The 288,358-nt window shown below is 36.3% G+C and overlaps 2 protein-coding genes and 1 long non-coding RNA gene across 6 annotated transcripts; 1 reads left to right on the forward strand and 2 right to left on the reverse strand.

The window, feature by feature from the left end:
• Nucleotides 1-364: 364 nt before the first annotated feature.
• Plap (phospholipase A2 activator protein) lies at nucleotides 365-123,478 on the reverse strand. Of its 2 annotated transcripts, XM_081747206.1 has the most exons (12): nucleotides 123,154-123,475; nucleotides 119,165-119,358; nucleotides 113,360-113,581; nucleotides 109,579-109,720; nucleotides 99,635-99,802; nucleotides 93,313-93,447; nucleotides 86,065-86,254; nucleotides 77,707-77,929; nucleotides 47,745-47,879; nucleotides 12,986-13,090; nucleotides 4,295-4,447; nucleotides 365-1,062 (listed from the first exon to the last, which is right to left on the reverse strand). In XM_081747206.1, the coding sequence occupies exons 1-12, from the start codon at nucleotides 123,288-123,290 to the stop codon at nucleotides 491-493; spliced, it is 2,376 nt and encodes a 791-aa protein (XP_081603332.1). In that variant the 5' UTR covers nucleotides 123,291-123,475; the 3' UTR covers nucleotides 365-490. The 2 variants fall into 2 exon arrangements, with proteins under 2 accessions (XP_081603332.1, XP_081603333.1); XM_081747207.1 differs by lacking the exon at nucleotides 119,165-119,358 and having other exon boundaries at nucleotides 123,154-123,478.
• Nucleotides 123,479-143,021: 19,543 nt separating this feature from the next.
• On the forward strand, nucleotides 143,022-190,814 carry LOC145676344 (uncharacterized). Of its 3 annotated transcripts, XM_081747193.1 has the most exons (7): nucleotides 143,023-143,157; nucleotides 155,275-155,382; nucleotides 157,266-157,455; nucleotides 164,308-164,361; nucleotides 172,641-172,726; nucleotides 180,181-180,331; nucleotides 190,624-190,814. In XM_081747193.1, the coding sequence occupies exons 2-7, from the start codon at nucleotides 155,311-155,313 to the stop codon at nucleotides 190,698-190,700; spliced, it is 630 nt and encodes a 209-aa protein (XP_081603319.1). In that variant the 5' UTR covers nucleotides 143,023-143,157; nucleotides 155,275-155,310; the 3' UTR covers nucleotides 190,701-190,814. The 3 variants fall into 3 exon arrangements, with proteins under 3 accessions (XP_081603318.1, XP_081603320.1, XP_081603319.1); XM_081747192.1 differs by lacking the exon at nucleotides 155,275-155,382 and having other exon boundaries at nucleotides 143,022-143,157; XM_081747194.1 differs by lacking the exons at nucleotides 155,275-155,382; nucleotides 164,308-164,361 and having other exon boundaries at nucleotides 143,022-143,157.
• Nucleotides 190,815-216,706: 25,892 nt separating this feature from the next.
• On the reverse strand, nucleotides 216,707-253,648 carry LOC145676346 (uncharacterized). Its single transcript, XR_014129372.1, has 3 exons — nucleotides 253,515-253,648; nucleotides 237,123-237,214; nucleotides 216,707-220,543 (listed from the first exon to the last, which is right to left on the reverse strand). It is a non-coding gene; the product is annotated as an uncharacterized LOC145676346 (long non-coding RNA).
• Between the last annotated feature and the right edge of the window lie 34,710 nt (nucleotides 253,649-288,358).

A 288,358-nucleotide genomic window follows, 5' to 3' on the forward strand; every position in this document is an offset into this window, starting at 1 on the left:
TACAAACTTTGACATTTCGTGGTGAAAAGTTTGGAGGACTTCGGTTTCACTCAGTCTCTTCATCAAGGAAAATACGAAACACGTAGCCCTGTATCTTACGTATATTATATCTGAGCTGAATTTTTTTTTTTTTTTTCTTGGGTCTACTTCTTCCTGTGTTTATTTGCTTATTCCATGTCTATTATCTACCTGGCAAATTCGATCGCAATAGGCTTGGATCATTAAGATTATTCACCTGGCAAGAGAGAAATTTACACTATATGGAACATTAGTTTGTAAAGGAATACCTACCGTTTGTTTTGTTGCTATTTCGGTAATTGAAACGTCAGTCTAAATTTTTTCCAATACAACATAAACACTGAAATTTTAGCTCAAACTTTTAATTAAACGTCTTAAACTTTTCATATACCATATACTTTAAAATGTATTTGAATGCACATTTGTTATACATATACAAAGTAGGAATTCAATTCGTTGTCCTTATAGTAATTCATGCAATAAGTTTATTTACTTGTGCGGCACAATCAGATACTTTAGGCTGATCTCTATTGTTCATTAGATGCAGTATTAATGCGCTTAATCCAGACTCCCTCACTTGCTTTATCATCTGTTTATCTGCTTTCGAAAGTAATGTTCCAATCGCTACAAGCATTCGAAACTGAGCTTCACCATCTGTTAGTTGAGGCGCTATTGCTGTGGCTACAGATATTGCTCGTGTTTGTCCTTCTTCATTGCCAGTGCTTACAAAAGCAACCGCAAGGTTTAGAAGTACTGTAACCATTGCAACTTGTATATGACGGTTACAGGGTGGCAGCAAATCCGTAAGTGAGGAAAGAAAATATTGCCAATGTTTAAGAATCAATTCATCTCCAGGACTATGACTGAACATGTTACACACAATCCGAAGCGTGAGCATTTGATTAGGTGGACGAGCATCTGGCCTTAAAAATCTCCGGAGAAAAGCAACGAACTGATCACCCATTCTTCCGCTACACAATTCCATATTCACAGCTTTATTGCGAATTGCTAACCGAGTTATGTCCAATACAGGAAACACAATCTCTGAAAAGAAAAGAATATTTGTCAACAGTATTCCCGACAAAGAATATGATTATATTACATTAAAATACAATCATAGCCAATAACAATAACAACAATGGCACTATGATAATTCATTAAATTAATTCGACAGTCTATTTATAACGAATATCATGTGTATATTGTACATGATTTTAGCACGATAAGAACATAAAAACACAAAATGCAAAGTTTTCACACACGAGGACTGTGAAATGATTGTGACAATACGCGCTGTTCATCTTTGTTTCTGATAGATTACCTGTTTATCTATTTTATTATACTATAGTGTTAACAGCTTTCCGTATGATCTAACAAATACAAATTTCGCCAACTCTACCTGGAATGAACTATAATTTTCTATTGAAGTCCGCTGTCTCTGATTCAGGTCCAAAATTGTTAATACGAAGGGAGTTGTGTGTCATATCGTTTTGAGGTAGCTTTTCGCCAGAAATTGTTATTTTCAATTATCTTTAGTATTATTTTCAACTTATCTCTAATCATTTAATAGTTATTACTTAGGAAATAAATGCTGCGATGTTATGAAATGTAACGCTCCGTTATTTTACATTCCTTTATAGACGGTTTGTTATTTGAATTTCTCTGAATTAAACTACCAGAGAGAGAGAGAGAGATTGGTATACAATACAAATAAGAGTATTTATATATGATTCATTGTCATTCAATAATTTAAAACTTTAAATACGTTTCACTTTATAAGAGAACAACGGAAACAAAATTTCTCTTCTCAAAACAAACAGTTTGTTTAAATGCCAGCGCACGAAAATGAGATGATAACGTTAGTTGCGTACAATACACCGGCTGCATTTTTACAGCTTACCAATGTCTCCTTATTCCATTTGTAAACAATGACTGTAACAGTGGCGCTATTTGTAGACGGAAAATAAAATCTGTGTTAAGTGCCAAAAATGGAAAAGTTCGGTTTATTGTTGAGATGTAGCCTATGTGTCTAACTGTGCTCAGTGAACAACGGGCTATCTGGTATTCACTGTGGAAACATTTCAAATAATCGCCAGAAGAATGTGCGTGGGTATATGTCCCATCAGTTCTAAAGTAACATCTGGAATTTTTACTCAACATTTTTATTTTGGCACTTAGCACGGATTTTATAGTCAGTTTACATTTGACGCGGCATAATTGAAAAGATATTTTGTGCGAAAGTGTTTGACTTTCTGTCTCCTTTTGTCACAGTTTGCAAGTAATATAGTGGACTGTTTCTGTCGAGATGTCTGAACTGTTTGTGTCAACTTAATCAAACGTTACTCTATGAGTTCATGACGACATATATTTGATCGGATATGTGATCATCCAAATGCCTTCTCGCGCACAAGTTCTCTATGTATTATTTTATAATCTTTGACAAGTAAACTTGAATTTGCATGAAAGTTCACGATTAGTTTTCAAAGAAACAAGTGTATTTTAGCAACAACTCGTACTCCTGCGGGAAGAAAAGCACTGTGTAACGAAATTCGTATGTAAATTCTCCGTCCTATAGTTTTTGCCTGAGTCATTTCGTGGATATATTTACTTCTAGATCCTTTTTATTCTAATCCAGTAGAAGTCGGGATTAACAATTGGCAAACAGCCCGAAAATACTTGGGATAAAATAAATTTTTGACTTTTTTGATAGTTTTTAACTGCATACTATGTATATAATCATTTAGTGCAAAATATTGTTCTATTAAACAATTTTTATCAAAGGCTTGAGAAAACTCGGGATAAACATAAACCTCTTTGGTATATAATATTTAAAGATAAGAAAACATAAGAAGCAATTTAAATATATAATAATTTACATTGAAACAATTAAAACAAGGAATAAATAAAATTTTTGATTTTTTTTCACAGGGAAGCTGCATTACAAAGTGAAAAAACACATTACCGAAAGAAAAGACAATCTTTCCTTTAGTCACGACGGGAGGAGTGAAAGCAGAGGAGTAAAGAAGTATGCGTCGTAGAGTGTAGAAGAATAAAGATAGCATCTCAGTGAAGTGAAAACCAGTATGACAGAAAGACATGTTCTGGAAACGTAGCCAAAAACTGAAGTATATGCTGTCGTGCGCTATGAAAGGAGACGACGTCATGTCCTGCCAAACGGTTAGGCGTTGGTGCCCTCACTGAAGGCAGGTAGGGTGTGGAAGATCAGATGTCGCATTTGCATAGGCGTTGTATGTGCTTAAGCCCACCACATGATTCACGATTTGTTGGGATATTGGGAGGTAGTGGCAAGATGGGTGCCAAGAGACCTCATCCCTGACCACAACACTGCACGAATGCCAATAACGGTTAGCGTACGCGCCTTTGGCATGGGAGACCTGGGTTCGATTCCCGACAGTAGCTCAAGTGGTTCGGATTCCACGTTAATCAGTAGGTCCACGTCTCATATAGCCTCGCTGCTGAACGGGACGTTAAACTCAAAATCAACTCAACTCAATGTCAATAATTCTCGAACACCTGATGCGGTACGAACGCGAAGGCAATGACTTCCTGTTCAAAATAATCACAACAGATGAAACATGGGTGCACAACTTGGACGGCTCTACAGACCAAAACCGTCTCAATGACATGGAAAGACTCTAGTTTACCCAGCATGAAAAAATTCAAGGTGTCGCAGTCCGCAGGGACGATTGTGCTGACAGTATTCTGGGACACAAATGGTGCCATATTCTTGATTTTCCTTACTGTAGAGACCGTCACGCTGTTGCAACACACTAAGCAAACTGAAGTCCGGGATTCGACGGAAAAGCCCAGGGCTTTTCTTCTTGGACGATAATGCAAGTCCCCAAACAGCAAGGGACACTGCAGGACACATTCGGTGTCTATGATAGAAGAGACTAAATCACCCCGGCCTACAGTCCTGATCTTGCTTCATCAGACTTGCACCTTTTTTTCTGCATTGAAGTCAGCACTATCGGGACCACTTCGGAAGCATCGAAGAGGTGCAACAGATTGTGAAGAATTTCCTCAAATCGCTAGGCACTGATTTTTCAACCAGGAGGGTTTCTAGAAGCTGATTTTACTGTACAGCAAATATATCAACGTCGATGAATACTATGTGAAAAAAAAAAAAAAAAGCCAAAACATTGTATTTTGGTGTGAAACAGTATTTTTATCTGTTTATAACCAAGCTTCCTGTGACTTTCGGAATATGTCTTGTACAAAAATTGTTTTCTTATACCTTGATACTGTAACTTACCTTGAGGCCACTCCAAAAGCTGCTTCAGAATATCTAAATACTCCAACTGTATTGTTGTATCTGTGTTTGCCAACTTCACAACTTCTCGTAGAGCATCTTCATGCACAGTGTGAACCCCATCACCCGTTTTTCGATTCAACTCCAGAAGTTTCTCTATTTAAAAATAGCAGAACGGAAATATCAGAACCAAACATGCGTGTATCTACATCTAACCATAAGCAGCTCGGCTGATATCCGTTACATTTCAACACACATGCAAAAGACATTTATGAAAACTTATTTTAGCTTACTGAAAGTGAAAGAAGAAATTTAAAACAGTCCTATAGATTCCAGGACGTTTACTATTTTACTATTGTGTTAGGATATGACCCCCTTCTCTATGTAACTTGTCATATTGTACAATGAGAGTAGGAGAAAATTATCGTTTGTATGCAGAAATTATTACACTAATACAGACGAGGATACCATATTTCACCACATGCAGAATTTAATTTTCGAAGGCCATGTCGAGAGAAGAGAATGCCTCGATAGAAATGGCTTGAAAATGAATTGAGGTATGCATATGTATAATAAAAAGGGTGTTGTGATTGGAAGCAGACGTGTCTTTCGTGTTCTGCGAAATTCTCTTCGTTTAGTGTAGGTGAAGTGAGGTTTTGTGCTCTTTGTTACGAAGTGATGTGTGGTTGAAGTTTTGATGGGACTTTTGGTGAAATCCGTTTTCGAATCGCTTCAGTGGTTCAGATGACTGAAAATTTGCTATTTTCAATTAATGGTCGTTATTCGTCAAAGAATATTACATTTCCAACAATGTAGTTGGGTGTAATTTAAATTTAAAATTCAAATTTAAAATTTTACCGCATTAAACATGAGCACTGATTTTTCAAACAGGCCTAACGAGACTACCTGTAAGCTTTGCAACAAATTGTGTGTTAGTTTAAAAGGCCTAGCAATTCACAATAGCAGGCGCCATTATGATATCAATAAAACCAAATCATGCTCGCTTTCACGGAAGTCGCAATCATCCACCGATAATGTCGATCACCCAAGAAAAATTTTGATCTCCAAATGCAATAAGCTTCTAGCAAGATTACAGTCTTCTACTCCAATGTTGCGCAGGGACCTCGAGGAACTAGAGCTACAGTGGCAGACTCTCTGTGCGAGGTATTGCAACAGATTGTACGTACAAACGACTCAGCTGACAAAGTGAATAACACTGGCCGACGTCAGTTTAGTTACAGAAAGGAAAATCTCTGATTCTGACTAATTTCGGGATGCTGAATTCGAAATTGATAGCCGTTTTACTACATTAGCACGTATTTTGGCGTTATGCATTGTTACCAATTTTGCCATTTTATAGGGACGGCTTCAGCTGTCATCGAAGTAACCGGTCTGACAATGCCATTTGAGTAAGAAATAAATTAGATTTCACTCAGTTGGCGACAGATAGGAGCCCCCCTTGTTGTTGGCATATATATATATATATATATATATATATATATATATATATATATATATATATATATATATATAACAATGAATACCGAGAGGACGGGGATGATTGAAGTGCTTGACACTTGTGTTCCTCCCCCTCTTTTGTTTGTTTGTTTTTAGACCACTGAAACCGGTTTAAAAAATAGGATCTATGTGGCAACAATAAGCGGCACGATGACGCGGGCGAAAAAAGCGCCGACTGCGCCGTTATTGCGTGGCTCAGTCTTGCTCTTATGCATTGCAGTAAGTAATCTCTCAAGTGTATAAGTATTTTATCGGGAGAATTGACTTGAAATTTTTACGTCAGTAATTTCAGTGTTATTTTACCGTATTTTAAGAACTGTTTGCCTGTGTTTTCAGTATCTTTTAGTGATTTTATGGAATAAGTGGTTGTGCTGTTGCTCTGTTTTGCTTTCCTGTGCAAAATGTCAAGTTCTTCCCGCAGAGGATGTAAAAACTCACCGGACAGATTTTGTTATATCTGTGGTGTATTTATGGTTAAGTCGCAGATTAGATCAATAAATGATGACGTTAGGAAAGCATATTATTTTTATTTTGGCTGCAAGATCGGTGATCAAGATAAAAGCTGGGCCCCTCATGTGTGTTGTTTGATGCGTTATGCGACTCTGACTGCCTGGTTCAAAGGAACCAAACGAAGGATGCCTTTTACTGTTCCAATGATATGGAGAGAACCCCGGAATCATTATGATGATTGCTATTTCTGTATGACGAATACAGCAGGAAGTAACAAGAAGAAACAACGTGCCAGTAAATACCCAAACTTGTAATCCGCGATCAGACCAGTGCCCCATGGAGAAAATTTACCTGTACCTACTCCTCTAAAAGATTGAGAAACTATCGATATTACAGCGCCTACAGGAAGCGATGAGGAAACCAACTCAATATCTGCAGGTGAAGATCCGAGAGACAGTTCCTTCCACGTAAAAGATGAGCCTCACTTCATCCTACAACATGAGTTGAATAATTTAGTGAGAGAGTTACAACTTTCGAAAGAGAAAGCTCAACTTTTGGGTGCTAGACTCAAAGAGTGGAATTTACTGGCTCCTGAAACTACTTACACTCACTACAGGAAAAGGAACGAGCCCTTTTCAGAATACTACAGAATGGAAGGTTCCCTTTGCGTATGCACGGACATCAATGGTCTGATGAATGAATTAATAATTCAACATGATCCATCCGATTGGCGTATTTTCATAGATTCATTTAAGTACAGTCTGAAAGCAGTTTTACTTCATAATGGAAATAAACTGCCGTCTATTCCTATGGCACACTCTGTTTCGATGAAAGAGACTTAACGAGAATCTCGCACTCATTTTAAATCGTATTAACTACAAAGAATATGGCTGGCAAATTTGCGGAGATTTGAGTTATTGCAATATTACTTGGTCTGCAAGGTGGATTTACAAAGTACTGTTGTTTTTTGTGTCTTTGGGACTCAAGAGCCACAGGAAAGCATTTTTCACAAAAAGAGTGCCCCCCAGAGAGACATTTAAGCCCGGTACCAACAGTGTCAAGTATGAGCCTCTGATCGATCCAGCCAAGGTGCTGCTTCCGCCTCTTCATATTAAGTTGGTCCTCATGAAGAATTTCGTAAAAGCTATGGACAAAGAAGGTGAAGGATTTAAGTATCTTAGACAGTGTTTTCCAAAACTAAGTGATGGTGAATTAAAAGAAGAAGTTTTCACAGGACCTGATATTCGCAACTTATCCATGACGAATTGTTCGAACAGAGTTTAAACGACAAAGAGTTAAATGTCTGGCGTACTTTTGTTCAAGTTGTAAAAGTTTTTTTTTTGGGGGGGGGGAACTAAAGCTCACTTTCTGCACCCCCATCTCAACTTCTTTACAGAAAATCTTGCTGATGTAAGCGACGAAATGGAAGAACGGTTTCACCAGGATATAAGAACGATGGAAACTCGATATCAAGGACGTTGGGACCCTGCAATGATGGGGGACTATTGCTGGTCGGTGAAGAGAGAGGACCCAACATTTCATAAAAGAAAAAAGTAAAGCAAATGGTGTTGCATTAGACTTTATAAATTACTCTGTGTATGTAAATGCTAATAGGCCTATACTAACAGAATATATATAGTTTTTTTAGTACTAATACACAAACAGAACATATAGTTTTTAACTGGTTTGATTCAATAAATTAATTTTAAGAATTTTTAAAACTGAATGTCGTTCTTGACCAACTGTAGAAATGAAGTTGATTCCCTTTCGGCACGCAAACAGCTCATTGGCCGGTACACTTCATGATATCTCATTTTCCCTATTATGGTAAATCTGGCAACTATGCGTTACACAAAAAAGCAAGCTAATGTAGTAAAATGAATATCATATTCAGGGACCTAAAATTAGTCAGAATCAGTGAATTTTGTTTCTATAACTTTTCAGAAGTTTAAAAACGTTGGCCTGTGTAATTTAACATCATGGGTTAAACAAAGAGTGCGATATTGGTCTGATTCTCGTTGCAAAGCCCTTCCTAACCACAGTAAAAAAATCCTTCAAAGCTCGACGACCAGTAAATTCCATTTTTAACATTAAGAAGAACAAATTAGTAGATGGTGATGTCCGCAACGCAGTACGGCTTCTCATTTCAGAAGATACTATAGCTTCTCCGAATGGATCTGTATTAGAAGCATTAAAAGAAAAACATCCGGCTCACAGCCACCCTTTTGAACCTCCCGATCTCATTGAGCCCAGTATTGTAGCGCCTAGAGTATTAGCTGACGAGTTTACGAAGGCACTTAAATCATTTCCTTCCGGGTCATCAGGAGGTATGGACACTCTCCGTCCCTCTATATTAAAGGACCTCCTACTCTCCCAATACTGCAAAACTAAAGACCACCTGACTAATGCCATCTGCGATTTTCTCCACCTGATTATTTCCGGTGATGTGCTCACGGAAATTAGTCCTATTTTCTTTGGAGCATCACTAATAGCTTTGAAGAAGAAAAGTGGCGGCATTCCCCCTATCGCAATAGGTAATGTGTGGAGGAGATTATCAGCCAAAATCATATGCCATAGAATTAGAGAACCTCTAACACATTTTCTATTCCCACACCAACTGGGAGTTTGCGTCCCACATGGAGCAGAAGCTGCTCGTATGTACTAGTCTTTTCCACAACAGCAGGAGAAAGTGTTTCTGAAAATAGACTTCAGACACGCATTTAACGAGTTGAATCGTGATTCTATGCTCATACAGGTAAAAAAAAAAAAAAAAAAAGTTTTTCCATCAATTTATCGATACGTCCATCAGCGCTACTCGCAACTGAGCAACTTATACTTAGGAGATGAAATAATCCTCTCTCAGCGTGGCGTACAACAAGGCGACCCTCTTGGCCCTGGTTTGTTCGCACTTACTTTACAATCCATCGTTAACAGTATCAATATGGAACTAAACATATGGTATTTGGATAACGGGACTATAACTGGAGACAAGGATACAGCTAGAGACATTAGAAATGACCCATAAACGGGCTAAGGAGATAAGATTGCAAATGGATTTCTCCAAACGTGAGGTCAGCTTTCTCGGAGTCTCCAATGAGCAGTCTAATAATCTCTTCAAGCTGTTTGACGAAGCCGCACCTGGGATTCAAAGAATTTCGACAGATGACTCCAGCTTATTAGGAGCAGCATTAACTAATGAGGCAAGATGAACAATATTAAAAGACAAAATTTCTAAATTAGAATTATTCTTTACACGTCTTTCCTTGATTTCAGCTCACTCTGCCTTTTACCTACTACATGCCTCATTGTCCATGCCAACGCTGCTATACTTTCTTCGCTGTGCTTCTTGGCGGGATGCTGATCTACTGGAATGCTATAACACCACCTTGAAAACCGGTCTAGAATCTATCCTGAATTGTTCACTCAACAATAACTCTTGGTTGCGCGCGGCCCTTCCTGCTAACCACGGAGGTCTCAGCATTCGCCGCGCCATGGACCTGGCTATTTCATCCTTTCTGTCTTCATTCTATGGCGCTAAGCCATTGATCGAGACCATTCTCCAACAAGATCTTAGCCTAGTATCGGATTCGGATGTCAACCATAGCATTGCTAAGACGTCATCTATAGTGGGATCAGATCCCCTTGATCTTGATAAGAGAGGATTACAATCCTCTTGGGACGATCTTCTTATAAATCATCACTTTTCAGCTCTACTTCAGTCATCCGATAACCCAGAAGATAAGGCCAGACTCCTAGCTACATCATCTGAAGCAGGCGCTTGGCTCCATGCTATCCCGTCACCTTCTTTAGGATTACATCTTCCCAATGACAGTTTTAGAATTGCCAGTGCACTGCGTTTGGGAGCAGATGTTTGCGAGCAACACAGATGTCCTGCCTGTAGAAGTGTCGTAAACAAGAAGGGCCTTCATGGACTCTCCTGTTCCAATAGTGCGGGCAGACATTCACGCCACTCCAGCGTCAACGACATTATCATGAGGGCACTAATTTCAGCAGGCGTTCCTTCTATATGTGAACCGTTGGGTTGCAGTCGTGCAGGCGGCAAGAGGCCAGATGGTATGACCCTAATACCGTGGAAGAAAGGAAAAGCACTTCTATGGGATTTAACTTGTTCCGACACCTTCGCCCCATCAAATCTACATTCTTCTTCAGCACAAGCTGGCAACATGGCTGCTCGCCGAAAACAGAAAAACGCAAGGAGTACAGCAATTTACTCGACAAATATCATTTTGTCGCTATAGCTATCGAATCAGGTGGTTCATGGGGTCCCGAAGGCCTTAACTTTATAAAAGAAGTCGGTCACCGCATTTTATTTATCGTCAGGAGACGCTAGAGCAACCTCTTTTCTACTACAACGCATCAATATGGCAGTACAAAGAGGGAACGTTGCATCAGTTTTGGGAACGCTACCCTCTGATAAAGAACTGGAGATCTTTTTTCTGTAATCTCGGCGAAAGTTTGAAAATGTTGTTGCAAAGCTTATCACAATATTTAATATTCTGTAAAATATAAATTTTACACTGTTCAAAAAAAATAAGCTTTTGTAGTTTTACCAGCAGACTTAATACAAAATAAGTTCTATGCGTAAAATTATTCGTGTCTAGTTCCTTAGCTGCTATTCACGCGATATATATACATGCAGTATTTAGTCCTATGTTCATTGGAATGTTTTTCAATTCATGTAGATTCCTTTGTTGTTGCAGTGGTTATTCAATTACCTTATTGTTGAAACGTTGCGTTGAAGTAACAATGGGAAGATTGTTACGTTTATTTCTTAATGTTGTCCATGTATATTGCAGTCTGTTGAATAAAAAAAAAGTAAATTTGCTTATATTTTTAATTCTTAAGTGTAAGATATTCATAAAAAGGGTGAACGAAGGTATAATTTGAATAATGACATTCAATTACACTATTCATTTTATATTCATATCATTGGTTCAAGTAATGAATTGGCGACTTATTTTATTTGTAGTAAAATTAAATTCTGAAATTGCAAATAAACCGTGGCCACTAAGCAGAGGCTTAACATCACATTAGTTCCATTCTGGGTCTACTATCAAAGTTGAAGTGTAAATTGACAATATGATATATTCTATAGATATCGTTTATGAACCACCGAGAGATATGTTCATTAGTTTTTTTCTTCTTCTTTTTACGTTTTACGCCCCATGGTTATGCCGGCTAGGCTAAAGTAGACGATGATGATGAATGGATGAACTGGTGGAATGAAGAAAGTGGAAGGAAACGGAAGAACCCCGAGAAAACCCACGAACACGGTGTTTGTTCACCATAAAGGTTTTATTAGTTTTTATTTCCACTGTAATGTTATATGTAATCTACCCTCTCCTGAATAACCAATGGGAGCCTATAGCGTTGGCTACAAAAGTACAAATAAATAAATTACAGGTTTTTGATACGATTACAAACTTTGTTATGCTACATTTTTAATTTCATTTGTTACTCTTCCAATTGATTATTACTTTAAATTATATTGTCAATACTTGCACTTTTCATATTAATCGAGGATACCTACATTATACGTATTAATGATATTCTTGGTCTCATATAAAGTTGTTTCGTATTTATCAAATATACAACAAATTTAATCAACTTGGAAGCGTTCCGTTCACATGCGCGGAAGTTTAGTTACTCTGAACCAGGGTTGGCTGGTTTAAACCAAAAAAACAAAAATGTCCGTAAAAGTGTAAGTGTTTGTAAAATCTTGATGAACACACATTTGTGGGTTATCACGTTTCACTCCCGTATATTATTCGTATTATATTCCGACCTAAATTCCCCATTCATTACTCAAAAAGATTATACTACAAAAGCAACTTTTTTTTTATAAGTTTATAAATGTTTGTTTTGAGATTTTTTTGTAGTTGTTATTATTATGTAATTGCAATCAAAGAAAAATTTTAAATATTGTTTCGTTTCAATGTTTACTATTGATAAAATACATCAAAATGCCTACTTTTTGTGTGTGTGTGGGGGGGGGGGTGTCATACAGACACCACGAGAGGCATTTAGGAAATGAGAAGTATCTTTGGTATCTATTTATGTATAAATGAGTCTGAGTCAAAGTGGACTCAAATAATTCGTATCTTTATTCACTTTTCTTACTGATATGCAAATTAAGTCGTTGTATTTCTTTAATTTGGACAAATAAAAGTCGTTGTTAACTAACTTGAACTAAATTAGTCCTTTTGTACTCCGTAGTACTTTGAAATTGTCCATATGTAATTCTGTATAATGGTTTCACTTGTACAACTATTTATCTTTTTGTCCTTCTGAAATGACTGTTGACAGTTATATTAAGAAGCATGTAAAGATCAGTACAATGTATTTTTATCAGGATTCCTTCGTGAGTGAGTCGGCAGACGTATCGCATTTGTGGCCAATTAGTCCTGCTTCCGAGTTCAAATGGAGGACAATTTCTCTCGGATATAACTCGAGAAGCGGTTTCTATTCCGCTTTAAGCTTATGTGACCCCTTCCAGCATAACCCGGTTGTTGCATAATAACACCAAGGCAAAACAAACTTATTTCTATCCATATATAATATGAATGTATAGAGCAATTATTTAAACCAAAAAAACCTAGTTTAAACGAAAAAAAAAAAACTATTTTCTTTTCAATAAAAACCATGATTTCGCCAATCCTGCTCTGAACCTACTTCACGACTCCGACTCCTTTGCAATGAACTTACCTTGAATTGCTTGAAGATTTGCTTGATCAAACCGTATATATGATTTCTGTGGAAAATATGGATCCACTGGACAAGATACGTTTGCTGCAGAGGATGTGCTGAACTCTATAAGAGGAAAGACACAATCAATCAACTATAAAAGTAAGGCATAAAAAGGTAACTTTTATAATATAGCAACATAGTCAAGATATTGAAGAAGAAACACCAACAGTCTAATGAGAATAATCCTCAAACTAATAACTCACAGAATCCATTAATCTTTAATTGCTAGGAATGCAATGTATATACCCGATTGCAATGAAATGAGCTGAGCGAGCTTAAACTACGTAATCAGGAAGCGTTTTTCGGTGATTACTCCTCGATGGTACATCGGATTTTTGATTTCGACCTATGTTCTCACTCAGCACGACATACTCTATCAGCGTGCTAAGTTTGGTTGAGATCGGCCAAACGGTCTAGGAGGAAGCGTTTTTCGGTGATTATTCCTCGATGGTACATCGGATTTTTGATTTCGACCTATGTTGTCACTTAGCACGACATACTCTATCAGCGTGCTAAGTTTGGTTGAGATCGGCCAAACGGTCTAGGAGGAAGCGTTTTTCGGTGATTATTCCTCGATGATACATCGGATTTTTTATTTCGACCTATGTTGTCACTCAGCACGACATACTCTATCAGCGTGCTAAGTTTGGTTGAGATCGGCCAAACGGTCTAGGAGGAGTTCGCGGACAACCAAACGGCTAACCCGAGTATAAGAGCTTCGCTTCGCTCAGCTCAATGAACTAATAAGGATTTTGATAGTAAGAATTCTCAATTATTATAAGATTTCGAATTATTCAATTTGTACATGTTTCAGTTACGAAGAATTCTCTACATGAAATAATAATAATACAATGAAGCACACGAGTTTCTAATTCCTAACAAGTGCCATTTAAAAAACTACGACTCTATGTTGAGTTGGCAACACTGTTAACTTTATTATGTCAAAAAATGTTCCCCTGCCGATATTTGCATGGAATTAAATTTCAGTGTTTTCTGTTCTTTAGTTTAAATGTTATAAGGGCATAGCAAGAAAATGGTCCACCCTATATATATATATATATATATATATATATATATATACAGCGTGAGGCATCTGAAAGTACCATCCAATATCGAAGAAACGCTAGCGATATACGGCTTGCGGTGAAGCAATATCAACTGGGGTTCATCAAACAGTGGTATGGTACGATAGGAAAAATATCGACACATGGAACATCAGGAACGAAGTTAATTTTTTGTAATGGAACGATAGAAAAGAATATAAATAACATGTAAGGGCACACGCGGAGAAATACAATGCCATTTCTCTCATGCTCCTACTGCACATAGTGACGAAGATATGACCACGGAAATGGTTGTAAACAAAAAGACAAATGATCCACTTGATCGCCAGTACTTCGGCACGCATGCTGTCTGAAGTAAGCAGTCATTCACGCGGAGCAAATTGCGATTGCCAACTTAGGAGATCGTGCTTGTTTACAGCAGGCAATTGTAGTGGTAAGAGTGAAGAGAGTGAAGACAATGGTGTTTACAAAAGCAGAAAAAGTCGACAGCATCCTAATTTACGGAGAATGCACGAAGAATGCCTCAGAACCCCACCGTGTGTACGTAGAGAAATATCCGGACAGACGGAAGCCATCGCGACGTGTTTTTGGTAAGCTCTTTGTGAAATTAAGGGACACCGGAAGTTTGACACCGCGACAACGTGTGCGGAACAAGCCAATTACACACATGTTCTACCTGCTGTTGGTATGAATTCACACATTAGGTCCCGTGATATTGTTCGTGTCTTGAACCAGAGAAGTGTATTACGCATTCTGCATACACATATGTTTCACCCATATCGTATCTCCATCTACCACGAATTACATGGGAATGATTTTGTGAACCGTGTTCGGTTTTGCACATTTATGTTACGACACAACAGTCCAGATTTGTCGCGTATCCTATCCATCGACGAGGTAAACCCTTGCCAATTATGGAAACGTTAACCTAAGGAACATGCACTATTAGTCTGTAACAACGCCAGCGCCCATGGAGTGTTAACGTCTGGTGTTGAATAGTGGGCAAATATCACTTGGGCCTTGTTTTATACATAGGACACTGAATACTGATCGATACATATATTTCCTAGAAAATGAACTGCCAACATTATTAGAGGACATACTGCTTTAGACAAGGAGGGAAATGTATAAACATGACGAGTGCCCAGCACATAGTTTACGTCTTTACACTATCAAATAAATGGTGCTGACGACGTCTCATGTTTTCTTCTTCCCTCTCGAAGGTCATATGTTCGTGTTTCTTCGTCTCTTTCCATGGCTGCTCATAAGTACTGCAGTACTGACGGTCAAGTGGGTCACTTGTCTTTGTGTTAACAACCATTCCCATGGGCATATCTATAACACTATGTGCAAAAGAAGCATGAGACAAACGGCGTTGTATTTCTCCGTGCGTGCCCTTTCATGTTATTTATGTTTTCGTCTATCGTTCCATTACCAAAAAAAAAAAAAAAAAAAAAAAAAAAAAAAAAAAAAAAAAAAAAAAACTTCATTTCGTTTCTGATGCCTTATTTGTAAAGACACGATTTTGTGGTAGATAAGAATTCGTAATTTCATTATAAAAATATGTGTAAAGCGGGATAAAATTGGTGAATAAAAATTCAATGTAAGAACATTATTTTCCTTGGCAATTACAATAGTTACCTTTTATTTCACCTTAATTTTCATTCATCAGTCATCATGACATGAGCTCATGCATGACTATATTAAACAATATCTGAGTTTTTAAAAAATAACACTAAGCATCCTCATTGAATGAAAGCATCATTTAAAGAAAAAAGAAAAACACATACAGAGAACATTAATAGAAAAAAAAATAACTAGCGTTCACAGTTTACTTATGCAAATAGCACGTAACCATTATTTTAATGTTTTTTGGTGTTAAATTTGTTCTTTTCTCGGTAACCAAAACAACAATTTCTTCTTCAGGGTGTCTACTGAATTTCATTTTCAAAATTCCAGTATATTTCCAGTATATTCAGTATAACTATCAGCAAAATTCCTGTACCTAATATTACAATGATTTTCTTTAAAGTTCTTTAGGAATAATCACATTCTTCAGCTTTGTAATTGTTTTACCATCAAAAGAATATTTTATTTTTAGTAAATTTAGTTAACCTTGATTTTTCTAAATAAAATTATTTTTTAACATTTTTAAAGGGCCTCCAACTCCCCTCAGAGCCCTCCACTTTATCCATTGCTTTAAATGTCTAATTACAAAATGTATACAACTCTTGCTTTGAAAAATTTACCATCTCAATGGATACAAAATTGTTTCTAAGACTATTAAAACAATTACAAAAAAATATTGTTACAAATTACCAGTTTCATGATTTATCCAGTATGTGGAACAAAATTCCAGTATATTTCCAGTATCAAAATTAAATTCCGGTATAATTCAAGTATTTCCAGTATCAGTAGACACCCTGTTCTTTTTGTGATTTTCGCTTTCATCCTGCTTTACACATGAATCGCGTCGCTTCCAGGCTAGTTTAATATTACATAATTTACACATAACTATTTTTTGACGTGCATCAAAAACGTAGTAACAATGGTCTTAAAATTCTTGTGTTCTGTCGAAACATGTTGTGATTTTCGGCATTGTACCGGTTGTTTTGGCGTTCAGAAGTACTTCGGCCATTTGTGGATAGTTTTCCTAGTACACCATACCTCCGTTTTGACGAACCCCTCTTGACATTACTGTTTACCGCAAACCGTATATCGCTAGCTCTTTTCGTTTCTTCGGTATTTCAAGTGGTACTTTTATATGCCTCATCCTATATTATATTATATATATATATATATATATATATATATATATATATATATTAGGGATGGCCAAAATTTTCCGGAATCCGGATTCCGGAAATTTTGTTTTCCGGAATCGGAAAATTTACTTTCCGGAATTCGGAAAAATTCCGGAATTCAGAAAAATTCCGGATTTCGGAAAAATTCCAGAATTCAGAAAAAGTCCGGAATTTGGAAAAATTCCGGATTTCGGAAAAATTCCGGAATTCAGAAAAAATCCGGATTTCAGAAAAATTCCGGATTTCGGAAAAATTCCGGAATTCGGAAAAATTCCGGAATTCAGATAAATTCCGACATTCGGAAAAAATCCGGAATTTAGAAAAAAATCGGAATTTTTCCGATTTTACTTTCCGGATTCCGGAAAGTAAAAATTCTGGAATTGGCCATCCCTAGCTAGTAGCTGTTAAAAGAGAAACACAATAATGAATATATATACTGTATTAGTTTCTTGTAGTTGGATATGTCTTTATCACTTACGTAGACAATTGCTACTGCAGTTATTTACTGCTTTAGTCGCCGGTATGTCTCAAACATTATCGCGTTCCCACCTGCAGCTGCTCCAAAGCACTGCAAACTACTTTTTAACCAGGCGAAAGGCAGTGAAGGAAAAGAAATCTCAACAAATATTCTAATAACATTCGCTTATTGTCAACATACCTACAGTGAGCGCAGAAAGTGCTCGTACACCATGCATACTTTATATTGAAAACAGCTAGCATGAGAACGGGAGGTGGAAAATATATATATAACCAGAATTAAGACTACACATTCATACATTTTATTTCTATATACAAGAGAAAGGCCAAACAAAGACAATCACTGTTTTGTTCAGAAGAAAAGAGAGAATTCCTTTTTTGTAAACGCAAAAAGTCACCGTACACTTATGATTGAATTAATGCTTATAAAGTATATTACGTTATTTAATATTTTGTGGGATTACCGTGTGCGTTAATGATTGTCTGTAGTCTTCATTGATTTCACCTGTAGTAGTTCGTAGTTCTGTAGCTTCGGGACTATAGAAGTCAGTGGAGAGCTTTTGTGAACGCGGCATTGAACCTCCGGGTTCCATAGGCCATAGAGTTAGTTAGCTAGTTAGTTAGTAGCTTCGGGACTGATTATGTCCCATTCTTCTTGAATAGCTTTTCTCAGGCCTTCTTTAGTAGAGAAGCTGTGCCTTCTGATTCTTGTCTCCAGAACAGACCATAGATGTTCTATGGGGTTCATGTCTGGGGATTGGGGAGGTGTGCGAAGCTGTTTCAAGGTATTATAGAGTAGCCACAATCGAGTATTTTCCGCTGTATGTTTGGAGTTGTTGCCTTGCTGAACAATAAATTGTTTTCTGCGCACTAGTATGGAGATTTTCCTTTAATATGTTAATATACACTTTGTGGATCATCACTCCATCGATAAAGTGTAGACGACCCACTCTTGAGGCACTCATACAACCTCAGACGAGCACGGACCCTCCTCCGTGTCTTACTTTAGGGACGAGATTTTGAGGATTCATCTCTGTATTCACCTTGCGTCATACCATACGCCTCCCATTGGATTCGATAAGATTAAATTTACTTTCGTCCGAAAATATGACCCTATTCCAGAAAGACCTGATCCCTTATCTTTATACTCTTTTTCAAACTTTAGTCTCTTTATACGATTTGTCTTGTTCACCTATAACATTTTCCTGGCTATCCGACCATGATACCCTGCAAATATTCCACACTGTACTGGCTGATACTTTAACACCGCGTGTTTCCAGATCCGTTGCCAATTGCACAGCACTACTTTTCGGAACCTTTTTTCTTTCCCTAATAATGTAACGTTTATCTTGTTCACTCAACACTCTTGGTCTTCCAGGTTTTTTTTTTTTTTTTTTTTTTTTTCGCACAGTGATAAAACATTATACATCGCAATTATTGTTTGTACTGTTGAACGAGGTCTGTCTGCAAGGTTTGCTATCTTTCTCAAAGATTTACCTTTCTTATGCAATTTAATAATTACTTTTCTTGTCTCCTCATTTGTTTCTGTTCGGTTGCTTCCCATTTTGACAGCCCACCGTGCAGTTTTTTCACTCCTATTCACAACTAAACTCATTCTGTTATTCGTCATGCTATACAGAGGTGTATAATCAGGTGAATACTAGTGAACCCCAGTTGTGGTATCTTTGTTTCGTATTCGTACGTCAGGTGTACGATCTCTTTTTGCGTCTACTCTATACACTTTCTACAGAATTTATTTACTTTCTGACCATTAAACTTGTCTTCGTGGTTCTTTATTGATATATTCATAAAGCTTAGTTTTCATTATTCATATTGTGTGTGTTATTACACTTCTTAAATTTTCTGTTTCTTTTTCGCAGGCATTCTCGTTTCAATAGCATAGGTGTACGAACACTTTCTGCGCTCACTGTATGTACAGTAAATACAAATTTATAATTTTTGACTTTACGATGTACACAATGTAATTGTTCAATAATTAACATGAGCAGGCATTCATTAATTTATATTAATATAATAATTAATAAAACTAATAAGCGGGTGATTGATGACTCAGTGGTAGAGTTTTCATCTATGGTATTCTAACCCAGGACATGTTGGTTTTCGATGGCTAATTTTGTGCTCGAAAATTTTTCCGGTTGTAGGCCTACTCTTGGTTCCCTTTCTTATATTTGTTCCATCATCACTCATTAACAAATTTAGTTTATCAAAACTCTATAGCCATATATTCATTCTGTCCATCAGTGAAACAAACAGTCTCAAGAACTATCTGATGGATTACCATCAATTTTGGCCACGATGTACAAAGTCAATAGTTAAGAATCGAGTTCCCTGATAAATGTAATATTCAAACCGGAAGCGGTACAAATCAACCATTTCCGGTTTTAACGTTAATCATTATATAGTAAATATGGTAATAGATAGCGAGAAACGGTTTCCAGTAATCGACATATATAACATTCATGTAGATAGAATGTTACCCAATTTGTGCATCTGCTGAAAATAATGAGCTTAGGTATTTAGAGAGCATTTTCCGCTTTAGAAAATATGTGCTTGGTAAAGGATGTAGAGAATTAGCTGAGTCAGGCACGTAGCTAGAATATGGTAATAGGAAGGGGGGGGGGGGGTTGTCACGAAATACTGTGGTTATTTACCAGGGGCTCAATCATTCTAAACTATTTTATTGGCAACATATATTGGTTCGTTTAGCCAAGATTTCTAATGGAGGGATGATATGAAATACTGTAGTTACACCCAGAGGCTCGATCAATCTAAATATTTTACTGACAACATACCCATATTGATTGGTTAGGACAATAAAATGAGGATATATTAGTATTTTAATAAGAAGCTATGAAGAAATCTCGAGTAAAAAAATATAAAGAAGTATTGAAAAAGATATAGTCTTCCGAGGTCATTCGAACGGTGTCGAGAATTTTGCGTCTGGGAAATTTGCGCCCTACCTCAAGAACAGGGAAAATTGCGCCAGCAATGTACCTCCACCGGGAAGTTTGAGCCCTGCGAAATAAAAGAACCTATTGGAGCTTACGCATTTGCTCGGAGGGGCTGACATTACAGCATAAACAATTCTCCCCCCACAACCATGCCATTTGTGATTTATTTTCATTGTGGCTGTATAAGGGGACAATAAACTTCAATATAAGCCAAAAGAACACAACGGATCAACGCAATCACTGCTTCTTCCAGAGATGATTTTGGGGGAACACTGGCCTCCCCAGAGCTCTCAAACTGCCCCCTCGGAGGAGACCAAAATAATACGTCTATAATATAATAATAAATAGAATAGTACCAGCAGTGACCCCCTCCGGAATACTAAGTGTGCCCCCCGGAACATTTTTTCTGAAAGAACGACTGAACGCAATTGTGTGTTCGAAGTGTAATTCCAGCAAGTAAACACACTATACATAGTTTTCCTGATAATATTACTGAACTGATTTTACATTCACTTTACATTTTCTTTTCTATATTTTGTGTTCTAAAAAGCCAAACAACTCGCAAGGATTGTGAACAGAGATATCTGGGTAGAGCCAAACAGCCTTTTGTAGATTAAATTATACTCTTTGATTATATTAATAAATAATTATATATCAGTCATTTATACTTTTATTGTAAATTTTGTAGTATAATGAAAAATTGTATTTGTATGGATTGCCCTTTAGTGAACTAAAATTGTATTTTTTTCATTTGTTCGAAATATTATAACGGATGGAGTAACTCACTGAGACGATGAGAGGCAAGCCTAGTTCAAGTGTGAGTGGAAGTTACTTTACACAATACAAAAATAAGTTGAATTGTAGGGCGCTAACATCCCAGTGCAAATATATAGCCGGCGCATTTTCCATTCTTTTTGCGGTAGGGCGCAAACATCCCAGTGCAAATATATTGCGAGCGCATTTTTTCCTATTTTTGTGGTAGGGCGCAAATTTCCCGGGCGCAAAATTCTCGCATTCAAGGAAAATATAATGTCCGTGAAGTTGACAAGCCACTTATGTCAGACTCCAATTTCGACTTTAAACGTCGCTAGTTCTATGTTAGTATTCGATAGTGACGCAAATCGTTAGTACTCCACAGATAACGTGTGCTTTTTAAATAATGGATATGTCTTCTAACTGCATGCCAACACGCCCACTTCTAAGAATCATCTCAAAAATGAGGTTAACCGTTAGAGCAAGTAAGTGCTCATTAGTGCCATTAGCATTAGCGTTAATGCCTCCATCGTACGGCCCTTTGAGTAATAATAACACAACGCTCTTTGCTAGAGTCTCAATGCGTCCCTATATTCTCGCGAACATTCTGACATGCCCAAGTTAGTTACTTTTTTTTTGCAACTATTGTTTATCTGTTATTGTTTATTGCTAGTCTGCAGAGTAGTCCTTACATTAATATGCCATTGTCCTTGATAATCATTGCGTATTTACAAGCAGTTTGTTATTACTGTTAGAAGATATCAAAAAACAACAGATAAAATCTACTACTTAACGGTTCATATTTTTCTTTTACAGTACATAAACGATTATAATAATAATAATAATAATAATAATAATAATAATAATAATAATAAGACTATTCCAGCATAAAAGTTATCAATTGCATCACACTGGCAACAAGCGACGCATATTTTAACTTCATAAAAATTCGTTTCTCACGATTTTCTAGAAAACTACGTATGATATCTTCATTCTGTCAAGTTGTTTATCTCAGTGTGATATATGTACTACCTCTGGACAATATCACAGTAAAAAAAAATTAAATATTAGGAGTGCTTCGTACTTTTGGACTACATCTCATTTACCATGGGAAGATTGAGTAGTGTATACTTTAGGATGTAAGTTTCAGCTTAACTTGCATCATACATTCTTAGGATTACAAAAAGGAAATTTGTTCGTTTGCATTTGAACAAAATTCTTAGGATTACAAAAAGAAAAAATAATTTTTTCGAATTCCGGAATTTTTCTGAAATCCGGAATTTTTCTGAATTCCGGAATTTTCCGATTTTACTTTCCGGATTTCGGAAAGTAAAAATTCCGGAATTGGCCATCCCTAATATATATATATATATATATATATATATATATATATATATATAAAACGGCGTTAATGAACTATACCAACAAACTGTAAGAGGTGATTCCTCACATCAAAAAATAAGAAAAAAACCTCATATGGTCCTGTAGAGAAAAGTGCATAGTTTCAGAACTAGGGCTGTCCAAAATCAAAGCGTAAAGCAATTCATACATATGCAATCCAAAAATGAATATTTCAATATATAGGTGCAGGAAATTCTTTATATGTATAATTTGCAGGCGTGTTCTCAACAGAATATCGAGATACGCTATGAATTTAAGGTGAGTCCAAAGTAGCCAAAAGATAAGCCCCGACAGCAGTGAATATGGAATGCTTCGGCAGGAAGTCGGAAGTTTTAGCGCCTGCCACCACGACGATCTCTTGTATTTAAAATAACGCGTACTGCGATGCTTGTTTCACGCTTATAGGTATTAAAAGAAAAGAAAAAAAAGTGAAATAATATCATGATAAAATATATGGATGCATGAGTTATTCCGAGCACGAGGAACCGTTGAGTTGGCGGTTTCTAACACTGCCGACGTTTCGCCGAATCACTCCATGTCCATTGTTGTGAAGGCTTACCTTTTGCCTACTTTGGACCCATCTTGAAATCAGGGCATGTCTGGGAATTATACTCTGTAATTAATCCCCTCCAAGTCCATTGTTCATTGATGAAATACGCATTTATCGATTCCGTATGTATGACTTCCTTTTTCGCTGACATGGACATTCCACGTTTTCTCCAATTCGAAATAGCGTGTGTTGAAATTTAGCTTTTACCTGATTTTGGACAGCCCTATCTCTGAAACTATGCACTCTCCTCCACGGGTCCATATAAACGTATTCTCTTATTTTGGTGTGAGGAATCAGCTCTTACAGTTTGTTGGTATACTTCATTAGCACCCTGTACTATATATATATATATATATATATATATATATACATATATATATATACACGTATTATATCGAAGTGAATTTTTGGGTATAGTTATTACGTACCTCAAACTGGGCTTTTATTTTGTAACTTTATTAAAAATGCGTATCCTAAGGAGAGCGAGAGTTAAATTTATGCAAAAATGTTCAATATCTCATGGTTCTGTCAAGTTAGGAAGATGAAACTCGGTATATACACTCCTCATTAAAAATAAGAGCACATCATCTCTCTCCGTTTTTAAAAATTTCCGTTTTAATGAGGCGTAAAGGGACATTTTCTATAATTTGTTTCTCCACACTGAAAGCGATGTTGCCTATTGTTTGTGATCACATCACGATACTCTGAAATGAATTTTGAATCATACTTACTACCTACCTTGAGCTGGGATTTTATTTTTTAACTTCCATTAAAGGAAGCATCCTAGTGGGGAGGGGAGAGAGGGTTTAAAATTTTAGCCAATAATACGGTACCTCACGAGCCCGTCAAGTTAGGAGGAAGAAACTCGGTATGTGTACTCCTCACTAAAAATCAGTGGATGAAGGTATTTTTTTTTTCAGAATCCATTTTAAAGGAAGGGGGAGACAACGGACATTTTTTATAATTCACTTCTTCACACTGAAAGCGGCGTTGTCTGTTCTTTGTGATCGTATCACAGGGAAACGACTGAACAGTTTGAAATGAATTTTTGAACATAGTATTTAGCTCAAACTGGGATTTTATCATGTAACTTTGATTAAAGGACGTATCCTCCTAAGGGAGTACGGGGAATCAAAATTTATGGCAAAAATAGAATAACTTATGGGAATTCAATTAAGGTTCCCAAAGATTTCTGTAAACTGATTTTCCCTTATTTTCTCAGACAAAGGTTTACCTATTTTCCTGACAAAAGTTTGTTTACTTTTTCCACTTTTCTCGAAACCCTATTAGTTTAGTTTCGATACCTTGAAGATACGGCAGTAACTTCCTATAAGGTGGGTCAACCTAAGAAACATGAGTGACTATACATATATTAATCAGTCTATGACAGTGATTCTCAACCTAATTCCCATCACGATCCTCATTTTATAACATCCTCTTGCCAGCGACTCCCTTATAATTTCTGGTTTACAATAAGCTTGTGTGGGATTTTTAATAAACCTATTGTGGAGATCTCGCGGGGTGTCTATTGGTCACGAACACCTTTAGAAATCAGAAAACAATCATGAAAGTCAAGAAAAAGTCACGAAATTTAGCTTTACGATTTTTTAAATCTGTACAAATATAAGTACAGGCTGGAAAATTTTATTCTATAAAACAACGAAATTCATCACCAAAAATGTCTATGATCGGCTTTTGGACTATCAAATCGCAAGCAAAGCACGCGTCTATCGCATGCATAAAAATTCAACCTAATTCGCACCAAAATTTGATCTTGCGAATGTTACGAACTTTTAGTAGACCCTGTTTCACTATATCCATCTATTTCTATAATAGTAGAATCCATTTCTTGTATATAGTGGATACAGAAATTTTCCTAAAAGAGAATAGATTAAAACCAAATTAGGTCAGTTCATTCATATTACAAATATCAAATCCGACTCGTCATACTGTTTCAAAATGGAGGCCATTTGAAATTTTTTAAACTTAATTTTGGGTCATATAAAAAAAATAAAGTGATTCCTAATTTTGGACAGTTGTTTAAAAAGTTATTGAGTATTTTAATTTTTGATTGCCCACACTTTGAGTTACCTAATATTGTTGTGAATTTGGTACTGTCTGTCAGGAAAGTAAATGTCCATCTGTTTCTTGAGTCTGGCATGCCTGCACTCCAGCCATGGAGAATATGAGAATTAAATCAATCAAATGTTTACTGAGGGGCAAGAAGAAAAGTCTAATCTGAATAAGACATTGCAGAGGGGCACAAGCTGTGAATACGAATAATGCATAGTGTAAATAAAGGACGACATAGAATGAGAAAGCCAGAAACAGCTGCTAAATGGAGGAAAAAGAGTAAAAATTGTCGAAGTGGGAACATAAAATCTAAATACGAACAAATACGCCGACAACTAAACGTTTACCAAGCAATGATCTTGGTGTAGTGGTTAACGTGCTAGATTACAAATGCAAAGGACGTCAGTTCAAATCCCCTGCAAGGAGAATGTTTAAATTTTTGTTAATAATGCATACAGCTCACGAGAGATGGTAAAAGAGATCGTATTTAGTCTTTCGTAGCAATTATTATTGGTAATGTTTAGTACTGGTAATACTATTTGTCTTTGCGTATTGCTTTTATTCTTGTCTTCATTTCGAAAGAGAATATCCGAACAAATGACATCAAAATGCCTCTTATTTTGAATGTAAACGCTATTTGCAATTAGTAAAGAAAAAAAAATGAACTTTCCGACGTAGCTACAAAAAGTTTAAAAAAAAATGGAAGTTGAGGGGTTCGAACCCATACTCATGGTCATTAAAAATACAATCACTACATGCCTTAAACCTCTCGACTACAATTTCTATGTTGAGTACTGCGAGCTTTGTGTTAGGTTAGGCTGGTCAATACGTTTTGCAAAGAGGCCCGGTTTAGCTCTGACGCAGCACGGGTGCGAGAAGGGAGAAGGTGTGTAAAAGAGAGAAGTAATCAGTAAGAGATAAAGATGAGTAGAGAGAGAAGAAAGAGAAACAAAGACATGATAAAGAAATGTCAAGAAAGGCAAAAAGAGAAAAACGAATGAAGACATGCACCCTATATTCACATTATGGTTAAAAAAAAAAAAAAAAAATGCACACAGTGTTTACTCGGATTTTTGGCAGCGATCGCCATCAAAATTATTTCCGCATCTTCAACTTCGTTGTAATAACGAAAGAAAAAACATCCGTATAAACTTGATATAATGGGAGCAGTATAGAAATTGGATAAGTTATATTCTACTCAGCGCAGAAATCGTAGTCAAGAGATTTAAGGCATGTGGTTATTGTAATCTTAATGACCATGAGTATGGGTACGAACTACACCACTTCCATTTTTTTACGTTTTGCAGCTACGTTGGAACGTTCAATTTTTGTTCTTTACTAATTGCGAATGGCGTTTAAATTCAAAGTAAGATTAATTATGGTGGCATTTGTTCGGATTTTCTTCTCTTTCGAAATGAAGACAAGAATAAAAGCAATACGCAAAGACAAAAAGTATTATCAGTACTAAACATTGACAATAATAATTGCTACGAAACACTAAAACGAACAGTTGAGCTCTAACGACGGGACTTACAGTTGTGGCCAAACTATATTAAGAACCACTATGTTCAATAGTCCCCAACGGACTCGAACCAATGTCAACTCGCACGAATACGTAAGTAGTTCGTTGAAGTTAAAATTATCAGTGAAGGTGAATATTTATTATTATTATTATTATTATTATTATTATTATTATTATTATTATTATTAGCGTACTTTTAGATATGCACGGCGAAATTACTGTATAATATATTATTATTCTGTAATTTTCCTGCATTGCATGTTATTTAGTTTAGTAGTGGGCACTAATTTGTCTCCAGGTCATCGAATAAATTCGTTTTCGCATACACTTTGGTGGAAATATCATTACAGGAAGAAAATTACCGGTTCGCTCCAAACATAAGGGCTGAACTTAGTAATATTTGGTTTATGATTTCCTGTAGGAAGATACTGTAGGGGTAACATGGTGGACTTCTGAGTAATACAGCTAATCAACATAAGTTCAAGTTGTTTTCAACTCGAAGATTTTTTTGCAAAGCGGTCGTGAAGAATCGAAGAGTGACTTCTTATACTAAATGAGCAATTCTTAAGAGGGTGAAATTACACACCTATATCACGGAGATGATTTACGAATGTTGACTGGGAAAGGACAAACAACATCTACGGGGATTACCAGTGCCGTTCGAAACTTCACTGATCTGAAGTATCTTCTTTTCATGTTATTGGTCTTAGAAAGAATCACTGCACCATTTGTTGAAAACACATTTTCGGTAGAGTAATCTGTGGGGTATCGGTATCAACAGGGGCGGATTTTTATTTTGGGTAGGCCCGCACCCTCACTTATGGATACATATACACATTTGATTAATGACAGGAGGAAATAAATTTTACAGGAGTAGTTGATGCTATTTATTAAATAATTATCTACCATTAATATAAAAAGAGGAAAATATATTTACTCTTTATCGTATCTTTTCGCGTTTAAAAGTTTTTTCTAAATTTTTTGGTAGACCCGTGCTACCCTCTAAACCAGCCACTGGGTATCATGCTGGGCTTCCAACTAGAAAACCACGGTTCCATTCCACACAAGGTAACATCTTTTTTCGCATAAAATAATGGCTGCATTGAAGGTGAATTATCAATTTTCTTTGCTCAAAGTTCTCCATCTAGAGATCAGATGATAGACTCATGTATCGTGGCGGACATAAGCCTTTGACCAGGTAATGGCGACTGCTTTGAAACAAATGCAAAGTATGAGAATTAAATCTGTCATATCTGTAGTTTCGTGTGGAGAAGAAACAAACTTGTGAACCAAAGGTTTAAGAACAACTCAAGTTATTAATATAAACTGCCGAAGATTATTCACTTATATCATCATAAAAGAAATACGAAAGACGTATTGAATCGAAGAAATGTAACATCCAACTTTGCAAGCGGAGGCAAAGAAACCTAACGTAACCAGACTAAAGACGAATCGTTTACCGCGTAGTGATCGCGGTTCAGTGGTCAAGAAGCTTGACCAGTAATATGAAGGTACTTGGTTCGAATCAACGTCGGGCAATTTCTTTTACTTTAGGATTTTTGATGGCAATTGATCGGCGATGACATACGTTTTATTATATTCAGATATTTGAATACTTGGATGTTTCAATACTTGAACTATCAAATCTTCAGGAATAATAATAGTAATAATAATAACTATTATTATTATTTCGTAGAAGATTAAAAGTTAGGAGCTAATTATCGCTCAGGTCATACCATTACAAGCAGAAACGTGACATTTGGAAAGAATATTTCGTTTTTGTTTAATGTTGCCCACGAGAAGAGGAATTTCTCATCTCGTTTCTAAAACAGACAAAATAACATGAGAATTAACATTTTACATTCAAGACGGAACACGGCTAACTCAAATTATCGTCTCGCTTTGGAGATGAGAATCGAGACAATATGAAAATTCTCGTAAACATTTCTCGTCTTGTCTCGATTCTCGAAATAGTGTATGTCTATTCTTTAAGTAACAATTGCTCTGTAAACTGAATCTTATAGATTATTTTGTTACTTTGTATTTCAGGGCTCATGAATTATGGTTTGTGTAGGTATTTTTGTAGCAAAGCTTTTATAATTACCTCTACATACCCTAAAAATTAGTTTATTATATGCCTTATTGTTGCGTGATATTAAGTTATTTTTATTACAGTTATTTTCCTTAAAACATACAGTAGAATACTTTTTACATGAAACTTTAGTGGTACACTTTAGTTTTAAATTTGGTTAGTTGCAGAGGTGTGTCTTGAAGCTACGGAACCCTTTCCCCGAAATCTCCACTTTTAAGTAAATTTTGCACAAATTTTAGGGCAAGTTTAAACTTTCAATATTATTATTATTATTATTATTATTATTATTATTATTATTATTATTATTATTATTATTGAAGTGTTGTGAATTTAATGGTTAACCCTGTTCCACCCAGCTCCTGCCTAGTAGATATTGTGCTAAACAAACATCGTGTGTGAAGGTTTTCTCCGGGTTCCGCTTCCTCCCACTTTCTTTATTCAAAATTTCTTTCATTCTCATCATCGACGTATTCTGTAGCGTAGCCACCATAACCATTACTTGAAATCAAATTCTCTTAGGCCTCTTGTGAGTTCAGTAGCCCTACTTTCTACATGAAATTTGCCTGGAAACATTCCGTTTAACATTTAGCTACTTGTAGGGACGTATGCAGAGGGTGTCCTGATAATGCTGACACTTCTCTCCAATCCCGACAATTTTGTAACTTTTGCCTAACGCTAGGGATCATTTTACAGATTTTAATACAATCTGTCATAGGGAATTTATCTTCTATATTATTATTATTATTATTATTATTATTATTATTACTGAATATTTGAGACCTCAATATTACGTCCTATTAAAATGGAAATAAGCATACTGAAGTTAAGAAAAATGAAAAGAAATTGTTTGGATGAATTGCCTTATAAGAGATACTTTGGAAGGAAAAGAAGGGAAAAAAGGTGTCAGCTCCTAGGCAATACGACAATCGAACTTTTGGATGGCTTAACAGAAACTAAGTAGAGTTTGTCATCATCACAATACATAGTAACGCCCTTTCTTTGGGTAAAACACTTTGGATTATGTATGCGTTATATTGATATTTTAACAAAATATGTATACAAATATAAAAAAAGAATAGTTCCTATTTATAAATTTTGATTGAACAGATATATGGAACGTGTTGGAAGTGGCAAATGAAAATATTATTATTATTTCTAGAAAGAGTGGGTAACTTAGAAACAATTTCACAATGAAACAATAACGTTTTAGACACAATTATGACTCATATTTTATGTATTCATGAATTGTTTGCTAAACACGCTGAGTTTCCAGAGAGTACGAATCGAATTTATAGACTGTGACGTTATGTTGTCAGTATTTCCCCTCTGAAGGAAGTCGATTCAACACTAACTTGTAAGAACGTGAGAAATTGACTATTTTTCATGTTAATATACATCAAACATATCAACATTGTAAATGATAAATTTTTTTCTTAATTTCCTCACAGGGAATCGATCCGCGGACCCCTAAGTTGCGAAACGAATGCTCAAGCCATTACCCTAAGACTGCTGTTAAGTAAGAGTCAAGAAACACTCGTCCTTGTAACAAATTGCACACGTTTAGGATTCCAATATTTTATTAACGATGAAACACTGATTTCGGTCATGATAAAATACTATAGTCCAGAGAATTCAAATTTAATTAAAGAAGACTTACAAACACGCAAGAACATGAAGGAGAAAGTGGTCTTAAAAGTAATTCGAATCCTTAACCTAGAGCCTCAGACCACTCTTTTTTCTGATTCACCGAAAGTATCTCCGTAACTTAACTCTATTATATTCGGTTATTCTCGTTTTACAGTTATTTCCAGAAACCTAGAACGACAGGGACACGAACACAGATATATCGAGGATATTTAATATTTCAAAGGCTCTCCCACCGGGAATCAAAACAGACCCCGCCTACTAAACTATCTGATAGGTGTGGTACCTGGTTCGTTCCCAAGGCAAGTAAGCTTGAGATGGCCAACATCGTGCTCGTGGGTTTTCTTGGGACACTCCCACTTCATCATTCCACCAATTCGTACATCATAATTCACTTGGCTTAATCATAGTCTTTCTCAACTTAACAGGCATAATCGTGGAGCATTAAAGGTGAAGATTACATTTTCAAGGTGTTAACCCAAACCAATCCGAACCGAAATTTTCTACTGCGCATTAACGTGTTTTCACAATATATATATATATATATATATATATATATATATATATATATATATATATATATATATATAGAGAGAGAGAGAGAGAGAGAGAGAGAGAGAGAGAGAGAGAGAGAGAAAACATGCGGAATCGCAATTCCATTCAAAAGTGAAACAGTAGACTCATAATACCTTAACCTAAAACGAAACCATTACATATGGTTTGGAACTTTTCCAAAATATATACGGATATTCTGAAAAGTGTGGGAAAAGTGGTATAGTGTCTGTTTTTAAACAAGGTATAGTGTGTGTTTTCTGTTTCAAACAAGGTATAGTGTCTGTGTCTGTTTTCAAACAAGGTATAGTGTCTTCAAACAAGGAAAAGTGGTATAGTGTCTAAGTATAGTGTCTTCAAACAAGGAAAGTGGTATAATGTCTGTTTTCAAACAAGACTGAACTAAATAACGGTTCGTTTTCTGAAATAAACGAACACATTCTGTTTCAAGCTTAAACCGAATCCAAACCAGTCAACCGAGTCGTGAGTCAATGAAAACTTGACCCATGACCCACTGACCCACCACTCACCATGACCTACATACCATCATGACCCACCAAAACACATCGTCATCAACTCTGACACATGATCCACGGTCTCTTCTCTACCGACTAAAGAGTTTATAACCAATATATAATAAACCAGGTTGTGAAATTCTAACTAATTGGAGTTTGAATTTTTACGGTCACTCGCTCAAGCACCGCTCTGTTACAATACATGGATCTGACTTTACGATATAAAATGGTAGTGTTTGTCATAGGTAAAATTCAATGAATTTCAATTATCATGGTCTAATTATTTCTTTGTTGAATTATCGATACTTTTCAGTGGAACAACGGATGAAATTTTTAAAGTCCCAAATCAAGTTAAGCAGATCAACGTACAGAGGCTTACATTACAAATTTTATGTCTATTTTTCTCACAACTTTATGGATTGACTGCCCTGTGCTCTAAGCGCTTCATATAATAAGCTTTAGCAATCTTTTTTCGCAAAAATTCGTATCCCCACTATCCCTTAGGAAAATTATTATAATGAAAGCAATACGGTAACATCCCAGTTTGGATTAAGGCCTAACTATATACCAAACTTTATTTTATTTGACTGTCATTTGGCCATGACGATTAGGCACACACAGTTACTTTCATTTTTTTTAATATAGTAATTTACATATTACAGTGATTCAAAAATGCTTTTCCAGTTGTTATCTCCTCTAAAAACTCACAGGCTGTGTGTCTCGAAAGACAAGTAGTAGTATAAGTCCTATTGCTCTTACTACAATTACAAATATCAATATTCAAAAATGTCTCAAGTTTTATTTTTTCACTTAGAAATATTAATCTCACGTAAGTAAACAGAAACAAATGAAAACTGAGGCCTTGAAAGTAAAACGTAGACAAATTCACCAGTGTTCAGACGCATATTTTTAAATCACGCTCGACCCTACTCATAGGAGCTAAATACGCAGTTCTGGTTAGTTATCAGTTTCTCGGCACGTATCATAAATATAACAGAAATCAAATGGCTGTTACTGGTAGTCTTGGTGGCCGAGCGTACTAGCGCAATGAGCTAGTAATTATAATTTATTTTGGTGTGGGTTCAAACCCGGGATAAGGGAACTTTTTATTTTTATGAAAAATATAATACTCAAAAAAGTGATTTACTTACCTTACGTGTGCAATTTTGCTATATCATTCCACTGTATACGTAGTAGTAGTAGTAGTACGAATGGGTTAGAAGCCCCGCGGGGTTCGTTTTGTTCCACCTTGACTGCCATAATATAAATTTAACCTCAACTGCTTCTTCAATGTTCTTCTTCAATTCCAACAAAGTGACAATTTTATTCTATTACTACTATAATACACAATACGTACACCAGAAGGTCTGGACAATCGCAAATTGCAACCAATCAGAAACATGTTTTAGTTTCTATGGCTAGGGTCGAGGGTGAAGAAAAATATGCTGTTCAGAAGATGCTGTCTACAATGCAGTGAGCAGAGTTGGTCGGTGGATCAGAGTGGGTTATGGTGGGTGGTGAGTCCAGTGGCTCACATGCTAACCCACTCAGAAAACTCGACCCACCTGACCCACTGCAACTATTGTGGAACACGTCTAGTACCTAGATTGTAGTTGACGTTACTATTGTCTCGTGAAGTCAACTGCCATTATATAGTTCAAATTTGGAGATAAAACCCCCTATAGTTTGCTCTTTCTACCCATATTTTATATATATATATATATATATATATATATATATATATATATATATATATAGGGTGGTAATGAATTAGACCGACAATCTGTAAGAAGTGATTGCTTACATCAAAGTCAGTCAAAAAGTTCCTATGGACCTGCGGGATAAATTGAATAGTTTCAAAGCTATGGCTGTCCAAAGTCGCGAAAAAAAAAACAATTTTAAGAGGTCCTATTTCGAATTCGAGAAATCGTGTAGCGGCATATCTTTTCAGCGTAAAGGAAGTCATACCTACACAATCCAAAAATGCATATTTCATTAATGTTCAATAGATTTGATGAATATTTCCTGCAGGATGAAATTCCCAGACACGGTTCGGATTGGTTTGGGTTAACAGCTTGAAAATGTAATCTTTACGTTTAATGTCCCACGATTATGCCTCTTAAGTTAAGGAAGGCTGTGACTAAACCAACTGAATTGATATACGAATTGGTAGAATGAGGAAGTGGGAGTGTCCCAAGAAAACCCACGAGCACGATGTTGTCCGTCTCAAGCTTACTTGCCTTGGGAACGAACCAGGTATCCCACCTATCAGATAGTTTAGTAGGCAGGGTCTCAGTTTCGATTCCAGGTGGGACAGCCTTTGAAATATTAAATATCCTCGATGTATTTGTGTTCGTGTCCCTGTCGTTCTAGGTTTCTGGAAATAACTGTAAAACGAGAATAACCGAATATAATAGAGTTAAGTTACGGAGATACTTTCGGTGAATCAGAAAAAAAGAGTGGTCTGAGGCTCTAGGTTAAGGATTCGAATTACTTTTAAGGCCACTTTCTCCTTCATGTTCTTGCGTGTTTGTAAGTCTTTAATTAAATTTGAATTCTCTGGACTATAGTATTTTATCATGACCGAAATCAGTGTTTCATCGTAAATAATATATTGGAATCCTAAACGTGTGCAATTTGCTACATGGACGAGTGTTTCTTGACTCTTACTTAACGCAGCAGTCTTAGGGTAGTGGCTTGAGCATTCGTTTCGTAACTTAGGGGTCCGCGGATCGATTCCGTGAGGAAATTAAGAAAAAAAATTATCATTTACAATGTTGATATGTTTGATGTATATTAACATGAAAAATAACGTCACAATCTACAATCTCGATTCGTACTCTCTGGAAATTCAGCGGGTTTCGCAAACAATTCATGAATACATACAGTCATAAATGTACAGTCATACATTCATATATAAGTCATAAATGTGTCTGAAACATTGTTGTTTCATTGTGAAATTGTTTCTAAGTTCTTCCACTCTTACTAGATATAATATTATTTTCGTTTGCCATTTCCTACACGTCCCATATATCTGTTCAACCAAAATTTATAAATAGGAACTATTCTTTTTTATATTTGTATGTATATTCTGTTAACATATCAATATAACGCATACATAATCCAAAGTGTTTTACCCAAAGAAAGGGTGTTACTAAGTATCGTGATGAAGACAAATTCTACTTAGTTTCTGTTAAGCCATCCGAAGGTTCGATTTTCGCATTGTCCAGGAGCTGACACCTTTTTTCCCTTCTTTTCCTTCCAAAGTATCTCTTATAAGGCAATTCATCCAAAAAATTTCTTTTCATTTTTTCTTAACTTCAGTATGCTTATTTCCATTTTAACAGGACGTAATACTAAGGTCTCAAATATTCAGTAATAATAATAATAATAATAATAATAATACAGAAGATAAATTCCGTATGAGGACAGATTGTATTAAAATCTGTAAAATGACCCCTAGCGTTAGGCAAAAGTTACAAAATTGTCGGGATTGGAGAGAACTGTCAGAATTATCAGGACATACACTCTGCATACGTCCCTACAACTAGCTAAATGTTAAACGGAATGTTTCCAGGGAAATTCCATGTAGAAAGTAGGGCTACTGAACTCACAAGAGACCTAAGAGAACTTGTTTTTAAGTAATTGTTATGCCGGCTGAGCTACAGAAGACGTCGATGATGAGAATGAAAGAAATTTTGAATAAGGAAAGTGGGAGGAAGCGGAACCCGCAGTAAACCTACACACACGGTGTTTGTCCAGCACAATGCGTACTAGGCAGGAGCTGGGTGGAACAGGGTAAACCATTAAATTCGCAACACTTCAGTAATAATAATAATAATAATAATAATAATAATAATAATAATAATAATACTAATAATAATAATAATAATAATAATAATAATAATGGTATTAAAAGTTTTAAAGTTGCCCTAAAATTTGGCAAAACTTACTTAAACGTAGATTCGGGGAAGGGGTTACGTACCTTCAAGACACACCTCTGCAACTACCCAAATTTTAAACTAATGCGTTCCACTAAGGTTTCATGTAGAAAGTATTCTACTGTATATTTTATGGAAAATAACGGTAATAAAAATAACTGAATATCGCGCAACAGTAAGGCATATAATAAACTAATTTTTAAGTAGAAGCTTTGCTTTGTATATAATTACATACATACATTGTTTGCTGAACAAAACCATATATTTTCATTAAAAATTAAATATGTGTTACAGTTTCACCAACTAACATCTGAGTGTTCAAATATCTGTATATAATAAAACGTATGTCATCGCCGATCAATCGCCATCAAACATCCTAAAGTAAAAAAATTGCCCGACGTGGATTCGAACCAAGAACCTTCATATTACTGGTCAAGCGTCTTGACCACTGAACCACGAATACTACGCGGTAAACGATTCGTCTTTAGTCTGGTTACGTTAGGTTTCTTTGCCTCCGCTTGCAAAGTTGGATGTTATATTTCTTCGATTCAAAACGTCTTTCGTATTTCTTTTATGATGATATAAGTGAATAATCTTCGGCAGTTTATATTAATAACTTGAGTTCTTCTTAAACCTTTGGTTCACAAGTTTGTTCTCCACACGAAACTACAGATATGACAGATTTAATTCTCATACTTTGCATTTGTTTCAAAGAAGTCGCCATTACCTGTTCAAAGACTTCTGTCCGTCATGATACATATTAACCGAAATTCATTCTCCGGAAGCGGAAATTTCACTTTCCGGGTTTCGGAAAATTATGGAATTCGGTAAAATTGCAGAAATCAGGGAAGTTTCGGAATTCGGAAAGAATTCGGAATTTAGAAAAATCCCGGAATTCAGAAAAATTTCGGATTTTTCCGAATTCCGGAATGTTTACGAAATCAGAAATTTCTAAATTCCGGAATTTTTCCAAAATCGGATTTTTCCGAATTCTGGAATTTTACGAGTTCCTGAATTTGTTCGGTTTTACTTTCGGGAGTCCGGAAAGTAAAAATTCCGGAATTGGCCATCTTTAGTTTACACACAACCTTTCAGAACACTAAACTAATAGCTGTCTACAAACAAACAAGTAATGCAAAGCATTTTGATCTTGCAATACGTCATGTATTAAAATCCGACAACAGTTTCATCTAACCAGAAATTGCATGTATCTATCTACTGGAAGCTGAGGTATGAAGAATCTTTTAGTGAATATAAAACCCTGCAAACCACTGAATGTGTAAACGGCTTTCGTTAAATCCAAGCAGTAGTACTCACAGTTACATCCATTTGTGTCTATATGATCGGATTAGTAAAGCTTTCTATATCATAAGGTTAGCAAGTCTTTCTCTCCTCTCCCGTAAAGTTGTGATAGATCTATTACAGGATACAAAACGAATTATCAATTTAACCAAAGTTGTTGTATTACTACACATCTGCTTCCACGTCTGTCAACTGTGGTCGGTCTCACTGATGCGGCATGTTTGCTTTCTATACCCCTTTCTTCGTTTAGTGAACTAAACAGTAACTATTCTGAATTTTGTTACTGCGTATGCCTCGTAGATAAATATTTCTTCTGATGCCAATAGTTTCCGTTTTGTCCAAGCAATGTCCTGTTTCTTATTCCCAGCATGACCCTTTTATTACATTATATGGAGAGCATGTAGATCTAAATACCTCATGTATTACATAGCATGTAGGTTTAAGTACTACATGTAAGAACATTGTCGACTTCCAGCAAAGGAACACGTGATCATAGTATACAACCCACGGAAGTGATAGCTGTTAATGCAGTGGTTGTAATCCCTAACGACACAGTGGGTGAGTGGACAAAGTACTGGCTTTCCGCGCCGGCCACCCTTGTTCGAATCTATCTTGGCTTGATTTTTTATCCATTTGAGAGAAAGTATTGTTTCTTTTCGCTACAGGTATTCACTCTTTTCGTATTTTTCGTCGTCCTTCACAGTTACAATAACTGTCTATTCTTATTCTTTCTACGAATGATGGATCTTCTCTTTGGTTTCATGTCAAACATGCACACGTAATGAAAAGATGCTGTTGATAATAACAATAACAATAATAAATATTACGAACTAACTCGTGCGTATATTTCGCACAATATAATTTTATAGTATCATGTGGAAATAAGTAAGGTTGGCTGGCGTCCTCATATTTTTTTTCGATGCGCCTTATGGGTTCACGGTATCCAACGCTGGTCCCATCCCACTATCACCTCCTGTTCTCTTGATATAAGTTACATACATTTTGCCTAAAGAGGGATCCGCCGTGGCTCCATGACTCCCCATGACAATTCCTCTTCGTTCTTTTTGTATTGAAATCGATTATTTTTCTGAGTACTATCAGTGTATACTGTCCAACGTTGCTCCCATTCCTCTACCATTTCCCGTTCTCTCGATATAAATTATTAATATTTTGCCTGTAAGGAAGATATGGCGTTTCAATCATTACGTTTGATGAAGAATTGACGAAGATATTGCGTTGCCACAAACAACACCTTTTCGTAATATTATTATTATTATTATTATTATTATTATTATTATTATTATTATTATTATTTTGCTTACGACTAATGTTGCCTACCACTATTCGCAATGCAATGTGTTACTAAAAAGCAAATCAAATAACACTCCTCGAAATTCACGCTCTCGAACTCAAAATATATGATTTACAGTTCTCTGTGTTAGGGGAAAGCACATTGATTATATTATTCTTTCAAATACAAGTTACTTCACTTTCAATGTTTAACTTCATATCATCACTAACAATCGTCTTGTTCCGATAGGAAAATACCCCCCCCCCCCCTCCAATATTTCAATTAATTCAATTAATAGGGTCCAATATTTCAATAAAAGAGGATAAGTCTCTGCACACAAATATTTCAGTAAAAGAGGAAAAATCACTCAAACATAGTAAATACCCATTTATGGGCGAAATTTGGTTCTCTTGCAACTTTTTGTCTCGTTTTCACTGAACATATTAAACGGGTAATACGATCTCTTTTACCATTTCTCATGAGCTGTATGCATTATTAACAAAAATAAAAAAAAGTTCTCCTTGAAATGTATTTCAACTGACGTCCTTTGCATTTGTAATTCAGCACCTTAACCACTACACCAAGATCACTGGTTGGTAGACGTTTATTTGTCGGAGTATTTGTTTGTATTTGTATTTTACGTTTCCACTTCGACAATTTTTACTCCTTTTTCTCCGTTTAGCAGCTGTTTCTGGCTTTCTCTTTCGGTGTCGTCCTTTATTTACACTATGCACCATTCGTACTCACAGCTTGTACCCCTCTGCAATGTCTTATTCAGGTTAGACTTTCCTCCTTACCCTTACTACATATTTGATTGATTTAATTCTCATATTCTTCATGGTTAGAGCACAGGAATGCCAGACTCAAAAAACAGATGTACATTTACTTTCCTGACAGACGGTACATTGTTGTGTATGTGTTCAGTATTACCGAAAACTGTTACAAGCAACTTGATTATATTTAAAATTTAGGAAACAAATAAAACCCCATACCAAAAATCTACTTTCATTGTGGCCACCTTTCTGGAAAGACTATTCGTTTACACACATACGTGTACAATTTTGCAAAGAACAACAAAGGATTCTAAATAAATGGAATCCCTTTTATTGTCAACAGCATAATTTGTCCATTGATGATTTATCAACAAACGCAACACAGCTATTGCATATTAGTGTTTTCAATTTTAATTGTATTTCAATATGCAGGTTTTGTTGCATTTGTAATTTTCTGGCATTTCAATATGCAGTTTTCATTAATTTCATATCGTACCTTTTTCATTTTAATTGATTTTTAAACAACTCTGCAGCTGTTGAAAATGATTTTGTTGGTCTTAAGAGTATGTATAAAAATAAAAATATGCTTACAGAACAAAATTCAAAATAGCATTTAAAAATATTTTCCGGTATTAGATTCTAATTATATTTCTCTCTTCTGCTTATCTTCGCGACCCCCATGAAATCCTCTCGCGACTCCCTGGTCTATGTGATGTGGAATTTTATGTGAACATTAGAGATGCAAGGGCTCGGAAAAAAAACGGCTTTTTTGGAAAAAAACTCGGTTTTTTCTGCTTCGCTTTTTTGCTTGGGAAATTTTGGGCTTTTTTGAAAATTCTGCTTTAAATTGATAAACCAGATTTTGTTTCGCTTCTCTACAACACAAAAAGTCATTTAATTAGTGGTTGATGCCGATAACAATATAAAACCTCGAAAATAAACCATGAATTTCGAAAAGATATTTCAAACAGTTTTACTTCTCAACATATTTACATTATGAATTCCAAAGGATTAACCAATGTATATAATAAGATTTTTTTAACCTCTTACATACAAAAGTAAGCAGGGTTGGCAAGAACCATAGTTGTTTTTGAAAATGCCAAAACCCGTTTTTTGGGGGGGGGAGTTTAAACTAGGCGTTTTTGGTTTAAACCATGTTTTTTTGGGTTTAGATATTTTGCTTTATGTATTTATATTACATATTGACAGAAATAAGTTTGTTTCGCCTTGGTGTTATTATGCAACAACGGGGTTATGCTGGAAGAGGTCACATAAGCTTAAAGAAGTCCGGTCAGTAAATTTCTTAATTTGAGAAACTCCCGCCCTAGCCATCGGGAAAATCCCGTTATTACTCTAAATGTAAAACAATAACGGAAAAAATCCTGTTATTGCTTTGCATGTAAAATTTAAAGGTCAACGTATCATACGCTAAAACTGAGGTATGAAATTACAAATTTAGTGCGTACATATCATTGAAAGTACAATCCAAGCTAATGTTGGAAGCTACGTAGGCAATCGATAAATTTTGTCAATTTATATCAGTATATTTAAGCAACCTTGGCTTCTTTATAAAACAACAGGCATTCAGGCATGCAGAAATATACAATTTAGTTTCGTTTCGTATGTTCAGGCTTAACATCCTTACGTAATACCGAGGTTATCAAGGCGAAGACTTTCGCTTAAAGTGACATCCGAACCGCTACTTTGTTTACGCATGTAAGAAGGGTTGTGGTTCGACCGAGAATTGAACATGGGACACCTTGATTAAAAGGTGAAAAGGAAATAAAACTAATGCAGATGGTTTGATGTATGGAAACGTCACCATGAAGTTCACACGATTCGCATTTTTCGTACCTTTTTTTTCGGTTTAAACCAGTTGTTTATTTTTTTAAAAAAAGAAAAACAGCTGGTGTAAACCAGCCAACCCTAAAAGTAAATACTTCTTTTTAAAAAAATACTCAAATAAGTAGCAAAATTCTATGTAGTATTTTTACTTCAAAATATTCCATACCCTCTTTTTGGAACAAAATAAAATTAAAATAAAACATAAGAAAAATACTTAGATTTATATGATTCACTTAAAGGCTGCACACCTAGAGCTTTTGGTTTTGTATATTCTTGAAATTCTACAGTTTTATATAAGCACCATCACGGTTTATTCAGTCCTCAAGTTTTCTGTATTTTTAACAAGAGGGATTGAACATGAAGGGTGTGAGATAAGAACATGGTAACCCATAATTTTACTATTTTAAGAAATTAGAAATTTTCTGCTGCACAATCAATTTTGAAAGTCGGAAAGCTGATTTTTCACATAAGTCTATACATGAGGGATTAAACGAAGCGGCATGCGTTGCTGCCTATCTGATGCTGCGTAACTCAGCAATTGAAAATTTGTTAGTTACCATGTTCTTGGCTCACACCCTTCATATCATTATGGAACTCTCCCCACCCCACCAACACACACAAAAAAAAAGGACTACGGAATATATTTAAGTTAAGATAAATACAACTGCACAACAAACATGATTGACTGGAGCTTTTGCGCTTCTATCGAGAAGTGTGGAATTCAACTCAGCATTCGACCATTCTGACAAAACTTTTCTTCATTCCATCTATGAAGTAGAAATATTGCGTGTACTGTGAGTTGGCTGACTTCATTTCTTATTGTTTTTAAATCGTTATTATTACTAATTACCAGCAGTGACGGTTTTGCGAGGGTTGGGGGGGGGGGGGCGGTCTTTTGTACTGAAGCCTGTTCCCCAAAATTACGGAATGTCTAAAACAAACGAAATATCTATTAGTTATGCCTTTACTCATAAACTTTAAGCTCCCGTCAAATAAAAATTACGTATGTTTAGAAAAACTAAACATTAGTAAGAAAAAAACCCTCCCAAAATACTTTCCTAAATCCGCCACTGATTCTCAGTATAAAATGATCTTCAAGGTTGTATCCGGAAGATTATCGCTAAATATATAAACGAAACGAAATACAGTATTAGTTATGCCTGTACTCATAAACTTCAAGCTCCTCCCAAATAAAATTAGGAGATTTTAGAAAATGAAACAATCAGAGAAACCCGTCCCAAAGTACGTTTCTAAATCCGCTACTGATTATTTGTATAAATTAGTATTCAAGGTTGTATCCGGAAAATTATTGCTAAATCGTTGCACAGCTACAGTATAACAGAAATGTGGAAGTACGGTTAGACGAATATATTGAAAAACGTACGCTTTGACGGATATATAGAAAAACGTAAGTTTAACTTCTGCGTTAGAAGCTAGAGTACTAAGCTCTTAGAAATGAAACAGACGACAAACCGAAATGATATCGAGAAGAAAAAATATCGATAACTCAAAAGTTAAAGTTAAATAGCCTCTAAAATTGCCCTCAAATACTACATTCTTCATGTTAGCTTTAATTCGTAAAACATGTGCTCCATCCATCTTGATGGTGAATTTTAGAGCGAAATACGGCATTTAGGTCATGGAATTCTTATCTAAGTATAGAATATACTATAAGAAAGCTATTTAGATAGAAAAATCATGAAAATGAAAAAAGCCAAAATTTTCAAAATTCTCGTTTTTTTTCCCAAAAAAGCCGGCTTTTTATGTGAAAAAAACCATCGATTCAAAAAAGCCGGCTTTTTTGCATCTCTAGTGAACATCAACAAACACACACGGTACTAAGACTATCATCTGTTGAGGAATTTCACGGTCCAATTCCAAAGACTGTTATTAGATCCTGATAAAATTTACACGGACTCTGCTAGAAAGTATACGCTTTGAAATTAAACAAGTATAATCACAATGAATACATTTGTGTTGAAATTATGTGTAAACACGCACATAATGAAGTTGGTTAATTACAATGTTAACTCTATCAACCGTTGAGAAGCCTCATGGTCTAGCTCCAATCATTATCATCAGATCTTAATGAAATTTATAATAAAACAACGCGAGAGCATACTATTTCAAACAAAAAGCAAATCAACAAAATTGATGCAGCTACTTCGAAATTATGCGTGATCATATATACAATTATGGTATAAACACTGTCAGCCACTGAGAAGTTTCATAGTGTAACTCCGAAGACTACTGTTAGATTCTCATGAGATTCTCATGTTCAATCACCTGAAAAGAATACTCTTATTTAAAATAATATAAAATAAAATAAAGCAGCGCGCCTGTGGCGGAGTTATGCTTGAACATACGTTACAAAATACTCATGGACGGCGATTAGGGGGGGGGGCAGTTGACCCCTCAGTTTTTTGAAGTGACATATTAATGTATATAGATTAATTTCAAAATGTAAAGTTATTGCATGTATTATTGATTCATAGAAAAAATTATGACCCCTACCGGTGCGTGACTACGTATTGGTTGTTTTCCTGTTGAGTTAAGAAAACTGCAGGAATTACATTTTAATTTCCACACAAAATGACCGAAAAATAACCTATCGGAGCGCAATAATTCCAGCGACTTTCACTTCTTCTTACAAGAGTTCGATATGTTAATCACCCGCTTTAAAACTAATTGAGATGATATTTCGCAAAAAAGGAAGTGTCTTTCACAAGTTATTCTTTAATTGCACAAAAACTGACAGTTCCTAAAATGTCTTTTCTTCTTTCTAATAGTAAGGAATATTGATTAAAAGGGAGTAATAAGAAACAACATCTACTTTTCCATTGTTTTTCAGTGTAATATACGAATGGAGTGGTGTGTTTAGGGGTGTACGAGTGTATATGCAATTAAATCTTGTTAATTCAACATAATTCTAGGTTTTAGGATTATTTTGTATAGCTGGGAAGTGATTCTAAGTATTGTTGAGTTTTGATGTATTCCAAGAAAGTGAAAACTGCATCTAATGGCAACGAACATGTTTCGGGACCCTGCAAAAGCAAATATTTCTTTAAATGTCGCAGCATATGCTTGTAATATTTAATGTCTTTCATTTTCTAAGGGTAATAACACATTTATTAGCATGTGTGGAATTAAAAATGTAAGTTGTTCATTAGTTCAGAATTTCAATTCAACTTTTGCAAAACAAGCCTCATTATTCATTACTATGATTAATGTTATCCTTTCTATTTATTTGTTTAGTAAATCTGTTATTAAATAATCTGATCACAGTTTTCCAAATAGAATTTTAAAATGTTAATAAGCAAGGAGTCAAAATTTCTTTTTACACTTTCGTTATTTAACCTATTTGTGTTGCTCTTATCAATTTACTTAATAAAATATGAAATACGATATAATTAAGGTATTTTAACTGAAAAATATAGTATCCTATTAGTTATACAATCCTCCGTCAACAAAGTGTTTGTATGAACCAGGGAAACTAACATTGATATACAAATATTCAGATCATATCTCGCCCCCCCCCCCCACTTTTAACGTCCAATCGCCGCCACTGAATGTATGTATATCAACTCAGAAAGTCAGACACCACACTTTGTCTATATTAAGGGATTCAAGATACTGTAGCTCAACTGATTTCAGAGCTAAGAACATAACCATAAATCATGGCACAATACGCCTTGATATAACTTAATGAATCTGTAACCTATTATTCTATATTGTTGTATTGATTGATTATTTTCCATAAACCTATTTTTCCCGTGCGGGGATCGAGCATGCTAGCATCTGTATATATATATATATAAATTTGTTCTCTCACTTTTGCTTTTATACATTTTTAGTATTGTTGAATTTTTACGCAAGACCATGTTTATTTTATGTTCATTGTTCATAAAATATTTATTTTGTTTATTTTAATAGAGATGGATGGCTAATTTTCTCTTTCTCTTCCAATATATTGGAAATGTTGAGTCAGGAAATCGAAGTGTATTAAGAGTCCTTTCTTTTTATTTAGTAAATCGGTTTGGAGAGGTATCAACAAATATAGTAAGTTCCAGGTAGGGCAACTGGCAATTTTCAAAGTTTTTAAAGAATTAAATTTGAATATTGTCTGTTGAGTCAAATAATGCTTTCATGTGAAATACATACATTTCGTTTAGGAGTAGTATTCATAACTACTCTGGCCTAATATTTTGGTTTCGAGCAACGCTCGTATTTATTATTCTAACATACGAGATATTAATATAGTTGAAATTGTATTTGAAATTTCTGAGAATATATTTTCTTTTCCTTCTTCATATAGCATTCATTGAAATTTACACTAATAGTCATGAGAAATTAATAATTAAAGAATAACAGGATTTGGCTCTGGAATTTTCTCTATATTACTGATTTTAAAAATGAGTGTGGTTTACTTTTGTGTTGAAAAATACGATTTATTTATCAAATCATTGGTATTATTATTATTTTGTGATCCCAGTGAAAATAAAATTTGATCGTGTGATCACAATTAGTTTTTTTTTCTTTTTTTTTTTTAATTTCATTTTCAGAAAGCAACTTTTGAAGTTAAATCCTAAAATATTTCGAGATTATTCCTCAATATTCTTGTGTTGAAACATACTTAAAACAAAAATAGAAAAAGTAAAAATAAATATTTTAAGTTAATAGTGCAAACGACATGCTATTTGAAGCTTTTAGTTGTATCTCCAGTCGGTATCCGATAAATACAACTTTTGAGGTTCATACAATTCCTGAATGTTCACCAATATTCATCGATGTTATTAAATTTAAATTTATTTGCTTGTAGCTCAATTTCACCGTGAGTCTGTAGTTTATCCAAGAATAACTGTTTCGTTATGCATTAAAGAATTCTGCAAATATTGCATGTTTCACAGTTTGAATATGGGAATATTATTATTATTTTTTAATGCAAAGGTATATTGAGTATGTATTTTGTTTTAGGTATATATATATAATTAATTTCTATTTATTTATTTAATAGAACTTAACTTTTATCCTTAGGCTTCATAGATACGGAAATTATTATTCATTTCAGACTATCATTATTTCTTTGTCATTATTTCGCTTTTTCTCTGGGATCTCTATTTTAGGTTAACAATCAGTAATATATTAATATAAGAATTTTAGGAATAATCCAAAAACATGCATCAAAAGATTACGATCTGGGCCAATAATTAGTTTTTGGTTCACGGACCACAGTTTCTGAACGGCCCCTAAATCGAGTTTTCGTATTTTCTACGGAATAGCACATCATACTGAGTTAAGTGATAGTTTGGGTTTGGCAACACTATATGTAGTTCTCCAGATATAAGGCCTATAAGATATTGGATCTTTTGTTCCAAAAATGCACTGGTGATTTAAATACATGTAACAAGTAACATGTACACTCATGTCTCACAAATGATTGTCGCATGTCTATAAATATGTTGATGTAGGAATATAATTTGATAACGAATTCGCCCGGTATTTCTTGTAATGTTAGTATGTGTATAATCGGCAAAGACATGTATGTGGCAAATTTCATGTCAAAAGAGCAGTAAATAAGGGCAATAAAACGAAAACAAAATTTTCTTGTCCATTTAACAACATTTTGTTTTACTCATTCTAATTTTCGTATTTATAATTATTTTCCTATGAAATTTACCACAAATATACATTTCCCGATTATACACATAGTATCAGTATTAAAAGTATCCTGCAAAATCATTATCAAATTATATTCTTACAAGAAGACAGTTATAGAGATGCGACAATCATTTTGGACATGAGTGTATAACATATACAAAAAATACAATATAATATACTGCATAACAAGCAATTAATAACTTTTATTGTGCTATTTTGTAGTATTATCAACCTCCGAGTCACATTATTCAATCACATGTAAACTCACACACTTTAACAATTTTTCAAATATGGAATTTGAATTATTCAAGAAACTTAAAATGAAGATCTTCAATGAAAGTCCAAACATATACAGGTCAAACAAACAGTGATGATTTTTATTGTTTGTTTAAAAGTAAATTTTCATACCACATTAACGCGATTTTTCCCTTCATTATCACCTTTCACAAGCATTCCTCTAGGATTTACAACGTATTACCGTTCTCTACATTTCAGCAGTTCTCAACAGACAACCTTTGATCAACGACTAAACTGCTGCAACAAGCTTGAACTTCAGTCTCCTCAAGATCTGATGATTTTTAGTACTACTTTAAATGACATTTTGATCGAAAGCACATTAAAATAATCTTATCAATAAAAGCATCGTTTTAGACTTTATAATTTTACATTCATTGTGGAAAATTGCTAAACCCGAAAGTGATGAATGTATGGCTTTAAAGTACTAGCGTCCATGCCGCTAATCTAAAATACTGTTACGTTGTATTATATTCTAAAGATATCACAGCCAGAATGATTTTAACAATCAATTCCGCCGAAACATAACATTTACATACGCAAAATGTAGCAGCATGCTTCCCGAACAATTAAGACCACGAAATAGTGGACCGTAGCGATTATAGATCAATAGAGTATTCACGATTGCTGGTGATTTGAACTCAGCTTACTTTCGTGAATATAAACAACACCAGCATTAAAATGTTTTCAATCTGCACGATGACGTCTTGACAAATGAGATCTGTGCCATTCCAAATTATAGCATCAGTAGAAAGCAGTCTCCTTGACTGCTCCAAATTTTGTCAGTTCTCCGGGATACCATAACCGTGTTTCCGAATCTGAGTGAGGCGTGTGCCTAGTGTCTTGATAGTAACAGAAGCACTATGGCAACTTCTCTATCAAATATCGCAAGTTGTAAGTTGTAGCATTCATGACTATTTGTGTGAAAACACTCAAAGGACGCCCAAGATTCCTTAAAAGAGCGGTGAGCAGCGTCTGATATATACCTTCAAAGCTGATAATTTGCCGATGAATGGTCATTAAAGAGCTACACGTATGAAAGTTTGTAATAATATATTTTAAAATACTTGGAATAATTTCGATAATTCATTGGCATTAGAGATACAATCACTTGATTCAGCTATTAGTAGACGTATCTGAAGAATTTGAAGTATTTTAATTTCTTAAATATTTGGAAATAAGTACTGTACTTACTTTCACCTCCAACATGATTACTGAGATTTAAAGTTGAACCTGGCACATAGCGTGAGGCTCCAGTAAATGGATCTGCTCCTGCACCTGCAACACTCTGGGCTGACGCTGATTGGCCAGGAATATATCTACTCCCTCCTGCAAATATATGATACAAAGATTAGTTTTAAAAAAATTAATAACTTTTAACAACGAACTACATAATTTGTAGTAAGGAGTTCAATTCGCGTTCAACTGCGAAAATTATATTGAACATAAACTGTATTATATTTTTATTTTTCACTTCCTGTGCAGTTAATAACAATGTCCGTTTTATGTTGATGTAAATTACATCTTTAACAAATGTTAAGTTTATCTAACAGGAGACATTTTAACCTGAATCAAATGTTTCAGGCGAAGTGGTCACTCGAAACAGCATCTAAATCCAATATCACACTGGCTTCTCTTTCGTGACTACTGCTACATCTATAACACGAACTTAAAAAAAATATTTTGCGGCACTTTTACCAACGCTAAATCACACGATTTTCCTCTTTATCTTCTGAAAAACATATGCTCAGTATGCTGGAAGAAGGGGTTCGGAAACAGAACGCATAGAAACTAGGCTCTCGTCCCTTAGAAAGAATGACATCAAAGGGAAGAGACTATCTGTTGTACTTCTGACTAAATGAGATTCAATGTTATCATCAAGAACTGGTTATTTAATGATGCAGCTTTGAGCTATTCTTTAAACAGAATCACACAAAATTAATATATTCCATAACACAACTTTCATTTTTTTCCTCTCAATGGAAACTGCCCCTCGGGCAACCAAATTTTTATTTCATACGCATAAATCAAAATCAGTAGACTTCCACAAAATTACTGTAATCACCACGAGATTCCTTAAAATTTAGTTGATTCATAGCATGAAGTGAGTATTTTGTCTCTAATGTTGGTAACAGCACTAATCGATATTGGCAATGAACTCATTACCAAGTGGCATTGTAATGCAGGAAGTGTAAAAAGTTTAAAATTTCGTAAAGATTAATGCAGAGCCCTGCACGGGCCGGGCACGCCCGGTTCGGCCCGGTGCCCGGCCCGACCCGGCCCGACCCGTTTCAAGTAATATCAAACTGGACCGGGCCCTAACCGGGCCGGGCACATTCCGGGCCGAGCCGGGCCGGGCACATTTCGGGTCGAATCGGGCCGAACCGGGCCGGGCACATTTCGGGCCGAATCGGGCCGGGCACAATTCGGGCCGAACCGGGCTGGGCACATATCGGACCGAGCCGGGCCGGCCCGGATACTCTGAATTACAGTTCGGAAACTAATGTTGTCAGGCTATTTGTTTTTTTAATGTCCTTCACTACCTCTATTTTTGCCGCGTTTGTACGGTGTTACTGTCAGAATATGTTAATCGTAATGTGTTTGGGAAACTGACTCTTTATTCAAGACTGCGATGTACTGGTAATACTATTACTATTACTACTTCTACTACTACTATTACTACTTCTACTATTACTACTACGACCACTGCTAATACTACTACAAATGCTACGACTTCGCGTCAGAGTTGACATGTCTGGCGGTACCGAATTTACCTTCTAAGTACAGAATAAAATGGAGAAATGCTAGTTATTATGGCCGGTCTGCATAGAATGTGAACCGATGCTTGGTCTACGAGGGACAAGGGTGGCCCAGTAGGTAAAGCACTCACATCTGGTGCTAGAGGTTGTCAGATCAATCCCTGCTCGTGCTATGTGAGCTTTGTGGTGGACAAAAACCTTGTGCGTGGAAGTTTTTGGGGTGGTCCCGCTTCCTCCCACTGTTTTCTTTCCACCAATTCATCCCATCATTATCCGTACAGCCTGAGCCGTAGTTATCTAAAGAACGTATGATAAAGTCAAGTACTTGACCTAGTAAGTAGAATTTGGTACGCTACCATTAGACCACGGATGCCAAAACCATGAACTGGCGTGGTCATAAGATCAGTGCAATTTGTAGTAATGTTCAATTAGGAAGGCAAATATCGAATGGTGTTACATGTTCATGTATTGTTTACATATAGTATGATGCTACAAATATAACAAAATATCATGATCAAATAAATCACCAAGTCGCCAGAGTTGATTAGGTGTTCCTGGGACGGTGGCTCAGTGGTTGAGCGTTCACCTCTGGTGTATGGGGTCCCTGGTTCGATCCGAGTTCTCGCCGAGTGAACTTTGTGGTGTACAAACACCGTGTGGGGGTTCGCGGCGTTCTCCTGTTTCCTTCCACTTTATTCATTCCACTATTTCATTCATTTCTCATCATCACCGTCTCCTTTAGGCTAGTCGGCATAACTATGAGACGTAAAGCTCAAAGATTTCATTTTCATTGTTTGTTTTCGTATTACTAGTAATAGCAGTAGTGGTATTCGCTGTCGTATTAGTATAGTAACGAAAACAATAAAATCTTACAGTTTTACGTCCCATGCTTATGCCGGTTAGGCTAAAGGAGACGCTGATGATGAGAAATGAATGAAATGGTGGAATGAAAAAGTGGAAGGAAACGGTAGAACCCGAAGAAACCCACGGGCACGGTGTTTGTCCACCACAAAGTCCACACGGCGCGAGCTGGGATCGAACCAGGGACACCAGGCACCGAAGGTGAACGCTCTATCACTGAGCCACCGCGCCCCCAAAGTAGTGTAGTAATGAGGAGTAGCAGTAGTGGTAGTAGTAATTGTAGTAGCTTTGGAAACAATAGTGGAATTAGCACTAGCATTCGTACTCATAATAGTAATAGTAGTATTAGCAGTAATAGTTGTAGTATTAGTATCACATACGGTGTAACAGTTTTACCTATATGATGCAGAGCCCTGCAAACCCAGGCCCGAAGACGGCCCGGCTGGATCTATATTCTGTGCCCGGCCCACCCGACCCGGTTCTCGAGCCGGGCGGAGTACGGGCCGGACCGGGCCGGGCACAAACGGGCCAAGCGTAACCCGGCCTGAGAACAACCAATTGTGATAAGTCAATCGTTCACTATTCAATGGAAAATGAGAAATGTGTCGTCATAACGTTGCACTGTATATTTGCCCTTCTCAAATGGAAAAATTGTGTAAAAGGTTACCCAAGGTTTGCTTTCTATATCCCTGTTCCGTCTGTCTATTTTCATTTTCTTAATATCAACTATCCCTTCTATTATATGTGATGTTAAGAGGCATTTTTGATAGCTGATATCAATACATTTTTCATTCAGGGGACTTTTGAGGTATTTTTCGTTCAACATTGATATGTGTGGATTTTGTTTCGATTTACTACCTCGCATTCCGTCATATAGCTCTGTTATTTTCTTGTTACGAACCGTTCCAGGAACACTTAATCGACCCTGGGGTCTGGGTAATTTATTTGATCATTATTTTTTGTTATTATTATTGTAGCATCGAATTATAAAGAATACAGGAACAATTTGTAATTGTTGTGTTTTGTTTGTTTGGTGTATGTATGTATGTTATACTATGTTATACTTATGTACTAAATTTTTCTTATCTTACAGCAATAAAGATGCTCCAAGTAGAAGCAGAGACCCGAGATTAAATTTAGGACTCGGGTTAATACGAAAGCCCCATTCCCAGTCATGGGTAATGAAAAAAACGAAAGAGAGAGAGAAAAAAGAAATAATAAGTAGAGAGATTAGAAAGAATTAGGGGCAGTTGCGACTGCCAATAAGTCCAAAGTAATTGGCAATGGCAGGGATAGTGGTGGATATGATAAAAAAAAATACAGGAACACGTAACATGATTTGGAAACTGCCTTGCTAATTGAACATTACTACAAATTGCGCTAATCTTATAAACACACCAGTTCGTGGTTTCGGCCTCCGTGGTCTAATGGTAGCGGACCAAATTCTAATTAGTAGGTCAAGGACTTGACTTTCTCATATGTTCTTTAGGCAATTACGGCTCAAGACGTATGGATGATGATGGATGAATTGGTGGAATGAAGCCAGTGGACGAAAACGGGCTAATCCGAAAACTCCCACGCTCACGTTTGTTTGTCCACCACAAAGCTCACATAACACGAGGAGGGATCGATCCGATGACCTCTAGCACCAGATGTGAGTGCTTTACCTACTGAGCCACCGTTGTCCCTCGTCAAGCATCGGTTCGCATTCTACGCAGACCGGCCATAATAACTAGTATTTAATCGATTTTTTCTGTACTTAGATTGTAAAGTATGTACCACTAGACATCAGGGGTGGATCCAGGGTGGATCCCCCCCAGAAGAGGAAACTTTCTTATTTTATATATATAAATAAAACTCATCCCAAAGTTTGGAGCCCTTAAAAGTAGCAGTATGACAACCCACCGCCCCCTCCCCAGAAGTCGGTCCTGGATCCGCCCCGGCGGGTCAACTCTGACGCGAAGTCGTAGCAGTTGTAGTAGTAGAAGTAATAGTAGTAGTAACAATAGTAATAGCAATAATAGTATTAGTAATAATAATAATAATAATAGCAGTAGCAGTAGTAGTAATAATAAGAGTAGTAGAAGTACAGTACTTTACAGTCTTGAATAAAGAGTTAATTTCCCAAACACATTACGATTAACACAGGCTGCCAATATTAGTTTCCGATCCATCTTTCACAGTGTTCGGGCCGAGCCGGGCCGGCCCGGCTTGGCCCGAAATGTGCCCGGCCCGGCTCGGCCCGAAATGTGCCCGGCCCGGTTCGGCCCGAAATGTGCCCGGCCCGGTTCGGCCCGGAATGTGCCCGGCCCGGTTCGGCCCGGAATGTGCCCGGCCCGGAATGTGCCCGGCCCGGTTCGGCCCGGAATGTGCCCGGCCCGGTTAGAGCCCGGTCCGTCGGGCCGGGCCGGGTCGAGCCGGGCACAGAATTCAGATCCATCCGGGCCGGGCCGGGCCGTCTTCGGGCCTGGGTTTGCAGGGCTCTGGATTAATGTATCTGGACTCGATGCTGAGAGATATGACAGCAGTAATGACACAGAAGATTTAAGAATGGTTAAGGTTCCCCTGTATTTTCTACTTACTATTATTTTCCACTACTTTACTCCACTCCGAAGCCAGTTTCAAAATTTTCTGAACACGCTATAGCTTGATAACTTTACATGAAGACAGACAATTCGTTCCTTTAAAATCTGATCTAACAGCAGCTTGTTATGCCAATAGTTGCGTTATACATATATCAAATGTCTGAATCATTGAGTAAACTGTGCGATAAAGTAACTGTCGTTTGTTTACTTACTGCTGTGATCTCCTACCAAGTAGTTTTGTATTTGTGATGGAATCTATTGAATGGTCAGAGGGGAAACTAAGAATATAATTGTGATGGTATGTGTCTGAAGTACATTAAATACAATAACAGGTAATATAACGTAACTGACGCGCAGAAAGCTTATTATTTCATAATGCTTCTTGCTTACATTATCTCTCTGATGTTTTGTTTCAACTGGCCGAAAGCTTTCAACACTCATGCGTTTCCTCTTCAGTTTGGATGTGAAAGTGAGGGAGAATGGTTTACTGGCATCTTTTGAACGAGAAGCACCTCCTTTTCCGTATTCTTTTTCTTTATGCTATCACCTAGTGAGTCGAAGTTGTTAGGGCACATTTTTTTTAACATCCCATGGTTATGCTCTTGAGACTGTAGAAGACGGATGATTAATGAAAGTGAATGATTGTAAAATTAAATTTTTTGTGCTCTTCCACTGGAAATCAAACCCGGACCACGGGCACTAAAGGCACATGCTAGCCACCAAACCAGCGGGGAGGCTATTCTTAAAAATATATTCGTTTGAGATATTACAAATATTTAGAACATTATAACGTCCTCTCAGCATCCGACGAAAATAGACACTCGTAAGTATTGAAAGCGTTGAGTGATTCGCTGGTTTGTATTTACGCACTTTGTCAGTAGCGAGGCTATATAAAACTAAACATACAGTTTGTACTGGGATCTGAACTACCGTAGTGCGTCCGATACTCTCTCATCGGGAATTGAACTCGGGACTGTATGCACCAAAAGTATGAAAATTGTTCTAACAAAACAGCGAAGAGATTTGCAAGAAACGTAAATGAGTTATTCTGTATAAGTAGTTTGAGAGGCGATTTTATCTTCAATGTTATACGTTATTAAATTTCTGTTGTATGGCCACGTTCCTGAGACACATTGTATTAGTTAAGTAATATATTTTGGCAACGAGTTCTATTGATTCTATGAGAACAGAATTTTTCAACTTTCTGTTTAAAATCTTTTTGATGAAGAATCTCAGACACAGCACTACACTTTGAACGGTATGCACACTTTTGTGTTGCGAATACAACCACGACATTACAAAAAGTTAGTTTTCTTAATATATGTGATAAGCAATCAACTGTACCAAATTTCAAAGAATCTAAAGAAATCCTAAATTGTCAATGCACCATCTTCTTTGACGCATCAACTGACGAACGTTATAAATTCTCATTTCTTGAAAAAACACCTAGAGAAATATTCAATGTTTCCTCCTCACTTTTACGCGCCAACCTAATAGATGTGGGCAAGAAGCACGTTCTCGTTTAAGAGTTTACGTTTATCTTCGAGTATGCTGTGTGTGTATCTAGTCTGTCTGTCTGTCTGTTATTTGCAATTTTTTCGATTTTGAACCCTGCATTCGATAGAGCATCAAAAACTATCTAAGAAAGTGCTTAAATTTTCGCGTCACTCTTACCGTTCTCGAGATACTGCCCCCCACTCCCCCCCCCAAACAAAGGCCGATTTCCAGAGATTTAAGGAGCCATATCTTGGGAACCGTAAATCGTAGAGAGATGATATTGGTGTTGATCAATACCTAATAGGATGGTAAATATTTTGGTAGCAAATATTAACGGCCAGTGGCCATCAATTAATATCGGTACCAAAGTGTTTACCATCTTCTTAGGTACTGATTAACATCAATATCATCTCTCTATGACTTACCGTTCTCGTGATACTGGCCAAAAATGGTCGATTTCCAGGTATTTAAGGAGCCATATCTCGGTAACATTAATTATAGAGAGATTATATTGGTGTTGATCAATACCTAAGAGGATGGTGAACATTTGGTATCAAATAGTAACCGATGGCCACTGATCAACTGGCCAAGGTTCCCCAGATATTGGCAAAAAAAAAAAAAAAAAAATCGAATTTCGGAAGAATTAAGGAACCATATCTTGGGAACTAAGTCATAGAGAAATGACATTTTGCGAATGTTTCGAGAAACAGAAGAAGGTGCGGATAAAAAGATTTACTTATACATGTAAGAACAATCACAGTTATCGTTCCCGCTCCATCTCTCCGTTCTTATTAAGTTCGTTTTGGCAATGCTCTTGGAGCATTCTCAACTGGTTTTAATACTGATTTCCGTAATGCAAAAACAATAAGAGATATCGAGTTGCAGGTTTTTGCAATCGATTCAGCTTTCCAGGAGTAGGTTCTATGTCCTCTCTTAACTATCTATTCAATCCAAAAGTGGTTCAGATTAACGACTTCCAGTTTCAACCTTTATCGCCATAGATGAAAAACAGTAAGGCATTGTAACGGCTTTTTGATATGGATTCAGCGTCCAAGGAACAGCTTCTTTGGTCTTATTAATCTATTGCATTTATCTACTACAGTCATTATTTACAGATGAACTATTTCAAGTTAGAGTATTGAGTTTCCATACTTCGGAAGTCTACTGTAGTTTACATTGTAAAACGAAACTCGTTCTCCACTGATTTCAGCTCCATTCAGTGTGAATGATTTTGAAGTCTTAAAGAAAATGTACGACTTATTACTTCAAAATCGAACAGTTGTAACGAAAATTATCGTGGAACATTTATTTATTTATTTTTATTTTTTAATGGGAGGGAATGATCCATCCTACATAAGGGGACCGAATTCATTGCTCAATCTTGACTAATTTTAATCCCAAGCATGGGGATTACGGAGAAGAATGAAAGAAATTGTACATATTTTTAATAAAATCGAATGGATTTTGGAAAATGTATCAGGAAAATTCACTGCTTTATTCTTTACTGATTTTAACTCTCTACAGATGGGATGATTGGGAAATCTTAAAGAAAATGTACGACATATTGTGTCAAAATCAGTTTTTTTTTTTTTTTTTTTTTTTTTTTTTTTTTTTTTTAACGAAAATAATCGTGGAATATATTTTTGAAACTGGGGGGCGGGGAAATTCATACCTAGATTCTTGACAGATTTTAACCCTAAGCTATAAGGATATTCCGAATGCCATAAAGAAAATATATATTAAGTTGTGTTTTACGCTCTTTTACTGCCCGTATACTTGTTGGATTGCAATCCCAAACAAAAAATATTTGCAAGTGGAAGGAAGGTACATACCACATTTCGTCGAGATCGAGTAAGTTTACCGAGAGTTATCGTGGAACAGACGGACGGTAGGACACACAGATACCAATCGAGTCGAATAGCAGATGCTTCACTAACGCTCGCTTCAATACTATTATTATTATTATTATTATTATTATTATTATTATTATTATTATTATTATTATTATTATTATTGAAGATTTAAGAATTCAATGCTGCATCTGAAATCATAGGAGAGATCAACCAAGAGGCAGGTGTGACCAGCGAGCGGGTAGAAAAGGGACGTGAATTATACAGGATTTATGAAAGGGGTTCCAGGTAAACAAGGTTGGGAACTTCTGATCTAAAGACTTACATAGGCAAGAATTTCCGTAATAAAATATTAGAAATTATTCCCTGTTGTTTATCCTTTGATTTTTAGTGTTTGTTTTCAGATGAAGTAACATTAGTCTTTGGAAAAAAGAAAAGAAACTGATACACATACCAACTCCAACTGTGAAACATGCGAGGATCATTTCATAACATACCAGGAGCAGATGTTGGCAACATTGTGTAGTGGATGATGCAATAGCAGTAATTCTTGCGTGATGTGGACTTCATAAGGCAGCATGCGTGTGCTTGTAACCTCCATAGATACACAGTTTGGCTCTAAAAGGTGTTCGAAATGGAGCCTGCAGGCGTTGCGGGCACTGTGCCTGTTACGATCAGTGGTCGTTAAGACTGAAACTTTACATGGCAGAAATCCACAGTGCTTTACGTGGAGTTCGAGGTGAGTTAGCAGTGACCGTAATACAGTTTCTTGTTGACCGACTCGTTTTCGTAGTAGCCGTGTGAGCTTAAACGATTATGCAAGACAAGGCAGGCCGAATCGATTAACAAGGTTTACACTTGTAGCAGATACTCTTTTAAAAAATGTCGTGCGACTGTGAGGAACTTTCTGAAACTACAGAGATTCTACCAACATCGGTATACACAATTTCCGAAGAAGACAAAAATTTGTGCTTAATGGATCCCCCACTTGATTGCTTAATAGAAGCACGACACGCCTGGACAATGCAATCCTGCCTTAACAGTGATTCAACGTTGAAGAGCAACCATTCCTAAAATTGATTTGATTTTAATTTAGCGTCCCGTTCAGCATTCCTAAAATTGAATTGTTGCTGTTGAAACGTCGGTCAAAGGCTTTGAGTGGAGTTGAAATCACAATCCAAAGAGTAGAGAACTTCATGTACTCCACGACCAACAAAATTTCGACGAACTCTATCAAACATCAAACTTCTTAACGGTCACCAAGGAATCATCATAACAGACAGAATTCCATGTGGAAGAAGTGTCTCAGCAGTGTATTATCGTGACTTGCAAAAACTGGGCAGAAAAATTCACAAAACTCCGTGTCAGTTGTTAAAAGTTGAGCCACTAATTCTCCATGAAAATGTTAACCCGCACTTTGGCAATGTTGTATGTGAAAAGATACGTGAGTATGGTTCGGAGGTGTTACCTTATGCTCTCTACAGTCCGGACATGAGTCCACTAGTCTTTCACTCGTTCCCAAAGTTAAAGGAACGTATGCATTGACGTCGTTTTTCATCGATTGAACTTTTTGCTGACGCTACCCCAGCCATTTGACAGCTGAACATAAATAGCACCTTAGATGGAATACTAAAGTTTCTCGGACATTTGAACTCGGTTATTGAGAAGCAAAGCGAGTGTATTGAAGGCTTGTGAAGAGACACTATTTAAAAATAAATAAAGTAAACAAAAATTAGTGTGCATTATTTATGGTAAGATCCTCAAATACTTTAAAGAATTCATGTATATTTTTATTTTAAAAAGTACACATGCTATTTTTAACAAAGAAAATGTAAGAATGTAGAAAGCAAACAAATGGTTTCAAAAAAGGTTCTTAAAACTCAAAACATCAAAATCTGAATGAATTTGTGCGGGCTTTAAGAACCTATTTTCAGATCATCAGTTTGGTTTTAGGTTTACATCGTTATGGTTTTAGGTAAAAATTATATATATATATATATATATATATATATATATATATATATATATATATATTTTAAAAAAAAGTTCTTTAAAGGGTACGTTTGACAGTTAGGATTAAACTTGTGTCTGGTGTACAAGCTTGTGTTTCAAAAGCTAGTTTTATATCTCGTGAAAACAGACACTGAAAAGTAGAGGATATTCAACAACAACAGGAAGTAATTTATAATATAGTATGATATTAGAATTCTAGTCAAAGAAGCCTTTAAATTATAGATGCAGATTTAAAATAACTTGGTTCTTCATTCTCGACTTTTGTAACTATTCTGGTTGCAGCAGACCACACAGTTCAAAGTTAGTATTTTAATTCAGACATAGACAATTCCGTAACGAACTTTTCTTAAGTTCGTTGACCAGAAATAGTAGCAAATTTCAACCACTTTCGGTTTTGGTAGAGTTTTGCGGCTTATGATATGTACTCTTTGATATCCTGAATCGATTGCAGAAAATCGCTTAATGGTATTTATTACAATTTTTGTTTTATGGTCAGAAATTTTGAAACCGGAAATGGTTCATTTTGAACCACTTCTTGTTTGAATAGAGCGTTATTGGAGATGGAAACTATTCTTCGGACGTTTAATCAACTGCAAAAAAGTGTATCTCGATCTCTCTTACCGTTTTTACTCTATGAAAATCAGTATTGAAGCCGATAGTAGTAGTACATTTCAACCACTTTCGGTTTTGGTAGAGTGTTGCTGGTTGAGACACTGAATCGACTTCAGAAAACCGCTTGTCGCTATCTATTACCATTTTTATTCTATGGTAGTAAGTGTTAAAACCTGAAATGGCAAATTTGAACTACTTCCGGTTTAAATGGAAAATTACTGAAGAATATGAAACCTATTCTTGGGACACTGAAGCGATTACAGAAAACCGCATCTCGATCTCTTTCCTCTGATATCTGTCGCCAGACAGATAATGAAGAAAGCCGTTTTATAAGACTTCCGCGACATTTATGCGTAGCATAGTTTGGAAGTCTACGTGAAGAAGTGGTATAACGCCCTACCCTTCGACTTTTTGACGTCCATAATAACTTTTTTTAAACTCATTAGATTCTGATACAATATTATGTATATTTTCTTTGACTCTTTTCTGTAATTCCCAGTGTTTGGAATAAAATCACTCACAAAAAGAGGTGAATTCAGTCCCCTAATGTGGTATAGGCCACTTCCCGTCCTTAGATTAGAAAATATTACCCAGGATATCTTTGGTAAAAATATTAATTTTTATGGAATATGGCGTATATTTTTGAGGCTTCATAATCGTTCCCACTAGATGGATTTGAAATCAAGTACTTATTTAAGTTTTCACATAGTCTCCACTCTTGTAGTTGAATTCAATAAAATATCACGACTCACTTAAACACCCTCCCCCGGAAGGTTTAGATAAAACTCCATAACTTCCGTAAAAAGTACAATTTTGTCGAATATGGTCTATTTTCCTTTGAGAATTCCCAATCCTTTCAATTGCTTCCAGTTGAAATTGGCAAATAACGAGGGAGAACGTTCTACCCAATTTCATGTAACACAATATTTATTAAGCACACTCAGGTTTTTATAGAACATTGTATGTGTTTTGTCGAAAAGTAGAGACATTAGTATGGCTAGGGGTTAAACTTTTGAAATTATCAAGAGGGAGGATGACCCGCTTCAACAATGCACATCACTAATAAATAATAATTACTCATATACATATAAAATGAAAGTGCTTTAATGACTCTTGAACCACCCTACCGATCTTGATCAAATTTCCAACATACATGAGGTTCGAACAGGGAATATTTTTTTAATCATTTCACTTCAACGGTGCAACTTAGGGGAGGGGGATATATATATATATATATATATATATATATATATATATATATGTGTGTGTGTGTGTGTGTGATTGAAAATAGTGTCGAATCCATAGTTTTCGGGGTCGCTTAGATAAACATTGACATTTCCGATGTTTAAATTAAAATTCAGTCCCGCAACTTGGGGAAAGGCGGATATTTAGTCCCGCAACTTGGGGAAAGGCGGATATTTTATATATATATATATGCAGGGTGAGTCAAAAGTCCTTGGACACCTGCATAAGTTTGAAAATCGACGGGAAAAGTAAAAAGTGATGATGAGAACGGAGGTTTGATGAGGGGCCGCAACTTTTGGAGTGTATGTCATTCATGAAATCCATCTTGGATTCAAGTCAATTTTTAAAATTGGAAAGGGGGTGTATGACACATCAAATAACACTAGCTTGAGCTCAGGAATTTAGTGGTGTAATTTTTTTTTTTTTTTTTTTTTTTTTTTTTTTTTTATCTTGTACAGTTTAGAAGTTATTAATGTTCAAAGGTGGGAAATTACCTTGATACTAAATGCCACAACACATGTTCTACGTGTTGTCCATCCCGTGCAATGCACAACTGTAGCCGCCGCAACCACTCTGACTGCACACGGAGGAGAATGTCTCCTGAAATTTGGTCACAGGCTTGTTGGATGCGTTCCTCCAGGTGTCTCAAATCACGGATTGTCTCAGCATACACTATCTGCTTAAGATGTCCCCATAGATAAAAATCAAGGGGCGTTAAGTCAGGGGATCTGGGCGGCCACTCCACGGGACCACGGCTACCAATCTACTTCCCTGGCAGTTGCTCATCCAACCATTGGCGGACACCAAGTCCATAGTGTGGAGGAGCTCCATCGTGCTGAAAATAAGATGGGAAAATGCCGTCTGCGTTCAGTGTGGCAGGAAACACAAGGTCCTGCAGCAGCATTAGATACTGTGGTGCAGTTAAGGTGTTGTAAATGAAAAATGACCCAATTATGCGGGTGTCCCATATGCCACACCACACCATCACCTTCGCTGGACTATGTTCTCGACTCGGGTCAACCCAGTTCGGATTTGCGTCACACCAGTATCGACAATTATGTCGATTAACCTCCCCGTTCAAAGTGAAACACGCCTCGTCGCTGAACAGTATGCCCTTGGCAAACGCAGGATCTAGTTCGTGTTGTTCAGTAGCCCTCATACAGAACTCCAACCAGCGATCAGGGTCATCCTCGTTCAGTTTATGTTGCATGTGCAGCTTGTAAGGATGCCACTGATTGGCGTGCATTATCCGGACAACGGAGGATTGGCTTATTGCACATGCTACGGACACACGACGGATACTTCGTTTAGGACTTTACACAAACGACGCAACAACCGCCGTTGCAGTTTCCTCATTGGTGGCAGTCTTTGGTCGCCCACTACGTGCCCTATCTTGGTCAGAGCCCGTCTCCCGGAATTTGGTGATCACGTGAGCCACCGTGCTGTGCGATACCGGTTCTCTGTCTGGGTGCCGTCTGTTGTAGTCTGCTGCTATTGTTCGGTAGCTGCGTTCCTCTGATATAAGGATGATTTCGATCTTCTGTTCACGTGTCAGACCCATTTTAAATCACCTGAAACATTGGGAGAACTGGGTCAGTATCAAGGTAATTTCTCACCTTTGAACATTAATAACTTCTAAACTGTACAAGATAGAAAAAAAAAAAAAAATTACACCACTAAATTCCTGAGCTCAAGCTAGTGTTTTTTGATGTGTCATACACCCCCCTTCCCATTTAAAAATAATTGACTTGAATCCAAAATGGCGGATTTCAAGATGAATTTCATGAATGACACATACTCCAAAAGTTGCGGCCCCTCATCAAACCTCTGTTTTCATCATCACTTTTTTCTTTTCCCATCGACTTTCAAACTTACGCAGGTGTCCAAGGACTTTTGACTCACCCTGTATAATCGAAAATGACAAATATTAGTGTCGAATCCATAATTTTCGACGTCACTGAGATAAACAGTGACACTTCCGATGCCGCTTAAATCCAAACTCAGCCCTCACTAGTACTCCTTAGGGGGATGGTGACATGTACAAACAACTGAAAATGACCCGTATCAGTGTCGAAATCATAGTTTCTGGGGTCCCCAAGTTGATTGGTGTCCTTTGTGTCCAAAATGAAACGTATTCTCCCCGTGCGAAGAACACGTATTCTAATAATAATAATAGTAATAATAGAAATGACAATTTAAACCAGTACCATCTATAAAGTTTGCTAAAGCCAAATTAGAAATGAGTGTGCTTTATTCGTAATTTTACAGTTTATTTATATCAGCAGTTTGCGTTCTCCTATTCGCTTGTCTCCTCCTCCCCTTCTCTGGAAACCAATGCTTTAGATTATGGCGACGACCTAAAACTGCTTCTTCATCCCGACTTTTCTACCCAAACAGACATTAACACAAGAGATCACACATGATATGATATACGAGAGTACATCAACCCCTTAAGAGATCATTTGAAGTAAATTCGGTGTTGTGCTTGGTGTCAACTAAGTATAATAATGATTTCTCTAATGACAGGAATTTTATGGTGAATCCACGAATCAACGTAAAAAAAAAAAAAAAAAAAAAAAATCTTAGCAGACTCAACTTTATTATGATGACCAAGCAATCGTTGAGGTATATGAATAAAATAATAATACCAGTGGTTAAATGAATTCAAGGTTAGTAGTTCAATTACTAAATATTCATCTTACCACTTCACTAAATAATTTCAATGATAATAATATAGCTGGCACAAACATTAAACTTATGACAGGTAAGCAACTTAGTCTGAACTGAACAGAAACTGAACAAAGTAACAGAACTACAGATGGCCACTGATTACAAAATAAATGAAGTGAATGGGTGTGATACGGCTGATCATGGTAAAGCTAAAAGAGATAAGACTGAAATGTCATCGAGGCTAAAAGAAGCTACAAAGAAAAACGAAGAAGGTAAATCTAATGATGTCAAATTATGAAGAAAAGAAGCCAGATGTAGAGGTTAGACTAAATTGTGGATTACCAAATATGGCACAGGGAATGTACAGGGTGAAGAAGAATATAAGAGAGAGCGCAGTGTTGCAGGAAATGTAAAAGAAGATCGAAGGAATTGAACTCGATGCTTCATATAAAGAAGAATCTAACCTATAGGTACTGAGAGTAATGAAATTTCGAATATAAATGCTCGTTAAATGATTAAAATAGACAGATGGAGATTTTCAGTAAATTATGTTATAGAAAAATATGAAAGCACAAGGGAAACACTCCTAGAGGCACTGACATTCTTCACTTGATATATTGTTTCTGACCTACTACTGACCTACCTGTCCCGTTGATTTTATCATACTCCACTAAATAACACCTACTTTCACGGCCTGGTCTGACTACTTGATGAAATAAACTGACGTATATTAATATTCAATATTTAACGAACACTTACTTTTAACGTCTTGATTATAAGATGTCAATTTGAAAAAGTCTCTTGTCTTCCTCAGCAGATTAGCTCATGGAATAATTAATACCAGTTTGCACGATCAATGGTACTGCACAGATGAGGAACGTGGTATCTTACTTAGAATTGCAGGTTGCAAAATTATTCTTCCTGGTTTCCAGGGCAAGGTAGGGTGTAAGGGAAGAATAAATAATAGCCACAATTAATTTTATATTGAATATGTTAAGAAATAATAATTGTATATTGTAAACGACTCGTTGGCAAGGAAAATAATTACAGAAAGGAAATTAATAAAACTGTCAATAACAACGAATAATAACTTGGTGATACATTTAATAGTATTGAAGGTGGTGATACATATAATGTTAGCGTTAATAGGAATACTCTATATACACTTCACGATCACTACCTATGATTTTGAATGAGTGCACACTTCATTTTTAACTACAATTTCTTGAAAGCTGGTGTTTTGTCTTCTCACACAGGGAATGAATGAATGGTTAATTTGGTAACACATTACATTTAAGTGTTAAACTACACATTTGCAAACAAAGTGAATATTACGCTCAAAGATTACAAAAGAGAAAGGAAATATATATTTCGTCTCCGTATGTATTTAAAAGAAGTTAAAATGTTTGAAGAAATCAAAAGAATAATTTTGTAACCTGCAATTGTAAGTGAGGCACTATATTCCTTGTCTATGCAGTACCATTGATAATGTAAAATAATATTACTGTGTCAGGATATATAAAGCAATGCAGTACGAATTTATAAACTGCTGAGAAAGACAAAATACCTTGTTGAAACTGTTCGGCATTTTTCAATCAAGACGTATTAAATTACATTTTGTTAAATTATTACTATCGTATGACCCTCACTGCAACATAATACCTACCTAAACTTCACCTCCCTGATTTTTCTTTCTTTCCTCCTCACTTTTTCTTCATATCCGATGAAGTGTTTTGGGGAAGGAGTTTATAAAGTATTGAAATGTAAGCTACTTGCAGAGCAATCTTACGAAGCAATACTGAAAAGTAATGCTTCATATTTGTTTTCTAGGATGTAAACAAACACTTGATTGTGAGTACCACTGAACTGTATTAATGACACTTTTCTCTTGATACGTTACAAGCTTCAAACTTGTCACCATCGGGGTCCCACAGGTATAGCAAGAAATATGTCAGCCTGTAACAACACTACGTCGGTCGGCTGAAGAATGTGCAGCGATCCAATTTCTCACAATAGGTTTTTCCCATTGCCATGCATCGAAGAATGATGGTTGTTTACGAGGACTGTGTAGACTTCAGTACAATCAGATATTGGGCTCCTCGTGCTCGTACGGAAAGCCCACGGGAGCGAACCTTGCCTTGACTGACAAAAACAAAGTGGAACGTCCGTACTGTAACGGATAAAATAGATCGCATGAACTGATTCGAGGGAACTGGTGCATCACACAGATAGAGGCTGCCATGAAGTGTATCGTATCACGGGGACAAGTGCAGATGAAAATCGCAGATGTGCAATGCCGGGAAATTTAAGTATTGTGCGTGCCGCGAAAGCTGACCTCCTGGCATGTAACAGAACAGAATGGACATCTGCAAACAATGACTTCAGCGCCATGAAAATGAAGGTGAGTTCTTGAACAACACTCTAACAGATGATGAAGTTTAGATACACTATTTCGACCATTAAAACAAAGAGTACCTCCGTGGAGTATCGCCTGCACCAAAGAAGTTTAAGGCAGTGGTATTGGCAGGGGTCTTGCTGATAGTCTTTGGAACGTTTATAGTACAGTACACATGGAATTTCTGCCTATTAATCCTGATTACTGTTGTAACACTCTCACAAAACTGAAACCAGAGATTCGTTGAATTTGTTCACAAATGAAGCCTCTCATTCAGCACGACAAGGCTCGCCCTCAACTTTAGTGCACTGAGAAAAGAAAATCCAGTGTCTCGGGTTCACTGTCATACCTCATCCTACATACAGTCTAGAACTGGCTTTACCAAACTTGCATTATTTCCGAAATTTAAGGAACACCTGATAGAACTTCATGATGATTCTGATGATGCAATGAAGCAGGAAATCAGGCTGCGGTAACAGTGTTCAATATTGAAATTTACATAACGATTTTTGGTATGATGGTTATATCGAAGAATATTCGTATACCGGAAACTGAAATACCCCAAAAAAAGTGAAAACCGAAAATATTAACCGAAGTTAAGGTTAAGAAATATTAACCGAGTTTCATAAAACATTGCACATACTTCCTCTTTCCGGCTTCCCAATGGGCTCATTGCCTGAGTTTGAAATTCGTCAAAGATAAAAGGTAAATTCATTCGAACTTTGATACACATTTCAGAGTACCTTGAGGAGAAGTTCAATAAGTATGGTGATTTTTTTAAAAACGATTATCCTTACTGTCTAGGTCTTAAATCGGCCAATGGGCAGAGCACAGCTACCTTATCAAAATTCTAGATACAATCCGAAAGATACATTTAATTTGAAATTCTTAACAATATTCTACAATAACAACAGCAAGAATGGAAGAGGAAGGAAGTCGACCAAACCCTATATTTCAAGGTGCCATTCCGGCATTTGTCTGGTGAAGCACTAAATATATTAATGGAAAAATTTGTCATGATGGTCGGTAATGAGTGGCTGCCTCCGAATTTCCCGACTGCGAAGCATGAACGTTAGCAATTGATCTCGCTTGGTGAAAACTAAAAGAGTTAGTTGAAATAACTAATACTGGACTAGGAAGGGTTCAGAAGACTTGGGAATTTTTATTTTTTGCTATAGCACTACAAATAGGTACCACAAATCTTTATACCAGATGAAATAGTTACTTTTTACCCAGTTCCCAATTCGAATTATACTTCGAGTCATTTCGAATAATATAGACAAACATTTTTAAAACTTGATGTTTAGGTATAATTACTGTTTTAAAAAAATAAACATGTAACTGTATTTTCATGGTTGATTAACACTTTTTTATAAACGAACGGAAAGAAAAGAAATGATCCTGAAAATCAAGGGAAAATTTAAATAAAGGCGGCCTAAGAACGAGTGAAGAGGTAAGTGTTCAACTGTGACATAACGGACAATCTATGCTACAGATGAAAAAGGTACGGATTTCAAGCAAGCTTATTAAGAGTAGCGATTTCATACGAAACGTGGAAAAACCTTACAGAAGAACAAGTTTCAATGTATTTAGTTGACGTAGGCGGTGCTAATAAATATGCTTTACTTTGAATTTAACATCAGTGAATCTCTCCCGCACTGAAATTAATGTTCGGTGTATTTTAAAAATATCTGAACCCGTGAGAAACTAATAAATTTGTGTTATCTGGACATAATTCACATTTTTTCGCTCATACTTGCTATATAAATTAAATTTTCTTTTGTTTGGATATATAAATAATAAATTTCTAAATTATCGAATTAAGAAAATACCAAGTATTACATTACAAATAAAGAAGTCGTTTACCCAAATTATAAAATGGAACAAGGTTGAGGCACAGAAAAGCGGAGTAATTTACAATACTAGTTATGACTGTTGATATACAGATGGTGATCAGAAAAATGGAAACACCTGAACGAAACTGCAACTTACCAGATTAATGTGGTGTTGGCCCACTTTTTGCCTTCAGAACAGCCTTGATGTGACGTGGGATGGAGGCATAGAGGTCGTGAATGGTAGCAAGTGGAATTTTACACCATTCCTCGTGCAGGGCATCGGCCAGTTCTGTGAAAGAGGATGGAGGTGGAAATCGTCGCCGGAGTCGTGTTTCCAAGACGGACCACAGATGTTCAATTATGTTGAGATCTGGGGATTGGGCGGGCCAGGGGAGGTGTTGAACTTCGTCCCGATGTTCCTCAAACCACGTTGCAACAAGGCCAGCTGTGTGAATGGGTGTATTATCATCCTGGAAGATGGCGTCATTGTCCGGGAACAACATCCGGACCATAGGATGCAAGTGGTTTCCTAAAATTGCGACATAATCGTTGACAGTGATTCGTCCGCTAAGTGTGACCACAGGACCCAATGAAAACCATGATATGGCGGCCCACAGCATCACCGAGCCGCCGCCATGTTTCACAGTTGGGCGGAGACATTGCAGATCATAAGCTTCTTTGGGCGTTCTCCACACATAAACACGGCCCGTGGTTGAGAATAGGGTGAAGGATGACTCATCCGACCATATCACACGTTTCCAGTCCTCAACGGTCCAAGTTGCATGGTCGCGGCACCATTTGCGGCGTGCGAAAGCGTTATGGTCCCTGATGAGCGGTTTGGCCCTTGCAACACGACCCCATAAGTTCATGTCATGTAATTCGGGGCGGACTGTGATTGTCGAAACAGGGTGAGGGAGATGCTCCGTCACTTGCTCCGCAGTTGCACGACGGTTCTGCGTGACAATGCGCTTTAATACCCTTCGTGACCTGTCACTCATGATTTTCTTCCGCCCACTGTTCCGCTTCCCCGATGTGGTTTTCCCGTGTGTTGTGTAGGCCGTCATCACCTTCGACACTGTCCCACGCGACACACCTAACACAGTAGCCACTGCCGTCACACTCACTCCACATAACCGCGCACCAACAATTTGCCCTCTTTGAAAATCTGAGAGGTCTCCCATTTTACACTACTTCCGTCTGCTGCAGCCACTGGACACTGCTGTTCCACTGCGCCTGACGTAGTATGGAGACCGATCTAACACACCACCACCAGCGGTCCAGCGCTGCGGGCGCCACGACACCACTGCCAACCCATACATGTGACGTGTTGCCAACTACAGGTGTTTCCATTTTTCTGATCACTATCTGTAGCTGCTTTGGATAAACGAACATATATCGCATTGATTTATGTCTAAGAGGAATACATTTATGCATAAAACGATTAAATTATATTCTTGTACTTCAAAAATAATTATACACTGCGAAAATACAGCCAAAAACATTACTTGAAATCTTTCCAATCCATTTCATTGAATTTACATTATCTGATATAAAGTGTTTGCAGTACCTATAAATAATCAGCATTACCTTCAGTCAGTGTACTCTTGGATGAAGGTCTTTCAAACCTAAAATCATACAACTAATAATTTTCTAGATAATTTTCTCGTTTCCACCATAACTTATTGCGATTTTACTTACTTCAAAACTTACGGTCACTCCACAAAAATGATCTTACGTAAGTTATCTTTCGAGAAAAATCACGAAACTGTAATTTATTAGTCGCGGTGAATTATACAGACAATATTTTGAACATTGACTACGGCGACTTTGTTTATATACATGAACATAATTTAATTTCTTTCAGTACTCTAAGAAAAAAAAATCATAAAAGATAGTTTGCTGCGTGCTTCTTTGGACGACTCTGGAAAGCGTACGTAGAGAATAATTCATAAATAACAATTTAATGAAAAAAACTTGCCATACTTAAGAAACCATTCTGCAAAGTACTCTAAAATATTTTTCGAAGTTCGGATAAATTTACCTCCTACTATTGACCGATTTCAACCATATACAGGGTGGGCCATTTTAATCAATCCACGGGAATATCTGAAAAATGATAAAACATAGAAGAAATGTTTGAAGTACACGTTATATATTGCTAAGGGGGAAAACTAATTCCGGCAAAAGTACCCCTCTCCACCCCCCGTAAATGGGGGTAACGGGGGGTAACTTTGAATATCAAATAGAAACATGAGTCGAGTAATACCTCGTTCGAAAGGTCTTGGAAAACTAAGTAACGCTGTACCAAAAGATGTTTCATATGGAGCACCAGTCTCAAAATGGCCGCCATGATATAGTTCGGAAACTCCAGTACCCGTAGTATGAAAACCATGGAAGATAAATGAATGGAACAAAATTGAAATACGTAAATATCATAGGGCATATCGAATGATGTGATCCCAGCGGCCTCCCTGAAGGGGTCTTGTGGGCTAACTTCAAAATTTCAATGTCCGACCATACAGCGGTTCGGGCGTACGCTTGACCTACTCAATGCTGTTTGGAAGGCAGACTTCATGGATAGAGAATTGGTGCACTGAGTTAATACGGATGGCCACATTTACATTTTGATTAACTATTAGCATTTATGTCATATTGTGAGCTTGAGGGACGAAACGGTGTGTACGTATATCTCCGAAATGCTTTCCGAATAATCAGCACGCATTGCATAAACGTTTCTGTGGGAACAGAGATTAGCAAATTCACACGTTTGTAAGTTCCAGCAACTGCATTATTCGACAACTTCTTTCGTATAACGTTTCTTCTGTTTTCGCATCAAATCATACTCAGCCATACAGATACGCGTTACCATTCAAATAAAATTTCACCTTTTTTTAGTCAATACAGCGTCATTCTTACAAACAAATGTTTCAACCACACCATACCTATTTGTAGCGTAGTCTTAATTTGCGAATTAAAGTACAGTTCTCATTTGAACGTTCACAGTTACTTTCCACCCCACTCGCATACAGAGCGCAGGAAGAGATTATTTTGCAGGACTTTGATTTCTCTCTATACATTATGGCAATTTTACTCTAACATTTTTATATCTATATGTTATATCATTCTCGAGCCTTGGAACGGCTCCGTGGTTCTCCTATTTAATTTTCGTTATTTTCATTTATCTCTAACCGTATTCATAATATGGGCACTAGACGTTTTCATCTAGCAGTCATCATGTCTTGGCGATCATTTTGAAAACGGTGTCTCATGTCGAAAATATTCTTACAGAAGCTGTTTGATATTCATTTGTCTATTTAACATGATGTTACTCACTTCAAGTTGCTATTTGAAATTTTCAAGTTGGCCCCGGATACCTTTCAGTTGGCCCTTGGAGTCACCCTGACAACACCTCTCGATGTGCCTTACGTGAGTTACCTACTCCAGTTTTTCTTCTGTTCATTTTTCTCCAATCGCTTTCATGCTACGGGTACTAAACCTTTTCTCTGACACGGATACAATGTTTCGGCGGCCTTTTGAAAACACTGCCATTTCACCTCAATCGTTTTCTCCTGCAAGATATTTGATTTTGCAAGATTTATCGAACGAGGTACCACTCGACTCATGTTACTGGTTGAAATTTTGAAGTTAGCCCCAAAGACCCCTTCAGGGAGGCCACTGGCATCACAGGAACCACACCATTTGATATGCCCTATGATATTTACGTATTTCAATTTTGTTCCATTCATTTACCTTCCATACTTTTCATCCTACGGGCACTGGAGTTTCCGAACAATATCATGGCGACCATTTTGAAACTGGTGCTCCATATGAAACATCTTTTGGTACAGCGTTACTTAGTTTTCCAAGACCTTTCGAACGAGGTATTACTCGATCCATGTTCTCATTTGACATTTCAAAGTTACCCCCGTTACCCCTATTTACGGAGGGTGGGGAGGGGTACTTTTGCCGGAATTAGTTTTCCCCCTTAGCAATATATAACGTTTACTTCAAACATTTCTTCTATATTTTATCATTTTTCAGATATTTCCGTGGATTGATTAAAATGGCCTACCCTGTATAATAGGCCCCACTGGGAAGCCTGAAAGGAAGTATAAGCAATGTTCCACGAAACTCCAGCGTTTCTGTCCTTTACTTCAGTCGGTATTTTCAGTTATCGCTTTTGTTCGGAATTTCAGTTTCCGGTATATAGATATTTTTCGGTATAACAATCAATACCGAAGTTATATCAATTTTAATATCAAACACTACTACCGTACCCTGACTTCCTGTTTCACTGTACCATCAGAATCAATATAAAGTTCTATCAGGTGCTTCGTACATCTCGGAAATACTGAAAATTTGGTGGAGCCAGATCTGGACTGTATGTAGAATGAAGTATGACAGTGAAGTCGAGGCGCTGAACCTTCTCAACTGTCACTGCACTAAAGTGGGAGTGAGCTTTGTCGTGCTGAATGAAAGGTTCCATTTGTGGACAAACTCGCCGAATCCGTTTCCCCTTCCGTGAGAGTGTTACAGTACTAATTAGAATTAACGGTACTGCTCTTACAAGGAAAGCTATCCAGCTCCTCGACGAGTATTCCATTGAAACTTGCATAAGTGCAAGGACATATTGAAAGATGGAAATATGCTTACTCTTATGATTCGCAACGTCCTCGAACAGGAAATACAATGATCTTCCCCCTAGCCACTGAAAGTTATGTACTCTGCTCATACATGCCAGAATGTGATACATTGTAACTTCTTTTCTCACGAAGACAAATATTGCTAACGTAAGATGATAACAGTTGGTGGTGATTGGGATCTCTAGTACGTCATTGATGCTAATCGATGTTAAATGGAATACGATACGCGATCGTAAGTTCCAAATGAACACGTTTTCCCGGTGAAACGCTGAAACACAAAGGGACACGCTGAAACACAAAGGGACACGCTGAAACACAACGCAGAAATGGCTTTCTATCAGACGCGGCTCCTCAGGGTAGGCAGGGTAGGATAAGCCTACCCTGGTTTACTTTAATAATTTACTAATTAAATTTTTAAAATATTTGCGGAGCATTGTATCAAAACTTTCCTGTAACAGAGTCTTCAAATGTTTAAATTTGCAATTATTATGATATACGCAAAGGCCTGGACGAACGTGCGCTCATCAACTTTTGCATTTTAGTTCATGAAGAACCGCTAGTAGCTCTGAAATAGCTAAGGTCGGGAAATTTTAATCTGCCTGCTCTGCCAGATATTTTCAGAGTGTATTACAAGTTTTAGCCCATGAATAAGCATAATATCCAACACATGTTCCGAAGCATACACAACGCATGCGTATAAAGCTTTGGCCAGGTCTTGCAGACTCTCCCTACCCCAACAGATAGAAAATACAGGGCTGGCTCCCTTTTCCTGAGGTCGCTAGTATCGCTTCATTACGTGTGTCTTTAAAGTTGCGAACGGCTTAAAGCGTTAGGAAACTAAAGTGGTAGAGAGAAAATCAGTAAGTAATCGAGAGGGAGAGAGAGTATCGATAGCAGATAATGTATGTTGTTATTACTCAGTATCTTATCGTTCTTAAACGATCGGCAAACGAACAACAGAAAGATTATTATTCCAGAAATAATAAAAACTTCTGCTTTCTTCTAATATTAAACAAGACGGCATGACCATTTGAAAACAATTTATTATTATTATTATTATTAGTATTATTATTATTATTATTATTATTATTATTATTATTATTATTATTATTATTATTATTATTATTATTATTTATTAGTTATTAGCTATAATGCATTTGTTGTGTCAGTAGTATTGCAAGCGATGGGCGATAACTCAGGGCCTCGCGCTTTCAGAGACCTCACAAAGACCAACGAGCCTAAATACGATTTTACAATGACTTTTATAAAGACCCATCGATTCAATAATTAATAATGTAAATACAAACAATTATGAATTCGGATTTATTTACATAAAACATTATATGGTGGCGGCTTGAAACAAACTTATCATTTATTCTTGTAACAATGCCGTGCCATGGGGAGGTGAGCAGGTCGACGGCCCCGGGCGCCGAAGTAAGGGGCGCAAAATTCGGGGATCGAAAAAAGAAGGAAAGAAAAAAGAGGATAAATTAATTGGAATCAGGGGGTAAAAGTGAAAGGAACGCGGGAGGACGGCGTTTCCCTCCTCCAGAAAATATGTACAGCGTCCTCCCAGTTCCTAAAAAATCACAATGGACAAAGATAGGTAGAGAGACGGTGTGACGTCATGCCTCTACTACCGTCCCCTACCATTTCAGATCCACATTTACCCCTGCTTGAAATATTACTAAAATGAACTTAAATCCTCTTCCTGCTTTAAGAAGTGGTCCTGTAAGGTTACTCATGTTAGAAAAAAGTATGTGTACATATATAAAATGTAAAGAAAGAGTAATAAGTGCTCAAAATCAAGGAAAAGCTGGGTTTATTTTTCAAAATTTTCTTACGTTTCGCGCCAATCATGGTGGCACTTCGCGGCTGGCTTGTCGACCTCACTCAGTCATATGTAAGAAGGGGGAAGGGGCGTCATATACTCTCGCCCCTGGCACTGATTTTCCAAGCACGGCACTGTCTTGTAATATTAGGTCACTAACATAGACGAGTATATAATAAATTTGGTTTTATTGTGTATTAGATTATACACTTTATTATAATTTGCCTACCCTGAGGATTTTGGTACGAGCCGCCACTGCTTTGTATTATTATAATTTTATTAGTATATTATTATTAGTAGTAGTAGCAGTAGTATGATCACCATTATTAATATGAGTAGTATGATGAGTAAAAATAATAATAATGAGAAGACGACGACAACAAATGTATTGTTGGGCCTGTTAAGTAACAAAGGACTTCGGCCCATCTTGAGTGTCCTCTAGCTAAAAATCTATAAAGGTTTTAGAATCCACAAACAACCATATCCCAGCCGGGATTCGAAGTCGGGACCCTTGAGTCGCTGGCTTGACGCCTCAACCAGCGCGAACATGAAGTCGGATATAAGACGGAAAAGATGACAATAATAATAATAATAATAATAATAATAATAATAATAATAATAATAATAATAATAATAATAATAATAATAAGCTAGTGGGTGACATTGGGTTTCCAGTCAAATATAAACGGGCCCGGAGATCTATCTACAAACTCGTTGGATGTAATCGGGAATGATTTCTGAGCAGCAGAAAGTTGAAGAGCTGGCCAAATAATATACTCGAAGTTGTCAGGCCATTACGTGCACGAATATATGGAGGTTTATCTCAGTTCCGGTTGGAAATCTCGGACCGGAAGTGGTCGCAGGGCAGCCAGATTCACATATATGGGTCCTCAGGGTATAAAGAGTAGGAGGATATATAATTTGACCCAACGTCCGAGTGGTCACTTCCAACCGGAAATGGTCAACATGTATTCCCTGTTAATCTCCGGAACCGGAAGATCGGAAAATAGATTCCATATATGAAATCCTGATTAGACCGAAACGACAATGAATATATTTTGTTCCCGATCTGGCCACTTTCAACTGGACATGACCTCTCGAAATTCAAACGGAAGAGGCCAATCGGGAAGAATTATGCTCGTCGTCACGGTCCGATCAGGCTTCCAAATATGCAATCCGCTTAATGATCTCACGTCCGGTTCCGGAGATGAAAGAGGATGAGGGGTTACGCACAACTGAATACAATAGGGACCCTTACTCACTTACATTCGTCGGGCCCTAAGCGGTCGAACAGGCCCACGCTGTATCACGCTACTTTCAGCAATAATAACTGCGATACAACACGCCATCTACCAGGTATGCCCTACCACCCATGGACCTCATAGCATCTAGAAGCCCGGAACTTGATCACTTCGAATGGTCAGTACAAATTACTGTACTTCACAGCGAATTATAGTACTACTACTCCTACTCCGACTACTCATAATAATAATAATAATAATAATAATAATAATAATAATAATAATAATAATAATAATAATACTATACCAGTGGTTCTCAACCAAATTCCGATCACCACCTCCATATTATCAAATCATCTTGCCAGCGATCCCCTTACAATTTCTGGCTTGTAATAAGCTTGTGTGGGATATTTAATATACTTATTGCGGAGATCTCACTATATGCATCTATTTCTGTAATAGTGGAATCCATTTCTTGTAGATAGTGGATACAGTAACTTCCCTCAAAGCGAATGGATTAGAACCAAATTTGGTCAATTCATTCATATTACAAATATCGAATCCGATCCGTCATACCGTTTCAAAATGGAGGCCGTTTGAAATTTTTGAAACTTCGTAACTCCCTTAATTTTGGGTCATATGATAAAAAAAAAAAAAAAAAAAAAAAAAGCATTTGAATTCTTATTGTATTTCAATATGCAGTCCTCATTAGTTTCATATCGTACACCTTTCATTTAAATTGATTTTAAACCTACTCTCTGCACCTTTTCAAAATGTCCAGTAGACCAATATTTGATGTTCTTGATAGTATGTATACATTGTCTATCAGAACAAAATTCAAAATAATATTTAAAAATATTTTTCCTATATTAGATTCTAATTATATTTCTCTTTCGTTATTTTCGGGACCCGCAGGTTGAGAAACCTCTCCTATAATATTTCTTCTTGCAGACCTCGTGTTCGTGTGGTTGAGGCGTCAAGCCAGCGACTCATGGGTCCCGACTTCGAATCCCGGCTGGGGTATGGGTATGGTTGTTTGTGGATTCTAAAACCTTTCTTAGCAGAGCTAGAGGACACTCAAGATGGACCGAAGTCCTTTGTTACTTAACAGGCCTAATTATTATTATTTTTACTCATCATACTACTCTTATTAATAATACTAATCATACTACTACTACTACTACCAATAATAATAATAATAATAATCATACTAATAACAATAACAATACTGATAATAATAGAAAGCCAATTTTGCGTTGTGCTTTAACCGTGTCCCTTTTCTCCACCGGGTAAACGTGTTTGTTTGGAACTTACGATCGCGTATCGTGTTCTATTTGACTCGATTAGCATCCATGACGTACTACAGATCCCAGTCACCACCAACTGTTATCATCTTACGTTAGCAATATTTGTCTTCGCTGAAAAGAAGTTAAAATGTATCACATTCTGGCATGTATCACCAGAGTACATAACTTTCAGGGGCTAGGGGGAAGATCATTGTATTTCCTGTTCGAGGACGTTGCGAATTGTAAGAGTAAGCATATTTCCATCTTTCAATATGTCCTTCCACTTGTGCAAGTTTCAATGGGATACTCGACGAGGACTTGGATACTTTTCCTTGTTAGCCACGTATTTTTTAAGCATTACACCGTCAACGTCCCAGAATTCTATCAGCAAGATTTTACCAGCAAATGCCACTGCCTTAAACTTTTTTGGCGCAGGCGATACTCCAAGGAGGTACTCTTTGTTTTAATGGTCGAAATAGTATACCTAAGCTTTATCATTTGTTACAGTGTTGTTCAAGAACTCATCACCTTCACGTTCATGGCGCTGCAAGAACTATTTGCAAATGTTCATTCTGTTCTGTTACATGCCAAAAGTCAGCTTTCGCACAACACACCGTGCTTAAATTTTCCGTTTAATACACTACATTATGCCCTGTAACCAATAAAGGTAGGTAGGTTAAGTAGGTAAATAAAAGCTAGGTTATAAGGCTTGAAAGAACTATAAAAAAAAGGAATGCGCAAATTTGCGAATCTAATACTTTTCTTCTTTTTCAGAACGCAGACCGAATCATGTATTTGGTATGTGCTCCGAGATAAGCAAGTAAGATCTAGTGGATGTTAAATGTAAGTATACTGTCCATTCCCACCAGTCGGTGGTTTCCTCGGATCAAAAATGGATTACAGCAGCCAAGCATTGATATCAATTTATACAAGATAAACATACCTGGCTTCAAGCATAGATTACATTACCCCGAGTTGTGATTTAGGATCTTCAAAAACTTAATAGTAGAAGACGTTGGAGCTTTCCAACGGTTTTTAAATTCACTAGTTTTAAGACAAAGAAACGAAAAGTGAAAATCCTATGGAAAAAGCAAGTCAGGAGGAAATCGTTAGCTTTAGTTTGCGGAAGAGTAGAAAGAGAGATTCTACGACAATAGTGCATGAACTGTGGGAAAGTTCTTCAAACAGAAGGACTACAACAAAGAAGACGAGAAGGATGTCTCCTGACCAATCACTTGCTTTAAGGGTAGTACAATATCTTTCGATATACATATATAACATAATACAACAAGCTCTATAGGTAAATTGTAATCTTTATCCTGCATATTACAAAGTGAAAACAACAAAATTTCACATTCTTCTGAAATTACAGTACTTGAAATGTCAGCTGAAGTGGCACTTCAATGGTGGCACTTTATATGGCAAAATACCGCATCATCCTAAGGCTAAACCCTGTATAGAGTAAAGTATCAATATGAAAATTCGCTCCTCTATCTCAAATGATTTCAATAGTATCGCACTTCAAATTCTCAGGTAAGTAACTATATAATTAACTAAAATATACGTATGAATATTCATGGCCCTATGATACAATTTATTGGGTACAGTCTAATCTAGTGTCCCAGTGAACCCTAGGACCCTTCCTTCAAATAACAAAGAAACACAGAGAAAGCTTTCTAGATTTCGCTACGAAACTCACATTATCTTTGTAAATGGATTATTATGTATACTATTAAATTACGATTACTGTTCTATAAGTTTATAATTATTATAGAAAAGACGTTACTTTATTACTTTTTACTTTTTAAGTATATTCATACCTTATCAACCTACCTGTAAAAGGATCAACAAAACTGGACGGTGCTTCCATTCCCAACGTAACTCCCTTTGTATTTTCAATTATGAAATTTGCAACCTGATCTAAAAATCCTTGACTCAGATTGTTATCTTCTATAAATTTCTGAGCTGCATACCATGGATTTTCTGTAATGTTGTACGGCAACTTTAGAGGAGGCTCACCGTCTTTAATGTCTACACTGAACACATAATCATATTCCTGAAAACATGTACCACCAAATTGTTTATGTGAGAAAATAATTATCATATAAATGGTGACATAAACAAACTACAAACGACGAATATACAAAGATATTTTGAAACCGTCATAAACTAAAGCATTAATTTATTTTGTAATTTGAGCTGTGTGCAAGTTACGACAAACTAGAAAATTTTAATAAAATGCTTATTTTTCTTTCTTCCTTTCTTGTACTAACTTCTAATAAATTTACGTTTCGAAAGACCAGTTAATTATTCTGTACTTTACAGGTGGTTTACAATGCGGTGGTATAAATAGTTCTAAATTTAAAAGTTCAAATAAACGTGTATCAAACATTCTATAAATGAAGGAGCTGAGACTCGAAATTTAGTTGAAGATTTTTAATTAAGGATATTCACTTGTAGCGATCCGACCATTTTACACTGGGAACATTAACACCGGAAAATTGGAGAGAAATTTAGACACATACGTATTTAAAGTACCCTCCAGCTTTCTTCCAGTGAGACTGAGGGGAAAATTTCAGTCAACGTATCAGGACTTCCCGATTCCAAACCGATAGCGCAAAACTCTCATTCTACTCTAGCTTAGTAGAGAACGAAAACCAAGACCTCACTTTACTTTCGGGAAATTAGGTGACTAGCATACACTCGGGACTTTAGCAATACTCGCTTTCCTGTTCTGTTATTTCAAGCTGTGGTGTCAGGAATTCATAAATGACACATGTGCAGAGTAACATACTTCATATTCTTTTTTTAATATATTGACATGAAAACGAAGTTTGTCTGAATTTATCACAGCATTGGTTCAGATATAAACTTTTCATACGTTTTCTTGTTTTTCACTGAAATGACGAAAGAAAAGTAGTGTTTGGTGTACAGCTTTAAAAAACGAATAAATAAAGAAAAATGAAAAAGATCGGAGCGGATCGGAGATGGCTAAAATGTAAATGAGGAATTTAACACTGGTGTGAAATTAAATTCGTGCGTCTTTGTCATAAAAATATAGGTTCACTTCGTGAGAAGTGTAATGTCAATTCATCCTTTTTGACAGCATTACAGATTCAGATTCAATACTTAAGTAAAGCTTCATGTGAACACACTCTCAAAACCAAATACTATCTTAGTAAATTTTTAGAATGTTAGAAGTTGTCATTACTTTTCCTCTACTTCTCCTTTTATCATGAATCATATAGGTTTGTTACCTATAAACATTTTTATTATTTCATGTTCACGTTAAACAGCAAAAATAAGTAAATTCCCATTGCTGCCAAAAATGCTATACAAAAATAAAAAATTGCGACGCAAATTGAAATTTGTTTCGTAATTTGCTATGCAAAAATCAAAATGTAGAACAAAAAACGCTTGTACAGCGGGGGACACTTCTAAATGGTACAGCCATATGGAGATTTACGGCTAAGGTGTACCATTTAGAAGTGTCCCCCGCTGTACATACGAATATGTATATACAGGGTGAGTCAAAAGTCCTTGGACACCGGCATAAGTTTGAAAATCGACGGGGAAAGTAAAAAGTGGTGATGGGAACAGAGGTTTGATGAGGGGCCGCAACTTTTGGAGTGTATGTCATTCGTGGCCGCTATCTTGAAATCCGCCATTTTGGATTCAAGTCATTTTTTTTAAATGGGAAGGGGGTGTATGACACATCAAATAACACTAGCTTGAGCTCAGGAATTTAGTGGTGTATTTTTTTTCCATATTGTACAGTTTAGAAGTTATTAATGTTCAAAGGTGGGAAACTTCCTTGATACTGAATGCTACAACACATGTTCTACGTGTTGTCCATCCCGTGCAATGCACAACAATAGTCGCCGCAACCACTCTGACTGCACACGGAGGAGAATGTCTCCTGAAATTTGGTCACAGGCTTGTTGGATGCGTTCCTCCAGGTGTCTCAAATCACGGATTGTCTCAGCATACACTATCTGCTTAAGATGTCCCCATAGATAAAAAATCAAGGGGCGTTAAGTCAGGGGATCTGGGCGGCCACTCCACGGGACCACGGCGACCAATCCACTTCCCTGGCAGTTGCTCATCCAACCATTCACGGACACCAAGTCCATAGTGTGAAGGGACTCCACCGTGCTGAAAATAAGATGGGAAAATGCCATCAGTGTTCAGTGTGACAGGGAACACAAGGTCCTGCAGCAGCATCAGATACTGTGGTGCAGTTAAGCTGTTGTAAATGAAAAATGGCCCAATGATGCGGGTGTCCCATATGCCACACCACACCATCACCTTCGCTGGACTATGTTCTGGACTCGGATCAACCCAGTTCGGATTTGCGTCACACCAGTATCGACAATTATGTCGATTAACCTCCCCGTTCAAAGTGAAATACGCCTCGTCGCCGAGCAGTATGCCCTTGGCAAACGCAGGATCCAGTTCGTGTTGTTCAGTAGCCCACATGCAGAACTCCAAGCTGCGATCAGGGTCATCGTCGTTCAGTTTATGTTGCATGTGCAGCTTGTAAGGATGCCACTGATTGGCGTGCAATATCCGGACAACGGAGGATTGGCTTATTGCACATGTTAGGGACACACGACGGGTACTTCGTTTAGGACTTTTCACAAACGACGCAACAACCGCCGTTGCAGTTTCCTCATTGGTGGCAGTCTTTGCTCGTCCACTACGTGCCCTATCTTGAACAGAGCCCGTCTCCCGGAATTTGGTGATCACGTGAGCCACCGTGCTGTGCGATACTGGTTCTCTGTCTGGGTGCCGTCTGTTGTAGTCTGCTGCTATTGTTCGGTAGCTGCGTTCCCCTGATATAAGGATGATTTCGATCTTCTGTTCACGTGTCAGACCCATTTTAGATCACCTGGAACAAAGAAAAAACTGGGTTAGTATCAAGGTAATTTCCCACCTTTGAACATTAATAACTTCTAAACTGTACAAGATAGAAAAAACAAATTACACACTAAATTCCTGAGCTCAAGCCAGTGTTATCTGATGTGTCATACACCCCCCTTTCCATTTAAAACAATTGACTTGAATCCAAAATGGCGGATTTCAAGATGGAGGCCATGAATGACATACACTCCAAAAGTTGCGGCCCCTCATCAAACCTTTGTTCCCATCATTACTTTTTACTTTTCCCGTCGATTTTCAAACTTATGCAGGTGTCCAAGGACTTTGGACTCACCCTGTATCTATGTACTGCATATACATCCAAACTGTGAAAGAAACAAGTCTGATCATAAAAGTCAAAAATGAAATGAAACTTATAAATCTTTAACATCCCAAGATCATTCTGTGCCCGCCAAACGAAATAAATGCAATTCAATGACGATGGGTGATTGAATATAATGGTGGCATACAACAATGAGAAGAAATTGGTGAATCCAGAGTAAGCCACATCCATCTATATATATAATGCTGTCTACTACAAGCTTATATCGAACAACGTATTCTTGTATCTATGATGAACATTAATATTCCCCCACTGTGACCCTTCATTCATCAATCGAGTTTGTGTCAAGACACTTTCCAGTATATGAGTCATGCAACAGTTCATCACTCGATTTGCGCTTGATAATCTGGCATGGTCTATAGTAAGAGTGGCAGATGGATTGTTGACAGCCTAAAAGACCCATTGGGTGATTGGGAGCAATAGTAGCTGAGTTAAAGAACTCCCACACAAGACATGTCATACGTCCGACGAACCTCGAGTTCACTATCAAGGTCAAATCACCTGTCAGGAGCTTACTTCTAGGTTCGTTGCGGAAGTGCAAGGTTTGGAGTCATGTTTCAGTTATATCACCGTCCGTTCCTCTAGTACGTGTAGTTACTAATTTTGCATAATGCCTTCTTATGGAAATCTAAATTTTCTTATTCTTCATAATGAAGAATACAAGCCCTTAGAGGAGTCGCGCATCCTCTACGTAGGCATCTGGGATTTATGTCTCTCAGATTCGAACGTTACGCCTGTTCATGATACCCGAAATGGGGAAAATGCCTGACAACGTTGCTTCAGTGCAACACACCTCTTCCCTTGGTAAGTCCATTTCATTTTTATTCCTTGATGTTTCTATTCTTTTTCTTCCGGTTTTTAACCTCCGTGACCAAAACTCCACTGGAGAGTAGAAAGCTTGGAAGCTTAAATAAAATTCAGGAATTACAGGGATCTGTAAGTAGAATGATAGAATTCCTGAACGTGGTTTTGCATTGTCTGTAGTTAGTTTTAATATTAAATGTCCAAGGCAAATACCGTTACACATTCAGTTTTCACTAAAAATACTGATTATTGCAGAGACAAAGTAAAAATAATTTTTGACTCCTCTGAGAAATACAGTAGATTTCTCTGACCCTTTGGGCACATTTTTGAAGCATTTCTTTTCCAACTTCCCAGACTTTCGAGGTCACTGTAAACCCTGTAATAAAAATAACTAAGTTCGCCGTTCGCAAGCTGTGATTGATATGTAACTTCAATGTTCTAATTACATACATAATACTATGGCTCATTTTTTTATTGATCGTTCCATTTTCTTCACTTATGATGATAGATGCAGACAAGAAAATACTCGAAACATCCATACTGTCTTATTCCACTAAGTAACGGAAACATTGTGGACTTACATATAGCTATATTCACCGTGCTAATTACTATTGACCAGCAAGGATATGTGCTTTTCTTTTTCTTTGTTTCACTATGCAACATGAATCTGATTGTCATGTGTTTCAAATTACCTGCAAGTTTATAGGTTTCTCAACACGTGGTAAAAACAAAACGCTCAACAATTCGTCTGCACTCGACTACCAAATAACTTGCACTGTTGAATACGGATGGAAAGAGTTAAACGGCACAGAAAACACTAAATAGTACCACTGCTCCATATTTGAAGAAGTTACTTTCAATGAACACGTTTTCTTCCTTTCTTTCATAAGTTCACAGACCTTCCAAAATATAACAATGACGGTAAATGTTTTGCAAGGATCTAAGAAATGAAGATCACGTATACTGTCGAACGTTCAAGTGTTGAACACATAGACATGAATTTAAAACGAATAGCATAGGAATAGCATTGCTTCAACGCAACCTACTACTAGTACACGTATCAAAATAGACAGGTGTACTATTTAAGAAGTAATACTAATATATGTCTTGTTGATAAATCCAAATGCCACAAAACCGAGGCGAAGTTGGGTAGGTAGCGAACTTAACAAGTTTAAATGTATTATTGAAAAGCTTCCTGTCAATTCTCCGTTATTTAATGTATTTTAATTACATTAAGATGAAATGAAAAATGAAATGAAATCTGTGAGTTTTACGTCCCACGGTTATGCCGGTTAGGCTAAAGGAGACGGTGATAATGAGTAATGAATGAAATGAATAAAGTGGGAGGAAACGGGAGAACCCCGAGAAAACCCACGCACACGGTGTTTGTCCACCACAAAGTTCACTTGGCGGGGGCTGGGATCGAACCCGAGACCCCAAGCACCAGAGGTGAATGCTCTACCATTGAGCCACCGCGGCCCCCTACATACATTAAGATGATTATAATTTTGAGAACCACTGTGTTGGTGGTGTAACATACCCTCTTTCTCACCGGTTTTTACTTCTGTGAAAAATAACAAAACATACAGGTGGGACGTATGATATAGAAACTAACGCATAAGAATATTCAAACTGACTACATATATCAAGTGTTTTTTTGTTACAAGGGTGGAACTTTCGTTTTATACTTATGAAACTTCCCGAAACAGAAAAGAATTCAAATAATCTCAAGTCTATTGTAGAATCTAAATTGTAAACAGAGGGTGTAAACGAACTTTACCACTAGAAAAGAATAATTAGGTTATGAAATCCAGTATATTCAGGAAACGCACATTCCTATAAATAGATATTTATATGGATCAAAATAATAAATAAGGTTCGTATCATGCACAAATTTTAATGAATGAAAATTATAATTACTTATTTAATAGCACTTGAATTGACTTCACACACAACAATGGGAAAATTTAACCCAAAATAATTAACAGAAAATCTTTGCTCCTAAATTACTAGAATTTTGTTAATTATGTAGAATTGTGCCATGAAAAAATATCTATATCCAGAACGATGGCGACAACATCCTACTGATTAAGTTCATAGTGAATGCAACATTCTCGGATTTTAATTACACTTTAAATTTTTGTAACTTACGCTTTCTTCAGCGGTCAATCAACTCATCCATGTTTGGACCCCATTACTTCGTTCAACGAAAGAAGTCATGAAAATGTACAGAACTTGCGATTTGAACAAAGGTCTCTCTCTGTGTATTGATCAACATAAAACTGCAACACAGCTGCCAAAATATTGTTTGGAACTAATTTATGTGCATTCAGGTAGGAATTATAACTTTCATTCAAAACAACAGGTACTTGTACGATTACGTGAACATTTCTACTGCAGTGTACAACAGAGGCAGCTCTGAGTCGTCATTGGAGTGATTTTCTTTCTTTCTTTCTTTCTCTCTCTCTCTCTCTCTCTCTCTCTCTCTATATATATATATATATATATATATATATATATATATATATATATATATATATATATATATATATATATATATATATACATTAACATCTTTTGTGTACAGATATAATATGAAACGTAGATTAAAATTTAAAAAATCAATCCAGTTACTTTAATTTCAGCAGAGAGTATCTTAGAGAGAGAGAGAGAGAGAGAGAGAGAGAGAGAGAGAGAAGTAAAATTAAATATTCAAAATGTGTCCGATCCAATATCCGAGTCCTACATTTTAGATACTTGTAAATGATCATACCAGTACGTTTTAAGTATACACAGAACATTGCTCGGTTTATATGCGACCGATTCTGAAACACACACATTACAGAAAATCTCGCCACCACTACCGATCCCAGCACTATCTCCAACATCAAAGTTTCCGTTGGACCAACCCGCGGTGAAACATAGGTAAGGTAATTCGGTCCCACTATCTCCCTGCATTGAGAAAGACACTGTGATGGAAAGGGCTTATTTGCTGCAATTGTGTCCCAGCAAAATTCCCAGAGGTCAGCAAGGGTGCAGTGAACCCAACGTCTTTTTAATAGGCAGAAATCCATTGGAGTGCCATTCGACTCTTCACAGGAATGTCTTGAAATGAAATGACGAATTTCTAATTCCCGTTCCATCTCATGATGGAAACGCGGGTATTCTGGCGGTATGACTTGAAGGCTTGCCAATATGGATCGTCAATTGATTGGCCTGCTCACCGTACAATTACGGGATGTCGATCTGAAATGTACGTGTTGCAACGGATTTCTGAAAGTTTCTTGCATTCACTTTTACGTCTTTATCAACTCTATATATGTCAGTAACTCCCTGCATAACGGAATCCCATAACAACCACAAAACAGTGAGTCCGACAGTAGCGAAAGAACTTGCACCAGTCCTTGGCATCGCTGTTACTGCATGTCAGCGCCCTAATCTGACCACCAGCAGTAAAATGGATGTATACTTTACACATTGTGACGACTGTCTGCCATTTGGACCCGCAAGGTGCTTTTCATTCAGTTTCCTGTATTTTGTTTGTCGTTTTGTAATGTGCCGGGGAGCATATGGTACACGCAGGCCTTACGAATCTACCTCAAGCCGAAGTCGCTTACGAATGGCTGTGTTCAATACCAAATTGAATCACTGGTCCATCGCAAGTTAGGTCGGTGGATTTTCTTTGCACGTAATTGGCGGATTCCCTGCAGTACTGCGAGCGTTACTTTCTTTGAGCCTTCTTCCTGGTGTTTTTCATGTGGATTCTTTCCCACGGGCTTCTGGTTGCGTAACGAACCATAATAGCTGTTGCAGTACGCACCTGAGTGTGAACCATTCTCTATCCACTGTTTCACTTCATGCGTATGTAGGAAAAAAGAATAGGAAGAAAAGGACCATGACATACACGTACCAGTAACGGTTTAATTTAGGCACCATTTTTAATGACACTTACCATCTACAACTTTACAAACTCTACTGCTCACGACAGCAAAGGAGTCGTTCTAACGTCATTTCCCAGATAACAATGGAATTGCTAATTCGGTCCGATATAAACCGAACAATTTTCTGTATGTCTTCCGTACGTGTTACATTAGAAATAGTAATAGTTTATCGCCGCAACATACTTTGCCTTCATACAATGTCTTTCCTGATGTAGCCTGAGTTCCACCTGTTGCACCAACCACATCTCCTACTTTCACCCACTCGCTGTTCGCCGCACTCCAGCTGTAACAAAATACGTTTCCACCTTCCCTTACTAACTTCTTCTGTCCATCTTGGCGGCCTGGCTCATACAATATCTCACGCCCAGGAAGACTGTGAAGAAAGTTAATAGCAATCTTACCTCTTCTACAAATGATTAATAACATTAGTATACTTTTTTTTTGTTTTTAATTACCCAGATAAGAGTAAAACAAAAGGTAAGTAATGAAAAAGGTGGCGAAAACATAAAAAAAATAAAAATAAAAATACCTGAATTAGTAATCATCTTGATGGTGGGAAAGAATATTGTCATGTCGAGAAGCTGCAGTTCTTTTTGGTTAAATAAAATTATTTTCAAAGTACACAGAACAGTTAAGGTAATTCCAATAAGTAATCTCTTTGCTCTTCTCTTCTCTATTGCATATAGTTGGAGAAAAGGAATTCCCAAGCACGCATGGAAAGTGGATTCTGTACTTAGCAGAAAATACTGAAAACCTTGCCACAAAACACTTGAGATACTCTATGGACTTCTCCTAAACGCTTCAACGCATAGGGAAAGGAGAAATGGGGAAAAAAGGTTAATACACAAATAACTGTGAAACGTCCAAGCGCGCAGCAGTCTGCAATGCGGAGTCTTGCAAACTTGAAAGCTGTGCGTGTTTTAGGTAGATGAAGCTTGAACTAATAATAGATTGGTTTGGCCAGCAGAGTAGTGGAAGAAAGAAAGATTAATAAATGAAAAGGAATATTTATATATGTATAGTTAAGCTTTTAAACAAGTAGAAAATCGGTCACACATAAGAGCATAGGAATAAAATTATCTATGAAAAAAACATATAAGAAGAGTTAATACAGAAGACGAAGCATTTGTGAAAAGTTTGTAACGTCTAAAACTGTAACGCCACCCCGTTCTGATCCTGGCCAACGGGGAGCCAAAACTGTAACGTATTCATTTCGATTCTGTAAGCGTAGCCAAAATTATAACAAGTCAGAGTGGAGTCGTCGGAAAATGGTTACATGTACCCAGCGAACATGAAATTATAATGTCTAGTTCTTGCAAAAGAAAAAAAGAAAAAAAAAAAAGAACATCAAAGATACGTGCTGTCATGCCCTTTAACAAACCGAAGGACCATGATCATTAGATTTATAGAAACAGCAATGCGCCTCTTAGCTCCGCCTATCTGCATTTCGGCCTGTGAGGAGTAAGCCTCACAGCTCGAGATGCCTGCAGCACGGAAGAAGCATCTTTCAGAAAAAAAATCTTTACACTAGAAAATTTGTTTTATAACTTAATCAATTTTATGCGCAACGGAAAACTTAGCTATTAGAATATACCAGTTTCGTATGGGAAACCTTGCTAAAAGAATCATGATTAGTGATGTCTTATGTATCTGAGTTAATTACTTCTAAACTATAGCACACCATTAACTAGTAGGTTTGAGAAAAATCAGACTACACTATTACCTGGTTACAATTTATTTTACTAGAAAATAAGATTTTTGTTATAATAACATAGGAGTCAAATGACAGTACTTGCAAGAAGTTTTCTGTTATTCAGTGATATACATAAATAACGAAACTATTAATAGTTATCCAATTAACATCTCGCAGGAAGCTTAAATTCCCCTTCACAGTCTTATGTTTATCTAATCATATTGGTATCAATTACTTAATGTTTTCCTTTTCAAGTTATCTGCCAGTCACACACAATTTTGTTTTAGCAAAAGTATTCAAGAAAATAACTAAACAGGTTACGGAAGAATAGCCATTACTTTTGAAGAATCATGAAGTACTTAGTTATTTCAATTATCACTGTGACAAACACTTCCTTCCAACCTTCATTCACCCAGACATTTCCTATCGCAATATACATGTATATATTTATTATATACATATATAGGCCTCCAGTCACTAACGCTTCCACATAATACACCAAGTTGTCTGCGCATTCGATTTTCTCATTTCGTAGAAGATTATCACAAGTAATATTAAGTTTGATAACACTCTAAGGAACAGCTTACAACAAATGCACAATTTGAAATGACCTGGAATCAAATTTTAAAAGAGGGAGCAATTCTTACATTCTCTCCTTTAACTCACCTGCCTTACAAGCTTCGATACATTTCTTAAAATATTACATTCTTATTTTACGAAGCACGAAGATTCACAGCTCAACCGTTCCTGATACCAACTTATACTAGGTGGTCCTAACTTTACTTCAAACGTTATCCTTCTAAATATAGACTTATAAAATCTTATGTCGCGGACAACAACACGGCACTGGAGACGAAGCTCGCCTTACTATCAAATGACTACTTCTAAACCCATAATAATATTGACTTATATTGTAATAAATTTTAATTGAAGGAAATGATATACGATGGTGAAATTGCAATGGTGAGCTTCGAAGCGGAAAGGAAGTAATGATTCATTAGCATCGATCGTAACTTGTACTGTAAATATTGGATACCAACTTCGGAAGCGAACTTACAGAAAATATACTGAGAGATTTATGTATGGCATACACAATAATGGATCGTAGAACTCCGAAACAATGACATACTAATGACTTATGAATATTCAAACTTGACAAAAGGGAGAACATTGCTGTAATTATATTCAAATATAAAATTTTGAGTACTACGGACATATTAATATACTTTAATTTATATGACGAGCGAGTAAACGAAGCTGAGGCAAGCAAACCATTGTCTGGCCCTAGTGCAGAGCGACGCAATTTAGCTCAGAGACATTATAACGTACGTCATGGGCTGTTCCCAAGATAGTAATCTTGGTGCTATTTCAGACATAATGAATTGAACGTATCACGTGAAAACAGCCTTATGGATCAGAAACCATATAGTTACTTAAAATGGTAACGACGAACACACGAAGACCACCACTTTACTTCGTAAAGTTAAGCACTGGGATAGAAGATGTACTTGCATCACTATAGTATATGTTGGTACTTCAATATTTTTAAATAAACCAACTGCCGTCCAGACGAAGGTAATTATCTTCGACCTCACCAAAGTGCTTAACGACAGGTCAACTCAACCACTATGGATTACCAACCAAGTCCTACCTGCAGTTTCCTCAAAAGCGACTTACATAAGGATGTTCGGAGCATTAGGTTTTAAACAATTTATGACTCCGAATGATACTGATTTCGTTCTTCTTAGCTTCGTGAAGACTAGCAGGGAGTTATCTCACTTTTAGCTACGATGAACATGATAGCAGTCCTCGTGGTAAAGAAATATAATGGAAAAAATGGTTGCTCTTCCAAAAAGCACGTTTTCAAACAAACAAAAAAATCATCTTAGTTCGTTTGCTCTCTCTTTTTTTTTCTTCGGAACTACTTACCGTCCGATTGACAATTCACTCGATATAAAAAGAATAAAAAAAAGTAATATTATCCTTCTTCACTACATAGAATATTCATATTCGAATTTTCCATTATTAAAGTTCTATATTTAACAATAAACACGACGAAACGAACAATTTTTATATTTTATAGTATGAAAATGATTAATTTCTAGTAGCTTCTAGAACTCTCGCAAATCTCCTCCCCGGAAGTTTTTTTTTTTTTTTTTCTCACAGACTGTCTAAAGCGATACTCTTTTCTTCCTTTTTTTCTTTTGTCTTTGGGCTCGGAAACTTTGCGATAATTCAACGCAATAAAATAATATCTAGCTATATACATTGCCTACATTAACTAAATGAAAACGACTGATTATATTTTACCAATAATTAGGATTACACGTGAATACACTACAGGAATCATATTGAGAAGAGCGTAATGACTGAATAACAGTCTCGTCTCAAGTTAAATTGAAAATAAACAAGAAATTGACACGATCAAAATCAGACGTATCAAAAAGATTTATTTATCTGTATTTATTTTTGAACTCCTACACTCTTCACAACTACATGTCTGAGGTATTCGTCCACCACGAAGTCTACTTATTTTCACTATTTTCCAGTTGATGATTCAATATACACAGCTAGGTAGATCGCAGAGATAGACATTGAGATGGAAAGAGTTTATTTGATGCAACTGTGCTCTACCTGTTTCAATGCAACTACCAAATTTACATGACTTTTCGTGACTAATTGGTAGATAAAGACAAATATGTTAATGGCTTACATGATGCTATACTAATAAAAGAATAAAGTTCAATTGTCTATTTCCTTCTTAATTTATATCGAAGCGTAACTAAATTTTAATTTTCGAGCATACCTAGAGTTGTCTCGTACTCATACTTTAGTATTTATTCAAATGTTCGCGTTAGTTAACAGCAGTTTTGCGGTATAACCTCGCGCGTAGTTTAAACGTAGCCCAGTGCTCAGAAGAAATTATTCTTGTACTGGGTGATGTGTCCACATCGTACGACTATATTCAGGCGATACAGAGAATTCCAAAGGGAAAATTTTACTCTGGAGGACAATGAGAGGGAGAGAAGTCCACAAACGTCAGTTATAGAGGCAAATATTACTGCTGTTATTAAAATGCTTGTCGAAGACAGCCGAGTGACCTACCAGCAGACTGAGGAAGCCTTAGGCCTAAATGCACCAGCAATTCGTCCGATTCTGCATGATCATTTGCACGTGATGAAACTTGTTGTCTCTGGGTGCCGCATAGTCTGACTGAAGAGCAGATGACATGGTGGCAGGAGATGCTGCAAATGTTTGGTAAGGAATAATCTCGATGTGAACAACATCGTGACACTGGACAAGACTTGGTTATACTATTAAGATGTGCCGACCAAGACTCAGAACAAAGTTTGGATCTGTGATGATGAGGATATACTTGTAGGTATCAGAATATCCCGATCAGTAAAAAAGAAAATGACAGGTATATTTTTCAAATCAAATGGAATTGTGAAGCGTGTTGTTCTAGACCCACAAAAGAGTCACAGCTAAGTGGTACATTGAACAGTGCCTGCCAAAGTTGTCGAATCTATGAAGAACCTACGATCAAATTGAAGAATGGACACCTGGTTTCTCCATCATAACAATGCTCCAGTTCACTGCGCGAAAGCCTGCTCCGAATGGTTATCTGACCACTACACAACTGCAACTTCTTGAGCACCCTCCTTACAGTCTAAATCTTGCTGCGACTTTGCACTTATCCCGTATGTGAAAATGAAGCTGAAAGAGATGAGATTTTAAAGTGATGAGGATCTTCTGAGAGTTTGGGGCAACGAGTGTGCCTTAATCGCTAGTAGAGCTTGACAGATCTGGTTTAACGATTGGTTTCGGAGGATGGAGAAGTGTAAAATGGGGGAAATTATTTTGAAATAAATAAATAAATAGAACTGTATTGAAAATTTTTCCTAGTATCCTTTGTAGTTGCTAATCGCCAGCAACTCAAAAAACATTAACTTCTATACTGCTCATGTCAGAAATAATGTACAATTCTTTGTTACCGCTAAGTTAGTGCACTCAATAACAATAACTACTGACACCAGTGTTTCGCGTTGTTAGCCTTCTACGATTTCTTTTTAAGCTTCAAACGGAAGTTTTCGTTTAGCTTACAGAAATGTAACTATACCTCATTGCTCCTCCTCTAATATACGTGCCATTTTTGTGAGATTAATCACACTTCTTTAACCATGGCTACAGATAATTTAAATATACCATCTCTAGTGAGAATTATCAACCAGTTACAATATGCTGCTTGTAGTGTGCAGACATTACTTCTCGATCTGTTTTCGTACTTTTATTTTTATTACAACAACAGAAATATGCTATAATTTCATACAGTAGATACACATATTTTAGAGCATACCTTGGTTTTATCATCTTTTTTAATGCACTCATAACGGAAAGTAAATATTTTTATCTAGCATAATGTTAATATTGGGTTGATTCATTAATTCGCGTCGTTCATTTTCAGGGATTTATAGTCAGACGTTGGTAATAATGGCAATGCTTTGAAATACACAAATGGTAGCTATCATCAGTAGTGTGTAATACTATTTTTGATTATAAGGGGTTAATCCATTTTTGTTTTTAGAGTTTTAATTATGAAGTATCAAACTGAAAAGAAGGGTCACCTAGGACATGTTCTCCGTACGAGTTCAACGATGGTTCTAGTGTTGCAGAGGCATCCAAAAATCTGTACAGTGTATGGACAGGACGCTATTGCTCACAGGACTACCCGGAAATGGTCTAACAGGTTCCTTAAGTGGAAATTTTGATCTGGGTGATGGTCCCCCACCTCATTTTGATTAGAACAATTCGAACGACTTGATGCACCATGATCCACATCAAAGCAACCGGGAATTGGCCACGAAGATGGCCAGTGGCCAGCCAACTGTTATGTGACACTTTTAACTGTTATGGTAAAGGTTCAAAAACTGGGTTTGTAGGTGTCTCATTCAATCAGTGCAGACATCAAGAATCAGCGTGCTGCCGTGATTCTTTGCTTATCTGCCATCGTGAATCCTGTCATTTGCATTAGCCCTTTTTCCCCGTGTATTGTATCAGAGATGAGACATGACGCCTGTACGTGAACCTCAAGCAAAGGAAAAATGGGTCTGTTCAAAGAGAAAGGTAACACTATGTCCTAAGCCAGATTTGCATTCCAAGAAGACAATGCTGTGCTGACGGGACATGGAATGGATTATCCACAGTGAACTCCTACTCCGTAATTGTACCATTACTGCTACTGTAATATATGGTAACTCTAATGTGTTTATGCAGCACTTCACGAAAGGAAAAAAAAAAAAAAAAAAAAAAAAAAAAGAGGATAAACAACATATCACCATCATCCACATGGACAACACTAGACCACATGTGGTACACATGGCAACCGTTGCCATTAATCACTTTAATGAGAGGTTGTTCCTCATTCGGCGTATTCCCCATATGTTGTTCTTATAACTATCTATCTTTTCCGGCCCCTGTTAAAAACAATGAGCAGCACAAAATTTCACTCATGACTTCTATGCAACCACGCCGCCACACCTTGGATTTTTTTTCCTTCCTTCCTTCCTCGTAAAGACATCTAATAACTGCCTGAACGCTGGGAACCATGCGGAAGAATCATCAGTGATTCCTGTCTGATTAGTTCAACTCTAAACAAGAAATGCATCCACTGGTTTCAAACGGCACGAAATATTTAAACAACCCAACAGATAATTCAAAATAAGATAACTTTTACGTACTCATTTATCTTTACTCCTCCCAATTCCTGTTCAGCACTTAATTTCATACCAGCTACTTCCTCTTCGAACGCTTTCTGAGTTTCTGCATTGGCCTGTCGAGTAGGATCTGCAGAAAATATTCGAACAACACCATCGCTGAAATTAAGAAAGGTAAACATTCATATTTTGAGTAATACTTGTGTGCTCTTAAGCCTAATTATTTATTTATCAACAGAGAGAAACTTTGAATTGAACTGAGATTGAGTTTAGCGTTCCTTTCACCAGCGAGGCTATATGAGACGTGGACTTACTGATTAACGTGGAACATGACCTCCCGCTGGGAATCGAACCTGGGTCTCCCACGCCAAAGGCGCGTATGCTAACCGCTTAGCCACGAAGAAGCTCAACAGAGAGAAATAATCTGATTGATTTACTGATTATATTTGATGTTGAACAATAAAAAATGGAAATTGACACTAACAATGTGATTGAAAAAAAAGTGACGCAGCAAGTGGGTATCACACATTTCAACTGGAACGTGTAGGGTAAGAGCAACTATTTCATTAAGCTTAAAATTCAAAACGCACTATGGCTCGAATGCAGGACTAAGAGCACTAATGAGAGTGAGGTAACTGTAAGTTATACAAAAGTATGCCTTTAAACGAAACATCTGTTTTTCGGTAGTAAAGTCGGAACGTAAGAGAAAGTATTACATAAGCCATATTTGTGTGTAGCCATGAGTGCACGCAAAGGAAACAAAGGACAGGGAGAATACACGCTCCTATATGGCTAAAGTCTTACACTTTCTGTAACACATCACATAACTAAGCAAATATTTCATACGACTTATACTCTTGTTTTTCGTTTGTTTCTTCAGTATTCTTTAACTTACAAGATTTGATGAAAGAGCGTGATGTTCCTATTAAATTCTATGATTATAGTAAATTTTACAGATTCTGAAATAAGATTATCTGAAAACTAACAGTAACACACAGAGTGTCCTAAAAGTTCCTTTATCATTACAATTCATTGTAACTCAGAATCTACTGACCATCACCTACCAGGATAATGTCTATTCAGAATATCCTGAACAACATACAACTAATGAGCGGCGTCTCGTTGTGTTGAAAACTAAGGATAGCTACAATTCTTGCATCTATGAACACGTCTTCTTCTAACAGTAATATAGGCATTCCTAGCAGTCATACACATATTCCTAACAGTTAGCAACATACTACTTTAATATCTTGCAACATTTAGTTATATCAATTCGATTTTCACCAAGGTTCGTGTATCTTCTCCAAATCTAGAAACGATGGATACAAATTTACAGAGTAATCAAAATTTGGTAATGAAGGTAGTTAGAATTCCATAATAAAACATTATTTTGATTAGTTAAAAAGTGCGTAATTTAAAATGCAATATACTTATATTAAAAATATAACAACATGAACACACGAACAGTGTACTCAAAGAAATAATGACAACTATTTGTAGAATAACACAATTGAAAAAAACTAAATATATACCACGTAACATATAAACTTTAAGTGACATTAGCAAGAAAGAATAACATATCACCTGGGAGAAAGCTTGTGTAATGGAACGGGCCAAGATCGATTATTCAGATTTTCTTTCCTCTGACAACAGATCACAAAAATTACTATCGTTAAATACGATTTTATTTTGAGATTTTGATTTACGAGATAAGTTAATGATGAAGTGGGCTTTTAATTTCTTTTTTTTCTTTCTGGAAATGACCAAATGGCCCTTAAGACTCATACGTCATACCTATTTGGTGCATTTAAAAGCAAAGAAAAATCCCGCATTCATGAAACCGTCGCACACTAAATACTCGATATTCAACAATATTAGCAGCATTTAACGGATAAAAAACCTCCCATGATGAAATATGGAACAATCGATAGATATCATTCACCTGAACGGAATTATACGAGTGAGTGTAAATCCACATGCGTAGTTTTCGAGAAACTCGATAGAAAAATTATATTTTGTAAATCTAAAAATGATTCTGTGCGATAATCACGGCACCTGTTAAGAAGCTGATCCTAACCAAGCAATTTACTATGACATTAGCAACACGACAATATACTTTACGAATATAGCTTATAATTATGATCAACCTTAGACTTTAATTTTTGTTTACCTAAGCATAAAATAAGTCGATCGATGGATTGGATCGAAATGAACTAAATTACATACTTGAAGATGAATTCTCATGCACAGTTTTCGAGAAACGAGCTTTATGGTTAAAAAGCATGTCGTTCATTGTTAATCTGATGCAGCTGATAGTTTTTAATTTGCGGAAATAGCTTTAATATTAATTTGAACTCTATAAGAAAAAATATGAACAGTTGTATCTATTAGTTTGATTTCTTTTAATAGTAACGCACATACGTACTACTTGTAAATGTAGAGGAGAGCACTATATGTGAAGTGATGGTTAGGATTAGGATTACATTTATGGGTAGTCGGCATCCATGGCCTTTAAGTACTGACTTTCCTCGGAGATCACAATACTCCGGTAAAACGGGAAGGAATGCGGAAAAAAGTAGCCTGGAACCTTTATGTTAGGTACCATCCTGGCATTTACCTAGTGTTAACGAGGAAAATACAGAAATAAAAAAACACACAGGATGACTGGCCTGAAAAAAGCTTTTACACATTTCCGATCGAGTTCTCCCACCAAGAATCGAACCCAGGACCGATTGTACCAAAGACAAGAGCGTTAGTGACTACCCTACGCAGGGCCACATAATGTGGCACTTAAGCACGATATGAGATTAGTGATTTTACACAAATTCAATAATGCTGAAAATGAACAAATATATGTTAGAAAAATTCATTTTGTGAGCGGTGCTAAAAAGCTGTCCATTACTCGTAAAATCGCCATAGATATTAAAGATAGCACCTGATGCGATTCTTCAGGACTAGTGAGTCTTGGAATATTTTTTCTTGCTCCCCTCCTCTCTTATGGAAACTTCAGCGCATTTTACGGTATATCAGATTACCCGGGCGCTTAAGAAATATATAACCAGAAGGAAAAATTAATCTGTCGGAAAATACATATTCATATTCATATAATGCCCCTTTGTTGGAATCATAAATGTATTTTCGCTATTTACGAACTAAACTTCTAAAACTATTTGACTCGTTACTAACAAATGAAATGAAATGGAATTTCTATTTTAATGTACTATGATTATGAACAGAGGCTAAGGAAGACGGCAATGGTGGTAATGAATGAAGGCATTGAATGAAAAAGTAGGAAGAAACGGGAGAACCCAAAGAAAGTCCACATACACAATATTTGTTAAAAACGAAGTTCACTTGGGCGAGCTAGGATCAAACCAGAGACCCCAAGAACCAAGAGTGAGCCTGTCTCATTGAACCACCGTGGCCTCCTGGTTATTAATAAATGTCTTGATTTATCTTCTTTTTACGTTTGTAGGTTGATATTTTTATTGTAACTAGCTTTAGGTTGCTCCCCAGTTATAAACAGAGAAAGGAAACCACAGCATAGGTAAGCGATAGGTTTATTAAATGTAATTAAAGTTGAAAATATTATCTGTGACTTTTTAGAATATAGTTATGAGGTTTCAACGTCTACCATATTCTGGTGGTTTTCAACTCTGAATGGTAGAGAGTTTTGTCTCAAGTGATTTACAATATGGATTTAATACATTGTAAACTCTCTATAATGCTAATTCGAAACAAAGTAATTCTCCAGAGAAAAAAATGAATACCTAGGTACATTGAAGTGTGCATTTCTACGCACTAATTTACACTGAAATTCAAAACATCTGTTTGGTATGTCGTAGAGCTTGCAAAAAAACCAGATGAAAAAGTAGCAGCTTAAGCAATGATCCTGAAGTAAATAACGTGTTCGTCAACGAAATATTGCTGTTTTTTCAAACGTCACGATGCATCAAACTGACAATTTCGATTTTTAATATAACCTGAAATTATTTAGTTTAGGAAGAAACAAGGCTTTATATGCTATATTACAAACAATCGTGTTGCACGGATAACACGAGACAATAGCTTTTATTCATTCCAAAGTGGCCTGCCACAGCTGCAACGATTTTGTTGATCAGGTCATCCAGAGTAAGCAGCAACGGTGGTATAAAAACTAGCTTTTTGACAATTTCACAAGAAAAGATTGCAAGGTGTAAAGTCTGGTTATCTAAAGGGCAAAAAGTATAGCGCTGTCTCTGTGTCCCACAAGTATACAGCCTGTTATTAAAGGTTTCTTTAACGCAGTCCATATAACTGTTTGACGGATCTTAATTTCTCAATAAGTTTTTTGAGAGTGACCTTACAGCGGCTATTCCCAGAGCTCTCTTCAGTCTTTCGTCTCAAGTGTACAACTGAGATCTGGATTCTACCTTTTAAACAACCTGTATACTAAAATTGCTGCTGTTAGTGATGCATTGGAGGATCAATGTCGAAACGCTAATGAGCTGCAGGAACACATACAACACGGCATATATGAATTCCATTCTCATAAACTACAGTACATGAAATTACTTGTGTTGCGATTTATTTTGTGACAACTGATATTGCTCAGAAGAGAAGGCATATGGCATGAAAAATTATTGAAGACTCCAGATCCTCCTTTCCACAAACAAGAACAGTTTCATTTATGGGTGTTTTATAGACAGATTGATGATTTCATCTTTGTGGATCACTCAGTCCATTTACAATTACGATTTCAAATTATTAACAAAGAGTTACCCTCATGGCTATAAAGTTAGCAATCGCGCCTTCTATGCTGGAGACCGGCGAGGTGGCTCAGTGGTAGAACGTTCACCTCCGGTGCTTGGGGTCCCTGGTTCGATCCCAGCTCGCGCCGTGTGGACTTTGTGGTGGACAAACACCGTGCTCGTGGGTTTTCTCGGGGTACTCCCGTTTCCTCCCACTTTCTTCATTCCACCATTTTCATTCATTTCTCATAATCACCGTCTCCTTTAGCCTAACCGGCATAACCGTAGGACTGAAAGATTTCATTTTATGCTGGAGACCAGGTTTCAGTTCCCGGAAAAAACTCGTGTAGTAGCTCTATATCGAAGTTTCATACAGTCTCGTGCTTACTGAAACGTTAAATTCCAAACCAATCAACTAAATATTGGGAAGATTTGTAGTGAAAAAGTATGGGAATGACTTGACATGCCTATATATTTGTTGAAGTTTAACGTCCATTTTCAGCACTGAGGCTATTGGAGATGTGTATTACTTTACAGTGTAAAGCGAACCACTGTAATACATTCAGTTTTAAATATTTCCCTACTGGAAATCGAACCCGGGAACAGGGTGTGATAACTTACAAGGAACGGACATGAACATGCAGACATCCGAATCAAACCTAGTCCATTCGATAAACATAACAAAGATATGTTCATGCACAAAAATTGGGTACCGCGGACAACGGAGTAAGTCCCTGTGGCCCAGTAACTGGCCCTGTTAGTATAAAGAAAATCGTTGACTAGCAATGAAATAGCTATTGCATCAACACTGTTCATTGGAAAGTCATGGTTCATAATTTATTCTCTTCAGCATGAAACAAGCTTTCCAGAGGTGTTATCTATTGGGGTCCATAACATACTTGAACAGAGAAAATGGGGAGAATGTCTGAAAAATTCCCTCCAGAAATCCTCCCATCAACTTTGGACCCCTCTGGAGTGGCTCTGGGGAAAACCAAACAATCCAAATGTATCTCAAATAATAGTATAGGGGATAAGAAATGTGTGTATCAAGTTTTGTATGGATAGACGGAATAGGTATGAGAGAAAAACTTGTGTACCAATACACGCTTTCCCCTAATACCTATTCCGTCTATCAATACAAAACTTGGTATACGCATTTCTTATCCCCTATACTATTATTTGAATACACTTGGATTGTTTGGTTTTCCCCAGGGCCACTCCAGAGGGGTCTAAAGTTGATGGGAGGATTTCTGGAGCGAATTTTTCAGACATTCTCCCAATTTTCCCTGTTCAAGTATGTTATGGACCCCAATATATAGCACCTCTGGAAAGCTTGTTTCATGCTGAAGAGAATAAATTATGAACCATGACTTTTCAATGAACAGTGTTGATGCAATAGCTATTTCATTGCTAGTCAACGATTTTCTTTATACTAACAGGGCCAGTTACTGGGCCCCAGGAACTTAATCCGTTGTCCACGGCGCTTAATTTTTTTGTGCGTGAACATATCTTTGTTATGTTTATCGAATGGACTAGATTTGATTCGAATGTCCGGATGACACGTTCATATCCGTTCTTTGTTGGTATGCAGAAATAAGGAAAGTAATGTTTCTTACCTGCTTCCAACAACTATATCACCATTTCGCAAACATGCAACTGACCATATACTCTGAGCAGGAAGGAAAATTGTCTGTGTACATTGCCCTGCTTTCCAAATTCTTACACTACGGTCTTCTCCCGATGTAACAAAATAATCAAATCCACATCCTGGAAACACAGCAACACTGCAATATCAAAAGGTGAATAATTAAGTAATATTGCTGAACGCAAACTCTTTCAGCTTATAATCCTACTATTCAAAAGATAGCACGGACATAAAATTAATGTTATTTAATTATATCGAGTTTTGCAGAAATAATCCGAAAGAATACGGTAACATAATGTGAAACTCCGTAACATGTACAGGTCAACGAATCTATTGCCGACTGATATATAAGAAGAAGCGTCTAGCATGGCTTGCATGGAAGACATGAACGAGGTGTATATTTTTGTTAGGGATACGTAGAAAATAGGCTTTTGTACAAGCCAGGAACGTGATAAATTGATATAAAGCAGGCTAGTGGGATGATGGGTAACAATAATCCTGATTGTATTAGTTTCCTACAGGATAGGATCTGATGACTGATAAATAATAGTTACAGTTCTTATCTTAAAATCTGTGATTATCTTCACAGTAAATATTACCAACATTGTATATCAATGTTTTTCTGAACGGAAACAGCTCCAGAAGAGAAATAAAAATGTATTTAAACTGCAACGCGAGAAATATGCAAGTTAGGATTCAGGCACATACTAGAGACGTTAAAAGAAACGAATGAAAGACTTCTTTATGATCAATAACTTTTAAGCAGGAATAACATTGCCAAGCAAACATTTTATGTTAAGCCGAAATACATACAGAAAGAAATATTCAAGAATCGTTTTATATTTTAAAAGTTGATCCGCCTCTTCATTTAGACTTGAATAATCTCAATAAAAAGCGACGTAACATTATCAAGTGTTGATAAATTTCATCATAGTACTTTCTAAATCAACTAACTTGAAAGCTTGAATTTTGAACTGAGAACAGCAACGCGTGCAGTTGCTAACCGAATGCCACAGCTGGCGTTTGTTTTCATCTCTCCCGCTATGTTGAATATTCGTATGCAACACTATCAAATTTTCTTCTGCAACCTAAAAGCAACACAGTTTACCCAATTCCAAATAACTCATACGGAGGATAAACGAAAAAAAGCGTTTTGAAATACAATCAAAGGAACGAAAATCATTATCTGAGGTGTTTCCTACACAGACCACAAAATCTGCTTCAAATATAGATCTTGATAATTTGAACTAAAGAAGATGAGCCTACTAATAAATACATAATAATGTCTGCCATTAAAGAGCTTCATCACGCTCCCCCATCACTTTTTTCACTTTCACTGAAAACTTGAAAGAAAGCTGACGAATATCAAAAACTTAGAATGTGAGCTAGCCTAGTACGTACAAACTGCTATTAAATAAACTAAGTCATTCCAGAAGATAAATACGATACGCACGTATGTTGCAGCGAAGTATCTTAATTCCTTGATGTATTTCCGAAAACTGCTCCGTTCATCAGTCAAATAAAAAATGAAAGCAGATGTTAATGAATTCACATCACACTACCATTTTAACGAAACGAAGTCTTAAGAGAGTTTATCCGAGTTGAAAGCTTTTTTTTATTTTCTATTTATTGTTCTGGCTAGATCTAACACTTTGCATGTTGTACGTAAATATATGGTGTTGGGATGTATTTGTTAAGGTCTAAATATATTTTTATTCTGTCGTTTCAGATACACCTTTCATGTGAAAAAGAACCGCAGGGAAAGAGTGGAAGCCACCGGAAGATCGGAAAAGTTAGCTCAGGATGATTCATGCCGGTCATCCAAATCTCATAACCAAGACAGATGCTCAATGCTGCGTGGATATCGCAAAAGCGATACAACCTAAAATCTGAGGTGCAACGGAGACTAGGAAACCTTGGATAATAGGAAAACACAGACGACATTCTGACTGCCACCGAATACCAGAATTCATTCAATTATTGCATGGAAAAGTGAAAGCGCAAGAAATGGGTTTTGCGGCGATCGGCACGATTTAGGCGGCGTTTGAAGCTCTCCCTTGAGAGACCGTGCATTATATGTGAGATTTCGGATCCTCAAGGCATTGTGGGTACCGAGTGTGTCCTTTCTGAATGGTTTTTCTTTTTCATTGTGTTATTTTTATGTTACTTCTTAATGATTCCAATATATTTCATTTTGACTCAGATATTCCCAGTTATCATCTTTCATCAGCAACTTTCAAACTCATTCTCAACATCCTGTATTACTACAAAATTAGGAATTTACATATTCCAGGATTTCCAATGCTAATATATATATATAGGAAATCACAACGAAAAAATATAGGAGGTTTCGTGAAGGTGTAAAAAAGGAACACTTCAATTATCGCTACGGGAGAGACGCAGAAATACCGTTGCTCCCTTCCTGAAACAACAATCTGAAATGAAATGTAAACATTCTGCACTTGGCGCTTTTAACGTAAGATCTGACTATGTGTAACATATTTTAGAATTATTTGCCTATAGTTAGTGCAAAAAGTACTGATACACCTAAATAAATTATTTATAAGTCCACCCCATAGAACCTTTTAATGTATAAAACTAGTCTATTTTTTTCATTTTATAGGTGTATGAATAATTTTTGCGCTAACTGTATATTGTTTGGTGTAATTATCTTTAGACAATTCACTGACATTCACTGACAACTTCACACAATATAAACCTAGTATGCTTCTGATTTAGTAGTAATTGTTGCAAAATCCTAGCCCAAAAAAATGTTACTACACATGTCTGACCAACTGCTGCGAAGAACAATACTCCAATGTCTACAACTAGATTTTGAACAAAGCTATTAAGGACAAAATACTAGTCTTCGTCTCGGGTGCCTTCATCCCCGTTTAAAGTTGAACTTCTACGGCTGATATGGAATGACTCAAAATAGTTTGTTTCTACTTGTCAGTTTTATGGGAACTTTTGACTTCCGCAAATTTATGGTATGAAATACCTAAGTGTGTTGGTTAGCCTGAAATCGCAGAACAATTCATACTACACAACCTCAACCACAGTTTGTCTAAATATTTAGAACCACTAAAACAATATTTGATTTATATTCTGTGAAATTTTTAGTGAGTGTGTTCATTCCTAATTTTGAGTTATTTAAAAAGGAACTAAGTCACAGTATTGAAACTTTTTTATAAACTTCTATACGACTCAGCATTTTTCATCTAAGGACGTTGTGGTGGTATGAGATGAATTCAGTGAATCCACTTCCGCAACATAGATATTTTACTTATTTACTAAAAGATGTAACAAACAACACTTTTTCTATTACATTATGTATTTTCACATTAGAAGTTAATGTTCCACCATTATGCACCTAGACTACGGGAGATGGTGATGATGAGATGAATGATAATAGTGAAATAACGAAAGTGAAAGAAAACGAAAACCCTCAGAAAACCCACAAACACGGTGTCTATCCACCACAAAGCCCACTTGAAGGGAGATGGGATCGAACAAGAGACCCAACGCACCAAGAGGTAAGCACTCGACCATACATCGTAGCCCCTATTTTCACGCTTTGCTTACAGACCACAAATTTAAGTGAGCAGTTTATGATGTCAAAAATGTTAAAAACTTAAATTTCTGCACGATATGAAAGGTTTTGAAAGTATCCACGTACAATGTGGATATACTGTAAGATGGGTCGAAAAAAGTGATATTTCGAACATCAAACTCCAATAATGCGTAAAAGTTTGGTATTCGCATGCTAGTAAAGAGGAAAATAATGACAATTTTCCTACATTTAATCTTTAGTTCTCGCTAAGGGCCTAAAGTTAAAGAAAGAGAGAAAAAACTCTAATTATTGCTTTAACGCTCAAATTTTGAAGATTATGTTTATCGAATACTAATGGCATGAATTTTATTTTAGCTGCTTTATAACGGTATTTTTTTCTTAATTACAGCGGTACACTTAAGAGTTGGCACATACGGCCAACTCAATGAACTTCGGTGAAAATTGGCTATTTCACAATATTATAAACAGACGCACTTTCGTGTTAAAAATGTGTACAAGACTGTTTTTGTTTTGCTCATTTATTCTAGATTGATTTTATATATTCAGATATGACATGAAAACATTAGTTTGCAGCTTTTCGCCCATTTTACAGAATTATTTTTGCCACGTGGAGCTGGCTGCAATTTGAGTTCCACCTACGCCCTACCCAATCATTCAGGATTATATTGTTTCACCATTATCAAAGGTGCCATCTTAAAATAGGATTTCCGGTCTAATTTAGAGATCAAAGATCTAAATGTTGCTCTAACATACCTATCTCTGTTATCTTCTCCGCATACTTTTCCGGAGGACTCAAAATTTAACAGATCTTTCCATTGTCGAGGTGTGAAAAAGGAAATTTTTAAATTTGAACTCAGCCAGAATTTGTTTTTCATAAATGATGAAATATTTCTTGTAGTCAAGCCTTCTAGCATTGAAGAGAGTGAAAGCCTGTATTTCGTACAAGTAATCAACTCAATATAATCATTGGCATCAAAACATGTTAAAGGAGGTATAAAAGTTTTAACAGAGTTTTTCCTTCGTCTGTTGATTCCTTGCTTTCTGTATTTTCCTGTAATCCAAATATTGTACGTGTTGTCTCTCAGCCACTATCATTGACAGCATGATCTCAGGATGAGAAGAATGTGTTCTCTTTATTGCTGCATCGAATTTCTTTAATGTCGTTCGGCAAACGCCTCGCTGTTTACAAGATCTTAAATGCGTGCTTTCTACCGTATTTCACTGACTAGAACATCTTCAGTTTTCAAGATGCCATATAAGTCCCTACTTTTCTACCCTACTAGCAGTATTGCAATGAAGTCCAACTAGTAAGACTTCAAAGCTTCTATTTAAAGTATAACGAAAACTCCATAGATGGCAGAGCAATGCCGAATTTTTTATTACTCTGGATATAGCGTGCGTGCTCAGAATCCTACCTACAGGATAGTCACTGAAATGGTAATGGTGTACTCGGGCTCCTGGCTTGAAGGGTTATATCAAACCAGATAGCAGCATACGTCTTCACAATGTAAGTGACTAATATGTTCAGTTTATTCATGGGTCTCGTTCGGAAAAGGAACAATCGTAAGACCCGGTTTGGATATGTCACCATCGGAATGACAGAGGTCTTACAGCCAGTAGGAGCTTTTACAGCCAGATGTGAATGACAATGTCCTCTTTGGATTGCCCTTACAATGTCCAAAAGGTACTTTTGGCCATTACTATGATCAGTTTTAAGGAAATCGGTTTACCAAAAACTCCTTTATATACTTATTCTTGTCCGTCCGTGTGTCAGTCTGGGAAACAAAATCCAAAGAACTACTTGATGGACCGCCATCAATTTTGGCCAGAATGTAAAGGGTGCAAAGTGATGTATCCAGATGATCTCAAGAAATGGGCAACCAAAAATTGGTTCCTCATGCATCCTAATATTGTAGAGGTGTGCCTTTAATGAGTCGTTGAGTGGGAAGATTAAAAACGAATGGCCGTTGTGATCATTAGATGAACGGTTCTTAAGATAAAGACAATCAAAAATCGGTTGTCATAGCAACAACACTTAAGTTCTTGATACGACAACAGGGGCAATTTGTAGCAAACCGAATTCTTTCATGTTGTACATGCTGTGACACTGCTACTTGCTGCTGTATGGATTCGACTGTTTCGAACTTTACAACAGACAATTTCTCAGTCAGGCAGCTTATTATTATTATTATTATTATTATTATTATTATTATTATTATTATTATTATTATTATTAACAACTCTATGGCATATGAAACCCTGAAGTTCAATGCCGCGTTCACAAAAGCTCTCCACTGACTTGTGTCCTTAACCAGATGGATCCAGTTTCTACTTTGTATTCCTATTTCAGCGAGATCCATCTTAATTCGTCCTCCCAACTGCACCCAGGTCTTCCTAATGGACGTCTGTCGATTTCCGGTGGATCCAGTCAAAACTTTGATAGCGTTCCTATTTCCTTTCATTCTCGCTACATGACCTGCCCACCTGAGCCTCCTAGATTTGATGAGCCTGACAATGTTTGGTAAACAGTATAGGTTATGCAGTTTTTCGTTATTAAGTTTACGCCATTCCCGTTCCTCTTGGGTCCGAATATTCGTCTCAGGATTTTATTTTCGAATATTTTCAAGTCTGCGTCCTTCAGTTCGAGTAAATGACCATGTTTCACAACCGGCATGATTATCGTTTTATATATTTTAAGCTTCAAATTAGTCAAAAGAATTCGCAACGACAAAAGATTTTGAACTGAATAATAACACGAATTCCCTGCTTTCAGTCGACATTGAATTTCTTCATGAATATGATTTTCGTTTTATATATTATCGTTTTATATATTTTAAGTTCATGATTATCGTTTTATATATTTTAAGCTTCAAATTAGTCAAAAGAATTCGCAACGACAAAAGATTTTGAACTGAATAATAACACGAATTCCCTGCTTTCAGTCGACATTGAATTTCTTCATGAATATGATTTTGATCTGTTAATATTAATCCTAGATATTTGAAAGTATTCACTTTGTCGAAGGTATTATTTGATATTTTCACGCATCCATAATTTGCAGTATTATGATTCCGGTGAACTTACATGTATTTAGTTTTCTCTCCATTTACATCTAAACCAATGTCGCTGCAAGCGTTTAATTAGGCCTCTGCATTTCTTTCTATTGGTCTCCTATCATTCCCTATGAGATTTACGTCATCAGCATACGCTAAGACCTGGTGAAGCTTTGGTTGCTATCTTTGATTTTTCTTATACCGTATTCCAGAACAAAGTTAAATAATAATGGCGACAACGCATCTCCTTGTTCCACGCCATTCTCGACGTGGAAGTACGTGGACAAGAATTTTCCTATTCGGACTTTATTTTGAGATTCATTTAAAACCATTTTAATTAATCTAACTAGCTTTTTCGGTATTCCAAATTCTGTAAAAATGTTGTAGTGTTTCCCTTCTAACTGACTTGTAAGCCTTTCTAAAATCAATAAATAGTTGATGTACTGGGGTATTGTATTATTATTATTATCCCCCCTCTATAACTGTCACCAGTTCAATAGTCTATGTGTTCAAGTATCTAAACAAATATCTACTAGAAGCTAGCTTGTTGAAGTGAAGTAAGCAAATAAACACCGGAATGGGCACTGAATTTTGACACCAATGATTGTCTCGCACCTTGTACTTAGGAAAGCAGCGTGTATGGTTGTGTAAAACTAAAAAATCAAATTTTCACTAAAATTCGCTAGCGCGAACTCTAAATGTGTCATACTATTTTTAAAAATATTTTTCTATTATTAGCCAGTTAAAACGAAATAATTTCACACTAACAAAAGTCGAAAAACATCATCTATAATTTAAGCATTAGAATAGTAACTTTTTGCAAACATTTCTTTAACAAACTTTAGGCCCTTCGCGCGATCTAAAGATTAAACATAGGAATTTTAAAATTATTCTTCCCTTTATTAGTATGCGATCACAACTTCTCCACGCTGTTACAATTCGATTTTCAAAAATTCGCTTCTTTTGACCCACTCTAATGCACAGCCATTACTGTGTCTAAGAGCAAAACGACTGGCATTCCTGACTTCACATCACTACAGACATTTTTCACGATGAGCAGGTATTTGAGATAATCGTGTAAGAGCAACGCGGAAAAACATACTTGCCTATAACAATCGTTTGCTTAGTGTTAGTACACTCATACGGAGGGTCACCGATCTGTCATTAGAAGCGCCCAAACGATTCTTCTGTCCAGCTGCTTCTCGATGTAACGCAGGAGCAAGTCTGCTGTGAAAACTTTCTGCTTCCCATTGTGCAAATCACGATGGGGTACTCAGAACGCATGAATCACGCAAGCGGCAATTTTAAGGAACGACCACCTTACCTCGCAGCCCCACTACAAAGCTACGTTCGAACTTAATTGCACAATAAGCGTTCGGTGGCACCGTTCTGACAATGGAGATAGACTGTTGTCCATACATAATAGGTTCCTAATACAACTACTCATCATATGACTTGATAATTGTTTGATGACTTTCAAACTACTCGTAGCATGTCCCATACAGACACTACGATTAACCTGCTCTCTACAGTAGGCAGTTTCCTCAGACCTTCATACTAAGATCAGCATGCTAATTGCCATACAATTCTTTGGTACGAGTTTCGTTCGAATCCGACGAAGTATAAAGGGTGTTAAATCAGTTCTTGCCGTGTAATGTATTCGGCGACATGACGTTGCGACACTTTTACGTTAAAAGTTTTGCAGACACTTCTGGGAATTTTGTTCTACAATAGATCCCTGGAGGAAGAAATACATAGAGCAGGCTTTATTGCTTGGTTATCGTGAAATCAGGATTTGGAAGTATATTTTTTTCTTTTTTTGGCTTCCATATCTTAAAAAAAAATTTTAAAAAAAAATAACTTTTCAATAGCTCCAAAGAATAACCATGACCGTACCGGACAGCAATGCCTACGAGGTCTGCACGGACCGGAAATTTTAGCCCGGTCCGGCCCGTGAATTTATAATGAGATCCAAACCCGAGTCCGAAATATATTTTAGCATTTAGGACCGAGCTCGTGTGATAATCAAATGAGCCCGAATTTCAGAAAATTAAGAATTAACCAAAATTGTATTTTTATTTACAACAATTAGAGGTTTGATTTTGCAGTTGTGCTTTAAATGATCTCCAGAAAAAACGGTCCAGTAAATATCGTTGTACAGTACATTTACGAAGTTAGGCCCGAGAAATATGGTTGTATATTTGAAGATTTATGGCCCGTGCCTGTGCAGACCTCTACAATGCCTGTGGCGGTTTATGGGTCTAAAGTCTGTAGAGTTGCAAATGGAACGCTACTGAGTTACACTAAAAGCAAATAACAACTTCGACTTTGTAAATATGCAAGATTGCTTATGATAAAATGAAGTAAAATAATAACTAAAAGTCAAGTGTTCTTTTACGGTCAACCTTGCGTTATCATTTTAAGTATTATTAATTTAGAAGTTACTGCTTACCTTGTTATTAACAATAGATCGTTTCTAAAATACTTTGAATGTAAAAAGAAAACAAGCTAAACAATTACATATATATGAAGTCTATACGACCTTAACTCTTGATTTACGCTGTCCTTAATCATGGTTTTATGTGCCTTTACCCTGATACAACGTGGAGGCCTGAACTTTGTTTTTATTTCATAAACAACTACTACTCACTTATTTAAACCTTCTCGCTATCATTGTTTGTAATATTTATGTTGTTAGCGAAGTATAATCCTTCGTTAGTGGAAACATCCTTCGCAGTTCTAACATTCACTTCTATGTCTTTTCATCTCTCAAAAGCACATACATATTTTCTTGTATCTATCTTGCATAACTTGCCACATAGATATCTTTGGCATTTGCTAGTAACTGTTTCTATCATCATCTAGCTATCATTCGTTGGCTGGATCGAAGTTTTCCTTCCTTTCAGTACCGTGGCTATTAGACGTGGACTTGCAACGTGGAAACCGAAACAGATAAGAAAAAGCTCCTATCGAGGATTGAACCTGTCTTAAACGCCAATGGAATATACGCTACCGTATTGCACGAGGGAGCTCTCTAGCTATCTAAAGACTGACTTAAATTAAAACTGACTTATGTGTTCCTTGTGGTTGTTAACTAATCACTAATTCAGTTTGCTCCTTTTTTTTCTGATGTTGCTCCGAATCAAGACTTGGATGAACATACGAATTCCTCAAGTTCATACAACGTTGTTCTTTTCTGAGATTAAACTCTTTCAGCGAATACAGTGGATACACATAACAATGATTACACTCTACCAATATCAAGAAGCGTACAAAAAACTAACCAACCTATATATGTAGTTTGCGTGGCCATACAATATTCCCAAGCAATTTCCTTCTCTAGTCCAGTGACGAACTGTAGCATCATTCGAACAGGAGAGAAATTCAGATTCTGACAGTTTTGCTAGTCCTCGCACGCAGTCTAAATGACCTGAAATAAATAGTTTGTTAAATGTAAAAAACAATAGTCAATGGTTCAGAAATTTTAAGTGACATTCAAATACTGAAACTTAGTATTGTTCTCTTAAGTAAGCTTCTGAAATATGTGTAACGGTCTAATACTTTATTAATATGTCTTTTCCGTTTACAAGACTCTGTTACGTGATTATTATTACTATTTGTTTTATTCAATCGGATTACTAACACTTATTTTTTTAAAAAAAAAAAGAAGAAGAAACGAATATTTCGATCTCTAAGTTATGACATGATCCATTATTAACCAACTACTACTTCTTTGAGGTTACTGTCAAATTTCACTTTTAATGAAACCGAGAAGAGCTCATAAGTGAGGTGAGAGAATTGCACTAAATTGTTCATGAGCCACAGGCTTTCGACTGCTAACAGAGAATGTGTGGTACGGGAGAAAATCTGACATTAATGACTAAGGAATCACATTTGCGTTTCTTATGAACATCAACATTCATCAACTGTTGTGTTGTATTATCTAGAGTTTTACATGAAGAGCTGTAGACAGAAACTACTAATATTTTTAACGTCACTATAGAAAATTGGCGATGTACTAACACAATTACTTATCAATTTCATGAAAGCACCATAAAAAAAAAGCAACATCAATATCGCGTTGACTATCTTTCGCCCTTACAGTAGCTCTAATATGAGGTGGAATGGAGTCATAGAGGTCGTGAATGGTAGCAAAGTTTCGTAGTTTCGTGAGAGAGGATGACGGCATATATCTGCATCGAATTTGTATCTTCAAAATGGGCCACCGATGTTTAATTATGTTCTGGTCCCGGGATTAGATCAAGGGAAGTGTTCAAGCTCATCTCGATATTCCTCAAACCACACCGCAATAGTTTCAACTGTGTCAATGATCGCATTATCATCCTGGAATATGACATCATCGTCCGGAAGCAAGATTTGGACCATCGGCTACACATGGTCCCCTAAAATGACCGGGCAGTGACGCGACAGGTACACGTGAGCACAGGACCCATTGGAAACGAGGATATTCCAGCCTACAGCACCACAAAACCGCCGCCATGTTTCACGGTTGGACGGGGATAATGCACACCATACCTTATTAGACGCTCGTAACAAATAAACATGGTCCATGGTTTGAAATAAGATGGAAGATGAAAGCACCGACCATATCACACTTTTCTAGTCATCAGCCGTCCATGTTGTATGTTCGTGCCACCACTGCCGACATGCTAAAGTGTTATAGTAAGCAGTTTCGCCCCCCGTATGTCCATGTCATGAAACTCGCGGCGATAGTGAGAGGTACTGCTTGAGTTCCTCCGTCACTTACACCGCAGTCGCACGACGGTTCTGAGTGACAATTCGTTTTAATGCTCGACGGATCTGTCACTGAGGGTTTTCTTTCCACTACTGTTCTTCTATGTCGATGTGATTTTACTGAGAGTTTTGTAGGTTGCCATCATTTTAGACATTGTCTCTTGAGACACACTCAACACACTTGCCACTTTCATCCCACTCGCACCACATAACCGAGCTTCCCAATTTACTCTCTTTCGAAATAGGAGAGGTCGTTCATTTTATACTATAATCGTCTGCTCATTTCACTACACATTGCCGTTCTATTGCTCCTCACCTAGTACGGAGTTTGCCCTAACACATGGCCACCAAGAGCCTGGCGTTGCGGTCTACGCCTGGCCATTGCCAACGAAGACATCTGACGTGTTTCTAACTCCAGGTGTTTTCATTAACCCTTTTTCGACCGTTTGAATTTGTAAATCCCATTTTCTTTACTCATACATTATTTCTCCTGTGTGTGCTGAATGATGTTCTGGACTGACAGGACTTGTTAGTTCTGAGCGGAGAGAATACATAGAAGGAACAACAGGTAACAAGTTCACCTCGAGACGTTGCAAATGGAGGGAAAAAGGAAATGTTTAGAAACTTTTGAAGTTGTATTTGTTGTAATCGTGGTGCACACACTGTCGTGTGTTTAGTGCTAATTTTATTGTCCTACAGGAAAGATAAGGCTTTAGTAATTTTTATGTTGTTTTAGGAATAGTAAGCAATAATATTATTTAAAAAATCTTCAATATGGATGCAATTAGTAAGAAAATCAAAACGATTCTTTAGTACTTGCATATCATATAAGAATATTTTTATTTACGAAATAAATATATATCTATATACATATGTGGAAGTCCATCCACCTGACGGCACTCATGAGTCCCCTTTCCTCCTCAGCATTGTTGGGCAACAATACAAGCAAAATTTATTTTATATTGTAACGGGATATGAAGGCATGTCCACCAGCCTTCCCGAGATTTCATCTATTCTTTGGAAGTGCTGCAGTCATCGCCCTTGGGAGTTCGTCGCCTGGCAGATGTCAACAACATCGGACCACGTCGCCCGACATCAGCTTCAGTCATTAAAATTGAAAACTGTTTGCTTACTACAAGGAAGCTCCTTGTATGTATCTTGTACAATAAACAGTGGTAGCGACCTTCAGAACCTTAACCTTTAACAGTCTCATCCGCGTTTGCTATTTTCCGTACTTCTGGTTTGATCAGCTGCTTTCTCAATAAGTTTGTTTCCACTGGACTCTCATAGTCATGCCTTATTGTCGTTCAATGGACGCTCCGAACATTTACCCAGGGTCTGTGACACAACTAGGAAGCATCACTACTGTGTAAGTATGTGTTGTCAGGAAAAAGCTCTTTCCTTCCTGCTTTGGTATAAGAAATTCTCGACGACGTTTGCATCCCGGAAGGAATTTGGAGAAGTCACGCTGTTTCACCGATAGGAGTGCAGGTGCACTCGAATTGTGTCAATCTGGGGTAATGAACGGGGCCATGACTGTGTGGAAATTTCGATCTTTTCTTCCACATGACGTCAGAGAGACAGTCGAACAAATAGACTTGAGAAAGCTTGATCTTGGTCATTTGGCGTGGTCATTTTGCGGGTCGACTTGCTGAGAGGAGACCAGTCGATGGTAACTTAACCGCAGTACTTCTTCACCGAAGGTCCACTTGGCTTACCGAAGAACTTCAGACCATCGTCAGAAGGACCAGACACCGGCCTGCTCATCTTGTTAGTGTGGGTGAGACTGAATCTTAGTTGCTATTCCCTTGCTCTACCATATATCCCTTCACGCACCTTAAGCTACCACTCTCTCAGTTTGAAACCGTTCTTTTATTTGTTTATATTTGCTCTACCTTTGCCCAGTTGCTTTAGCCCTCTCGAGCTACGCAACCCCCCCATTCTTCACTTTGTGTTACAATATAGTCTAATATACCCTCAATTTACTATAATTTAATATTACATCAAATTATAGTAAGAAAAATATACTTCAGTCGGAAAAGGGTTAAAGTGATAAATATCTATATGTCTATAGATTGTGAGAATCGTGTGAATATCGCCATTAGCTTATGCTGTCTTAGTGAATGATAACGGTTAATACTTATTTCGTTGTTTTACTTATTTTGTTACAATATATTTTCATACAACCATTACATTGTACAAATATATTTCAGACTTCAATTCAAGTCCTTTTTACAAAAACCGAAGACGTCACTTAACTAGGATATGCTGACAAGAAAAGAAAAATCACGTTACCCTTGTATTTGTAACCTGCCTGTAAGAGTCTTGATGCAACTGCCATCTTTCCAAAGTTTAATGGTTTTATCAGCTGATCCTGTTATGACCACATTATCGCTCTCTAACTGAATAATACTCCACACAGATGCCCCATGACCTTTCAATACGTGCACTACAGCTTCGCCAATCCATACGCGAGCTGTGTCATCCCATGATCCACTCAGCAGAATATTTTTGTTTCCTGCCGCCAGGCAACACACTGAAAAAGAAGCATACAAAAGTATAATAACAAAGAAAACAATTGTACTATTATGAAAATACTTGCACATATGTAGTACTACTTATTTCATGTCAGAAGGACGTCTCTCTTTAAGTAGACATTTATAAACTATGAAAAGAAAGAAAGAAAGAAAAGTGACCTGTAGTTATTTTGAACACTCGAATAATGATATTGTGGCTCCTCCGCTTGAGCAGAGGAAATTCCTTTCTTACCTGACAAAAGACAATATTTTAAAAAAGAAAAAAGCGACTTATACCTATAATATAATATTGCAGAGCACAGGCAGCTGTGTGTTAGCCATTGAACCATACTTAATAATATATTATTTATTTAAACCATAATACGAAAACTAAAACAAAAAGTCGTTTAGTACACATAATTAGTAGCAAATGTGTGACAATGAATTTACAATGACTTAAAGCATATTAATTAAAAACAATATTATTGTTATTACTTCGTTCAATGTCCACTTCACGCTCTGAGATTATATGAGATTCAATGACAGATCTGAAAAAGTTCTCTCACCAGAAATCGCAAAAGGGCTCACAGCATGAAGACAACAGTTTTCTTCAATTTCTTGCTAAATGACTGGCGAAAATATATTGTAGAAAATCGTTACCTTCTCATAACCTGTTGTGAATCATAAATACCAGAAGCCTATTATTCAACATTCACAAAATAGTAAATACATCTTTAGAAATTGAGCAGAAGCTTCAAAACCTGAAGCTCTAGGGATTAGTATGAAACTTTTTTTAAACAGTCAAACTACAAATCCTCTCAGGTCAACAATCTCTCAACTGATTTGAGATAGCTTTCCATTCTTCCGTATCCTGAGCCAGACTTTTCATCTCTTTATACATTTTCTCCACTACATCTTGTATATATTTAATCGCAGCCTTCTTCAGAGGTGTGTTTGCCTTCTGCTATTCCCTCCACAGCTCCTGCACTTAGAGCGGTTGGACAGAGTAATGTGAACAGTGGTTGGAAATCACACGTAAGTTACGAGGTTTATTATACAATACGTATTATGGTTAGCGATTGTGTTTTATTGTCCATGTATGGTTTGGACTTTGCTCACCTGTTCATAACTATTCAGTTCTTCCGTGAGTGTTGTGATATGTTCAAATGGCACAGACCGACACTTTCAACGAAAGCGTATTTCTAGTGCTGGCTAGTGGGAGCATCTGTGACGGAAGTGACACGTAGCGTGAGGAGGGGAGAGGAGGCTTCAGTGACAGTGTGGGTGGTAATATCGTGGTTTTCCGCAAATCCTATTGCTCTCTTGAGTGGAATGATGATTGCCCCGTCCAATGAGCAAATTTTAAGGGACCACGTCCTTATCATCCATCCCTACAGTGATTCCTGCTGCGTACAGCATCTATAAAGATGATCCGTCGCACCACTAAGACCAGGAACTTGTACACCTTCCCTGGGTTTAACAAATCCCGGATTTCATCATAATCGAGCAATTGTAGTTTGTTTTAGAAAACAGTGTGTATCCTCGTTTTCCTCCATCATCATCTCTAAAACAACACGAGCGTGTTTCGCAGGAAGAATAAAACTTTCATAAAAACTACTCTGATTTTTGTACCACTAACCACATTCAGGACGTTATTAGTCAATTCCTCGTCGGATGTAGGCTCTTCTGAACGCAAAATGTGGTCCTCTATCGTACTAAGTATGAGTTTTCACTCGCTTTTGACTCGCTCATATTATTTTGTACAACATCTGTATATCTTGTTAAGTTGGGCACTTTTTAATGAAACCGATGGTGGCCAATAAAGAAATTTCATTTTGAAACATTCACAAATTAACTTTCGAAAGGCTACTTAGTAGATTAACTGCTTGGATTTATGTTAATTAGAATATTTCTTTCTCATTCTTGCACGTATAAATACTCTTGAATAGTATACGTTATTGTCAATATTTACTATTATAATTTCCGGTCCGAGATTTAAGAGAACAAAAGAAAGTTAATTAGTTTAGAGTTTAAAACTTGTGTTTTCAATCGAGAACGACAGCAGAGCACATATTTCGGCAACATACATCTACGGAGTAGAAATCTTTTTCTCAATCGTCGATTATAATCGCGAAGCTAAAGATAAAACTGCAGGTTCTCGGAATACAGTGCGTTCTTTTTTTTTTTTTTTTTTTTTTTTTTTTTTCTTACGGTCTCGGTGAAAACTCGTAGACCCCTGTATGTTTCTGTCTGGTGTCACAAATGTGTCTTTCGAAAGGATCTGACTTTTCATAGAGCTAATGATGAAGTGAGAGATCCTCCTCCTTCCCTGTTACTAATTTCAATCTCAAATTACGAGTAAGTCTTTACTCTACAAAAGATATGTTTTATAAATAATCAAGAGTATTTTTACGAAATTTTAATTAAATATTTAATTTGGAGGGGCCAGGATTCACTTTCTTATCATTGATCCCATTCAACTCGCAGTAGAGACGATTTATAAACGGAAGAAGACGGGGTGTGCCCACTCTCATTTCACTGCTTTTAAATCTAAGTAGTGGGAATGACTGAAGGCTGAAAGAAATTCGCCATATTGAATTGAAATCTAATATTGTTAATGAAACTATCGTGGTAAATAATCAGGCCAGAGGAAGGAGTAAGCCATTTAACATTAGGAGTGCTAAATTTACCGCATAAATCTTGACTGATTTTAATACCAAGAGAAAGCTTCATATTACCCCGACAATAATCTGCCAAAAGCAAAATATTTTTTCTTACGAAAGTTACACGGATTTCTTTTCTTTAAATCGGTGGAGTTAATCCATCCCCTTATTCTTCACTGGTTTTATTCCCACGCAGAGTGTTTGATCGGAAGTTCTCAAAGAAAGTAAATGCAAATAACATCAACATCGAACAAATTTCTTCACGAAAATTATCATGAAACATATTTTTTAAAGTTGGGACACAGGGTAAAGTTACGCATTCTATTTTTGGCATATTTTAATCGCAAGTTGTGGAGATCATTGGAATGACCTACAAAAATAATAATTACATATTTTGTCACAAATAATATTTACGTAGTTCATACTGAAAAATTGATTTATTTGCATGTTTAAACTTGCAATACAGTGGATTCTTATTCTTTATAGATTGCAACCCCAGACTTATTTCGGAAGATTCAGGAAGAGCACATACAGGTTTTCATGAAAATCAGATTGGTTTTGCCAGTTAAGATGGAACAGACAAACGTGCAGAGACACTGATGTCGATCCAGTTGAATGGTTACTTTCCTATTACAGGTCTAAAATGTCTAATTAAATTTATCTGTTAAATCATAATCTGACAGACTTTTATTTAAGTTTTGCTCTTTCCATTTCCTAACCACAATATTAGTTTGATTAAACAAAATACTGAGCTTAGATTGAACTTCCATTATGTAAGTAAACAAAATGTAATTTCCTCCAAGTAGCAAATTCGTAACGATTCGGAAAACAATCCGGAGGTCCAAAAAATGTTCACACTAAAATCGTTTTCATCATTGACGATAAATGACAAATATGTTTTCCAAAAAAAATTGTAACAAACATATCCAAAAAGTCCCCGGAAGTAACTATTTCACAATACGAAGTTTAAACTGACAAATCTACAAGATTTACTGTTAGGTCCTGAAACAATTACACATTATTCTCCATCTGTATGGATCCTAGTAACGTGGCGACCACGCCACTACCATTGGTACCTTACTGCTTTTCCCAGGGTAGACTTTGTTATCTTTTGACTCGACAGCAATATCAAACCACATTCACGAGATATTCGGCATTGTACAACGCCTTCGCCAATTTTTGAACTCCTCTCATGGTAAAATAGTGCCGCGTTCACCCTTCTTCATTAAATATTTTTTTTGCTTAATTTCATGTTTATTATCACCTCCTTCATTTGTCGGTGTGTTATTTTACCACACTGCAATACATTATAGCAATAGTTTTGGTAGCAGTAACTAGAACAAGCTCTCAAAATTAGATAATTTTAAGCATTATTCCAATCTTTACCAACATTTATATCTTCAGAACTGTTTGAGATATCAAATTGCTGTAAGTAGAATTATGATCTTCATTTTATTGAACATCATCTACATCATCCAATGTAATAGTTATGTATACAGTGTTTAGAAATAAAAGCTCTTGAGAAGAGCCTATATTCAATAATTTTTGTTTCCATTTCTTGAAAATACGTCGTATCATGGTCGACGAAATTAACGTAAGATGTGCGTTGTTCCGTTTGTCTGATTTGCGTTCTTGCTGTTATAGACACGTCTGAAATGCGAATGCTCGCGATACTCTAGCATCCTTAATTTGTAATAATGAACGTGGTATTGTAGTCTTTGTTTATGTAATAATTTGACGTACTGCAATTTGAAGTAGTAATAGCTTTAGATTGGTCTGGCAATATTGTTAGTTTGGTGATATTGCAAAGTATGTCCAACTATTTTCTCTGTAGATCTTACGTATAAAATTTTAGTGTAATTCAGCTATTAGTTTAAAAGTTAGAAGAGCCTTTAAAGATATGCGTCCTAGTAATTTCAAAATTGATAAAACACGCTGAAAATTTCTATGAGCAAACAAAAGGGGCAATATGCTTGAGTAATAATACCACGAGATTATTATTATTATTATTATTAATGACACGTTAGTTTAGAAGATTTACTATCAGGTTGTCTAAAAAGTACTGAAGCCAAAATTGAGAACACGTTTCTTATGATTTGAAAATAACATTGTACAACCACATATGCATCATTTTGTTCGATAACCTTCTACTATTTTTCTGGCAACACCACAATCTCATCGATATACAACTACTGTAGTTTTTGGTCAAAACCTTTACAGTCTTTTTCACAGGCTTCTTTCAAAACTAACTTAACACCACTCAGGGAGCTCTACAGAGACTGAAACAAATGATAATATGAAAGTGTCAGATCCGGGCTATACGGTGGATGCGCTAAAACCTCCCAGCCAAGGTCTCTCAATTTCTGACGGATTATTAAAAGTTATACGGTCTAGCGTTGTCAGCTTCGTATACAATCCCCCCTCTGTTAACTAGTTCGGATGGTCGTAGAGAGATCATATTAGTGTTGATCAATACCTAAGAAGATGATGAACATTTTGGTACCAAATAATAGCCGGTGGTCACTCAAATATTGACCAAAAAGTTCGGATTTCGGGAGATTTAAGGAGCCATTTCTCGGGAACTGTAAGTCATAGAGAGATGATATTTTGCGAATTTTTCAATTTTGAGCCCTCCATTTTGAGCATGTGTCTTCGTAAAACAACATATCGTAGAACTAACAGAACTCTTAAACAAAACATGTACAAAAACTTTAATACTCAACGAAATTATAAATGGATAGATATGTTAAAGAATTGTTTAATGAATATAATAATAAAGTACACAGAACAATTCGCATAAAGCCTGTAGAAGTTAATAAGAAAAATTAATTCATTTTAAGTTCGTTCTAGCAATGTTCGTGGAGCATTCTCAAGTATTTCTATACTAAAACATACGAGCATATTGTTAAAATTTGTTGGCGCAATTAACGAAGTACCTACCTGCGTTAGTATGTCCTGTTAAACGATATACAGGAAATGGCGAGTCAATAGTGAAGGCACATATGGTGTTATCGTTACTACCAGTGACAACTAATCCTGTTGGGAAATTTCCATGTGGTGGCAAGTAACAAACACATGAGACGAAATTCGTGTGCCCCTTTAGTGTTTGCACTTCCGAGTATCCGACTTCAACACTGGAAATAAGATTAAGAACATGAAACTAACAAACATTTAATACCAAAACCGTTACTAGAAATAGCAGTTCTTATTCATGTGTTACTGGACCGAAAATAACTGCAAATGATGTGTAAAGTTGTGAGCTCTGTGGGTGTGAGTTTCCGGAGAACCTCAGTAATCGGCACTCACACTTTGTCATTCGTAGATAGTTGAAAAGAGGTTCTTGGACCATAGGGGTAGAGAAAGTGAACAAAAAGATCGTGATTTTCCTCACTGATGTCTTCGATTCTCCCAATCCACGATTTCTCGACATAAATACAGGCTACGGTAACATTAGGTGCAAATGACAACATGCTATGTTCAGGAAGTACTGCATTCAGTAAATTCTTCTGGTTGTGAGTATTCATAACATCTGATTTGTGTTTGCGTCAGAGGTACAAAACCTATGATACGATCTAGTATTGATAATTCTTTTTTACAAAATCTCGAATTTCTTGCTGTTTGACTGCACTTCTTCTGATGAAACATAGATAAATTGTATGCCTGAGACACTCTGTTCAGTTGTTAAAACCGCGAATTTCACTTCATTGCAACACCTTATAACTTAGAAACTACTTCAAGTATCAGTGGTGCAATTTTACTCACTTGTTACTGCACAACTGTTCTCACTTGTTACTGTTCTATTTTGTGGGATTTTTCACTTCTGTCCTTCCTAAGATATTTGATGATGAAAATACACGATTTTTGAAAATTCGCAATTTTAAAAGTTTCCAAAGAGTCAAGTATATGGTTCTAAGATCTGAAACTTTTTTATGACGTTGTCTATTATGTAGTCTCTATGTACACAAAACATTGAAGGTGAGTCTAATTTCTTTCGTTTCAAAATGTACATTCCAAAATGCCTATTTCTAGGTTTCGAACCTCAATGTTCAGAGCTTCTTTTTTCGACGTTCTAAAGTACATCTCAATTTGCACAGAACACAAAATGTTGTCCATTCCATTATCTTTCAAATGGTTTTGGTTTGAACTCATTATCTTTAAAACCTAAAAAGTTACAGCGTTTAACGGAATCCTCTGAAAAGTGCAAAATACGCTCAGGCGCCTATACAAAATGGCCGCTACAAACCAACCTGCGAGGCTACAAAATAAATGAATACCCGTTTTCAACTCATTGAATGTGGTACAATCTTAGGTAAAAAATTAAAAAAAAAAAATTAAATCTTGTCAGCAACCTTTGACCTGGAAATTGGTCAATTTCATTTGGATTGCCCCAGGGATGAAAGCCAGTACATTTTCATTGTAAACAAAAGTTTTCGGCTTACCTGTAATATAGGTTTAGAAAAAAAAAAAAAAAAAGTATTTAAATACACTAACATCTGTATTATTTCCTATCTAGAAGTTTACTTATTGTAGAGGAAGAATAGTTGCATTCACAAATTTTAAAACATTTGCACTACCAACAAACACTGAAACTGAATTGTTAAATAGCGACGTTATTGATAAATAATGTCAAAGCAAACCACAGCCCATCAAAAATTCGGAATAAGTTCCTGTAAGTTTAAACGCACTCTTTCTCGTTTTCTTCAGTTATGAATTGATGGATTGAACGAGTTTCCTAAACCAGACATATTTGACCATTGGGGGATAGAAGTTAGCTACCTGTCCAACTTTGTTGAAGATAAAATTATTTAGAAACCAAATGCTACGTTCCGAGTCTGAGAATAAAGAATCTAAACAATAAAATTAAAACAACTGGTATTGTTGTCCCAACTCCTGTCCGTATTCCTCCTGTTTAAATTCAATTCTGGGAATTCAGTATTAACGAATACGACTGAAATGAATGATATGAATGTGAGAATAATTTCTATGTAAAGCTTGAAACTTTTTCCGTTTGTGGCAAGTGTCTTGTAAGTGTCTCGATAACCAAGATGCTCCGTCGTAATAAATCATGTTTATTCATAGGAACGAAAGGGAAACGGTGCTGGTTTATTTTAGGTGCGCCAAAAGCAAATCAGTACAAGGTTAGTTTTGTTATTTCAATGTAAATTATGTCTATAGTTACCTTGGAGCCCCTCTGACCGACATAACCTCTTTACCACTACTTCCTTCTAACAGCTTAAAAGAATTTTATGTCCTCCTGTCTTAATGACCTCCGTCATCTCTTTCTCTGCAACTTCATATTTTCCTTACATGTTCTGTCTCTACGGAAATGTGTCAAATTTGAACATACCGGCAGAATAACGAATAGTCTAGACACTGTTGAAATCATGGGATCCGATATGAAATTATTTAGATCGTGGTTATGTTACGTTTTCTTATCTCTTAATGTGTATGCATGTTTGGCAAGGTTCCAGAACACAGGTCTCCTTCCCAAATAGCTGTAATAAAGACAGAAAACAACGTGCTCTGTGGGGCTCTAACCTACCTTCACTCGCGAACCCTCGCTCGGAAATACTATATGAATTAAATATTAAACTTTGGTTCAGAAAAGAACCAATCTAACCTATATAGGGGGACCTGTGTTCTAGAACCTTCCCTATATGAAAGTGTATGAAAGATCCTTAAAGAAATACTTCTATTTAACAAACACTTTTTGTTGCAGAATAAACGGGGTTAAGTGTTACAGCATGAAACTAGAAAAAGGCAAAACTTACAAAAGAAACGTAATAATTTAAAAAGTTTCCCTCGTACTGGTTTACTTTTGGTGCACTACTAGAAAGAATTGTTGGAAAGCTATAACTCCTTCACTAATTTTCTTCTTATTGTCTCCTAGAAGGTTTCCGCTGTGGAACATGAAAATATCTCACTCGGCATAGATAAAATTCAACGGGGGAGGAGGGGACCGGAAGTGATTGTTGAAAATTTACATTTCTTTTATGATTTGCATATAATACGGCTTTTGGATGAATAGCATTAAAACTAGTCCAAAAACACAAACCACCCTATGCTAGGTGGCTACTAAAGAGTACGAATGCTATTTAACACTCATGGGAGGGCAAAGTTGATGGGCCCGAGCGCTAGTGAGGAAGTAAGGAAGGAAGATGGTAGTGAAATGTATTAGGTTTAGGCAATGATACGAGTTTCATTAGCACTTGTCATGATTTCATACTAGTACCGCTCTACCTGTAACCATTTGTTGATTTTTTTTTATGTTGTTAGCGGCACTGTATGTGGAGGTGGATGGACAATTTCGCGGAGAGGTACACTTGTTTTACTATGCGGATCCATAGATTGTAAAATGTACAGAAAAAATTTGGCAACTCTTTAATTTGCCCATTTCATGTCGAGAACAGAACCCAACCAACACATGCGGGGTTTCTAACCCGTTCCTACTACTACTAATACTTATACTATGGATCCGTATTAAAGTAATACTGCACGTCTAATGTAACGTAATCTAACGTAACTTGATGTAATCCAACAAATCATAACCGAATGCAATAAGTTTTGGTGCTGTTTTTCAGTTTTCAAAATAGACCGGCGATACAGCTCAAATGCCTTACTTTGTATTTAATTCTATCGCCTGCAGAAATAAGTTCTTTTCAAAATATCTTCTCATGTAAAATAATTGAATTTTACCTGTAAATTTTTGAAAATGTGGTGCGCCAGAAGTAAGCCAGCACCGCTAACCTGACCTAACCTAACCAAAATTAGGCAATTTTTAAAGGTTTTTTGGTAAAATTGCTGGCCCCCTTTAGGCCAACGTATGCCACTGCAATAGCTACAGAAGGAACTTGCTTCTATCAACTACATAAGTTCTTCCAAAAAAGTTCAAAATACACTGGCTATAAAAATCACAAGCCAGTACTTACCCTTTACGTCCCCAGACTTTCGCTGTCTTGTCTCTAGAGCCCGATATGATATAGTAATCATCAGTCACTGCTACAGCTCGAACATCTAGTGAATGCCCATACAAAACTGTACTTAACTTGTATGGACTAGCAGCCATGGTTTTAAGATATTAATTTCTCTTTTAAGATTTCTCACAGGTTTTTTTTACTACAATCATCTCCAATCAATTTCACTTAGCTCGCACAGATAATTTACGACACTCTTTTGTTCACCGTATATTATAACTTTTACAAGTAATGCCAAATAATTCAGTCAAAATTCTACCAGATTCGCGCACAAAATCCACAGAAAAAATTCCAATACGCTGCTTCTTTTCTCAAAATATATAGCTCCAATCACAAACTACAAAGTAGGGGCGGCTTGAAGATTTTAATTTTGGGTAGGCCGCTCCCTTGCTAATGGATAAATATACACATTTGATTGATTAATGACAGTAGGAAATTCCTTTTACAGTAGTGGTTGATGCTATTTGTTAAATAATTATTTACCATTAATGTAAATAGTGGAAAATATATTTACTCTTTATTATATCTTTTAGCGTTTATATAAGCTTTTAAAATTTTTGAATAGGCCCGTGTCTACCAGGTCTATCCGCTGTAACCGCCGGTGAATACACGAAGCAATTCTAAATATTTTAGTCTCTTTATTAATATTTTATGCAGCCAGTTTCTTTCATTTTAATGAACTTTCTAGTTAATGTACTGTAAAGAGATGCTTTACTCGAGTCTTTTTTTTTTTTATTATTATTATCACTAGTGTGTGCGCCTTAGAGGTATTGTCCGTTTACTGTAGCTTGGCGCTGTGTTTTGACACAAAACCTGCCTAGCGAATCTTAGCAGTCCTTCCCCTTCTTTCCCCTTATCGCAGTGGTAACAGTGGCACTAACTCATCAACTTTAGCACTAGTAGGGTTTGGTATTTGCAAGTTGCGTAGATTTCGTAACAGTTTACTTCTTCTCTAATCAGGGCCGTAATTTGTGTGGGGCAGGGGAGGGGCAACTGCCCCCAGGGAGTTTCCCGCCGTTCGAAGGGGCCCATTTGGAGACAAAATTTTCTTAATCCATATACAATACGAACATGAAAATATAAATGAAGCATCAAACAGCTTCACTACATTATATAAAGCAGCGCACAAAAGGTAAATAAAACAAAAGTGAGTCGTGGGCCCACTTCAGTAAGAAACGTCTTAGGGGCCCTAGAAATAACATTTGTTCGTATGGGTTGACGCATTTGTCAATATTGTCCTCTTAATTAATTTGTCATGTATGGAAGGGGCAAAACCAGCACACGATCATTTCATTTTTATTCGTATTTTTTGTTACATCATCATATTCTTTTTCTTCCGTCAGGTCTTCCGAACTTACTACTGACGTTCTACGTTGCCGATTCTTTTCAATGATGCTTTGCAAATAGATTCTGGAGATGTTAGTAACTCAGCACGCTGCTTAGGTCTAGATTTACTGGATACATTTTTAACTATCTTTTTGGGAGTTGGTATTAAATCATGGAAAGAAACACTTGCCTCTTTGGACATAGGCATACGCTCAACTCTTTTTTCACAGATGTGGTTGCTGACGTTTCTTTCTCTGCAGGCCTTGAGTTGTTAATTTCTGCTTCCTTATTAGATATTTCAATTGTGCAAGAGAACAAAACTTGCACTGGTCCTTGTACGTCATCTGTGTTTAACGCTCATATTTTTCCATCTGAAATAAGAAAGAGAGACAAAAAAATATCATTTTTAAATAAAATTATCACCATTATGTATGAGACGATAGATAGGATAAATGGGTGGGATGGGGTTTGATGCATGCATTCGTACAAAATTAAAGTGGGAATAAATCTTTGAGTTTTACTCCTTAAGGTTATGCAGGGTAGGCTAAAGGAGACGGTGAAGATGAGAATGAAGGAAATTGTGGAGTGTAAAAAGTGGGAGTAAACGGGAGAACCCCGAGAAAACCGATGTACACGGTGTTTGTCCACCACTTGGCGCGAGCTGGGATCAAACCAAAGTTCCTACACACCGAAGGTGAACGTTCTGCCACTGAGCCATCGCGGCTCCCTAATCAAAAAGTATGGCCCTGTTCACCCTAACTAGATATAGTCTTATTCATCCTAATTGGTAATATATGGAAAAATGAGTTGGCAACCATGTTTAAGTTCCTTCACGATTATCGTACTAGTCATAACAACTTGAGTCAACCTTTTTGAAGATAAGAAAATGAAACTTCTGCACTTCAGACAAAAATGCATAGCGTAACAAGAAAGAATACATGAGAGAAGTATTAAAAATACGCTGTTTTTCATAATACTTGCCTTCAATTGATGATGAAAGTTGCAGTGTAATACAATCAGCGTCCAGCATTCACTCAATCTAACGGCACAATAAACGTGTATAGACTCGCAGTGAAGACACGGCCTGGCACTCGCTTCGCTGGTTCTGTTCTACAAACAAGTAAGGTGAATGACGTAATTAGTGGCCCTTTTCATCGTGAGACCCTATTCCACCGAAGCTACCCTACTTGTTGATTCATATTCTAAAAGGTATTGGCGCCCTATTAAATCAATATTGTTGCCGGTTTGCAAAGAAATAGAATTGGTAAAAATTTTCTTGTTCGCTTCGCTCGCAATCCAACGTTTCAAGAAGAGTTACAACAAGTTTTTACTTATTACTTAAACAAAGTTATTATATAAGATTTGTTAATGACGATGTGCAGTGGCGTATTTACGATTTTGTTTCGGGGAGGGCTTTGCTAACTTTCGGGGGCGGGGCTTTGCTGAAAATTCTCCAAGATATTTCATATACTTTACTATAGTAAGTAAGATTTCGGGGGGGGGGGGCTTAAGCCCGGAAGCCCTCCCCCCTAAATACACCACTGACGATATGATATATAAGGTGCTAAGTAATGATTTATAGCGTACTCAAGAGAGTTTTCAAAGTCAAAAACGGTCAAAATCTGATATACGTGTTTGGCGTTTTGATGCTGGTTAATTTGCTTAGTTAATCACGTTTTTCTACCTGATTTATCATGACGGTGAAAATGAAGGTATGAAAATGAGAGAAGTTGAGAGACACACGCAACCTACTGTTTACGCCGGTATATTAAAAATGAAAGTAAAAAAGGAAACTAATAACATTTTTAACTTGAAGGAGTTGTAGAATAGAGGCTTAGCACGTCAGAATTTAACCCAACGAATTTCGCCTTTGTAAAGACTGATCAGTGATCACTACCAGTGATTTTTTTTATTGCATTGACACATGAAATTCTTCCAATTTGAAGGAATTTATTGAAATCATTTCTCCATTAACTACTTGTATCGCCAGGATATTTTTTATGGTGGGGTGCTGATTGACACGGGTGCTGACTGTCACAGCCAATTATTATTGCTTATTGCCACGATTGGCGCTGATAGCCAATGTCAAGGTGCTGATTGCCACGATGGGGTGCTGACTGCTACAAGCCTGAGAGAAAGATGCTAGACGTAACATTACCGGACGCCAAAAAGCATGAAAGAAATGTGATGAACCTTAGGATCGTGTTGTTCAGACCAACTCCTAACAAACGTAAACAGGTCTCTGTATGTACTTTCAGTTTTGTCAGGAGGGGTGCGTACAGTCCGCAGCAAAAAACCTGCAACATGAGCATGTAAGTTTATTGTGAAACGACGAAGTCTTTTGCTCCAAAATAAGTGTGCAGTGGAGGACTCCGGGGTTTCTCCTGGCGTGATTCGTGCCACCTAGACGTCATGTTGATCCCCTGCGCTATTAGGCGTAGTTTCACAATAAATTTACATGCTCACGTTGCAGGTTTTGTGTTGCGGACTGTACAAAATTGGTACGATTTATGTGCTCTCACTTTAACTCCCTATGTCAGCATGAACTCCGTACAGCTGCGCAAATTGTTTCGAGCAGCTCTTGAAAGTTCCATCACAAAAGCACTGCTGGTTGTCCCTCACAAGGGAAGTTCTGGAGAAAGCACTCGCCTGCAGAGAAACTAAGGCCTTTGAAACCCCAATTCATACTGATTACAAGCTAATCCCAAAATTCCTATACGATTGAGAACTGTTCGAGATTCAACTTGGAATTTTATATGATAAAATGAGGATATGCGCACTTAAACGCGTTAAGTGCAACATAATTAGCAACGAATATTGACATGCGAATTGAAAGCTATCGGAAGTAACAGAAAAAACTGCTTTGCAATAACTAACGGGTTTGTAAGATACAATTAGTAATGATACTGTTCATAATAATGATAGGTTAGAGATGAAAATTGATCACTGTATTCTTCTATTCTATGAAGAAATGACGTAGGCAAAAGACTTCCTTGCACCACTATCATTTTCTAAGTGCAATTGCGTTGCATCTGGCAAGGGAACAGTTCGCAGAACCAAAGCAAAAAGCAAATTTCACAAGTGATTCAAAAGGTATAATTTGTTCGTGAATCTGCCTTGTGGAACGCAACTGAAACAAGCCCATGTATCGTTGTAATCGGAGCTGATTCGCATGGACACGAACTTTATTTGATTGTTTCGTTGGTAAATCATAACGTCCAGATTAAGAGGTTTCACACTATGTACAAATCTTTTGCCATAATCTTTGATTGGTCGAAATCCTAATACATCAAATGGTTGTACAAATCGTGTGCAGTTCTTTGATATCTTCTCAACCATTACGTCTTTGCCATCAATCATGCAACTTGTAATGGACAATTTGTCTGTGAATGGACCTCAGTGATCAAGCAATAGCAATTTCAAACCATCAGGCTTCGTCATGAGAGAGAATACCTAAGGCGTTTAAATATGCATCCACTTATTTTCTCATGTAAAATTCCAAGCTGAATATCTCGAACAGTTCTCAACCGTACAGGAATTTTATTAACTGTTGTAATGAGCATGAATTGGTCCTTCAAATGGTATGCTTGCTTTCTCTGCAGACGAGTACTTTCTCTCGAACTTCTCTTGTCAGCGCTGGCTTCAGACCATCATATCCAAAACACGAATTCCGTTTATCTTGTTCCAATGTATCGTACTGCAGAAAGGAAGTTCCATCTTCGAAGCGAAGATGATCCTCCGGAAAAATCTAGTTCCTTAGACGTAGAATTGTTTAGCTTTATGCCACAAACTGTCCTCCTAGCATTGTTTAAATAACCCTTCCTTTGACTACAAAAAAAAAAAAAAAAAACATTATTAGGGTTAATAAATACACACTAATTTTACTTTATACGGTCAGTATTTTGCTCGTAATACTGATCCATTTAATACAATAAAACAATTAATTTAAACAACGAAATGTGCAAAGGGTACATATAACGGAAAAGACAATCCCTTTATACCTAGGTAAACATCCAAGTGTACGTCGTTCCACTTAGTGAGCAACTTTGAAACTTACAGGATGCCATATAGATTTGCTGTGATGATTACCAAATTAATCCCTCATACTAAATTTATGATGATTAGTAAATTTAGTACGAGGGATTAATTCCGCTCTTTCCAAATACCGTTTCTCCCAGGCTCGTGGCATTCAGCACCCCATCGTAGCAGTCAGCACCTTGATATTTGCAATCAGAGCCAGTCGTGGCAATCAGCACCAATAATGGCTGTGGCAATCAAAACCCATGGCAATCAGCACCAAACCTTTTTTATACATAAGTATCTAGTTGGGTGATATTTTTATCTATCTACATACATACAAAACATATACGCACATATAATAAATACGAGGGCTGACAATGAAGTAATGAGAGTTGTTGAAAAAAACTTTACTTACATTTTCAAACAACCACAATGTGATCACCTTCAAAATACTCCCCTTGTGCCTGCACACACTTACCCCATTGGCGTTTCCATTGTTGGTAACCTCTCTAGAAGTCATCTTTTGGGATGCCTGCCAAAGCCCACGTGTTGCAGCTGTTTGTATGTCTGTTTCTGCTTCAAAAATATGTCCTTTAAGAACTGCTTTCACCTTTGGGAACAGAAAAAAATCACACCGAGCGATATCTGGAGGGTGTTGTAGCACTGTAATAGATTTTGATGCCAAATACTGCCGAACAGACAGTACAGTATGGTCTGGTGCATTATCGTGGTGGAGGATCCAGGTGTCAGCAATCTCTGGACGAACACGACAGACGCGTTTTCGAAGTCTTTCGAGAATTTCTATGTAGAAATAATGATTTACTGTCTGCCCTGGAGGTACTCACTCTTTAGGGACAATTCCTCTGGAGTGAAAAAAAACACACAAGCATGCATTTCATCTTGGAGTTTGAACACTGTAACCAATCTCAGGTCTGGGTCCATGTTCGGGCTGTCATTTATTTGTAACCGCCGGGTGTTCGTGTCGCTGTTCGGGCGTCCATTTATTTGTAACCGCCTGTAGTTCTGTTCGCTGTCCTCGGCTCGTGGTATTACCAATAAGTATACTCCTGATACTTTAACTTACCTGGACAGGATGACGAAGACCTCTCCAAGAAAGGTTACAAACTGTTTCCCAAAAAGCTCGTCGGTCTCAATAATGAGATGAGCATTAGGCGCCGAGAGGTTCGGGTGTCTCGTCTCGAAAACCTCACGGACGATCAGACGGTCATCCAGACCATAACGCACACAAACACCATTCATACATACAACGAAAACACACTGGGTTAAATGACACTATATTTATTTATTAGAACACTATTTTGAAAAAAAAATAACGAAGAGAAATGAACACAACACTGGACACTAATAAATTTTGCCGCTGAAATTACGTTTTGCCCTTTTCGGGAAATAGAGCCCTTTCTATATATATGATTATAATTCAGGTATTACTATAAATACTTTGTTCAAACCATTAACACACTTGGGGGATTCGCACTGGGGAAAAGTTGTCTGGATCGTCCCACGATGAATCCAGTTGTTACGCTGAACAGTCCTGCAGCGTAAAGGTGAATCTTCAGCAAACACACAAAAGAAGATCTCCACAATGGAATACAGATATTGGAGGGCGCGTATGTAACATTTTAAACGCACAAGGTCTGAGGACCTGGGATTTCACTGATTGGGGCTAGCCGTAAGAAATCGTCCTTCACCGGCTAAATAGCTTGTGCCCCTTAACACAACTTATGTTTGAAGTTCAACGCGAGATGCGTGGTTGCATCTTCCAGACCTGGAGTCAAACTCTCTGAGCGTCCAAGCTCAAGCTACGGATTGCAATGGTCAACAGAAAAGTGTTGGCAGTTCATTTCAAAAATTACTCAGTTAACTCACCTGTATGCACATACCAACAGAATATAGAAAACAATTTCTGTTAATTTTAGTCAACTGCCCATAATGCACTAGACACGGCGATAACACTGGCGTGAGAAAGTACAGATAACGGGCTATGAAACAACACAGTTGGTGCCACTTTGGTTACTGAAACATCTGGTCAGCCCGTATTTCTCCAATCTATTATAATGTTTCCATAAGCGATTAAAGAAAACACTTAATTCAGTTCCCATTAACTATAGAATATATACTGTGCATATAATGAGTCAGGGAGAAACACTGAAATGGTTAGTCACTAACTGAAATGTTCTCAGCGAAAGCAACGTTTTAAATATATATATGAAAAAACGATGAAAGACTTCTTTGTCCAATTATGTGGGAAAGAAGCAATTCCCACCAAAGAAAGAACTTATGTACGATGCAGAATAAAGTATAAATCGAAAATAATAATCACTGTCTTCACGAAATATACAGGGCGTCCACAAAAATAATTCTATAACCTGGTGGCGGTTATAGATTGGTGTCCGAAAGTGGAACGACCTGTTAAGTGCACATGTAGACAGGTTGAGAACCCTTGGCCGTATGACGAGGTATGAATAAAATTAGGTTTTTCACCTGAAAATTTAAAATAAGTTAGTTGGCAACACTGTCATATGGTGTGAGACTTACGTGCATAAACGATGAATGGTTTTTCACCTGAAAAAGGGCTATTAAAATAGTTAAATATCTTGTTCACTCACTACAACATGATGAGGTTCCTGCATGAGCAATGTCCAATCCAAGTGTTCCATGAAGTAATAAGATCCTCTTGAACAATTGGTGCAGTTGAGTTTCCTTATCTTCCGTTTCTTCACATGTTGAAACCATACTGTCTTCCTGTCTGAGTATCCTCCATGGTTCTCCAACGATGAGTTGTTGAGGGGAGAAGGGGATTTTTTTTTTTTTTAACACTGGTGTGAGAAACGAAGTACGGTTACAACACCTGTATGATAACTCTTTTTTTTTTTTTTTTTTTTTAAGTTCGCAGAAAGCGTTTATAGGGTTATTTAATTCTTACTTTTTTTTATAAAAAAAAACACAAATACTTTTTGTAAAATGTTTAAGTGTTCCGTTTCGATCACTTTATTTGATATAATATGAAGTAAATACGTTATAGGGCTATTTAAATGCTTTTTTTTTGTTTTTTTTAACACTAATAAATTCTTTTCATAAAATGTTTAAGTGTTCCGTTTCGATCACTTTATTTGATATAATATGAAGTAAATACGTTATAGGGCTATTTAAATGCTTTTTTTTGTTTTTTTTAACACTAATAAATTCTTTTCATAAAATGTTTAAGTGTTCCGTTTCGATCACTTTATTTTGTGTAATATGAAATAAATATATACACACGATAACTATTCTTGAAAACATCGACTTGAAGAATTATCAAATATCTTAATAAAAATTAGTAAATGTACTGATATCTGTATTTAAAATATAATAATATGAATGAATAAGCAAATAGCAAAACATGTTAAAGGTACTAAAATATTAAAATTATTGTTAAAGTTTCGATATCATTCTAATATATTTGAAAAATATGAAAATCATTGAAAAAATAAAATGAATGGAAATGTAAACACATGATAAAATGACAATATATAAACAAAAATAAGATTTTCACCTGTATGTCCCTTTTTTTTTTTTTTAACTGTGCCTCGTGTTGTTTGGTAGAAAAGAACGAAAAATCGTTTTTCAAAAAAAAAAATAAAATAAAATAAAATAAAAATAAACTTAAGTGTCAAAGATGACGTTCATAGTGATTCCAAGAAATAAGCATGATTCTGCATATCAAAGAAAAGATCGTGATTTCGTTGACATGTATGAAGAAAATTTGGCACGCCATAAGATCAAATGCCATCTGCTCGTCGTGAAAATCGAGACTTTAATTCAGTAATGCTCAATACAACTAATGGTTTCATTCTGAAACAAAGTTATTATTAGCTTAAGCCTAAAGTTATGGTTGTTGTTCACTTCCATAAACGTAAACATTGTAGGGTTACCAGAATATATGGGTATTATCTGCAAAAGAACTTATTAATGCAGCGTTGAAAACTATACGGTGTTGATCCAAGTTTCTCAAAGGTCTGAATCAAGGAAGTTGACTCACTAGTCCAAACATTCCTGAAAATAAATGGTCATTACACCATGAATTGACCAAAACCATAGGTGGGAAAAATGTGTAATACTACACGTACTTACACACACAATATGCCATCGACACCTGCGAGGCAAAAAAAAACTAGAAACGAGGAAGGCCTGCAACCCTAGGCACTTACAAAATTGTTTCTGCACAAAACTGAAATATAAACATTAATATTCAGTAAACTACGCGTATGTTCCCTGGAACATAACATACGTCTTCCACCTAGAAAAAATGTGTAAACACACAAAATACAAATGCTCTCGTAGCATCGTAAAATATGTCTCTGAAAGACAAAATACATGAGACCTGTGAAAAGAAAAACATGGGATACAAACAAAAATATAGTCAACGACATTACAACTTTCTGGTCAATCTAAAACATCAAGATTAAATTCCCTACAAAACGGTTATGTCGCTCCACGACAGTTAAACTTCCTTAGGCATCTTCGCTACAAAATATTTAAAATGGTCTTATTAACGCATTAAAATTCAGTCATCGAGCATACAAAATAATTGACAAAGTAATTTTTCATAAAACATTATGGCTTCATGCTGTTGGAAAGAAAGAAAATAAGTTTAATTTTCGGGATCTATATCGAATTCGAATAGTTTCTAGGACATACTGGAACTAAAATACAATTTTCTCAAAATTAACATGAAAAATAAACATTACAACTCATTAGCATACAAGTACACAATATAGTTACGATTCATAAACATTAAAATATTCACTAGAATATTACTAGACAATAAAATATACTCAAAATATTTAACCTAGGAATATGCATGCTTAGTTACGAGTTACTACAAAAATGAAAACGAAAATCGAAGATTAACACTGAAAAGAAATTTAACATTGATTATAAATGTAAAGTTTCATATTCTACGCATGAGATTACATTGTAAGTTTCATTTACAAATACAGAAATATATACATAACTAACAACTAAAAATTTTCTTATCTATACATTCTCCTTTTCTTAAAAGGAAATCAAACTAATTATGAGTTATATGTATGATAACATCTTTAAGAATTTGGAAAGTGGGAAGGGATTCTAAAAAGATTCTTTTTAAAATGAAAAATAATAAAAATATGTTATAAGGCCAAAATATCTTCCCACTAGCTAGGAATACGGAACTGCGCCACTAGTTCAAATTGCTTTTGGATAAATGCAATCTCCCTACGTATGTGATTACATACTAAATTTTAATTATAAACATACAGCTATATACATATATATTAGTAACAACTAAAATATTCTGATCCTGCACATCTGGATACATTCTTCTTTTTTTTTTCTAAAAGAAAATCAAATATTTATTGTAAATAACATGTAGTAACATATTTGAGAATTTCGAAAGTGAGAAGCGATCCTAAAAAGGAATTTAAAATTTAAAATACTGTAAAAAATATATATTATAACGCCAAAACATCTTCCCACTAGCTAGGGGTACGGAAATCGCGCCAAGATTTCAAATTGCTTTTAAAATGCAATTCCCCTACGTATATGATACGTTAATTATTTACTAAAAATCTAAATTCAAACATCTGAAATGAAAACAAGAAAAAATTAATAACATTAAACTAATAGTAAGTCAATGATAAGGTTTGCAACACTCATACACAGCTGACTGAGGTGTGAACTGCTACACGGAGCAAAGACAGAAAAAGAAAAGAATGAATCAGCTGTATACCGTCCGTTATTCGTCGACATTAACAGGTGATCGAAAATGCAGCGATTATCTTATCAAAACAAAGAAAGAAAAACGTGTTATCTGCTCTTTGCCGAACAGTTAAAAGCTGGAAGCAAAAGAAGTTTAAAAACAATGCGTAGTTCTTTTTTTCGTATTCAGGCGTTCTGATCAAAAACTAAAAGCAAAAAGGAAGAAAAATGAATACATGTTTGTCGCCTAAAAATGCGTCGCTCTCCTAGGAGAAAAATTTGTATCAACACACAAAGTCTTGGTTACTTCTTTTTTTTTTCTATGATTACTGTTTCTACTTTGATAATTACGGTTTGTTCGTCTATTCCTACAATGATTACTACTACGTACAAAAATACTCTTAATGTTGTCACACAAGTTGCGGTTCCTGTCTAGTTTGTGATAACTCAGGTTACGTGGCCGTGATTTACGACTCCTTCTGTTTCTATTACTGCCTTTTCGAGTGCGGTCTTGGTTCTGATTCCCTTTAAATTTCGTATTGTTTACGCTCCGGTCTGCGTATCTTTGCCTATTGCTAAAACTGTAACCTCGTTTGCGCTTTTTCACTCTGTGGTTAGTGGTAGCTATTGTTGTGCGCTTACGACTTCTGTCGTCTACAATCATATGTTCGTGATTTTCACTACTATTGTTACTACAAGTGGTGTTGCTAGATTCTGAATGAATAAAATCATTATCGGATTTGTTACGAGGTTGGTTTAGACTACCTATCTCTGGTTGGAGTTCAGATTCCTGCGTTTCCTTTTCATTAGGAGTGTTAGTGTCTAGCTCAGGTTCCAATTCCAATGTTTTGTTAACACTAGGAATATCAGTCATTAACTGAAGCTCAAATTCCGGTGTTTCGAATTCAGTAGGAACATCTGACTGTAACTGGGGTTCACATTCCGGTGTTTTGTTTTCAGCATTTTCCGTTTGCTGACTATTTTCACGAAACACATCCCGTAAACCGTCTATCTTCTGACCTAATTCGACAAAATTTTCTTTATTTTTATCCAATTTTTGCTCTAACCTAGCAAAATTCTCTCTATTTTCAGCACGGATCTCTTCACTTTGCTTCAAGTATCTCTCAAGTTCCTGTATAATTTTTTCCCTTAATTTATCAAAACTTATATCTATCTTAGTAAGAAAATCTACTTCCTGTTCTGCCATCTTGGACAAAAATAAACTTAAAATATATGATTAGAGTAGAATGAACTATCACAAAAACATATGATTAAAATCATCTCAAAGAGAATTTTTTAATTCCTGGTACTGAGCTGAAAGAGAAATGGTATATTAAAATATTAATCTTATATGTATATTCGAGCACCAACGGTCTCGATTCGGGTCGGTAGTTCGGGCGTCATTTATTTGTAATCGACTTGAGTTCTAGTCCCTGTTCGGGCGCCATTTATTTGTAACCAATCTCAGGTCTGGGTCCATGTTCGGGCTGTCATTTATTTGTAACCGCCGGGTGTTCGTGTCGCTGTTCGGGCGTCCATTTATTTGTAACCGCCTGTAGTTCTGTTCGCTGTCCTCGGCTCGTGGTATTACCAATAAGTATACTCCTGATACTTTAACTTACCTGGACAGGATGACGAAGACCTCTCCAAGAAAGGTTACAAACTGTTTCCCAAAAAGCTCGTCGGTCTCAATAATGAGATGAGCATTAGGCGCCGAGAGGTTCGGGTGTCTCGTCTCGAAAACCTCACGGACGATCAGACGGTCATCCAGACCATAACGCACACAAACACCATTCATACATACAACGAAAACACACTGGGTTAAATGACACTATACTTATTTATTAGAACACTATTTTGAAAAAAAAATAACGAAGAGAAATGAACACAACACTGGACACTAATAAATTTTGCCGCTGAAATTACGTTTTGCCCTTTTCGGGAAATAGAGCCCTTTCTATATATATGATTATAATTCAGGTATTACTATAAATACTTTGTTCAAACCATTAACACACTTGGGGGATTCGCACTGGGGAAAAGTTGTCTGGATCGTCCCACGATGAATCCAGTTGTTACGCTGAACAGTCCTGCAGCGTAAAGGTGAATCTTCAGCAAACACACAAAAGAAGATCTCCACAATGGAATACAGATATTGGAGGGCGCGTATGTAACATTTTAAACGCACAAGGTCTGAGGACCTGGGATTTCACTGATTGGGGCTAGCCGTAAGAAATCGTCCTTCACCGGCTAAATAGCTTGTGCCCCTTAACACAACTTATGTTTGAAGTTCAACGCGAGATGCGTGGTTGCATCTTCCAGACCTGGAGTCAAACTCTCTGAGCGTCCAAGCTCAAGCTACGGATTGCAATGGTCAACAGAAAAGTGTTGGCAGTTCATTTCAAAAATTACTCAGTTAACTCACCTGTATGCACATACCAACAGAATATAGAAAACAATTTCTGTTAATTTTAGTCAACTGCCCATAATGCACTAGACACGGCGATAACACTGGCGTGAGAAAGTACAGATAACGGGCTACGAAACAACACAGTTGGTGCCACTTTGGTTACTGAAACATCTGGTCAGCCCGTATTTCTCCAATCTATTATAATGTTTCCATAAGCGATTAAAGAAAACACTTAATTCAGTTCCCATTAACTATAGAATATATACTGTGCATATAATGAGTCAGGGAGAAACACTGAAATGGTTAGTCACTAACTGAAATGTTCTCAGCGAAAGCAACGTTTTAAATATATATATGAAAAAACGATGAAAGACTTCTTTGTCCAATTATGTGGGAAAGAAGCAATTCCCACCAAAGAAAGAACTTATGTACGATGCAGAATAAAGTATAAATCGAAAATAATAATCACTGTCTTCACGAAATATACAGGGCGTCCACAAAAATACTTCTATAACCTGGTGGCGGTTATAACACCATTGCACACTTTGATGTTTCGTTTCAGGGTCATATTGCAGTGGTGCCCACCCCCCCTTATGTCCATGACGCACCCCCCCCAATTGTCTATGCGTAGGTGTTCTTCCATGAAAAAATCTTATTTTCGATTAATTTTACCCCCCCATCAAACATATTTATATAGATTTTTAACCCCCCCCCCAAATATTTCAATGACGCAGTTTGCGTCATAGCCCCCCCTTGTGGGCACCCCTGCATATTGAAAATATCAATTTTTATCACCAGTAATAATTCTGTTCAGTAAATCCGGGTTAGACTCCACTTGGTCCAACAAATCAGCCGCCACAGTCCTCTGTTTATCTTTTTGTTGCTATATAAGATTTTTCGGAACTAGTTTGGCACATACTTTTCGCATTCCTAAATTTTCAGTTAATATCAGACGCACTGTTTCTCGATTTATGTTTAGTTCATTCGCAATCATTTTCACGGTTAATCGTATATCTGCTCGCACAAGTTCCCTCACTCTGTCTGTGTTCTCTTCCGTTCGTGTTGTTGTGGGTCGCTCACTTCGGTGTTCATCTTCGATTTTTGTTCTGCCTTCCGCAAACATTTTGTGCCAACAATACACATGTACCGTTGGTAACACTTCGTTTACAAAGGCCTGCTGAAGCTTCCGGTACGTTACCACGGCAGTCTTACCAAGTTTCACACAGGAGGGGATTGCGTAGCGCTGCCTTGTTGTGACAGAGGTCCAAACAACGACCGCACTCTTCAACCTCTAACTCCACAATGAATAATATTTCGTGAGTGCCACGTGCTGTGTTAGTGGAGCAGGCCCAAGGTCACACGCTGGTGGCGGTTTCAGTCTGGAGGGTTGCCAGCATCAGCTGAAAAAACATTCTCATTACTTTATTGTCGGACCTCGAATGTGTGTGTATGTGTAAGTGTATTTTAAATATGTTAATTATTAATAAGTAACCTTAAATTCAGAATTTTGATTCATTAAGAGATTAATTAATTACTATTATTTCAAGCATATGTTGTAGCCAACTACATTTTGGATTTTAAATACAAACATTAACCATATTCTTCAGTTCCATCGATCAATATTGAGAAATTCGCAAAGAACGCTCCTGAATTTCCATTATATTTCACTAAATATTTTTTACCGTAAAAGAGTCAAAAATAAAATGCTATTTGTGTGGTCACATTTCACATACAGAATAAAGTTACAAAAGTTTACAATTATTACTGGAAATCAGGGGAGCCCAAGGAAATTTTTCTAGAGGGGACCATCTCTATAGTTGCTATATTACGTCTGGTGTTTCTGGTATTTAATATACAGTACATGGTTTGCTATATTACGTATACATTTTTGTGAGTCAGGAAGGCCGGGTCCATCCTGCCCTCTCTTCGGGCGTCCATGGTGGAAATCAATGCTGTAACCCGTTTCGAACATTTTAAAAGCTCACAGTTTCTAATGTACTGAATTTTCATTTCTTATCGGTAGTATGAAACGTTGTAAATAATTGTAAATATCCATAACTGTCCTCTAAATGGATTTGTATATAACCAAAGGTAGTTTTATCAAGTGTTACAAAAATTCCAAAATAAGCTTCTTGAAACCAGATCTTATTTGTGAAAGAATTCAGCCTGCCATACGTCCCGTAAAGAACGGGACAGTCCCGATTTTAGGCATGCGCATGAGTGTCCCGCGTCCTCGAAAATTTAATCTGGACAGGCAAATGTCCCATATTTTGATCCCGTTCCATTTCTGCTATCAATATCAGCTTATTCGAACAATTAAAAATCAAAAATTCCAACATTAGCTGGGAACCCTGTAATTAGTGAATGAACAATGAGCTATAACATGTAATAACTTCGATCAAGGTTACCACATCACCCTCTAAAGATTTGATAGCGAGCAAACGAATAGACTCGCAGCGCAGAGTTGCAGTTGTCCGCTAGCAGTCAAGGGGATCTGTAATCTTTGATAAAGTGGACGAACTGAGCAGTCGTTGATAATACATTACAAGTGAAGTGTTACAATTTTGTATGAATAAGAATGCCTAAACTGAAGTGCATGTTTTCTTGCAATTTGAAGGAGAAATGCCCGTTTCTGGAAGCAACGAATTTGAACTAAGAAGCTGACTGCAAAATTTGCAATGATACTTTTTCCATTGCACCTAGTGGAAGCTCGGACATTCTCCAATACCACAAAGCAAGCAAGCAAGATGGCTTCAAGTGCTGCTACATCTACAAGCACAGGGAAGAAAAGTGACTTTCCCTTCAGCAAGACATTAGATAAGTTAACAAGAATTATAAATACGTAATCTTTTTGAGAAGCTAGAGGCACAGAATTGTGGTTTGATCTGGGGTTTAGAAATATGTAAATCCGGCCCTCACAATTACACACGACGCAAGGAGCAAAATTAGCCAAGTTTTCACCAGATAAACACACAAACGTTGACAAATACAACCATGTAAATAAATATTGCTAAACGCGCGAAGAATATTGAAGGTAGATTGTATCACTGATTTAAGTAAAACGAGATTATTTGCATATTGTTTTCCAGTAAAGCATTTTTATAAGAGGTCATTTTGCCTTTTTAGGAGATTCTTTTGTAGTTGGATTGTAAATATCTTCACTTCGTACAATTAATTGCAGGGAACGAAGAGAGAAAAGTAGCTCTAGCTGAAAGAACTTTCTTACATTGTTCTTCACCAAAGCTACAATTCATTGGATTATGGTGAAAAGTTTGGAGGAGAGGGGAGATCGAAGGTGTCCCGTATTTTCATGAAAGAAAAATATATATGTCAGGCTTAAAAAGAATGCATAATTATCGCTTTTCGTCATTGCTTGGTCTGTCCAAGTAGCTTGATAATAATTCAGCGTAGAATAAGAACAAAGTAATAATAATTTTTAAAAAGTCGCTTCTCTTATATGTTAAAAAAAAACTTGGTAAGGTGACTGTAGGGGGCACCGAAATTCTATTTCGCCCCAGGCGCCGAAATCTCTAGCTACAGCACTGAGCTTTATATATTTATAAAAGGCATATACCAATTACCTACATATTTTAGGTGAGACGTCCAGTGATGAAAATTTTCCGGAAATTTTGAAACGGAAAATTTTCCAGAAAATTTTCCGGAAAATTTTTCGATTCATAGAAACATACTCCACTTATTCCTACATCGTTTTGTAGCCGTGATGTGAGGTGGAAAATTTTCTTCTATATTCTCCGGAAAATTTTCCGTTAACAAATATCAGTGATCAAGTAACAATTCCTCAGTATTCATAATTTGAATAAATTCATGTATAGAAATGTTAAAATTTGAAAGATTGTTTAAAGAATCTGAAAATTTTCATGGCTCAGACAATTTTCAGTACTATGTAGGAACAAGTGAAACACTATTTCATGAATCGAAGAATTGTCTGTCTTGTACGGTGATGAAAATTTTCCGGAAAATTTTGAAACAGAAAATTTTCTGATTCATAAAAACATACTCCACTTATTCCTACATCATTGTTTAGCCGTGATGTGAGGTGAAAATTTTTCTTCTATATTTTTCCGGAAAATTTTCCGTTCTTAATAAATATCAGTGATCAAGTAACAATTCCTCAGTATTCATAAAATTGATTGAAATCATGTGTTAAAATGTTAAAAAGTGAAAGATTGTTTAAAGAATCTGAAAATTTTCATGGCTCAGACAATTTTCAGTACTATGTAGGAACAAGTGAAGCAATTTTTCATTAATCGAAGAATTGTTTGTCCTGTATACCGATGAAAATTTTCCGGAAAATTTTGAAACGGAAAATTTTCCGATTCATAAAAACACACTCCACTTATTCCTACATCGTTGTATAGCCGTGATGTGAGATGGAAAATTTTCTTCTATATTTTCCGGAAAATTTTCCGTTCTTAATAAATATCAGTGATCAAGTAACAATTCCTCAGTGTTCATAAAATTGATTGAAATAATGTATAAAAATGTAAAAAAGTGAAAGATCGTTTAAAGAATCTAAAAATTTTCATTGCTCACAATTTTCAGTACTATGTAGGAACAAGTGAAACAATGTTTCACAATTCGAAATATTTTGTGTCTTGTATGGAAAAATTGAAGAACTTTTTATGAGTCGGAAAATTTTCATCATTTTGAAGCAAAAAGTAAAACAACTTTTTGTGAATCGGAAAGTTTTATTGCTCTGTAGAAACAAATGTAAGGAATTTTCATGAATCGGAAAATTTTCATCACGATGTAGAAACAAGTGAAAACGCTTTTCATAATCCGGACGGTTTTGGATATTATGTATAGTGATATTAGGTGGAAAATTTTCCACTATATTTAACTGCAGATTGAGATATGCAATTCCTATAGTGAAAAATTAGACAGCAACAAATTATAATTTTCCAATTAGATTTCGGGAACCAGAAAATTTTCTAATATTTCAAGTTTGGAAATAAGAATTTACATAGTGTTTTTTCTTTCTCTATTATATCTACTTATTTATAAATGTTGCATAATGTAAATCTATAGAAGTAGTAAAGCTATGAGAAAACCGTCTTATGCGTATTAAACTGACGAAATCTAATATTGTAAGACCAAATGTGGATTCTGAGGGAAGAACGCATTGAAGTTTTTGAAACATTCTTGAAATGAAGAATTGTTAGATTTTCACTTCATGAAACTTTTTAAGATAATATTTATTACTAATAAATTTTACGACTAAACAGCGATGTAGGAATAAGTGGAGTATGTTTTTATGAATCGATAAACATTCATGACTTTTGATAAATTGAAATTGTAAATAATAGAATGGGATATTTGTACTCTACGAACTCATGTTCTCTGCACTTTGCATACACACACACACACACACAGAGAGAGAGAGAGAGAGAGAGAGAGAGAGAGAGAGCGAGGAGTTGAATTTAGTTGATTTTGAGTTTAACGTCCCTTTCAGGAGCGAGACTATATAAGACGGGACTAACTGATTAAAGTGAAATCCGAACTACATTAGCTCCCGCTGGGAATCGAAGCCAGGTCTTCCATGCCAAAGGCGCGTATGCTAACTGCTTAGCAACGAAGGAGCTCGCAGATGAAGAGAGAGAGAGAAACACTGTGTAAAATTTACTTCCCAACTTGAAATATTAGAAAATTTTCCGGTTCACGAAAGCTAATAGGAAAATTATAATTTGTTGTTGACTAACTTTCCTCTACAGAAATTCAATTTTGTGGCTGAATGTGCAGTTAAATATAGTGGAAAATTTTCCACCTAATATCACTATATATAATATCCAAAATTTTCCGGCTTATGAAAAGTTTTTTCCACTTGTTTCTACATCGTGATGAAAATTTTCCGATCTATGTAAATTCCTTTCACTTGTTTCTACAGAGCAATAAAACTTTCCTGTGCACAAAAGTGGTTTTACTTTTTGCTTCAAAATGATGAAAATTTTCCGACTCGTAAAAAGTTCTTCAATTTTTCCATATAAGACAGAAAATATTTGGATTCATGAAAAGTGGTTTAACTTGTTCCTACATAGTAGTGAAAATTGTGTGAACCATGAAAATTTTCAGATTCTTTAAACGATCTTTCACATTTTTACATTTCTGTACACGAATTCAACCAATTTTATGATTGCTGAGGAATTGTTACTTGATTACTGATATTTCGCGGAAAATTTTCCACCTCACATCACTACGTAAGGCATAAATCTTTGGGAAGCTAATGAGCTAAAATATGAAGGTAGGAATAACAATTAAGAAAAGCGAAACAATAAGTTTAATCACGAATATTACATGTTACTATAGAAAAATGAATCCTTGGGATTTACAAGACATCTGGCGAGGATAAATTAATTTTAAACAAAATGTTTCAAATAGTATTACGAAATCAAACAGTCCAAAATTTCTTAAGGAATTTTCCGTACAAGAAAGCCTACAAAGAACAGGTAAAAATGTTTATATAATGTGATAAAACAATATGAGTAAGAATAAAACGCTTGCCTTTCAACTGTACTATCTTACACAGAGTTGAAATGTCAGGGGTTTTGTTTTCTCTGGAGTTGGTAAATCGCCCTCCCTCTCTCTTCTGAGTAAGATAAATTAAACTTGAGTGTAGTTTTCCTAGCAGCAGACATGGCAATTTGGAAACATTATAGTTAGAATCTCTCATGTTTAGAAGGGTAAAATACCCAATGTTCCTCATTGAGAACTTCGGTTGTTACCATCTACTAGCGAAAGAAAGAACTATTTCTGTTTTTATTGGTATAATGGTCAACGAGCGATAGGTCATGACAAGACTTTTAGTTGCTTCTGTCCAAAATTCGAGGACCTGATGTTTACCAAAAAAAAAAGTGAGTGAGTGTTCAAGGTTTTAGAACATAGATAAACTGTGTACTACTTGCTTCGAACTTCTTAATTTGCCTATCAAGGATATGTATACAATACATGCATTAACTCTTTCCACAAAAACAGGAATTCTTTCTTTCTCTGTTACACTGGTTTGTACTGAGAGCATTAATCAATTTTTCATTGCTGATTACAAAACTAGTATTGGATTTCGTGAACTGGGTGCTGATTCCATTTCAGAAGAAGACGGAAGAGCCCGTGTCACTAGGGCCCTGACCAAAACGACCCTGCGTCAGAAGGTTCCGAGTCAAAACAGCCTCGCGTCACAAGACCCAACGACTCGAGTCAAAAAGCCTCCTCGTCAAAGAAAAAAAAAAACTTTAGTTCGACAACCTAAGATTAAACTTGTATTAATAAATCACACACTCACCAAAGTACTAAATATATATATATATATATATATATATATATATATTAAGAACACTTGTGTAACAGTTTGGACAACGTGTCATCAACTTCCTAGCTAAAATGTCTGATGAAGGCAGAGGTACATTGCCGAAACAGTTACACAATCGTTTTTAATATTCAGTATTTAGTGTTTTGATCAGTGGGTATTTTATTAATCCATGTGGAATATATCCAAAATATAATGAGCAATTTACTTGGAGTTAAAGTGGTCGATGCACTTATAAGTAAATGAAAGTAGTGCATGTACAGGAAATATTTTATTTTTGTCGAGGTAATATGCATGTGGTTCTGCATGTGAGCATGATCTACTTTTCTTGGTTTCTAATATCTACTTTCAGTTCAATGTTATTCTTGGAGCTGAACTGAAGAAGTAAAATCGTGTATGCCCTTTTTATATTTAGTGCTTCTCTGCACTGAAAAGAACTTTGAAAACTAAAATGTGAAACAATCAGCGCAAACTAGAAGTTGCATTATAGATGGCTTATCTATATTAGTTATAAAATTATATATGGAACAAGTAGGAGAAATCACATTTGTTAATAATTCCTGAAATAGTGAGAGTAATAGATTTTTCATACATTAAGATATATCAAAGGGGGAATTTTAACATGTTTCAAATAAATCCTTACATTAAACCATTCTGATCGGGGTCGTCATTTAGGGGGGCAGGAGGAGCAACTGCCGCCCCAAGAGTTTGAGGATTACATATACTATAATCGATTGTCTACTAATATACTAGTACAAAACGTGAACGTCTTATGTCGGTGGTGCTCTTGCCCACCTCAAGCCAAGTCTGAAATGACGTCCCTGGTTCTGATGAAAATTAAAAACGGAGTGCATTAAATATTATTCTAGCTCACGTAAAGTTCTGTTGGACTGAAAAGTAAACGATAAGAGATACAAGTGAATTGTGATGAATTTGATCAATAATTAGCAGGTGATATATTACGAGCATTAATAGGAGGATCACTACGAAAGTTTTGAGATACGCATTGTTGTGGCACAGTATTTGAATTCCAACAATTGCGTTCGGTAGTGGTATCCAGAGCGAAGAAGCGAGGTAAGTTTCAACTCGCCTCGCTTATCGGCGTGGTCGTATAGCCTTCACTTGTCTGTTGATGTGAGTAGTATTCGGCTGTCTAGAATGGAGCTCGAAAGGGAACATTTTCGGGCAATGATCCTTTACGATTTCAAAAGTGGTTTGAACGAGACACAAACCCTTGACCGTTTGCAGAGGGCATTTGGGAACCTTGCTCCTTCCCGTGCTACAATTTTTCGGTGGTTTGGTGAATTTAGAAGAGGCCGGACATCGCTTAAAGGTGAAGAGAGAGCTGGACGTCCGGCAACGGCTGTGTCAGATGAAAACATTGCCGCTGTGGAACAAATGATTCGAGAAAATCCTCGAACAACTTTCAAGGACATTGAATCTATAGTGAATATTGGACCGCCAGCAGTAACAAAAATTCTTCATGATCATCTTCGGCTCAGGAAGGTTTCATCTCGTTGGGTGCCTCACACACTTTGACTGAACAGCAGAAGCACATGCGTGTGGAATGGTGTGAAGAAATGCTTGCAAGATTTGATGGAGGCAATTCTCGACGTGTCTCTGACATTGTTACTGGTGATGAGACTTGGATCTATCAATTTGATCCTGAAAATAAACGCCAGTCTACAGTTTGGATCTTTCCAGACGAAAATCCACCCACGAAAGTTAAGTGACCGCGAAGTGTGAGGAAGAAGATGGTCGCAACTTTCTTGTGCAAATCTAGCCATGTTGCAACTGTTCCACTTGAAGAACAAAGGACTGTCACTGCTCAGTGGTACACCACTGTTTACCTAACAAAAGTGTTCCAGAAGCTTCGGGAAAGGCGTCCAAGAACTGGATTGCGTGGGATCCTGCTTCATCATGACAACGCGTCCGCATACATGGCCAACATCACAATTCAGGTTTTAAAATCTACGGAGATCAAACTTATGACTCATCCGCCGTATAGCCCTGACCTGGCCCCGTGTGATTTTTTTCTGTTCCCCAGGATCAAAGATCCCATGCATGGGAAGAGATTTTGAAGACCTGAAGAAGCTGTAGTGGCTTACGAGAATGAACTTTCAAAACTTGAAGAAAAAGACTGGCAACATTGCTTCCAAAAGTGGTTTTCGAGGATGCAAAAGTGTGTACAGTGTAATGGTGAATACTTAGAGAAATTGCAAATGTTAAATTGGTTTTAAGTATGTAAGTTATTTCACATCTCAAAACTTTCGTAGTGACCCTCGTTTTCTAAATGTAACACAACTTACGGCAATCTGCCTTGCACAATTGCTTATTGGTAGCCCTACTTGAGTTCGAAATTAGTGTTCACAAATCACTACGTTCCGGTGCTACTAAATTACATCACCTTCGGAAACATTCGCAAAGGATATCCATTGTGGCTATAATTAAAAAGAAATCATTTACCGTCTTAGTGTACAAGACGTATTTACCAAGGTTTGCTGGTATTCAGTTCAGACCATGGGGTTTTGATTTTTAAATGAGACTTCTTAGGAAAAGATAACTTGGTGCTATATTCGCCAAGTATTTACATATATTTGCAGCACAAAATGATCGAAAGGAAAATGTATAACTGATTGAATTTATTTTCGTACAATCTTGTTCTTCAGTTATCAATCCAAAGATTGGTTTGCAACAGTTATCTGTCAGCCTCTTTATAGTAAAATAATTAGGTCAACCGATGTCCTCCATTACTTGATTGATGAATTTTAGCCGTGACTAACACCTGGCATTCCTGCTTTCGACTTCGACTGTACCCTCGATGGTGGTGTTACTAAGTCCATTGCGTCTCAGATGATATATCCAAGTGGTTCTTCTTTTCCTTGGTATTTCCCACAAGTATAGTTTTGCCTCTAAAACCTTCCTGAATACTTTTCGTTAGTCACTTTGTCAATCGAGCGAATTTTCAACATACATTGGTAACACCAGTACCCAAATGCCAGTATCCTTCTCTTCCCTTCTTTCCTAAGTCCCCAAATTTCACTACCATAGATTAACCCATTAGTGCATAAACTTTCCCAGAGGTAATATTTACGTACAATGTGTTATTTTGGGCTATGTTTCGAGCACTTTAAACCACTGTAATTTACTCTATCTGAAATTTTAGATTGTAGTCGGCTGCAAAAGCCATTAAAAATATAACATGCACGGGAAATACTTGACTAATAGGCCTATATTTCACCAATGTTTTTATAATAAATAATATTTTATTTTTCATACAACGTTAACAACTGGTTACTTTGGTTAGCGGTTTTAGTTATTGGCAACGAATTCACATTTCTTTAACAGTCATATACTTGAAACATTATTGATATTTCAATAACAATGGCCGCCTTTGAAGGATTTGTCCTGTAAAACCAAAGTGCAAGTTTTTCGAGAACAATAGCACCCTCTCATGACTGTTAAAGGATCGGGCAACGATGTTTTGTTCGCAAAAGCAGGTCCGGACTGGCCCAGATGGCTAGGCGGCGATTGCCGCCCAGAGGCCAAATCAAAAGGGGGCCAAATGAAAATTTTAATACAGAGAGAAGGTCAGGAGGAAGAAAAATATAGAAAACGTGTGCGACAACTAATATTCTTGTGAACAGTCACGCCGGCAATCTGCATACATCTCGTTGAGAGTTTCATTAAAATTTTGTCGCACACGTTCCCTTAAAGTAAGAATGGACCTCACTAACTTCAGTCATTGGTGCAAGCAGAGACGATAATGAAATCCAGCACGCTTCCTATCGCCAAATATAAAAAGGAGCCGAAAGTATAGTGGTCTGGCAATACAATTCTTGGAAGTTTAGTTTCTTGGCCTAGGAAAAATAACAATTTGAAACCCAACAGAAAGAGATCTGAGATCACTTCCATAATTTATGATATCACAGTGTCGCGCTGTCGCCTCTGTAACAAGCTCCCGTGGTTTTAGCATTGCTGAATCACTCATGAATGTTTGCTTTCATCTTTCAGTAGTTGCCAGTTTTATCAGCCAAGAAGTCAAGCCCAAGAAATTCGGAAATACAATTCTGAGAGTAACGTTTCGGATCTGAACTGGCCATGTGTGAGTTTGTAGAGATATTTAAGATCACTGATTTTATGATGAGTGTCAGGTACTTGAATATTTAGTGTTCGTAACAGTTCGTGCTTTGTCATTGCAGGTGTGCGAGGTACTCTGAAACGTACTGTTGCCAGGAAGTTTAGAACTGAGTTTAGCCAGGATAGGTTTTTAAAAGCTGCCATTGTTCAGATATATGAACAATATTCCAATTTAGGAGAAATTATTGCCTTGGAGAACGTTGCTAAATAAGAGAGGTTCCTTATCTCTGTTAATCTGTACAAATGTCTTAGAAGATGCATCGATTGTTTAGTGATAGCTTATATGGTCTGTAAAAGTTAGTTTTGTGTCAAAATAACTTCAAGATCTTTATGACTATTAACTCTTGAGATGGGTGAACCATTTATGTTGTATAAGGTGTGTACAATATATATATAACGGAAATATTATGGATCTACTCATATCGGGATTTACTTTCAAGAGCCATGTTTTACACCAAGAGGAAAAATTATCTATGTCGTTTTGAAGTAGGTAGGAATCTTCTGTACTGATATTCAGTACGGAAGCTTACTGATATTCCTGTCCTTACGATAAGATTTTGTCGTGCTTGTTCCACAGGGTATATCCCTCTCGAAAAATATTTCGTGCTACTTGCAGTTGTTGTTGTTTTGCAGATTATCGTATCCTTTAATCATTTATTTCATTGAAATGACAATAAAAATTGCACTAATTTTCACAAATACTGAAGCCGTCAGTGCTGACATTACCTTAATTTGTTCGTAGTTGTTTATCAACAAATCTCAGCCATCCCAAAGCGATATGAAAAATATGCTACTGATTACTGTCTGTGTTGTTCTCATAAATATTGTTACATAACTTATACCCTGATCCTATATTATGATTTTTATTGTAGCATAATGTATCGATACGACGAGGCTACTAAAGAAATGTGTGCTTTATCTAAGATAATAGTGTGCTTTTAATGTGGGAAAGCAGTGAGCAATTGCGATGGATGAGAATTCGGAGCCAACACAATATCAGCCGCCGGGGCCAACTAGTAGCCAGTCCGGCCCTGTGCAAAAGTTCTGGATGTGAATTTATAATGAATTAAAACGTAATTAACACAACATTCGATTTTTCGGATCATATGCAGTAATGGGTTAATACACTTTAAACAAAAGTCTTAATAAGATTCTTTCTTAGGCGCATGGCAATGTACGATATAGGACATATATGATTAAGACTGTCCTCCTTGCTGTTTGAAGTGACAGGATGAATACAAATAAATTAAGTCTACTAATTCTCATCGTATTGGCCAATAGCCACAGTGATGACACCCACCAATTTTTCTTGTCTGTGTTAACAGTGTTGATTACTGTCACTATTATTCTTACAAGGAACGGATGGACGTGTCATCCGGACTTTCGAATCAAACCTAGTCCATTCGATAAACATAACAAAGACATGTTCATACATAAAAAATAGGTACCATGGACAACCAAGTGAGCCACTGGGGCCCAAATACCCTGTTAGTATAATCAAAATTGTAGACTCGCAGTGAAATAACTATTGCATCAACATTGTTCATTCGAAAGTCATGGTTTATAGTTTATTCTCTTCTGCATAAAACAAGCTTTCCAGGACTGCTGTGTATTGGCATCCATAATATACCTGAACAGGAAAAATTGGGAGAATGTCGGGAAATCCCTACCATCAATTTTGTTCTCTTCTGGAGTTGTCCCGGGTAAAAGCAAACAATCCAAAAATATCTCGAAAAATACTATAGGGTATAGGAAATGAATGGTTGTACATTCCGCATCAAAAAAATTGCGACAGCTAACGCCATGCAGCCCAGCTACCTAGGCTACCCAATATACACCTTCTTATCCCATATATAATCGTGTCAGGTAAAGAGACCCCCCCTCTCTCTCTCCTCCTTTCTTCTCTCCCATACTAAAATTAGCTAACAACATGAGCGCAATTCTGATTTCAAACTACACATGTATTAGTTTCGATAAAATGAAATAACAAAACCAAGACGAAACAAGATTCATAAGCTGATGTAGGTAGAAACTGAAACACACAAAATGAAAAGTTGAAACCAATGGATGTCTATTACACAGAGATTCAAAATGAGGCAGAGAGAGAAAGAGAGAGAGAGAGAAGAAAGAAGAAAAAAGGGAGAACAGATAAAACTGTGGAATTCAAACGTACTAAGAAAAGAACCTAATATTATAAAGTTCCGTTTCCAGAAATCCAACAGTAATATTGAAATAACGTTGTTTTCACATATTTTTTCAGAACTATTCGAATATATAGAGGATGCTTTAAACATTCATTATGTCACCTTCAAAATGGATAGCATACTCAATTTCCAGTACAACTGTATAAGTCCGAGACACATCTAGGATAATGTCAAAAGTTTAACACACATGCTTTGTTTCCGTGTGGTTCGATTCCAAATTCGGTAGTGTTCATTAGATGTACTGATCCAAAAACACATTCTAATATACCCAGTGGATAGCGTTGGTCATATCCTCCATTTGAGGCTACTAATGCAAACGAAACAAAAAAACTAAAAGAAAAGAAAAAGAAAGAAAGAGAGAAAGAAGGAGAAAATTGAAGAGTGATATTTTACTGCTAAATTTCTATCAGAAATACCCTATATTAAAAGTCTACACTGTATCGTAATGAATAGTTACAAATGTTCGAAAGAAGAAGGTTGTGTTCCTCATAGATGTAGCACGTTTCAAATTTCAACGTGAATAAAACACATTGCATTATAGAATGGAAACAAATTTTGTGTCGAACTTGTATAAATAAAATTTTGTTTCCAAATAACCAAAGAATTTACCATTTTCTAGCCTTTTCCGAAGATTTATCTGTTCCGAACATCCAGCATTGATTTCATCTCTTCCAGATATAACGTAATTTGCACACATAGAATGAACACGCTAAGGGTTCAAACGGATCATCGTGTCAGTCGGATGATGTAGACCACCACTGGGTCAAGGATTCAAATCTGTAGTGACCCGTTAATTCGATTTAGACTCGGTAACCCAGAGTATAAAAAAGATATTTTACATATTCCCTTGCGTTTAAACAGTATTTCTATCAGAGGTGACCAGGACTAGAGATGTTATACCCAGAGTACCAAAAACACTACGCCGAAATTCCCAGTTAATTAGATTCTCCAGACCAGGTATACCGAGCTCTTGCTCCGTTTTAACTTTGGAACATGAAGTGCGTGTATACGTGAGAGAAAGAGAGGGGGGAGAAGTGAAAGATCCAAAGACAGGATAGGGAACCGTCAATAAAGAGAGAGAAAGGGGCGAATATAAATATGAAACATACTTATCGTTGTAATGTATGATGAAGAACGCACACATTGTTTACTCAAATTATCGCCAGTAATGCTTTGTAAGTTATCCATCAGAAGATAAATCTCTGTTTGCAGCCATTATTTTTTGCGAAAAAATCATACTACCTAATGAGAAATCGAACCAAGATTTCCCATTTGGAAGTCTAGCACGCTACCACTACACCACCAATTTCTTTAGCCAAACTTTGTTTAACAAATGGTGTAGTGTTTCTTTCTGAGAACGATAACACGAAAAGTGTATACTGCAGATCAATGATGTCTTTGGAATGTCCTAGTAATTCCCTTGCCCTTTCCCAACCAACATTCGTAAATCGTCTCTATCATGATACAGGTGTTTGCGTGCACATTCTTACGTATTGCTTGTCCAGTATAAGTCGATTATTCATAATCACTTTGTAAAGAATTTGCATTGGCATGAACAGGGTTTGAACCTATGTTAGATAGCTGTATTATTCATGAGGCCATTACATTACAGCTACACTATCTGGCCACCTGAAATTACAAGCCAAATATTACTTGCTTTAGCCCTGATCTTTGGAACGAACCAAAGTACACAACGAAATTCATTTATTGGACGGCCTAGAGAGAAATTAATACCCAATAATAAATGAAAGATATACAATGTAGGAAAAATATAGAAATAAAATATATTTTACAGTAATTTCGCCGTGCAAGTTCAAAAGTACGTGAATAATAATAATAATAATAATAATAATAATAATAATAATAATAATAATAATAATAATAATAATAATAATAATAATAAATGTTCACATTCACATTAGTTGCCTATTATTATTATTATTATTATTATTATTATTATTATTATTATTATTATTATTATTATTATCAAGTACCCGCTTCGTTTGATAAATTGACAGTAAATAGTAATGTGTTCCGTTACTCAGTCATTGTTTAGTATTACTAAAACGCTCTTTGATATCGGTCATTTTCGATGATTTTTGTATATCCCCTTCAAACGCTATGTTGTGGGGCACGGCATCTTCAGTGTCATTGTTCATCTCAGCGAGTCGGAAAACTATCAATTCGAAACTGATATTGGATATTTCGATCATTTTTATATGTCTCCCCCTGCTCCAATTGCGGGGCTGAGTTTGGATTAAAACAGCATCAGATGTGTCACTGTTAATCTCAGCGACTCCAAAAATGATAGATTCGCCACTAATACCGGTCATTTTTCGTCCTTTTTTAAATGTCGCTTCCTCCCTATCTCTTAAGTTACATAATCAAAGTGATATGACAGAAACCATCTCAGGTTCGAACTTCATCTCTGTTGAAAATTTGATCGAGATTTGTTTGGTGGTTCCAGAGTCATTAAGTTTTACTGATTTTTATATATCTCCCTCTCGCATTCCCCTCTCCAAGTTCTCCCGTGAAAGTGAAATGATAAAAATCATCTCAGGTCCGAACCTCACCTATTTTAAAAATTTGATCGTGATTGATCCTTTGTTTCACGAGTTATCAAGTTTTATTTATTCTTTTTAACTTCTCCCTCCCCCAATCCCCTAAGTTTACCGTCAAAGTAAATAGATAAATACCATCTTAGCCCGAACCTCATCTATATTGAAAATTTAATTGAGATCGGTTGGGTGGTTCAAGAGTGATGAAGTCACAAAGAAAGTCACTTTGATTTTCATTTTTTTTTTTTTTACATATTTCTCCCTCTCTCCGTCCCCTACGTTGCACCGTCAAACTGAAATAATAATAGTCGTTCCAGATCCAAAACTGATCTATGTTGAAAGTTTGAGAAAGATTGGTCTGGTGGTTCAAGAGTTATTACGTCTTATTCATTTTTATAAATCAACCCTCCTCCCATCCTCAACCCCCTAAGTTCTACCGTTAAAATGAAAAGGTAGAAAAGCTTCCCAAGCTCGAACCTTATCAATGTTGAAAATTTGATCGAGATCGGTTGGGTGGTTCAAGAGATTATGACACATAAACATAGTTACTTTTAGCTTTATAATATAGATTATTATTATTATTATTATTATTATTATTATTATTATTATTATTATTATTATTATTATTATTATTATTATTATTATTTGCGTACTTTTCAACTTGCACGGCGAAATTACTGTAAAATATGTTTTATTTCTATATTTTTTTCCTGGGTTGTATGTTTTTCCTTTATTAGTGGGCATTAATTTCTCTCTAGGCCGTCGAATAAATGAATTTCGTTATGCACTTTGGTTCGTTCCAAAGATCAGGGCTAAAGTAAGTAATATTTGGCTTGTAATTTCAGGTGGCCAGATAGTGTTGGGGTAATGTAATGGCCCCATGAATAATACAGCTATCTAACATAGGTTCAAACCCTGTTCATGCCAATGCAAATTCTTTACAAAGTGATTATGAATAATCGACTTATACTGGACAAGCAATACGTAAGAATGTGCACGCAAACACCTGTATCATGATAGAGACGATTTACGAATGTTGGTTGGGAAAGGGCAAGGGAATTACTAGGACATTCCAAAGACATCATTGATCTGCAGTATACACTTTTCGTGTTATCGTTCTCAGAAAGAAACACTACACCATTTGTTAAACAAAGTTTGGCTAAAGAAATTGGTGGTGTAGTGGTAGCGTGCTAGATTTCCAAATGGGAAATCTTGGTTCGATTTCCCATCAGGTAGTATGATTTTTTCGAATAAAATAATGGCTGCAAACAGAGATTTATCTTCTGATGGATAACTTACAAAGCATTACTGGCGATAATTTGAGTAAACAATGTGTGCGTTCTACATCATACACTGCAACGATAAGTATGTTTCATATTTATATTCGTTCCCCCTCTCTCTCTTTATTGACGTTTCCCTATCCTGTCTTTGGATCTTTCACTTCTCCCCCTCTCTCTTTCACACACACGCATACACTTCATGTTTCAAGGCTAAAACGGAGCAAGAGCTCGGTATACCTGGTCTGAAGAATCTAATTAACTGGGAACTTTGGCGTCGTGTTTTTCGTGCTCTGGGGATAACATCTCCAGTCCTGGTCATCTCTGACAGAAATACTGTTTAAACGCACGGAAATAAGTAAAATCTCTTTTTTATACTCTGAGTTACCGAGTCTCAGTCGAATTACCGGGTCAAAAATATGAACAAAATCGCTTGAGAAGGAACGATTGGATAAACCTGAATCCGTGGAAAATCGTTTCCCCAATCGTATCTATGGTACAGGTTGTTAATGAAATATGAACCAATTCGACTGAGCAGTTTTAGAGAAACCATTCAAAAAACTTACGCACAAGAACAAACAACTCCTGTGGATATCTTGATGAGAAATAGTTTATGCCATATTATAGAGTTGTTAATGAAATATTTATTTATAAAACGTAAAGCAAATGGCCTGATTAGTTTTTGTTAAAACCACCTAAAAAAATCACCCCAAGAGTAAACCACAACTTGTTGATTTTTACTTAAAATGAGATGTGCCATATTATATGGTTCTTGGCATTTGTTTATAAAATATTAAAATCAGCTGAGATATTTATATATATACCTCTGGTACGTGGAATCCCTGGTTTCATGGCCTACCAAGTAGATATGTGGTGGAGAACATGGTGTCCGTGGGTTTCTCGGGATACTCTCGTTTTCTCCCATAATCTCATTCCACCAATTCTTCCATCATCATTTACTTAATGAAATCATCCCTCTCCGTTGCCTAAATGGCACAATAGTGCGACGTTGAACTGAAAGATTTCGTTTCATTTCATTTCAGTACTAGGTTTACACTTCTAAATTTCTTTCTTTCCAATATAGATTGATGTGTTTTACGGCAACAACAAATAGAACATCATGTATTTGTTGAATGAAGGATTCGGAGTAAACCTTCAGCAAGCAGTTATGATTGTGGCAGTTTTATCAATAGTAAGTTTTATACAATTTATTAAAAATCGTTTTTATACCACTCCAAAATAGTTTATGAAATTTCAAAGTAATATAATATTTCTCTGGACCAGGGGTAAAAGTGCGGGAGAACGCGGGGGGACGCCGTCCTTCTACCTTCAAAAATTATGTATGGCGTCTCCCAGTTCTTAAAAATATACAATGGGCAAAGACAGGCAGGGGGAGAGCGGAGCGACATGCCGCTACCTACCATCCCCCTACTTTTTCAGACCCACTTTTATCCCTTCTCTGGAACATATGCATACAAGCTTAAGCAAGTTTTAAAACTCCATATGTTGAGCACTAAGGTAGCCATCAGAATAAGCTGTACATTTTCTATGGAGCCACGGTTGTCAACTAAGATAGTTTTACTAATTTAGGTAGAACCCTTTCTAATCACTAGCCACCTTCAGGTTCTTAAAAAGATAGCAACTTATACACATTGGTAAGTTATGAAGTAATAATAAAGCCAACATGGCTTTATGAACATATAGTGAAATTCGAGACGCAAGCAAATCGATAGCCCCAACTTCGGTTGGTGAAATACTTCCAAGTTCAAACTCCGTTGTCGAAACAGACTGACTCATTTTTCTTCAAGATCACATACTTATTGAAAGATTCACTATTTCAGATCTAATGGTTCAAAAATAAAGATCATGTATTCCAACTCTAAAAATAAAAAATAAAAGAACTACTTTAATGATAATTAGACTATTTTATTAAGTAAATAAAATTGCATTTTAAGTATACGAGTATACATTTTCCTCTAGCGTTCTCTCGGATGATAAAGTTACACTTTTTCCTCGAATATAGATGTCGAGTAATGCATGTCATAGTCAATTAACATTAGAAATTCTAATTTGTAGCCTTCACCTATCCTGTGGCTCCATAATGAATGAAGTCGTTAAACTAACAAATTGTTCAGTTGACATTATTATAGCAATCGAGATAGTATAACATTTTATAACAGTATTTAGCATTGATAGAAGTTATTTTGTTAGGGCAGTCTACTCACAAGTTAATAGTTTTCGCTCATCCATAATCTCACATCTAAAACCGCAAGTGTAGCTAAATATGCAAGAAGCAAATAAATAAATAAATAAATGACTTGTTAATCCATAGATGATCAAGATGATACACAATTGTGTCCAGTGCTTCGTGAAAGAATACACAACGCTAAATGCAATATTCAACTCGTGTCCTTTCAAGTGAACAGAGATTTTTAGACTAACCCTAAGTCTCAGTCCCCAGAAACTCGTAGCCTACCCTACATCTAATATTTCACAGTTGCCTGCAACAGTTCCTTTATCAATGTTTCCTCTATTTCCGCATCATTCCTTCTGCATGCGCTACTTTATATGACAATTGAATGGTCCTCTGTGAGAAAGAATGTGATGCTTTATACTCTTTTGCATGGAAATCAAACTTCAAATTGTAGACATGACATTCAGGAAATTTAATAACAAGAGGCAAAGCAAAGGGTCCGGTTCTGCCTAAACATATCATAGCTTATTTTTAAATGGTTTATGATAGAGCTCATCCTTGTATGCTACGCCTTGTATGTATGTTAAGATCAAGATGCAAACTCAATTCTCCACATAAATATTGTTTTAGCCCCGAATATAATACTTGGTGAGTTTTCTTGCGACCTTATATTTACATGCTCCTCTTTAACGGCAAACATTTGTATAATAAAAAAATTCAGACAATAAAATGTAGATTTGAGTTGACAAGATCAAAAATATGTATAAGTCCATTGAGAACTTTGTTTTTGGAATGTTAGCTTTGTGTCCTGACCTTTCAGTTGAATTTTACTGTATTCTTATAAGAGAAACAGAGAAATAACTATATGTTGTTTCTTTCAGATTTCGGAAATTATGGTATTGATAGCGCCAGTCTACCCAGTATCTCTTTTACAAACACCGAAAACTATTACACCCACAGGTGTTAATGCTGAGGAAGCAAAAGCAGTCGCAAAATTTGTTCGTAAAATGTACTGCTTATCCAATACGCAGTATGGAGCTCCGATGAAACTAATGCTTCTGAAAAGATGTGGTAAATGCATGTATTATTTTTGTTTAAACTCTAATCTGTTGCATGTTGAATTAGAAAGAAAATTGGTTTCTACATGGCCATACATAATTATATAACAAATGTTTACGGTGCATATAAAGGTTGGCGTTAGCGTGACTAAAAATGTTTCCATTTCTATTAACTAATTTTTAATTCTCATCCATATCCTGGTAATTACCATTCATTGATTCCTTGAAATGTTTGTATCAGGTGTGTTCATATTTTATCGAGCCTTATTTTTCACCGCGTAAACCAATGAAACGCGGGAGACTTTCTTCAGTGTAGATGCAGAGGAGACACTAATAGGAAGTCGTGAAATATTTTCTGCCCGCAGAAAGCGTCAGTCACTAACAGTCGACCAACGAGTTAAGACGTGTAATGAGCGGTCGTCGGATTTGAGGTTATTTTTTTTAAGTGACAGAAAATCTTGAGCAGCGATATTGCATCAAATTTTGCCAAAAGTTTGGCAATACTCAAGCGGAAACCGTTTAATTGGATCAGTACATTCAATTTTAAACAAGAATTGGAGAATGAGGAGAGTGTCCGCAAAATTTGATTCAGGCTTCCATCGCCAAACACAACATTCCTGTGTATCGTCAGACCCCCTACTCACCCAACATGGCTCCGTGTAACTTTTGGTTATCTCCCAAACTGAAAATGCCACTAAGAGAGACCCGATTTGAATTGAATTGATTTTGAGTTTAACATCCCTTTCAGCAGCGAGACCTACTGATTAACGTAGAATTCGAACCACACGAGATTCCGCCGGGAATCGAACCTGGGTCTCCCACGTCAAAGGCGCGTACGCTAATCACTTAGCCACGAAGCTCAGGACCGGATTTGACTCAAGACAAGACATAATGTGGAATGTGATGGTACGGTTGCTTACCATTCCAAAATCTGCGTTCCAGAAGTGTTTCCAACAATGGCGGGAGTGCTGGGAGAAGTGTGTGCATTACCAAGAAGACTACTTTAAAGGGGATTAGTGTTTCGGATTTCCAAATCAATAAATATATTTTTGCCAACCAGATTCGAGACTTTTTGAACACACCTCGTATATAATACTTATAGCTTAGTCTATACTAATATAACAATATCGCTATTAATAAACGTTAAACATTTAGGAAATAGTTAATTAGACTAGTTACATAGCCCTACTGTTGACATAAGAAAAGAGTAAGGGTCTTATGCAGAGTCGTTTTGACGCTTGATTAGTACTATACTAAAGAGTTCGACTAACATAAGATTCCTGCAGTAGTCAGGCGTTTAGTATGACTCTAATCATAAGTCAAAACGACTCTCCATAAGGCGGTAAGTATTTTATTAGGCTTTAAATGAAAAAGAACGTGAAATAACGCTTTACTTTGTTAACAACGAAGAGATTATGGAACAAAATAACAATGAACTATATACAAAACCATAATCAAAACAAAGAACTACGAATTGTACAGAAATTGATTCGCATTGGAACAGAAAACTTAGAAGGGATCAATGCAGTCGCGTTCACTACGTCAAATAAACACTTAAAACCGATAAGGCTAGGTAATGGGTAGATAAACTAATGGTTTTACAATAAATCATTTATTTTATTTTATTTTATTTATTTTTTGTCTAGTCATCATTTAGACATCCTCCTTTTTTGAGAATCCCTATGTTCCCTACAGAACTATAGTTATCGTTCTCTCGTCCACCATTTAGGTCGATCCTCGACCAACGTATGTCTCTAGCTCTCACTTGAGCTCCCAATCGTCGCTTAGATTGATCCCTATAACAAGTACAATCCTAAGACCTCCACTTAGATATCTCTCCCATCATTTAGAAAGTTCCTATAAGGATTATTGGAGAACTGATGATGAACAACTCACCAATTTCAAAGATCTCAAGAGTTCCAAAAATAATTACTAGAACTTTTTAAGGTGGTTAGGACACCACCTTAAGATCTAATGATGGAGAAAATCTAGAATAAAGGACGACCCTCAGGAAAGCCCGCCACCTGACAGAGTATAGTGTCAACCATTTGTCTTCATGTCATTCCTCCAGCAGTTATAACACAACCAGCGAACGAGTGCGGGCGGCCGGTTTTGGAACTAAAATGCAAGCAGCAGTGTTTCTAACCGGACTACTTGTAATCAATCTATCACAGTTCTGTAATCAATCTATCACAGTTCTTTCTGTCTTGTTCGTAATAAACCACTTCACGCATATGCTCAAGTCAGGGGCGGAGCGATCGGGGTCTTGAGTAAGAAAATTCTTTTGCATTGACATCAAGAGAACTAATAATCTTTCACCGCCACACTCCTAACCGTTTCCCCAAGGGTCCTGGGTCCACCCCTTGATTGAGATGGTATATAAAGATAATTTTGTCTAATCTCTGTCATTATTTAGCATGGTTTAGTATTTTTTTAAACGATATTTAAAAAAACGATATTTCTGCCACATTTTGAAAACTTTCAAATAAAGTTTTCAAAATGTGGCAGAAATATATTTTTTAAATTACTAAACCATGCTAAATAATGACAGAGATTAGACAAAGTTATTTTTATGTACCACTCAATCAGGGGTGGACCCAAGAGCCCTAGGGAGACAATTAGAAGTGTTGCATTGACAGCGGAGGGAGAGCGATTAAAATGGGGTGCCTGATAATTGAAGGTTCCTTATAACTCCAATAAAATTCAGACAAAATCTCTGAATTACGTAAAAAAGAAAACATACAAAATAAATTTTCAGGGTAACTCTTACAGCCATTACGTTATTCTAAGATTAATGCTACCGTCAAATGGGGTGAATAGAAACACATTTTTGGCTATATGAGTATATAAGTCTGGTGATGTTAAAGATTTCGATATCAGATTATTCCAAACAAAAGGTCTTAATATGCTAATGAAGTTCAGTAAACGTAACATTAATTTATCAATTCTACTTTTCTTCACCTTGATTTTTCTTAATGTTTCTATTCATCCCATGGGTAGGGGTGAATAGAAACAATGACTTTATTTCCATTGTTGTTTCTTTTATACTATTGGAAAGGTTAAAAGAAACAGCGTATTTGTTGAAACGAACTATTTATTTAATACCTGCAAGATATAAGTTCAATAAGACCAGTATTATATAAGTTACAAACTTATAAAACAATACAATGCACAATATAGGTACAAACGACCACACAGTTTTGATGATATTTGAATAAGATTTAAACCACTGAAATCACCAGGGAAACTTATCATGAGTTGAGTTGATTTTAAGGTTATCGTCCCGTTCAGCAGCGAGGCTATATGAGACGTGGACCTACTGATTAACGTGGAATCAGAACCACATGAGCTTCCGCCGGGAATCGAACCCGGGTCTCCTACGCCAAAGGCGCGTACGCTAACCGCCTAGCCACGAAGGAGCCCGAAACTAATCATATACTTAAAGCGTGTTGACGAACTCCTAATAAAACCCAACAGTTTCGTAACAATATCCTCAGGTCCTTTTTTCCGCTTCTCAAGAATTTTCCACTCCTCAAGAAGTGTTTCTATTCACCCCACTAATTAAAAATCATAACAATAATCCAGTAAAGTTAAATTTTGATTAGAAATAATTTACAAAAGGAGAACTTTTACTATGAACGTCAGTAAATGAAACAACAAACTACAAAATAGGCATATGTTCAAATGCAACAAATATGAAAATGTCATACTTACCAAGAAAGTTTGAGGAGCGCTAAAATACCGTGTAAGATTTCAGTAACACATTTATGCTATTGTCGTCTAGCTCAGTGTTTCCAACTCAGGAAAACATTTTGTCTCTGCCCTGAACACTTTAGCCGTATAAGACTATGTTAAGAAATTTCAGTTTTCTTGATTAATTTATCGTCCAGATAGATCCAAAACTAATCTGGAAGTTTTGTTTCTATTCACCCCCATGTTTCTATTCACCCCAGTTGACGGTACTTCTGAAATTTATTAGAGCGAATATGTATTTGAATAACAAAACGACTTCCATAAGTTTTTCAAAGTATCAAGTTTAAAAAGAACGAAGTTTGGCTTCCATTGTTATCTCATTGCTCAAAGATACCGGTGATGAAGTAATTGGCTGGAAATCAATCGGCCGTTTCTTACATCAATTTATAAAGAAGATGAGTGCCAATGTTAGATATGTCAGTTCAGTGTTTAAAAAAAAAGCCACCCAACCTCTTGCAACCATGCGTAGCGCATATTAATACTTACACTTGAAATAAAAATACAACTGAATAAAGACGATTGACTTCGCTTTTGAATTTCATATGTGAATAACAATATAGGACTTTTCAGATAGAGGACAGGGAGGAGCAGGTTTTATTAAACAAGACCGTACATCTGATATGTTTGAACTATAGGCAACTTGTGTTTACGGGCTAAACTCAGTCCTCTGAAATCAATCGACAAATACCTTTAAGATGTTCAACAGAATAACGTATCAGCATTATTATATACTACAGACACAAATATAACACTAGGCTCCCAAGTTTCAAAATTATATTGTGTGTGAAAACAGTTAGTAGATTTAATTCTTTGTGACCTGATAGCTAAAACCTGAGAGAAATTCAGAGTTAGTCCAGAGGTAATTTCTTTCCTCATAAATAAAATTTATTGTGTGCTGAAGCAATGATACTCTTACACTGCCCATACGCTGATGTTTTATCAATACTTTTATTCGAACTCTACCAAAGGGCTGAATTTCTATAATGATCCTAAAAGAAGGGTGCACTGAACCAAATTGTACAAATCAATCCCTAAAGGCAAGCTATCCAATCCCATAAATCTTTAAAAAATGAAGGAAAAAATTCTCCACCTCCTTTTCCCCCAAAGGGTTCACATTTCTCGAACAAAAAAAATGAAATTTCTTTATTTTAACGTCCCATGATTATGTTGTTTATGCTAGAGGAGACAGATGATTAATGAAAGTGAAAGATTGTAAAATTAAATTTTGTTCTCTCAATGGGAATCAAACCCAGAACCACATACAATAAAAGTACATGCGCTGGCCAATAGACCAGCGGAAAGGACTTTCACAGTTCTTGAGAGGAAACGTTTCGAGATTCCTCCCTGGCTAAAACTCGAAAAAATAATTTATTTGTCAATCGATAAACATACACTTAAACAGCAGCATCATGAACCTTAACCTTAACTTGATTTAAACTTACAGTTACAAGATATTGCGCAAAACTCTAAGCTATCAACCCAAAATTAATCTTTTAATCACTGACATTGTCATTCCTGCGTTTTACAGGCTGCTACTGTTTTATAATGAAATCGAATAAAACATAATCAATTTTTATACAATCTGCTTAATACACGGTAGAAGCTCACTGAATTGTCAACGGTGCTATGTTGTTCTTAAATTGGTAATTTCCATTCATAAATCACTATTCACAATACATCTGCATTACTTCAGGAATGGTTCACTACAATACATACATAAGTTACGGCGTTTTTTATTAAGCGTAAAGAGATTAGACTATGTATAACATCTAAACTGCAACTTTAAGAAACCGTTGGATACACTGCAAAGTGAAACTCTCCGCTCCCCTGTCCCACCGCGCTTGCCAAGAAACTGATGTAAACACAACAGCAGCGCCATCCTCCCAAAACCGCACAGCTATCCTGGTCAGGTTATACTACTCTAAAGAATTTGTCGGGAGGGGGTGTAGAGTTGCGGCTTCTATGTTTATGGAAAGATATTTGCTCTTGATTTTGTTGAGGTGTAGATGAAAAAAGAAAAGGGGAAACAAGACGACAGTAAATCGCATGAAGATGTTTTTTAAATTTTACTTTGTAAGCTTTAATGAAGGGATGAAAACCTGAATACCCAGGAAAAAGCCTCTGTATTAGTTATGTAGCATGCTTAAGTATTTACATGAAAAAATGAAAGAGTGACCGAAACCCATCATATCCAAGCGTGACCGTAGATGTCTGCGTAGATTAGCGACCTCTAATAGGTTCCAAACCAGACAAGAACTGCTGCAGGATCCATCCGTCAAGTCTCTGACAAGTAAAGGGTCCATGAAGGTTTGATGAACATGAGGTGGACATCTCACATCTCACCTGGCTCGCGACTTCGCCTGATCTCAGCTTTATCGAGAAAAATTGGGACATGTTGGAACGGCTGACGATTGAAGATTGGATTTTCACAGGCGGGGGATTTCTACCACGTGGCTATACAAAAACTTATCGAACGCTATGATAAATGTTTAAACAAACATTGTAACTATATAAAAAAAATAGCTTAATGTGTACAAAGGAACTGTGGCACTATCTTTATACTTTTGTTTCTGTTGACAATCGGACTTTACTTAAAAATAGCTCTCGTAGATTTGAAATATGTAATAACCTGACGTAGCACTATTTGAAAAATACAGCTTTATGTTGAGTTGGCAACTCTGTTAATCTAGTTCTACTAAAATGTACATCAAACCATGTTCTCCTATCAATATTTGCATGCTACGAAATTTTAGCGAGCGTTTTGCATCAAGTAGTTTGAAAGTTGCAAGGGCATACCAAGATAAATGGTACACCCTATATGTAACTATGAAAATAAAAGGAAAGAGCTTATTGGTTGTTAGAAGTAACCTCTCATTTTCTGAAGTATATACAACCCTAGACTTAGATTGTACTTTCAAAATGTGTCTGCCCTATATTACCAAAACTGTAATACACAGTACTAATTATAAGCGACAGCTGTGGTCGGATTTTTAAAAATTTTAGTTGACGTAATTCCAAAGCTAGAATAATGAATCAATATGTTTCTGAAAATATATTTTCTAAAAGCTATTTACTTTGTAATTATGAATTATTTTATTTTAATCTTTAACAGAATGTTCAATACTTGGAAGTTTTTTAGCCGAAATTCCTTTCTTGAAGAATTACAGTAAGTATTTTCTTTTTTAAATGACATTCATTTCTTGTAGTTCTGGGACACAATATGTTTGCTTAAATATGAAATTCAAAAACACGTGTCTACTAACATTGCCAAGTTGAAATGGTTTCGCATGTTTTCTAAATTAAAAAAAAATAATAAAAATCACGTATCAAAATTAAATATTTCAATGGTAAAACTATCAAAAATTCAAAGTAAAATGCAACATCTTTCAAAACAGTATTTTTTCGCATATTTGGGATGGGAGAGACACCTGATAAATGCAGAGAGTGATTGTAAAATAATTGGCGCAGTGGAATAGTTAATTAGCCTATTAAGTCCGAATATCCCTGTAGTTTATGTTATTCACATTATTCTACGATCGTCGGAATGGAACATACAGGTTGACGTATAGGCTCTATCACGGAGTTGCTCTGATTCACAATCTAAAAAGGAAACATATTTAAAAACCACTTGTTAATTTTAAGCATCGCGCACACCAGCAAACGCATGAAGTAATGATTGTTTATCGCAAATCCATCAGGGCAGAATAACAGGGGTGCTCGAGTTTGAACCTTGATAAGATGTGAAACATGACACAAGGATGTATGTATATTCAAAAATTAAAATATAAAATAGCAGATACGTATAACTAAAATACGTTAGACTGTAATGTAGAGATTCACAAATAAACATCAAAAACAAAGAATTGTATATAATAGCAACATTGGGAAAATTTATTTTTCAAACAATTGAAAGTAATCATAATACACATTGATAAGGCAATGCGTTATACCCACCTACCTAATATCCTGTAGGTCCACCTTTGGCACGGAATAGGTCTCTGTGGCTTTGGTATGTGGCTGAAGGCAGGACACACCAGATCTACAAAGCCAGGTCACTCAATTCTCGTAAATCCGGGCGATGATCTCTGGTCTGACATGTAATGATATCTCCCATGTTTTCAATGGGATTAAGATCCGGTGAGTTTAGCGCAAGGTTATAAACTGGAATTAACTCCTGAAACCAATGTATCACACACTTTTGGCCATGGGACATGGGGCGCTGTCTTGTTGAAAAATATCATTAATGTTTAGAAAGATGGCCAGGCCCGCAACCAGCCACAGAGGTTTGGGGGGCCAAGTCATTAAACATTCTCTACCAATAGCTAAATTGTATTGTTTGTATTAGTAATAGCATTTTGTGTTAAGGTTTGAAGGGGCCACGAAAAGTTTAGGAGGGAAGGCTCCCCGTAGCCCCCTCTGGTTGCGGGCCTGAATATGGCCCATCATTCACGGGTGTAAATAATTCACATTGATCGTCTGATAGCCGCCGTCCGGGCCCATAAAGTAAATTAAAAATCATCGTGACAGCATGATAGATCCATCTTCTTTGTCTTCGCATTTTCCCATGGTTTTATGGGATCGGTGATTTCATCTTTAATTCTTTTCCTTCATTTTCTTCCATCCTGATCGTCCTCTATTTTCCATTCCCTCGAATCATGTTGTATCTTGTTCTTCCATCTCATCTTGGATCTTTCCATCTTCCTTCTTCCTGGTATTTCAACCTTTCAATTCTCTTTCCCACCTAGTCGTAGTTTCTTCGTTCTATATGTCCAGCATCGTCTCCATTCCTGAAACATTTGAAACTTCATTTGCCAAATCTCATCTGACTTATACTGTTTATACCAGCTGCCCGCTGCTTATTTATGTAATGTTCCTCTTTTTAATGTTATTTTTCTCATAATCAACATATTACTCGTTTAAAGGCCACGCTGGCTCAGTGGTAGATTGTTCTCCTCTGGTGTGTGGGGTCCCTGATTTGGTCTCAGGTAGCTCCAAGTTGCCTTTATGGTGGACGGCTAATATGTGGGTGGGATTTCTCGGCGTTTCCACTTTCTTCATTACATCATTTTGTCCGTTATCATCATCACCGTCTGCCTTAACATCGGAACACAATTGTAGATTATATCAATTTTTAAAAAATAGTATTTGTCTAGTATCTTTCTAAACATTAATTTAAATTGATAATTTATTTTGTCATAAATTTGGCAGTATACACCAGTTGTTTCGCAGTTGGTAATTTGATATTTTCTACGAATGCTGATATGTATAAATATCATTCCAGAGGAAAGTATCTTAGTTTAAACACTCTTATACTTTACATTCTCTCATACTTCCGGGTTTTGTTCTAACTTCTACATCTTTTACCTTACTGACTACTGTTATCGTTATAACACCAGTGCTCTGTGAGATAAATATAAGGGAATGTAGAAATTGTCTCTGTTCATCCCTTGCTAATTGTTAGTTCATTTATTTCTTCCCACGAGTAGGTATAAACTGTTAAGGAAGATTATTTTGAAGAAATTGGGGACGGAACCATACATCCACGAATAGCGAATAGTGGTAACTGCTAATCTATAGGTATTAGCATAATACATTGTATTTTCTGTATGAACTACATGAACGTACATAAATATAAAATGCGTTTTCCCCTTACGTTTTCAGCCATTCGCTCTCTTGTTTAATAAATGAACATATGGAAGTTTCGTTTGCAACCATACTCGATGCTCTCCTTCTAAATGCTACTTTACATACAAATATATATAGAAAGTAAAATACATTGAAAAGTATAATTTTATTACAATATGCATATGTTTATATATATTCCTAATAAGTTTGTATATTCCATGTCAATAATTTGATAAAATGTTTTGGTGTAGGAAAATTTGCATATACTTTCACTTAACCTCTTTCATTTACTAATTTTAATTTTGCTATGATTCCACTATACTACCTGTAAATCACTTGTTTTCTAACAATATGCAGACGAATTTATATTTTGAGTATCATTGTGTTTATACGAATCATTTGAAAAGTGGTAATGTCATTTATACATTTATCAGTTTACTTTCATCTTCCATAAGCTTGCCTTTGCATAGCAATGTTCAATGTATATTGTCCTTGCTTTAAAATTCATCTATTGCCTGTCTTTTCAAAATACACGACAACGTTAGCTAATTACCAACTCTCTTGTAAAGTATGCGACAAATCATAACTGTAATCATATTCGCCATTTCAATATTATGAAGTCAATGCTTTTTACTGGCGGTACCACCTAGCACGACCTTGCTAAGATTGATCCATTATCTGTGTATTTTTTAACACAACTTATCTGATATTCTGTTACCATGTTCCAATGGACATGAGTGATGAAAAAATATTAAAAGTTCCTGTAATTACGTGAATATTGTGATATTTCTCATCTGAATATAATTTTTGAAACTAAAACCAAGAACGAATACAACTTGTCTGACCTTGTTGTGAAAGGAACAGTACGCAAGATTGTATTTCCAGTAAAAAGTCAAAATAAGTTACACAAAACAGTTCCAAGGTTATTATTTTAAAGAAAAGAACAACACAGTTTCCTTTAAGCCAAAAAAGACAAGTATGGCATGTGTTTTCGAGACTCTAAAATACCTTTCAAGATAGTATATAAACTAGCAGTTTTACACACTTGGTATCAATCTTCAATCATCGTTCGTCATTCAGCGATCTATGCTCTCTGGACCATCGAGACTCCGAGTTCAGTGGCGTGTTCTGAGCCGACGATCATGAACAGACTTAATCGACTGTGTAACTTTTAACAAATTAATGTATATTAAAAACTTTTAAAATTAAAAATAAAAAGGAAAAGACTGAGGTTCCATAAACAAATTCACTTTTAAGAAGTAAAATTTAAAAATAAAAGTAAAAATGACAAAATACAAAAACAAAATAAGGAAGTTATACAGGTAAAAAGCCAAAACCAGGGGTATTTAAACTAAATAAGTAGTAAACAAAGGGTCAGTTATTTGGTCAGTTAGTTTGGCAGTTAGTTGGTTAATCATTAATTTGTCAGTTGGTCCGTCAGCCAGAACAGCGTAGTTAGTTGTCCATTAGAATTGGAACCTGGTTAGGATGGACCTCAGCCTATGCAATAAATACCTTTATTAATTATGCTGAAGAGGCGACACATAAGAAGTTCAGTGTATGGAAGTTTTCCTCCATAACAGGCTTAATTTGTTATTAATTATAATTTTTATAATTATTATTGTGTAACCTTCCTTTAATTTTATGTAACTTGTTTTAATAATAATTAAGATGCATTTGAATTAGTATTTGTTGATTTTTACCGAGGGCACTAAAACCATTCAATAAAACTATACACATCTAATTATAACCAATAATAAGCAATATCATATAATCATTATTCAAATTAGTAACAAATCTCTTTATTTTAAAGTTACGAAACAGTATGCTTTGTGCGTATTATTATTGCAATACTTAACACTGTGCGAAGAGAACACTTAATCTTGTGAGCACACGAGGGGATTCAAGGACTGTCTCCTTGTTAATTCGAACTCCAAAACACTATACTACTCAAATTCTATTGTAATTTTTGTATCATACTACCTGTATTATATCACTACTTCAATTCATTATGGTATTGGTTAAATGTATTATTATTTACATACTCCAATAAATTATTTTTTATATGTAACTCAACTTGTTCCTTACACCATAACCCACGTCCCGTGAGTTATGCATGAATTAAGCATTATGATGATACACGTGATATTTTAGAATCATTTTACCTTGTAAATTAATGTGTTGGACATCGCTGCAGTATGTTTTTCAGATGCATTTAGAATACTACACTGTAAAATATAAATATAAATTTTAAAAAAATGCAGAATATTTCCTGTATCCCAACGTGAAGGCTAGTATATCGGATCCTCTGCTTGTCGTTAATAAATAAATAAATAAAATTCGAACTATTAATATCGTTGTTGTTTCCTAAGAAGGCTTCCATCGGCTGAATTACACAGTATTTCTGAAACTCAATGTCTACACATAACTAGCACAAACACCTGGTAAGTGTCTTTTCTAAGTAACAAATTACTGTTTTTTTCCGCATTTTTGTTCATCGTGCGCATCTACAAGCGAGACACGAGTACTCTTCTTCACTTGCATATTGACTGCTTTTAATGTACTGTGAATCACGAACTCTGTTCCTATCTCTTCTGCCTCGGATGAGCTAACAGCACACTCTGGCCAATGTTCGGCCGTCCTAAGTGCTGAAATTTAGGTATTAGCATCATTGTACTTGTAGTAACTAATTAAACATATATAATTGAGTTTATTACAATGTATCTATGTGTTTGACAGTACCATCATTTCAGATTTTGTTTGGAGAGAGGGGCAAGACTCTTCACCAACATAAGTAGCTTCACGTTTTTTAATATTTATTATGCTATTAAAACACCACCTATCTACACACACACACACACACACACATTATATCAACGTTTTTAAAACGTTACTGTAACGCAGTTTGCGATACAAAATTATATAAATATGATGCAAATCAAATATTGCATTGCAGAAGGTGATATACAGTAGAGCGTCGATTATTCGAAGTAATTGGGGGACATGGGTGTTCGGAAAACTGGTTTGTTCGGATAATCGAACTGTACTGTACTCTACTGTACTGTACTTCTACAGCCAGTGCCAAACCGACAGAAGTGTGCTGATTGTTGAAACACAGCGACTGACGGCTTGGCCGGTCAGCAGTGCCTTATGAATGCCCCATTAGAAGCAATGTTCCGCCAGCGGTGGCTCAGTGCGGCGACTACTGTGGGAAACTTGGTTTGGGAGTGAGGGGGATGATGGACGGTAGGGTGGGAGAGTAATAGGTGCGAGCGAGTACACAGTTCGGTTAAGCGGTCGTTCGGTTGACCGACGTTCGGATAATCGACGCTCTACTGTACATTTGATATCTTAATTTAACACAGAAGTGAGGAACTTTTGTAATAATAATAATAATAATAATAATAATAATAATAATAATAATAATAATAATAATAATAATAATAATAATAATAATAATAATAATAATAAATCATTCTCTTTACTTTAAGGCAAAACGGTTTTCTTTCGATGCCACATATATTCTACTAATAAATGTTCAGAGATAAATTTCCCTTGCTCGAAAACTAGACCTTTCCCTTTTGTGATTATTTTAGGTTCTCAATAACACAAAACAAATCACTATGGAGTACATACTATATTACTGGAGACTGGTTATAGGAATGATGGCAAAGGTACATTGTGTTTTTTGGCATTATATTGCATCTGAAATGAAGTGCCTTATCCAATTTCGAGAAGAAAGATCCCATCTTACCTTTCGGAAAAAAGATTACTAGCAAAATCACCTTATTTTAGTTGCAATTCTACTCTCTTTTCTGCCTTTCTATCTTTTCATAATTGTTTCAAGTTCTGGTAAGAAGTTCATAAACAACCATCTAGTTGTTAGAGGAAGTTAGGGTATTATGGAATAGTCATATAATATAGAATACCTCATTATCTCGCCTGCTATGTGTTGCTTCCAAGCGGAGAGAAAACTACTACCTCACGTTCCCATGATACTCTACAGTTAGTCTCCTTGTGATTGTGACATCCTTTGTGTTGGTAGACGTGAAAATCTGATTTCTTATTCGTGAAAACTTTTACAGGTAAGTGTTTTACAACCTGTATTTTCCTATTGAAATGTAATAGAATAACAATTCTTTGTTTACTATGACGTTGGATACACAGAGTGGTAGTTTGATAAGCGCTATACGCCTTCAAATGCGTTTAACAGCTCTTTCGTTTCCAAGATGGCTTGGAGGGCAATATGGAATACCTGCAAGAAAAGCATGGTATTCCGTATTCCGTATGGTATTCCGATTACAAAAATATCTATCGGTATTGGGCAATTAAACGTACATTTATGATGACAACAATGCTAAGTGTATTTTTTATTACAGCAAATTTTCTGATAATACAAGGTGTGAGCTTGGGTCCAGCGTTCATCATGTTTAATGTGAGCACACAATTACTGTGCCGATCCTGAAGCAGAGTATTATATTTGCGACTTTTGCAAGTGATCGCATTCAGTTATGACTTGGCATTCAGAAGTTTCATATATTGTCACTGTATTCATTGTATATTCAACGGAAAACTCATTTCTTTTCTATATAGCATTTGTATTCCATATTACCCAACTATTTCATATTACCCTCCAAACTTGTTAATTTACAAATTATAAATTCTGCCCACCTCTGTAACGAAATATCTTTATCAAGATACGCATAAATAAAGCCAAATATGTAAGGCGTATACTTGTTTTCCTTTTTGTTTCAATGTGCAGTTATTAACTGAGTTACAAGCGAAACAAAAATGGTATTCCATAATACCCGAACTTCCTCTACATAGCATTGGTCCAGAAGTAGAACTTCTGGTATGCTCTCTTGTTTTCCATTGGAAATAGAGAAAGATTAGCTTTTGGTTTAGAACTTTTAGGAAAGTGGGAAAATTAACTTAATTCGACTAGCATTTGAATATAATGTGTGCAATCAACTTATTGTGTCCTTATCGTGAAAATAAAGGTTCACTTCGTAGAATACATAATTCCAATTTTCAATTTCGGACTCAACTGAACAAAAAAGCTTGATATGGACGCATTCAAAACTAGGTACCAGCTTAGACATCTATACGATAAAGCCTCCCTTTTCCCATGTTCACGAAGACAGAAAATTTATACAGCAATAGAAAACTTTTTGATTATTATTTTATTCACGGCTTGATTTTGTTCTCTTCGACCTCCCCACTGGTTTAGGAGCTAACGCGTGAGTCTTTGTTACACGTGGTCTCAAGTTAAATTTCCCGTAGGAGAATACGAATAATTTAATTTCGCAATCATTCGATTTTATTAATCATCTGCCCCTTTTTTGCCTAGATGGCATAACTGTGAGAAGTTGAACTAAAAATAATATAATACATAAATAGATTTTGTTCTCATTGTTATTAAGCAAGAAAGAGAAAAAAATAATTATCTCTCAGCTGAAAATTATTAAATAGTTTAAAGTCCTTTCTGTTTATTATTCCAGTCTTTTTACACAGTGTTCGCGGTAAATTAAATGGGTTTTCAGGCATTAACCTGACAATACTAGAAGACTAAAGAACAATATTGAGGGAAAAGTACGAAAGAACATTTAACCTTTAACATAATATTATAAAGTTATCTTCAAAACTTAAATGGGTCATTTTTGCCATGGGCTCTGCGAGCTTGTTAATTACCCCAGGGAGCCGAATCCCACTTTCTGAACCCCTTAAATGACGCGAATCGTGTTTAAGCGTGTAAAGTAACATAAATATCGTAGGGCAAGATCACTTGAATAAGACAACGAATTTATTGTTTAATTACAGAAGAAATGATTGTACGAGCCCTTTGGTATTCATTTCGTGCTGTTGATGTAGTAGCGCCCTTCTTATTGATGATTGGAGCTAGACAAGTACGTATCTTTTTGTCATAATATAAGTACTAAGGAATTATTAACTATTAAGAAAGAATACTTTTGTTTGTCCGTACATGCCTTCAACTCTCCTTAATTATTAAGAAGAAAGGAAGTAGTTTAGTTACCATTACAGTGAGAAATGTTTTGATTGATGATAGCCATTTGGCATGAAGTTTGCAACACAATATACGATCTATTTAATTTTTTTTGAGAAATTTGTGTTAAGGAACTAAAGGATTATATAAATTGTGGTATACTTTCAGTGGCGCAACCACGGTTTTATTTCGGGAGGGACCAAGACTACCTAATACAGTACTCCGCAAACAACGTGCTGCACCATCTGATATGGACAAAATTTAAAGTTTGCATTTTTGCTAAGAGAGGTGAGCCAGTTATTGGAAAAAACAGCAGTAAACTATCGCAAGACGATATTTCGCATGTGACATCTCATGCCTCAATGCAGATTAAGAGCACTCTTTAAGCACAGTGCATGTGTGTAAGAGAGTTTGCATATTTTTAAACATACTGAACAAATGCCGAGCAACAACGAATTTTTGGAAATTTCACCAAAATTTGAATTCAGAGCTGCTGTATAAATAAGCCAGGTTAGTTTCTGGAGGGGGGATGGGCCCCTTACCTCACAGCTGGTTGCGACACTGTATACTTTTGTAATGGTGATCCTAAGAGTTGTAAAAGAATAGAAAACGCCTTTAAATTGAACCTTTTTCAGTTTAACTTCTCAAGATTACATGTATGTACTGAGGTTAAAGGAGAGGGTGACAATGAGATGGATAATAATTGTGGGATAAGGAAATTGGGGAAAAGAGAAGAGCCCCGAGAAAACTCTGTACACATTGTTTGACCCCTACAAAGCGCACTTGGCAGGAGCTGAGTTCGAACCTGTGACCGCACGCCGGAGAGATAAGCGCTTTGTAACACCCATCTCGAGTTAATAGAAAGCCATGCTGTTTAAAGGATGAAAGTAAGTATGAAAAGCAAACTCAAAGGGAAGAAGACTGTTTCAAGTACAAGTGGAAAGGAGAAAGTAGCATATTGCTTGTTTTAAAATTAGATGACTACTGAGGCTGGATGATTTGTGAAAATTTGGAATGTTGAGTTTTTATTTCAAAGTTGAAACTAGCTTACCGGGATTTCAAATAGTATTTCTTAATATAAACAGTTACGATGAACAGTTTATGCGAAATAGTGTATTAAACGGAAAATAAAACTAATAATTATAAGTAGCTGAAATTCCAGTTTTTCGCGAGGGAAGAATGTTTATGGAAAATATTTTAATTCCCTTTCTCATTAAGACATGCATTTAAATGAAAGTAATTGTAAAAGAAACTAAGATATTTTACTTTGGAGTATATTTTATAGTACTCAACTTCCTTAATCAATTAACATAATAAAAACAAACTCTTGAGATAGTATTGAACAGTATGGTCTCGCCAACTCTTGTAGCTCGATGTAGCAAAATAAAGAATTTGAGGATTTAGAATTGACAAATCCATCCTTGGATTTTTAAACTAAAATATTTAGAGTAGAAGTAATGGGTTTGTGACCTGGGTTGCTTAACAAATGAAATTAAATACTTTTCAATTGGAAACAGATTGTGATATAATAGGGTGAAAAGAGGGTGAAAGAAAAAGGATGGATTTAGGAGAGATAAAAGTCTACACAGCACTTGCCTGGAACATTCAACGGGTTTGGGTACAAAACCTCGCGGCCAGAACCTCGCGGCGACAACCTCGCGGACCAAAACCTCGCCTGGCCAAAACCTCGCCTCACAAAACCTCGCGGCCCAAAATCTCGCCAGGCCGAAACCTCGCCTGGCCAAAACCTCGCCGCCCAAAACCTCGCGGGACAAAATCTCGCCGGGCCAAAACCTCGCCTGGCCAAAACCTCGCCGCCCAAAACGTCGCGGGCCAAAATCTCGCGGGGCCAAAACCTCGCCTGGCCAAAACCTCGCCACCCAAAACCTCGCCACCCAAAACCTCGCGGGCCAAAATCTCGCCGGGCCAAAACCTCGCTCCCCAAAATATCGCCATACCCAAAATCTCGCCTGACCAAAATGTAAATGTTCCAACAGATGATAAGGATGACGGTATAAAAGACGCTGTTTCAGAAGAAGTATCACGGGTATTTGACCAAGTCCCGCGATACCATATGAAAATTCTATTTCTGTATTAGAGGATTTCAATGTGAAGGTAGGGCGACAGGATGTTTTTAAACTGGTTATAGGGAAAGAAAGTCTGCATAAGGAAAGTAATGACAACTAACGAGGTTAGTTTCGTGAACTTTGAAACATCCAAAAACTTAAAATTTTAACAAAAATCTCATAATATTTATGAAAATATGAAACAATATATGAGTTTTTATGACGTCCCTTGATTATGTCCTATAGGTTAAAGGAGACGTAGATGACCAGGATGAAGGAAATGATCGAATAAAGAAAGTGGGAGGAAACGGGAATAACCCGAGAAAGCCCACGCACACCTTGTTTTGTATCTTATTATTATTATTATTATTATTATTATTATTATTATTATTATTATTATTATTATTATTATTATTATTATTATTAATATTTGTAATGTGGAATTGCATACTAGGAAACACATTGGGTAAATTTTAAAGAAAAGTTTCATTCGCGGCGAGGTTTTGGCACGGCGAGATTTTGGGCGGCGAGGTTTCGGCCGCGAGATTTTGTCCGTATACCCATTCAACGATCCTCCATTGATGATTCTCTCGGTGAACTGTAATCTATCCTCAGGTACATGAAGTATGGGCTATGGACGACCAGACAGCTCTAACAAAGCTCGGCACGTAAGGAACAAAGTTAGGATAAACTAATAGAGCGGAATAACTTGGAGTACAAACTCTTCCTAATAACAAAATACGGCGTTCATTAAAGAATAGGCAACTATGGGGTGCATTATTACAATTATAAACATGGATAAAGTTTAGATTCCAAAATCAAGAGTCGCGGAGTGTTCCTCTCTATATCGTTGCTGTTGGTCAACTATGTCTAACGACGTGTTCTCTCTGTGGTTTTATTCTAAAGTATCGGTCATTGAAACTTGTAATCCTTAATTTGAACCATTTCCGGTTTGAATCAAGAGTTAAGAGAGGGATACAACCTATTCTTAGGACGCTTAGTCAACTGTGATAAACCACATCTCGATTTCTTTCTTTCTTTTTTTTTCTCTATGAAAATCAGTATTGAAACCAAAGTACTAGTAAATTCAACCACTTCCGATTTCGATAGAGGTTGCGAGTTGTGATTATATATACTCTCGAGACGCTGTAACCATTGAAAAGAATCGTTTGTGGTTATCACTAGTTTTGTTCTATGCTGATTAATATTGAAAGCGAAAATGGTAAATTTGAGCAACTTCTGGCTTGAATAGAGGGCTAATGGAGATGGGACCTATTTTTTTGGAAGCTCAATCGGTTAAAAAAAAAAAAAAAAAAACACTTCTCGATATATCTTTATCGTTTTTGCTCTGTCTAAATCAGTAACGAAACCGAAGATAATAAAAATATAAATCATTTCTGTTTTTTGTAGGGTGTTGTGGATATTCATGATGTGCTATCCTTGAGACGCTAAACTGTTTGTAATAATAAATTCTCGGTATCTGTTACATTTTCATTGTATACAGATAAAGGCTAAAATCAGAACTTTGTAATTTGATTCAGGCCAGTAGCCAGCCTAAAAATGTAGGGGGGCCCGGCTGAAGTTAGGGGGGGTCGATGCAACCATATTATAGTTCATCACCATACATTATAGTTCATTTGTCAGTCTATAGTAAAAATTTTAGAGGGGCCAGCCAAAATTTAGGGGGGGCGGTTCCCCCTAGACCCCCTTGGATACGGGCCTGATTTCATTCACTTCTGTCTTGAACAGTGGGTTAACGGAGGAGATGGAACCTATTCTTGCGGCTCCGAATCGACTGTAAAAAATCACTTCTCGATATCTGTTACAGCGTTTACTTTGTACCTGCCGACGGACGAACGGACAAAGCCATTCTATAAGACTTCCGGCTCTTACGCATAGCATAGACTGAAAGAGGCTAATAAGAGTGAAAATTGAATATATTCTTGGGACACTTAATTGGTTCTGGAAAACTGCGCCTCTCTATATATTACCATTCTGTGATCAACAATGTAAACGAAAGCGATAGATCTCTATCACTTCAGGATTAAATAAAAGGCAAATGGATTAGATAAATCTATTCGTGATCCAAAACTGCGTTTCTCGCTTTTGCTCTGACGCCTGTTGACAGACGAACGGATGGTTAGACAGGCAGACGAACAAAGCTGATCTATAAAATTTCCAATACTTTCGTACAATTTGGAAGCGAAGGATATGTTAGATATCCGAAACTGTTACACATTATAGTTTAAAATACAGTGTGTGTTGAAGCTTTGGTCAGTGTTTCTTTTGTTAGAAAATTATCCATGTTTCGTTTTTCGAAAGATCTTTTCGTTTTTTTTTCTCGTGAATTTTTCGTTTTCCGATTTTTCGTTCTCCCTTTTTCGAAACAAATTGTTTCCATTTTCTAAAAATTTTTCCTTTTTCGAAATTTTTTCGTTTTTCGTTTCTTGTTTTCCCCAAAAAAAAATCGTTTTTCATTTTTCGTTTTCGAAAACTTAATCTTTCGAAAAGGTTATTTCTTGAAAAAAATGTGGACGCCCTATTATTTATTATCCAGAAGGCGATACCTGTAATACTTACGTCTGGGGGTATGAATTTCTGAAATGTGAAAACCTATGTCCATGTATTTTATTAAATCAAAAGCAGCTCAATTTCTTCTTAATAAAAGTCCTCATTTAGAACTCTTATGCTTTTCTAAATTTCAAGATTCTCTAAATTCAGTCTTAATAAATAGAAAGTATAAAACTTGGCAAAATTCTCGATCACTAGATTTGCCCTATCTTATAACTCAATAGTCAAATTTTAAGGAGAATCAAACATACGTGAACTAATACTTTTCTAATTCATAGGATCTGTGAGCTAATAACATTGGAGTTTATTTTCAATCTATTATTAGCTCTGAATTTTCCAAGAGATCTTCAGTACTGATCCAGTATCTGACCTAAATCTAATTTGTAACATACTTCCTGTCAGTTGGTCACCAAGAATGGAATTTATCTAAATTAATTTAACTAGGATTTAGGGTAAAAGGATAAAAAGATAGACTTTCTGTGCGAAACATCGATCTTCACTCGAGATCAGAGTAGACACCAGCAACAAATCTAGCCACAAAGATCTCTGACTAAGCATCGCGATCAGAGGATACTCGATGAGAATGACTAGTAACGACCAAACTTCAAGAATCGAACTCACAACACTGCTTTCACCAACAAGTTATTCTATGACTGATCTTACTTGCAAGATCAGAATTCTCTAGACAGTTAAACAAACTCTCTCCAAACACAAATTAGTATATATCCAATATCCGCTATTGGAGTAGGATGAAGTAAGTTATACTAAATTAAATTTTATATTCCAAAAACTTAAAATTCCTATCAATGACACACTTTCCTAGTTCTAAATTTAATAACAAATTACAGAACTCTCTTACATGATAATTCGTAATTCTATGGACTTACATGCACGACAAACCAAGATTATCAGAGTCTTATCCAAGCCTAACAGTCATCTATGGGCTTCACCTCAAAGAGGATGTAAGAATTCCTATCAACTCGATTGGACCAGAACCAGTCAACCTTATGTGGTTGCTACTCTCTCTATATTCAAACGCCGAATCCCTTACAACTCTATATTCAATCGCCGGATTCCTTAAAAGGGAAAAACCTCGAGTTTATATAGGTATTCGAAATTGCATAAAAAATAATGTGTAGACAAAAGTTCATACTGGAGTTCTATTTTTATAACGTAACGAGAAAATCCTCTAACGAATAAAAACTGCTTCGTCTCTCCAGGCAGGTAGCCAATACAAAAATTTAGGGGGGGCGACTGAAGTTAAGGGGGCCCGATCATTATAGTTTATTTGCAAGCCTACCGTGAAAATTTTAGGGGGGAAGCAAAAATTTGGGGGGCCCGGATCCCTAGACACCCCCTGGATACGGGCCTGCGTCTCTCCCCTACCAGGAGAGGTGTTAAACGACAGAAAAGACGCGTTAATTTCAAAGGATTTCTATCTATATAAAGATTTAGTGAACAAATAAATATATGGTCAGTAGACATTCGCTAAATAGAATGTGCACGTATATAGGCCTACATAAAATACACAACAATGTACAACAAAAATAAGATAATAGTAGTATTAACAGATACTAATAGATATTAATTAGATCTGAATGGTCCTTACACTAAGATCTGCATATCAGAATATTTACATAGAAATTTCAGCAAGTGGCTAGGTACCATTAGCGTAGGCCACTTGCACTATTAAAGGTAGACTTTTACAGGCTACGCCGCTTACTTTCGTCATTAGGTTGTGTAGATGGTTTATAATCATGAACAATACACTATATTAGTAACTAAATTTAGACTTCAGTAGTGAGAGTAATTTGTAGGGGACAACAATGCAGCTTTATTGTGGTGTTAAAGTAAAAAAAAAAAAAAAAAAAAATGTAGGTGACAGCAATCATACCTCTAATTTGATTAAAACTCCACCGCAACTTTCTAAAAACGCATTAAGTAGTTACTGTTATTTCTTTAAGTGTTAGTTGGGTAAGCTCTCGTCACCATGATTGTTACATGTTGCTTTCACTCAATCAAGATTCCTCGGGGACCGCGGAGGCTGTGGTAGAGCGTCCACCTCTGGTGCCTGGGGTTCGTGGGTTCGATCCCAGCTCGCGCCAAGTGAGCTTTGTGGTGGACAAACACCGTGTACGTGGGTTTTCTCGTTTCCTTCCACTTTCTTCATTCTACCATTTCATTCATTTCTCATCACACCGTCTCCTTTAGCCTAGCCGGCATAAACGTGGGACGCAAAACTTAAAGATTTCATTTCATTATTTCAAAAATTCTTCGACAATGATGAAAGCGATTTATGGGTTATTATTTATTCAAGCATTGAATTGCTGGTCAAGAACTGTTAAATGAAATTTGATGTTTCCTATTGAAGTACATATTCGTCTTTGAATGAGAGCCTTAATTGTTAATACAGTTTGATTTGCAGTTGTATTTACAGTTTAATTTGATTTTAGTTCAGGTACTGTGGCTCAATGTTAGGGGTGCGTGGGGTTCCTGGCTAATGTGAAAACATTAATGGTGACATGATTATCAACTTTCATTTTCGCAAGGGCTTCCACAAAAAAAAAAAAAAAAAAAAATCATCCATCGCTTTATCTTTAATATACAAGTTATGTTACAGGTGTATCCACTGATGAAATGAGGTGCTAATGCGTTATTGTGTTCAGTTGTATATACAACGTAACACAATCTACTTAAATGTGCTTATCCTTTATTTTAGGAACTTGGAAAATATGTCTTCCCATGGCTCTTTACCCGCTTTAGAGATGTGTACTTATCAGCTGCAATCACAGGAATGTATTTGACTTCAACTCTGATTCTAAGGAATGTGATGTATTTACCATACTTGGTATGGTCTCTTCTCCTCCAAGGTACTGATAATACATGATTATAAGTTGGAGTAGTAGTGTACTTATAATTTGATTGAAAAGGAGGAGATTAAGGAAGTCTACTACTGTTTAAAAACAATTATCTATCTTGTGTTCAATTTTAAGAACGTTGAGAGATTGCTCCTTATACTAGTAGTATGGCCTGCTAACGAGTAGAGGCTGCAATATTGAAGGTGATATATTGATCTACGTCTATACAACATACATGCCTCAGTTATTTTCTATAACATTGAACAAGGTTACGTTTACCCCACCCTGGTTAAAATATCCCTAGTTTTACAAGGTACATTCGCGAAGTGTCCCCTCGGAATTCGTCTAAAATTGATTTAAATGCAAAGTTCTCCGCGGCCCAAATTGTATTAATTTTAGCGGCCCATACGGGTAATTTGCATATTTATGGGCCTCCATGTATCTGGAATTCATACACTACTATAACGCTTAGTCACAAAATTGCTTTTAGTTTCTTTAGGTGTAACTAAACATGAATGTGGGCAAATGCAAAACAAATTGAATCAAGTACTGCTTCTCTGACATGTGTTATCCACACCGGCCGCCATCTTGAATCCGCCATATTGAATTCAACTTTCGGTTTCTCAAATGGTAATAGGTGCATGTGATGCATCAAATTCATATAAAATTTTCTCGGAAATTCATTGGTGTAGTGTGTTTTACGGTAGCTTGTACCATTTGCAAGATATTGCATGTTAAATGTGAGGCACTTCGCAAATTCAAAAATTAAAAAGTTGGGCCGGGCCCGTATGTATATGTGATCTATTACGTGATTTATTGTTGACGAAATGTTTTCTGAACGTACATATATACAGACACACTTTGTAAATAGGATATGGTAGATCTTCACCAAAATCTGTTCGTATCTAAATTTACATTAGGATTTTGTTCGTAATACAATACTTCCATGTTATAGTATAACATGGAAGTAATAACAATCACTCACAGAAATGTTGTAAGATTATGACACCAATGTTGTAGAGAGTTTGTTTATACCTACAGTACTTTTCCAGTTAGAAATTGTTTTGATTTGTAAACATCAAAAATGTAAGCGTAACTCATATTATTCTGCAATGTCTATTTGCGAAGTGCGTAGAGGGATTTAACATGTAATATCTCGCAAATGATACAAGCTACCATAAAACTCACTACACCAATGAAATTCCGAGAAAATTTTATATGAATTTGATGTATCACATGCACCTATTCCCATTACAAAAAAAAAAAAAAAAGAAAGTTGAATCCAATATGGCGGACCCAAGATGGACCCAAGTCAGAAAAGCAATACTTGTTCCAATTTGTTTTGCATATGCCCACATTCATGTTCAGTTACATCTAAAGACACTAAAAGCAATTTTGTGACCGAGCGTTATAATAGTGTATGATTGAATTCCGGTTATAGGAAGGCTCATAAATATGCAAATTACCCATATGGGCCGCTAAAATTAGTACAATACATATTGAGCCATGGAGAACTTTGCATTTAAATCTGTTTTACATGAATACCGAAGGGACACTTCGCGAATGTACCTTGTTAGATTATACCTTACAATCTAAGCTACATTTAATAACCGGGATATGCAACCCTCGTCCCCCTATTTAGTAGCTTCAGGAACTACCCTAAGGTGATGGTTCGCTCCATGAGTTAATCGTTCTTATAATGTACTCGTCTAAGCTTGAAGATTTGGAAGGGAATCAAATTACGGTAGCGTAGCTAGAATTTTTTCCAGGAGGGGCCAATGAAGGGCCCAAGAAAATTTTGAGGGGGCCGTCTACAATGAATGAAAAATTGTATTCACATTAATATATATATATATATATATATATATATATATATATATATATATATATATATATATATATATATATATATATATATATATATATATATATATATATATATATATATATATATATATATATATATATATATATATACATATTAGTGTGTGTGTGTGAATGTTTTCATCTTTGTTGTTCATGATTTTACTCTTTTACAGTTAAAATGTAAGAATTTACTACCTCAAACAACTAGGGTACATTAATACAATTGATTTCTAATATAAGTAAGTAGTTACTTAATCACGGCGTTTAAAACAAGTGTGGCTTGTCGATTTAAGTGGAAACAGAGAAATACACTTTTACAGGTAAAGGAAATAACTTATAGGTTCATGCCTCTACTTAAAAGAGGATCTTTATATTCTTCTGGGCAGCAGCAAACTTATCACCAACTTCATCAAGATCTAACGATCTAAATTCATCAAGAAATCAACTTTGGGTTTCTCTCGTCTTCATACAACTTAATTGTTTTGGGGGGATTTTGTGTTCACATTTGAATATTTCCAGATCACTTCCATAATGCTGGTCCATAAGCTCGAAAATGTTATAATTTAGGAAGTTTTCACTTTTTGGATATGGAGCGGTGATTGATCTAATGATTTTGCTATGTGATACAAAGCGTTTTTCCGTCTCAGTGATTGCCTTATCAATAGTAGGCAGAAAAATGCCTCTTAGTACATTATCTTTAGAAAATTCGTTTTTTATCTCCAATGAAGGAAGAGATTCATCCAAATAGAATTTGTGATATTTTGAAGGCAAATGTCTAATTCGTTTTCACGAGGAACCCCTATAACTTATCTGTCAAATCCTATGGCCAAATCTCAGCGGTAGAACGTCAACTTAAGATTCAAAAGATGATGTAATGATCCCTCGTGGGTAAATATTTCGATTGAGGAGTTCACCAAAATTCTTCCTCGGCGTCAGTAGGGAAATTTGTTTTTGCCCTATCGAATCATTTCCCTCATTTCTATCCTCTGAGCTTCGAATGTTTTAAAGCCTTAAAATGAATCCAAATGTAGTTGAAGCAACTTAACGCTATTATTTTGTAGTTGATACTAAATTAATATTGTTAGTTTTCAGATTAGATTTGAAGGAGAGCTATCAGTTAGAATATCCTGTTAAAAATTCGTCACCACTGATTTACTGTTCTGCATAATTCCTACAATGTAATTTTCTCAGAAATGCTGAATGCTTAATTTTCTTAGAAATTCATATTTTGACAAAGAACAAATATAAATCTGCGATAAAATTGGGTATTCACTGACTGAATTCACTGTATGGAATATCTGTGGACCAGTCTCACAAACTCCTCACATCTCTCTGATCACTAAACATTAGAAAACGGGATGAAACAACTGGTCACGGGACTAACTACCACTTGTACACAAAATAGCATTACTGCCGCGACCAAGTTGTATCATCTCGGTATCTTACCTGATGGTTAGTAATCAGGAGATTGTGGCACTGGCATTGATAAGCTTCGGAATTTCTCTAGTAGTTGTATTTTTGGGATTAGGGTACAGTTAAAATCGTTTAAAACAAAATAGTTCTGAACGATTTATTTTTAAAAATCACTGATTTTTACTACATTTCCCCAGGCTTTAGTTAGTAATAAAGGTCCACCAAGCGCTGACATTCTTTTCCTTGGAATTCGCTAGTATCGCTGGTTAAGTCATAGCAGAGTTGCCAACGGCTAAGAGCGTTAGGGAAAAAGACATACTAGAGACAAGTCCAGAAGGTAGTCGAGAGGGAGAATCATTATCGGTAGCAAGTACTAGGTGTAGGTAGTATTCAGTATCTTATTTTTCTGAAGCGATCTGGATACGAACAACAGAGAGAATGATTATTGCAGAAATAGGACCTGATAAAAACTTTTGTTCTCTTCTTTTACTGTATATTAAACAACACGGCTCGATATTAAGATTCTTTGAAAATAATAATAATACCAACTTATTTAATGGATGCTATGCATTTGTTCTGTCGCCATAATCAATGGAAATTAATTACTTAGTATACGAATTATAATAAGTAGCGTACGAAGGCCTTTCGTTCAACGCAAATGTCATGTTTTACTGTAGTGTATGCTATTTGTAAGCAACCATCTATATGACTTTCAACATTCAAGTAAATGAGAATGCTGACTGATTTTGCTTTTTTTTCTGATTCTTTGTTGAAAACAAAGAAGATAACCAGCTAAGGGACAGAGGTTAAAATGAACGTTCAGATGGTGAGGGTCAATGCATGTAAGATACAGATTTCTATGAATTAGATCTTGCTGTCCTACAAACAAAAGCTTTTTACTCGGAACGCAGACTACTGCAACATACGGTATTCTGCAGTTGGTAACTCTGCTGTTTCGGTAGTAGTTTCACTTGTGGCGACTATCAACTAGGCGACTTGTGGCGACTCCGTTTGTCAACCTATAGCAGTATCACTATGTGCGGGGGGCCACGAATTTGAGCAAGGGGGCCTGGCCCTCCCCTGGCTCCGCCACTGTTACTATCGGACCTCGAGTTTGGTAGTCCGGAAACTCATTCTTGGCTTTCTACGTAGTCTTAGGACCTATCTTCAAGTGGTGGTTGTCTCTCTATGAATGGAGGTACTGGACTGCCACTCAATTTTTGACAATGACCTTGAACAGGGGTACTTGATTGTCCAGAGGAGCCAAGACTCTTCTGTCAAAATTTGGGCCAAAATACATACTTTGGCCCTAGCATACGTTTATCCTAAGCGACATCTTACAACCTAATTAGCGTTTCCCAACCTTTTTCAACTTGCGGCACATTACAGTGTAACTTGAATTCTCGTGGCACATTCATATATATAGATATTATTATTATTATTATTATTATTATTATTATTATTATTATTATTATTATTATTATTATTATTTGTATATATGAAATACCGTGATATATTTTTTCTGTTATTAGGCCTACTAATCTTCTCACAGAGAAGAAAGTTCGATGACTGGTTTTCCTTTATGATATATCATTATGCTTATTGTTCATTCTAATTTAAAAATAGCAAACAATTACAGTGAAATATAGGACTCGTTTTTTTTTTTTTTTTTTTTTTTTTTAATCCACTTGCTCTTTCGAAAACTGTATCCAACCTTTCACTAAAAAGGAAGATCATTAAATAACGAACGAATAAACAAATCTCTTGTACTTTTAAAACACAAATGTTGGTAATTTTTACTCATGTTTGCTTTGTTAAAAGGATTGAATGAATAAATATTTTAAATTTTCAAGTTACGAAATAAACTGCAACAACAATGAAGCAGTAATGGTCACGACAATGATAACAAATACTTTTCTCAACATTAAAATGTACAGACAAGTAACACAGTATGAAACTTCTGTACATTCATAGTAGAGGTTCATAGTAATGTGAAATGCTAATATACTTTTTTTCCTGTCTTGCAATTTGATTCCTATAGAACTAACAATTTTGTTTCGATTTCCGTGCGGCACACCAGCGACCTATTCGCGGCACACTGGTTGGGAAACGCTGACCTAATCTCTTACATAACACGTGCTTGGTCAAACGTTAGAACTTAACATCAAGATTACATCTTATCGTTGTTACCTCAACAGCCTGGATCAAAATATTTAGAAAGAGATTTTTTTATATAAAAGAGGCAATTTTTTACTCTGGTCTCCTTACAAGGAGAAAAGATACAAATTTAGAAACTTGGAATATATTGAAAAATTTGAGCTTTTGGAGGTGTGTTAGTTTTGGAGCAGGCAGTTTATTCTTGATATGGATGTAGGAAGAGATCGGTCCAAACCTTTTAATTTTGAAGTTTATCAGTGTGTTTCATGGAGCTTAGTAGTGTCATGGAACGTTTATAGTAGAAGGGTACGTAATCTTTCAGGTTTAGATTAGGGAAAGTTGGTTGGTTCGAATATACTGTTCCTAGCATCATCGAGGCTATATGTAACATGGGCTTGCAGTGTACGTTGGAATGTGAACGATCGCAATGTGTTCAAATTTAACAGCTTTCTACCGGGAAAGAAACTAGGGACCCGATGTACTAAAGGATCGTACGATAATAGCCACTAGGCCAGCGAGGAGAGCTGGGGAACGAGTGCTCATACTTGGATCTATCTCCTGGAGCCACGAGTATAACCTTTTTGCTTTGAGTGGAGGAAGGAGTGTTGGATGTAACTTCTGGAGGCAACATGCAACTCGGGAGGCAGAGAGCTAAAAATACAGATAGAGATGAAGTCCGGAGGACATTAATTTTGAAGATCATACATACATTTGTCATAAACATAAAATTACATCGCATAACATTTTAGTTTAGAGATGTGTCATTTTTAGGGTTAATAGTTGTGTATATACATATGTGCCAAGAAATATTAAATCCCATAATACGATTAGTTTATCTTTGTTTGATTTTTGGCATGCTTAAGGAATAACCTTTGGATTTGATTGAAGCTTCAGGTGTGTGGTAATCAGAAATAAAAGAAAACGCACATAAATGATTATGTGTACAGATGGTGATCAGAAAAATGGAAACACCTGTAGTTGGCAACACGTCAGATGTATAGGTTGGCAGTGGTGTCGTAGCGCCCGCGGCGCCGGACCGCTGGTGGTGGTGTGTTAGGTCGGTCTCCATACTACGTCAGGCGCAGTGGAACAGCAGTATCCAGTGGCTGCAGCAGACGGAGGTAGTGTAAAATGGGAGACCTCTCAGATTTTCAAAGAGGGCAAATTGTTGGTGCGTGGTTATGTGGAGTGAGTGTGACGGCAGTGGCTACTGTGTTAGGTGTGTCGCGTGGGACACTCGAAGGTGATGACGGCCTACACAACACACGGGAAAACCACATCGGGGAAGCGGAACAGTGGGCGGAAGAAAATCATGAGTGACAGGTCACGCCGGATATTAAAGCGCATTGTCACGCAGAACCGTCGTGCCACTGCGGAGCAAGTGACGGAGGAACTCAATCAGCACCTCCCCCACCCTGTTTCGACAATCACAGTCCGCCGCTAATTACATGACATGAAATTACGTGGTCGTGTTGCACGGGCCAAACCGCTCATCAGGGACCATAACGCTTTCGCACGCCGCAAATGGTGCTGCGACCATGCAACTTGGACCGTTGAGGACTAGAAACGTGTGATATGGTCGGATGAGTCATCCTTCACCCTATTCCCAACCACGGGACGTGTTTTTGTGTGGAGAACGCCCAAAGAAGCTTATGATCTGCAGTGTCTCCGCCCAACTGTGAAACATGGCAGCGGCTCGGTGATGCTGTGGGCAGCCATATCAAGGTTTTCATTGGGTCCTGTGGTCACACTTAGCGGATGAATCACTGTCAACGATTATGTCGCAATTTTAGGAGACCACTTGCATCCTATGGTCCGGATGCTGTTCCCGGACAATGACGCCATCTTCCAGGATGATAATGCACCCATTCACACAGCTGGCGTTGTTGCAGCGTGGTTTGAAGAACATCGGGATGAAGTTCAACACCTCCCCTGGCCCGCCCAATCCCCAGATCTCAACATAATTGAACATCTGTGGTCCGTCTTGGAAACACGACTCCGGCGACGATTTCTACCTCCATCCTCTCTCACAGAACTGGCTGATGCCCTGCACGAAGAATGGTGTAAAATTCCACTTGCTGTCATTCACGACCTCTATGCCTCCATCCCACGTCGCATCAAGGCTGTTCTGAAGGCGAAAGTTGGCCCGACACCATATTAATCTGGTAAGTTGCAATTTCGTTCAGGTGTTTCCATTTTTCTGATCACCATCTGTATGTATGCTATCCTCTTTCGCAATTTTTAATCCCTAGTTGGCTTTTCCTTGAAGAAATTTATAATGACCATCACTGTTTTTTTTTTTTTTTAAAATTTACATCCAGTACTAGACTGAAGTAAACATCAAATAAAGTGCTTGAATACATACACAGATATATATACAAGATGTAAAAATGGTGGCTTGCGAGACCACTTTCAAACAAGCTGTGAGAAACTGATAATTTTTTACCAAGGAATTTGAAGTAAAGATATTGGAAAGAGGAAATACAATTCTATATGTTTGCTATGTCAAGAAAGTATGTCAGATGAGAAACTAATATTGAAAATTTATTTTGAAATTTTCATTTTCGATTTATACCAGAAAAACAATTCTTCAGATTCTATTCAAAACTGACATAAACATAATGCAGTATTTATACCAAATCATCACCAACTGCCAAGTTGGGCACTCAATGGGATTATATTTAAAAAAAAAAAATATCTGATGGTATAATGAAGACAACATAAACTTACAATTCATTGACTTTTTAAAACGAAATTTGGCTACACTGATGTTCCAAAGTTGTTTAAATCAGCAGTTCTTCACCTTTCATAATCTGATTTTCCTTTATCATAACTCCACTGATAGAAGAAAGTTCTTTTTTAAGGAAAAAACGAGAAAGAGAATTTTGACTTATGTAAAGAAATACAGAATAAAACAGTACGTATAATGTGCATATCGGATATCTATGTAACTAGAAAGATATTCACGAAATGAGAAGAAACCACCAACCCTTGACAGACACTCTTAAACTTCTTAGATCTATGGAAACAGATTCACTCATGCAATATGTACTGTCATGTGCTTTAGTAACATCAACCAGCATAGAGATTGATGCAGTGGCGTAACTAAGGGCTTGGGGGCAACGCCGCAGACAACGTGGAATGGGGCTCCTTCTCTATGTCCTACATCACGATTTTCAGACTCCGTGATGTTTTGGGTTCCCCACGCAATGCGGGGTCTGCGGGGCCCTTATTTACGACCCTGGATTGATGTTGATGAGACTGCCAGTACGTCACATACTTGGGAAGTTGCAATATGAGGGGGAATAGACTATAGGAGACTAAGTGCGACTGTTTCGTGATCAGCCTTTTTGACAACACATACACCAACAACCAAAAGTTGCCATATTTATGTGGAACAAGTTTATGAATGTTCCGAAAATAAATCTCTGCATTTTCCTTTGTAAGGGACAAGACCTTGCTATCAGGAGACATAGAATATGCCTTTACCATAATTTTACTGGAAAGTGGGATTAACAGCTTGATAAAATTACGTTGAGGGAATGATTCTGATTTACCTGAGCCTCTCAGTCACAAGTGGTTCTTCTTGAAGATATTCTGACTCTCTCCTTAAACAATCAGAAACTATCACTGACACCTTTACCATGACAATTGACACAGAAAGGCCACTCTGCATCCACATGAAAGTCAGTCGGTGATAACAAACATTAATAGTGTTTCTTGTTCTTGTATTACGAAGCTGCACTGTTTGGAAAATTATAAAGCTTCCGCCCACTATGAACGTTGTCAATCAAAAATTTTATGATTTTTTTCCTTGGACGAGTGAACGAGTAGTGTATCATAATAAACCAATCAGAAACAACCAGAAAGCTAACATGTTTCAATGCGTCATTTTCCCTGAAGGCCGCAAATGGGCGGATGAGTATTTCACCAGTGGTATGCTTGAATACTATCTTGAATAAAGCATTAGAAATTCTTTGCAAAATCACAAATAACAAGAAATTCACTAACTCTAAGATAATTTTGAGAGTTCATCTGATTTTTTGCAATGAACGAATATTCGAGCCACCAGTATTTCAGTGAGGTTAAGTCATAATGGGCCAAATCTTAAAGGTTAGATCCTTATGCTACTTAGTGGTCCAGAGATGCACAAATGGACTTAAAAAAAAAGGTTAGATGGTGTGACCTTGGACAAGATTTGTTTTGATCTGGAGTGGATCAATGTACTCCTGTTCGAGGTCTTTCCCAAAATCTGAAAGGTGCTGTGCTACACTCTTGGATCACTAGAAAAATGATTTGACCGTAATTTGACTTTCTTCCAAATTATGGAACCCGGGTCTATGCCTTAAGAGATTAACTCACAGAGACTCAATCATGCCTTGAGGGTAGGTCCTAAGGTACGAAAAAAAAAAAAAAAAAAAAACATGAACGAGTGTCCGAAGTACTAAAAGAAGATGTTTGGATGTAAAACGTAACCTAGGACTAAAGTTCTGTTCTGTGGTGGAGCCAAAGTACCCCTATTCAAGGTCATGGCCAAAAATTGAGGCATGCTGTACTACATCCCTTTGCCAACGTAAACCTCCATATTTTTTGATGCGTGCTCTAATGTGGGATATACTACTACGATCCTCTTCATGCTTACGGTTCTTAAATAACACAATACATTCAATACATACTGTCATTTGTATTAAATTTTTGAAAGAATTTATATCGAATTTATCATATTAAGTATTCAAATGCAATTGAAATTAAGTTATTTTTGGATTGAAATTTTACTCTAATTGAAATTTTTGATGAAAAAATAGTATAAAACTCTAGAGTAGTTGTTTAATTGTACAAGCCATACAAATTAAATTTTCCCATTTCAGGTTTCATTTCTTACTGCTATGTGATTGTCCTTAGTTTCTACATATGTCTACCATCAGAACTATGCTGTATTTGCTAATCAATTAACTGTTGTTTTATAAACCGGATTAAAATTGCTGTTATATTTATAAGCCAATTCATTATATCAATTGCAGATGCTTTGGTAAAAATAAATTTATGTTGTAAAATGAAATATTCTGGTCCTTTTATGCATACCCATACATACAATATTCTATTTATACTATATTATAACAGACTAGCATTAATTACCCGCTTCGCTGGGTTAAAGTAAGAAAAAATAGTAATATGTTTCGTTAATTAATAATTTTTTATGATTGATTTGTCATTTTATGCCCTTTGATATCGGTATTTTCGATGATTATTATATATACCCCTCCCCTCCTCATGATGCGGGGCATGGCATCGGACATGTGATTGTTCATCTCAGTGACCCCGAAAACTATGAATTCGACACTGATATTTTTCATTTCGATCATTGTTATATATTTCTCCCTCCCCTCCCCCAAATTGCGGGGCTGAATTTGGGGTTAAACGGCATTAAAAGTGTCACTATTCATCTTAGCTGGATTCGACATTAATATTGGTCATTTTTGATAATTTTTAAATGTCTCTCCTGTCCCTCACCTTTAATTTGCATCGTCAAAATGGTATCACAAAAACCATCTCAGGTTTAAACTTCATCTAAGTTGTAAATTTGAACGAGATCGGTCCGGTGAGTCAAGAGTTATTAAATTTTATTTATTTTTTATAATCCCCCCCTCCTCGGCCCCTTGAGCCTTGACAGTCACTTTCATTTTTATTTTTTACATATATATCCCCCTCCCCCTCCCCTCCCCTACGTTGCACTGTCAAAGTTAAATGACAATAATTATTCCAGGCCTAAACGTCATCTATGTTGAAAATTTGATCAAGATGGTTCGGTGGTTCAAGAGTTAATATTTATTTATTTTTATATATAAATCTCTCCCTCCCTTAAAGTTCTACCGTCAAAGTGAATAACTAAAAATACACCTATACATTGTTCGGCGTAAGCTCTAAACTGCGACAAACAAAGCCACGTGAAACTAAATCTCGCCGATTTGCTGTTGTCCTACCGACGCTTGTACTCCTCCGCAAAATAGTTCATGTGATTGCATTATTACTTTTACTACGAAGCTTCATATAAAACTGCTATATTATTATAAATGACAAAAATATAATACGGATTATCTAAAATACTGCAATCGAGTGTGACTAATGAAACAATAGAAATAAACACTAAGCATGCGCAGTAATTATGGCGCCAACTCAACTATGGACGGGTGTTCTGGTTTTCAAGTCTGAAAGTGACTGGCATGAATTCCGGTTCCGCGAGTATTGTGGTGAAACATCAACAAGGCAAACCTTTACTCACTAAGCAACAATTGTTTACGAGGGAAATTAAAATACTTTTTTTTTTAATCTTTCGAGTTTCTTTTCTTTCTTTTCTGCTGCTGCTGTAAGTATCTGGACAACACGAGAAAGTATTGTGAAAATGCACGTGTATAATTTTGCTCCTCCCCGTGGGGAGTGGGAGTGATACATCACTAGCCAATCGTATTTGTGACAAGCGGAAGATACAAATATTTTGTTTATCGGAGTTTAGAGCTTACGCTGAACAATGTTTAGGCCAGAACAGCATCTACGTCACAAATTTGATCGAGATCGGCGGGCGGTTCAAGAGATTAAGAATTACATAGTCACTTTCAATCTTATAATATGGATTGCCATCTATATGGTTCCTGTTCTTTAAAAGTTAGCTTCTAATTTCAGCCCAGAATCGTGAGACCATGTTTTAATGTAAGAACTTCATGTACACCATTGTGGTTTTTATATATTCTCTCAATTACAAAGGAGAAAAAAATAATAATGCAGTAGCATATATGATACATATAGTAACATATAAAGAAACAAAATAATATAAAAAATAACTACAATATTCGTAGAACATTAAAATACATCAATATTATATCCATTCTCTTCATCTGCTTACAACATCCATTTTAATATAATCACATATCTTATAGGCTATAATGTATTGGCAACTCATGTCGTAAATAATGACCATTGAATGATGTTATATATTTTATTGTGATTCTTTTTCTTCTGCATGCATTTATTTCAGAAACATTTATGATGATGCAGTTGAGATCAACAACCGTTATAGTTGTAGGATCTTTAGGTTTCCCTATAATTATTAAACCACGAAGGGAGAATCACAATCCACACCTCTTCGCAAGAGAAAGCCGGCAACGTCTTAGACAACCAACATATGAAGGGACCGACTGACTCCCATGATAAGAAGTCACCCTCTACCAGATGCCAACGACCTCCTCGGAGGGAGGATGAGCGGTTTGAGGTCCTCACATTCTTGTTTTTAGAAGGGGAAACTGTCCTTAAAATGTAGATGAACCACAAGGTGGTCAACGGCGTAGAGAATGTGAAGAGTAAATGGGTATACTATCATATAATATTTCCCAGAAGGGACGAAGGAGGAGAATAAATACAACGATGGCTCTTCCTGAGGTAAAACATTACGGAGGTAAAATGTTCGGATCTTCGGGTGGACACTACTACGGAATGAATCGTCAAAGGAGAAAATAATGATAATAAGACTAATTTAAACATAGAACCTGGAACGTAAGAACTTTATGCCTTGTGAGTAAACTTGGAAATTCAAAAGTGGAAATGGATCAATATAAAGCGAAAATAATAGGTTCGAGTGAAGGGTGATGGTCAGAAAATGGCGAGATAGTATTACCAGTAAATTGCACAAAATTCTATTCAGATGGCGTTAAGTCCGAGAACTGTGACACAATAGCAATGAAAAAGGAAATAACAAAGGCGTAAAATAATAATAAAAGCGTAACCAAAATGAAATATTCTTATGACTGCTTGGATTTGTAAAGATAAGTCCAAAACCAGTGGATTTCGTAGCAATACAAGTGTATAAACCAACAATCGACTATAATGGCATTGAAGTAGAAGTAACATACGATGAGATTAGTGACATTGCATCAGGTGGGTTGAGGTAAGATCAACGCCAAGTAATGGGAGACCTCAATAGTACTGGGAGAAGGAGATGCTAAAAAGATGGTGGAACCATTTGGACTAGGTAGAAGAAACGCACGCTGATCGACTTCTGTAGGCAACATATGGTGGTGACAAATATGTACTTTTCTTTTTAAGAAAAGAAAAAAACCTGTCCATGTCCAGGAGTTAAGAAACGCTTAAAATCTACGTATTACATTCTTATCAATCAACTTTTCGGAAATAGTGTATGAAACGTGAAGACGTTACCGGAGGCGGACTTCTCCTAGTGACGGAAGTGCAAGCCTCGTTAAAGAAAATCAAATCAAGAAATCGAAAATGTTATTTAAAGCGACTAAGAATACGGACAGTCACGTGAAAGAAGAGATTGAAGAAAAATTCTGTGCAATTCACGATTTGATAAGCAGTGTAAAAAACAGCTGGGGAAAAAGATTCACTAAACACACTCCACAACAACATTGGTAGGAAGGAAAGAGCACTGTGAAAACCATGGGAAATGAAGTTATGCTTAAGGTGATCTGGTACCCCTAGCAACCTTGAAAGTTAGTCCATTTAAAAAGCATTGCAAAGTTTTTCACTATTTTCTTCTTTATTATTAAAGTTACAAACGTCAAAATTTGAACAAACCTAGAGGAGACACATATCTATGCCTTGTGTGTTTTAGATTTTGAAAAAAACACAGTTAAAAAGCTTCCATGTTTGACTTTAAAAACTTGGCAACGCAGATGTAACCCTCCCACTCAAATTTTGAGTTGGTGTCTCCTTTTGTTGAAATATCTATTGACTCCTGTGTGAACCTCCCTGTCCGCGTTTAGCAGTCGTCTTTCTGCCTGTCCTTCGAGTCGTGGTTGCTTGAAATGTGAATATCGATGGATAATCACTTTATGAGTGACAGCAGGAGGGATAGCAGTACAAATGTCTGTGCCGTGAAAAGACAACGGAAAGCGAGATATTCCTGCCGACCGAGGAAAAATATCGCACGACCTTCGGCTTCAGAAACAAGAAAAGAGAAGAAAGAAGTGCTATTGTGTTTCATATTTCTGTGGTTATTTCTTTCGTTTCTATATACCTTTATTTCAATACAGTATTTGAATGTTGAATGAAAGACGATAAATCGAACGGTTGATAGGCAGGTAAACAGATAGAAGTAATATATATATATATATATATATATATATATATATATATATATATATATATATATATATATATATATATATATATATATATATATATATATAGAGAGAGAGAGAGAGAGAGAGAGAGAGATAAGCATATAAATGCAGAAAAAATATTTTCTAAAAATGATAAATAACTAGAAACGATATATAGGAACTAACACATCAAACTGAAGTTCTTGAAAAGTATGTACATTAGTAAAAAAATACTTTCAAACAGTGGCGTACTTTAAGATGTGTTGGTACAGGTTGTACTCTCTCCTTTCATATCTATTGAAATGAGAAGATTTTAGCTTTCATCTTGGATCAACAACAATCTTCCTGTGTGGAGAAGGGGCTTACATATACGTACGACGACACATCACAATGTTTAGAAAATGTAAATGAGTAGAGAATATACACACCCAGGCAGAGGTCCCTATTTTCCCCTGAAGGTTAGCATTCTTCCCATTTACTGTCCTCTCCCCAAATTTACCATTCTTTATTATGACAATTACTTATTTAAAAATGTTATTCATGCTAAGTTCTCCTTCATACTTAGTGTTCATCAGTCGGTGGCTATCGAGCTCAATCCCCCCCCCCCGAAATAAATTTGTTATATTCACAACTTCATTAAAATTTGTCGGCACCTAAAAGGAAAAATATAAGTGCTTATTCTCATATTGTGCATACCCCTTCCCGAAACAAATTCCTAAATACGCCACTCGTGTTCATAAAAGCATCATTGTGGTATAATTAAAATTCGATTGTTCCACTTTCAATGACAAATTATGTCCCTCCTCTAAAAATAAATAAATAAATAAATAAATAAATAAAATTTTAAAAAAATCATAGGTACAACCTGTGCCCCAAAACCTGACTGTGGGCACCCCTGTAATCCAGAGAAGGCTAGGAAATGAAGTTTCTTTGTTTAAAATCTTTCCCAATCCCATAAACACCCCCTAACACCAACCAAACTTTCTTTACACACATCCCTGGGCGTAACAAAATACATTGCTTCCTTTGCGTTTCTGTAAAAATATGTATCACTATTCTAAATGCTCTCCCTCTTGGGTTTTGAATACCTCATAAAATAAAATTCCCAGCGTACTTACTGATTAAACGGGAGACTCAGGTGAGATGCCCGATTGCAATACGTACATTTCCAGGGTTTCCCAGAGGGAAGTATTGCGTCGCACACTACACCACACATCTTTTAGGTGAGGACTGTTAATTTTATGCAAAGATTGAAGACTATAAAGAAATGCATTCCAGTGAAATTAACAATAAACAGAGAGACGGACCACCGAGACTGATTGGAATCTAAAGATGTAGGGGTGGACAGTGTCAGAGGAAGAAGTCTACATCTGTTCTACGAAACACAATACTAAGCGGATATTATTATTATTATTATTATTATTATTATTATTATTATTATTATTATTATTATTATTATTATTATTATTATTATTATTATTATTATTATTAGGGGCTCTATAATTAAACCTGACTAACGAATATTTCTGGCTACGCGTATGCCTTCAAACATAAGTGGAAAACATTCTTGCGTATCTTATTTTATCCTGTAGGGATGGCATAGAGACTTGTAGGCGGATCCTGAGGGAAGGGTCGTTCGCCACCTCCAATGACACAAGCACCAGTGATGCAAAAGCTCAAGTCTGTATATAATAAAACTAAAGTAACCCTAAGTAGCAGTGTTACAACTCACCGCTACCCCATCCCTCAGGAATCCATCCTGGATCCGTCCCTGTGTCGTCTGGAGTCGAAAATATGTCATGTGAAAAGAAAAGGTATGAAAAATGTTATCTTACAGCCTTTTGCGTCGATTTCCTTATAAATTGTGAGAGGCCCGTCCTAGTGTGCTAATTGACGAGGGGATGCCAGGGATTTCTCCTCTGAGAAATTTTTATCCCCCTGCAAGAGAAAATTTTCATTCCAGACAGGAATAACTTTTCCCCACTCTTACGTGTGTGATGGCTGGGTGCGTATATGAGTGAAATTCAGCCGCCCTGGGAAAAATATTCAATTCGCACACTGACCCGTCGAGTTATCCAATTTCTATATAACGTAGTGAAGATTTTTTTGCGAAATAAAGTAGTGGTATTTATTTTGTGAAATAAAGTACCGGTACTGAGGAATCTACTTACATAGTTGTGCAACTACGGCGGGGGTTTGGGGGTCTGCTCCCTTCCTAAATTTTTTAGCCCCTCAATCCACAATGCATCCGTATGACATTGATATGGAGACCCAGAATTGTTACGATTGCCCCCCTAGCATATTTATGGTCCCCAAACTTCAGTGGCTGGTTGCGAGCCTGGTCAACAAGGTTTTCACAGATATTACATAAACAAATTTGTATAATGCAAAATAAATTTACTACTAAATCATGCATAGGGATGCGCACGAGACGAGTCGAGACACGGCTCTTCTAATAGAGAAATATACATTTTTCGAGTCGAGACATCACTTTTACAGCAAATTTTCGAGACGGGATAACCACAAATCTTGTCTCGTGCCATCCCTAATCATGCTCAATTTTAAAATAAGCCAACATCATTTACTTACAAGAACATAAAATGTTGCGTGAGCCGTTACCCAGCTTTATCAAACTTGGTTCTCTTCTGTTCGAACTCACAATGAAAGTTTGCACAAGATATTTCACACGAATTTGATCGAGGGTGTATCTATACACATGATACCCAGGTAGAATCTCACAGCCTTCAGGCGCCTTGCGTACTTCATTTATTAAAAAAAAAAAAAAAAAAAAAAAATTAAAATTAGGAAATGCTAGTGTGAACATTACATGGATCTATATTGTTTTCCTTCTCCGCTTCCAGGAAAAGGGAGGGGAAAAGGGGGGAGGGAGGGACATTACACATGAGTATATGGTAATTTATACAATATTGTATTGTCATCGGACATATGTGCATGAAAAATTAAAAAAGTTCTAGGGGATAGTATAGAAGTGGCCATGTGGACAGGCAACAAAGAACGAAAGTGATTTTTAAATAAGCAGGCCCCAGGAATTTTGCCCACATGCCATTTTACTTGATCATATTTCCCTCAAAAAATATTCATGTAAATATCTTTCAATTATTTCTGAAGAGAGGGTTTTGACCTCGCTTTCAAAGGGTAATTTTGTCCTAGATTGATTCCAATAATATTTTTTCTATAATCTTTCCCAAAGATCACAAACTGACATCTATACTATGTTATTTTGCGGAAATGGTAAGCTGACAAGCGACAACTACCCTTCCAGGAATTCGCAGAATGAAAAGAAAGAAAAAAAGAGAGAGGGAGAGAGATGAGAAAAGAAGGTTTCGGTTGTACTGCTGTTTATGAGTCACCTGATTGGAATAACTTGAGCGAGGCAGAGAACTGAACTTGCCGCTCGACTCGGGCGGAAAGGAAAAACTATACCGTCGCAGGGAGTTCAGGTCTTACTGTTGCCATGTTTCCAAAGTTGAAGATAAAAGTTTCCTTACTGTGTTTTTTTCAAAATCTAAAACACACAAGGCATAGATATGTGTCTCCTCTAGGTTTGTTCAAAGTTTGACGTTTGTAACTTTAATAATAAAGAAGAAAATAGTGAAAAACTTTGCAATGCTTTTTAAATGGACTAACTTTCAAGGTTGCTAGGGGTACCAGATCACCTTAAGAAGATGGAAGAAAGCAAACGGGCGAAGCCACGGACATCAAAGAATACATGAGGCTGAATAATGAATTGAGAAGTGTCATTCCATGTCAAATCACCTAACTTTAAAACATGACAGTGCTTTAATGTCTCAGATTCTCTTCAAATTTTTTTTCATACATAAATACCAATGAAATTATACTAAAGCAAACACCAAAAATATAGGCGGGTTGCGCGCGCACCTTATAGCTCGCTGTTGTCAACTCTCCCTTGTCATGTGCCACCTCCTTCCCCTCCTGTTGCAGGAGTAAGCAGACGACAGCCGTTTACCCAGCCACAGCTCAAAGCCTGCGTTCTGCTGTAACCAATCTTCAACACGCGCGCGAAACATGAAACCTTGACAGTAAGCAAGACAAATGTAAATGTGGCAAGTGCGTAGGTTGCTAGTTGGCTGTTGCTCTCTCCACCCACTTTCTGTTGCGCGCGCAACCCGCCTATATTTTTGGCGTTTGCTATAAATATTTTTTTTTCGATTTTTTGGATGAGAAATGGACTGGGAAGAAATTTTTAAAAAATATGCGTTTGGCGCCAGTTTCACTTTCCGGCACTCAGCATCATGGAGCTAAAATTACCATAACTTCCTTATTTTTGAAGTTATTGGGCTCATCCAGGTTTCAAATGAAAACTTAATTTTTGCTCTCTCAGTAGATCCTAAGAAACCTTGCAAAAGGTTACACTGTCAAACATTAATGATCATACAAAGCAAATTTTAAGTCTTTTTACAAATTGGGCCATTGCTCAAAAGTTACAACTATGAATTTTTTTGTTCATTCATCTTAACAGGTACATGGTATGGTTAAAAAATAAAAAGGGTGCTTCTGGTATTTTTATAATTATTATTTTTTTTTATATTTTACATGTACGGAAAACAACAGTTTTAAGTTTTGTTACAAATTGTGTCATTGCTCGTTAGTTACAACTATGAATCTTTTGAAGCTTCTTTTATAGAATCATTTTATCACATAAGTGATATAGTCAAAAAATAAAAAGGGTACTTTTGGTATTTTTGCAATTATTATTATTATTATTATTATTATTATTATTATTATTATTATTATTATTATTATTATTATTATTATTTTAAACGTACAGAAATATACAGTTTTACTATTGTTAACAGATTGTGCCTCTGCTCTGTAGTAGTGATGGCCAATTGCGGAATTTTTACTTTCTGGATTCCGGAAAGTAAAATCAGAAAATTTTCGGAATCCGGAAAAATTCCGATTTCAGAATAAACCTGGAATTCGGAAAAATTCCGGAAAATGAAATATCTGATTCGAGAAAAGTTTGGCCATCCCTACTCTAAAGTGATATCTGTCACTCTTTAAAACTTTTTCAAATAATCATCTTAGTAAATATTAGATATGCTTAAAATAAAACTGGTATAATGTGTATTTTGGTATTATCATAATATATTTTTGTATTTAAACTATGACTTTCTTTTTTTCCCAATTGTATCATTGTTTACAACTATCAAACTTTTGTAACTTTTTATAGGATTAGTTTGCATTTACTAAGTATGATTAAATAACCAAAAGGGACGCCTTTTTTGTAATAATTTTGCGGTTTTGTGAATGGAAAATATAGACCTAACAATGTAAGGGGTTGAATGATTATTACAAATCCTATCAACAAAAATAAGAAATAATAGACTAATGTACATAGATGAGAACAATAAACATACATACTGGTAATACTTCTTAGAATTACCTAGATTTACACAGTCTTGGGAAGTAACGTGACGCAAGTAACGCGTTACTTTTTAAGTAACGTTTCCTAATAACGCGTTACATTTTCCCAAACTAACTGTAACGGTAACGTGTTACAAATTTTTAAGTAACGTACCTAGTTTGTGTTACTTTTTTTGCGTTACATTTCGAATAAGTAATTACAAAATATGTATATATATTTTTTCCGAAACAAATGTTTCTTTCTTGTAAATGAATTTCCCAGAATGGTGAAATGGAGCATGAACTATGTCAGTGACCGACAATCAGACACTGACATACAGACAAACGGATAAGATCTTACTAGGGATGTACTTGAACCTAAACCTACAAAGTGGGGGTGATGTATATATTTGCTGAAAGCTTGGGTGAAGGTAAGATCAAAACCGGTTACCAAAATTGGGGAGGCCTCATGCATTCCGCTTGGGGGCAGTACTTTACTCAGTTTTCTTAAAATCTTTAAGCGTGTCCGTAAAGTCCGTTCCAACCTCGAAAAATCTGAAACGGTGAGACAGATATGAGAACAGAAAAACGTGTCTTTCATCATTTCAAAAGTACAACTTATCAAAGTAAAATAAATTGTCCCAGGGTCCCAGATGGGTTCCAACTCAAAATTTTTAAATGTAAAGGGGGGTCAACTTACATATTGTATGAAAGTTGGTGTTAAATGAAAGAAGATAAATCTAGTCCCGACTCTCTACGATAAGCCTGTGAAAAAAAAAAAAAAGTGGTGGGTCTAAATGTCAACACACTCTTCATTGCAAAATCTATGGCCACTCGTATGAATCTGAAACAGTGGGATAGGTGTGAAAACAAAAACACGGATATGTCATTGCAAAAGTATAATGATTCAAAGTAAAAAATACGTTCCAGGGTCCCAGGCGGGGTCCAACTCAAAATGTTGATAAAGGGATTCAAGTTGAGTATCGTATGAAAGCTGATGTTAAATGAAAAAAGAGGAAACTAGTCTCGACTCTTGATGATAAGCCTGTGCAAAATAGCGGTGGGTCAAAATGTCAACACAAGCGTCATTAAAATGTCTATGGTTACTCCTATTAATCTGAAACGGTGAGACAGGTGTAAAAACTAAAACTAGAATGTATCAAAGTAAAAAAGAAATGTCCCAGGGTCACCCGCAGGATTCCAGACGGGGTCCAACTCAAAAGTTTCGAATGCCAACAGACTTAACTTGAATAGTTAGTTTGTTAACATGTTAACCATATTGTCATTGCATAAACATGTACTGATTAATAACCTCCAGAAAGGTTTACATCCTCTCGCTACGACAAGGCTTGGTTATGAGAGAAAAAAGGTCCCGGCTGGATGTTGTTTATGTATAAATTGGAAAGACAAAACTTATTGAAAATGTCGTGACTGTGCTAATTGGAAATGCCTGAGAAATTGGGAAGGAATCGCGCAGACTCTTCCCTGCTAAACATAAGAAGTTCCATTTCCTGCTACAACTAATACGGTACCTGTTGAGGTCGCTACGACCGACTTTCTAGAAAAAAAAAAAAAACTCAACTTGAACCCCTTTCCCATTTCAACATTTTGAGTTGTACCCCGTCTGGGACCCTGGAACATTTTTTTTACTTTGAATCATTATACTTTTGAAATAATGACATATCCGTGTTTTTGTTCTTACACCTATCCCACTGTTTCAGATTCATACGAGTAGCCATAGACTTTGCAATGAAGATTGTGTTGATAATTTGACCCACCACTTTTTTTGCACAGGCTTATCATAGAGAGTCGAGACTAGAGTTATCTTCTTTCATTTAACACCAACTTTCATACTATATGTAAGTTGACCCCCTTTCCATTTAAAAATTTTGCGTTGTACCTGTCTGGGACACTGTGGGGGACTCTGGGACAATTTATTTTACCTTGATGCGTTGCACTTTTGAAATGATGAAAGGCATGTTTTTCTGTTTTCACATCAGTCCCACCGTTTCAGATTTTTCGGGGTTGGAACGGACTTTACGGATACGCTTCAAGATCTTAATAAAAATGAGTAAAGTACTGTCCCAAGCGGAATGCATGAGACCTCCCCAATTTTGGTAACCGGTTTTGATCTTACCTTCACCCAAGCTTTCAGCAAATATATACATCCCCCCACTTTGTGGGTTCAGGTTCAAGTACATCCCGTGTTAGTGCCACTTGCTGGTTTTGGAAGATGAGCACAACCTCAGGAAAATCACATGTACTGATTGCAAGCACCTGTAAGATTTTGTCATAGTTTTGACAGCTCCAAATCAATACATTCAGCGAGTGAACTACAAGTGCAATGGTGGTATATTTTACTTTGATTGGTGCTGTTTTTATGAAGATCTAGAACGAAAATATTTTACAGTTCGAACATTTGAAAGAAGACTTTTTCTTAAAAGCTGAGGATGATGGTGGACAGAATTTAAAAATAAAGTGTATGAAGCAGGAGTAAAAGTGGATCTGAAAAGGTAAGGGGAAGCATGACGTCACGCCGTTCCCGTGCCAATCTTTGTCCATTGATATTTCTTAAGAAAGTGGGGGGACGCTACAGATATTTTCAGAAAGAAGAGGGACGGCTTTTGCACGCATTACCCCTCACTTTTATCCCTGGTCTGAAGTGAAGTGAGAAATATTTATCAACAGTTAAGGTGCCATAATTAACGATATACAGTAAGGGGTTAATATGAATAAACTGTGTTCTGATGAGCAGAACTATCTTATTACTTGAAAATAGTTTGTTGATGCTATGTAATATTGGAGTTCTTACAGATCAGTTTGCGTATCCTAGAGTCCCGTTGGTTATAGAATTTAGAACAACTAGCTTTAAAAAGCATGTATCGATTTTAGAGTTACTGGCGTATTTTGATACATTCCAGTTCATGTGTGATTTTATTAGTTGTAGTGCAATGCTGCTCTATATTCCGTATTTTTAATTTTTACATAACAACATTATAATTAATTTAGCAGAATAATAATAAGCAGTCATTTTTTCCAACGCAGTATGACATTTTATCAGTGTTACATTATATGAAAATGTTCGTATGGCTGTCAAGTAAGAATTTGTTCTTGCTCTTATATAAAGCGATTCAGAACGTGCAATATTGTGTTTATGAAGTCAGCGAAACACAACAAATTTCCAATAAAGTAACTGTCCACATGAAAGGATATAGCAACGCTACTATTATCAACCTACAGTTCTAAACAATTACGATGGTTGGGGATAATCGAAATGTGCAATAATAATAATAATAATAATAATAATAATAATAATAATAATAATAATAATAATAATAATAATAATAATAATAATAATAATAATATAGTGAAACCTCTACCAACGGACACCACTATAAACCGGACACCTCCCGTAACGGACATATTTTGTAATCCCCAAACACTGTAATAGGAAACAACATATTGATAAAAATCTCTAAAGCGGACATTCTCTAGTACGGATACAGACAGTCTTTCTGTCTTTTATAGGTATTATTTATCTCCGTATTACGGACACTTTCTCTAGAAACAAGTTGGAAAGTGCAGTAAAAATACATTTTTCGTAATTCATACATGTGTCATCAAGGAAGCATTGTGACATTTTTCCTCCTCAACTGGCTGCTCAGCAACCCAGACGAAGTATCTGTTTAACAACACTCTCATGTCCTTTGCTTGCATCCACTCCCACCCAAACTGTTTTAGACAGAAAAATGTTAGACAGTTACCCACAATTTGGGATGACACGTTATGGCACTGTTCCGCTAGAATCTGTAAGCAAGCAGAAGACAAATTTGATATTTTTGGCCCGCGGTACACATATTGTCTGAAAAAAGACACTACTGGACTGCAATTAACTCACAAATTAAAACAACATACCGAAAATGTAGTAAGTAGTAGCAAGTGTAAAGAGCAGAGAACTATATAATCTTATTTCCATTTGTGCCTCGAACATAGAGTATTGGGTTGCGGAGGATAATTCAGGCATTTTTGTAATATTTGTAAATACATGATTCATGCAAAAATATTTGTTTTCTAATTGCGTATTACCTTGTTTACTAATTTACGTCATAAAATACTGAAACATCTCTAAGGCGGACACCTCTCTATAGCGGACAATTTTTGATTCCCCATGGCTGTCCGCTTTAGAGAGGTTTCACTGTAATAATAATAATAATAATAATAATAATAATAATAATAATAATAATAATAATAATAATAATAATAATAATAATAATAATAATAATTCGGATCTAAAAGTAACACGTTACTTTCGAAGTAGGGTAACAGTTACTTTTTTGAGGCAAGTAACGCTTTACTAACGCGTTACATTTTAAGGGAAAGTAAAGTAACTTGTAACTCGTTACATTTTTACAAGTAACTTACCCAACACTGGATTTACATACAAAATGTTATGTCCTATATTTCACAGCTCACTGTTTTCATTGACGACATGATGTCTTCTTTTAATTTTGCTTTCAGTTGCGTTAAGTTCGGGCTGATCGGCTTGTAAGAGATGGAACAGGAACTTCCCAGATGATATTTTCAAAAGGTATCCAACAAAAGTCTTCATTTTCTGGCCAGTAGAATATAGAAGGCGCAGAGCGATTAATGAATTGCATTCTGACGTACAAAAATACCAGAAGCATATTTTTTATATTTTAACCACATCATGTATGTGCTAAAATGATTCTATAAAAAAAGGTTTCAAGAGTTTGACAGTTGTAATTTACCAGCAATGACACAATTTGAAAAAAATACCAAAATATTAATAATTACAAAATAACCAAAAGCACCTTTTTTAATTTTTTTTAACCATATCATGTATGTGCTAAGATGATCCTATTTAAAAAGTTTCAAGTTTCATACTTGTAACTTACGAGCAATGACACAATTTGTAACAACATTTTAAACTGTATATTTCCGTACATGTAAAATACAAAATAATAATAATAATAATTACAAAAATACAAAAACACTTTTTTTATTTTCTAACCATACCATGTACGTGTTAAGATGAATGTAAAAAAAAATAAATAAAAAATTTCATAGTTGTAACTTTTAAGCAATGGCACAATTTGTAAAAAAAAAAAAAAAAAAAAAAAAAACTTAAAATTTGCTTTTTATGACCATTAATGTTTGACAGTGTAACCTTTTGCAAGGTTTCTTAGGATCTACTGAAAGAGCAAAAATTAAGTTTTCATTTGATAACTGGATGAGCCCAATAACTTCAAAAATAAGGAAGTTATGGCAATTTTAGTTCCATGATGCTGAGTGCCGGAAAGTGAAATTGGCGCCAAATGCATATTTTTCAAAAATTTCTCCCTGGCCCACTTCTCATCCAAAAAATCGGAAAAAAAATTAATTTAGCATAATTTCATTGGATTTAAATATAAAAAATTGAAGATAATTTGAGACATAAAAGCACATTGCTCTAGGTGATTTGACATGGAATGACCCAGAAAAGAGATGGACAAAGCCAAAGAGAAGTACTGGAACAGATATGTGCAGAAATAATGGAACTTCAACGGCGTGGCAGATATGATCTTATGTATCAGAAAGCACGAGAATTAGGAGGGTAAGCTAATAAAAGTATACGATATTTGGAATCGAAGATCAACAAGATCGTATAGTCACTAGCCATCAAAGAATCCTTAGAATTTGGGAGAAATACAGAATGGATCTGTATGACCACAGGATTTGTCCCAAAGATATTACGATCAAAGCAGAGAAAGAGGTGAATGATGAAGAAAAAGCAGTAGGGATGCACGCGAGACGGGACGAGACGAGAGATGGAAAAGTCTCGTCTCGTCTCGTCTCGCAGCCTCAAATGTTGGTCTCGTCTCGTCTCGCAAATGTGAAGTCTCGCTTCGCGTCTCGCATAAAATTTTGAGTCTCATCTCGCATCTCGCGCGAGACTTTCTCGCATGGTCTCGCAGTCTCGCATATATTCTGCGTCAAAATTTTGCTGTGTGTTCTTCTATGGCTGTTAATGAATGATGATGTGATATTCTGTCCGAAGGCAAGTATTTGACCTAAAAGTCCCTTGGTAAGGTGAATCCATGGTGGTTTGCCATTGCTTTCCATGGGATGAATGTTCATAACATCCTAAGGAGACGGAACCTAGAGTTCAACATGGTATCCGAACCAGTTGGAGTGGGTCAATGAAAACTTGACCCACGACCCACTGACCCACCACCACCGTGACCCACGACCCACCATGACACACCACCCACGGTGACCCACTCTGACCCACCACCCACCGTGACCCACTCTGACCCACCGTGACCCACTCTGACCCACCGTGACCCACCACCCACCATGAATTACTCTCATCCACTGTGAGCTATTCTTACTAACCAAAATCCATCGTCATCAACTCTGAACGCGATCCACGGCCTCTTCTGTACTGACTAAAGAGTTTACACTTGTAATAAAACAAGACTGTGAAATTGTCACTAATCGGAGTTTGAATTTCTAGTCAATCGCTCAAGCACCACTCTGTTAGAATAACGGTGGATCTGACCTTTATGATATAAAATGGTAAAGTGTTTGTCAGTGAGGAAATTGAAACAGTTCGAGGTGGGGGGAAATTAGTGTGTGCCTAAAATATACTTGTACTAAGAGAGTATTCTTGCAAGTGTTAATTTCTGAACGCATTCCAAAAGAAACTTCTATTCGCAGGAAAATATCCCTGCACAATATGGAAAAGGTTATGGTTTCTCAGTTCACGGTATTTTTCTCACAAAAAAACTTGAAAAATCAGTTTTTCATAGTTTATAAAGGTACTCGGGTACCCTATGTGAGAGCATCTCCATAAACTATGCTCATAATTGTAATTTGTGTAATCAGTAAACACCACGTTAAATTTAAGTTACAAATATGCATAATTGCAATTTTTATGAATATTTGTTCAAAGTAGTTTACCTAAAGCATAGAAGAAACTTACTAAAAAATAGGTACAAGTTGAATAACACAAATAAGCCATTACTAATACAAGTATACATTTTCTACAACTCGTAATTTTCCACCTTAAAACAAATCTGAAATCGGGTTTATTTCCTGTTGGTAACTTTTTCGTGGTAAATCATCCGCAGCGGAATAATGTCCATCCTTCAGCCAAGAAATAACTAGCTCGTGTACTTTGAGCTTGTCTAGCGGTGGGCCATTAACATTGATGAACAACAAGTTAGACAATGTTTGAGCACTTAGTCTATTTCTAATATCAGTCATCTGTAAATTCATAAGGGAAAATCCCCGTTCGCACTCTGTCGTGGAAATTGATAATACTTCTACCCGATTTCTCCAACTCCTCATTGATAATCTGCTTGTTAGACTTAAGTCTGATAACAACTTTTCTTAGTCAGTTTTGAAATACTCAGCAAGAAGTATAATCTCTCTATCACCATACAACATCTTTTCCATATCGACCATGTCAGTTGGCAGTGTCGACTCATGGAGAACAGAAACTTCATCTACCACGCCTTCAATAGGGAATCTTGTGAATAAATTATCAATTAAAGCCTGATAAACTGATGATTTCTTATTTGTTTATAAATTTAATTTTTGTAATTACACATGAAGGTTTGATACCATTACCAAGTTCCCTCCCCCGTCTAGAAAGCGAAAGGGAACGAGGTTCCTGGAAAGTGTTCAGAGGTGAATGGGAATTTCCCTCCTTCTTCCCCTTCAATTACCACACTGCTGTTTGCCATGTGCCAAATTACGATGAATTTCAATTAAATTATCATAGTATAATTATTTCCTTGTTGAATTATCAATACTTTTCAGTGGAAAAAAGGATGAAATTTGGAAGTTCCAAATTAAGGTAAGTAGACCAACGTAAAGGGAAAAAAGTGTAAAATTTTCCATATAATTATGCGTACAATCCAAACTTAAAATTTCCGTGTAATTAAACTTACAGTACAAATTTTATGCCTATTTTAGTCACAAGTTTTTGGGTTGATTGACCTGTGCTGTAAGCGCTCTATATAATAAACATAAGCTTCCGCAATTATTATAGTAGAAAGCAATGGATATATGAAGGCAAGCACTGTATTTTTTGTTTCTGATTTTTTTTCTTAAATAATCCATCGTTTTCGATCATTTTTACAAACCAACTCACTACCAATTTTCCATATATAGAAAGTGCCCCCTCCCCCACACATACATAAAGGAGAATTTAAAAAAATGCTAGGACACATTGTTTATTTTTAATAAAGAGTTAATACACTAAATTTCAGCTCCGTAAATTTAACGGCGTGCGAGATACTCATTTCTTTCGCAAAATTTCGGATCCTCACTACCTCCTTAGGATATTATGCATTATAATGAAAGCAATATAACATCCCATTTTGGAATAAGGCCTAACTATATACCAAAAGTAATTTCATTTGACTTTGCAATTTGACTGTGATGATCAGGCACACATACATTCAATTCTTTATATAATAATTTGTATATTACAGTGATTCAAAAATGTATTTTTTCCAGAAGTTAGCTCCTCTAAAAACTCACAGATCTCAAAAGCCAAGTTGTAGTGTAAGTCCTATTGCTATTATTACTATTAAAAATATCAATATCCAAAAGTGCCTGAAGTTCTTTTTTCACTTGGTTAGATATACTCACCTCAGGTAAGTAGACAGAAACAAGTGGAAAAGGAAGGGAAATGAAGGTCTTGAAAGTAAAACGAAGACAAATTTACCAATCTTCAAAAGATACTGTCTACAATGCAGTGAGCAGAGAGGGTCGGTAGACCATACTGAGTCGGTGGGTCGCAGTGGGTCATGGTGGGTGGTGGGTCGCAGTGGGTCATGGTGGGTGGTGGATCGCAGTGGGTCACAGTGGGCCACATGTTGTTGACCCACGACCCACTGACCCACTCAGAAAACTTGACCCACCGACCCACTGACCCATTCCATCTCTGATCCGAACTTGTGTCTCCTCCGCTCCAAATTAAAAGATAAGTTGTGCTGGAATTTGATTGCTGGACCATTAATTTTCGTCAAATTAATAGCATAATATACAGCAAAACCAGCATAAATTGTTGCTGGATCCAACATTGTTTTCCAGCTTAGAGGTCTCCAACAATATTTGGCTCTTCTAAAATATCGTCGCCACTATCAACATTTACACGTCTTGGTCGTTTCCTTGAAGGGTGATTTTCCATTATAAAGATGTTTTTATACCACCAAAAGCGCTTGTAGACAACAAAAGAACTCCTCACAACACAATACGATGTAATCGAGTGCAAAGGATTCTTGACCTTCAAACGTAGGGTAAAGGATCATCTTTTACATCAACAGAAACTTAGCTTGAACACCTACGCCTTAGCCTGCAGCAAATAAACCAATTTTGTATGCATATTGTAGTATAGAGGACAAGTATTAGGCCTATTGTATCTGAACAACTATTATATTCCTACTTCATATTGGTTTTCTTCATTATATATATAATATTAGTTTGTAGTTAACTAAACGCTATATGTTTATTGTCGTTATATATGTACGTGCATAATATCTTTATATATATTCCCATGTGACATTCCTGATTGTACTTTTGTTGAGGTTAGGTGGTAGAGCAGCCTACGGCTGAACCTCGCCTCGTGAATAAAGGCATTTTCAATTCAATTCAATTCAATACGCCCCAATTCTTTCGGTTCGTTCGCGCTTGTAGCAATATTGCATTATCGCATTTTATCAACTTTCGCTTTCAACTTATATAGTGTTGCCAGATCTAGAAAATAAAATTACTGACAGATATAGGGCCATTTCTACCATCTCCCACCAAACCTATAGGGCCATCCTACCAAACCAGTGTTTGAATTAAACTTCCGAACTAGAGGGGGATGTTTTTGATAAATATATAGAACGAAAATACTTATTCCATGTAAAAATATCATGTTATTTCTGCGAGCCGGGCCGGGGATAAACTTTGACGAGAGGGGATTTCCCCGCCATCCCCCAACATTAATCGCTAGTAGTAATGTGAAAAAGACAGAAACAACAGAAATATCACATTTCGCAGCAATAGTGAGTCTTATTCGCTTTTCAGACCAAAAACAGAAGTTCATGTATTCGTGCGCGCCCGCGTGTATGTGTTTGTGTCGCAAAATAAAGTCCTAAATCGATGCTGTAATAAATTTCCAATTTACAAAGCTTTTCTTTTTTAGAAACTAAAGAAGGTTTTAATTCTGAAAATCAACCTTGAATAATAATAAATCTCATAAAATGTCTGTTGCCCCAATCACTTTTTTGTTCCTGGAGGCATTAACGCTCAGCTTAGAAGACTCAATAAATGTAAAACACTAAATATACAATTAAATGTAATTCATAAATGTTGCGAGACTGCGAGAAGTCTCGCGAGACTTCTCGTGCGAGACTTAACTGAGTCTCGTCTTGCGTCTCGTCTCGCATGGCTTAGTCTCGTCTCGCGTCTCGCATAAAAGTTTCTCTCTCGTCTCGTGGCTCGTCTCGCAAATGCGAGACGAGACGAGACTTCTCGCGTCTCACGTGCATCCCTAAAAAGCAGTATATTGAAAATTGAAATAGTGCAAGCCATCAAGGACATGCGAAGGAAGAAGGGAACTGGAGACGACGATATATCAGCAGAATTGCTCAAGGGATTAGGAGACAATGTAATGAAAGTGCTAATTTCACTTATTAACAAAATCTATGTAGGTTGAGAATGGCCAAATTATTTTCATGATGTTGGTTGTATTACCCAAGAAAAAACAGAGAAAAGTGCAGTGATCACATAAGCATTAGCCTTATTTCCCACACTACAAAGATTAATGAGCGTAACTGAACAACCAACTGGAAAGTAAGATAGAAGAGACGCTGGAAAAAGATTAATTTGGATTTCGGAAAGAAAAAAGCATCTGGGATGCTATTGGATTGATTAGAATTATATAAGAATGAGTTCTTGACGTAAAGAACGAGTGTGTTTGTGCTTTATCGACTGGCAAAAGGTCTCGACCAGGTCAGTTGAATCAAACTTCTGAAAATACTTAAAGAATTCATGGTCAACTGGAGAGACTGACGACTCATTCGCAACTCATTCGCAACCTGTACATAGGACAACGAGTGGCATTGCGCTTGGATGTAAGAGAAACCAATAGTGTGGAGATCGGGGAAAGAAGTCAGACAAGAATGTAGTATGTCACCCGAATTATTCCATATTTACAGTGAATGTTTAATGAAGGAAGTATTAGTGGGAAATGGAGATTTCAAGATTAGAGTGGAGATTGTTTAGAAGGTGAGCTATACAGATGATACAGTTACTATAGCTAGAACCGAAGAAGGACTACAGAGGATGATGGATAAAATAGTTGGCATTGGGAAACAATATGGGATGGAAATCAATGTCAATAAATTGAAACTCATGAGAATATGACGCCCTTGCGGGTCAGATTGAAGCACAGAGAACTTGAAGAGGTAAATAATTTCAAATATCTGGAAAGTATTTTGACGAGAGACTCCTACTACACCAAAGAGATAAAGTCAAGAATTGCCATAGCCAAAGAGGCATTCAACAAGAAAAGATCAGGCTTATTATTGGACTAAGCAAGAAGCTAATCAAGTGCTATATATGGAGAATTGGATTGTATGTTTCAGAGACTTCGATATTTCGGAAGGTAGAGAAGGAATATTTAGAGAACTTCGAAATATGGTTTGGAGGATGATGGAGAAGATAAAATGAACGGAAAGAATAACAAACGAAGACTTTTAAAACGGGTAGAAAAGGAGGATGCTTTTAGCCAGCATCCTTCGTAGGAAGGCCAATTAGGTTGGGAATCTGTTACGAAGAACTTATCTTCTTCATACCGCCATAGAATGAAAGATGGAAGGAAAGCGATGAGAAGGAAGAAGGAAAACACAACTGATCAATGATTTGAAAAATACAAGGAAATATTGGGTGTTAAAAGAGGTAGTTGAATTCCGAAAAACGAGTAAGAAAAATTTACAGGCCCAAACCTAAGAAAAAACTCATTATTCCCATTACCTGCAGACAGGCAGAATACTTAAAAATAATAACAATTAACTAACTCTATGGCCTATGGAACCCAAAGTTTTCAATGCCGCATTTACGAAAGCTCTCCACCGACTTCTATCTTTAGCCAACGCCATCCAGTTTCTACTTTCTGCGAGATCCATCTTATTGTCCTCCCATCTGCGCCTAGGTGTTCCTACTGGTTGCTTTGCGATTGAAATTCCAGTTAAAACTTTGAAGGCGTTCCTATTTTCGTCATTCTGACTACATGGCCTCCCCACCTAAGCCTTGTAGATTTGATGACCCTAACAATGTTCGGTAAATATGTAGTTCCTCGTTATAAAGTTTCCGCCATTCCCCATTCCCGTTTCTCTTGGGTCCGAATATTCGTTTCAGAACTTTATTCTCAAATACTTTCAGTTTACTTTCTTCCCTCAGAGTAAGCGACCAATGTATTTAGTTTTCTCTCCATTTACTTCTAAACCCTTGTCCCTGGAAGCGTTTAATAAAACCTCTACTATTCTTTCTATTGTTCTATCATCGCTGTTAAATTTACATAATATAATAATAATAATAATAATAATAATAATAATAATAATAATAATAATAATAATAATAATAATAATAATAATAATAATAATAATAATAATTTAAGAAAAGCACATACATTAGTGATAAAACACAGGCTAATGCACAGACAGAATTCTCACTGCTTTTTAATTACAGGAAAGCTTTAGGAGTTCGTTCGTGGCTAAGCGGATGGCGTACGCGTCTTTGGCGTGAGAGACCCGGGTTCGAATCCGGGCGGGAGCTCATATGGTTTGGATTCACTTAATCAGTAGGTTCACGTCCCATATAGCCTTGCTGCAGAAAGGGACGTTAAACTCAAACTCAGGAAAGCTTTAACGAAAAAAATTCAGGACTATTTGATACAATGTTCTAATATTTACGTTGCACTGCTTAAGAAGATGATTACACACGAATACACTCGACGTGCTTAAATTTTCTATTTCTTTGTACAAAAATACATAGTGTGTTTTAAAAGCTCTTTCCTTCAAATATTTTTCCTGTTATATCAGGTATTTTTAATCACTTCAGATAAATTAATAAAAGTCAATCTCATAAATCTTATTCATTCGAAACCCTTTCTGTTATGAATTTGTGTGTCAACTGTGTTTCCATACTCCATTTTCAAAATATTACATAGAAGTTCCTTTAAAGAATATAGAGTCTACTGTGCTTTACGTTTAGTAGTCAATAGTTTTGCAGCTTGATACGAAAGTATTAATTATTTGTTTCGGAAACATAATCCACAGTGTCCAAAATGATTTCATGTATAACATTACCCTTTATAGAAATGATATATCGTTGTTTCCTTTAAAACGAAGAGTATTTCAAATACGTATTATTTATTTTTTCCATGATAAGGTTCTTTCATACCTTTCGCTTCTTCAATAGCCTATTACTTACCTATTATTAGGAAGCATAGCATGCTTCATAGTTCAGGTATGTAACGGAAATTTGAAGGTCGGTTCAGGCCCGTAGACAGCTAAAAAATGTAGGGGGGGCGGTAGAAGTTAGGGAGGGCCCGATCCAAACATATTATAGTTCATTTGCTAGCCTACCGTGAAAATTTTAGGGGGACAGCAAAAATTTAGGGGTCCCACCCCCTAGACCCCCCGTGGATACGGACCTGGGGCGATTGTCCTGAACTTAATAGACAATATCTAGATTTTTTTCTTATTGTAGGTATAGTTTGTCATAACTTCCTTAATTATAGAGATGAATAGCAATAATTCCATTATGAAATAGCCTACGCCTCTGACGAATTCCATTATTACTTCAACATCAGAAAAGCAGAAGGATTTTCTGTCATTAAGTTGAAAATTCGATAGCAATGTTGATGTATAAGGAATTAAAAATTTTCAAGTTGTTAATAAATGTTACGTTGAATTGAAAATAACACGTAAAATTAGGTTACATTACGTACGTAATTTTATTATTTGGAAGGTGATCTAATGCCACTGCACTTACATTTCATGGTATGGTTTCTTAGTTTGTTCCCAGTCAATTTGTCTTCCTATAAACATTTGATCTTCACAGCCTACATGAGTTCTGAACTTTTCTGTCCCATATTACTTTTCCATTACACTAGTAGAAGCAGTGAGTGGGCAAAGGAGAGTATTCCACAACACATTACTTCGGAAATAATTTTTAAAAAGCACTTGCCTGAAATATTGTTACTTATATAAAAATATCGTATTTACTCGAAGGTAAACACCTTTAAATACACAGTTTGTATTCATATGTGTGTTGGGAATCGTTCTTCTTTATCTTGACAGAAAAGTCAAATAGTGATAGTGTTTTGTAATTTAGCAAAGACGTTATGTCCCATCACTATTATTCCCTTACTTCCTTCTTCTGCCACTTAGATTGTTTCACATGTAGTTTTTCGTCCTCAAGAAGTTTACCCCTACACTTGAATATATATATATATATATATATTAAGAGGCGCTCATATTCGAGTAACGGTATTTGTATTGGACATTAATAGCGTATGTTGAAACCGTTCATTTTGCAAAATATCATAAATGAATGCAATGAGATTGGATATTTAGCTATACAGAAATTGCTATCGTAGAATATTTTCCTTTTTCCACCCAATGATTTAATTATTTCAATTTTTGCTCATTTGCACCTGTGGAACGTCTCCTTATGATTAATAATAATGAAGATGATCATTTAATCTAGAACACATAATTATGGGATGTCAAATTAAATACTTCATCTTATTCTTTGTATTATTTTCTTTCTCATAAAATGAACCACAGTTTAATCATCTAAACTTAAGGATATGCTTAGCGTCTTCAATGCATGAGCTTTAGTTGAGTTTGGATAACAATTTTCAACGTCTCCCTGCTTTCTTTAAAGGATATATCCCGTTGCAATGATGTGAATAGACTTCGGGGAAATGGCTGAAATTCAGCTCAAATGTAGAAGAGACTATGTAGATTCAATATACCAAAAGCAAATTGACCTAAAATAGATGGAACATAGTAAAATATGACGAAAAATGAATATTAAAGGGAATGGAAAATCAATGACAAAAATGAAGTCGTCCATATATCTAAAAAATTACAATAAGAAGATGATCAATTGAAAACTTATTGCAAAGACATAATGAAGAGCTTAAAAACGATGTAGAGCACGTAAGGTAAATATAGATAGAACTAGGGGTAAAAGTAAGGGGGCACGCAGGAGGATGCCGTTACCCCACTTTTAAAAATATCCAGTATCCTCCCACTAAAAAAATATAATGGGCAAAGATAGGTACGGGGGACGGCATAACTTTATGCGTCTCCCTACGTTGTCAGATGCACTTTTACCCCTGGATAGAACATTGTCAAAAGTCAAATTGTTTGAGCAAAATCAATAACAATGATAAAGTATATGCATCTTCTGCGAATTACCCACGGCGTTCCACGCGGAGGTTACGTGCTTGAAGTATCTTACATCTGGATTTGGAATCTTCAGATTCGATTTAGGCTGCAATGTGACTTTTGATTTGATCATGTGACATAGTCTGGTTCTTATGGCAAAACGGTCCTTTTAGTCATTAAGACAACGAAAATTAAAAAAAATAGAAAGGGAACCAGACAGCATTTATACAATACCATTAAACAAACCAGTGAGTCTTTCCAGACCTTCTCATATAAGCTAGAAAATGGGTATGTAGTTTATCATACTTTACGGGCACTCACATTTCTGCGGAGAAAGTCGACGCACACGGTGTTTGTCCCTCATAAAGCCCACTTTTAAATCACCACTACTATTAGGTATACATTGACTAAAATGCTATGTCTATCTGTTTCTCGTGTGATAAAAAAATAGTTTGAAAGTGTTCCTGCACGAATTAGCTTATAACGGGAAACAAAGTTCTTCCAGGTCAAAGGAGGCGCGAAAAAACAGACCACGAGATAAGTACTCTGTAGAACGCTTAGCTGGAAATGGTCGTTTAAAAGAGTACACATCCTTCCCTTCCGTGCAGGTGGTCGGGTGAGGAATGGTCGCTGGACAGGAACTCAAAATATACTATCATAAAAGATTTTGCGTCGGTTAGTGTAAAAAAAATATAATGAAGAATGGTCATTGGGAGAAATTTCATTGCAATTAAGAATTAACAGCAATAACGGCAATGCTACGTCCAATATTGAAGAAAAGAGATACATGAAGTAAACAAATCTTTGCAAACGATTATAACTTAAATTATTTCGATCCCAGCTCATGCTAGGTGGGCTTTGTGATGGGCAAGCACCGTGTGTGTGAGTTTTCTCGTTTCCTTTTACTTCCTTCACTCCACCATTTTGTTCATTATTATCTTGATCTCCTTATCCTTGGAGTATAAACGTGGAAAGTTAAACTAAAATTAAGAAATTATGATATTGGTTGTATTTACTTGAAAATAAATTGTTACACATTCAGAAGTGTTCATACATTGGCAAATACATGTTACAAGCTTTTGCACACATAAAAGTAAAACGATTGTCCATTATTTATTAGAATCTTTGTTGTGAATTTAATTTACAAAAGAATAAGATATCAAATTACATGAAGAGGAAAAAATATTACCTCTTATCGATTGACACGCAAAAGTGACTGGTTCTTGTAAAGACATAGACTGAAAATCATCTTTCTAGATGATATATGAACAAGTGTTTAGAGCAGTGCTTTCCAATGGTGACACCCTATTATTTCACAAAATTTGCCACTTTCGTGTTCTTACAGTCATTAAAAACCAAAACATCTAGTGCTATAATTTTGGTATTCCTCATTATACAATCTCATTTTCGCGTTCTTACAACATTAAGAACAAAGACGTCTAGTGCTATCATTCAATGTTACTCGCGCAAATTTCTAGAAATCAGCACGTCTACCAGTTAATACGCTGAATGAAAAGAAGGTACTTCTATTTTATTAGAAGTTCTTCATTTGTTTAATGTTCGGAATTTATAACAAAAAATCTCGTGACACTCTTGATGCTTCCATGCAACACCCCCTGGATGTCGTGACACCCAAGTTGGAAAGCTCTGTTTTAAATTTTTGCAAAGTAATATGTTTAAAAATCAGTTGTATGAAAACTACAAAGTGCTTACACAAAGTAAAGTGCTCCACAAAGTTAAGGATTGTCATGATGCCATTTGATTTGCGTATCGCACGTTTAAGAAACAGGATTTAGCATGGTTTAGGAACGGTCCGAAGCGGTTACGGGTAGCTGATCGTAAGTCGATCAGATGCTAGCCTACTTTGTTTCTTTGCTTATATTTCTACGATCTTCAGTAGCTCTTCTGTATTAGTGATATGTACTTTTATTATTATTATTATTATTATTATTATTATTATTATTATTATTATTGGTTTATTGTTATGATAACTATTATTTTTCTTATTATTTTTATAAGTCATTAATAATTATAACAGGTAACCTACTCTTTCCAACTAGTCGCAGGTCTAGGGCGAATACTTGTAAGTCAACAATTAACTTTACAGTTGCGAGTGCTATACCGATAAGTTATTGCATTAAGTGTATAATTGTGTAGTCGTAAGTGACATAACACTGATCGAGGTTGAATCGTTACAAAAAGTTGGTTTCATAAGCCGTGGAATTTTCCAGAAATTTTGATGTGAATAAAAATTTCTAGGATATACATTATTCGAATTTATGACTGATCTGTTAGTGACGTCACGTACTTAGCTGCCATGGGACTGCATCGGAATGGTATCGTTCGTGACAGCCTGAGGTAATTGGCAGTAAATATATTTAGTTTTTCGTGCTATAGCAACATTTTAGATAGCAGATAACTCAACTAAGCCGGATTGTAAGGCAGGAAATAAGTCGTATACATGAACTCGACAATGAAACTTGAATGTGCGAGGTACAGATGATCCAAGGAACATTCCGCGGAATAGAACCATAACAAGTGAGGATGTTCTCAAATGAATCTCGCTTTAGCCATCGTTAGATTTCTGACGATTTCAACAATAATCATTCGGTAAGAGCGAGGAATGCGACTATGCGAATTTCTTCAGCCAAAAACAACCTTGGGAGGTAGTCCAATCATGATTTGTGTGGACGCAAACACGTCTCTCCAAATTGTTGATCAACATCGAAAACACATCATAATAATGTATCAGTATATATGTGTCAGTATATAGCTACATAACTTCAGTGGAAGCAATTAATCCTGAGTTTCTGTACATGGATAACAATGCACAAGTGTCCCACATTTGTACTATATCTGAATTTCTTAAGAAATGAAGTGTTGCCGTTAAGAGTGAACTGCATGCTTGTCAGACCTCGGCATTATTTGATGGATTGCTCAGCATAACCTACAACACGAAAAGCAATTTCTGAACTACAGAAGTCCTTTTAGGAATTAGTTTCATAATTCTCAGTATGACTGACAATTCTATCCAGAGTCTGGAATAGAATATCGTGCCTATTTGGTTTTTTGGCGGCGTTTCTCAAATTTATGGTGCTTCTCAAATTTCAAATCATAAATGTAGTTTCTTTTCTTAAATATGTTTGCTACGGCATCTTCGTGTAAAATGTATTTTCTTCGCTTATTATAGGGCAATCTTCATCCTGGGGCACTAGTGGTGTTTAGTTTTATTTAGTAATATGATTTCCTGTTCTACACAAGTCGACTAAAGTTTGTGATTTCGATAATACTGACAACTACGTATAATATTGTGGCTTAATAGATGTTATATTTTCTATGAAATATTATTTTAGTTTAATTTATTACTGAGAGGAACAAATTGTTCTATTTAATTTCATTACAATTCTGTTACTTTTCTCTTGTGCGTGTCTTGAATCTTGAATACTGTGAGTATCTTGAATAAGTATGCTACTCTTTTTGTATATGCAAAATATATTTGTTTGCATTTATATATGAGTTCAAAAGAAGTGTATATTTCACAAGACATTCTCCTGTTATGACACTAACCCTACATTAAGCAGTGGTAATTCAAGGTAAACGCACTGCTTTGGTGTACATGCTATCGACTTCATGAGCTAGGAGCTATGCGTAAAAACCATCATTTTGTGTTAACACTCAATTACATCTGTTGATTAGATAGTTAATTTTGCGACAATAGTTCATCTTAGAATGAGAAGAATTGAAGATCTTCCCTGATCACTTTAATTTGCGCAATACAGAGTTAAATTTCAATCAAATACGGGAAGAACCTGCCAATTATCCTCAGGCATCATTCGCTTTGCAAATTAGTCGGGTCGAGTCCCTAAAATACGAAGTTAAGTAAATTGCACGATTGCAATGTTAAAATACCTTTCGCTGAGCAGATCAAGTTGACAACTTATATGGCAAAGATAGCTCGAAAGTAAAGGTTTAGAAAAGAGATAGACGCTAGTTATCACTCACTTCAACGTTTGTACTAATTGCGTTGCATTCTTCTAGTTTATCGGTTTGAAAATGTAAGGCTATTTTTCAATCAGTTTGCAGACCTTTTTATTTGCAAGACAAGGATTTGTTTAGGTCAGATGTGTTTATTTTATAATTTGCGGAATGAATACATAATTAAAACTAGTTTTCCAATGGAAGAGTATTGAATGAATTATGGTGGTTGTATTCAACCATAAACTGTAAGTTCATTCTCATATAGCCTCGATGCTGAAAAGGGTCGTTAAATTTTAAAAAGTCAAGAACAAGCAAATGTATATACTGCATTATAAATATTAGACTCTTTGTGGTATTATGGCTATGCTACTTTATAGTGGCGAAAAAATAGGATATGCAGTCAGTACATGGAGCATTTGCATAAATTGTCCTGAAGAAATTTATATGCCTAAATTGGTAAGTCTACCAATAAAATATATAAGGGAATCTATATAATTGCCGCAGAAAGTATGTAAGACTATCACAAGTACTGTATATCTAAACACTAATGTATTGCAAAACATATTTGATTTTCTTTTGTGTCCTGCTATTTGTAACACCGAAAATCTAAAGTTTGCTGAATTAATAAATTATAGTATTAGAAGTTACATATTTCACATTCATTTCATTAACTATCAAGAAAATCGATTTATTCATGCTTTACAATAAATATGTTTCTTTTCAGATGTTGACGTTATGAGACTTCTTCGTGCAATGCTATTGACTTAAATGTCTCTGCTGAACATTAACACTTGTTTGTTGATCATTACTTTCTGTCCGAACTTGTTGTCCTTTAGATGAAGATCCTGAAAAGAAAATTAAAAACTATTAAATTACGAATTGAACGTCATAATAATTAATCCGTTATAAGTATCCTAAATATGCATTAAAATGTGAGATGGTTTGGTTTGGTTTATGCATTTAAAAAATATTAGTTTCTATTCCATAGCTCACTTTAACGTTTATCCTATAATATAATAAATTTTGTTGTACCTGTCTTGATCTAAAGATTATTTCAATAAGACTAACGTTGCATGTGATAGTCCTTGTAGAATATTGTTATCATTTGGTATAATTATTCCCTTCATAGAAGTATTAATAAATAAAGGAATGGCTTTCTTCCTCCATGTCTCAATTAGTTTCAGTGTTATAAGTTTAGAAACTCCCAATCAATCCTTGACATAAACACTTAGGAAGAGACTAGTGGCGTTATTTGAGGAGGACAGGAAGCAATTGACCTTTTCTGAATTTAAGTAAGACATATATTTTATCAATTGTATACTAATATAGTAATAAAAAAGTGAAATTTTCATAATAGGAGAGAACCTTGTGTCCTCGCCAAGTAAAATCTGAAATGACGCTGCAGGAAAAATTTATCAAAAGTTACAATTATTAACAATTAATAATAGCAATTTGAACAATGTTTTTTTGTTTATGTTCTTCATTTTAATGCTTGTTAACATAGCTTTTTCGATTTTCACCAAAGTTTATGCCGTCACTTCGGCACTGAAATTGTTGATTAGGTATATTCCATTATATTTCCGATGATTTGCGCAGTTGCAAATTAACTTTAGTGAAAAGAAAGGATTCATAAACACAAAAGCTATCAGATATCGTGAGTAAAATTATATAACATACGATAATATTGAAAACAATTAAGGTAAGAAGTTTTAACAATTGGAATGTATGTCATTGACCAAAATGCTGGATGCAATAAAATATCTGTGAAAACTAGTGTAAAAGTATATAATTATCTTTTTACTTCTATTATTCCCATATTCATATTTGTTAATTAATTTATTAAATGAATGAGGGAATAAGGAGGATATAGTACATGGAAGTCATTATCACAACATTTTGTAACCAAGGCAAAAGAAGTAGCCCTCTCCTACTATGATTCAATTTTGAATGAGATATGCAAAAATTGACCCGCACAATAATACTTAGTAGTCCTAAATAAAGCCTCCGATAGTCCTGCCATTCTGGATAATAGAGAGGGTCGTTTCAATGACCACATTTTGTCAACATACCGATATTGTGATGTCTCGGAATGACATGTAATATATGGAAACAAGTTTGTTCATATATTACGAGTTTGTCTAGACGTTTAGTATGGTTTTATCCAGTTTCATGTCGGGAATTTCTGAAATTTGAAGCCTGCTACAATGCAGCACGGACTTAAGCTTTATTGCAATATGTCATACACGGCCGGAGAAAGGCGTTATAAACTTTAATGAGATTATCGCATTGTCAAATGTTGCTTGTAAAATTTTACACTATAGTTTGAATTCCCAGAATCTATGGATCTTAGTATTAGATAATTATGGATTACTTCGTACACAACTTCTTGCCTTGGAATGGCTAAGTTGTGTGATTTAGTACAGTTGTGTGATTTAGTTGTGTGATCTTGGGCTGCCAGATAGAGAATAAATCTATGCGCATTGTAGAGCACAGTCGTCCTCAAAAATAATAATCGAGAAACATTGTTTACACATCACTTACATACGCTATGTGAAATTGTAGAGACAATGCACAGTCTTATTGAACTGTAGTTTGTTCAAAAAAGTACGATGTTCTTTCTTGCGGATTCTGTAGCAAAGGTGTTGTTGTTGCAGTGTAGCTTGGCGAGATATCCCTACGCCTAATTCTTTAACTGTATTCGCAAAATTTGCAAATCAGAACGCAACGCAAATAATGCAACAAGTAATTATAACTGGAAGTTGGACTCACGACAGCCACATGCGTTGACAGTGGCCGACTAGAATCACCGTCTGGAGGTGTGCAGTTCTATAAATTTAAGGAATACTCGGTAATGTTTCCTGCACCGGATTATCACTTTAGAAAAATGGATCTCCTATGAGAATTGTACACAGCTAGGGATTTAAATTCAGGACAGTTTCTAAAATCACTAGAAGTTGTTGTATGGTGGAGTTGAACCATCATGTTTCTCTCCATCGAATGAAACCATCACAGCAGATAGTTAACTGCTGAACTTCATGAAACGCACTGCAACTTTGCCCACCAACATCCAAGAATTTTTCAAAAGAAATGGTGATTCCATTTCGCACGACAATGTACTGACAAATAACAGAAGCTGACGTTGTACACTCTCCATAAGTTGCAGCATGAAACCTTCCTTCATCCTTCACAGATGTTTTAATTTTTATTATTTATTTTTCCCTCGTTTGAAAGCAAACTGTCTTACAAGCGTTTGTGTCATTGCAGACGAGCCAGCCATACACTATGGCATTATTGTTCGACAGCTCTATACTGTTGGTAAGTTGGAAAAGTTTAACTCATGGGAGCCACATAAGTTGACACTGCCAACCAAGAACCACCATCTGGAGATGTGCAATTCTATGAATATAATCAATAATCGGGAAAGTTTACTACACTGAATTGTCACTTCAGATGAGAAATAAATGTTCTTGACAATCGAACTGTGTGAACAATGACTGGATTGTGAGTAACGTCCAGGACAATTTCCTAAACTGCCGTTTCACTAAATAGAAGATGTTGCTGGTACGTGGTCTATGGTTGAATTAATTTATCATGATATTCTCAGGGGAGCTGAAATCACCAATACCGATCGTTACAGTCCTGAACTCCGTCAAAAGCACTATAAACTTGTCCTCAACCATCCATCAATGGTCAACATACATTATGTTCTTATGTTGTACAAAAACACACATTCACATATCACTCAAAGAAGAGTGTGCTTTCTTCATAAGTTGCTATATGGAAGCTTTTCTTATCCACCGTACTCTCCCAATATCTCTTCCGCTGACTACAACTTCTTCCATCATCGACTGATTCTTGGGAGAAAAAACTTCTCTGGTGATTGGGTGGTTGAGGAGCATTTCACAGATTCCAGACTTTCCGCCATGGAAACTAATCGTTGGCTAACCTGATTAACCAGTAAAGGAAATGTATGTGGTTGCACAAGTCAAATATTTTGATTAACCAGGTGTTGTAGTTTTCATTTTGAGGGGTTGAAAATCACGTACCTGGGGAGGACATTTCATCAGTTTATCAGAAGAGCCACAGGTTAATACGAATGTTATTCTTCTTGATAACAATGATACATCAAGCACAACAACTGATTCTTCATAAGAATAATATTGTTTCAGATTTTCTTACCGATATAACGATTTAATTTCTGTAATAACAAGCTTAAATTAAGATTGTATGAAATAATTGAACGATTTGGGCGAACATAATGGTATATCACATTTTCTAACTTTCGGGTAAACTGGTATAGAAGATAAATCATTCCCATGCACTTGAATGCAATGACACACACTAAACAAGCTTCCTGTACCTTCAGTAGGCACATTTCCGACATAAAACTATCTACATGCTCTTCTGTGGTTCAATGATAACCAATTCCACTTAATAACTCAGTTTCATCGTAAATATCGCTTACCAGTATAAAATTGAACAGTGTTAGAAAGATGCTTTCTTCCTTTTTCTCCATATTGCAATGCATAATTTCCACAATTATAAACGTGAAGAATAATAATTACATTATGAAATATTCCATTATCGTATTATATTACGATTCTGTCAGATTCCACTGTTTTATGAACAAATCACAGGGATATCAAATCTTGTCCGGCTAGAGTTGCAGTTGGAAACCATTATGTATCATATTGAAAAACAAGTTTCATCTTTCTTTACTCCCAATGATCTCCAAACATGCTATCAACATCGCTATGACGCATCCAAAGAGCTCGAAAGAAATTCCCATTCTTTGTAAGGGAAAAGTAAATTGCGTCATACTTCTTAAAACTAAAAATATAAAGATAGTTCACTTAGCTATGAACTCAACATATCTAGTGATCTTTCGAATAGCATTTTTCTTCCAGCATCACTATAAAAATTCTTCGAGAAATTTTTCTGACACGTTAAAAATAACAAGAAATCACGAACTACTTCATTTTGAAAATATTGATTCCATTTCACAGGTAACGATATGAAGGCCTGAACATTTAAATTAATTGTTGTCTGTTTGAAATACAAGGGAAAAGTGAATTGTTCCACTTATAATTATGCATAGTAACCTATAGGTTATGCATCTCAGTACATTTGTGCAATAATCTGGGTTGCTCTCCAAATATGGACAAGTATGTTTAGGGGTGGAGCTGTCCCTTTTATTCGAAAGATGCAGACTGAAATAACCGACTTCAAGAGGACTGAATAAAATAGAACTTCTTTCTAAAATATAAACTGACTTGAAGAAAAAAGCAATAGAAAGCAGAAAATAATTTGTTACTGTTATCCATATTTTTTGTTGAAGTCATGTCAAGCAAAACATATTAATACCTCATAAAATCACCATAGAAAAGATTTTACATTAGCAGGGGTGCCAATCTCCCCAAGACTATGGTGCCAATCCCCCCAAATTAACAAAGTATCCCCCTCATATTTAATTTTACACCTCTTCCTATCACAACACGTGAGGTAATTGGTAGTACTCAAGACTCACATTACAGTCACACACACTAAATTTAAATGTAGTTTATTTCAACGTAAAATTGATTAATTTATCTTTGTACACTTTTCAGTTTGTAAGACAAAAAATGAAATGTAAATGTTGTGGAGATTTCGCTTATGCCCGAGTTTCAGTTATGTAAAAGATATACATAACAAATTTTGAGAAGATTGGATAATATATAGAGCTTGCACACTTTGATCACTTTGTAAAAGTAGAAAAAAAATTAAAACTAGATATCACAAACTTAAAATAATACTAAAACTAGACACCAAGATTAATATATATATAATAGCCAAAACGTTTGTTACATTAATCAACTTTAAATGATACTATCCGTTCTTTTGGTCGATCGGTGACGACTTTTCTGTGATGCTCGACTATCTTAAACAAGAATTTTTGTTGTTCGTTCCTGACTTCAAACTTTTAAACTTTTTTAATAAGAGAAATTCCACTTTCTCCGGTACACTTAATAAAAAAATTAATTTTACTTTTTAACTGATTTAAATTTTCCTATACACTTCGATGTTCACTTATAGTCAATATTTAACTGATTTATTTTTTACACGTATGTTTATGTTAAAATTAGCCTTTATTTAGGTATATTGTTATGTTTATTTTGACAACTATTAACCAAAAGCAAGGCTACATGATAATAAGTAAGACATATTTTCTTAAAGATACAGAAAAAATACATAATTCTAAAAATTGTAAGATGTAAAAATTGCATCTAGTTATACAAGTAAAAGTGAATAACAAAAACATTGAACTTAATGAATCTGACGTTTTAAGAACATTTGTCTTTGTTCACTGGTTAGGTAAACTGATTAATAATGTTCTCAAATTTTCAATTTCACACTTAAAATTAGTGAGTTATTTAACCAACTGTCTCCCATGCTTATTCTGAGGTAAATTTTTACAATTTTGATCCCACTCATGGTTCTCTCAGCTGAGCAGCTTGTTACAGAGAGTGAAAGCAGAATTCTTTAGAGCCCATTTAAATTTGGAAATCCAAATAGCTGCTTTAAACACCTGTATGGTTTAATACGACCTCGTTTAATCCAGAGCTTCATAGTAGCTTCCATGCTGTCTTCCTCTTCATCATCAATGTATTTTTCACCTAAAGCTTCTTGAGCATCTTCTGAGACTAATTTACTACCATTGTTTTTATCTTGCTTGATAATCTTACTTTTTGGTTTGGGTAACAAATCAGAAATGTCTATGTTCTGGTGTGAGGCCTTGTATACGAATGAAAAGATTTCTAGCTCAGCTACTGTTTTTTCACTATCAAAATGGTAGAAGTCACATAGTTCTTGCATCATACTTGACCGGAGACCTTCATTCAATTTGTTAAGTCTATTATGGGAAAAGAAAGCCATTTGAGTCATTAAGGCCAAGGATTGGTTTGAAAAGCGATCAAGTAATTGAGCAGTCAGTGAGTCAAGGATCTTAACGTAAACGTCAACTTTAATTTTTCTTAAAGGTTCAGTTATTACTTCATCAACTGCCAACTCGTCCATAAACGTTTTCCTCTTCCGAGAAAAATTCCCCCCAAATTTTAATGACCCCATTGGCGTCATGTTTCTCCCTTGTGTGCACCCCTGACATTAGGCATCAATTTGTTCAGCTTGGCACAACTTTAGAAAATAGTATAGATAACAGTAATAAATTACACTAGCCAACAGTGAAAATGTAACTGGAATGAAATAGATGTTCGTTAACTATATCGACCACGCTGATAACGTAAACGATAAGAAAAACTGGAATTAGCTCTCGTTTCCAAGTTAAAGGGGGTGCATTTAATTACATTTATTATATTTTATTAGCATTCATTGTCATTGTCCATATAGGTTTCAAATCCCGCTGATTGTAGACAAAGTGATTATGTTCCCTGCAGGCAACAACAGCTATGTGTATTTTGTCGCTATTTTTAGCCCGGGCTCGTAGCAACAATGGAGAGGGAAAGGAAAGGAGAAGGGGAAGGAGGAGTGGAGCATGTTTCATTTAAGCATAGTTTCTATCTGTTACAAGCTGTGTTATGATCTTGTGCTGGAAGAACGTGTTATTGAAGTGAAGTTTCCGTGTGGTCGTTGTAATTCTTGTGATTCAATATGCCTCGCAAATGCGAAAACAGTGCTAACTGTTTTTGTTACATTTGCGGACAGGCTACATTGAAATCGCAAAGAAGGCCAATAACGCCATATATTAGGAAGGCATACAGACTGTACTTTTGATGTGAAATCGGGGACCAGGACAAGCCCTGGGCTCCTCATGTATGTTGCATATCTTGTGTCCCGAGTCTTCATTCGTGGTTAAACCGTAAAAGATATTCCATGGGCTTTGCTATACCCATGATCTGGTGAGAACCATCAAACCATGTGGATGATGGTTACTTTTGTATGACAACTCCGTTAACACATGGTATTTCCAAGAAGAAAAAGTCTTCCTTGGTATATCCTAACGTACCGTTGGCCATACGACCAGTGCCTCACGGAGATGGACTGCCTGTTCCACCTGATTGTGATAGTGACGAGGGTGGTAGTGAAACTAGTGCTGCACCATCACCTTCAAAACCCAGTTCTTCGAAAGATCCTGATTTTATGTGTAACGATGAGTGTACAGAGAATCACAAAATAACACAGTGTGAACTTAATGACCTAGTGAGAGATCTGGAATTGCCGAAAGATAAAGCTGAACTGTTGGCGTCAAGACTACAACAGTGGAATTGCCTTAATAAGACGGTAAATGTGACTGCATTCCGTAACCGCCATATGTCATTCCTTCCATTTTTCGAAAGTGAAAAGAACTTGGTATTTTGTAGTGATGTAGATGGACTAATGGCAGCTATGGGCATTGACTATAAGAGTGATGAGTGGAGGTTGTTCATCGACTTCTTCAAAATAAGTCTCAAATGTGTCCTCCTGCATAATGGCAACGTGCTTCCATCGATTCCGATTGGATATGCACCTTACATGAAAGAAACATATGATAACATGAAACAATTATAATTGCGATTGAACTAACGTTTAAATGGCAGATTTCCGGGGATCTGATAGTCATAGGCATATTACTTGGGCTACAACAGGGCTACACCAAATACTGTTGTTTCCTGTGCCTCTGGAATAGCCGCGCCAAAGCACTTCATTATAAATAGAAAGATTGGCCTAAGCGTCAATCATTTGAACCAGGACCTTACAATGTTATGCATGAAGCACTTATCGAATCCAAGAATATAATTCTCCCTGCTCTTTATATAAAACTGGACCTAATGAAAAACTTTGTTAAGGCCATGGACAAAACTGGGGAAGCATTTCTCTATTTGCGCGAGAAATTTTAGTCTTAGTGAGGTGAAAATAAAAGAGGGGATTTTAGTGGGTCCCCAGATAGTAAACTGTACAAAGATGAACATTTCAACACCATCCTGACAGGTGATGAAAAGTTAGCTTGGTATGCCCTTGTTCAAGTATCAACAAACCTTTTAGGAAACAAGAGGACAGAAAACTATAAGGATCTTGTGGCAAATCTTCTGCACTGCTACGATAGACTGGGGTGTAACATGTCCTTAAAGTTACATTTCTTAGATTCCCACTTGGACTTCTTTCCTGACAACTGTGGTGCTGTAAGCGACAAGCGACGAGCGTCATGCTTCCACCAGCAAATTTCGGACATGGAAATGAGATATCAGGGAAAGTGGAATGTATCAATGTTGGCCGATTATTGTTGGACACTAATCAGGGAATCACCCGCAGAAAATTACTAATGCCAGGCAAAGCAGTTGCGCCTCCAGTGACCTTCCTCCGAGGGATAACTACAAGGTAAATACATAGATAAGCTTATATAGGCAATAACGTAAAATTATCATAACTTCAAAACGAAAGCTAATCTTGCATTTTCATTAACATTTTCGTTATCAGCACACCCGAAAACATAAAGATTAACTGTTCTCATACCAGTTACAGAAAAAAAGCTAAACTTTGTTGGCTAGTGTTATTTGCTGTTTTTAAGCGCTTTAGTATTATTATTATTTTCTGCCTTTTACTGTTTTTTAAGTCGTTTCATATTTTTTTAAATAAAGTTTTTTTAAGAATTAAAATGAGAGAAACGCTTTTATTTGTTTGAATAATCTTAACTCGATATAATATATCTACGATGGAGAATCAATATTCTTGTAGTTGAAAAGAAGCTGAGTATTTGTTTTATCTTTATTCATTATGTTATTGACGGGGGATTATTCCAAGGTGCTACAAGTGATTACGAATGTAATTATCATGTTTATTTTGGTGTAACTGTTGTTTGGAAGATCTAAATTGTATCTTACACGTTCACCTTAGCAGGCACGTACGGAAGAATTTGTTTTGAGAAGGATCCAGAGTTTTTGTAAGTCCAAATTCAATATGAAGTTAAATTATATTAAAATTTGTAAAATCATTCGTAAAATTAAGTTAAATTTCTAGAAAAGTCGGGATTTCGGGGGGATCCGGACCTCAGGATACACCTCTTGTGTACGTCCCTCGTGGCTCGGAAAGTATGCAATAGTGAACACTACATCTGAAGAATTTGTTTTCATTTCACATACGATTTAGTATTCTTCGGGATGAGTTTGAAAAGGCTATATCCGAGATTAGGAATGGAAAGGCAACCGGATAGATAATATACCAATCGAATACATTAAAAATATAGGAGACAAGGGAAAGAAAGAATTGTTCCGACTATGCAATGAAATACATGAGATAGGGGGGTGGCTAAAAGACTTCCTGAAGACGATCATGATACCGATGGCTAAGAAATCGAACCCAAAAGATGTGAGGATTATAGAACTATTAGTGTCATATCTCATGCAGCTAAAATTCTGTTCCGAATACTGACCAGAAGGTTATATGAAAAAAACAAATGAAGAAGTTCAGGAAGAGCAGTTCGGGTTCAGAAGAGGCAAGGGCACAAGAGATGCTATTGGATTATTAAGGATGATCGGTGAAAGATTTATAGAAAAAGGGAAAGAGGTGTATGTTGTATTTATCAATCTAGAAAAGGCTTTTGACCGCGTGAATTGGAATTGCTGTTGGAAGTTCTAAAAAAGATAGGGTTGGAATGGAAAGATCGAAAACTCATAAGAAACTTATACATGAACCAACAAGTAAGTGTTAGGATAGGGGAAGAACTGACGGAAGAGAGTGCAATTGGAAGGGGAGTTCGAGAAGGATGCTGCCTCTCGCCAACACTATTTAATGTCTATCTAGAAGAGATAGTGAAAAAGAGTTTACATGAGGATGACGGCATTTCGGTAGGAGGTAGAATGATTAGATGCATAAGATTTGCAGACGATATGGCGCTTGCTGCAGAATCTGAAAAGGAAATCAATAAAATGTTAGAAAACCTGAGGATGGGCTTTGAACAATATGGGACGGAAATAAATGTTAGAAAGACGAAAACCATGGTGATTGGAACGAAGCGGTCTGTGTCAAATGCAAAAGTGTGGGGGGGGAGAAAATAGAACAAGTGAATAGTTTTCGATATCTGGGTAGTATTCTTAGTATTGACATGAAGTGTGAACGTGAAATAAAAGCAAGAATAGAAATGGCGAAGGAAGCTTTTAGGAGAAAGAAAAGTTTGTTTTGTGGGACCTTGAATAAAGACTTGAGAAAAAGACTCATACAGTGCTTCGTGTGGAGTGTTGTTCTGTATGGGGCAGAAACATGGACATTACGTAAAAGTGATGAAAAGCGACTGGAAGCCTTCGAAATGTGGGTGTGGAGAAGGATGGAAAGAATTAGTTAGATGGAGCGGAAAACGAATGAGAGGGTGTTAGAAATGGTGGGGGAGAAAAGAACACTTTTAGGTATTGTTGAGAAGAGGAAGAGAAACTGTTTGGGACATTGCCTAAGAAGAGATTGTATCATGAAGGACGTGCTAGAGAGTATGGAAGCAGGAAAGAGAGGGAGGGGGCGAAGGAGACTACAATTAATGGATGATATAAAAGCAGAAAGATCATACGTGAAGACGAAGAGGTTAGCGGAGGACCGTGGAGCATGGAAGCTTCTCAGCTGCTGCAAGTGACCTGCCAGTAAGGGCAGAATACCTATGATGATGATGATCACATACGATTTTTCTCAGGAGCTTCTTCGTGGCTAAGCGGTTAGCGTACGCGGCTTTGGCGTAGGAGCCTCACGTTCGATTCTCGGCTGGAGCTCATATGGTACGGATTCCACGTTAATCAATAGGTCCACGTCTCATATAGCCTCGCTACTGAAAGAGACGTTAAACTCAAAGCCAACTTAACAATTTTCCTCAGCTCATGCCCATTATCCCAGTCTCCCCTATTTACATACCTTATCTTGACCTGCCATGAAAATATAGAAACTTGCAGCAAGGGTTAAACAATACAACATAGTCCGAAATTGCTAATGTCTAGAAGATTATACTTTTTTTATTTGCGACAATACCCTTTAATTAGTAAAAACTAATGATCCTCTGCTGCCAGATCGAGGACTGCATGTTTTGTAGTAAGCAAAAGATAATTCTATGGCTTAAATTCATTCAAATTAATTCATTACAATGCTAGAAAGTTCTCAAAATGAATTTTGTCCAGCTATAAATTCAAATATTCCTACTGCGTAGTGTATAAAAAAAAATTAGAAAGTCATTCCACTGTTTCCGAACGCTGACAGAAGGCAGGTGCATTAAATATTATTTTCACACAGATGAGTAACTGAGGAGTTACTATTCTCTCTCTGTGTGTAGTATATGTGTGACAGGCAGTATTTGTAGTTTGAGGGAAATTTTATAGTAAATTTAGTAAAAAGGAAAAAAAGGATTTTTCGATAAAACCCCTTTTCAAGGGAAATTCTCGTGCTGTGTGATTGATCAACATAAATCCTTAAAATTTTCCTTGTTCTCCAGAAATGAACCAATAAAATAGCAATAGTTTCTGTGTGTGTGTGTGTGTGTGTGTGTGTGTGTGTGTGTGTGTGTGTGTGTGTGCTGGAGTTTCAAAGTAGCATAATTTCCACCCATTGTTGGCTGGGTGTATTTGAGTGTTTAAAAAAGGACAGACATTTTTTTAAAAGGAAAAAGCAAATGAATAAAACAAATGTGGTTTGGCACTTCCTTCAATATATCTGAATTAATCTTATCACATAACTTCTATCATAGGAATTGGATACTAACAAACTAGGGAATATTTGATAAGAAAAGGAAAATGTTTGTGCCCAGAGAGGGAATTTTTTTTTTTTTTTTTTGAGGAAACCTACGAACACTGGTGACAGGTAGAGGTAAGTGTTTCGCTCAGATCACTTATTTGGAGGGGCCGCGGTGGCTCAGTGGTAGAGCGTTCACCTCTGGCGCTTGGGGTCTCGGGTTCGAACCCAGCCCCTGCCAAGTGAACTTTGTGGTGGACAAACACCGTGTGCGTGGGTTTTCTCGGGGTTCTCCCGTTTCCTCCCACTTTCTTCATTCCACCATTTCATTCATTACTCATTATCAAGGTCTCCTTTAGCCTAACCGCCATAACCGTGGGACGTAAAACTCAAAGATTTCATTTCACTTATTTGGAGCTACATTTTGTGCTACTCGTTTCTCTTATTGCGTATTCCTGAAATGTTTGTATGTGGGAAAGGTATGCACTTAACTTTTAACGCTCTCTAGGAAAGACAAACTTAATATTTTAAAGTGGAAACTGTGCTAGAAAAACCAGCGAAACCCTGCCATAGAAATAAAAGGTGCGAAATATCGCACTAAACTTTCTCGCTTGAATTTCTTAAACTAAATCGTGTTATCCTGCAGTTATTACTAAAATATTTGTGAAATACGATCAAAATTACAAGGCGTTTCGGAAAACTTTATCCGAAGAAAACTCACCCCCAAAATAAAGTACCACTTGTAGACATTTTTATAAGAAATAATTTACGCAGCATTATAAATTAAAAATGAAATGTTTATTTATGAAGTATGAACAAAATCGTATAGGTAGCTTTTTAAGAAGATATTCATAAAGAACTCGTCTCCAAGAATGAACTTCACTTTCTGGATTTTCTCCAGAGAAGTGACTTAGACAACAGTATAGGATTGTTAATGAAATATTGATGTTTGGCATATAAACAAAATTGTTAAGACCGTTTTCCAGAAAATTCTTCGTCTACACGAAGAAACTTCGAAAAACTCCGCTAGAGAATCTTATAAATATCTTAACTTTAAAAGTTGGTTCGAAAAGTGTTGAACGCTATTGCTTCTAGTTAAAGTTTCCAACTGACTGATATTTTACCGGCTGACTGGTACTTTTGTCAGGTTCCACTACGTATTTCAAGGTTTAAAATACAATTATGCTTCATCTGTTTTAAGAGTTATGACCGGTACCTGAATTTCTCTCTTTCTTCTTTTCTTTTCTTTCTTTTTTTAAACCTCCGATTTGGCATCCCTATCTTGGCAGTTGCAATGACATTCTTTATGTGTTCATGCTTAAATACTGACACGAAATATTATATTAGAAATCAGGGGGGAAACTTTATTTACTTATAACAAACACCGAAATTCGGGATCACAATGTTCTATAAAGGTAACCAAGAAAGTTTTGTCGCTTTTTCATCCACTATCTTCGAACATCGATATATCACCTAAGACGTCAAGATCGATGGGGGAAGATCAAAAATAGCCCCCTCAGCATCGACGACCTTTTACCCACGTTCTGGAAGGCCATGGATTCCATCGCGGTAGAACTTGGTGGGCCGTGAAGCGAAGAATGTATCAAGTGCATTTTGCACCTCTACTAGGGATTTGAACTGGCATCCTGTAAGGCGATTGTCCAAGGAATGGAACATGTGATAATCGGACGATGTAATGTCTGTGCAGTATGGCAGATGTAATAGTGTTTCCCATCCAAGGCATAGAATGGTGTCCCGGGTCATTCTAGCTACGTGGGGGTTAGCGTTGTCCTGTAACAGGAGGATCCCTTTGAGATTCAAAAGTACCGGCTCCAGAGTTTTGAGTTTTTCTTCACACGGCTCAGCTACTGCATTGATGCTCTGATTAGCTGGTAGCAGTTCCCGATGCACGATGCCGCGAGCAGTCCAACAAACACACAGGAGGGCCTTCTTCTGATGCAGTGCTGGTTTCGGCTGTTTTGGAACCGGTTCATGGGATGATAACTAATGATGACGGCGCCGTGGAGCTTTATACAGGACCCATTCCTCATCGCATGTCAACATCAACACCCTGTCCAGAAATGGCTCTTTCCTCAGACGAGACAGCAAAGAAACACAGGTGTCTGCTCGCGTTGCAATCTGGCCCTGAGTCAAATCATGTGGGACTCATCGACCCAACTTGTAGTGCTTCCCAATTTGATGGAGCTACTGCCGAATGGTTTCTCCACTCGCACTGAATAGTAGTCCCAGTTTCTCACATGTCTGTTCGCCTCAATTGCTGCATGAAGATATTCATTTTGTACATGTGTTGGTCTTCCGGCACGTGGTGTGTCTTCGAGTGTTTTGTCAGCATCCTTAAACATGTTAAACTATCGCTGCACTGTCCGTGTAGTCACGACACCCTCACCAAAGGCCTTTCATATCTTCCGTTTGACCCCATAGCGGCGTTTGCCCCAGTTTGAGCTCGTACAGCATACACGCCCTGATGACGCTCCGTGGAGGTCACATGTTCATTCTGTCCTTACGCAAGTTCACGATGTAACTGAATTGCCATAAGCAGGTAATATGTAGGATACAACTGGCCTTCACCTTATCTCTATTTGCATTCAACTCACGGTGTGAGGGCCAATGGAACACAGACTTCCACAAAAAGCGACAGAACTTTCTTGGTTACCTTTATATATTTTGGTTCCCCAAGATGTCTTAGCTTTTGTCGTAGTGATATGGTAAGTGCGCTCAATGTAGTCCATTACTGAAAACAGCCAATAGTATTCTCAGCCGCCGGCGTACTCAAGTTCCCAACCATACAGTGCATCCTTTTATCAAAGAGAGCTTTGTCATATATATGTATATATATATATATATATATATATATATATATATATATATATATATATATATATATATATATATATATATATATATATATATATATATACTACCGGCCAAAAGTGATATCAGTAGAAAACGAAATGAATGCACATAATTATGAACACAAATAGAACAATTTTATATTTGCGAAACAAAACAACAAAGGGTAACACAAAACCAAAACAGAAGAGTCAGAATGTGAAACGAAATCATTCGAATTTGGGATTTATCAAAATATCCACCAATAGCTCTCAATACAGCAGCACACAACCTAGGCATCCTCGCGAGTAATTTCCGCAATGTTTGGGCTTTAAGTCCATTTAAACACGTTTGTAAATGTACCTACAACTGTGTTTTATTAACTGGTCGACGTTTTGGAACGTTTCTGTCTAACTCATCCCACAATAACTCGATCAGATTTAAGTCTGGGCTTTCCGGTAACCATCGCATGTTTATCAATTCTTTTCGTCTTCTTTGTTTCCTAAGTACGACTTACACAAATGAAATGTGTGTTTGGGATCATTGTCTTGTTGAAAAGTAAATCCCTGACCGACAAGCCTTTTGTCACTGTCTCTCCATAATGCGATGATAATCTTTTTTAATTGTTCTCTCAATTTTAACTAAATCACCAACATTTTCACCCGCGATAGAACCCATACCATGACAGACCCACCACCATGTTTGACACTTGGAGTAATGCATTGTTCGAGCATGCTTTCTCCACGAAGTCGACGAACAAACTTTCTGCGTTTAGTTCCAAAAATTTCGTATTTACTTTCGTCACTAAAGAGCACTTTATACTACTGTTGTACTGACCAATTCTTATATTCTTTAGCGCATTACAATCGTTTACGTTTGTTTTGTTTACTCAAAAGTTTTTTTGTTGTTGTTGCAATGTATCCCCTTGATGAACCGTGTTTTCGAAGTCGGCGTTTTAGTATTTTAACAGATATGACTGTTTCTCGGATAGCATTAAGTTTTTCTCGAATTTCTGGGGCAGTTAGTGTTCGCTGACGTATGCTTCTGACCACAATAAACTGATCTTCATTCTTTGACGTTATTCGCGGTCTTTCAGGTCATCGACGATTAACATTTGACAGAGTTTCGTTGAAACGTTGAATAGTGCGAACAACTGTAGATTGATGTATGTTCACTCTTCTAGCGATCTGTCACGTAGAAAACTTTAACGTGTACAATTCCACAATAAGAGCACCTTGTTCTTTACTAAGTTCACGAACTTGAGCCATACTGTACATATGTGTCAGACAAACAATCACTTATTTAGTATATTTTAGCTGACAACTCTTGATGACCAATGGTCCCTGAAAGGCAAACAGAAAAGAAAACTAGGCACAATTGCAGCTGGTTTCGTTCTTACAATGACATTTTAGGTTGTATGTAAACAAGTATTCATGTTAATAATTATACCAGCTAAAAGCATATCATCTTCCTACTTGTCAAGAACTTTTCTTTTTGCTGTGAGGGTGGTGTCTCGCCACATTTTGAACTAATTTTTGATCGTGAGAAGTTATTTTACTGGTGACAAATTTAGAAACGTTTCAGAATGGCTTAACGATAATTTATGTATAACATTCCAACATATTTTCATGAAAATCAGTACACCTTGTACGTACTTACAACATTTCCATGGGTGATGCAATACTTTTGGCCGGTAGTGTATGTATATACCAAAACGTAATGCGTATAAAATACAAATCTTGTGTAACATCTGAGCAAATCAAAATTTCTCTTAATATATAACTGAAAGTTAGCTTCTTCAAAACATTTCTCGTTCTAAGATGCTTCTTTAACATATTTTAGTATATTCTTAAAAAGAAAAATCTAACATAGTGTATACAATAAAACATTTTAATATATTTGAAATACCTCCTTCCATTGCATATTCCTTACTTTCCTTGCAGCAACAGAGAGCAGCTCCCATTCTAATGATTTGTTACCTACGTTTTCGTTCCAAACTCCTGTTGAGTGAAAAAACAACTATTAGAGAAGTCATGTGAAGATTACAGTACATTTGTAGAGGACATAGAGCATAAAATGATCGTATTAATAGGTTTCAATTTCAACGCAGACCTATGGACCCATCATGAGCTTAGCTTTAGAGTATTATTTCATCATCAGGGGCTGAATGTTGCGGTTAACATAGGCCTGGTGTTACCAGTTTGACATAGAGCCGATATTGAGCACTATGTACCGCATTGGATTATTTTGCTGATTATTTTGTAAGGTTCTTTCTTTTACAACGCGTGCTGCTAAATAACAATATTAAAGTCTACCATCAGTGGTGGCTTTAGAGGTGGTGGCTTTAGAGGATAATCCGGGTTGGCACAGGCCTACCCCAAAATTTTGAAAAATATAAAAGATACAATAAAGAGTAAATATAATTTCCACTATTTATATTAATGGTAGATAATTATTATTCAAATAACATCACCCACTATTGTAAAAGTAATTTCTACTGTCATTAATCAATCAAATGTGTACATGAAGACTTAAGCGAGGGAGCGGGCCTACCCAAAATTAAAATGCTAAGGCAAGTTCCTCTACCATGCCCCTGTTTACCAAGTTCCTCTTTCTCGTCGATTGTATTTCTTTTTGCGTAACTTTTGATGAATAATTTATGTCACATACCTTATTATCTCTCATATCATTTCCGCTTGATAAGAAGAAAATATTTTGTTAAACTTAGTTATTTGCCAACTGTACACAAAATAACATCAATCGCGAATTCTAAAATCACTCCATAGTGCAAATCAACATGCCAGATAATTATTTAAAAACTATCATTTCAAAATTTACTCCAAAATCCGGTGGAGTTAAACTAGCACTAGCAATGAGTCAAAATTTAACCCAACTCAGATAACACAGAGACACTAAAATTAATTAATGCGGCCTTTTTGTTGCATACAATCAGACGAAATTATTAGAATACATAATATTGTTTAATTAATGACACTCTCAGTTAAGCTATTTTCTATGCGTGTAGTCTGATCATGAGTTGCTAATCTGCCTTGAAAATGTGTTGATACAATGTAAACTTCAGTACATCCTAACTTGTTTACGATGTACAGAAATTTTATACATTTAGAACCATTATCTATGTCCTGTATCTATACAATTGTAATTGCTAAGCATAAGCTCGCTGACAATAATCTTAGAATTTTCTGGGATAAGATCGAACTGATTCTCTGGAATTATTATTAAAATTAATGAAATGAAGCTTAAATCTGCGTGATTAAACTTAATACATCATTTTTACACAAAATTGAATAACTTGACAAAAGCATTCAGACATCTGTAAAACTTGATATCTACATAAAAATATATTCTTTCCTCATATTGAATTCGTCAATTTTTTTTTTAAATTCCCACTATTCAATTATATTCTAAAAATAATTTCCTGTTACTTCCAAAATAATCAGGATTGCTGTCAAACATTTTACGAGTTTTAAGCAGTGATGTAACTGCACGTAAAAATCAATGGTCTACGTTTAAACTTAACCCATTCTGGACGGGTCTTTTAATACGTGATTTTTCCCTTTAGACGTGTTTTTTGGCATATTTTAAAAATTCGTAGAAAATACAGTTTTCAACACAATGCTATTTATTATACCATTTTGTAAACTACAAAACTCCCCCTTTACACAGGTGTGTAACATTCAACAGTTGCTATATATATTCTAACTTTTTACTGCATATATATATCAATTACGCAAAGCGAGAAAAATTTTTACAATGTAACAAAAACTACAAAAATATCCTATACGCATGTAATATGTAAGCTAGAGTTGGAAAAGAGCCACAAAATACACAATGTGATAGTTTCAACAATGATACTTGTTATGTCCGCATGGAAACTCGAAAATCACAGGTAATTAGCCTTTGTGTGAAAAAGTTCAACAACTTCTTCACCATTTTCACAAGTAAAGGCAAAAACCGCGTATTGCTACAAAGGCGTAATCACAGCTCAGTTGTGACAAAAACTGAACACACACGCCACCTAGCCTTGGAATCTAAACCACGTACTCACGATTAACAAATACACGAAACGAGGTGCGAGCGTCGCCCATCGTTTCATTGCTACAAAAAAGAATAGTACAGTGCGAGCATAGCTCGCAGCCCGTCTACAGGGACAAAACATCCACTGCGAGCTATGCTCGCAGTCCGCCCGGAATGTGTTAAACAATATAAATAACGTAGACTATGTAATCCATGTAGACAATGCGTAAATAATTTGACATGTCAATTTCAGTTTTTCAATAAGGTAAAAACCTTAAGATGTCAGTATCTGAAAAAAGAAGATAAACAGTTTTAATGATAAAAATTTAGATTGGAAGTTCTCTCTCTCTCTCACTCTCTAGAAACGAAGTGAAAAATATTTGATTTATTCCACTTTAAAGTGGCATTACTTGGATATGTATTGACCCGTTCGTCTCCGTTGTTGTATTAGTGTGGTTGAGGCCCCCAAGCTTTTGATGTTTCTGATTCTGTAGCATCTTTGGTTTTCAACACTCAATAACAAACGTGAAATTGGAAGTTTTTGTTTAACATATAGATTTTAAATATGCAATAATCTGAATTTCATTTGAATTGAGTATCATTTGAAAAAATATAACTGTTTGTTGGGTTCGGAACATTGTTCATGTGTTGGTTTTGGAGAATATGTCGAAAAAATTTCCACGTTGATATTTTGCTTTGTGCAAAACTTCAGGGTTTTCTCTTAATTAGTTTAGAAGTTACATAGTTGTCTCAAATTAAAAGCAGTCACCTTGTATACCAAAGCTCACTCGCGGTTTTATTATTCGCGTACAAATGTTTAAAAGATTTACTTAAAGGAAAAAACATTAAAATGTCTCTATTTCCATATTTATTTCAGTTTGAATTTTTTTCAGCAAAATGAAATCATCAAACAAAACATTTTTAGTTAACGAAAACTGAAAAGTTTTCACTTCAAAAACATTTGTAAGAGAAACAATTTTAGCAAAACAAAAATTGTTAAATAAAAGCTATTTTCAATAAACATAAAATACAAGTTTATCTACAACTGTAGAAAAATTTTATGCAAATATATTTGATATTTTTGTATTTTATAGTTTATCACAAGTACAATTTTTACCAAAATAGTAGTTGTCAAGCAGAAATATAGTAGTGAGAAAAAGGTTTCACAGTTAACTGTCTAACTTTATGCGATTTTTAACTATTTAATTATAAAATAAACAGTTATTAACTATTCGATTAACAAAAATAAAATGATTTGAAATTGTTATAGAGTTCACGATTTTGAAAATTTTGTTTGTTAAAAATGTCAGTTGTTCTTAGAATCATACAATGCATAAAAATGTTCAAAGTTGATTCAAGAATTTTTACATTGCTATTTTTTCTTGTTTTTGTTGTTGTTGTTTTAGATTCTCTTTCCAAAAACCACAAGCTATCAATCAGAGGCAAGGACAGTTCAAATGCATGTCATCAACCAATCAGATTTCGCAAAAGATCAATTACCTTAGACTTTGAATCGTGACTGCAAATCCTGATGTTCAAAGTGTGAAATTGTTGTTTATAATTACCTATCAGGTTACAAGATCAAAATTTGAACAATTGAATGATGTTTTATATGTATCAGATTACACAAGTCAAGAAGTATGTGAAGGTGATGTCAGAACAATTTCCTAACGATACATTTCAACATGTCCTTAAATGTTTCTAAACTGTAATGAACAACCTACAAATCTTCATCTAGAATGTTTCAAACCAGGAAAAGTATCAAACAAATTTGGTTCTAAATTTTGGAAGGGAGTATTATAGACATGGCATGGGCGAAGAAAGCAAATAATGCGTCGTTCATAAGTTAATCCTTATAAAACAACATCTGAGACATTTTCAATCAAGAGAAATACCGCTAAATATGGTTCCTAAATTTTTGAGAGCAATACCATAGAGCAGAGTATACGAAAGACCCAAAACTTCATGATGTTATAGCTCTCATAGATTAAGTCATAAAACAGAATGAATCTAAAACGATTTAAATTCAGCAAAGTACCTGTCAAAATCATATCTACCAATCTTGGTTCCTAAATTTTGGGAGGGATCCGGGCTCAAGCCATAATGAGATTCATGTATTTTTCAGTTCCGAAGTTCCTATTATCCATGGACCTAACATTCAATCTACTATGCGCTACACTACAGATCCAAAAAAGGAGTGAATCATAATGTACCCATTTCAAATATTATTTTTGAAAAAGTGTAACTCATTAAAGGAGACAAGGGGAACTACTTAGATTTACAGAGGGTTATATCTAAGTCCTAGAAAACATTTACCAATTTTTGTTTCTTTGACAATTCTCAAATTGAAGAGTGAGCTATTTTATTTCTGCCAAAATCTGAAAACACCACATCATGGTACCTATGCTCTATTCAAGAAAATGAGACCCTGTATTCATCAATAGTATAATATGTTATAATAAAATCTCATTTTATAGAATAAATTAAGACAAAAACCGACCACGTGATAAAACGTATGTGCCTCCTTTGTATTTTTTATATTCTTTATTCGTGGAAGCGTGCAAGATGCACCATACAAATTTACAAACACGTATAAGAGCCCTAGAGAACACTAATCAATGTTTATTTTTTCACAATTCCCAAATTTAAGGATAGGCCAAAAGTATTCTTCCTGAAATTTGAGAAAGGTGCCTCAATATAGCCACATCCAATTAAATAAAATGGGACCTTGTATCCATCCATATTATCGCATGTTGCAATAAAACCCCATAAAGGATTAGTTAGGTCACAAATTTGCAAAATTTGAATTTTTGGCAATTTTCTACTCATGGAAGACAACGTGGACCATTCAGATTTAAGAAGTATATACTTTAGTCCTAGAAAACATTTACCAATTGTTAGTTTAGGAAATTTCCAAAATTTAAGAGTGGGCTAACGTACATTTTCCGAAATTTCGAAGGAGTGCATCATGTTACCCATTTCGAATTCAAGAGAATAAATCAGCTACTCATCCATAAAACTATATGTTTGAATAAAGTATTATCTCAGTAGATAAACTACGTCAAAAACTGACCAGATGGTAAAATGTATTGCTTACATACACTCATCGGACAAAAAATTTGTCACCCCTCAAGAATTCGTGAACAGCAGTAATTAATAGCGTGTAACACCACCTCTGGATTTCATAACCGCCTGGATTCGGTTTGGAAGCGAGTCCACAAGGTTTTGCAGGTATGTCACATCCAGTTGAAGCCACTCGTTTAGGATTTGATCGCGCAAATCCACCAAACTGCGTGGATGCCGATTTCGGCGTTTTACCCGCTGTTCCAACATGTCCCACTGATTCTCGATGGGGTCAAGTCTGGTGACTTTGCAGGCCAATCTAGATGGAAGAGGGTTCGGGAGTGTTAATCATACCACGCACAAATTGTTCCAGCCCTATGAACGTTGCTGTTGTCGTCTTGAAAAATAGGAGTCTCCACAGCATACTCATCATGAAGATGTTGACTGAAAGGCAACACTTGCTCATCCAGAATGTTCAAATACACCTCAATAAGTGGGCCCAATTCATGATAAGAAAAACACCCCCAAAATATCACAGACCCACCTCCGGCTTGAACATGCCTTTGCACACATTCAGGATGAAATGCTTCATGTGGCCTTCGGTGCACTCGATGGCGTGCGTCATTGAAATACAAGCAAAAACGTGATTCGTCAGACCACATTACCTTCCGCCAGTCAGCTACTGTCCACGTTTGGTGTTTTCTGGCCCATTGAAGACGCGCAGCTTTATGTGCCTGTGTGAGCAATGGCTCCTTGCGAGGTGCCCGACTCCAAATGTCCAATGCATGCAGTTTCCGTCGTAATGTTCTTTTGCTAACAGGTTGGGATGGACCTGCATTCACTGTCTGCAGCAATTCCTGTCGGGTTTGGAACCGACTTTCATTCACAAGCCGAGAAACGCGTTTCCGGTCCCTTTCAGTCATGATCTTCTTCCGACCACAATTCTGACGCCGTGTTTCGTGGCCACGTGTATGACACCACTGCTTGTACACGCGTTGAACAGTTCGCTGCGAAACATCAACAAATCCAGCCACTCCCCTCACCGTATGGCCATGGGCACGGCCTAACACGATTGCCCCTTTTCGCCACTCTGTTACATCGTTACTTTTACCCATTTTGACGGACACTGTCCACTTGCAACACACTTGTCTCACTGACTGAAGCTGCCTTATGGTTCCGTAGAGGCAGTGCGCATACAGTTGTGCACGTGACTCGACTGCTACGTCATCTGTACAGGCTTTACGATTCATCTCTCCTTCTGCACAAGGGTGACTAATTTTTGTCCAGTGAGTGTACATTAATTTAATATTTTTAAAGGAGCTGGCTTTACCAAAACTCTTTTGTATATTTACCCTATCCATGTGTCCGCTCAGGAGGCAAAAAATCTCAGGAATTCATGATGAACCGCCACCAAATGTTATGAGAATGCAGAGGGATCAAAAGCTAGAAATCGAGTTTATTATTGTCACTTCTGAGGAAAAATGATTCTCCTATGCCAATCATAAATGATCAGGACAGTGGTTGATCGTGATCAACGTCCAGAACGATTTCCGGAACTATTCCTCCACTACAGAAGGCTTTCTTTCTGGAGTGGTGTTCTACGATGGGGATAGTCCATCGTGTCTTTCTCGGACGAGGCGAAACCATCCCTACTGATTGCTATAATGTTGAACCATGAAATATACTGCAAACTTTGGTCAAGTATCCAGAGATGGCTAAGTATTGCTCAAAGGACAATTGAGATTCAGCATGCGATGCAGTGTGAAATCCTTCCTCTCTCATCATATACTCCTAAGATGATATCTTCCCCACTAGCTTCACCTCTTCCAGCATGTCACTTCTTGGCAAGGAAGAACTTCCTCACATTACAGACTCCAAACTTCATTTGTCACGGAATTCAATCGTTGGTTCAACGATTTTAAAATATGTGACTGCAGCCAGAAACGATTTTAGGTAACTTGGTAAACTTGGTAAACATTTCAAAGGCACCAACGCACTGGATCAACGGCGATGAAGCTTGCTAATTAGGAATTGAATAAACTTTAGCCGATGGTTATTATTTTCAGTGCCTTACTTTCATACGTGAACAAGCTACACCATTCCTGCTGGGCTAGTGGCTAGCTGGTGCGACTTTGATGCACAAGAACCAGGGTTCAATTCCAGCTGAGAGAGCACTAAAAATTTGTTTCCACAATTATTAATTTTCATTAGTCATCCCCTCCTTTAGTCTAAAACGAATAGCAGTAAGTTACAAAAAATGAAAAAATCGGATATATCCAGGGAGGGGAAAAGACCGACACACAAACCAAGTCGTACTATATACATACCTTGACGCATATAATACTTCATGTAAAACGATTATTGTTAATTCACATTGCATAAATTTATTAACTACCAGTGGCGTAACTAATGGGCTTGCAGTACCCGCTATGCGGGGAGGCCAAGAACAAAATGATGCCCATTTAAGCTTCGATTATTAACTTCATGTTAGGATGTTAAAAAATGTGGGGTTGCAACTATATCCTATCTTTTGGCTGTAATGACGGGAACATCTGAATCACTATTCAGTGAAGTAAATGACAAGAAAACATACATTGACCAGCCAATAAATTATTATCACTCGCTAATTTTAGAACGAAATCGTTGGGCTGACGTAAGAAACACGAGGCACAACAGAACCGCTTGCTAGACGTGACAGGGATCACACTCGAACAGTCAGTGTAATGCTTGGCTAGATGGCTGGAGATAATATTTCGGAAACAGCGCGACTTGTCCGGTGTTTACGATTGCGATCTGTCGTACTTAGTATCTTTAAAGATTGGGAAAGGATTGTGAAATTAAACAAGAAGTGGGCGACCATACCTCATTAAAATGTTAGACGCCATAGACTTTTGAGGTTAATACAAGAGGATAGGAGGAAATTGGTTGCACAATTAATAGCAGACCTCAACAGATTGTAGGAGTGGAAAAAGTATGAATGTGTCTGAGCATGCAGTTCACCGCATGCTGTTATATATGGGTATCCGAACCTGACATCCCATACATGTACCATGTTAATCCAATGGATAATCGATAATGACTGGAATGGGCATGTGCCAATCGTCTTCGGATTACAGAGCAATGGCATAATATTGTATGGTCCAATAAATCACGCTATTACCTTTATCACACAGATGGCCGGGTCAGAATACATCTTCCAGGGAAACAGCTGCTGGAGACGTGTAGAGCAGAGTGATGATAGATTGGTAGCGGTTCACTTATGATTCAAGGTACCTTCACATGATCACTCATGAGCTCAGTTCTGCGTATTAAGGGCACCATGACAGCTTCTAGTTTTCGACAAGTCATTGCTGATTATGTACCGAAGGTTGCTCGCCTTAAATTCTACTATTTTTGACGGGTACTCACCTTAAGAGATACCGCGTCACCACCACCGATGGTGTTCTATTGGATTCCCAGGACTATCACACATCATTACAGTTTCCATTGGAACAAGCTCCTGCGCATGGGAATTCTGTCTCACTCCATCCTGTACACTTTCCATAGACCTTCCAGGGTACATGGGCGGCGATGTTGAAGACGTCGTTTCAACAGTCCAAATGAGCAAAAATCCAATGGACTGGCATCTGGGCTTTTCACAGGAATGTCTTCAAAGAGAATGACATGAATTGCTAATTCCTCTGCCATTTCCTGATAAAAACGTTGTGATGTTCTGGCGGTATCCCATTCCATTCTATACCATTCCATACACTTATGGGATATCTCTCTGATAGTTAGGTGTAAGAGTAAATTCTTGAAAGTGACTTGCATTCACCTTCACGTTTATGTCATTCTGTATAACTTTGTGTATTATCAACTTATCCTCATATCCGAATCCCGTAACAATCATAAAACCAAGAGGAAAACTTGCCTTGCACTGTCGAACAAATTAGCTGCAACCGTTGTCGTCAATGTGATCGTCCAAATGTGACCACCAGCAGTGAGATGGATATATGATTCATCCATTGTGACAACTTTCTTTCATTTGAAACCGGCCAGGTACTTTTGATACAGTTTCCTCCGGTTCGTCTTAAGTTCGACACTGTGACGCGGTAGTGTACACGAGCCTTTTGCATACACCTCAACCTGAGCACTTGTAAATTGTTTTCTTCACAGTTGACGGTGCGAGGCGAAATCTGTGGCCCATGCTCTTCTCCTGGTTGTTTTCGTGGGTGAGTGTTTCGCAAGGGAAGCTTGTTGTGTGTCACGGGCCACAATAGCTTTCTCAGTCCGAGTGTTACCTCGTTCTCCCAACACTGTTTCACAATGCGTACTTACGGAAATATAGCATGGAAAAGGGCCATTACGTAACCCTTCCAATGCCGATTGATTTTCGGCGCCATTTGATAACACTTACGCACCTACAAGATCAGACACAATACAGGTGCCGCCAGCAAACCCATAGTTCCAGGATGATACATCAGGTAGCAGCACTGAATCGAAAGTGGTATACATCGAACAACCTCCTGTACACTCTCATGTCAGCCATATTCCAGTTACGAATAGAATATTTCAGCACGACAACGCTTCTTGTCACAACGTCATCGTTGTACAGTGGATCGAGGAGATCTGTGATGAATTTCCATTGCTTCAATGGCCTCTAAACTCTCCAGATCTTAACCTAATTGATCACCTAATTGATCATGTCATTGAACGTAAGATCCTAACTCATCGACCCCTTCTGCGGAATTTACGGTAATTAAGTAAATTGTGTTGTGTGTGCAATGTTTTGCGTCATGTTTCCAACCACCTACCAAGATCTCATTGTTTCCATACCAAACTGCATTATCGGTGTCCTGCAAGCCAAAGATGAACATACCCTATGCAATTTGCCGCCCAGTGCAATGACATCATTTGTCACTCGCTTTCTCTAGAAAGAACAAATTATAAGTGTCACGATTTTAAGTATGCTACCCCATCATGAATAATAAAGGGGAGAGAAAAAGCACTCACACTCAGAAAGATCTAAACATTACAATCTCGTTGCGTGTTTTTTTCTTTAAATAATAACACTGTTCAACAAATTTTGATCGAAAGTATGTAAATTGTTAAATTTATGATTTTTGCATTCATTTAAGCATAATATGAGAAAATGTAATAGTAGTACACTATTCTTAGCTCTGGTTATGAAAAAAAATTCCTTGTACAACACTATCAGTATATTTCAAATGTATTAAAATTTATGGTAACATTTAACCAAAGTAGTTGTAAATACCGAGATTAAGGTATTTTACATTCATTTAGTCATAATGTGATAAGTTTGAATATAATTAAGACATACACCAGCCCATAGCTTTTACCCTTGTACATCCATACTTTAAAATGCGCAAATCAATGTTATATAGCTTCAAATTGTTTTAGAACAAAATTATACAAATATGTCAAGTAAAATCAGCACGAAGTAGTCCTCATTTCTTTATAGTTGAGAAAGAATTCACAATTAGTATAGACAAAATCCAACAGTTCCAAAAGAAGCAAAATGAAATACAATATAAATTTTCAAACCAACAACTACATCTTAATATAGGCAAAAGTGTCATGAGATCCCACGTACAAAATAGATTCCTGTTGAATTCATTTTGAGCGTCTTGCCTTGGCCTGCCTTTTATACAGCACATCTGGAGCGTCTCTTGCAATAGTCCAGCAGTAGTTTGTTAACAATTTAGAACTCCAGTTGTCTTCATATCTCTTCTCCATGGCTGCAATATCTTGATGAAAACGCTCACCATGTTCGTCACTTACTGCTCCGCAATCCGCACAGAAAAAGTCGAGATGGGAATGAAGAAAGTGGAGTTTCAGAGACACGTTACCACCAAGTTTCTCGTTGTATAACAACTCAGCCACTATTTCTCTGTAATTTTTGCTCGGTGTCTTCCCAAGAACTATGGACAAACACTATTCAAGCTCTCCCACGCAGCTTTTCCCTCATTTTGTAGAATTTCATAGAATTGATGATCTTTGAATAGATGTCGAATCTGTTTTTCCTATAAGACGCCTTCTGTAGTTTTGGCGTCACTTAAGGGAATTTTCCTATTAAGTACTTATAGGCCCCACCCTCTTGGTTCATGCTCTTAGCAAAGCTTTTCATGATACCTAATTTAATATGAAGCAGGGGAAGCAAAATTTGCTTATGATCTACAAGTGGTTCATGTTGCACAATTTTCATCCCTGGCTGAAGAGTTTCTCTTGTACTCCAGTCATTTTTGCCGTAGTGAGATGCACGATCTCTACTGTCCCACTCACAAATAAAGCAACAAAATTTTGTATACCCTAACTGCATACCTAACAACAGCGCTATCACTTTGAGGTCACCACAATTGAGCTACTGAAAATCATAATATTTAATGGCATGAAGTAAACGTTTCAAATTTTCATAAGATTCTGTTAAATGAACTGCATAACCTACTGGAATTGAAGAAAGTTCATTTCCAATATGTAAAAGCACTGCCTTTAAACTCACCTTTGACGAATCTATGAAGAGCCTCGACTCTGTAGGATTGTAAGTAATTTTGAGAGCATTCATGAGACCACTTATATATATACATGCCACAAGTATGTCTTGCATAGTAAAAAATGAGGTGAACTTTTCCCTATTCCTATACACTGAAACATTTACTTCTTCCTGCAATAAATTCCATTGTTGTAACCGTGACGCTAAAATTTCTGCTTTGCCTTTTTGTAGGTCTAAATCCCTGAGTAGATCACTTAGCTCTTCTTGAGTGAGTCTATATGGTTCACTTTGGGGTCGTTTACCACAAAGTCAGGATCGTTCGAAGTACAGTGGTTCAGGAGCTACAATTTCTTGATCATCATCGGAAGAAAGGTCTATTCTTTGGACTGGGTGTATTGCAGAAGGAATATTAGGATATACCAAAGTCCACTTCTTCCTCGAAATTGCCTTCTGGACAGAAGGAACCATACAAAAGTAACAATCTTTGATGTGGTCGCTTGACTCCCTCCAAATCATAGGCACTGTAAAAGGCATTAAACGTCTCGTCCCATTAATCCAGTTTCTCAGATTGCTTGCACAAGTGTGGGGTGCCCAAGCCTTATCATGGGCTCCAATTTTACAACCATAATAAAGTTCATAAGCATTCTTATTAATTGTGCTATATTCTGTTTTTGTGAAGAAAATGTTACTTCTCCACACACGTAGCAGAAATTGTCTGTTCTATTCACACAATGTCACGGCATTTTCGTCTATTTAAACACTCAAAATGTCATTTCAAGCAACTCAGAGGAACTGTTCAAAAATATGCTTGTAAAACTGTCTTTTTATATGCAGCACTACAAGAAAATCACATCAACTCTGATACTGCAATAGCGTTGTTTGAACAATAGTAGAACACAACTGTGATAAGGAATAGAAAGAAACAAAGCGTTTGTATAGTTCCTCCAGCGTTGCCAGATCAGGGATATTTTTACTCCAAATAAAGGGAATATATTCACTATTACAATGTTATTTTTAGACATGGATATAAAACAAAACCCAGAGCCAGGCACGTAGCCAAGGGGGGGTCCGGGGGGTCCGGACCCCCCTTCGAGACCAAAAATGACAAAATTAAGGAAGGATAAAACGAAATGAAATGACAAAACGAAGGATCAGCGTTAAAAATTAAAAAGAAAACTACAGGAAGCTTTAGCTTACTCTTTCTTATGAGGAGATTTGTATAACTTGCAATATGGTGGCGAGATAATCGAGATATTCTGGAAGAGCCAGGGAATTTGAAATTTCAAGAAAAGTTATGGAATTCTCAGAATTCCTGCTACTACTCAGGGAGATTTCAAGCTTTCGAAAGCATAAGTGCCGTTGTGTAACAGCGTGGACATTTTTAATCATAACTTTTCGCCATCGCGTCCTTGCAGTATCAAACATGTTATTTCAAGGACAATTTTCTGTTGCTCCTTTAACCTGTCATTTGGAACCGACAGTAGTTGACGGACTAGTTGAATATATACATGCTTCGCACAGGGGCTATATTTTGAAGTCAACACCTGTGGGAGTATCACCATTGATCTCAGTGACCTCAAAAACTATGGATTTGATACTAATATCGGTCATGTTTGGCTATTTTTTACATGTCTTGGTATCCACCTCCCGCTGACTCCCGGCCCGCATACTTGCAAGTCATCGCTAATGGAAGTGTCACCATTGATTTCAGCGACCGCGAAAATATGAATTCGACACTAATAGCTCAAGTGGTAGAGCGTTGCCTTCGCATTCGGGAGGTCGTGGCTTCGAATCCCGCTGCCTAATATCCTGACTGAGGTTTTCCAGGGTTTCCCTCAGTCCTACCAAGCAAATGCCGGGATGGGACCTACTAAACAGGCCCTGGCCGATACCTTCCCAAATCCTTACCATTGTTAATGTTGTTGGATATTCAGTGTAAAATGGCCTCTGAGCTGTATCTGGTGATTGTTAAATAAATAAATATCGGTCATTTTCTACTACTTTTACATCTCCCGGTAAACGCCCCCCTAAGACCCCCTGGTTAGAATTTCGACAAAAACGTTTAACTCTGGTCTGGAGCATGGACCAAGGTATTCGTGACTAAAATTTGGTAACTTTCGGTCAATTTGTCTGGTTCCCAAGCCGGTTCCGGTAAACGTTCCCCTGAGACCCCACTGTTTCGAAATTTGAAAAAAGAAACGCGTCGTCTTGATTTGGGGTATGGACCAAGGTACCCCTGACCAAAATTTGGTAACTCTCGGTCAACTCGTCTGGTCCCCAGGCCGCACACAGACAGAGAGACAAACACACAAACAAACTCTTTATTTTATTTATATTAGAAAATAGTTTACAAGACAGTATTCAGTATGTACTTTTTACAATAATTGAGGTCATAACGGAAGGAAAATTGTTATATTTGAATAAACAGGAGATGATCGTAAATATTGCAAAATCGTTTTCAATACTTTTTTTATTATTTTGCTCGAAATTTCTTCATAGTTTGTTATTAAAATACTTGCCAACATATCCTCATTTTATTGTCCTAACAAACCAATATATGTTGATAGTAAAGTAGTTTAGATTGGTCGAGCTCCTGGGCCTTCAGAATTTCATGTCACTCCCCCTCCCCCCCCCCGTTACGAAATCCTGGGTAAACGAACCAATATATGTTCCAGTAAAATAGTTTAAAGTTACCGAACACCTTTTGTGATGACCACAGTATTTCATGTCACGGACCCCCCCCCCTCCCTTCACGAAATTCTGGCTACGTGCCTGCCAGAGCTAATATTTGATTTTCGCTTTCACATTCGTGATCAGCACCATAAAATCAACAAGAATTAGGTGATTTTGTTCAGTTTACATTTTCATTGTTGAACAGTGTAATCTATTATGTTATAAACAAGATAAAAGATAAAGCAAACAACTACAGAGGACAGATGGTAATCCTTTTGATAGAATTCAGTATCGAGCTTCAGTCTCAATACATCAGCTTGCAATTCCATTGCAACTGGCTCTTTTATTTTTATTTCTTCATTTTCCTTCTACATCTGTTAAAACATTTATAAAATATGTTACCATCTTCAATGATAAGGAACTTTTTGTGATAAAGACAAGACTAGTTTTCATATGAAAACTGTAGTAACTAACTAAATGGAACAGATGATCATTACTATTCGAGAATTGAATTCTTGTATTTGACAACAATCAAGCAATTCATTCTGGGATTTGTTTGATCATTTGTTCCAGCACTGTCCATGTGACAAACTAATGTGACCTAAACATGATTTATGAATGTAGTATTCAAATAGAAGGTCAGCTTAGTAAATGTAACTACCATCATCATGAAGTCTGCGACAAGAAATATTTATTTTAAATAATATAGTTATCACAGATTTTGACGCCCAGTGCAAATGCACGTGTTGCACATATGGCAGAGACCTGCATACCAGATATTTAGTAAGTACCGGTAGTCATAATGCTCTGTATATGAGTAGCATGATTTCGCAGATGATCGGGCTTTTACTCAACCCTGAGCATTGAAAGCCAAGAAAATCACCATGTTGATACTGACGAAGTAGATAACGAATTCCTCTTCCAAACGATTCACCGCTTTTGGAAAGTTGTGAGCAGCATCAAGAAGTTTAGTGAGCTTTCATATATTAATTGTGAAGATTCTGTTAATGTATTTAGGAAGATGTTTCTCTTAAGAAACTTCTCATGCAATTGCTTCAAATAATAATAATAATAATAATAATAATAATAATAATAATAATAATAATAATAATAATAATAATAATAATAATAATACGTGCATTTTTGCATAATATGAGCAAGTAATGATTGAGTAGATTGAACATCCAAGGTCAATAATACGTTCTCTCTAAATTTTACGTACTTCATGAACGTAGAAGGTGGGGACCCTTTGACATTTTTGCGGGGAGGCCCATGGACTCTTAGTTACGCTACTGTTAACTACAGTAAATATATTAAATACTGCAGTAGATGAGTAAGCCAATCTAATATCGATGGTTGAGCGCCAAAAAGGCGTAACTGCAATTTTATTAGTTTAGAGGCTTAAGTGATATGTGCCTCTCTGGCACAGAACAAACTGCTAATAACTCAGTTATTCCTTTATATCATTTTCGAATAACGTTCCAAGAATAGAGATTTTCATTAAGGCGTCTTGGCACAAGAAAATTCAATCCATTATACATGTCCTCATAGCATTAACTAGCATAGCATATTATGTTTTGACATATATTTCGAAGAACTGACCCTCAGTTGAAATTCCGTTGGAAGTATTTTCCTTCGTGGTCCCCTGCTGCGGGCGCCCATGTTTCTAACAGTAATAAATTTATCATATATATATCTTTTCCAGAATATTTTTCAGTATCAGATTATGACCTTCATACTGTGGAAACGTGTTTCCTGTTGTTAAAAGGTATTATATATATTAATAGGATCCTTCAACAACACCTATGTATTCATTTACACCAGTGAAGTGAAAATTGTTATTCTTCGTTCAGGTATTACTTAATGCTATGTTTACTGAAATGAATAAATAGGTTTACTTAATATGTTTGTAGAAATGGACGCGAGGATTAGAAAATAAAATAGTTGTAATGTTGGCCAACTTCTTATCGTAAAACAATATGTATATGAGTGTGAAGTACTTGTTACATATGTTAATATCAATGTATGGTACTCACCTTGAAGAGCGTGTTAAAGCAGTTAGTAACGATTTTAACTAAAAAGCTTTTCGTAGTGATGATGTTGACACACAAGAAACACAAATTGATAAGATAGCTTTTCCAATAATTCCTTCAGATAAGACAGTTAAGAAAAAAATGTCACGCTTGTGATAGCTTTTCTCTCCCTCCCCTCGATTTTAAAGAGAAGTTAAGAAAAGTTACGATTGTTGTAAGTCTTATTGATGACAGCTTCTTGTTCCAAGGATAAATTGAAGACCCTAAGCGCATCAAAGTAGTAGCCCTATTGCACACGAAATGAGAGAGACGAGAGATTAGGTTTTCTCGTCTCCTCTCGGTTTGTAGATTTATTACTAATTTATGCCTCGATACTTTTATTGTCATCTAGTCGTTATCAAAATTCTTCCGTGTCACAAGAGGTCCACGAAGGGTTAGATATAAACATTTAGGCCTAAATCATATTTATTATTGAAATGTAAGGTGTAAATGACTTGCTTTCATTCAAACCTTGATAAGAGCTCCTTTGTAGCTAAATGATTAGCGTACGCGCCTTTGGCGTGTAAGACCCGGGTTCAATTCCCGGCGGGAGCTCATGTGCTTCGGATTCCACGTTAATCAGCAGGTCCACGTTTCATGTAGCCTCGCTGCTGAAAGGGACGGTAAACTAAACTAAACAAACATTGATAAATGCTTTCATTGTGTTCGTACAATCAGTTTATAATTTTCATTACTACTGTTCACAGACTCGTATTTATAAATCTCCCGTAGCGTTACAGGAGACACCTAAGAAGCACCTATGAAGTATCAGGTATTAGAAACCTCATCTTCGCCCTGGGAATCCCCTAGGTGTAGTCAAAATCTGGGAGCATAACAAAGGTCACGCAACATGATAGGGAAGAAATTTGTCCATTTTTAAAATATCAATGGACAAAATAATAATAATAATAATAATAATAATAATAATAATAATAATAATAATAATAATAATAATAATAATAATAATAATAATAATAATAATAATAATCTACGACTACAGAAGGAAATGTGAAATATAATATGGAACACGAAGATTCATTTGACTTCATAAATTTTGTCGCATCACGAATGAAGAGAAAAGTAGGTAAGAATTACAGGACAATCCCCTGCAATCAGTGTTCTCTTTAGGCACGCAAGACGCAGTATTCGTAGGTTTCCTTAAGAAATTTTCTCTCAAATCACAAGAAAATTTCCCCTTTCTTGCCAAATTTTCCCTAATTTTTTTAGTGTCCAATTCCTATGACAGAAGTTATATGATAAAGTTAATTTAGCTATATTGAAGGAAGTACTAACCCTATTTATTTTGTTCGTTTGCTTTTTGTTTCTTCTTATTTACTTTTTCGATATATATATATATATAAATGCACCCAGCCAACAATGGGTACTAATTATGCTACTTTAACAGACGCACACATTCACACACACACACACACACACACACACACATTGGTTTATTGTTATTGTATTGGTTTATTTCTGAAAAACAAAGAAAAATTTAAGCATTTATATTGGTCAATCAGTCAGCGCGAGAATTTGCGTAGATTTTCAACGTTCTATCCAAAAATTCTCTTTTTCCCTTTTGCTAAATTTACCTACGAAATTTCCCTAGATTAGGGAAATTTCCTTTAAACTACGAACACTGGCAAAACGATGTGCACTCTAGCGAGACTCGATACAGACAACTGTAGTTCATAATTAGGATCTTATAAAATAGAGGATCTGCCCTTACAACAAAATCTTGAAGTCATACGTCACAGTTTCGCCACTCCTACTCTGCCCACTCCACCCAATAGGATCGCAAAGTTTTGAGCCAACAAACATGGCGGAAACGAAAGTAGCCAATCAGACGATGGCGGAAACGAGAGTAACTAATCAGACGTGGCGATGCTCTGTTGTTTCTTGGCTTCATTATTTAATAGGATGAAGATACATATGGGCAGATCCTCTATTTCATAAGGTCCTTGGTTCATAATAATTTAGAAGATGCCTTGCCAATTTCAATTGTTTCTGCGAACAGTTGGAAGTTTTCACATAAATGTGCGAATGCAAATAGTTGATGTACGCGAAGCAAATTATACAGTAATTGATTATCATAGCTTATAATACTTCATTCAACTAAACAAAAATTTTATAACATTTTAAAACTGTTTATTAACTAACTAACACTAAGAACAATATAATAAATGTTACATTGGCCAGTCTTCACACCTCTGCTTATATGTCAAAACACCGTTGCTAATTCTGTAATCACTAGGTACTTGCTATGTGGAAGCATGAAATGTGTGGTTTATTAATGTGATGTGTCTGATTGGTAGCAGAGAAGAAATTTAGAGGTAGGGATTAGCACGAAACGAGTCGAGACAGAATTTTCCTGAAAAAATTCGAGTCGAGACAGCTCTTCCAATAGAAAAATATATATTTTTCGAGTCGAGACATCACTTTTACAGCACATTTTCGAGACGAGACAGTCTCAAATCTTGTCAGGTGCGCATCCCTATTTAGGGGAGACATATAAATATGAACGTTAATGACATTTTCGGTTTTCGACTTTGGAAACTGATTTTTCGATATTTCCTTTCACCTACAAGTTTACATTCGTTCACAAGGATGTCTGTGTTCAAATCAGGGGCGTCATTTAGGGGGGCATGGAGGGGCATTTGACCCCCCCTGAATTTGAGATGTATATAGATTTTATCAATAGAATAGTAGTAAATCAGTGAGAAACGCGAAATTTTACTAATATCAAGGGGTCTTGCCCCCCCCAAGCAAAATGTGAAATGACGCTCCTGGTTCAAATTGAATACTACTCTCATCGCTGAATATCGCCATTCTGCATTCCTCTTCCCACTGCAATCTTTTCTAACTAGTGCTGTTAATTATTTGACTAATTATTCAAATATTCATTATTCGAATATTTTTCTCCTTTTAAAGGAATATGCGAATATTGTTGTTCAATATTTAAACAACTATTCGAATAATTATTCACTATCCGAATAATGAATATTGTTCGAATATTCGAACAATGAATTATTCAAATGTTTTAATAGCACTACTTCCAATACCACCGAGGATGTTCTTGACAATGAACAGTTGTTACCAGTAATCGTGGGAAAGAAACACGGGGTGGTAGATCAACAATCGATTGTCTACCCGTTCATGCACTCACATATTCTAAAAATCCATGAGCTCTACTTGCATTGGGAGTCGCCGTCCTGTCATTTAGGACTCTCCGAATAATCCTTCTTTTGAGAGGCGCTACGGTGCGTCACGGGGGCACATGTGCTGTAAAAAGGTTCTCCCTCTCAAACCTGATACTACCTACGGATCACGACACATCATGACTAGGGTTTTGATTTTCGATGCTCCACAAATCATAGAATTTGGTGGGGTTGCTAAACATTGTTTTCAACTTAGCATATGACTTTTGGGTTTCCAAATTCGAAATTTATGTTCTGCTAATTCCACAAAAAAAGAACCTTCTTCACCCCATCAAGACACTGTCGTCAAATTTTAAGTTTTTATTTGTCCGTACGGTATATATTATACCGATGTAAGCCTCAGTAATTGCTCGTTCGCCACCAGCATTAAAGTTAATTTATTTTGTTCTTGCATTATGTACAACAACGCGCGTAATTTTGTTTAAAATAGGTCACAGCATAGTAGAAAATACAGGGTGTCCGAGAAGTCCTTCCCTGATTACAGAAATTGATAACTCAGGCTAGAAATAAGATAGAAATATGAAACTGGTGTTGAATTGTTTACAAACTATAAAAGTTTTTGTTTGTGTTAGGTTTGTTCTGTTTTACCAAGTCTCAATTTTTTTGTTTTTTTTTGTTTTAGGTTTGTAGTACGTAAGTAAGAAGCCCAAGAAGCCATGCCAACCAACCAGGAGAAGGCACAGTGTGTCCTGTGGTAACATGAGACACGATCACCAACCACGGTGCAGAGACAGTTCCAGACAACATTTGGGAGGACTCCACCTGATGTCAAGAGCATTAAAGCCTGGTATGAGAAGTTCAAGAACACAGGGTCGGTTGCTGACCTTCCGAGGTCTGATCGACCAAGAACCTCAGCAGACACGGTGCAAAACCTCCACGCTCTCCTGACATAACCCCATTAGACTTCTTTTCATGGGGTTATGTCAAGGATGAGGTCTACCGAACACGTGTACCAGATCTTGAAACCCTGCAGCAACGAATAACCACAGTCGTTGCATCGATCCCTCCAGTGATGTTGGCTAATGTGTGGATGGAAATTGAATATCGCCTAGATGTGCTACGTGCTACCAAGGGTGCTCATGTGGAAGTGTACTAATGTGACCAAAACTTTTATAGTTTGTAAACAATTCAACACCAGTTTCATATTTCTATATTATTTCTAGCCTGAGTTATCAATTTCTGTAATCAGGGAAGGACTTCTCGGACACCCTGTATATGGAAATGTAAGCTCAGGAAGGCATGAGGTGAATAAATGAAAAAGTTGCCCTGCCCCTCTCATATTGCGGAGAATATAAAAACTTGTTGAAGTTATGAAATTTTGCTACTCCCAACTAAAGCGAGTAAACTTACAAATTATTTTTGGTTAAAAAAAAGGAACTTGAGTCAATGTTCGGAAAACATCTCACGCTCCTTCTCGCAGTGTTAAGTATTTCGTGCAAACCGAAACTCTAACATTTTCGAACATTAAAATGATGAATGTTACCAAGTACAATTCACTTTTATTTCACTCTTTCACGCCTTGAAATGTAGATGAAACGAAGGTCAAATTGTGGTATTCAATTAATTTTCTTGATATTCAATTAAAATCTTTTTCATGTGATTGGTAGAAAAAAATATTAAAATTGTGTTTCCGATCTAGTATCATTATTTATTTATTTGAAAAAAAGAGTTGTTTCCACTTTTTCATCCACAAGTTCCAGTACTTTTCCCATAAAAAATTGTAGCTCATATAATAACAAACGCAATTCAACGGAGCGATCATTCGGCATAGGATTGCAGACATATCATGTGATCCATATTTAACTCCACTCGTTTTACTATCGTGAGTCATCTGCGTGACGCTCCAGCCACTGCCTCACAGTTCTAGCACCACAACCAAAATCTCTAGCAGTGAGAAACAACTTCTCACCTTTAACAGTATGATCAATGATCTCTCCTTCTTGAGCGACAGTTAAATCTAAAGAACCTAAAGTGACGAGACGTCTCGTTTTAGCCGTTGTTCCGTTTATCATGATTCTCAAATACGACACTTAAGGTGGATCACTACCCGGAAGTCAGTATAAGCATTAGTTCATTGCCTTAACCAACTCGTAAAGAAATGGCACATATTATAAATATTGCACTATAAAATAGAGTTACGCGTCAGCTACAACATAAGATACTATTTCCTGTGATTATGTATTCTGTTATCTAAAAAATTAACATATAAGAGGAAAACTTGATGAGTTTTAAGACGAGTACGCAAGATGGCGCTTGCTGTTAGATTTTGCTACTCCTGTGCTCAATTTTATAAAATTTTTACCTACAAGTATAAATTATTTTATAAGTAGTTGTCTCATTACGGAATATGGATATTATATGACCATTTTTCGTGTTATGTTTTACATTTTGTCCAAATATAATTCTATGTTCACGGAAATAGTTTTAGCGGCTGAATCTCATGCTTGCGCAGGACGCCATAATGCTTCGTTGCCAAACTTGCATGTGTACTGTTGCAGTCACAGTAGTAGGGCAATTCCTTGCTAGCTTTTCAAGTCCAGAGGCGGAACCTGTGAATTGTGACAAAACTATTATAAATAATAGAAGTGGAAAATGGGGAAACAAGGAATCATATACAAAAAGAAAAATCCAACTCAAAGCAAGGTGACCAGAACTTTTACTTTCAAAAACGGGACGCATACGAATCGGCGACGAAGGGGGGGGGGTCCACATTCCATTTTAGGACTCAGCAGTATTTTCAATTTACAAAATACACAAGTAAGAACGATAACACAGCGTTTCTAACTTAAGTACAATCCAACAATACTTTTAACTACTTGAACACTCAGAATTCCCACTCAATTTCTACTTGAACCACAGAACACTCAATTCCCATTTGAACATTCAGAAGTTCCAGACACGGCTCTGAACCTTCCCAATGAGTGTTGATACGGAAGAGTGTAGAATTTGCATTGATCATTTATATTTTGCCTAATAATTACCGGACACCTGAGTCATTTTTGCTTAAAAACGGGACATTTAGGCGTCCCGTTTGAGAATCAGAAAAAAACGGGACAAGGGTTGAAAATAAGGGACTGTCCCGGCTAAAACGGGACGTCTGGTCACCTTGACTCAAAGTAAAAGATCGAAGAGCTAAGGGAAGCGAAGAGAAAGGGAGAATAATTTGAAGAAGCAGCTAAGCGCTTTTCAATTTTTAACTGTTTGTTTCCACGTAAATATTATGCACACGTGTAATACAAAGGTAGTTGATTTTGACGATCATTTTGAACGTTAAGTATGTAATGTGTGTTCTTTCTGTTTTCTTCTTTCCTTTTCTTTCTTTATTTATTTTTGCTGAAACTCATTTTGCTTAGGTAAAATATTATATATTCTTGAAAATAATTTATATATGTTTTGAGCTTTCATATATACACGAATAGTTGCCTGAACTCATTAGTGGAAAATACTAATTAATTTCACTTACTAGGGAAGATCGTTGGGCGTTACTCTGGCTTCATACTGACACTATGCTCAGTTGACTCCTTTTTACATATGAAACAATTGGGCAACCGGAGAAATCCTCGAGTGCAAGCTTGTTCGAATTATGAGCGTTGAAAGTTCAAAATTGAACAGATTTTGAAAAAGGTTTGAGGTAACCACGCTTTTTGATATACACGCTTCAGTTTTGGTACTGGGGTGTTTCCTTGGGTGCTCGACAAAATGGTGAGGTCAAAACGTACGTATTTTGCAAGATAAGATAATTTATTGAGGAAGGATTGAAAGGTAATGGCGTCTTACAACTTGCATCCTGTTTGGCACACCGGGTCAATAGGCTAATAAAATGTATTTTCCACCAACTGTATTGTCATTCAAATGTCACTTTTCTGTGTGGTCACTTAAACATTAAACAATGACATTTGTCTCCGAATCGCTTTGTCGCGGAATTAACTTGAACGGGGCTCCCAACCCAGCCGGCCTCTGTGCATTGTGGAGAAAATGAAATATTTCAGTTTAACATCCGATGATTATACCCTTTAGGCTAAGAAAAACGATGATTAAGGCAAGTGAATGGTGATGGAAGAATTGATGGAATGAGAAGAAGGGAGGAAACAGGAGTACCCCAAGAAAACAAATGGACATGATGGTATTCATTATGGAAGACGGTGTTTCAATATCTCATCCATAGCCATTTTTTAAAATTTTCAACGGATTTTAATGGCGATTATTTGAAAATAGTGGCCAAACTTCAGGCAATATTTTACGGTATTCCGCGAGAAATGTGACCAAAAAACAAAAAACCGGCTAGCGATGATGTATGCAAACAGCGGTTTTCTCGAGAATAAAAGTCACCTGGTTCACAACTTTGAGCGCACATTCCCGCTAACCATTTTTTTTTTCTTTCTTTAAATTTTTCGATCAATTGAATATCTTAGAATATTTCCTGGAGTTTGACCAATATTTCCCCACAATCGACATTCCAATTCGCTGAAAACTAAGTACATTGCTAGCGATGATATATTAGAACACCGTATTCTGCCATGCATAAGCATAGGCCGACAGGGTTCGAAGTACCGCTCAGGAGTTCCACGGCAGGCCTGTCTGGCGCTGCGCGAGCTGTTTGGATCGCATTTCCGCACGCTTAGAGTCTAACTAATAAATAAAATACCGGTGGTATAAACTAATATTCGTATTCACCCTCAATGCCAGCGTTAGTAGATAATTTATTTGATTTACCTTCATTTTAACAATAACATGATTTTCGTTTTCCACATATGATACTATATTTTAGTGTGGCCCAGTGCAAAAATTTTGCTAAACAACTGATCCGGACAAAACAACACATTGGTGACAGAGCTTTTTGAGAAAATATTAGTCTCACTCCTAGCTACAGAAGGGAAAGACTCAGGCCTGTAGCCAGCCTAAAAATGTAGGAGAGGGGGGCGATCCAACCATATCATAGTTCATCACCATATTATTGTTCATTTGCAAGCCTATCGTGAAAATTTAAGGGCGGCAGTAAAAATTTAAGGGGAGTCCGGCCCCCTAGATCTCCCATGGATACGGGTCTGGGAAGAATACTACAATATAGATCATCAGAAGTTTAATTGTGAATACCACGACGTTCTTAATTGAATTTCTGGGACCAAAAGGGTGACATTTTGGAGCATTAGAGCCTACGGAACTCATAGTCAATAATAGCTTATATTCCGATCTCCAAAAAATCGTAAACCTACTATACGAAGTAACACGGACTTCTGAAAACAAATTTTCTCTACAACATAACAATACTCGGACTCATACTACTGCCTGTGCAATGGCTGCGACCATTGAAAATCTTTGTTTCTTCCTCCTTGCGTACCGAATCTCGCCTCAGAGGTTTTCACATATTTGTATCTCTTGAAGGCACTAAAGAGAAAGAAGTTGCAATCTGATGAAGAGGTGCAACAAATGGTATATGACTGGTTACGTAGCCAATCAAAAAAAAAAAAAAAAAAAAAAAAAGTTCTTCAGAGGCATTGGGTTACTTTGTAAATAATGGGAAACTTATATTGAGCGTAGAGTGGATTGTGTAGAAAAATTAAATTCATGTGTTTCATACTCGATCAATGTTAAAAGAAAAAGTTTTAAAGGTTTTTGACACATCATAAAACTAGAAAATTGTTGTTTCCGTAAGTATTGGATATGAAAGTGGAGATACAATTTTAACAACCGGTTCCTAGGTGAATGTCACAATTGAGCAAAGCAATATGTTCTGTCAACGATAAGGCCATGGGCAGCGAAGGAAAGGGGACAATGGCTTTACCCTGCATTTTCGAAAGGTGTTTGGTTGTTTCGAAACGTTTTTATCCAGAAACACACGTGAAGGCATACTATATTTGGTTACACCCATTAGAATACTTAATATAGGCCTATTTAATGTAGTTCACAAAGTTATGCAATATGCTTCAATAGTAATTGTTTTGCATTAAGCGTTATGCAAATCAATGTATGTCTGGCTTTTGTCCCTTCCCCGCCCTTGGAAAAATCCTGCAAATGTTTCTGGGTACGTAAAAGTGTTCTTATTTGGAACTGTTATAATCTTTAGGTGTGCATGTATAAAATGTGATCGTCTCTAAACACTTTTCTATTCGTAACTCATGTGGCAACATCGCATGGGTCGCAATGTGCTCTGCCATCTAGTGAGAAAGTTTTACCCTAAATGTGACTAGCGATCCAGCTTAAATGTCCCATTTTAAAGTAAAATGAACAAAATGTTCCGCAAGTGTCGTTTAAAATGACTCACCAGAGCAAATTCTACACACTTTCGTCAAAATGAGTGTATATAGAGCTATTTTTTGTACTAACATTCATTGGGGACTTTTAGGTCATACAGCCCTCCCTGCTGGTCTAGTAGCTGTTGTGTAAGCCTTTGTACACGTGGTCAACGATTCCATTCTCGGGGGAGAGAACAAAAGTTAATCACCTGTATCCATTAGCCTAAAGGGTACAATCGTGCAACATTAAAATAGAAAGTTTCATTTCATTTCATTTTAGACCATGCCTAAAACTTTCAAATGCTCTTGAGTGCTTGAAACTCTTGACAGCGTTTCTATTGTATTTTGTAACTCGAAAATATTTCTGGCGCTCAATGCAATCTGGGAAGACTCTTTCTCCTCGATTTATATGCATCGTGTTTTCGCAGGTTTTAATTCTGGTCACCTTAAAAGAGCTTCTAGTTCTAGCCACATTTAATGACACTCATTAAATAGCAGACGAAATACTTCAATGAATGAGAGAATGTGAAAATATGTGTTAACGAACAGAGTAAGATTTTTTGTTGATTTGTTTATTGAATCATGTTTCATTATTGTAGGTCTGTAAAGAAACAAGTTACTACTCACATACACAAATAAAATTTTTTACAAGTGAAACTAGACTCAGTGTCCATTCCTTTAGTAGCAATCAACCACTTTTTCAGTAAATCGCCACTGTACAGTACGCGATAGGGCAAAAGTGCACAGTTCATGCTTTCTCTGAAATGCATGTCTTACCTCTATTCTAACTGTGAAGATACTTTTAAAACGAAATTCTGATACTATTATATTAATGAAATACTGTGAAAACATGAAGAAAAAATGAAATGAAATCTTTGAGTTTTACGTCCCACGGTTATGCCGGTTAGGCTAAAGGAGACGGTGATTATGAGAGATGAGTGAAATGAAGAAAGTGGGAGGAAACGGGAGAACCCCGAGAAAACCCGCGAGCACGGTGTTTGTCCACCACAAAGTTTACTTGGCGGGGACTGGGATCGAACCCGGGACCCCAAGCACCAGAGGTGAACGCTCTACCACTGAGCCACCGCGCCCCCCAAAACATGAAGAGAAGAGGAAAGAAAATATTAATTATATTCTTTTCGTGTGGTGCTGTTTGAAATATAAATTAGGTCTTCACATGTCTAATGAAACCTTTCGAATCGCAGTAGCCCTAAGACTAGGTTCAGCTGTTTGTGAGCCACATCGCTGTCCAGCTTGCGGGGATCAAGTTACCCAACGCGGCCTGCATGGCCTCTCATGCATGAAGAGCATAGGCAGAAACACCAGACATTCATCTGTTAATGACATCATTTCGCGAGCCCTCACGACGGCAGGAATTCCTTCGATTCGTGAACCGTCAGGCTGTTGTCGTTCCGATGGTAAACGACCTGATGGCATGACATTAATACCTTGGATGAGAGGCAAATCTCTAGTATGGGATTCTACATGTTCAGACACATTCGCCCATTCAAGCCTGCCATTGACCGTTGTGAATGCTGGAGAAGTTGCTAGACGTAGAGAGGCAGAAAAGGAAAGGAAATACAATAATCTCCTCGATAAATTTATATTTGCTTCAATAGCTATCGAGACCACTGGAGCATGGGGTTCTAGAAGCCTTGATTTTATCAGAGAGGTAGGCAGACGCATATCTATCGTTTCTGGAGATGTTCGTTCAGCATCCTTCTTATTCCAACGTATATCCATAGCGGTCCAACGTGGCAACGTTTCGTCAGTTCTTGGTACGTTGCCGCCTGCAAGGGAACTGGAGGAGGTGTTTCTTCTCTAGTACAACAGAAACAAGCGAACAATAGAATAATAAAAATAATATATCAACGTTCAGAGAAATTTTACATATATATTATATTGTTATCCATTGTTTCTAAATACCACATTATATTATTTGATGTTTTCACATTGATCTGATTGTTACATTCATATAAACATTATATTGAAAAAAAAAAACTTAATGATAAAAAAATGTAAAAAGTATTTCAATAATGTCTTGTAAAATAATCTATGTTATAAAATTATGTCCACTATTTAATCAGATGATTAATAAACTAGTTATTACCGAGTGCAAAGACAGTATTTATTTTGGAACATTATATTCTAATTGGAAACACTCATGTGAGATTCAAATGAAATGTAACTTTTAATGTAACATTTTATAGTTATGACATTTAGGTAAAGGGAGACAATTGCAAATTGATAATAAAGTTCAAAATATTGTTACAACGATAAAGTGGGAAAAATCACTCATAGAGCTAGGTGCAGAGAATATGAGTTCGATTCTCGGTGGGAGTTAATTTGAATCGGTATCCCACGTTAAACCGTAGACCAATGTCTCTTATAGACTCGGAGGAGTTAAAAGAGATACCAAACTCCCAACCAATTAACTCATCAGTCATAGAGCTTATTATATTATTAGTTTGTGAAATGTTGCAATTATACTAAAAACCATGTATTGAGCAATTTCCACATAAACAATGGATCAAAGTCACAAATCTGGTTGATCTCTTACGAAAGCCACGCAGTTGATCTCTTACGAAATCATCGTGACCCATAATTAGACTTCGAAATTTTATCTTCCAAAAAATGTGCTTCTAGGTTACAAATATAGGATCAAAAAATCCTTAAGTATACTCTAAAAATCCTAAAATAGAGTAAAGAATTACTTTAAAAACATTGACTAACTAAAATCTTCAAAATCTCGACACAAACTAGTTGAAATTTCCGTTCGTTGCTTGAGAAGAATTTTATGTATGTATTATTTGCGAGATATTTAATTCGCTTCACCCACTAATATTGGCATTTTAATCGAAGTTAAGTGAAAAACCCGTCAATCCAACTGCTAATTATGTTCAAGTTTCATTTTAAATAGTTAAAACGTTTCCTCCCTTTGGCCATTTTATGAATACAAAAAGGAAAACTAAGATATTTGAGTAATTGTACCCTTTTCTTCCCTAGAGGCGGAATTTTTGAAAACGCTGGAGCACGTGATCACATATTTTTAATGAGAAGCTTATATGTGAGTTTCATGTTCTTATGGTGACAGGTTCGTAAGATACTCTATTTTTTGTGTAAATTTTTAATCCCCCTTTCTCTACTTAGGATATTCATTGTAATGAAGGTAATATAATAAAAACCCGGCTCAGGCTAACTAACGAATGGTCAGCTGGAGACAACTGGCAAACGAACACTACCGGTATTTAGAGAGTTGTCAACTACGAGGTCGAAGTGAAAAGTTCTCGGCCTGACCCAGAGATGGCACTCCAATCAGTAAAATGTTATTGTTCTTACCTGGGGGCGCTTTTCAGTTGTTCGTATAACAAGTGTCAGCTTGTTCTCTCACAAGGCTGCCAACCGTACCATAATTATGGTACACGTACCATAATTTCATGTCGTGTACCATGTACCATAGTATTTTCATTATGGTACGCAAAAGTACCATAATCCAGGAGATGGGACTGTCTTTTTCATTTCGTTTAAATATTAGAAAAATTGATGGATATGGATTTTTTTTTTTTTTTTAAAGTTTTCTTCTCCACATAAAGCATAGAGCTATAAATACGATACTGGTTTCACTTCTCCCGGCATTCTTTGTCTGCAGGTTCCGAAGTATGGTACCATAAACACATTTCTCAATGGCTTTTATATCCCTGTTTTCCTAAAGGACAACTTTGTTGCACTTCAGAAACAAGCGACTGGGATGGTGCGGGAACCGTTATTGCCAGATGAGAAATTGCTTCTCTCTCTCTACACCGCAACAGAAATTAAGAAGAAAGGGAACGGTAGGGCCTATAAGAGGATTGTATTGTATTGCATTTTCTTCAGGAGTCATTTTATTCATGTATTATAGATGTTAAAAGTACGAATGAAGTGGACACAGGAAATATATACAATTATAATGGGAATGGAGTTTAAAGTTTTTTTTTTTTTTTTTCAATTTTGTGCGTGATAAACGTATCCACACCATGTTTTCTTTTTTCAAAGTACTTGTTTCTTTGATTGAAGTTTAATATTCCTTTCAGGACAGAGAGATGTAATGTTAAGTTGAGACGAGATTTCGACCTGTCTTGTCTCGAAAAGATGTAGTGAAAGACAGAGATTGCCTTAGCTTTTGCGGGTCACCGCGGAGCTTTTTGCTGGTTGCATTTCACAATATCAAAAGTAAAAGTGTCGATGACAGAATCAAAATATCGGCAACCGAATATAGAGTTATTCTCGATAGAGTGGTGTATTTGTTCACAAATCGCAATATTACAGAGACCTGTTTAATATAAATTATATCTTGTATACAATCAAGAATAGTACTTTTAAAAAAAGAAAAACTTTTTTGGGGGGTAAATTTTTGCGTTTGCTTGCCATGAAAAATGTAAATTAATTTTCAGTACCTTTTCCAAGATGACTTCTGAATGCTAAATTTTATGAAGCTATTTGTTTATTAATACACATTTCTGGGTATTACCGGCACCTATGACTCGTCACGTTTCAGGGATGACATCCCTCGACGAACACACTATCCGAGGAAGGGAAAGGGAAGGAAGAGGCCTGAGGCTTATATGTTAACAGGTGTCATTCCAGTATTTGTCTGCTGTGAATGAGGAAAGACCAGGAGAAACTTCACTCAGAATGACTGGCCTGAAAAAGTTATTATACCCTTTCCACAGTGTGTCCCCACTGGGAATCGAATCGTGGACCGCTCGTACGAAAGGCGAGACCATTAGCCACCACGATACGCGGGGTCACCTATATATGATACTAGAAACTGATCAATTGCTAATAAATTGCCTCTCTAAAATATATTTCCAGCGCTGTTGTTCTATTCAAATTTGCATCTGGGATATGCAGTTATTATTATTACTAGCAGCGTTCACCCCGCTTCGCTGGGGTCACCCCGGAACGCAATAAACCTTGTTAATTAGATAATTTTTACTTTTTCGCTTTCAAGTGATATGATGAAAACCATAGTAGATTGCAGTAAATGTTAACATTATATCGCCTGTCATTTATGTTAACCCGCCGAGTGACACGGTCATGTGGGTTGCATATAAATACGGTTAGATTTAGCTATGATGAGCTAACAAAGGATTTGTACGTTATGGACACTTGAATGGTCAATTATCTCAAGACACTGGTAATTAAAAATTAAAGTGATATGATAAAAACCATCTAGGGTCCAAATCCTAATAACCCCCCAAAAATAAAAGAAATTGGTTCAGCCGTATTAGCGTGATGAGGTAACAAAGGATTTGTGCGTTCTCTTTTATATATATAGATTATTATTATTATTATTATTATTATTATTATTATTATTATTATTATTATTATTATTATTATTATTATAACCTATTGATGGGAAAGATGGGAGGGAAGCGAAAATGAGGAGGAAGAAGAACACAATTAATCGATGATTTTAAAAATAGAAGACAAAAGAGAGGAAGCTGAAGATCGAAAAACATATAGGAAACATTTCCAGATCCGAACCTAAGAAAGAAAAAAAAAAATGTCTCAGGACCTGCCGACAGGAAGTGTACTTAATAATATTTTATACAGACACGTACTCAGGAATTTATTTCGGGTGGAGTCCAAAACTTTTTGGGTGGGGTTTAAATTCAATATGAGGATAAATTATATTAAAATTATAAAATCGCCCACAAAATTAAACAAGTTTACAGAAAAGTCGGAATTTCGGGGAGGGTCCTGACCCCCAGGACCCACTCCCCTGCGTACGTCCTTGATTTTATCGGATCGCACTTGTGCTCTAGAGACTAGATCGTGCACCATTAATGTTTGGGGTCGGGAGTTTGATTTCCGGTAGGAGGTCCTAGAAATCTGAATAGATAAAAGTGGATATATTTCACTTAAACTGTAGAGTTAACTTTCATATAGGCCCGGTGCTGATTAACATCCAGAAATATTGATTTTACGCGTAAAGTTAAATTAGTTATTTTTTTTGAAGGAATTAACAAATTGCGAAAGACTCATGTTGATCTCCAATCTTTTTTCCCTTTGTTTTAGGTCTCCCAGGTTAAAAATTCGGAAGGGAACTCAATTTACAAGGAATTGGCAATATTCGCATTAACGGCACTTTCGATTCCTCATTCTAATGCGAACTGCGAACGAGTGTTTAGCAAAGTGAATTTAGTAAAAACTAAATTGCGGAGCAGCTTAATAACAAAAAATGTAGCGGGGGTAGTTATGGCCTCACAATGTGTGAAGAAGGAAAATACATGCTGCATTAAATTCAAGCCAACACAGGCTATGGTGAGCTCATTTAATAAGAATACTATGTATGAAGCCAGGTCTACTCAGTCTGAAGACAATGAAGACCAGTTTTACTTCGAAAATACGTAGTCGGTGTATGCATCTTAGGAGGGAGTGATTTGCAATGTGTTTATATATATATATATATATATATATATATATATATATATATATATATAAGTTTTATATGAGCGGTTAGTTTCCATTTTTATTTAATGCAGTGCTGAAGATATATAGATTAAGTGGAACAATATTCAAGAATTGTGTATATATTATTAGTGGATAAAACAAGCATTACTATTCGCGTTCCAGCAGTACCGGTACCTGTTTCCTGGTAAGTAAATATTAATTATAAATCTGAATGCCGTTCATTCTAGCATTGGAACTATGTTGTCTTAATTAAAAATAAATTCTGATTAAAGCAAAACATTTTTAAAATAATTATGTTACAGTTTCAGTAATGATAGGCCCTAGATACATTTGGCATGATGCAGTACCGAAACTGTAACACAATTATTAAAAGTTTTTTGCTTTTATCAGAATTATATATATATATATATATATATATATATATATATATATATATATATATATATATATATATATATATATATATATATATATATATGGGGTCTATATATTCAGAACTTAATATTCTCTAGATAGTGCTCTGTGAAGATGGTCGAATGTACAGAATACATGAATATCATAAACGTGTTCATAATTTGCTGCATAATATAATCTAATGCATTACCGTATATAAAAATGAAATCATTTAATTTACAAGTGTGTGTCACTGTTAGGGGAAATCAAACAATAGACAGAATCTGCTACTTAACGGCTTATGTTTTTCTTATATAATGGTGATGCATAATTTCGTTCAAATATTATTATACCAATACATATAAGAATGCTCATCTTATTCTTTTTTAAAAACTAATAATAATAATAGTTTCAGAAAATAAGTAGTTTTTCAACTGATAAATAAACAAGGGGGGGATTAATAATTGCTCTATGTGTGACCTCGATTTTTGGAGCGTACCATAATACTCTACGAAATACCATAATTTTGACCACTGCGCACAATAATTGTCAGCTTCTGAGTTGGCAGCCCTGTCTCTCAAGTAGTTTGTGTGCAGGCATTGTTGCAGTTAGACATCCTGTGTATTAGTTGTGAAGATGGATAAACTTGAATATCGTGCAATAATCAAATTTTTCGTTTTGGATCGATTAACCCATACGGAAATTCATCCGAAGTTGACAAAAGTTTACGGGAAATCTACTCCTTCCATGTCAACCGTTAAGAAGTGGGCAGCTGAATTTAAACGTGGTCGCATATCCCTCGAAGATGACCCACGTGAAGGAAAGCCGAAAACCGCAACCACACCGGAAACAATCGAAAAAGTGCATGATATCGTGTTGGACGACAGGCGAGTGAAGGTGAGTGAGATAGCTGAGTGTGGGGATATCGGAGGAACGAGTGCGAAACATCTTGCAGAAAGAACTAGGGATGCGAAAGCTCTGCGCAAAATGGGTGCCGCATTTGCTAACTGCCGACCAAAAACAAAGGGGAAAACGATTTTTGCAGGAATCTTTGGATCGACTCAAAAGGGATCCGACCGATTTTGTGCGGCGATTTGTGACAATGGATGACATGGGATCACCAATACACGCCAGAAATGAAACACCAGTCCAAGCAGTGGTGGAAGCCGGTGGTGCAGCGCCGAAGAAAGCGAAGACGAGCATATCGACCGGAAATATGACCAGTGTGATTTGGGATGCGAAAGGGATCGTGTTAATTGATTACCTTGCAAAAGGGAGAACAATTACAGGCGAATATTACTCCAACCTTCTTGACCAGCTGGATGCCAAAATTCGCGTGAAGAGGCCTGGCTTGAAGAAGAAAATAATCTTTTACCAGGACAATGCACCTGTGCACAAGGGTGGGTTAGCGATGGAAAAAACTGTGGGATTTGGGGTACTATTTGCTCGTCCATCCCCCATATTCTCCTGATTTGGCACCATCGGATTTCTATCTGTTCCCAAACTTGAAGAATTTTTTTTCTGGGAAGAGCTTCACATCGAATGAAGAAGTTGAGAGGGTCGTGGATGACTCTTTTCACAACCTTTCAGACTCTCACTTCCGGGAAGGAAAACTGATGGAGAAACGCTGGACCAAGTGTATTGAAGTTAAGGGAGATTGTGTCGAAAAATAAAATCATTTTTGAATTGAAATTCGCAGTCTTTCATTGTCAGGCCGAGAACTTTTTACCCCGCCCTCGTATGTGTAAATACAAAAGTTCAGCTGAAAATGCACATGAGGGAATATACGGAATTTTGAAGTGAAGTTTACCGTTGAAAGTGGATGAGAAACAGAATTTTTTTATGTATTAATCGGTCAGCAACAATTACAGCACAGCTCAGCAGTTTAGACACACGTAAGAAATAGCCGAGCGGTTTGGGATGAATAATTTATCAATAAGATGTAGATTTGTTCAAACCCTTTATTAAGTTTTTCTTACTCGCACGCATTAAATTCCGTTTCTCATTGACTTCCAATGTTAAACTTTAAACCCTCATCACCTCTCTCCCCGTGTGCGATTTCAGATGAAATTTTATAATTAGGCTTAGTTGATCAGCCCTTAAATTGTATTCACGTTTCGGCAGATTCCCAGAGGGCGCCAGCTGACCAGTTCCCAGTAATTATTATGTTCAAAAAATGTATTTCAAATGGTTCACCCGTTTTCCTGTGATGATGAGACAGCATCTCGATGTCACCTTTATATATTGACCAAATATTTGGAAATTGACCACTTTTCCTCTTCAAAGTGGAATTGTCGAAGACGATGGAGCATATGATGAGATTCTGCGTTTTAAAATGGTTTTATTATTATTATTATTATTATTATTATTATTATTATTATTATTATTATTATTATTATTATTATTATTTACAGTCTCAACTCTAACATAAGAGGCTCGCGAGACTCTATTTTTGGCATACCTTTTACACCCATCTTTCCCTTATGATAACAAGTTAATGAATGTAACATAATAAAAACCTGACTGGAGCCAAATGCTAAATCTATATATATAAAAGAGAACGCACAAATCCTTTGTGAACTCATCACGCTAATACGGCTGAACCAATTTCTTTCATTTTTGGGGGGTTATTAGGATTTGGACCCTAGATGGTTTTTATCATATCACTTTAATTTTTAATTACCAGTGTCTTGAGATAATTGACCATTCAAGTGTCCATACGTACAAATCCTTTGTTATTAGTTCATCATAGGTAAAAATAAACGTATTTATATGCAACCCGCATGACCATGTGACTCGGCGGGTTAACATAAATGACAGGCGCTATAATTTTAACATTTACTGCAATTTGAAAGCGAAAAAGTAAAAATTATCTAAGTAACAAAGTTTATTGCGTTCCGGGGTGACCGCAGCGAAGCGGGGTGAACGCTGCTAGTACACTATATTTAAAAAAAATCATTTGAAACGGTTTATCCGTTTTGCTGAATTGACAAGACATACAGCCTTGATGTTATTGTAATTAAGAAAAAGTTTTAGAAATGTCCCTTCTTGCCCCCTTAAAAGCGGAATTTCTAGAAACGCTTGGACACGTGCCCACTCATTTGAAATAAGGAATTCATATAACAACTTTCATCTCTTTAACATAAGATGCTCTACTTTTGGCAAACATTTTGAATCCCGTCTCCTACCTCCTTAAAATACACATTTTAATAAAAATGACATGAGTAGAATCCAGTTCGAGGTAGCTATTAAGTATGTTCAAAAATCCATTTAAAACGGTTTAGGCATTTTTCGTTGATAAACATTATTTTTAATTTGTATAACATAAATCTAGATTATTAGTATTGGTGCTGTCCTGTATGCATAAGTCAATTCTTGATATAAAAATTAGTTGTGTTGAATGTGGAGAACAGTACTGCATATAACAATTTGCATGTTATCAACAGTCAAGTTGTGAATTTTGCCTGTAAGATTTGCCTTACAATGAATGTTATCTATTACACTAGTTGCAATTTAAATTTGAATGCTGAAACATTATTCAGTTTTATTTTTCAAGAGATTTTCTTTCTTCTCCAGTCATTTTGTCAATAGCTTACAAAACATCGGCACCAGATTTCTTGCATGTATTGTCTTTAAAATCTTTTCCATACATTCTCAACTCTCTCAGATTTAATTAAATATTTTCCTTAACACTTTTTTTAGTTCTGAAAATTGTCCATACAATAATTTACCATTAGCCCTAAGTTAAGAAATGTTTCTGAGGGAAAGAACAATTAAACTGAATACTCACAATATAATGTTTAAATTGCTCATCTTGCCAAAGTTTCTTTGTTACTGATATTGGTACATTGTTATTTCTTAGTAAGATATTTGTTACTTCTCAACTTGGGTCACTTTAGTCACGTCTTTTATCCACTTCTACACGAGTGTGGATCTAACTTTTCAGATTCAGTCTCACCCGTACAGACCGGGTGACCGAGACAAACCTAGCAACACGGACAGACTTCATGCCTAGAAGTATCCGAAACATTAGCTCTACAGCATTTTATAGAAATAACCTATGTACACCAGGAATGTAAACAGAGGATGGATCCTGAGGCTCCCGACTCCCTGAAATAACGACTTTTCTGTAAATTTAGTGTAATTTAAGAGCTGATTTTACAAATTTTAATATTAATTTTTGATTCCCCTAAAATAAATTCATATGTACGTGCTTGAGGTTCACTATTTGAGCTCGAATATTCATGTTTTTCATTAACGGTCTGATATTTCTTAATCTACTATGTGTTAACTATTTCGAACATAATTTCGTGTTTATTTGTCTTCTTATACTGAATAATAATGCAGTGATTTTGAACACAGAACACGCAAAAAGATTTAACAAAACACTGTTTGGGCTCAATGGCATTTCTTTCATTCTACATGATAATTGTTACAGATTCGCTTGATTAAATTTTGACTATCCCTGATAAGAAAACATATAATTTATATTTTCTGTGATTTTCGCACGATTGCCTTCTTTCAAATTTAGTAATTATCTTCCAGTATAGTGTTTTGACACACAGAGATGCACACATCAAGAGAGAAAGGAAGTTAGATATCTAGTGAGAAAAGTGGACAGAATCATATTTGTTAGAATTAGGCCTACATTTAAAAAATGAAATGAATGTTAATAAAGAGACGGCTGATTAATGATAGTAAAATTTTAGTGATCTACACCGGAAGTCGAACTCGTGACTACATGCACCCAAAGCGGCAAGCACTAGACCTATACCAATGGGAAGGGCTAGAAGTACATTAACAACCTCATAAAAATGCTCCATACATATGATGGTGTTTCGTCGTCTCCGGGTCTGATTGGGTCATACCGAGTATGGCTGCTTCCAGATCATGAAATTCGTAACCACGTTCATCGCTGCTTCCCAATAGTAAGTATATTACAACGTTGACCCTAACTCTAACGGGTAAGAACTGACTGCGGTCAGACATCTTTAAAAAAAAGGGGCAAGAGCTCATGTGGTTCGGATACCACGTTAAGATGCAGGTCTACATCTCATGTAGCATCGCTACTGAACAGAACGCTAAACCCAAATCAATGATAACAACTACTAAAAACGGATATTCTAGAAGGGGCTCTGCAGATCATTTTATTCGTATCAAACAGAACAAACACCAATGTATGACAACAAAAATTCTGTAAAACCTTGAAAAATGTATATTTAAAAAAAAGTTTAGAAAAAGTTCGATGTAGGGGCTTCTAGCAAAAATAGGTTCCAACAAGCAAAATAGGCTATTTTAGGCATTATTAAATTTGATCAATTGCTACATTTACTACTGAAATGTTAACCCTACAATGCATAGTGAGACAGATATGGGACATAGTGGTAAATAGTCTGTGTTTTCCTACATAACGTTATGTAGTTGCTAATGCATATTGAACCAGATTGGGGACGTTCGAAGCTGGTTGTAATTCCGCAGTTACCGCATAGATTAAGAGTACCAGTACTTCCGTTGCTCATTTTTGTTTTCTCTTGCAAAACTATTTTTTTTCTACAGAAAATAAAAAGCATGCATTGTAGGGTTAACGTTACTTGTTCTCTCTTAACTATGTGCAAAGCAAAAATAGGTTTAGATCGAAAATCCGTCATAGAGTAATACAGAATGTAATTAGTTAACGTTGATTTAAAAACAAATAAAGGAAAGACAATGTTATAGCCACGAGACGTCAAACTTGTGTTGAGTTCCTCAGGGCTTAAGTTCTTAACATATTTCAGATTCCGTCGAGAATCGAATTCAAGATGTATATTTCAAGGTGAAATGTCATGTATCTGTTCAAAAAACTTGTGTTTTAATGTACAACAGTACAAGGAAGAATATTTTTGCTTACTTCCAATCCAATACCTTGAGCTTAATTGCATTTTATTTTAGTGCAAACCAATGCCTAATTTATCACAGATTTGTTCATAATGTTTGTCACATTATCTTTGACATTTTCAAGTGTAAATGTAATCATTTTTTCATCTATTTATTCAATGAAACGTAATGGCATAGTGACAGTGTGTATTAAGCTCTCTGTTTTGTCTAGAAAGAAAGATGAGTGTTGTTTTCTCCAAAAAAGAACTAATTGAACATAGCTGTTTATGGACTATATTGAACAACAGCAAAAAGAAAAATATTGTTACAATGGGACCCGGACAAATCTGCCAATTACCAAATGCGCCAAACGCGAAAATGACCAAATGTGCCAATTGTGAAAATGGACAAATCAGCCAATGGACAAATCTGCCAATGGACAAATCTGCCAATTACCAAATGCGCCAAACGCGAAAATGACCAAATGCGCCAATCGCGAGAATGGACAAATTTGCCAATGGACAAATCTGCCAATTGACAAATCCGCCAACTACCAAACCTGCCAATTACCAAATCTGCCAAACGCGAAAATGACCAAATGCGCCAATCGTGAGAATGGACAAATGAGCCAATTACCAAATCTGCCAATGGACAAATCTGCCAATTGACAAATCCGCCAATTACCAAACCTGCCAATTACCAAATCTGCCAATTACCAAATGCGCCAATCGTGTAAATGGACAAATCTTCCAATTGACAATTCTGCCAAACGGAAAACACCCAACTCTGTTTGTATTATCATCAAATAACTGGATAATCTAGTAAAAACATAAAGAAAGAAAGTATTTATGAATAACAAGCAAGAAACTAAGAGTAATTAAGAGAAAGTAATCAAATCATCGCCCAAATATTTGAGGATTTGAACGAGGTAACCATTTACAATAGCATTAACATTTACTTATTGGGGGAGATCGGGGCTGGTTGACGAACTGCATATAACTCCTTCATTAATTAACATAATGTGCTGTTGCTACTGTCATAAAAGAGCGACCTATGGATGCAGCTGCCACCTTCATATGGAATTTTTAACTTGCGGATTATGGTGTCTATTAGATAAAGAGTGTTTTTGCCAGTCTGAAGTATTTTTTTCAGTTCTCTGTTACATCACAGAATCGTCACTACTTGGGGTACAGAGGTAAGTAATATAGCATTAGTTAGATCTGAACTTTGTTTTTATGGATATTCAAACAATAAAACGTAAATGCCAAACAATTGCTGAGTAATTACGACTTTGTTGCACAAAATGGGCTTGGGGTTAGTTGGCGTATAGCATTTGGGGTTGGTTGGCAAGTGCGCCAAACAACCTCATGTGAAATTTTATTTCATTTTATTAACCAAATCATATTGTTACATTGTTTGTTTTATTGTTATATAGTTTACAGTTCTACCAATCTTTTACTTCAATGTTATAGAATAACATGCAGATATTGGATTGCTGTCAAAATTTAGAAATCGAGAAAAGACTGTATGCCGGACTCTGAATTTTCTGAATAGGCCTAATTCTCAGGATCAAGAATATTTTGCATGTGCTCTTTTGTTACAAAAATAGAGGCCTAGCTATTGCTTTTTCTTTCTTTGTGGAAAGTAGGAAATAAACTGCATTTCTCGATAATTCAGCTAAAACATATCTTAGTTTCTCTTAGCTACTTTGTGAACAGCGGGAAATAAACTACCTTTCTTGATAGTTCAGTTATTTTAATTACATTTTGAAATAATATGAAGAATTAACCTACACCAAATCATATTAAAACTGATGTGGTTTGATAATCTTGTAGCTTTCAATGTCATGACAACCAAGCTAGAATAAAAGAAAGAAGTTTTCATATTTCATAATGCTGATTCTTTTAAATGTTGTGAATAAAAGTAATTTCAAACTTCAAATAGCCTACTTCATTGCAATATATATAATAGAATTCAGAAAAATACCAATTTTTTGTGTGCTTTGCTATATTTAAAAAGAATGCCAACTAGCCCCACGCTATCAGCCAACCAGACCCTCAGTAGGGGTCGGTTGGCATACTCCGTTTTAAAAGAAAGAAAAATTACTTCTCGAAAACTGTAAGCAACAAAACAAAAACAAAAAAGGAAACATTTGATAGAGGAAACATTGGTCTGTCCGTACACATCCATTACATTGCAATACAGTGCACAATCTGCTCATAAAAAAAAATAAAGAATGAAAAGTTCGCCAACCAGCCCCGGTCTCCCCTATATGTTTAAAAAGTTGGTTATTTTGTGAAGACCGGAGAGACATATGATGTAAAAGTTCAATAAATCGTACATGCTCTAAGGCAATGAGAGCTAATTTGCTTGTAATTATGTGTTAATTTCGATGAATTTATAACTGTTAAAAATGAATGTTTTTGTTATTTGCTGAAGTGATTGGCCACTTTCTGCACTGAGGTTATAGTTTGGGGCGCCCGACCTCTTGGACATTACTAGTGATGGGCAGTGGGAATATTCCCAGTGGGAAGGGATTTAAAAAAATAGGAATATTCCCGGGTTTTTTCCCTGGCCTATAAATTCCCGGGAAGGAATTTATATCCATTTCTTTACTTTATCTTCCAAATTATAAGAACCGTATGACTAATTACATTATTTTAATATATTATGATTTACTTCTAGATTTTAAAGAATTTGGAGGTTAAAAAATTTATTTATTTTTTACTGTACTTGACATAATTAATAATATGAGTTTTTAAGTACCATTTCCATTTGCACTAAAAGGTAGGGTAATTGTTTAGTATTGGGGGCCCAAAATTAGCAAAAAGTAGGACGATTTACGGCACAAATGAGTTGATAGTGGTGTTCAATTAGTCAAGAAAGTATTGAACCCAATTTTATTTAGGGCAGTAGGGGATTTGTACAAACCGTAAAGGTAAGTGGAAGTGATTTATGTGAGAAAAGAAAGTGAATTGTTGGTAACGAAGATAGAAAACAACGTGCCCTGCGGGGCTCTACCCCGCCTTCACTCGCTAACTCTCGCTCGGCAATGCTGTCTGAATTTAATGTTGGTAACGTAATTTAACGTATGAAACCATAAAACAACCTCATCGGAATAGAATATCGCAAAAAAAAAAAAAAAAAGTAGGTGCAAAATCTGGACCCACCAAACTAAACAATAGCCAAAAGTAGCAAAGTACTAATTTACAAATGATGAAAAGAATCCATTTTGTAAAGTAATGTAGAATTATGTAGAAATAGAGATGAAGTACTATTAATAAACCCTGAACCACCGTTAGTAATAGACGTCGGTCTGTCTCCTGTCTCTGACTCGAATTTCTGAAGAGGTACTCGGACTTCTCTTACATGTGAATTAAAGCATGATATTTCGAGAAATGGGCAGGAAAAAATGTCGTGTATGGCAATATTACATGCAAAATTATAAAGATAAGAAAGTATCTTGCAATCGCAAATGTTGACAAAATGGTGGGACATGTGTCTTCTGGCACTTACCCAACCTAATTTGTTTATAACACTTAAAAATTTAATATGTTTATATCAGTAGTAGAGTCAAGTTCAGATAATCCACTTACATGTAAATTTAAACTTTTTAGCGGTTTAAAAGTATGTCGACTTACTATACCATTTTTGAAACATATTTACTTTCGTAGAACATATTGTAAATAAATATAGATTTATGCGTACTCTCTAAATATAATAAAATATTAATAAAATAACATCGTTCAGAATATACATTTTAAAGACTCCGCTGGGAACAAGAGTAATAATATACTGTGATATAGAAACGAATTTAACTTTGAAATCATAATAAAGTAATAGAATGCAATTTTATTTGTGATTGTAGATAAATTCCCGGAAAATTCCCATTTTGGGGAATCTTCCCGGGAATATTCCGAAAAAATATCTTCCCGGGAATTTACCCATCACTAGACATCATATATACATGTTACAGTTGGCAATACTTTTTAAAATGACGCAGTTGCAAGAAATTTATAAAGCGATCGTTGCTTGTTTTCGCACCTTTGATACTTGACCAACAGTTTTTGGTAGTTGTGATTACCACATATTCTCCTAATTTCACGACTTTTAGTAGTATTGCCAACTTTAACATTCATTATTATATCTCCTAAACGGTGTAAAATATCAAACTGCTGTAAACGGCATTATGATCATTACATCTTTTGAAAATAATCTACGTAATTAGATGTGATACTTATCTCAGCTCTTTTTCGAAATAAAGCCCTTTGCAAGAAGTCAAGTTTTGAATTCCTTGTAGCTTTTTTCTTCTGTTTGATAGAAATACATCATATGCTGACCATAGTATTCGACACTAAGGTGCTTTCGATGTGCGATGCACCATCCGTCTCACTTGCGTCATCACTGTTATAGAGACCTCCAAAATTGGGATGTTTCTGGATTTTTGTGATATTATAGCATAATTAGTTTGCAACACTGAACAATAAAAGTGGTATTGTTTGTTTTCGATTTGTATGCAGACTTAAAATTTGTAATAACTTAACGTAGTGCTATTCAAAAAATACAACTTTGTTGAGTTGGCAACATTTTACATCCGGTGATATTAACCAATACGTGGCTAGGTGTCCCCCTTCCTACAGTTGCTTCATGCAAGGTTTCGCTTCCTTCCCTCTTTTTGTTTTTCTCTGGTCACAATGGGAGAAACGTCGAGAGGAAACGGGCGGCGGTAATTTTGTCACCGGAAACTTCGTCACCGGAAAGTTCGTCACTGGTAATTTTGTCACCAAAATATTACCATATAAGTAATTTCGTCACCGAAAATTTTGTCACGATAATATCATCACCAGTGTCTTTTAGAATATAATACAAGTACAATGAATGAATCGGAAAAGTTTTTGAAATTGCTTTCTTTAATCTTCAACTGAAGCAAATCGAAATATAATAATAATAATAATAATAATAATAATAATAATAATAATAATTATTATTATTATTATTATTATTATTATTATTATTATTATTATTATTATTATTATTGTTATTATTATTATTATTATTATTATTAAATAAAGAGTTACATATTTCAGATATCGTATTTGAGGGGATACGGCTGTTTCGGTGTAGGATGTTTTGATGTAGGACGTTTTGGTGCACGGATGTCTCGGTGTAAGGACGATTAGGTGTGAGGCTGGTTCGGTGTAAAAGTTCCAATGTTTACATCGAAATGTCCACTCTTCAAAATGAAAATTATTCGTTACGGAGAAATAAATTCATGAAGTAGAAAATATAAATTAATAAATAAAAAAAATTAAATGCTGCTGTAATTGACAGGGGTTACTTATTTATAGTGGGTCCCCTCGCTTCACTCTATGTCAGAACTTCTTATATCCTCAAATGTTATAATTATGAATTGATTGGGAAAACGTTTTACGGTAATAATATATAGTAAAAAATAAATAAAAAAAAAGTGTGTGATGTATAAACATTGTGTACACCACACACCTTGTTACGGCAATAACTGTGCACAAATCGCAAAATGCTGCACAATCTTTGAAAGGAAATTTTCAAACACAGGAGGTTTTTCTTCAAAATAACCGCTTTTATATCATGCATACCGAATAAGATTAGCAAAGCTAGGAGAAGAAAACTGATTATGAATCAGTGTTGGGATCTTAATTATATTATTACGGAGATGTAAATTGATGTTATAGTTGTAGAGAAGGACAGTGTCAGATAAATGTCTCAAGAAAATTTTTTAATGGCCTAAAGAGCACAAGAAGAGCCTGCATCCTACCAGTTGTTCCCGCAGAAATGGTTTATATTATGAGTTACTCTTTTGTTCTTAAAATAGGTTCAAAGTTGATGAAATGTGACCACTCCACGAAGCTAATAACAAAATGAACTTTGGATTAGACGCTTGAAGAAAAATCTCTTGGAACCATGATCTCACAAGACTTGATGTTAATTTTTCCGGATTTGATGTTTTTACAAGGATGTTTACAAATTTAAAGAGGTTGTGTTGGACTACAAGACCAAATGTTTCATTGTTTTCCTACAAAACAATTAACAGTGGTGATAACAAAACATTATTTACAGAAATTATAGGCTGTATGATGTAGCTATGAGTCATAGAATTTACTGACTGCGCCACACTTTCCACTGTTTGTGTCTCTGTAAACACTAGAGTACGTCCCGTCTACATTTAAAAATGAAACCATATTGATCAGAGTTATAAATATTTTCTTTTCCAATAACATGTGTTGCTTTTTCTTCGTGACAAATGTATTGGTACTGGCTTCTAATTTTTTGGGATATAGATTTAATCAAACGTCCTGTTAAAATAAGTACAGAAAGGGGTTTCGCGTCAGTGTGCACCTTCTCTCAGTAGTCCCTGCCAATTATAATTGTTCTTGGCTAACTAAGACTATTTGTAACAGTAATCATCATATTGGATCCGCCAATTTGAATTTTGTAATTTTAACGTCAGGTTCTGAATCACCTGTCCTAAAACCCCCTTGGCAGTAAGCTGGCTGTATCATTTAATCTTCTATTTTAATGATTATTTTCTGTTTATGCTTGGAGGCCACCTCTAAAAAAGTGGTTTCTACCCTTAAATCCGCACCAGTGCCAAAATAAAAAAAAAAATATACGTGACGATTATTTTTTGATATTCTACAAGTTTGCAAAGTTTCATTCAAATCAGTAAGTTACACTTCCGTAAGTCTCCTTGTTAGTGCTGTTCAAATGGAACACATAAGTTAATTGGCGGACATGAAGTCAGAAAAAAGAAAAAAATACGCTGATGTTACGAAGAGACTGAGCAATAAGAATGACACTCAATTACAATATTAATCAGTTTACGCTATTGCAGAGTGACTACACTATGACACTTCATGACTGTTCATTACAAGCATATGATTAATGCAATCAAATATTAGGCTATACACCGAAACGTCCTTTACAGCCAAGCGTCCTTACACCGAAACGTCCTTACACCGTAACGTCCGTACACCGAAACATCCGTACAACGAAACGTCCAGCACCGAAACATCCTACACCGAAACACCCTACAGCGAAATGTCCTACACCGAAACATCCTAGACCCGTATTTGAGATAAGAGATAAAAGTTTCCAGTAATTCTATCACAGAAATATTATCAACTCGTGTACAGCATTGCTTTTTTTTCACCTGACTCACTCAACGTGGAGAAAGGTTCAAGAGAATGGATTCACAGAACGGTGCAAGAGCAATGACTATTATGGGAGAAAATGAACGGATTGACATTTCTTCCCGCAACAGATGTGCATCAGGAATACAAGAGGCTTCGGAGGAAGAGCTGGAACTTCTGGACTATTTTGATAGTACTTAATTCAACAAGTTGAAGAAACGGTTTCAACTGAGCTACATCAAGATGCTGTGGGTCAACCACCAAAAAAGAAACTAAAAGAGTGTTTCAGACTTTGCAGAAACGGCTCCAGTCTTTGTGCATAACGTATAACACTGGAACTAAATGTTTGAAAAAAAAGTGTTTGTTGTTTCCTATCATGTTATGAATAGTAGAAAATCAGCCTGTAAAACACTTATTGCATTAAGTAGTATTCATAAAACCAATCTAGGGCCACTTCCTCAAACCAGGCTTTTTTATATATGAAATCCTCCAGCATAGAATCTAATTGTACACATCGAAAATTACATCTTCCCCACATTGACCCCATACAGGATACATCTTTAATCTACTTTTATGATATATAACCACAAAAGAATTTTACACCTAAACTTACATCTAAAACTTACATCTAAACATTTCTTAAACTTTCTATTCTTCGCTTATTACAGTATTAGGGTTCGAGTCCTGGTACGTTCCCGTGAGAGAAAACCATATACTACAGTCCTGGGTTCGATTCTCGTCTATCCCTGTCTGTTTTCCAAATATAACAGTACTGGGTTCGATCCAGGTACGTCTCACATAGGGATTAACCATATACTAGAGTATTGAGTTCAATTCTACTCACTCCCTTTCGGGATAAACCCTTTTATTACTGTATGTGGTTCGTGTCCTACGGTCCCAAAGTGGGCTTACTCTTTTACTACGGTCTGGGGTTCGATTCTCCACCGCTCGAATGTCTTCTTTAGCATTAACTAGTGGGTTTCATTGACCATTGCAACTGACCATATAGCCGTTGGACAACAGGTTCAGAGTTCGGTCAGAACGTTTCGGGAAACCGGCACAAAGTTAACTCCAATTGTATTCTTTAGCGCTGATGCAATTTATTAATGTATGAATTATTAAGTTGCATAGGCGCTAATTACTCGTGCTGTAAAGAAAAATGAATTAAGTTGTTTCTTAAAATTAACATATATGAATTTAGATCATGATTGTTATTTTGAAAGGATACTCAACTTTTGGATTTTTGCTTTTAATTCACAACACTAAAACTTTATGAACATATAATACACCACTTTTATGGCACTTCAAATGAATACTTGGTAATGATAATTATATTTTGATTTAATACAATTTGGGCCCGTTGATTATCGAAGACGCGGTTGGCGCGGTCGCCACGAATTATGGGTTATGTTTCGTTACATTGCTGATTATTACACTTTCACTAGCACTGTTCACATACTTTGACACTGGAAGGGGAACTGTATTGGATATTCAGGGGTGATGTCCTGTAGGTTGCGGGTTGCTCTCCTCTCATCTTCCTTGCGGCGAATTGAATTGTAAGCCGTTCTCCAGCTCCATGTCGCTGTAATGACCTTTACTTTTACTTGTAAACAAATACTTTAAAATTGGTGATCATCTTCATTATCACGGGATTGGTTCTAAAGTTACGTTTCGTACTAACAAGAATTAAATGTTATTTCAACTTGTGTTTCCATTTCAGTCGCGCGTCCTAAATTCAACGTGGTTGCTTCCCCGTATGTGTAATAGGGTGGAGCGAAAAATTTTTTTTTCGAAATGCGAATTTGGATAGGGGGCAAAAGTTGCATCATATCATAATACTTTACCATAGAAAATTTCAGCTCTCTGAAATAATTTTTAGCCGGGGCGCAAGGGGCCTTAAGTTTGCGATTTTGTAAATCAATTTCCATTTACTATGTAACTATTTGGCAGATCTTCGCTGGAAGCAGACTGTAAGTTTTAGTGTAGATAGGGTGCAAAAGATGCATCCTGCATCAGTAGATAACAACAATAACTTTTAATTCACTAAAATTATTTTTAGCCGGAGCGCAATGGCCCTGAAATTTGGGAATAATTAGACGAAAAGTGATCAACTATAAGCAATTTGCTAGTTTGCCATAAAGAAGTATTTTTTCTATTTAGTAACAGTCTTTTTTCTGGTATAATGAACTTGTTGGCAGTACTAAGTCACTAGTATAATAGTTTGGTGGGTGGAGATAAGAGGGTACAGAACTAAATCAGGGCGCGCCCTCGTGCATGTGCTAAAGTCTTGTGCAACTGTTTGGCAGCTTGACAATTGTTATTAGTGTGTTGTACGAGTGCGCGGAACACTTGTCTGGTTAGCGGCCGTGTTGCTACGTTAGTGATTTGATTAGTTTTGCACTTTTGTAGTTACTAACGGGTTTATTATCTACCACTGTATTACAGCCTAACATCTGGTGTTTTTGTTTTGTGCTATAAAGAAGAAGAAAGATGGCAAAATCAACCAGGTGGAATATGTCAAGAGCAGAAGAGATGTTTCGTAGTGCCAAAGGTCGCGACTGGAGAACGCTTCCAACTTACGAAGACGTTATGGCATGTTATTTATTTACGCGTCAGCAGCTGAAGGGAGCGGAAATAAAGAACCAGCAGAGAATTTGCTATCCACGAAGGTAGCAGAAAAGGTGGAAGACATTTGGTAACGTGTTTCAATTCCTGTTGTTTCGCTCAGCTGTGTACCAATAGTGATCAACAGTTACCACAGGAAACTGAAAATATTTTTAAAATTGGCAGTAAGAGGGAGCATGAAAGAAGAAATAAATTACAAGAATTGAAGAAGCAGGGCAATAAACCATTTGATATAGCAGCTTGCAAGTGTTTAGATTTCACGGTGTGTCGTTGCACAGGACACTCAAAATGCCTGAATCGGAGAGAGTGTTTTATCAGACCAACGGATAAGTATAAAAATGGTAATCGGTGGTATTGATGTTACTTGGACAAAGAAAAGAGAAGAAAGGAAAGCCAAAAAGCAACTAGCGGTCAAACTTTCAACCAAAACAGTACCAGCTACATTATTGAATCTTTAGACTTCTCGTCATCTTTGGAAACAAAAAATGAAGGCAATAAAGAACACGCTAAAACTGGAGGAGATCCTGATTTTAGTTGGAAGTATCCTTTAAAGACAAGAAAACAATCACAGATTAGATGCATAGAAACGAGAAAATTCCTCCCAACATTAGCAAAAGTCAAGGAGAAAACCGGCGTGACTGGAAGAAAAATTGCAGCTATTGCTACTAAAGTTTTGGAAGATTTTAATATTATGAGTCCAAAGCAGCTGCAAAACATAATTGATAGAAGTAAAATACAAAGAGAGATTGCGAAAAATCGTAAAAGTGTAAGAACTGAAGTGACTGTTGATAAAGAGAAACCTTGTACCATCTATTTTGATGGGAAGAAAGACCAAACACTCGCAATCTCAGTTGTGATCAAAGATATTTGTATGAAATATGTCAATCTGTTGTAAGAGGAGGCTGTGATAAAAACCTAGCAGATAAGAAACCTAGGAAACGCGCAAACTCGCTGGTTAACAATGGCTTGTAGACTTTCGCGTCTATATATATCAATGCCAAATTCTTCAGAGGAGCTCTAAACTCTCGTAAAGTTCGTAGTAAAAGTATATGTACCAGTGTGGTTCAGCATAAAACTGAAACCTCTTGCCAAATACGGAGCTAAACATTTGTTCTTGACCATAAGACTTTCGAGATGTTTGCAAGAACCATACAAGACTTTTGTCAATAAAGTAATTTCCAGAAATGCGTTCTATGCGAATTCTGAAAATATTCTTATCACCATGATTGGTGACTAGCCTACAGATCAGCTACGCGAATCTTTCTACTGATAAAATTCTCCAATCCAGAAAACAATGTAAACGTGAAACTCGTTCCTTCCAACTGCCGGTGTTAAACTTTGAGGCTAGTAATTACACAGAGATGATAAACTAAAATAGGTGTAACAACAGAACCGCCAATACTGACTCATATCACAGATGACAAATTGCGAGAATTTGTTCTTGAGAAAGTACAAGTATTGATTTCCATGTTATACGCAAGCAGTTCAAAGATTAGTGAAAATACTTAGTGAAGGTTCTTCGTCTGTATGTGAGCCAGGAGAGATTTCTTTATTCGTTCCAAATTTGACTTAAGAAAATACATGACTACTTTTCAGATAAAGTCGCAGTATTTTGCTTGAAGACGTGAATGAAATTTATGAAACATTCAATCTAATACTGGTGGGTAAGTGGGATGGAACTCGACGGTGGCCTCCTCCATGTGGTGAGTTCTGGGTTGATGTAGCCTGTAACATACAATATGAACTTCGATAGCTTTAGAAATCCACCTGGACACGACCATAAATCATAATACCTTCAAATTACAGTCTCCTTCAAGCGAAGAGCTGACTAATAATTATACAACTGAACAATAAACGTGTATTTATTTACAAAACCTATTAAACTTAAGGCCCATTGCACTCCTGCTAAAGAATATTTTAGAGAATTGAAATTTCCGGTGGTAAAGTGCTACAATATGATGCAACTTTTGTCCTATATCCGGATTCGAATTTAAAAAAATAAAAATTTGGGCTCTTTTCACTCATTTATAAAATCTATCAAACTTAAGGCCCATTGCGCCCCGGCTAAAAATTATTTTAGAGAATTGAAATTTTGCATGGTAAAGTACTACGATATAATGCAACTTTTGCCCCCTATCCAAAATCGAATTTCGAAAAAAAATTTTTTTGGCCTCTTTTCACTCCACCCTAATGTGTAAGTCAGACTAAAACACCTTTTCTCCCCGTCTCGTCGTGTTGCTAGGCAAAAGAATCAGTTTGCTACGCAGTTTGGTGATGTCAGAAGCTAAAAATAGCTATGACAATCCATGCATTGGTAGGGATGCGCACGAGACAAGATTTGTGGCTGTCTCGTCTCGAAATTGTGCTGTAAAAGTGATGTCTCGACTCGAAAAATGTATATTTTACTATTGGAGGAGCCGTGTCTCGACTCGAATTTTGTCAGGAAAATCCTGTCTTGACTCGACTCGAGTGCATCCCTATGCATTGGAATTTTTAGAGACGATGTTTGTCCATTATGCTGGATTTTAGCTCCTAATATGGGAAGGAGAGGGGAATTCTGCGATTTGCGTCGCAGTCAAAACCCACATACATATATGCACATTCGTTTGTTGGCTGAGAGAAAAATTCTTGAGAGTGCTTTTATGCGAGGTTCATTCAAAAAGTTAAAAATTTCTTCTTAAAATTGACTGAGCTGAACCGTATGGTTACATTGGCGCTCGGCAGGACATTTGTTTTGAGGGAGAGAGAAAAACAAATAGAACCCTGCAACACTGATCACTTCACTAGTGTCACCAAATTTCTTCCACTGGTCTTCAAAGGGTTAACATCACTTAAGTCTTCTTGTGATGATGTAACGAAAA

Source organism: Thermobia domestica, unplaced genomic scaffold (genome assembly GCF_964235325.1).
Source record: "Thermobia domestica unplaced genomic scaffold, izTheDome1.hap1.1 HAP1_SCAFFOLD_99, whole genome shotgun sequence".
Lineage (NCBI taxonomy): Eukaryota > Metazoa > Arthropoda > Insecta > Zygentoma > Lepismatidae > Thermobia > Thermobia domestica.

What these genes read in the sequence shown, in the direction of transcription:
- Plap (XM_081747206.1), bottom strand. Translation starts at nt 123,290, where the DNA reads ATGGCTGCTAGTCCATACAAGTTAAGTACAGTTTTGTATGGGCATTCA. An exon ending in CACGCAAACTACATATATAG is followed by an intron (nt 99,803 to 109,578) that starts GTTGGTTAGTTT and finishes TTGATATTGCAG; the next exon opens with TGTTGCTGTGTTTCCAGGAT. An exon ending in GGAGGAGTAAAGATAAATGA is followed by an intron (nt 86,255 to 93,312) that starts GTACGTAAAAGT and finishes CTTTCTTCACAG; the next exon opens with TCTTCCTGGGCGTGAGATAT.
- LOC145676344 (XM_081747192.1), top strand. Translation starts at nt 143,077, where the DNA reads ATGTTTCAAATAGTATTACGAAATCAAACAGTCCAAAATTTCTTAAGG. An exon ending in AGAAAGCCTACAAAGAACAG is followed by an intron (nt 143,158 to 157,265) that starts GTAAAAATGTTT and finishes TGTTTCTTTCAG; the next exon opens with ATTTCGGAAATTATGGTATT. An exon ending in ATGGTCTCTTCTCCTCCAAG is followed by an intron (nt 180,332 to 190,623) that starts GTACTGATAATA and finishes TTCCCATTTCAG; the next exon opens with GTTTCATTTCTTACTGCTAT.